Source organism: Ovis canadensis, chromosome 11, assembly GCF_042477335.2.
Source record: "Ovis canadensis isolate MfBH-ARS-UI-01 breed Bighorn chromosome 11, ARS-UI_OviCan_v2, whole genome shotgun sequence".
NCBI classification, from domain to species: domain Eukaryota; kingdom Metazoa; phylum Chordata; class Mammalia; order Artiodactyla; family Bovidae; genus Ovis; species Ovis canadensis.
The window spans coordinates 45623352-45911709 of record NC_091255.1 but is presented as its reverse complement, the minus strand read 5'-3'; the positions used below and the strand labels follow the sequence as shown (position 1 = coordinate 45911709).

General features: G+C 44.4%; 5 protein-coding genes, 3 long non-coding RNA genes, 2 other non-coding genes and 1 pseudogene across 37 annotated transcripts; 4 read left to right on the top strand and 7 right to left on the bottom strand.

The window, feature by feature from the left end:
- Positions 1 to 7103: 7103 nt before the first annotated feature.
- Positions 7104 to 9006, bottom strand: LOC138415087 (ezrin pseudogene; annotated as a pseudogene).
- Positions 9007 to 63216: 54210 nt separating this feature from the next.
- Positions 63217 to 126641, top strand: B4GALNT2 (beta-1,4-N-acetyl-galactosaminyltransferase 2 (SID blood group)). The gene is made up of 11 exons (XM_069543202.1): positions 63217 to 63358; positions 84474 to 84674; positions 86034 to 86171; positions 106221 to 106327; positions 107474 to 107511; positions 111741 to 111921; positions 112906 to 112992; positions 120868 to 121055; positions 121806 to 121946; positions 123752 to 123971; positions 124516 to 126641. Exons 1-11 carry the CDS (start codon positions 63345 to 63347, stop codon positions 124719 to 124721), a joined length of 1521 nt encoding a protein of 506 aa, XP_069399303.1. The 5' UTR covers positions 63217 to 63344; the 3' UTR covers positions 124722 to 126641.
- On the bottom strand, positions 70973 to 71098 carry LOC138415551 (small nucleolar RNA SNORA3/SNORA45 family). Its single transcript, XR_011247305.1, has one exon. It is a non-coding gene; the product is annotated as a small nucleolar RNA SNORA3/SNORA45 family (small nucleolar RNA).
- LOC138415086 (uncharacterized) lies at positions 113621 to 141352 on the bottom strand. The gene is made up of 2 exons (XR_011247099.1): positions 141292 to 141352; positions 113621 to 114169 (listed from the first exon to the last, which is right to left on the bottom strand). It is a non-coding gene; the product is annotated as an uncharacterized lncRNA (long non-coding RNA).
- Positions 139389 to 139460, top strand: TRNAQ-UUG (transfer RNA glutamine (anticodon UUG)). The gene has a single exon. It is a non-coding gene; the product is annotated as a tRNA-Gln (tRNA).
- A 9103-nt stretch (positions 141353 to 150455) lies between the features above and the next one.
- On the bottom strand, positions 150456 to 155268 carry GNGT2 (G protein subunit gamma transducin 2). Of its 2 annotated transcripts, none has more exons than XM_069543200.1 (3): positions 154915 to 155268; positions 152669 to 152774; positions 150456 to 152207 (listed from the first exon to the last, which is right to left on the bottom strand). In XM_069543200.1, the coding sequence occupies exons 2-3, from the start codon at positions 152750 to 152752 to the stop codon at positions 152082 to 152084; spliced, it is 210 nt and encodes a 69-aa protein (XP_069399301.1). In that variant the 5' UTR covers positions 152753 to 152774; positions 154915 to 155268; the 3' UTR covers positions 150456 to 152081. The 2 variants fall into 2 exon arrangements, with proteins under 2 accessions (XP_069399301.1, XP_069399302.1); XM_069543201.1 differs by lacking the exon at positions 154915 to 155268 and adding an exon at positions 153943 to 154013.
- A 114-nt stretch (positions 155269 to 155382) lies between these two features.
- Positions 155383 to 164870, top strand: ABI3 (ABI family member 3). 8 transcript variants are annotated; one of them, XM_069543197.1, is made up of 8 exons: positions 155383 to 155862; positions 159920 to 160087; positions 161166 to 161342; positions 162765 to 162850; positions 163045 to 163140; positions 163299 to 163426; positions 163956 to 164093; positions 164402 to 164870. In XM_069543197.1, exons 1-8 carry the CDS (start codon positions 155746 to 155748, stop codon positions 164563 to 164565), a joined length of 1074 nt encoding a protein of 357 aa, XP_069399298.1. In that variant the 5' UTR covers positions 155383 to 155745; the 3' UTR covers positions 164566 to 164870. The 8 variants fall into 8 exon arrangements, 3 of the variants coding, with proteins under 3 accessions (XP_069399298.1, XP_069399299.1, XP_069399300.1); XR_011247098.1 differs by having other exon boundaries at positions 155425 to 155862; positions 163299 to 163861; XR_011247097.1 differs by having other exon boundaries at positions 155425 to 155862; positions 162971 to 163140; positions 163302 to 163426.
- Positions 164871 to 165209: 339 nt separating this feature from the next.
- On the bottom strand, positions 165210 to 172630 carry PHOSPHO1 (phosphoethanolamine/phosphocholine phosphatase 1). 14 transcript variants are annotated; one of them, XM_069543183.1, is made up of 5 exons: positions 171661 to 172029; positions 170440 to 170527; positions 168581 to 168691; positions 167660 to 167781; positions 165210 to 166965 (listed from the first exon to the last, which is right to left on the bottom strand). In XM_069543183.1, exons 3-5 carry the CDS (start codon positions 168623 to 168625, stop codon positions 166086 to 166088), a joined length of 1047 nt encoding a protein of 348 aa, XP_069399284.1. In that variant the 5' UTR covers positions 168626 to 168691; positions 170440 to 170527; positions 171661 to 172029; the 3' UTR covers positions 165210 to 166085. The 14 variants fall into 14 exon arrangements, with proteins under 14 accessions (XP_069399284.1, XP_069399285.1, XP_069399286.1 ...); XM_069543184.1 differs by having other exon boundaries at positions 171682 to 172017; XM_069543185.1 differs by having other exon boundaries at positions 171794 to 172007.
- A 2132-nt stretch (positions 172631 to 174762) lies between these two features.
- LOC138415080 (uncharacterized) lies at positions 174763 to 180786 on the bottom strand. Its single transcript, XR_011247090.1, has 2 exons — positions 180564 to 180786; positions 174763 to 176463 (listed from the first exon to the last, which is right to left on the bottom strand). It is a non-coding gene; the product is annotated as an uncharacterized lncRNA (long non-coding RNA).
- Positions 180787 to 211968: 31182 nt separating this feature from the next.
- ZNF652 (zinc finger protein 652) lies at positions 211969 to 273530 on the bottom strand. 4 transcript variants are annotated; one of them, XM_069543179.1, is made up of 8 exons: positions 273085 to 273483; positions 269441 to 269509; positions 232467 to 232563; positions 228029 to 229197; positions 224724 to 224871; positions 224272 to 224387; positions 223655 to 223799; positions 211969 to 216370 (listed from the first exon to the last, which is right to left on the bottom strand). In XM_069543179.1, the coding sequence occupies exons 4-8, from the start codon at positions 228929 to 228931 to the stop codon at positions 215859 to 215861; spliced, it is 1824 nt and encodes a 607-aa protein (XP_069399280.1). In that variant the 5' UTR covers positions 228932 to 229197; positions 232467 to 232563; positions 269441 to 269509; positions 273085 to 273483; the 3' UTR covers positions 211969 to 215858. The 4 variants fall into 4 exon arrangements, with proteins under 4 accessions (XP_069399280.1, XP_069399279.1, XP_069399278.1 ...); XM_069543178.1 differs by lacking the exon at positions 269441 to 269509 and having other exon boundaries at positions 273085 to 273501; XM_069543177.1 differs by lacking the exons at positions 232467 to 232563; positions 269441 to 269509 and having other exon boundaries at positions 273085 to 273530.
- LOC138415079 (uncharacterized) lies at positions 272329 to 284999 on the top strand. Of its 4 annotated transcripts, XR_011247087.1 has the most exons (4): positions 273551 to 273708; positions 279179 to 279406; positions 280247 to 280727; positions 284040 to 284999. It is a non-coding gene; the product is annotated as an uncharacterized lncRNA (long non-coding RNA). The 4 variants fall into 4 exon arrangements; XR_011247089.1 differs by lacking the exons at positions 273551 to 273708; positions 284040 to 284999 and adding an exon at positions 272329 to 272584 and having other exon boundaries at positions 280247 to 282730; XR_011247088.1 differs by lacking the exon at positions 280247 to 280727 and having other exon boundaries at positions 284205 to 284999.
- Positions 285000 to 288358: the final 3359 nt, after the last annotated feature.

Genomic DNA, 288358 nt, shown 5'->3' with positions numbered 1-288358 from the left:
CCAAGGGACCGCCCGAGCTTCTGCCTCTAGTCCCCCTTCCCTCCTTCCTCTCACTCAAGGGTGGGGGTCCCCCTCCCCCCTGAAGTGTTGATGCGGAGGTCCTAGAGGCTTTGATGTTCAAAACATGCCAACTTTCGCCTATTTGTTGAAAACCGGTAGGAGAAAAACAGCACAGCCTGCCCCCGTAACTGCAGGAAGATGGAAGAGGGATCCTCGGTGCCAGGGGACATAAAGCCATTTCCCTTCCAAACTCTTGGTGATTTAGAGGCAGGGCTTTTCTCTTGTATGCAGACTTAGGGCAACACCAGCTGAAAACTGCAGTTTCTTTCTTTTGGATACATAAGGCTTCTCTATTGGGGTACAGGACAGGGAGGAGGCCTCATGACTGAAGGTGGATTCAGAGGGTGAGGGCCGGAGCCCCAGCCCTGACCCTCAGCCCTGTGCACCTCCTTGGGGGCACAGTCTGATGGCACCATTACTGGTGCCTTGTCTGGTTGAATCTGGATGGACGAGACAAAAGAATTTTTTTCTTAAATGAAATAGCAGGAAGCTCCTCGGGGCATGTGTTTTGAGTAACCACAGATGATGGATGCTACGAGTATAAATGGATTAACTACCTCAATCCTCACAGTGAGATTAGAACCGAGGGCTGGGACTGGAGAATGAGGGGGTGGATCCCAGCCAGGAGGAGTGAGCTGAGGCTTGTGCCACAGAAGGTTTGTTCTTGAGTAGGCATGCCTGCTAGGTACTCATTGGTTGGGTTGAGAGGACTGGTCATGAGGCCCCCCCTTTCTGCCTTCCTCGGCCTGGGGACCCTTGCTTCACCTCTTCCCTGCAGCCTGCCCTGCCCTCACCTGCCATATCTTGTTGGACCAGAGGGGGAGAGGACGGGCCTCCTGTCTTCTACCAGAGGGGGGCAGCCTCCTGTCTTCTACCAGAGGAGGCTGCCAGGAGGTGAGATGTGGGGCCTGGCCTGGAAACTGCCACTCGGCCCCACAGCCAGGAAGCCTGGGGAAGCCGAAGTTAAGACGTCTTCAACAGGGTTTCTCTGAGATTCTCCACCTCTACCCCTTCCCAGTGTTCACAGGGACGGTGGGCTCTGGAGGTGGAGCAGGATCCCTTATCCTGAGAGGCCGAGGGCCTGTCCTCTGGTCGTCAGGAGCCTTTGTAGTCGGGGAGTTCCACTGGGCGATCCCAGCCCCTCCCCACCCTCTAATGGACCTCCTCATAGAAGCCCCATTTCACTTTTGTTTTATCTACCTCTTAGCAAGACAATAGAGAGAAATTAGGTAGTGGCAACTCCACTTGCTTAGATTAGGGGGGGAAAAAGATTTCTTTTTCCAAAGGAAAAAAAAAATATTACCTTAAAAATACTTTCCAAAAAATTAAAAAAAAAAAAAAGCCAAAAAAAAGTTCTTAAGAGGGAGACATTTTCCAGTGACCACTGGATTGTTTTAATTCCCTAAACTTTTCTCTTTTTTTTCCCCCACAAATAAGTTTCACTCTTTGGCAATTTTCTGCACCTGGTCTAAGATACTGTGCTATTCTAACAGGTACAGCTTTCGCAGTCTGCCCCCCTGGCTTTTCCCACCCCGCACCTCATTCCTGTCAGTGAGTTCCTGTCTGTACTCTCCCTGTTGCTTCTCAGCCAGCTGACTTCACTCAGCCCCACGGAACAAAGGCTAGGCTTTGTGTGTGTTGCTGCGGTGCTGAAGTCTGGACTCACCATTTCAACCTGTGGAGGGCGGGGGCGGGGGGCGGGGGCGGGGGCGCTTGTAACCCTTTTGTGTCAGGTCTCCGTAACCTACTGCAGTGTAAAGGTGTTCAGAATGAATTTCAGCAGATAATGAGTTAGGAGGAATAAGCATTCTCTACCACCACTTGAATCCTCCCCTTCCTCCAACATGTTGATTCTAATCCCAGGAACCAGAATAAGAGAGTCCCTTCTCCTGAGGCAAAGTGAATCATGTTCAGTCCTGAGACATCACTCAGGAAAGTGGAAAATTATTATGAATGCAAAACCTGGTGGGGACTGGAGGGGGGACTTGTGCCTGTGATTGTGTGACCCTGTTCTGTAACTGCGGCCACTTTGAAAATTGTACTTCGCTGGGGATCGGCCAGCCGTCACCACCAAATTTTGATTGTACCCTTTCTCCCACCCTTTAATCTGCCCTGTGTTTGGTCTGGGAAGATGGGGCGGCTGGCTCAGACTTTTTGGAGTTTGTTCTTTTGCTGGATGAGCACTCCAGTTTTCTTTCCCATGAAAGTTGTTTCTGCTACAAATCACTTGATTCCGCTGTTTCAATTTCAAAATAAAAGGAAACTTATATTGAAAGCTGTGAGAGAGTCTGTGTCTCAGGGAGGGTTTGGGGGATCTGGTTGCTGAGATGGTCAGACCTCTGGGGGTGGAGTCTTGCTTTCCAGGGACCAGAGCCACTCAGGTTCGAAGTAGGCATTTTTCTAAAATTTACAGAATAGTAAAACAAGAGTGGCTTTTAAATGGTGCCTTGCTCTTAATTCCCTTGGCATATTGGTATAAGGCCTTCACTATTAAAAATGTTGGGTAATGGCTGCAGAGGAGTTGCAGCTATTCTTCCTGATACCTACCGTAAGAAAAACGATGCCAATGGCCTTGCGCGGGGAGGGTTGGTGGAAGGGAGCTCGGTCACCATCTACTGTGACCTTGCCCTCTCTGTTTTTCCTTTCTGAAGACTAGATGGGTGGAGGGACAGCCTTGTGTGAAACAACCTGGACCCTGACTTGGCTCTCCTGATTCTTGGTCCAGCCTTTTCCTTAAAAGAGAAACAACTCCCCATTTAAAGTGTTAAATGGGTTATCTTGGGCTTCCCTGGTGGCACAGAAGGTAAAGAATCTGCCTGCGGTGCAGGAGACGGGTTCCATCCCAGGGTTGGAAAGATCCCTTGCAGAAGGGAATGGCTACTCATTCCAGTATTCCTGCCTGGAGAATACCATAGATGGAGGAGCTCGGTGCGCAACAGTCCACGGGGTTGCAGAGTTGGACATTACTGAGCGACTAAGCACACACGCAGGTTATGTTTTGAGTGGACAGAAGTGTGGAGTAGAATGAACACACTAAGAACTGTCCCTCCCACTTTTCTAAGCAGCCCCAGATACTGAGCAGATCAGTGAAACCTTGACTTCCACAGGGGACAGTGGGGAATAATTACTAAGTATACTGACGCCACACCTACTCTCGTCCTCTGTGCAGTGACTCTGGATGGGATGGGATGAAGTCATTGGGTTAGTTTTAGTGTTGCTGTTGCGATGCCTTCCCAAATAATTGGGTAGATGTTGGGGCATGATTCTCAAGCCTTAGGGGAAGCTTTATATAGCAGTGAAAGTGACTGAAAGTCACTCAGTTATGTCCAACTCTTTATGACCCCATGGACTGTATAGTCCTTGGAATTCTCTAGGCCAGAATACTGGAGTGGGTAGCCTATCCTTTCTCCAGGGGATCTTCCTGAACCACGATTCGAACCGGGGTCTCCTGCATTGCAGGCGGATTCTTTACCAATTGAGCTATGAGGGAAGCCCAAGGAGAGTAGTACTTATTTGTTCCCTGACTTGTTTCAGGAATAATTAAGGTAGGAAAGGAAAAAAGAAAAGGCTTTAGGGAATTCCTTGGCAGTCGAGTGGCTAGGACTTGGTGCTTTCATTGCCCAGACCCAGGTTCAATCCTTGGTTGTGGAACAAAGATTCTACAAGCCACATGTAGAACAGCCCACCCACCCCCATCCCCTCCCCCCAAAAGGAATAATTAGGGTGGTTTAACATGAGAATGGAACCCTGTGGATATTTCCTAATGGGGGCTAATATTTGTTATGATAAATATTGTGCTTGTTAAGGCATTAAAGTCTATATGAGGTATTATTTATTTAACCCTGACGACAGTCCCAAAGTGAATGTTATTCCTTATCTTATAAATGAAGTAATTGAAGTTTAGAGAGGTTATGTTACTAGAGTCACATAGACATTTAATTCTAGAAACTATCTTTCATAAGGCTGACTGGCACCTCTGCAAGAGAAGTCTTCATTGGTGAATATAAGACAAGATGAAAGTTTTACTGGAAAACCTTTTTCTTCTTTTCACCATCCATGTAAGCAATAAACTATAAATTTCTTTCTATCTTTGCTGGTCAAATCAGTCAGACCTTGGCCTTGGCCCTGCTTTGTCATGGGTACACGAGTGTGACAGATTTGGTGCCCAGCATGGGGCTCATAAAGTGCCCTTGAAAGAAGGCTGGAGTGGGGTTGAAGGGAGGTTCAAGAGGGAGGGGCAATATGTATACTTAGGGCTGACTGACGTTGTATGGCAGAAACCAACATAACATTGTAAAGCAATTATCTTCCAGTTAAAAAAAAGACTGGAGTATGTGTGGACAGGATAGAGAATAATATATGTGTCCCAAGATCTGGTAATTCAGTGGTGGGCAAGAGGGTAGAGGTGCTTCTATTCAGGGGCTGCATGCTTCATGGGACAGGGCTTCCAGGGGTCTGATAGCTATTGCCACTTGATAAATGTTGGAGGTCAAGCAGCTAGAGGTAAGATTGGTGCTTTCGGGTGTTAAAAGTAAGTTTGAGGCTGAATTAATGGCCACTTAAATGGCACTTACTTAAGTAAGTGCAGAGCTGCTTATTGGTGCAAGTTGCTCACTCAGCTTTCAGCTACTGCTTCACTTTTGTTTCCTTGAGAAAAACATCTACTAGAGTTTGGGCAAAAAAGTGAAGAGAGGGGAAAAAAAAAAAGTAACTTTGCAGATGAAGGGTCCAACCCATTCATTGTATAAATGTGTAGCTGGTATGGAAATGTGTCACCTGTTTGAATTGTGACTGCATGAAGTATTAGAAAATTCCTCTGGTGTCCAAAATTTTCACTCAATACTGATGTCTTGTTTGGCAAGTTAAATGTCTCCTCCTGAGTGGCCTTGGATTCCTGCCAGTGGTGGCAACCACAACCTGTGAGCCTCATTGAGAGGTAAGCCTCTTGGTAAGCCTCATGCTTACCAAGTCATGTGTCTTGAAACAATGATTTTCTCTGATAGTCAAGAAAAAACTTTTTTTTTTTAACAAGAAAACTCTATGTTCCTAATTCTAAACGTAACTCTTGTTAAAAGTTGGTCAGAGTTGGCCTGTTCACAGGGGTAGGGGCAGTTGCTCTGGGTCTTCATTGCTGCATGCAGGGTTTTCTCTAGTCACAGTGTATAAGCTTCTTATTATGAAGCTCTAATGGTGTGATCACTCACCTAGAGCCAGACCTCCTGGAGTGTGAAGTCAAGTGGGCCTGAGGAAGCATCACTACGAACAAAGCTAGTAGAGATGATGGAATTCCAGCTGAGGTATTTCAAACCCTTTGCTGTTAAAGTACTGCACTTAATATGTCAGCAAATTTGGAGCACTCAGCAATGGGCAAAGGACTGGAAAAGGTCAGTTTTCATTCAAATCCCAAAGAAAGGCATTGCCAAAGAATGTTCAAACTAGCACACAATTGCACTCATCTCACACGAAAAAGTTGGCTTAAAGCTCAACATTCAGAAAACGAAGATCATGGCATCTGGTCCCATCACTTCATGGGAAATAGATGGGGAAACAGTGGAAACAGTGTCAGACTTTATTTTTTTGGGCTCCAAAATCACTGCAGATGGTGACTGCAGCCATGAAATTAAAAGATGCTTACTCCTTGGAAGGAAAGTTATGACCAACCTAGATAGCATATTCAAAAGCAGAGACATTACTTTGCCGACTAAGGTCCATCTAGTAAAGGCTATGGTTTTTCCAGTAGTCATGTGTGGATGTGAGAGTTGGACTATGAAGAAGGCTGAGCGCCGAAGAATTGATGTGTTTGAACTGTGGTGTTGGAGAAGACTCTTGAGGGTCCCTTGGACTGCAAGGAGATCCAACCAGTCCATTCTGAAGGAGATCAGCCCTGGGATTTCTTTGGAAGGAATGATGCTAAAGCTGAAACTCCAGTACTTTGGCCACCTCATGCGAAGAGTTGACTCATTGGAAGAGACTCTGATGCTGGGAGAGATTGGGGGCAGGAGGAGAAGGGGACGACCCAGGATGAGATGGCTGGATGGCATCACGGACTCGATGGACGTGAGTCTGAGTGAACTCCGGGAGATGGTGATGGACAGGGAGGCCTGGCATGCTGCAATTCATGGGGTCGCAAAGAGTCAGACATGACTGAGCGACTGAACTGAACTGAACACACGTTAGCAAAGTAGTGCTCAAAATTCTTCAAACTAGATTTCAATAGTACATGAACCGAGAAGTTCCAGATTTTCAAGCTGGATTTATTTTTTATTTTTTTGGTTTTTAATATGTAATCTTTTATTATTCTGTAAAAGGTAACAAAATATACAGAATGAAACTTTCCCTTTTTTAAACTAATGTTACAAACCCATGTTATCGCTTACATATAAATACTATGCTCTAGAGCTGATCATTATTTAGGTGTGTGAGTCCAACAATGTAGCCCTCTATCTGTTAAGCAAAAAAAAAAAAAGAATTATCCAGAGTACAGTATCCAGCATTGTTTATCCTGAGGGATCGAATGATCACAGGATTTCGTCAACTGAACTGAAGGCCTGGAGGAAGGAAATGGTGCGCGAGCGTAAGGGAGTGCGTCAAACTTCTCACACTTCAAAAAACAAATATACAGAGGTGGATCCTTCATAGAAATCAAGAGGAAAATCAATTTCGGCTAATTTCAGATAGAAAAAAAGTATGGCACAGAATATAAGCCACGATGTGGTTTTAATTATACTGAATCTCGTATCACACATGCCAGCATGGAGGAGTTAGTTATTTCAAACTTTACAGGCATCTTTCCTTAATTGATTTCGTCCTGCTCCAAGCAAAAAACAAAACAAAAACGGAAGTGATTCAATAAAAATAAAAAGAAATCAGGCCTGTTTGGCACTATGATACAATTGGGAAAAATAAACCAGGGAAACTGCTGCCAGTCCCAGCCCCAGAACATTCCCACTGAAGCAACTGCTCTCTTGGTGAAGCACCTGGAGCAGGGAGAGAGTGGCGGCCGGAGGGCTGGGGGCGGCGCCGGGCGGTGTGGGCCGGCTCTGCCGAGAATCGGCCCCTCACATGGCCTCGAACTCATCGATGCGCTGCTTGGTGTTGCCTTGCCGGATCTGTCGCAGCGTCTTGTTCTTGTCCCGGCCTTGCCTCATGTTCTCGTTGTGGATGATGTCGTTGTGGGTACGCTTGTTCTCGTCTCTGGCCTGGGACAGCTCATTGGTCAGAGTCATCAGCTGCCGCTGCCCCCGCTCGTTCTTCTCGGCCTCGGTGATGCGCTTCTCCTCGTTGCGGTCGTCCAGGATGCCCTCGCTGGACAGCTCGGCGCTCAGCTCCGTGCCCTCCTCCTGCGGGCCCTCATGCACGTGGTAGTTCACCGGCTCGTACACCGGCGGTGGCGGCGGCGCGGTCATCACCAGGTGCAGCTCCTCCCGGGTCTTCACCAGGTCATCCTGGGCTTCCTTGGCCCGGAGCTGCCACTCCTCCACCTCGTTCTCCTTGCGCCGCCGCGCCTCCTCCAGGAGGGCGATCTTGGCAGTATACTCGGCGAGCTCCGTGGCCAACTGCTCCTGGCTCTTGATCTGGTCCGCTGCCTGCCTCTCCAGCTCCTCCTTGGCGCGCAGCGCGGCCAGGCGGTCAGCCTCCAGGCGCCCCGCCCCCTCCTGGGCCCGCTTCCTCTCCTCCTCCAGCTTCAGCGCTCTCTGGATCTGGTCAGAGAGCTCTTTCTCAGCCTTCCTGGTTTTTTCCTCGTAGTCCTGAAGCCTGAGCATCAGCTCCTTCTTCTCACGCATCATCTGCTCTTTTTCTGTCTCCACGGTTTCTCTCCTCTTTTTCTCGGTTTCCAACTGCTGCCTCTCCAGCTGCTTCTGGTGCTTCTCCTCCCGGGCCTGGGCCTTCATCTGCTGCCAGGTGTCACATGGTGTCAGGCTTCCGGCGGCGCATGTACAGCTCATGGTTCCCCATGCAGAGCTGCAGGATCCGCTTGTTGATCCGCAGGCGGGGGGCATAGAACACGAAGTCGGGAGCCTTCTTGTCGATGGGCTTGATGACAAACTTCTTGTCATTGAAAGAGATGTTCCTGATCTCGCTCCAGGGGAAGCCGATCTTTGGGGTCAACTTATCGTCTTTCTCATAGATATTTAGTCCAAGGGCATCAACGCTGAACCAAAGGTCTGTTCCTTTCTTATTTTTTATCTCAAAATAGTTGATCCCGTACATTTCCAGGTCCTGGGCGATCTTCAGGTATTCCAGCATGGCGCTGTCTTTGAGCATCCCGCGGTGCTCGGCGTGCCACACCTGGATGCGGTCCTCCCACTGGTCCCTGGTGAGCTTGTGCTGGTCCATGACTCTCTGGGGGATGAGCCGCTCGGAGCCGAGGTACCCGGCCTTGTGCAGCTCCTTGTTGTAGTCGCCGAACTTGGCCTGCACGGCGTAGGAGCCCAGGAGCACGGCGGTCTCAGGCGGGCAGTAGATCTCGTCGCTGAGGATGCCCTCCTTCACTTGCAGGAAGAAGAGCTTCTGCGTGATGTCCTGGATGAGCTCCTCAGCCACGTCCTCGGGGTAGAACTTGGCCCGGAGCTTGAACTGCAGCGGGCTCTCCTTCCTGACCTCCTGGGCAGACACCTTTTTATCAAGTTTCAACCACGTAGGAAATCCTTTGTTATCCACATACTGGAGGCCAAAGTACCACACTTCCCTAAGGCCGATGGTCTTAACCACCTGATCAAAAAGCTGCTTTCCTGTGGTGTTTGGCTGGATGGCGAACTCCAGCTCCGCATCCATGGTGGTCACTCGGACATTGATCGGTTTCGGCATTTTCAGTTCCGGACGGGTTTCCTCGCCTTCCTTGGAAACACGCTCTCCAGCAGCAGCTGAAACGCCCTTTCCCGACCTGTAGGCGGAGGAAGCCCAGTGAGCGTGCCCAGCAGCCCTCCTACCGATCCCACAGCTCCCGCCGCTGCCGCCGCCCCGAGACTCTCAAGCTGGATTTAGAAAAGGCAGAAGAACCAGAGATCAAATTGCCAACGTCCATTGGATCATAGAAAAAGTAAGACAATTCCAGATAAGCATCTACTTCTGCTTCACTGACTATGTGGGTGGATCACAACGAGCTGTGGAAAATTCTTCAAGAGATGGGAGTACCAGACTACCTTATCTGTCTCGTGAGAAATCTGTATGGAGGTCAAGAAGCAACAGTTAGAAATGGACATGGAACAATGCAACATGGAACAACAATTTGGTTCCAAATTGGGAAGGGAGTTCGTCAAGGCTGTATCCTGTCACATTGCTTATTTAACTTATATGCAGAGTACATCATGTGAAACACTGGACTGGAAGAATCATGAGCTGGAATAAATATCAATCATGAGCTGGGAGAAATATCAATAACCTCAGATATGCAGATGACACCACCGTTACGGCAGAAAGTGAAGAGGAACTAAAGAGCCTCTTGATGAAAGAGAAAGAGGAGAGGGAAAAAGCTGGGTTAAAACTCAACATTCAAAAAACAAAGATCATGGCATCTGGTCCCATTACTTCGTCGCAAATAGGTGGGGAAACAATGGAAACAGTGACAGACTCTTTTCTTGGCCTCCAAAATCACTGCAGATAGTGACTGCAGCCATTAAATTAAAAGACGCTTGCTCCTTGGAAGACAAGCTATGACCAACCTAGAGAGCATATTAAAAAACAGAGACATCATTTTGCCAACAAAAGTCCTCTAGTCAAAACTATAGTTTTTCCAGTAGTCATGTATGGATGTGAGAGGTGGACCATAAAGAAAGCTGAGCATCAAAGAATTGATGCTTTTGAACTGTGGTGTTGGAGAAGGCTCTTGAGAGTCCCTGGGACTGCAAGGAGATCCAACCAGTCCATCCTAAAGGAAATCAGTCCTGAATATTCATTGGAAGGACTGATGCTGAAGCTGAAGCTCCAGTACTTTGGCCACCTGATATGAAGAACGGACTCATTGTAAAAGACCCTGACGCTGGGAAAGATTGAAGGCAGGAGGAGAAGGGGACGACAGAGGATGAGATGGTTGGATGGCATCACCGACTTGATGGACCTGAGTTTGAGCAAGCTCTGGGAGTTGGTGATGGACAGGGAGGCCTGGCGTGCTGTAGTCCATGGGGTCGCAAAGTCAGACATGACTGAGGGAACTGACTGAGGGCGTGCGGGCTTCAGCAGTTGCGGCTCCTGGTTTCTAGAACGTGGTCTCGGTAGTTGTGGCGCACGGGCTTAGTTTCCCTACAGCCTGTGGGATCCTCCTGGACCAGGGATCCAACTTGTGTCCTGTGCTTTTGCAGGTGAATTCTTAACCACTGGTACACCAGAGAGGTCCTGGCCTATTCATCTTGCTGTAAATGAGGCCATATTAGTTTCCTGTAACAAGTTACCCCAGAACTGATGCCTTAGAACAAGAAGTCAGATCAGGCTGTCACCAGGTCTATTTCTTCCAGAGGCCCTTAGGAACATGTATCTCATGTCTCTCTTCTAGCTTCTGGTGGTTAGTAGCAATCATTGGCCCTCCTTGGCTTGAAGACAGATCCCTCCAATCTCTGCCAACATGGTCTTCTCTGCGTCTCTGTCCTTGTGTCTAATAAAGATAATCCTCCCTGGATTTAGGGACCCCCTCATCTAGGATGATCTTGTGATCCTCTTCAAAGATCCTTATTTCAGTTAAGATCACATTCTAAGGTTTGGGGTGGGCATATCTTTTGTGGGGACACGATGCAACTCACTATAGAAGCCATACCACATGGGGCTTGGGCCCATCTTGTCATTGTAGCCAGTGACAGGCTGGCTGCCTGGAATTTTTTAATCCTTCTTCCCCTGGAGGTTGATAAGACCACAGTGCCCTTTTGGAAAAAGGCAGCTGTGGATCAGGATTCTCACATGGTGGCGCCCTGGTTACTGAAGCATTTGATGGCAGGAGAAAGGTGGCACTTGACTGTTGCCCATGGTTAGAGGATCCTGTAACACTAAGAAAAATATAGTATAGTTGCTGTTCACCCATCTGCTCCCTGGGAAGCAAAACTGCTTCCTCCCACCTATAGGGGTACCCTGATATAAAATACTCCCCGGTGGCCAGGTGCAGTCAGTTTTGCAGAACGGTCCTGTGGTCTGCTCTTACAAAGAGTGGAAGAGGAGGAACATGAGGTTTGGACAAAAGCCCAGTGTCTTAGCTGGGGCTACTATAACAGTTCAGTACCATAGAGTGCATGCCTTGTAAACCATAGACATTTTCTGTGGCTGGGAAGTCCAAGATCAAGTTGCCTAGAGATTTTGTGTCTGGTGAGGACCTGCTTTCTGGTTCATAGATGGATGTCTTCCACTGTGTCCTCCCGTCAGATGAAAGGATTTCTTTTATAATGATACTAATCGCATTTATGAGGACTTCACTCCATGACCTAGTCACTGCCTAAAGATTCCTCCTCCAAATACATCACTTGGGAATTAGGTTTCAATATATGGATTTGGGGGACACAAACATTCAATCTCTAGCCCCCAGTGAAACTAGAGGGATTGGTGCTTTAGCTGTAGTGAAGGAAGAAGCTATACCAGTTGTGTTGGAATGAGAAAGAGCAGAAAACGTGTGGTTGCCTGATGACTGATGTGGAAGCCTGCCTGGCTGATGACGTGAACACGGAGGAAGACCTTGGACGAACATGGAATGGTTTAGTGCACTCAGTGGGTCTTTACCTCCACAGTGAAACAGTGGCCTCCCTCGCCCGAGCTTACCTTGTCTAATGAGCATCCGTGGTGACAGAAGGGGAACCTATACATTTCCTTAAGGTAACTGTATTTATATGGAAACCATGAGAACCCAGGTGATGAGATATTCACTCAGGGTCTGACTGGATTGTTCAGTTGGCACCAATTATCAGAGACAATTAAGTCCAGAAAACTCTTTTAACAACTGGGCAACCAACTCCGCAGAATAGAGGCCTGACGCAGGGCAAAGTAAATGCCCTTCAGACTAAAGAGGAGATAAACGGGTTGAAGATTCAGACGGTAGGACAGTGTGGGCATAGCATTCACACCGGGGAGTTCCCAGACAGGAGATTGAGGACTTGCCCGTGAGGGAAATCCCCACTCTCAGGCCAGTAGAAGGCCACAAATGTAAAGATCTGGGCTGTGGCAGGTGAAGATGCCAGGCCAGCTGTGCTGTTTACTGTGGACAAACAGGAGGGCCAGGAGGGCTGAGAGACCCTGCGGAGGCCTGCGCTGTGCACACTGGTGCTGGTCTGACGCCTTCACACCACCTGTCTGACCAGACGTCACCCCTTCAAGAACAAATGAGACTAGGGCAGAAGCCAAGTTCCTCTCTTCCCTAAGGAGGGCTGTTGGTGCTGGTCAAGGTATGCTGGGGACTTGATGGCAACCAAGGTCACCAGATCTTTTCAATCCTTCTGGGCACAGAAGTACAAGTCTATGATGCCAGGAAATACCCAGGGACATGGCTGGAAAACTACTGCCATTGAATTTGGGACAGACTCTCAGCTTGGACAGTGGACTACTGTAACTCGAATGGGCCCTTTGGGATAATACACACTCGAGTGGCTGTCACTGATACTGCTGCTGACCACAAAGGAGGTTCCCAATGGGGAAGTGCCACGGCTGGAAAAGTGGTAGTGGAACACGTCCACAGTCTTGTTTCCAGTAGGCTTCCCAGCTTACTCTTAGGACTGAACCAACACAGGATGCTGGGGGCCGGGGGCTGAGGGGCAGGGAAGGACAGGATGTCACTAGACCAAGAAGCTAATGGAGGCAGAGATGTTTAAAAAGTGTTATCACCTTATAATAACCCTGTGTGGCTAGTGAAAAAGTCATTAGTAACTGATATCTTCCTGTGGATCCCTACAAACTGAATGTGGCCCAGTGCCCTGTTGTGCAGACTGGAGCAGCTTCATACACTGGAGACCTCACTAACCCTGGCTCCAGCATCTCTGCATCCAGGTGATCAGAGACGATTTGCCTTCATGTGACTTAGATTAGAATGTGTCACTGGGCTGCTGCAAGGCAACCTAATCTCTCCCATAACTTGTCTCTGGTGGGCGGACCGAGACCTGAAGAGGCTGACCTCTCTCCAGCAGGGTCCAGTACCATTACCTGGAGATGTTATTCTGACAGTAAGGGCTAAGGCAGCACACTGCCTTAGGTAAGATGGTTCAGTTTTGAGTGCACAGGGAGGAAATATTAACCTCAGCGTGAATTGGGACCAGTAACCTAACCAACGTTCTTGGAAACTGTTATGGTCTGAACTGTGTCCCCTTAAAATTCATCTATCAAAACCCTAACCCCCAGAATTCCCTGGCAGTTCAGTGGTTAGGATTCTGTGCTTTCATTGCTGAAGGCCAGGTTCAATCCCTGGTCAGAGCACTAAGATCCTGCAAACCATCCAGTGCAGCCGAAACAAAACAGAAACCCCTAAGCCCCAGTACCTCAGAATTAGATTGTGTTTGGAGAGAGGGGCTTTAAAGACGTGGTTAAGTTAAAATGAGGCTGTTAGAGTAGGTCCTTATCCAGTCTGCCTAGTATCCTTATAAGAAGAGAAATTTGTAGATAACCAACAAGGACCTGCTGTATAACACGAGGAACTCTGCTCCATAGTCTGTAATAACTTAAATGAGAAAAAGAATATATATATATATACAACAAGTTATATATACATATATATAACTTAATCACTTTGTTGTACATAAGAAACTACCACAGCATTGTAAATCAACTATAGTTCAATATAAAATAAAAACTTCAAAAATAAAAAATTTAAAAAAAAATAGAAGAGGAAATTTGGACACATAGGAATACCAGGAAAGTGCAACACAGGCCATATGAGGACACAATGAGAAGGTGGCCATCTGCACGCCAAGGACAGAGGCCTCAGAAGAAACCAAACTCACTGACACTTGATCTTGGACTTCAGCCTCTAGAACTGTGGGAAAATAAATTTCTGTTGTTTAAGCCACCCAGTGTATATTGTTTTGTTGTCCATCCCTAGAAGATGGTTTCAGACTGCATGGGCAGAGGAACTGTGCTCGGTGGTTAGAGTGCAGGCTGTGGTGCTTGTCCTGAAAACACTCCCCCAAATGGACCTTGAGGTCTGTTTATTAATGCATGGGACTGACGGTGTGGTCTAGTGCCTGGCCGGGGGCGACCGGATCATCAAGTCTCAGGCTCTGTGGGGATTAACACTATGGCAGCAAATTGTACAAGACCCACACCTCCTGTTCACAACCCGTGTAGAAAGAGACCCTCCAAAGATAAACATCAGTGGAATCAACAAGCTGATCTACACTGCCCAAGTGAAGACTACAACTCCATGGATACAGTGTCACACAGGGCGTGGTCATCCATATACAGTTCAGAAAGTGAAAGTGAAGTCACTCAGTCGTGTCTGACTCTTTGTGACCCCGTGGACTGTAGCCCACCAGGCTCCTCCATCCATGGGATTCTCCAGGCAAGAATACTGGAGTGGGTTGCCATCTCCTTCTCCAACAGTTCAGAGTTGAGTTGAGTTCAGTCGCTCAGTCATGTCCGTCTCTTTGCAACCCCATGAATTGCAGCATGCCAGGCCTCCCTGTCCACCAACTCCCGGAGTTCACTCAGACTCACGTGGCCATCCATCCATCTCATCCTCGGTTGTCCCCTTCTCCTCCTGCCCCCAATCCCTCCCAGCATCAGAGTCTTTTCCAATGAGTCAACTCTTCACATGAGGTGGCCAAAGTACTGGAGTTTCAGCTTTAGCATCATTCCTTCCAAAGAAATCCCAGGGCTGATCTTCAGAACTGAGCCCTAAAACTAGGCTTAATGATTCCAGCCTAGGAGGCTAAGGAAGCCTGGAAAATGTGCCCAGACTGCCAGCTTCATAGTGAAGTAGCAAAGGGAACTTTAGAGTGTACAGTTAGGGCTACCAGACCAGCCTGGGCCTAGCAAGTAGACTGTGTTGGCCGCTACTGTCTCTTGAGGGCACTGCAGGGCACTGGCTACAGGAGACAAGTGTTCTTTCTCTATTGCTGCTGTAATAAATTGCCACATATTTAGAGGCTTAAGTCAACAGACAGTTACTATCTTAGATTTGTAGTTTGAAAATTCAAAGTATGTCTTGCTGGGCTGACATCAAGTTATTGGCAGGACTGTGTTCCTTCCTGGAGGCTCTGAAGGAGAACCCTTTTCTCTGCCTTCTCTAGTTTCTAGAGGCTGCTCCCACTCTTGACTCCTAGCCTCTTCCATCTTCAAAGCCAGCAGTGGCCGATCCAGTCTTTCTCACACACATGGTTCTGATGCTGATGCTCCAGGCTCCCTCTTTCACTTATAGGAATCTTTGCAATTACATTAGGGCCACCTGGAAAGTCCAGGATAATCTCATTTCAAACCGTGTCCATGTGTGCTCAATTGTATCTGACTCTTTGCAACCCCATGGACTGTAGCCTGCCAGTCTTCTGTGTCCATAGAATTTCCAGGCAAGAGTACTGGAATGGGTTGCCATTTGTTTCTGTAGGGTATCTTCCCGAACCAAGGATCAAACCCACATCATCTCAAACTAAGCAACCTTAATTCCACCTGCAACTCTTAATTCCTCTTCCCAGGTATCATATGTTCACAGTTTCCACATACAGTTAGAGTGTGGTTACCTTTGGGGTCCATGAATATGTTCTTGGGAGTAGCACAGGAGATGAGTGCTATCATACTATCCAAGAACTCTCAGATGGACTGGGTCATGTCTTTGGATTCCCTGAGCACATGCAATCAGAGAGTGGCATTGCCTTTGCAGCAAAAAGTACCCAGCAGTGGGAAACACTTGGAACATTTGCTGGATCTTTCATGCCCTGTATCATCCCCAGGCAGCAGGTGTCATTGACCCCTAGTATGGACTCAAAGGAAAAACTGGAAAAGACAACTAACCAGACAACTGATGTTCAGCTTCCACCAAAGCACACTGAAGAATGGCAATTAGGTCTCTGAATATGGTAATTTTCTAGAAAGTGAAGTAAAGTGGAAGTGAAGTCGCTCAGTCGTGTCCGACTCTTTGCAACCCCGTGGACTGTAGCCTACCCGGCTCCTCCATCCATGGGCTTCTCCAGGCAAGAATATTGGAGTGGGTTGCCATTTCCTTCTCCAAATTTTCTAGAAGATGCCTCCCATTTAAATAAATTGCTTAATTACAAGGTTAGGGATGAGGTGAAGAGATCTAGAATGGCTATAAGAGACCCAAACCACATGATGAAGCCTTCTCACTTCACCTTTCCCCTTTCCCCATCTATGCCTAGGAGACTGGACCACTGGAATTTGAGAGTGCTAAGGAAGATCCGGGGAGGGAGTTTGGCAACACCAACCCAGTGATTCTTTTGCCCCCTGCCCTCACCCCTACCCATGCTTGCTGGATTTGGGCAGTTATGGACACTGAATGAAGATAATGGTTAAGAATACAAATGACAACTCTGTGATCTATGCAGCTGGTCCTGGCATATATCACAGTGGCATGACACGCACACAGTAGGCAGGAGATGGTCTAGGATGGGACAAAGTGTATAAGAAAGAAACTGCTGAGCCACCTAGGGATGAAGTTGAGTGTGTGATGCAGGCAAGACAGGACAAAGGGTGGAATGATCCCTGCAGAGGCTCGTCATACAATCACATGGATGTGGAAGGAGAGGAAGAACCTGGGTCGGTAAGAGAAACAACCTTAGACCTGAAGAGGCCAGCAGATGAGGTTCAATCAGGCAGTACGACAAGGTAGAGATGTAAGCCCTGGGACAGCAACTTGTGAGGCTGGGTAGGCCTCCCAATTATTTATAATTGGGTCTTGCTGCTCTCTCAGCAAGGAGAGAGAAGGTCCCTAAGTGCAGATTCTACCTCCCATCTTCCCATCTGGTAGCCTAACTGATGCAGATGTGTGATTCCAGGAGCTGCAGTATTTATCCCAAGTTGAACTTTGTCTTTCCTCTCTTGACCAACGTGGACAGCCCTACCTCTGTCCCACTCTGAAGGGAGAAGGCAGGGTGAGGAGAGCCTGGGAATAATGTCCCAAGAGTTCAGCAAGGACAGGGTGGTTGAGGCAGGGAGCTGTGAGCAGGTGTTCCTGCAGGAGACTGGGAAGAACAAGGAAGTGGTAATGTTTGCAGTGGCAATGGTTTCCAGGGCAGAGACGAATCTACCAAGTCACTGAGGGCAAAGTCAACCTCAGTTTAGTCAGTCAGTTCAGTCACTCAGTCATGTGCAACTCTTTGCAACCCCATGGGCAGCAGCATGTCAGGCCTCCCTGTCCATCACCAACTCCCAGAGCTTGCGCAAACTCATGTCCATCAAGTTGGTGATGCCATCCAGGAAGGGAAAATAAGGTGATATTTTCCTTATTTGGAGGCAGTTGAGATGGGGGGAAAAGACCGGCTAGAAAACTGGTCAAGGCTGGAAACCTAATCCAGAGAAGGGAGGAAAGAGAAGGGACCCAGAATGAGTTCAATAGTATTTTCACTCTCCAGGAATAAGGGTTTTGCTCAGAGGGTCCTTGGTTTCTGGACATCATCTGGAGATGAAATCATACATTAAGCTACAAACACCTATCTCACGTCTCTTCCTTGCTGAAATGGCTTTTGTGGCTGGTTTGTGAATTGTTTGAAGTCAAAAATTTCACCATCTCAAGGCATGGCTTGGAAGGAGGGTCCAGAAACTGTCCAGACAGCTGTCTATTAGGCCCCTCTCTCCTGCAAGAGTGTCTGCAAGCTCCCCTGGGCCAAAGCCAACCGTGCTGAGAGGGAAGAGCCCCTGCACCCGGGCACTTTGTTTCTTTCACTTCACAAAGTCTTACAGTTCAGACTGAAGAGTAGAAACTTCCCTGGGAGAGCCAGAGCTGGTGCAACCCCCACACCAACCCCGGGGGAAGAACTAAGATATCCTGGCACTGAGGTCAAGGGCAGAGCCCATAGTGTTTACTCAGAGTTAGCACTGGGCATGGACCTGAGGAGATTACTGGGTGTAGAGTAATTATTTCTGTCACTAGCCCCATTTTTTTTTCATGTCCAAAAGCCAGGAACTGCCTTCTTTCTCTTTCTTTAAAAAAAGATATTTACTTACTTATTTTTGGCTCTGCTGGGTCTTCATTGCTGTGTGAGCTCTTTCTAGTTGCAGCAACCCTGGGCTACTCTCTACTAGCCATGCGTGGTCTTCTCATGGCAGAGGCTTCTTTTGTTGTGGAGCTTGGCCTCTGGAGTGGGCTCAGAAGTTGAGGCACTTGGGCTTAGTTGCCATGCCATATGTGGGAATCTTAGTTCCCAGACTAGGGATCCAACCTGCAGCCTTAGCACGGGCAGGCAGATTCTTAACCAGTGAATCACTGGGGAAGTCCCCAGGAACGTACCTTCTTGATTAGCCTAGAAGAAATCGGCACCTGTGTAATTATCCTCCACCTGGACTCCCAGAGTCAAAATCAGCTCTACTTTCCCTGTAGGCTCAGCCTTGACCTTGGCTCCTTCAGACCACAGTTCTTTCCTGCTGTGCACTAACCCTGGGTTTGCAATCGCTCTTCTCAGGCAGAGTGCCGGAACCATATAGACTTAACCTCAAACTCAGGAAAAGAGCTGTTTACTCATCTGCAAGATAGGGTTATTAATATTTAAGTTTCAGGGTTGCTTTGATAATGAAGAAAGCAAACTGCTTGGCTCAAGAGGGAAGGATCATATATATAATTATGGCTGACTCATGTTGTTGTATGGCAGAAACCAGCACAACATTGTAAAGCAATTATCCTTCAATTAAAAAATAGAAAGCAAACTACCATATTTAATCAGTGCCAAGACAACATCAATTGTATTGATAAGATGTAGGATTAGCCACCCTGAAAGGAAAGGGCCCTCATTGCTTCTGTAGGGAACAAAGTATAAAGAAGGTTGAGAAGTGCTTGCGAACGAGACTCTCAACCAGGGCTGAGCATTCTTGCAAACGAGATGTTCAGCTAAAAATCCTGTTTGTTCCCATGGGAAAAGAACATTGCTTGAACACAAGGATGTTTCTCTGATTCTTCAAAAGGAACAGACCTTGGGACAAAACAGATTCTAAATTGATAAGGAAGTTCCCCAAAACAAAGTCTTAGCTACAGTAAATAAGCCAAGGTAAAGGTTATCTCGCCCTGCGCCTGCGCACTGTATAGTCTCTGAATCGTAGTGCTTGGCAGCTTGCCCTGTAGGTTGTTGTACAAGGGATATAAAATTAAGCAGCTGTAAGAAGCAACTGTTAAAATATAAAGATTTAAACCACTCTGCAGTGTTGGTGTGTCATTTCATCGCCGGCATCTGGCGCCCAACGTGGGGCTCGACGGAACCGAAAGGGTAAGCACCCCGGGGCAAAAGGCTGAAAGGGGGACTTTCGAGAAAAAGAGAAAAGAATAAAAATCCAAAAGGGTAAACACCCCGAAGCAAAAGGCTGAAAGGGGGACTTTCGAGAAAAAGAGAAAAGAATAAAAATCCAAAAGGGTAAACACCCCGGAGCAAAAGGCTGAAAGGGGGACTTTCGAGAAAAAGAGAAAAGAATAAAAATCCGAAAGGGAGAGCACCCCGGAGCGAAACGCTGAAAGGGGGACTTTCGAAAAAAAAAAGAAAAATAAGAGAAAAAGAATAGAGAAAAGAGAGAAAAAAAAGAAAAAACTATGGGGAATTCCCCGTCTTTAAAGTCACAATATATGGAGCTGGTTAAGGGGCTCCTGCATTCTACAGGAATTAAAACGTCTACTCGCCGCTTGAGTGAGTTGTTCTGTCTTATAGAGCAGCATTGTTATTGGTTTCAATATCAAACAGAAGTACAGCTGAATTTGAAGGAATGGAAAGTGGTGCAAAAAGAGTTAAGAAGGCAGCATCAAAAAGGAAATGTGATTCCTTTAAGGCTGTGGACTCTATGTAGCGCTATAACGCAGGCTTTAAAATTAATGGCTGCACAGTCATCAAGACAGTATGGTACTGGCACAAAGACAGACATATAGATCAATGGACCAAAATAGAAAGCCCAGAGATAAATCCACACACATATGGACACCTTATCTTTGACAAAGGAGGCAAGAATATACAATGGAGTAAAGACAATCTCTTTAACAAGTGGTGCTGGGAAAACTGGTCAACCACTTGTAAAAGAATGAAACTAGATCACTTCCTAACACCGCACACAAAAATAAACTCAAAATGGATTAAAGATCTAAATGTAAGATCAGAAACTATAAAACTCCTAGAGGAGAACATAGGCAAAACACTCTCAGACATAAATCACAGCAGGATCCTCTATGATCCACCTCCCAGAATTCTGGAAATAAAAGCAAAAATAAACAAATGGGATCTAATTAAAATTAAAAGCTTCTGCACAACAAAGGAAAATATAAGCAAGGTGAAAAGACAGCCTTCTGAATGGGAGAAAATAATAGCAAATGAAGCAACTGACAAACAACTAATCTCAAAAATATACAAGCAACTTACGCAGCTCAACTCCAGAAAAATAAACGACCCAATCAAAAAATGGGCCAAAGAACTAAATAGACATTTCTCCAAAGAAGACATACGGATGGCTAACAAACACATGAAAAGATGCTCAACATCACTCATTATTAGAGAAATGCAAATCAAAACCACAATGAGGTACCACTTCACACCAGTCAGAATGGCTGCGATCCAAAAATCTGCAAGCAATAAATGCTGGAGAGGGTGTGGAGAAAAGGGAACCCTCCTACACTGTTGGTGGGAATGTAAACTAGTACAGCCACTATGGAGAACAGTGTGGAGATTCCTTAAAAAATTGCAAATAGAACTACCTTATGACCCAGCAATCCCACTTCTGGGCATACACACCGAGGAAACCAGAATTGAAAGAGACACATGTACCCCAATGTTCATCGCAGCACTGTTTATAATAGCCAGGACATGGAAACAACCTAGATGTCTATCAGCAGATGAATGGATAAGAAAGCTGTGGTACATATACACAATGGAGTATTACTCAGCCGTTAAAAAGAATTCATTTGAATCAGTTCTGTTGAGATGGATGAAACTGGAGCCGATTATACAGAGTGAAGTAAGCCAGAAAGAAAAACACCAATACAGTATACTAACACATATATATGGAATTTAGGAAGATGGCAATGACGACCCTGTATGCAAGACAGGGAAAGAGACACAGATGTGTATAACGGACTTTTGGACTCAGAGGGAGAGGGAGAGGGTGGGATGATTTGGGAGAATGCCATTCTAACATGTATACTATCATGTGAATTGAATCGCCAGTCTATGTCTGACGCAGGATGCAGCATGCTTGGGGCTGGTGCATGGGGATGACCCAGAAAGATGTTATGGGGAGGGAGGTGGGAGGGGGGTTCATGTTTGGGAATGCATGTAAGAATTAAAGATTTTAAAATTTAAAAAATAAAATAAAATAAAATGTTAAAAAAATAAAATAAAATAAAATAAAATAAAATTAATGGCTGCTAATAGTGAGGCCGTCTCATGTTATCTTGAGGAGGGGGCTTCACCTCAGCCTCTGCCCAAACCTCCGGATGATAGTACAGATTCATCCACTGAGTCAGATAGAGATGTGAGTTCTGGGGAGGATTCAGATTCTGTAAAAGCAATGACTGCTGCCTTTTGAAAGGTTTTATTAAATAAAAAATGAACTTCCAAGGCTGTTAACCCTTCTGCACCACTTTACGCGTCCCTATTTCTAGTAGCTGCCGACAAGGCTGAGGTAGGGAGACAGAGTCAATAGTTTTGGAAGTACGGGAAAAAGTATATTTTGGAAAATGCTTATTAATGACTCTCGTCCTTTAATGTCACTGATTATTGAAGGTAAACAGTTTAAAAGATTAATAGATACAGAAGCAGATGTTTCAGTTATTTCTCTCCAGCAGTGGCCTAATGACTGGAAAAAAGAAAAAAATTCCTCTTGTTTTAACAGGCTTAGCATCAACAGCAGATGTGTGGAGAAGCACTCAACCTTTGTCATGCCAATTGTCTAATGGAAAGAAAGTATCTATTTCTTTTTACATTGTTAATATACCTATTAATATCTGGGGAAGAGATCTTTTATTTTCTTTAGGAACAACACTCACCATTTCGTCGGAAAACTTGTAGCCACTGCTCAGATTCCTCGAGCTCTCCCATTGAAATGGTTAACTGATGTCCCTAAATGGGTTGAGCAGTGGCCGCTTCCAAAAGTGAAGCTCGAGGCTTTAGAACAATTAGTAAAAGAACAGCTTCAATCTGGCCATATTAAACCTTCTACGTCTCCTTGGAATTCTCCTGTTTTTGTCATTAAGAAAAAATCTGGTAAATGGAGAATGTTGACTGATTTAAGGGCAGTTAACAAATGTATAGAACCTATGGGAGCTTTGCAATTAGGTCTCCCTTCTCCTGCTTTGATTCCACAAGATTGGTCTTCGATGGTTTTAGATTTGAAGGATTGCTTTTTTAATATTCCTTTGCAAATAAAAGATAGAAATAAATTTGCTTTTACTATTCCAGTGTATAATCATGGGCAGCCCGTAAAACGTTATCAATGGACAGTGTTGCCTCAAGGAATGATTAATAGCCCTACACTTTGTCAGGAGTTTGTTGATCATGCTGTTATTACTGTGAGACAACAATTTTCTAATTGTCTTCTCTATCATTATATGGATGATCTTCTATTGGCAGCTCCTAGTAAAGAGGAACGAGATAAATTTTTTATTCATGTGAAGAAAGCTTTAAGTGATTTTAATCTTCAAATTGCTCCTAAAAAAATTCAAACTGAATTTCCTATTTCATATTTAGGTGTTATTTTGGAACGACAAAGAATAAAACCTCAAAAAGTCCAAATTAGACGAGATAATTTGAAAACTCTTAATGATTTTCAGAAGCTTTTGGGTGATATTAACTGGTTACGTCCCATGTTAGGGATTCCTACACATCAATTTCGTCATTTATTTTCTACTTTAGAGGGTGATACTGCTCTTAACAGTCCTCGATCTCTTACTTCTCAAGCAAAAGAGGAATTACACTTTGTAGAGCAACGGTTGAATGAAGGGTTTCTTACTTATCTACAACAGGATCAACCTATATATTTCATAGTGTTCCATACTCCCTATTCTCCTACTGGAGTTATTGCTCAATCTGCAGGGTTGATTGAGTGGGTATTTTTACCCAATAACTATACAAAAAAGCTTACTACTTATATGGATAGAATTGTTTTCCTTATTTTGAAAGGTTGAGGCCATATTACTCAGTTAATTGGAAGTGACCCTCAAACAATTATTACTCAACTTCCACCCAAATTTCTAATTGCTTACAGTTTAATGAAAATTGGCAGATAGCTCTTGCATCTTATTCAGGGACTTTTTCTAATCTATATCCTCAATCTAAAATGATAGATTTTCTTCGACATACATCAATGGTTTGTAAATCTCCTATATCTAATATTCCAGTTGAAGGAAAAACTATTTTTACAGATGCCAATAAAAATACTGCTGGCTATTGGACTGATACTACTTCTAAAGTTGTTCCACATTCCTTTTCTTCTGTGCAGCCTGCTGAACTTTGGGCCATTTGTTTGGCATTACAGGATTTTTTTGATATTCCTATTAATATTGTTTCTGATTCTAAATATGCAGTCTTTTCATGTATTTATCTTCCTGAAGCCACTCTACTGGTAATTTTAAAAACTAATATTGATAAATTATTTTTTCAGGTTCAACAATTATTAATTAGGCGAACTAACCCTATCTTTTTTACTCATATACGAGCTCATTCTTCTCTCCCCGGACCATTATCTCAAGGAAATGCAAATATTGATGCCTTACTTTATCCTTTACAGTCTGCAACACAAGAACATTGCTTACATCATACTAATTCTAAAGGGTTACAAAAAACTTATTCGTTAACACGAAAGCAAGCTCAACGCATTGTTCGTTCTTGTTCCATATGTGCACCGTTTATTTTGCCCTTTGCCCCTCCTGGAGTAAATCCCAGAGGACTACAATCTAACCAAATCTGGCAAATAGATTGTTGTTTTTATTTCTTCATTCGGTAAGCAAAAATATGTTCATCATACTATACATACTTATTCTCATTTTCAATGGGCTACAGCTTTAAGTTCAAAAAAGGCAGATTCTGTTATTACTCATTTATTATTTTGTTTTGCTATTATGGGCATACCTATAGAATTAAAAACTGATAATGCTCCCACATATCAATCCTCTAAATTATCTCAATTTTTAGAACAATATCATATTAAGCACACTTTTGGTATTCCTTATAATAGTCAAGGACAAGCTATAATTGAAAGAGCTAATCGGACTCTTCGAGAATACATTGAAAAAATAAGAAAGGGGGAAAAAGGTGTGATATCACTAAGGGGCCATTTCAAGTTCATTTGCATATTAATAAATCTTACTCTGCTATAGCATGTGTAAAATTTCCTTATTCTTTACTGTATGGGCAATGGATTTGGAATAAAATTTTGGGAGTTATATCATGTTCTGATTGTAACTTGACTCAATGTATAAATCGTTCTTGGTGGGAAAATGTTAAAAATAAGATGGTCCATTCCAGTAATTATTCTTTGGTCATTGTGAAAGCATGGACTGAACTTTGGTTGCCTGTTAATCTTACTCGACCTTGGTCAGACTCTTGCTGTCACTCATCTTGTGAATGCTGTACAAACTCTTCTCCATCGATCTCAAAAAATGCTTGGCATTGTCATCGCATCAATTCTCGCCGTGGCTTCAGTAACAGCAACAGCAACTGTAGCAAGTCTTGCTTTGCATCAAGGCATACAGACTGCTGATTTTGTCAGGAAATGGCATAAAGATGCTCATTTATTGCGGCAACAACAGCATGATTTGGACGCTCAATTGGCTACTGATGTATTAAATTTACAACACACAGTTTCCTGGTTAGGAGATCAAGTGACTGTGTTAGCTACAAAGAGTGTGTTAAAATGTGATTGGAACTCATCTCACCTATGTGTAACCCCTGTTCCCTTTAATATGAGTGAGGGTTAAGAAAAGGTGAAAAGGTCTTTAGTGGGACACCAAAATTTAACTGCTGAAATTATGGAATTGAAACAAACTATATTGTCAACTTTTAGTAAGACGCTGCCTGATATTCTTGGTTCTGATATACTAAAAAGTCTTCAAGAAGGATTAGACAACCTTAATCCTTTAGGGCATGTATCTACATTGTTAACAACATCCTTTGTAAATACTTTGTTAATTGTTGCTTTATGTTTTATTGCTTTTATAGTCTACCGGTGCTGGCGAAAAGGGAAACAATTGAAAAAAGAAGCTTTGCGTATTCAAGCGCTTATTCAGCATCTACAAGAAAAGAAAGGGGGAGATGTAGGGAACAAAGTATAAAGAAGGTTGAGAAGTACTTGCAAATGAGACTCTCAACCAGGGCTGAACATTCTTGCAAACGAGATGTTCTGCCCAGTGTAGGGAACTAGGTTTAAGGAAGATTGAGAAGTGCTTGCAAACGAGACTCTCAACCAGGGCTGAGCATTCTTGCAAACGAGATGTTCAGCTAAAAATCCTGTTTGTTCCCATGGGGAAAGAACATTGCTTGCACACAAGGATGTTTCTCTGATTCCTCAAAAGGAACAGACCTTGGGACAAAACAGATTCTAAGTTGATAAGGAAGTTCCCCAAAACAAAGTCTTAGCTACAGTAAATAAGCCAAGGTAAAGGTTATCTCGCCCTGCGCCTGCGCACTGTATAGTCTCTGAATCGTAGTGCTTGGCAGCTTGCCCTGTAGGTTGTTGTACAAGGGATATAAAATTAAGCAGCTGTAAGAAGCAACTGTTAAAATACAAAGATTTAAACCACTCTGCAGTGTTGGTGTGTCATTCCGTCGCCGGCAGCTTCTCTTTAACAATATAGTCCCATGTGCTGAGTCACTAAGTCATGTCCAACTATTTGCAACCCCATGGACTGTAGCCTGTCACGCTCCTCTGTCTATGGGATTTTCCGGGCAAGAATACTGGAGGGGATCTTCGTGATCCAGGGGTCGAACTCACATCTTCTGCATTGGCAGGTAGATTCTTAACCACTGAGCCACCTGGGAAGCATCAGTTCAGTTCAGTCGCTCAGTCGTGTCTGACTCTTTGCAACCCCATGAATCGCAGCACGCCAGGCCTCCCTGTCCATCACCAACTCACTCAGACTCACATCCATCGAGTCAGGGATGCCATCCAGCCATCTCATCCTCTGTCGTCCCCTTCTCCTCCTGCCCTCAATCCCTCCCAGCATCGGAGTCTTTTCCAATGAGCCAACTCTTCGCATGAGGTGGCCAAGGTAATGGAGTTTCAGCTTTAGCATCATTCCTTCCCAAGAAATCCCAGCGCTGATCTCCTTCAGAATGGACTGGTTGGATCTCCTTGCAGTCCAAGGGACTCTCAAGAGTCTTCTCCAATACCACAGTTCAAAACCATCAATTCTTCGGCACTCAGCCTTCTTCACAGTCCAACTCTCACATACATACATGACTACTGGAAAAACCACAGCCTTGACTAGACGGACCTTAGTTGGCAAAGTAATGTCTCTGCTTTTGAATATGCTGTCTATGTTGGTCATAACTTTTCTTCCAAGGAGTAAGCGTCTTTTAATTTCATGGCTGCAATCACCATCTGCAGTGATTTTGGAGCCCCCCAAAATGAAGTCTGACACTGTTTCCACTGTTTCTCCATCTATTTCCCATGAAGTGATGGGACCGGATGCCATGATCTTCATTTTCTGAATGTTGAGCTTTAAGCCAACTTTTTCACTCTCCTCTTTCACTTTCATCAAGAGGCCTTTTAGTTCCTCTTCACTTTCTGCCATAAGGGTGGTGTCATCTGCATATCTGAGGTTATTGATATTTCTCCCGGGAAGCATATATCCATATAATTCCATATCATAAAATTCACCCATTTAAGTATACAATTCCGTGGTGTTTGTACATTCATACAGTTGAGCATCTATTACCACAATCTAATTTTAGAACATTTTCCTCCCTCCCTCTAAAGAAACCGCGTTAGAAGTCACATCCTCCAGTCCCTAGCCATAGTTTACTTCCTATCTCCATAGATTTGCCTATTTTGGACATTTCATAAAAATGGAATCATATAATATGTGGTCTTTATGACTGGTTTCTTTCACTTAACAAAATATTTTCAAGGTTCCTTCATGTTGCAGGTTATTGCACTGTATGGACATGCCACATTTTGTTTATTCATAAGTTGATGGATGTTTGGGTTGTGTCTACTTCTTGGTTATTATGAATAAGGCTGCTGTAAATCTTTCTGTGCAAGTGTCTGTACAATACTTTCTTTGAGTATATACCTATGAATAGAATTGCTGGGTTATGGTAACTTTTCACGTTTAACTTTTTGAGGAAGTGCCAAACTGTTTTCTGAAGTAGCTGTGTTGTTTTATTCTCCCACTAGTAATGTATGAGGCTTCCAGTTTTTTCCACACCCTCACCAATACCTGTTATCCTTGTCTGTCTTTTTGGTTATAGTCATCCTTGTTGTCGTTCAGTCTCTGTCATGTTTGATTCTGCGATCCCATGAACTGCAGCATGCCAGGCCTCCCTGCCTTTCAGTATCGCTTAGAGTTTGCTCTGATTCATGCCCAATGAGTCGGTGATGCTATCCAACTATCTCATCCTCTGTCACCCCCTTCTGCTCGTGCCTTCAATCTTTCACAGCATCAGTGTCTTTTCCAATGAGTCGGCTCTTTGCATCAGGTGCTAAAGCCTCAGCTTCAGCATCAGTCCTTCCAGTAAATATTCAGGCTTGATTTCCTTTAAGATTGACTGGTTTGATCTACTTGTTGTCCAAAGGACTCTCAAGAGTCCTCTCCCACACCACTATTTAAAAGGATTAATTTTTCGGCACTCAGGCTTCTTTATGTTCAACTCTCACGTCCGTACATGACTACTGGAAAAACCATAGGCATCCTAGTGGATGTGAAGTGGTATCTCAGTGTGGTTTTGGTTTGTATTTCTGTGATGGCTGATGTTGAATGTTTTGCCATTGCTTCTTTTCACTTAGAAATTTTGTTTTGGGACTTCTCTGGTGGTCCAGGGACTAAGACTCCTCTCTCCCAAGGTGAGGGACCAGGTTCCATCCCTGGTTTGGGAACTGGATCCTCCATGCTGAAACTAAGAGTCTGCATGCTGCCACTAAAGTACTCATGTACCACAAAGAAGATCAAAAGATTTGAGTGCTGCACCTAAGGTCAGGCACAGCCAAATAAAAACAAAAGCAAATTCCCCCCAGAACCCTTCAGTGTTCTCTTTTTTAAAAGGGAATTTTATTTTATTAGAAGAATCTTTTGACTTATTTAGACATTAAAAAAAAATCATATTACTCTTATGCACACATAAGAGTGAAAATATGCAGCTTTTCACTTAGCGCTTTTAGCAGCTGCTTACAATCACTGCCTAGTTTCTTTATTTTATTAGCTATTTTCTAATTCTAAAATTCCTTCTTTGTTAACTGGAATATTTATATCATAAAAGCTTTTCCCTCATCAATCATTTGGTTGCTCTTAGGAACACTTCATACAGGAAAGTCAAGATAAATGTGTGAAAGTTCCACCTTTATTTACCTGTTTTCTGAATAACAGCTTGGTTTCTAAGCATTCTCCAAAGCCAAAGTTTTGGTTTTTTTTTCCTAAGAATTACGAATTCATGAATTTTACCATAATTGATGTGTTTCAGCTCATTGCTGCTGTTATTCTTTTTGCTGCTGGTTCAGTGAGGAGACAGGAACCGTATCCATTATTTGAAAAGATATAATTTGATATAATTGCTATTAGGAATTGTTTTCATGCACTCTTACATTCATTGCATCATTATTTATAATAGCCAAGACACGGAAACAACCTGAGTGCCAATCAGTGGATGAAAGGATAGAGAAAATGTGGGGCATGCGCGCGCGCACACACACACACACACACACACAATGTAATATTATTCAGCCATCAAAAAGAAGGAAATCTTGCCATTTGTGACAACAAGGATGGACATTGTGAGCATTATGCTAAGTGAAGTAAGACACAGAAAGGCAAATACAAATGATCTCACTTATATATAGAATCTTCAAAAAGCCAAAAAACCAAGAACCAAAAAACAAATTCATAGATTCAGATTGGTGGTTGCCAGAGGTGGGGGATGGGCGGTGGTCAAAATAGGTGAAAGGAGTCAGAGGGTACAAACTTCCAGTTATAAAATGAATAAGTCATGGGGATGTAATGTACAGCGTAGTGACTACAGTTAATAATATTGTATCACATTCTTGAAAGTTGCTAAGAGAGTAAATTTTTAAAGTTCTCATAAAAAATGTGATTGTGTATGGTAACAGATATTAACTAGACTTATTGTGATCATTTGCAATATATGTAAACACTGAATTGTGTTGCACATCTGAAACTAATATATCAGCTGTTATGTCAACACCTCGTCTTGCTATATGTCAATTATACCTCAAATATGGAAAGAAAAGAATTGTAAACTAGGTTAGCTCGGGGTACAGTGGTTAAGGAGGTAAAGTGTAAGAAGAGAAGTCTAGGGTATCATGGAGTGAGAAATTGTGTGAAGTAGCTACAAATAAAATGAAGACGTTGCTTCAGTTGACTGTTTTAGCTGCAGGTTTTGTTGTTGTTTTTTTTTTTTTTTAATATTGATGCACTTGGCTGCATTGGGTCTTAGTTGCAGCACTTGAGATCTTTAGTTATGGCTTGCAGGATCTTTTAGTTGCAGTGTGCGAATTCTTAGTTGTGGCATGTGGGATCTAGTTCCCTGACTAGGGATCAAACCCAAGCCCCCTGCATTGGGAGTGCAGAGTCTTAGTCACTGGACTACCATGGAGTCCCTAGCTGCAGGTTATTTACTTATTTCCTTCTCATGTCCAGTAATTTTTTATTATGTAGTATAACATATGGTTTTGGCAAGCAGTTAAATTACCAATAGGTAACCTTAATAAGGCTTCTCTGGTAGCTCAACTGGTAAAGAATCTGCCTGCAATGTAGGAGACCGGGTTTGATTCCTGGGTTGGGAAGATCCCCTGGAGAAGAGAACAGCTACCCACTTCAGTATTCTGGCCTGGAGAATCCCATGGACAGAGGAGCCTGGTAGGCTACAGTCCATGGGGTCTCAAAAGGGTCTGACATGACTGAGCAGCTTTCACTTTTACCCCTGTCTGGTTGATGTTTGGTTTTAGGCTTTATTAGAGTCAGTTTGGGCTTGCCGGGTGGCGCTAGTGGTAAAGAACCCACTTGCAAATGCAGGAGATACAAAAGACATGGGTTCGATCCCTGGGTGGGATGATCCCCTGGAGGAGGGCAAGGCAACCCAATCCAGTATTATTGCCTAGAGAATCCCATGGACATGAATAGGACAAAGGGGCCTGGTGGTCTACCATCTATATTGTTTCAAAGAGTCGGACACAACTGAAGCGACTTAGCATACATGCAGAGTGAGTTTATTTTTTTACTTTATCCCTAGAATGTGTGTAGGTTTACTTCTAGGACATGGTTTGTCTCAAATTGTTCTCAGAACAGCTAAGATTGTTTGGCAAGCTTTTTTCATTCTGGATGGGGAAATTTTGGCTGACCACAAGAAACCATATCTAAGAAGCAAAAGGTTAAAATTAGATTTTATGGGAAATTTTACTGCCTTCAACTGGCCCTTCTAGAGAGAAATTTTATTTTCCAATTATATATTTCACTTATCATTTCTCAGGATTGGGTTTTCTTCCTCAAACTTTGGGCAAGAATAGAAACAGCAGACAGAGCAGGCAGAGTTTGGGAGTTTAGTGTGTTAAAATTTCTGGAAGAAAGTGGGCCAGGATGTAGTCTTCAGTAGAAGTTTTGAACTGTTTATATTTGAAAAAGCAGATGTTAGGAGACTGGAGGAAGAAATGAAATAAGTAGAATTTGATAGGACAACAAAAGCTGTTTTCCCCTTTACTTCCTTTTTAATAAAAAAATTGGATTAGTTGGTAAATTCTTCTAGGTATAAAGCATGTGCATCAGGTGTCCTGAGATCTATTCTCACTGCCTGGCTCTCATTAGGGACATTTATTTCAGCCAAGTCTCTTAAGTATTTATGTTATTAGGGAAGGCCTATACATAATAAGAGTTTTAAACCTTCATCCTAAGCAATATCTTTATCTGCTTCCTCTTTCTTTTAAATTTTTTATCAGAAACACTTGCATGTAAGGAATACTGTGATTTGCAAAATCATGATTTGAAAGTCTCATTCATCCTCCTCCTGTTTTGTGATGGAGATGCTGTGAGAAAGCAGTGGACTGGTTAAACCATGAGCAGAGAGCCTCACACTCTTGAATCCCTGAGAACCAGCTGCGTGCCTCACTCTCAGGGAGTTCCATCTAGTCTCTCTGGGGGCTTTAAACAGGCCATCAAAGGGCCTTGGCAGAGCACTTGTCAGTGCTGGGGGTCCTGGAAGCCACTGTTCTCCCCTCTGGGGAGGTGGTCAGCTGAGCAGACACCTTCTGGGGCCCATGGCTGCTTCCTACCTGAGGGCAGTGATGAACAGGAGCACTTGGGCAGCTGAGGATTCTGGGCTGTGAACTCAGTTTGGACACAGATGAGGTGGAAGGGTGTTCTGGCCTTGCCTTGTCTCTAGCTGCTAGAGCCATCCCTGGCCTCTTCCTCCAGTCACCATGGGGGCTCTGCAGCAGCGCTGTGGAAGCAATTACAATGCCTCATCTCACTCTCACTCTCTCCATTTAGAGGCATCTGACCTTTGGGAAGTTCACAGAAGCGGTGGAAGCCAAGTAGGGGGCTCAGAAGGAAGAAGATGCAGCAATTACACACAATCAGATGATTAAAAGGCTCATGAGACTTAGCAAAATATACTTGAAACAACAAAGGGTACAATACTGTAGAAGAAAGAGAACCCAAGCAAACATCAAAGAGGCCAAAGACACAGCTCATTTTGCAGTCACCTAGGACAGGCTTTCGGAGAAGGCAATGGCACCCCACTCCAGCACCCTCGCCTGGAAAATCCCATGGATGGAGGAGCCTGGTGGGCTGCAGTCCATGGGGTTGCTAAAGAGTCGGACACAACTGAGCGACTTCACTTTTACTTTTCACTTTCATGCATTGGAGAAGGAAATGGCAACCCACTCCAGTGTTCTTGCCTAGAGAATCCCAGGGATGGGGGAGCCTGGTGGGCTGCCGTCTATGGGGTCCACAGAGTCGGACACGACTGAAGTGACTTAGCAGCAGCAGCAGGACAAGCTTTAGGGGGGATTCACAAACAAAAAAATAAGATAACAGAAAAACTGCAGTGCTACGAACTGCTTCAATATCCTTGCCTCGAGAACCCCATGATCAGTATGAAAAGGCAAAATGGCATGACGCAGGAAGATGAGCCCCCCAGGTTGGCAGGTATCCAATATGCTACTGGGGAAGAGCGGAAAAATAGCTCCAGAGAGAATGAAGTGGCTGGGCCAAAGAAGAAACAACACTCAGTTGTGCATGTGGCTTGTGGTGAAAGTAAAGTTCTGAATATTCATTGGAAGGACTACTGCTGAAGATGAAGCTCCAGTGTTTTGGGTCACCTGATGTGAAGAGCTGACTCATTGGAAAGGACCCTGATGCTGGGAAAGATTGAAGGCAGGAGGAGAAGCGAGCGACACAGGATGAGATGGTTAGATGGCATCACTGACTCAGTGGACATGACTTGGAGCAAACTCTGGGAGATAGTGAATGACAGGGAAGCCTGAATCAAAGAAACTTAGTGGCTGAACAACAAGAACAATGGAAGAATTGTGTCCTCTCAAAATTCATGCACTGAACCCATAGTGTAATGGTATTAGAGATGAGTCCTTTGGGAGGTAATTAGCTTTAGATGAGTTCATGAGGATGGGGACCCTAAAGAATGAATTAGTGCTCTTACAAGAAGATACACAAGACTCCCCTGGCAGTCTAGGGAAATGGTTAAGAATCGGAGCTTCCACTGCAGAAGGGATGGGTTCTATCCCTGGTTGGGAAACTAAGATCACACATCACATGCCATGGGATGAGTCAAAAAAAAAAAAAAGATACATAAGAGAACTTCTAGTCTCTCTCTCCTCCATATGAGCACATAGCAAGGACGTGGCAGTCTGCAGGCCAGGCAGAGAGCTCTCACCAGAGCCTGACCATGCTGGTACCCTGATCCCAGATTTCCAGCCTCTGAAACTATGAGAAAAGTGGCCCCAGCTGGCTAACATATACAATCAAGTTGTTCCAGAACCAGGAAATGCAGGGCAAACTAGCTCAGCCTTCAGCTGAGTAAGAATGGCTCATCTAATTTCATTCCAAAACCTTCCACTATGTATTTCTCCATGTGGCTGGTCCTGATTTATATCCTTTATAATAAAACTGTATAGTAAGTATAAAGTTTCCTGAGTTCTATGAGTCATCCCAGCAAATTATTGAATGTGAGGGGGATGACACCCCTAAACTTGGCATGTGAAGTAAGGGCAGTTGGGGGAGATTGTGCCCTTAAACCTGTAATGTCTGTGCTAACTCTGAGTAGTTAGTGTCAGAACTGGATTGCAGTATTGCAGCGAGTCTGGATTTAAGAAAATGATAGATATAGAGATTTAATGGTCATTGGCATGGGGTTGGTATCTAATGTCAGGGTCTGAGTGAAATTTCCTAGGGATATTGTATAGTTGGAGAAAGGACTCTCAGAAATGACCTTGGATTACTCCAACGTTTTGAGTTTGAGCAGAGAGAGAGCCAGTACAAGAGACTGGAAAGCAGCTGTCAGGATGTAGGAGGGAAACCTGAAAGATGTAGTAGGGTGGAAACCAAAAACAGAATGGGTACCCAGAAAGAGGGAGTGGCCAACTGTGCTCACAGTTCCCAAGAAGACAAATAGTGTGAGTGCAGAGATGGGACCATCATGGCGCCATGACATTCTCAGCAGGCTGTTTACCACCTTAGCAACCTTCTGGTTAAGATCTACCTCAGTATCCACAAGATCCTTCCTTTCTGATTCTCCTCCTTGGTCACTTTGGAAGCAGGCATTAAAAATATGCCCTCTGTGTTGGTGGAGAAGATTTGTTACCCTTCTCCTTGTCCTCAGTGTCAACTAAAATAATAATCATAATAATGCAGAAGCTGCAAATGAGCAAAGAATTTATTTACTTATTTGGGATCCTAAGAATTGCAACCAGAGAGGCGCAGATTTGAGTAACTCCAAAAGAAAGTTCCAAGCCCCTGGGTTGTTAAAAGTTACCTGGCAAGAATTGTGATGGACTCTAATGCAAATATTTGATGAAAATATTTGTCCTCAAGGAATCAGAAGTCATTTTAGGGTAAGGGTCTGATAATTATCTTGAGCTTCTGGCACATGTTCAGCATGACTTCATCAGGTCGAAAGGCCAGATTCCATCCAGGCTGAGATGTGCACATCACACTTCCCTAGTGGCTTCCTGGCTCAGTTGTGGAGAGTGCTCTCAGCAGTACACAGTCCATTTTGATTTTCCTTTCACAGTAGAAACGTGGGGGCATCAGAATCCTTTTACATCTCCTGTCTCTTTCAGTCCAAGTTGGGGGCACCTTGCCAACAATTCTACCACAAATGAATGTTTCCTATGTATTTTATTTCCAACAACTTTATGGGCTAAAAGCCATGCAAACATTTCTTTTATGCTCTGTCTTAATATCAAATATTTAAGAACAGACATATCAGGCTTCTGTTGGTTTGTAGTTAATCATTCCAGGAACACTTTTGTCTAGCTGAATGAATTTGTAGGCACTGCCTTTATCCCCTCAAAGTTCTTTTAAAAAGGGTGTGGTAGCCACACCCTTGATTTTTCTTTGTCCTAAAGCCCCGTGGTAGATTGCAGTTATGGCCACAAATTGCCATGTTCACACCCCTTTCACTGTGACTGCCAATCTTTCCATGAAAAAACAGATCCTGTGTTTCACCCTTTAATCTAGGTTGGGCCAGGTGGTTTGCTTTGTGCAATGGTACATTAGCAAAAGTGACGAAACCAGAGGCTTGGGAAGGGTCTGCCCTCTCACTGAAAATCCAGATGATAAAGAATAGCTTGGGTGGATGGTCTGGAAGGAGAAAAATTGAAAGACTAGAGAGAGGAGGTCTAGAGATATGTGTGAACGGACATGGGAGTGGGCATCAGTGTGCGTATATTTATGTTTTCCATCAGTAACCTTAAAAGGGCATCCATCTCAGAGGTGCTCAACAGCCAGCTGGATATGCTAACTCATTCAATGGATGTCAGCCAGCCTCTCCTTCCCCACCCTCCAGCCCTGCCCAGTGCATGCCAATATGCCCATGAGCAGTATAGCTATAACGGCAGAGGTGCAGCTAAGCATGGCCCTGTACGTGGGCTCCCAACTTTAAGGCTCATCTACTTTCTGCTGCTGTCTTTGAGTGTCTGACTGGTCAGCAGCAGAAACAATGGCTAAGCTGTCTCCCATTTCTAGGAGACCAACTTGCCACTCAGAGGCAGGTTGATTACAGCAGACCCTTTCTGCTCTGGAAGGTCCTAACTAGGATCAATGTAAATAGCCGGCATGAGGTTGTTTTCCCTGCCTAGCCACCTTAGTGCTTGCTCAGTGGGCCCAGGTACAAAGCAGCCATAATGGAGACATATTCCTCCCTTTCCAAGGGTGAATTGGCTTCTGCTACTGGTGAGTGCCCAATCTGCCAAAGCAGACTATACTAACCTCCCCAAATTCCCTGGGAATCAGATGGCTACCTAGAGGCAAGGTGGATGGACTTCACTCAACCCTTCCCCATAATGGAGGACAGTGCTTTGTCCACATGGGGGTAAGATACATTTGGGTACCAATTTGCCTGCCTGCCTGCCCTCAGCACTCCTGCCAGAACCCCCTGCATAGAATGCATCATACATTACCATGATGCCTCTTATAAAATGTGGAATGGCAATCAGGGGACACTTTTTGTGGTGAAGTAAGTATGACTATATATATATATATATATATATATATATATATATATATTTTTTTTTTTTTGGTGGGACCCACCTTCTCCGGTTGATGGTTGTTCAGCAGTGAGTTGCAACGTTGGAGTTCTTGCAGGAGAAGATGAGCGCACGTCCTTCTCCTCCGTCATCCTGTATGTCAGGAAATTGGGAAAGGAGTACGTCAAGGCTGTATATTAGCACCCTGCTTATTTCACTTATATGCAGAGTAAATCAAGAGAAATGCCAGGCTGGATGAAGCACAACCTGGAATCAAGACTGCTGGGAGAAATAGCAATAAACTCAGATACACAGATAACACCACCCTTATAGCAGAAAGTGAAGAAGAACTAAAGAGCCTCTTGATGAAAGTGAAAGAAGAGAGTGAAAAAGTTGGCTTAAAACTCAACATTCAGAAAACTAAGATCATAGCATCCAGTCCCATCACTTCATGGTGGATAGATGGGGAAACAATGGAAACAGTGACAGACTTTATTATTCTGGGCTCCAAAATCACTGCAGATGGTGATTGCAGCCATGAAATTAAAAGATGCTTGCTCCTTGGAAGAAAAGCTATGACCAAACTAGACAGCATATTAAAAAGCAAAGAGATTATTTTGCCAACAAAGGTCCGTCTAGTCAAAGCTATGGTTTTTCCATAGTCATATATGGATATGAGAGTTGGACTATAAAGAAAGCTGAATGCCGAAGGATTGATGCTTTTGAACTGTGGTGTTGGAGAAGACTCTTGAGAGTCCCTTGGACTGCAAGGAGATCCTACCTGTCCATCCTAAAGGAGATCAGTCCTGGATTTTCATTGATAGGACTGATGTTGAAGCTGCAACTCTAATACTTTGGCCACCTGATGCGAAGAGTTGACTCATTGGAAAAGACCCTGATGCTGGGAAAGACTGAAGGCAGGAGGAGAAAGGGACAACAGAGGATGAGATGGTTGGATGGCATCACTGACTCAATGGACATGAGTTTGAGTAAGCTCTGGGAGTTGGTGATGGATAAGGAGGCCTGGTGTGCTGCAGTCCATGGGGTCACAAAGAGTTGGACATGACTGAGCAACTGAATTGACTGACTAGGTATGACAATGAGCTCATGCTCACAGAATTCCTGGTCTTAACAAGTGGTCCTGTCACAGAAGCAATGGCTTAACAGAACAGTAGGAAGGTTTGCTGAAGACACAGTCACACACTAGCTGTGAGACAACACCTGTGCCTTTGGGGTTCTGTCTTGCACACAGTACATGGGCCCAACTGTGAGGCTGAGGCAAGAATATAAGTAGAGGCAGACGTATTTTAAGTTACAAATGAGGTTAATAGTCAAATATAATATGTTCTGCCTCCCTACCTTAACAAACACACCTTCGTAATGAATTAGAAACTCAATTTTTTAGCGCATTGATTCTCTTTTCTCTATTTAGTACTATTTTTATTGAAATATGGTTAACATATAGCATTGTATTAGCTTAAGGTGTATAACATGGCAACTTAATATAAAGTTATTGCAAAGTATTGACTATATTGCTTGTGCTGTACATTACAACACTAATATACTGCTGGTGGGAATGTAAACTGGTACAGCTACTATGGGACAACAGTATAGAAGTTCTTCAAAAAGGTTAAAAATAAGACAATCATGATACAACAGTTTCACATCTGGGAAGTGGAAGAAGAAAGTGAAAGCATCTCCACTCAAAGCAGAAACATTAATTCAAAAAGATAAATGCATCCATATATTAATTGCAGCCTTATTTACAGCAGCCTAAAGATGAAAGCAACCTAAGTACCTATCAACAGATGAATGGATAAAGATGTGTTATTACATACAGTGGAATTGCTGTTCAGTTGCTAAGTCGTGTCTGACTCTTTGGGTCCCCAAGGACTGTAGCACACAAGGCTCCTCTGTCCTCCACTGTCTCATTCATGGAGTTTGTTCAGATCATGTCCTTTGAATCCATGATGCTATCCAATCATCTCATCCTCTGCTGCTCCCTTCTCCTCCTCCTTTTGCCTTCATCTTTCCCATCTTTCCAAGGAGCGGTGGCTCCTCCTGGCCGCCGCCCCTGATCTCAGGTGTGGGGTGGCTCCTCCCGGCCGCCGCCCCTAAGGTGGAAACAAAGGAGAAAAGGAAAGATATAAGCATCTGAATGCAGAGTTCCAAAGAATAGCAAGAAGCGATAAGAAAGCCTTCCTCAGTGATCAGTGCAAAGAAATAGAGGAAAAGAACAGAATGGGAAAGACTGGAGATCTCTTCAAGAAAATTAGAGACACCAAGGGAACATTTCATGCAAAGATGGGCTCGATAAAGGACAGACATGGTATGGACCTAACAGAAGCAGAAGATATTAAGAAGAGATGGCAAGAATACACAGAAGAACTATACAAAAAAGATCTTCATGACCCGGATAACCACAATGGTGTGATCGCTCACCTAGAGCCAGACATCTTGAGAGTGTAAAGTCAAGTGGGCCTTAGGAAGCATCACTACAAACAAACCTAGTGGAGGTGATGGAATTCCAGTGAAGCTATTCAAATCCTGAAAGATGATGCTGTGAAAGTGCTTCACTCAACATGCCAGCAAATTTGGAAAACTCAGCAGTGGCCACAGGACTGGAAAAGGTCTGTTTTCATTCCAATCCCAAAGAAAGGCAATGCAAAAGAATGCTCAAACTACTGCACAATTGCACTCATCTCACATGCTAGTAAAGTAATGCTCAAAATTCTCCAAGCCAGGCTTCAGCAATACGTGAACCGTGAACTTCCAGATGTTCAAGCTGGTTTTAGAAAAGGCAGAGGAACCAGAGGTCAAATTGACAACATCCACTGGATCATCGAAAAAGCAAGACAGTTCCAGAAAAACACCTACTTCTGCTTTATTGACTATGCCAAAGCCTTTGACTGTGTGGATCACAGTAAACTGTGGAAAATTCTGAAAGAGATGGAAATACCAGAGCACCTGACCTGCCTCTTGAGAAATCTGTATGCAGGTCAGGAAGCAACAGTTAGAACTGGACATGGAACAACAGACTGGTTCCAAATAGGAAAAGGAGTATGTCAAGGCTGTATATTGTCACCCTGCTTATTTAACTTCTATGCAGAGTAGATCATGAGAGACGCTGGACTGGAAGAAACACAAGCTGGAATCAAGATTGCTGGGAGAAATATCAATAACCTCAGATATGCAGATGACACCACCCTTATGGCAGAAAGTGAAGAGGAACTAAAAAGCCTCTTGATGAAAGTGAAAGAAGAGAGTGAAAAAGTTGGCTTAAAGCTCAACATTCAGAAAATGAAGATCATGGCATCCGGTCCCATCACTTCATGGGAAATAGATGGAGAAACAGTGGAAACAGTGTCAGACTTTAATTTTGGGGGGCTCCAAAATCACTGCAGATGGTGATTACAGCCATGAAATTAAAAGACGCTTACTCCTTGGAAGGAAAGTTATGACCAACCTAGATAGCATATTCAAAAGCAGAGACATTACTTTGCTGACTAAGGTCTGTCTAGTCAAGGCTATGGTTTTTCCTGTGGTCATGTATGGATGTGAGAGGTGGACTGTGAAGAAGGCTGAGTGCCGAAGAATTGATGCTTTTGAACTGTGGTGTTGGAGAGGACTCTTGAGAGTCCCTTGGACTGCAAGGAGATCCAACCAATCCATTCTAAAGGAAATCAGCCCTGGGATTTCTTGGGAAGGAATGATGCTAAAGCTGAAACTCCAGTACTTTGGCCACCTCATGTGAAGAGTTGACTCATTGGCAAAGACTCTGATGCGAGGGATTAGGGGCAGGAGGAGAAGGGGACGACAGAGGATGAAATGGCTGGATGGCATCACTGACTTGATGAACGCGAGTCTGAGTGAACTCCAGGAGTTGGTGATGGACAGGGGGGCCTGGCATGCTGTGATTCATGGGGTCACAAAGAGTCAAACCGGACTGAGCGACTGAAATGAACTGAACTGAATAAGAAATCCAGAGAAAGGTAATCCAGAACTGGAATGATGGCTTTACATCACCAGGAACCCAGATTCCTCTGGTGCCCAGTCTGCTATTCCTAGGGTGAGTTTTCATCCTTCTGCTCACATAATGGCTGCTAAGGTTGGAGCCATCAATTCCACATTCCTGGGATTGGGGAAGGAAGGACCAAGTATACAAAGAGGAAACTACCAGTGGAGTTTGCCCCCCTTAATAAGCCAGAGTCTTCCACTGACATCTTATTGGCCAAAATTGTGTCACATGACCACCCCTAACTTTAAGACAGGCTGGAAAATGTGGAGTTTTTTTTTCAGCGGAACTTATTGACATCCTGAATACAACTGAGGTTCTACTATGAAGAAAAAAGGGGTGGAATGGATATTGGAAAGCACCCCGCAGTTCCTATCACACCCAGAGAAGGCTGCCATTTGAACTTGGATATGCATGCAACACCCAAGAAGAGGACCTATCCTAATTCCCCTAATGGAAGATGTCTATTTTCAGTTCAAGGCAGGGCTTGAATTTGAGCCATTTATTGAACCTCCTCCTTTTTCTATAAAGACAACTAAGTAAAATTCATTCTGGATGAATCAGAAGCTGGAATCAAGACTGCCAGGAGAAATATCAACAACCACAGATATGCAGATGATAACACCCTAATGGCAGAAAGTGAAGAGGACCTAAAGAGCCTCTTGATGAGGGTGAAAAAGGAGGGTGAAAAGCTGGCTTAAAACTCAACATTCAGAAAACTAAGATCATGGCATCTGGTCCCATCACTCTATGGCTAATAGAAGGGGAAAAGTGGAAGCAGTGACAGATTTTATTTTCCTGGGCTCCAAAATCACTGCAGATGGTGACTGTGGCCATGAAATTAAAAGATGCTTGTTCCTTGGAAGGAAAGCTGACAAACCTAGACAGTATATTAAAAGCAGAGACATCACTTTGTTGACAAAGGACTGTATAGTCAGAGCTATGGTTTTTCCAGTAGTCATGCATGAATGTGAGAGTTGGACCATAAAGAAGGCTGAGTGCTAAAGAATTGATGCTTTTGAGTTGTGGTGCTGGAGAAGACTCTTGAGAGTCCTTGGACTGCAAGGAGATCCAACCAGTCAATCCAAAAGGAAATCAGTCCTGAATATTCCTTGGAAGGACTGTTGCTGCAGCTGAAGCTTCAATACTTTGACCACCTGATGTGAAGAGCCAACTCACTGGAAAACACTCTGATGCTGGGAAAGATGAAGGTGAAAGGAGGAGGAGAAGGGAGCAGCAGAGGATGAGATGGTTGGATAGCATCATGGACTCAATGGACATGATCTGAGCAAACTCCATGAGACAGTGGAGGACAGAGGAGCCTTGTGTGCTACAGTCCATGGGGACCCAAAGAGTCAGACATGACTTAGCAACTGAACAACAGCATAACCGATTTACTTTGATGTTCAGCAGAAACTAACACAACATTGTAAATCAACTATACTCCAGTAAAAATAGAGAGACAAACACTTGTTCTGAATCAGGTTTACATTAATTTGTCACCTGGGAGTTTCCACGGGTAAGCAGCACAAACAGTCAGTGACAGCTATTAATCAAAGAAATTTACTTAGTTGGCTTTATAGAAAAAGGAGGAGGTTCAATAAATGGCTCAAATTCAAGCCCTGCCTTGAACTAAAAATAGACCTCTTCCATTAGGGGAATTAGGGTAGGTTCCTCTTGGGTGTTGCATGCATATCCAAGTTCAAATGGCAGCCTTCTCTGGGTGTGATAGGAACTGCGGGGTGCTTTCCAATATCCATTCCACCCCTTTTTTCTTCATAGTAGAACCTCAGTTGTATTCAGGATGTCAATAAGTTCCGCTGAAAAAAAAACTCCACATTTTCCAGCCTGTCTTAAAGTTAGGGGTGGTCATGTGACACAATTTTGGCCAATAAGATGTCAGTGGAAGACTCTGGCTTATTAAGGGGGGCAAACTCCACTGGTAGTTTCCTCTTTGTATACTTGGTCCTTCCTTCCCCAATCCCAGGAATGTGGAATTGATGGCTCCAACCTTAGCAGCCATTATGTGAGCAGAAGGATGAAAACTCACCCTAGGAATAGCAGACTGGGCACCAGAGGAATCTGGGTTCCTGGTGATGTAAAGCCATCATTCCAGTTCTGGATTACCTTTCTCTGGATTTCTTATTCAGTTCAGTTCATTTCAGTCGCTCAGTCTGGTTTGACTCTTTGTGACCCCATGAATCACAGCACGCCAGGCCTCCCTGTCCATCACCAACTCCTGGAGTTCACTCAGACTCGCGTTCATCAAGTCAGTGATGCCATCCAGCCATTTCATCCTCTGTCGTCCCCTTCTCCTCCTGCCCCCAATTCCTCACAGCATCAGAGTCTTTGCCAATGAGTCAACTCTTCACATGAGGTGGCCAAAGTACTGGAGTTTCAGCTTTAGCATCATTCCTTCCCAAGAAATCCCAGGGCTGATTTCCTTTAGAATGGATTGGTTGGATCTCCTTGCAGTCCAAGGGACTCTCAAGAGTCCTCTCCAACACCACAGTTCAAAAGCATCAATTCTTCGGCACTCAGCCTTCTTCACAGTCCACCTCTCACATCCATACATGACCACAGGAAAAACCATAGCCTTGACTAGACAGACCTTAGTCAGCAAAGTATTGTCTCTGCTTTTGAATATGCTATCTAGGTTGGTCATAACTTTCCTTCCAAGGAGTAAGCATCTTTTAATTTCATGGCTGTAATCACCATCTGCAGTGATTTTGGAGCCCCCCAAAATTAAAGTCTGACACTGTTTCCACTGTTTCTCCATCTATTTCCCATGAAGTGATGGGACCGGATGCCATGATCTTCATTTTCTGAATGTTGAGCTTTAAGCCAACTTTTTCACTCTCTTCTTTCACTTTCATCAAGAGGCTTTTTAGTTCCTCTTCACTTTCTGCCATAAGGGTGGTGTCATCTGCATACCTGAGGTTATTGATATTTCTCCCAGCAATCTTGATTCCAGCTTGTGTTTCTTCCAGTCCAGCGTCTCTCATGATCTACTCTGCATAGAAGTTAAATAAGCAGGGTGACAATATACAGCCTTGACATACTCCTTTTCCTATTTGGAACCAGTCTGTTGTTCCATGTCCAGTTCTAACTGTTGCTTCCTGACCTGCATACAGATTTCTCAAGAGGCAGGTCAGGTGCTCTGGTATTTCCATCTCTTTCAGAATTTTCCACAGTTTCTTGTGATCCACACAGTCAAAGGCTTTGGCATAGTCAGTAAAGCAGAAGTAGGTGTTTTTCTGGAACTGTCTTGCTTTTTCGATGATCCAGTGGATGTTGTCAATTTGATCTCTGGTTCCTCTGCCTTTTCTAAAACCAGCTTGAACATCTGGAAGTTCACGGTTCATATAATGCTGAAGCCTGGCTTGGAGAGTTTTGAGCATTACTTTACTAGCGTGTGAGATGAGTGCAATTGTGCAGTAGTTTGAGCATTCTTTTGCATTGCCTTTCTTTGGGATTGGAATGAAAACGGACCTTTTCCAGTCCTGTGGTCACTGCTGAGTTGTCCAAATTTGCTGGCATATTGAGTGCAGCACTTTCACAGCATCATCTTTCAGGATTTGAATAGCTTCACTGGAATTCCATCACCTCCACTAGCTTTGTTCGTAGTGATGCTTTCTAAGGTCCACTTGACTTCACATTCCAGGATGTCTGGCTCTAGATGAATGATCACACCATTGTGGTTATCCGGGTCATGAAGATCCTTTTTGTATAGTTCTTCTGTGTATTCTTGCCATCTCTTCTTAATATCTTCTGCTTCTGTTAGGTCCATACCATTTCTGTCCTTTATTGAGCCCATCTTTGCATGAAATGTTCCCTTGATGTCTCTAATTTTCTTGAAGGGATCTCTAGTCTTTCCCATTCTGTTGTTTTCCTCTATTTCTTTGCACTGATCACTGAAGAAGGCTTTCTTATCTCTTCTTGCTATTCTTTGGAACTCTGCATTCAGATGCTTATATATTTCCTTTTCTCCTTTGCTTTTCACTTCTCTTCTTTTCACAGCTATTTGTAAGGCCTCCCCAGACAGCCATTTTGCTTTTTTGCATTTCTTTTCTATGGGGATGGTCTTGATCCCTGTCTCCTGTACAATGTCACAAACCTCATTCCATAGTTCATCAGGCACTCTATCTATCAGATCTAGGCCCTTAAATCTATTTCTCACTTCCACTGTGTAATCATAAGGGATTTGATTTAGGTCATACCTGAATGGTCTAGTGGTTTTCCCTACTTTCTTCAATTTAAGTCTGAATTTGGCAGTAAGGAATTCATGATCTGAATCACAGTCAGCTCCTGGTCTTGTTTTGCTGACTGTATAGAGCTTCTCCATCTTTGGCTGCAGAGAACATAATCAATCTGATTTCAGTGTTGACCATCTGGTGATGTCCATGTGTAGAGCCTTCTCTTGTGTTGTTGGAAGAGGGTATTTGCTATGACCAGTGCATTTTCTTGGCAAAACTCTATTAGTCTTTGCCCTGCTTCATTCTGCATTCCAAGGCCAAATTTGCCTGTTACTCCAGGTGTTTCTTGACTTCATACTTTTGCATTTCAGTCCCAGCCTGTCTAACTCAATGAAACTAAGCCATGCCCGCGGAGCAACCCAAGATGGCTGGGTCATGGTCTGACAGAATATGGTCCACTGGAGAAGGGAATGGCAAACCACTTTAGTATTCTTTTCTTGAGAACCCCATGAACAGTATGAAAAGGCAAAATGATAGGATACTGAAAGAGGAACTCCCCAGGTCAGTAGGTGTCCAACACGCTATTGGAGATCAGTGGAGAAATAACTCCAGAAAGAATGAAGGGATGGAGCCAAAGCAAAAACATTACCCAGCTGTGGATGTGACTGCTGATAGAAGCAAGGTCCAATGCTGTAGAGAGCAATATTGCATAGGAACCTGGAATGTCAGGCCCATGAATCAAGGCAAATAGGAAGTGGTCAAACAAGAGATGGCAAGAGTGAACGTTGACATTCTAGGAATTAGTGAACTAAAATGGACTGGAATGGGTGAATTTAACTCAGATGACCATTATATCTACTACTGCGGGCAGGAATCCCTCAGAAGAAATAGAGTAGCCATCATGGTCAACAAAAGAGTCCAAAATGCAGTACTTGGATGCAATCTCAAAAACGACAGAATGATCTCTGTTCGTTTCCAAGGCAAACCATTCAATATCACAGTAATCCAAGTCTATGCCCCAACCAGTAACACTGAAGAAGCTGAAGTTGAACGGTGCTATGAAGACCTACAAGACCTTTTAGAATTAACCCAAAAAAGATGTCCTTTTCATTATAGGGGACTGGAATGCAAAAGTAGGAAGTCAAGAAACACCTGGAGTAGCAGGCAAATCGGCCTTGGAATGCGGAATGAAGCAGGGCAAAGACTAATAGAGTTTTGCCAAGAAAATGCATTGGTCATAGCAAACACCCTCTTCCAACGACACAACAGAAGACTCTACACATGGACATCACCAGATGGTCAACACTGAAATCAGATTGATTATGTTCTCTGCAGCCAAAGATGGAGAAGCTCTATACAGTCAACAAAAACAAGACCAGGAGCTGACTGTGGCTCAGATCATGAACTCCTTATTGCCAAATTCAGACTTAAATTGAAGAAAGTAAGGAAAACCGCTAGACCATTCAGGTATGACCTAAATCAAATCCCTTATGATTACACAGTGGAAGTGAGAAATCGATTTAAGGGCCTAGATTTGATAGAGTGTCTGATGAACTATGGAATGAGGTTTGTGACATTGTACAGGAGACAGGGATCAAGACCATCCCCATGGAAAAGAAATGTAAAAAAGCAAAATGGCTGTCTGGGGAGGCCTTACAAATAGCTGTGAAAAGAAGAGAGGCGAAAAACAAAGGAGAAAAGGATTTCTTATTATATAAGGTAAATAAAACTTTTATTTTGTTCAAGCCACACTTTTGAGAGTCTCTATTTCTTGCAGAAGATTTCAATTCCCAATGATTCAATGTATTTCCTGCCTGCTGCCTGGTATATGGACAGCTTGACTGGGGCTCCAGCAGTTTTCTTGTAAGTAACTGAATGCCAGAAGGGGCTTAAGATCTGGAGAATATGTGTGTAAGCTAAGAGAAAGTATATAAAACACTGAGTAATTGGATAGCTGAGCCCTGGTTTGGTAATCACTTACAGATAAAGGGGTATGGTCAGAAGTGCCCAGAACTCTTCCTATGCTTAGATTGGAAGACTAAGGCAAATCTCCCCTCTGGCTTACTACCCCTGTTTGGTATTTCCACTGCTCCCTTAAAGAATCTGCCTGCAATGCAGGAGACCTGGGTTCAATCCCTGGGTTAGGAAGATCCCCTGGAGAAGGGCTTGGCAACCCTCTCCAGTGTTCTTGCCTGGAGAATCCCATGAACAGAGGTGCCTGGCAGGCTACAGTCCATGGGGTTGTGAAGAGTTGGACATGACTGAGCAACTAAGCACACACACACACACACACACAGACACACACACACTGCTTCCAGGCCTGGGACTGCCACAAGGTACCCAACTAAACTCTATGGTAACCTGAGGCTTACACGATGCCATCTGGTTGAGTGAGGCACCTTTGTAAAGTGCTCATAAAAAACTGCAAACAATCTCCACCCACTCCTCACCTGGCCATTTGGGTCTCCAAGGGCCTTCTGAGTTGACTGCAGGATGATGCAAATAAGCAGCTCTCCCAAGGATTACAGGCGGAAAATGTCATCAGTTGTTTTTTGGAGTGGGAAATCATCCTGCTCGCACAAGTCTGGACAAGTTGAGAGCCTGTAGGGATACGCAGAGCAATGAGGGCATGGTTCCAACCACGAACAAGAGCCTCCTATGAAGCTTCAGTGGTAACTGTGACTGGTTCACCTCATGCCATGTTCTCTGTATTTGCTCTGGAAAGAGAATGCTGGTTCCAGGTGATACAAAACAGTATGCCTAAAACATCTCTGCCCTTGCTTTCTGTCCGAGCTTGTGCACAGGGCAGAACAGAGAACCTAAGTGAATCTCAGCTCTAAGAAACCAAGATATTTCCTTAACGTGTGTGGGTGATACAAGCAGAACCTGGAGTCATTGATATGTGGAGAGTTAAGGATTTATGAATAATGTGGGTATTTAATGGACTTTCCAAATCTGGGCAATGGTCTGGAATTTGTGGGCATGATGGCATAAAGACTCTGTGGTCCCATAATACACCTGGAGGTGGGAGGGAGCTGTGGGCACTTGCTGAAGCATCAGTTACAGTGGGTAATTGAGCCAAACAGAAGAGTTCACGGGGGTAACCCCATCATAAAACGTGTGCAGCTTCCTACTACAGCTGGGACATTATTATTGAGTTGTGTGTCAGGAAGAAGAGGAAAACGCTGATACTGATGTGCACTCATGATCTCTGACACAAGGATTATAACCCAAGTTGGTTTTTAAATTCATCCAGCCCCCTTCAGAGCTGGACACTTCAAGTTAATGCCTAGAAAGGGTATCTATTAATATTTATGGAGCCAATTCAATTCTCCTTCACAGTTTTTCATGGATGTGCCACAGAGATTAGAGAAAGATCATTAAGAAACTGTACTAGCTTGGCATTACAAATATAGAATAATATAGAAATAACAAATTATAGATGACTTAGCTATGAAATATGACTAAAACTACTGCTGCTGATGTACCTTTAGGGACAGTGTCAAAGAGATACATAACTCAGAAAATAATAGAAATTGTTGGAAGGCATTTTAGAATTTAATAAAGAGCATTTTACTATTTTTGGAGGTGTAGGAAACTCTGTTAATATTTATGGCCATAAACATTGAACATTAGGAATCTAAGATCATAAATAGAAACCAAAAGAATAAATGGATACCCATTCATAGAATGGCACCCCACTCCAGTACTCTTGCCTGGAAAATCCCATGGACAGAGGAGCCTGGAAGGCTGCAGCCCATGGGGTCGCTGAGGGTCGGACACGACTGAGCGACTTCACTTTCACTTTTCCCTTTCATGCATTGGAAAGGGAAATGGCAACCCACTCCAGTGTTCTTGCCTGGAGAATCCCAGGGACGGGGGAGCCTGGTGGGCTGCCGTCTATGGGGTCACACAGAGTCGGACACGACTGAAGTGACTTAGCAGCAGCATTCATACAAAATTGAAACAAAATTTTGTTACTTTAAGTTCCACATAGCAGTTCCTAGACCAAATTCCTTTGATAATATTTGAAGAGCTCCCACAAGGTCCAAACTAACAGATCCCATTCCAAATTCTGACATGGAAATATGAGATCCTCATAAAAATTCCAAGAGCTGACATGTCTTCTTCCTAGAACCTTTCATTCTTCTTTCACTTCAAAGAAAGAAGAGAAATGGAAGAAGAGCCTTAAGACAGACTCTGGTGAACAGCTTTGATTTCTAGATTGACCAATTTAGAGGCCCATGACTTTTTTGTGGGGAAGGCACAGCATTATCAAGCTGCACCTGCTACAGCAGTGCTGTGTAACAAACAGTCCCAAACCCAGTGGGATGCAGTTCAGTTCAGTCACTCAGTTGTGTCCGACTCTTTGCAACTCCATGAATCACAGCACGCCAGGCCTCCCTGTCTATCACCAACTCCTGGAGTTCACACAGATTCACGTCCGTCGAGTCAGTGATGCCATCCAGCCATCTCATCCTCTGTCATCCCCTTCTCCTCCTGCCCCCAATCCCTCCCAGCATCAGAGCCTTTTCCAGTGAGTCAACTCTTCACATGAGGTGGCCAAAGTACTGGAGTTTCAGCTTTAGCATCATTCCCTCCAAAGAAATCCCAGGGCTGATCTTCAGAATGGATCTCCTTGCAGTACAAGGGACTCTCAAGAGTCTTCTCCAACACCACAGTTCAAAAGCATCAATTCCTTGGTGCTCAGCTTTCTTCACAGTCCAACTCTCACATCCATACTTGACCACTGGAAAAACCATAGCCTTGACTAGATGGACCTTTGTTGGCAAAGTAATGTCTCTGCTTTTCAATATGCTATCTAGGTTGGTCATAACTTTTCTTCCAAGGAGTAAGTGTCTTTTAATTTCATGGCTGCAATCACCACCTGCAGCGATTTTGGAGCCCCCCAAAATTAAAGTCTGACACTGTTTCCACTGTTTCCCCATCTATTTCCCATGAAGTGATGGGACTGGATGCCATGATCTTCATTTTCTGAATGTTGAGCTTTAAGCCAACTTTTTAACTCTCCTCTTTCACTTTCATCAAGAGGCTTTTTAGTTCCTCTTCACTTTCTGCCATAAGGGTGGTGTCATCTGCATACCTGAGGTTATTGATATTTCTCCCAGCAATCTTGATTCCAGCTTGTGTTTCTTCCAGTCCAGTGTTTCTCATGATGTATTCTGCATAGAAGTTAAATAAGCAGGGTGACAATACACAGCCTTGACGTACTCCTTTACCTATTTGGAACCAGTCTGTTGTTCCATGTCCAGTTCTAACTGTTGCTTCCTGACCTGCATACAGATTTCTCAAGAGGCAGGTCAGGTGGTCTGGTATTCCCATCTCTTTCAGAATTTTCCACAGTTTCTTGTGATCCACACAGTCAAAGGCTTTGGCATAGTCAGTAAAGCAGAAGTAGGTGTTTTTCTGGAACTGTCTTGCTTTTTCGATGATCCAGTGGATGTTGTCAATTTGATCTCTGGTTCCTCTGCCTTTTCTAAAACCAGCTTGAACATCTGGAAGTTCACAGTTCACATATTGCTGAAGCTTGGCTTGGAGAATTTTGAGCATTACTTTACTAGCATGTGAGATGAGTGCAATTGTGCAGTAGTTTGAGCATTCTTTGGCATTGCCTTTCTTTGGGATTGGAATGAAAACGGACCTTTTCCAGTCCTGTGGTCACTGCTGAGTTGTCCAAATTTGCTGGCATATTGAGTGCAGCACTTTCACAGCATCATTTTTCAGGATTTGAAATAGCTCAACTGGAATTCCATCATCTCCACTAGCTTTGTTCATAGTGATGCTTTCTAAGGTCCACTTGACTTCACATTCCAGGATGTCTGGCTCTAGGTGAGTGATCACACCATCGTGATTATCTGGGTCGTGAAGCTCTTTTTTGTATAGTTCTTCTGTGTATTCTTGCCACCTCTTCTTAATATCTTCTGCTTCTGTTAGGTCCATACCATGTCTGTCCTTTATCAAGCCCATCTTTGCATGAAATGTTCCCTTGATGTCCCTAATTTTCTTGAAGAGATCTCTAGTTTTTCCCATTCTGTTGTTTTCCTCTATTTCTTTGCATTGATTGCTGAGGAAGGCTTTCTTATCTCTTCTTGCTATTCTTTGGAACTCTGCATTCAGATACTTGTATCTTTCCTTTTCTCCTTTGCTTTTTGCTTCTCTTCTTTTCACAGCTATTTGTAAGGCCTCCTCAGACAGCCATTTTGCTTTTTTGCATTTCTTTTCCATGGGGATGGTCTTGATCCCTGTCTCCTGTACAATGTCATGAACCTCTGTCCATAGTTCATCAGGCACTCTATCAAATCTAGTCCCTTAAATCTATTTCTCACTTCCACTGTATAATCATAAGGGATTTGATTTAGGTCATACCTGAATGGTCTAGTGGTTTTCCCTACTTTCTTCAATTTAAGTCTGAATTTGGCAATAAGGAGTTCATGAGCCACAGTCAGCTCCTAGTCTTGTTTTGCTGACTGTATAGAGCTTCTCCATCTTTGGCTGCAAAGAATATAATCAATCTGATTTCAGTGTTGACCATCTGGTGATGTCCATGTGTAGAGCCTTCTCTTGTGTTGTTGGAAGAGGGTGTTTGCTATGATCAGTGCATTTTCTTGGCAAAACTCTATTAGTCTTTGCTCTGCTTCATTCCGTATTCCAAGGCTGAATTTGCCTGCTACTCCAGGTGTTTCTTGACTTCCTACTTTTGCATTCCAGTCCCCTATAATGAAAAGGACATCTTTTTTGGGTGTTAATTCTAAAAGGTCTTGTAGGTCTTCATAGCACCGTTCAACTCCAGCTTCTTCAGCGTTACTGGTTGGGGCATAGACTTGGATTACCGTGATATTGAATGGTTTGCCTTGGAAACGAACAGAGATCATTCTGTCGTTTTTGAGATTGGATCCAGTGGCACGCAGCAGTGCATATTAGCCATCACACTCATGCTTATGGGTCGGTGGATCATCTGGAAATGCTCTTCTCATGTATGTTTCATTTTTCTGGAACCAGGGCATTTTTCCTCCCATAGTGATGGCAGTGGCACAGAGGAAATGCAAAGTCACACTACAAAAGGCATAAGGAAGAGTGAATAATTGGGAACAATAATGCATCTACTATATATGGTATGTTCATCAGCAGTTGAAAAAAGGAGGTGTAAATAACCCAATTCTCTAGGCTAGAATTGTGAGGACACTGCTGGGAGATCAAGAAAGATGAAAGCTGAAAAGCATACATTAGGCTTAGCAACATGAAGGCCACTGGTGATATTAACAAAAGCTAATTTTGCGATATTGTGGAGCGGAATCCACAACGGGGAGATTGAGGCATGTGTGGCAGGTGGAATAATGGTGGTAGTGAGTATACACAACATTTCAGAGATCTAGCTGAGAAGGGAGGAAGGAGACTAGTAGCTGAAGACCAGCCTGAGGAGGATTCTTCTTTTTTAATGAAAGAGGCACAAGTATGTTAAATGTTGCCTATAAGCGTCCAGTAGAGAGGGAGAAGTTGGAGATATAAGAGGTAGAGGAGGTGACCGATAGGGTAAGGCCTGGAAAAGGGGACATGGAGGGACTCAGGAAACAGGGGAGACTTGCATTATAGGGAGGAGGAGGGACACCAGGTGGGACACCAGGTCCCACTCTTGACTCATAATAAACTTAGAGAAGAAACTGACTCCCCTATCTTTTCCACAGCAGGTGTAGTGTGCTCCTCTGAGTTCCTTTTCCTGCCATGGAGCATCAGTATTTTGGATCTGTGTGCCCCTTGGATATTTAGTCCCACACATTTCACCTGAATCAACTCAGTCGTCACTAGATTCCCTCAACATTGTTGCTGTGAAAGCAAGTACCACCAGTTCTAGTCTTGGATCAGAAGGTCCGGAATTGTTTGGAGACTGTACTGGTTGACTTTTTTGCATCAGCATGACTAAGCCATGGGTTGCCCAGATATTTGGTTAAAGTATTATTCTGCCTGTGTCTGTGGAGGTGTTTCTGTACAAGATTAACACTGAATCAGTAGGTAAAAAAAAAACAGATTGCCCTCCCCAATGTGGGTGGGGCCCCATCTGATCTGTTCAAATCCAGAATAGAACAAAAAGGCTGAGTGAGAGAGAATTCTATCTCTGACTGTCTTCACACTTGGGAAATCCTTTTTCTTGGTCTTTCAGACTCAGTCACTGACCTGAACAATTCCATCAGCCCTCTTGAATCTCCAGCTTTCTGATTACAGATCTTGGGACATCTTAGTCTCCATAATCACATGAGCCAATCCCTCATAATAAATCTGTCTATTTAGATAAAGATATGTAGATACCCTAGGGGTCTTTTTGTTTTGTTTCTCTGGAGAACTCTGACTAATACAAAATCCTTGGAACATCCCCTCTTAGGAAAAAGGCTTGGCCTGGGGCTGGGAAGAAGCTTACGGGGAGGATGCTGGGGCCTCTGGTGTGAGAGTAATGTAAGTGGGGGGCACCTGCTCCACTCTCCCCATTAGAGGAGCTGCTGCTTTAGTCTTTCCACCATGAAGACAGTACTCGTAGGAACAGTGGAGGAGCATGCGTTTGGGACTTCTGTGACATTGGTGAATCACTGAAAATTCTGAGAAGCAGGCTCTCCTGGCTTCTGGCAAAGATATGACCAATGACCTTGCTTCTTAAGCCCTTTTAGCCAGGTGTTACCTGAGGCTGAAAAAAAAGTCACAATCTTAATCTTGATAGGACCCTGGAGTTTGCCCAGCCATTAGATTCACACCCATAGGTGACACACTGGATGTGGAATGAAGGACAAAGAGGCACTTATAAGACTCCACAGTGATCACTGGGGCTATCAGCATCAGCAGCGTGGAGGTGACAGAAACCTAATCCAAGATGCAAGAGATCCAGTTCTGACTAAAGCTCCAGCCGTGCCCTCCCCTGTGTGTCCTTGAGAAGGTCAGGTCACCTTTCTGGGTCTTAATTTCTTTTGCCCCATCTTGTCCCTGTGATATATAGAGACTCTTAAATTCGCCACCTTCTTCTACCAATAGCCAGAATCAGGCTAAGGGAAGAATATTATTTTGCAGGTGATTCAAAGAAAAGTGTGTTCAGTCACTCAGTTGTGTCAGACTCTTTGCTACCTCATGGACTGCAGCCCGCCAGGCTCCTCTGTCTAGGGGGATTCTCTAGGGAAGAATACTGGAGTGGGTTGCCACGCCCTCCTCCAGGGGATCTTCCAACCCAGGGGTTGAACGCAGGTCTCCCACACTGCAGGTGGATTCTTTACCATCTGAGCCACCAGGGAAGCCCTCAGAGATGACAGGTGTAGCTCATATGTTGTTGTTGTTGTTGGTGGTGGTGGTGGTGGTGGTGGTGGTGGTGTAGCTGGTCTACCAGATGACAGGCCCAGTTCACCGCTTCGTTTGGTGTGTATGCTGCTCCCATGCCTGGGTTTGCTATCAGGTACCCAATAAACCCTGTGATATTACAGGTAACCAGAGGCTTATGCAGTTTCACCTGGTTGAGTGAAGCACCTTTGTAAAGTGCTCATAAAAAACTGCAAACAAGCTCTACCCACTCTGGCCTGGCCATTTGGGTCTCCATGGGGGCCTCTGAGTTAACTACAGGACAGATACAAATAAGCAGTTTTTCCAGGGGAGTCCGATTACAGGTGGACAATGCCATCAGATATCCTTTGGAGTGGGAGGTACTTCAGATATCCCTCTTCCCACCTCGTGCCCCTCAGCCTAAGATGGTAACAACTTCTCGCTGCTGCTAACTGCCCAAGGGTTTTACCATCTCATTTTGATTTCTTAACCCTACCCACATCTCTGTAAATAATTCTCCAGTCAAACCCTTTGGACTGAGTCAACAGTGAAGCTGACATGGATCGATGCATACGATTGTTTAAGGAAGTTTAAATAATTTTTATTTATTTATTTTTGACTGAGGAGCAGATTCCCCTGGCTTCTGGCAAAGAGATGACCAATGGCCTTACTTCTTCTGGTCTTATTGCTGCATGGGTGGGGGGGTGGGGTGGCTTTCTCTAATTGTGGCAAGCAAGGGCTACTCTCTAGTGGCACTGCATGCGCTTCTCGTTGTGGTGACTTTTCTTGTTGCAGGGTACAGGATCTAGAGCATGCAAGCTTCAGTAGTTGAGGCACCTGGGCTCTAGAGCGTGGGCTCTGTGGTTACTGCCCACGGGCTTAGTTGTCCCTCAGCATAAGGAGTTTAAATATTAATCAGAGTTTCTCTTAAAGCTTAGGATTCAAATATACTGGATTTATTAATAAAAAATATGTCTTAGTTGACTTTTGTTGTAATACTGCTGTGTAAAAGCCATCCCAGCAATGCTTACAAGCATTTATTCTCATGCTTGTGGGTCCAAAGATAAACTAGATTTCAGCAGACCTAGACTGGGCTCAGCAAGCTTTAGACTGCTTGTCAGCCATGGGTTCATTTTGAATCCCCTTCCTGGAGTTTCTTCTGGAGTCAAGGCTGAAAGGCCATCTGCTACCTGGGGCATGTTCTTCTAAGGAGAGTTTGCTGGAACTAGGGAGAAAAAGGCAATCCATGCATATTTCAGCTTCTGTTTATATCCCCCAGGGTAAAGCGAATGTTTTGGCTGAACCCAAGTTTCAGCTTGGCTCACCTTGTGGCCATGGCAAGCACGTGATGTAAAACTCTAGTACAGGGGAGTAAAGTATTGGAACTCATAATTCATTCCACCCCCAAAAAATAAGATTTGTTCCTTGAATATGGAGCTTGTACTTGTGAGTCCACTAAATTCAATATTAACTTGGTCAGAAAGAGAAAGGCAAATACCATATGATATCACTTACATGTGGAAGCTAAAATATGACACAAATGAATTTATCTATGAAACAGAAATAGAATCAGAGAATAGACAGGTAGTTGCCAAGGGGGAAGGGGGTGGAAGAGGGTTGGATTGGGAGTCTGAGATTAGCAGATGCAAACTGGTATATATGGATATGTCAAGTTGCCTTCCCCCATGACTCAAAAACAATTGTGAGCTTTCCTGGGGCTAACTGGGTTTGTAGAATCTGGGTACCCAACTATGGCCTAATCACCCAGCCATTATATGAAAGCTTAAAGAGATGGGATGATTCAATCCCACTGATATGGGGATCTCCTCAAAAGGAGACAGAGACTACACTAAAACAATCCTTAACCCAAGCACTTGCCTTAAGGTTGCCAGACCCAGAAAATGCATTCCAACTATATGTCCATGAAAAGGAAGGAATAGTCTTGGGAGTGTTAACTCAAAGGTTGAGACCCGTGCCCCAGTCAGTAGGTTACTTACCCAAGAAGCTTGATCCAACCGCCCAAGGCTAGCCTCCCTGCCTTCAAAGAGTTGCAGCTATTGCAGTCCTGATAGAAGATACTTTACGACTTTCTCTTGAGGACAGACTATTTTTACCAGTCACCAAGTGAAACAACTCCTGAATGGGAGAGGCCATTTATGGATGTCTGATCAAAGAATCCTCAGATATCAAGTCTGATCAAAGAATCCTCAAAAAACCCAGGCTTGACTGTATCCCCTTGTGAGCTTCTTAACCCAGCTACCCTCCTGCCTACCCCAGAGGGCTCTCTCTTCTTCACTCTTGCTTAGAAACTTTGGACCATTGGACAAAACCCCAAGAGGGATTGTCAGAAGATCCTCTGACCAATCCTGAGGAAATCTGGTACACTGATGGGAGCAGCTTTGTCTTAGATGGAAAAAGGAGAGCAGGATATGCAGTGGTCTCTAATTTCAAGACCATAGAGGCTAAACCTTTACCACCAGGTACTTCAGCCCAATTAGCTGAGCTTATAACCCTGACTTGAGCTTTAGAGCTGGGAAAAGGAAAAAGAGTAGCCATTTACACGGACTCCAAGTATGCCTTTCTGGTGCTACATGGCACATGCTGCTATTTGGAAAGAAAGAGGCCACTTGACCACCTGAGAGTTCCCAATTAAGTATGGTGATCAAATCCTTAGGCTCTTGGAGGCAGTCCATTTGTCTGCTGAGGTTTCAGTCTCGCACTGTAAAGGACAGCAAGAAGGGAGCACAGAAGTGGCATGAGGGAACCAGACAACCGATCAGGCAACTAAGAGGGCAACATTACAGAACAATGACCTAATAGGGGTTGCCACCCTAGTTCTGCAGACTAATTTCCCAGAAACTCCGTCATGTACTGAAGGTGAGACTCTTAAAGCTAAGAGTGAGGGCTTCAAGAAGATCATACGGGGAGGTTCCAAAAGGAGGGACTCCTTTTTCTGCCTGGGAACCTCCAATGGAAGTTGGTTAACTCCTTATACGCCACCACTCATTTGGGTGACAAAGACCTCCAAAGAATACTAGAAAGGTCCTTCAGAGGAACAGGCCTCCCAACGACTATAAGGCAAGCGGTCTCCTCTTCTCTCACTTGCCAATTAAACAACCCCAAGGAGCTTGGAGACCCCAGCTGGCCCAGCCCATCCAATCGAATGGGACCTACCCAGGAGAGGACTGGCAGATGGACTTCACCCAGATGCCAGTTTCTCAAGGGTATGAATACCTACCAGTCATGATAGATACCTTCACAGGATGGACTGAAGGCTTTCCCACCAGGACTGAGAAGGTCAAGGAGGTGGTAAAAACACTGCTCCATGAAATCATTCCAAGATTCGGCCTGCCCAGGTCACTACAAAGTGATAATGGGACATCATTTACTTCTAAAGTCACCCACAGGGTCTCTAAAGCGCTGGGCATTACTTATTAGCTCCATTGTGCCTGGAGGCCTCAGTCTTCAGAAAAAGTAGAAAGAACCAACCAAATCTTAAAATCAGAGATAAAAAAGATAACCAAGGAGATCTCCCTCTGGTGCAAGGAGGCTTCAACAATAGCTCTCCTCCACACCCGTAGTGCCCCTAAGGAACAGGTCAGTCTTAGCCATTATGAGATGCTATATGGGAGACCTTTTGTTTATATCAATGACCTCTACCTAGATCCAGAGGCTCAGAACCTCCAATCTTACACCATGGCCATTGGGCAATTCCAAGAAGAAATATGCTTGTGGGGTGTCAACAAGGATCCAAAAGAGTCTAAAGGGCCACCACTATATGCTCCAGGGACTCAAGTCCTAATTAAGGTCTGGAAAGATGGGTCCCCAAAGGCTCAACTCCAGCCCACATGGAAGCGCCTCTACCCTGTAATACTTTCTACCCCCAAAGCAGTCAAGGTACCAGGGCCTGACTCCTGGATTCACTACTAATGAGTCAAGTTGTGAAAGAAAGCAGATGAGGACACTCAACATACCTGTGAGCCCCTGGGAGATCTCAGATACCTACTCAGGACTACAGATAACTACACACACCATATGATCTCACTAATATCTAGAATCTAAAAAATAAAACAAACAGGCAAGGAAAACAAAAACAGTCCCAGATACAGAGAACAAATGGGTGATTGCCAGAGGGGAGGGTTTCAGGGGTGTGTGTGAAATAGGTGAACAGAGAGAATCTCCAGTTATAAATAAATCAGCCAGGGAATGTAATACACAGTAAAAGGAATGTGGCCAATAACACTGTAATATCCTTGTATGCGGGACAGATAATTTCCACACTTACTGCGGTGAGCATTTCATAATGTATGCAGCTGTCAAATCACGCTGAAGTGGTGCATCTGAAACTAACATAATACTGTACATCAACTATATTTCAACTGGGAAAAAGAAATCATTTGACTTCTCCCCTGAGCACCCCTCCTCTTGGCTGACTCACTGGACCAGGATGCAGAGTTGGTTTAATCAACCTTCCAAGAACACTTTTCCGGAGGCTTAGATACGGCACCAGGATCTTCTGGATGCATCTCAGACCCAAATAGATAAGAGCTCGATTGTCAAAGAGAAAGAGTTTGTGTATATAACTGTGCCAATTTTCTGTACAACAGTGATTATCACAAGATTATAAATCACCCACATTTCACTAAAAAAAGAAAAAAAAAAAAAACGTTTGGCCTTTGGCCCAGTGTCACCAGTGATGGTGGTGCATAGATTGGGCACTGGAAGTGGCTGGAATAACCAAGCACAGAGGAGGGCCAAATGACTTAAGAACTTGCTAATTTATCAAGGTGACTGCCAGAAATGGGCCTACAGATATGGAGAAGTGGAGGTCTTGTCATGGTGGTAAAATAGCAACCCCCGCCACCATGAGAAAGCCTCATGTCATCTTGGGAGAGGCTACCCTCAGCCTAGCCCAGACAGCGTGGAGTAAAATGTGCTCAGACCTGGTCACCTGTCAGGGCTCCAGGTAGACTGGAGGAGCTCTTTCTTCACCTCTCAGGGAAGCAGGAAACACTGCTTGGCTCTGGGTCTAGACACCCAAGGGACCACAGCCAGACTTTGCCATGGGGAACTGGTGTTTAAGCCTCTGGCTAAATTAAGCTGAAAAAAAGCAAACATCCTTACTTAGGTAACTTTCCCTTCCTGCCAACCACAGAGAATGTACGCTGGAACCAAAATCACAGGTCGCAATGTTACTGAACAAAAGTTCTTGTGTTCAATGCACAATGAGGCCAAACTGAGACTTTGGAGTTTGGAGAAAAGAAACATTTATTTCAGGGCCAAGCAAGGAGAAAGAGCAGCTAGTGCTCAAAAACCCTGAACTTCCCATAGGCGTTCAGGGAAAAATTTTTTTAGGCAAAATTTGGAGTGAAGGCTGCAGAGTTTGTGACTTACTTCTGATTGGCTGGTGGTGAAGTAACAGGTTGGTGTTATAGGAATTGAGAGGCTGGGACTTGGGACCTGGGACCCTTTGCTGCAGGGCTTACACCTGGGCAAATGTCTCAAGCAACAAAATACAAAGAAACTAAATTATAAGAGAATAAAACTAACAGCATGCATGCTTGGGGGAGGTTATGGACAACCAGACATAAAAAGACAAAAAGAAAAAAAAGCAAACCAAAACCCCCAACTGCCACTTCTGAAGAACTGGAAGCAAAAGTAGGGTAATGTGCATGCCTTGCACTCAACACTGCCAAAGAAGTGGGCAAACCACCTACGCCATCCCTCAGGCTTGCGCCTAGACACACCCCTACCCTCACCCCAAATAAGGAACCAGGTCGTTCCTTATGTGGAGGGAACAAGGTAATTTGTTATTTGTTTTTGATTCTCCCCTACTGCAGGCAGGGACCCCAATAAAGCCTTGCCTGAATTTCTTGTCTGATCTTTTATCAATTTCTATTGATAGGAGAAGGTCAAGAACCCTGGAGGACATCAGAATCTTGGGTTCACTCTGAAGTTACCACCTTCACTGATCAGTTCAGTTCAGTTCAGTCGCTCAGTCGTGTCTGACTCTTTGCGACCCCATGGACTGCAGCATGCCAGGCTTCCCTGTCCATCACCAACTCCCGGAGTTTACTCAAACTCATGTCCATTGAGTCAGTGATGCCATCCAACCATCTCATCCTCTGTCATCCCCTTCTCCTCCTGCCTTCAATCTTTCCCAGCATCAGGGTCTTTTCCAATGAGTCAGTTCTTTGCATCAGGTGGCCAAAGTACTGGAGTTTCAGCTTCAGCATCAGTCCTTCCAATGAACATTCAGAACTAATCTCCTTTAGGAAGGACTGGTTGGATTTCCTTGCAGTTCAAGGGACTCTCAAGAATCTTCTCCAACACCACAGTTCAGAAGCATCGACTCTTCGGTGCTCAGCTTTCTTTACAGTCCAACTCTCACATCCATACATAACCGCAGGAAAAATCATAGCCTTGACTAGATGGACTTTTGTTGGCAAAGTAATGTCTCTGCTTTTTAATATTCCCTCTAGGTTGGTCAGAACTTCTCTTCCAAGGAGTAAGCGTCTTTTTATTTCACGGCTGCAGTCACCATTTGCACCTTCACTTGGGTGGGGCCTTAGTTCCGGAAGAACTGAAAGGTGATTGTTGAGTATATTCCCTGAGGAGGAACCAGGACCTTGCTCATCAGCACTATAGTTTCCTGATTGTCCCTCCTTTGTCTTTGCATTCGCTATTTCCTTGTTGAATCTGTCCTTTGGTACTGAGGGAAGATCAAGAGGCTGAAGACTTTATCCTGCAAATCAGAAAAAAGGGACCTGATGAACTATACTCCAATAAAATAAAATAATTACAAATTAAAAAGAAAAGACAGAAATGGGGGACCCAAAAAGGCTTTTGTGCCCAGGAGGATTCCACAGGGTCCTGCTCAGTTTCCATAATATTTCTGTGAGGCAAGAGTCATGGCTAAATAAACCTGGTCCCATCTCCAAGTCGGGCTTCCCTGGTGGCTTAGGTGGTAAAGAATCTGCCTGCAACGCAGGAGACCTGGATTCGATCCCTAGGTTGGGAAGATCCCCTGGAGAAGGAAATGGCAACCTACTCCAGTATTCTTGCCTGGATAATATTATGGACAGAGGAGCCCGGCAGACTACAGTCCATGGGCTCGCAAAAAGTCGGACATGACTGAGCAACTAACACTTTCACTTTCATGTCTAAGTCAGAAGAGCTCCCCTCTTAGACACAACCAGGGGGCAGGTGCGGTACGGTGCACTGACCTTAGAGATACAACGCCAGGGTGCAAGTCTTCACTCAGATGCTGGCAACGAAAGTTTGAACAAGTCGTGAAATCTCTCCCAGGCTGGGTCTTCACAACCGCAAAGCGGTACATTATGAGAGTTGAGTAGAATTAAGGAGTACAATGTATATGAAAGCCCTTGGTAAACAATGGGGTGTTTTTACTTCATGTACCTGCAAGTGCTACGATGTCTTGCTGATTACTCTTGTCTCCGGTTTACAGCTATTTCTTCTAACTGAAGCAAACTGACTGAAACCGCCCACCAAGGCTGGGCACCATAGTAACAATATGCATGAGGTATTTTAAGATAGGAGGTTCTAGAAAGGAAGGAGGAACTAATAAGCCACCACCAACCGGACGAGTTCCACAAAGGTAAAGGAGACACTATGTGCCCTACCGCCTCCCAGAAGCCTTCTTTCTGGCACCCATCTTGGCTGAGCAATGCCTGAGCCAATAGGAAGGATTCTGAGTCAGAATGATTGGCCAAAGACAACCCGGAAACTAACCCCCTTACCAAAAGCCAAGACTGCAAGCTGAGCCACTGCGAGTTGAGCTGCCAGGCAGAGCAGTTCTTCTGTGTTCCCTTACCCTACTGCTCTCCGCCTGGGCGCCCCTTCCCAATAAAGTCGCTTGCTTTGTCAGTATGCACTGTCTCCTCTGACAATTCACTTCCAAGTGTTAGACAAGAGCCCATTTTCGGGCCCTGGAAGGAGCCCCCTTCCTGCAACGTTGGTGGGAAAGTTATCTGCAAGAGCCATTCCAGAACTCCCTCCAGAACTCCTTCCAGCAGGGTTTCTCTTTTTTGCTGGCTGCTGAGAAGCTTTGAGCTGACTTTGGGACTCAGCTACACCAAGGCTGTAGACCTCTCTGGTTGTAGATCTCTTCCCAGACTTTTTGGGTTTCACTGATTGTCTGGGTGTGTTTGATTTTATGTCTGTCTTAAATTCCTTTTGGGAACTTACATGGACAGAAAATCGATCATTTTGCAATGGCATTATTAATGCCATTGTTTTGTCTAGTTTAAAACAAGGTTACATTCGTGATTTAAATACTGGATCATACTAAAAGACAATCACACTTGAAGTGAACTACAAGGAGCCGCCCAGCACCGCACCTGTCTGAAAAGCTAATTGGGCAAATGCTAATTGGGCAAATGCTAATTTCACCTGAAATCCACCAGACTCTTCCAGACACAGGCATTACGTGGCTGTACGAGAGTGTTAAAGGGACTTGACCAACTGCAGTTTTCCTCCCGCGACCTTTCGCCAGAACAGTTCAGGTGGAGCGGGGGTGTGGAGTGCGGAGCGCGGTGGAGGTGGGGGAAGGCGGATCTCCGCGAACTCGAACGTGAGCTGCGCGGGAGGTTGTGAGGCTCGCGGACGAGTGGATGGATACCGTTTCAACAAGGCGGAAAGTGGGAGGCCGCGGTCGTAGGGAGGCCGCGGTCGTAGGGAGGCTAGAGGTGGGCGCGGGGATTTTATTCTTTCTGGTGGAGACGGAGCTCCGTTTACCCAACGAGAAGGGTCACAGAGATCGGGAGTGAGAGATTGGGAGGGACGCGGTGCGAGGACGGGCTCCGACAGCCCGGGGCAGGTGACCTTGGCAGAAGGGGAGTGCGGGTGCCACGGGCAAAAACCGTTGAGTCCACGCGGTTCTCCATGGAGAGCCCCCCCTTTTCTTTATCAACTCGGGCCAACAAGGTGAAGTCTGGCCGGCTTGGGGGCTCCGCGTCCAAGGGACAGAAACTGCACCACTCGTCAGGGGCTTCCGAGTCACCCAGACTCCGTTCAAATCCCAGCTCTTCCATTCAACTGATCGCCCTACTTCGCCCCAGCTTCCCCGTCCTAAAAGTGGGGCTAATAACTGCACTGGTCTCTTAGGGCTGTTGTGACGAATAAATGGTACCACGTAAATAAAGCGTTTGTGCCTAATATCTATCATAGGCAGGGACTATGTCATTACTGTCACCTCGGAAATTCCTTGGTGGTCCAGTGGTTAGGCGGAGAAGGCAATGGCATCCACTCCAGTACTCTTTTGCCTGGAAAATCGCATGGACAGAGCAGCCTGGTAGGCTTCAGTCCATGGGGTCGCTAAGAGTTGGACACGACTGAGCGACTTCACTTTCACTTCTCACTTTCGTGCACTGGAGAAGGAAATGGCAGCCCACTCCAGTGTTCTTGCCTGGAGAATCCCCAGGGATGGGGGAGCCTGGTGGGCAGCTGTCTAGGGGGTCGCAGAGTCGGACACGACTGAAGCGACTGGCAGCACAGCAGCCAGTGTTTGGGACTTTGGAGCTTCCGTTGTAAGGGACATTGAGTTCCATCCCTGATCGGGGATCTAAGATCCTAAAAGGTTCAGTTGTCCCCCAAAGACCACAAAGATGCTGGCGCCAAGCTGTGCTCAGGACGAGACCCAGGAGATGGGCGGGGGTTGGTGGTGAAGTGGGCGGGTTCGACCCAAGCTCTCGCGGCTTTCTCTACCCCGGGTTGGTGCCTAGGGCTGGACAATCGGCTGGGAGGCTGCCCGGCTCCACCAGCCCAGGGCGTCCGAGGCGGCGGGATTCGTGATGACTTCGTTCAGGTGAGTGTCTCCGGAGCAGAGGGCAGTCTTGGCCAGCCAGACGCGCCTTCGGAGAGCGGCCAAGTGCCGGATCCGCGGGTGCCAGGGTCAAGGGAGGGGGCAGCCGGTCTCTAAATTAAGTCCATTCCGCCCCCTACCTAGGCGGGGCAGCTAGGAGACAGTGCCTGGGGACGCTGATGAGAACCCTTGCTTGTTCTCGACCGCTGCGCTCTGGGGAACACTGGTTTTAGAGGTGGAAATGGAAAATTTGACGTGGAGGTTGCTTCTGGAGCCTGGAGTGCGTAGCGCGGTGTTGGCCAGCATGCGGGAGCGGCCTGGAACCCGAAGGCTCTGATCAGGGCTTGAAGGTGTGGGTCCCCGGCGCGGAAAGCGCCAGCTCTGTGCTGTCGGAAACTGCGGCTGCGTCCCTTACGCAGCTTCAGAAAACAGCCTGGGGTTTAGGAGTCGGAGATTTTGAAAAGTCGGTTCTCAGATCCAGGCGACAGTCTCGAAGCAGAGTGTTTGTTTTGTGGCTCCGGGTGCTAAATCCTCTAAGGAATAGCCTAATAATTAACAGGGGAAAAAATAGACTTGGAGGGCTCCTTTAGTTTTTATAAACCAGGAAGAAGGATCAGAAATACAGTTTGTGCCTTTTTATCCCCAAAGTTTACTTACTTTGTATATTTCAAAACTAAAACGATCATTTAATGCTAGCAAGGAAGGCGTCTCCCGGCAATGCAAAAACGTGTTGGTGGGATGATGTTCTACTGGCATTAACATGAAGCACAGTTTGTAAGGGTTTCCCTGGTGGCTCAGATGGTAAAGTATCCGCTTTCAATGCTGGAGACCCAGGTTCGATCTCTGGGTGGGGAAAACCCCCTGGAGAAAGGAATAGCTACCCACTCCGATTGCCTGGGGAATTACACGGACAGAGGAGCCTCGTCCATGGGGGTCGCAAGAAATCGGACACAACTGAATGACTAACAATTTTACGTTCACTTTTGTGGCTGATCGAGGGGAGGAGGTAGCCCTTTCATCGCAGAAAGACCTCTCCCCTTTCTTAGCCAGAGGATTCCCTCATCCCACATTCCTTGATGAGTGAGAAGGAGCCCTGGCACCAGGCTCCCAACTGGTGCCAAGGAATTTAAAGCTGGCAAGTCCTCAACAAACTTGACTTTCCCTTCACATATGGACCGCTGGAATTGTGAACAAAAGGTCTGGGTTTTGCCTGATATTTTTGCTATGTTTATATCTCTGTAATCGTAAGGCTGCTGACTCGTGTGGCCTTGGGGAACTAAGTTTCTTCCTCAGAAGAAACTTTCTTTTAACCTTTTCTTTGCCTTTTTTTCTTTTTTACTTAAAAAAGACCTGATTCTGAAATAGATATTTCTGATTTTTGTCCCTCTGTGATAGGATAGTTCACTCCAACACACCCTACCTACCCAAGAAACAATTGCTATAGCAGCATGCGGTAAAACTCAGGAAATGTGGGTCGGTAAATTCCTTTCATCCACTGTGGAGCACTTATTTGTTATCAATAGGCCCTGTTCTAGATTGTACCACTAGCGTTCACCTCAGCTCTCTTTGAAGTGTCATGTCCAAACTACAGTTGTGGAAATGGAGACTAAAGGTTGTCCAAGGGCTACATTGAAAGGAGCAGGTTGGACTCTTAACTCTGAGGATAGTCAGTACTTTTTTGATTTATTCATAGCATTTCATTCCACAAAAGTTTGATAATCTTACCATGTGAGAGGCATTATACCAGGTACGGGGAATACAACTGTCCTGACCTCTTGCAGAAGTTATGACTCTAGCATATTTGACATCATCAGTTGATCATTTTTTAATACCCTTCTCTACAGAATTATCTTCAGTAATAATATATAATACCAATGATAATTACTATTGTCTTGCTTTCTTTTCATTTGCTGACAATTAAAAATAAAAAACAATTTTTTAAGATATTCAAATTGGGTAAAATAATTTATATATGAATTAACTCAGTTCAGTTCAGTCGCTCAGTCCTGTCTGACTCTGTGACCCCATGAATTGCAGAACACCAGGCCTCCCTGTCCATCACCAACTCCCGGAGTTCACCCAAACTCATGTCCATCGAGTCGGTGATGCCATCCAGCCATCTCATCCTCTGTCGTCCCCTTCTCCTCCTGCCCCCAATCCCTCCCAGCATCAGAGTCTTTTCCAATGAGTCAACTCTTCGCATGAGGTGGCCAAAGTACTGGAGTTTCAGCTTTAGCACCCAAAGAACACCTAGGACTGATCTCCTTTAGAATGGACTGGTTGGATCTCCTTGCTGTCCAAGGGACTCTCAAGAGTCTTCTCCAACACCACAGTTCAAAAGCATCAATTCTTTGGCGCTCAGCTTTCTTCACAGTCCAACTCTCACATCCATACATGACCACAGGAAAAACCGTAGCCTTGACTAGATGGACCTTTGTTGGCAAAGTAATGTCTCTGCTTTTCAATATACTATCTAGGTTGGTCATAACTTTCCTTCCAAGGAGTAAGTCTTTTAATTTCATGGCTGCAATCACCATCTGCAGTGATTTTGGAGCCCCAAAAATAAAATCTGACACTGTTTCCACTGTTTCCCCATCTATTTCCTATGAAGTGATGGGACCGGATGCCATGATCTTAGTTTTGGTAAATTCATACCAAACAAGATATACTTGGCAGTTTGCACTGTTTTTGCTATTTCAAATTTTAAACAGAAATGGAAAACTCAAGTGGTCACCACTAAAGATAGAAGTAACCAGACGCTTGGTTGTGTCTTTAAAATCATTGTCTATTAGTGTCTATTTTACGTCTGTTGCTTAAATGAAGAAATGGGCTTGAGCAATTCTGAATACTTATTCTGATTGCACGTTTACTCCTGTGAATCTATGTAGCTGAGCCAGGTATGTGTTGGAAACCAGCTGTGCCTGTGCCTGTGAGTTCTTCAGATTAACTTGCACATAGAACATAACTTTTATTAAGGGATAAGTAATGTGCTAATTTGAAGCTCATCTGTATTATTATTGTCTTACTAAAATTTTTATTGAGCTATAGTTGATGTACAGTAAGTTTCAAGTGTGCAACATTTTGTTGTTCAGTTCCTCAGTGGTGTCTGACTCTTTCGCACCCCAGGGACTGAAGCATGCCAGGCTTTCCTGTCCTTCACTACCTCCCAGAGCTTGCTGGACTCATGTCCATTGAGTTGGTGATGCCACCCAACCATCTTGTCCTTTGTCATCCGCTTCTCCAATCTTTCCCAGCATCAGGGGTCTTTTCTATAGTGACTGACGAATTTTAAAGATTATATTCCATTTATATTTATTATAAAATATTGGCTGTATTCCCTGTATTGTACTATAAGTCCTTGTAAAAGCTCATCTATATTATCAAGAACCATAGTAATTGCTTAGAACTTAGATCAGCAGTTCTTGATCTTTTTGGTCTCAGGACCCTTTCAATGCTTAGAAATTATTGAGGACCCCAGAGAACTTTTGTTTAGGTAGGTTGTATCTATTCCTATCACCATATTAAAAATTAAAGCTGTGAAAAATCTAAAAATACATAAAGCCACTAAAAATAATAATCATAAACCTATCCAATGGAAACATAACAGATTTTGATGAAATAACTGTGATGAGTTGAAGACTCTACTGGGGCTGATGGCTGGATCTACTTCCTAGCTCACTCAAGTGCCTGTTGGCTGGGGACTTTAGTTCCTCTCCACGTGGTTCTGCATGGGCAACTCACAGCGCAGCAGTGGGCTTTTCCAGAGCAGATCCTCTGAGAATGTGTCACCAAGGTGATAGTCAAATTAGCAGTCTCAGAAGTGACCTATGTTGTTTTCATATTGGCCACCCAGACTCGTGTGAGAAGGGGCTTCTTCCACTCTGTGCTCTTTTGGCCAGGGTGGAAAGGGCTACACAAAGGTGTGACTGCTTGGAAGCTGAGACCATCCAAAGGCCACCCAGGAGACTGGCTACCACGGGACTTTGGTGTTTATTTTCATGAATGAGACTGCCTGTGATTTTTTTCTTTAAAAATTTTTTTTTAATATTTGCTTTTATTTATTTGGCTGCTCTGGGCCTTAGTTGTGACATTAGTGCTGTTAGTTGTGGCGTGTGGAATCTCATTCCCCCATCAGGGATCAAACTTGGGTCTCCTGCATTGGGAGCTTAAAGTCTTAGCCACAGGACCACCAGGAAAGTCCCTCTTTCTTTCTTATACTTTTGTAAGGTTTTGGTGAAATGTTTATGCTGTTTCCTAAGTTGTAGTTTTTTCCCTAGTCTTTGGAAGAATAGGAAGTCAACTGAAAATGAAAATTTGGCTTATAGAATTATTCAGAATTTTCTATTTTTCCCTGTGTCAGTTTTTAAAAGCTGTATTCTTCTCTAAGAACTTGCTTATTTTCTCTAAATTTTCAAGGTTAGTGTCATAAAATTACTCATTTATATTCTCTTATTACTTCCTTAGTAGTCTTAAGTTTCAAGCGATGCTCCTGACATTCCTGACTTTGGTGGTTTGCGCCTGCTTGTGTTTTTATCTCAATTCCTTCCAATGAGCTTATTCCTTTTATAAAGGCTTCCCTGGTGGCTAGATGGTAAAGAATCCACCTGCAGTGCAGGAGACCCAGGTTCGATCCAGGGGAGATCCCCTGGAGAAGGGAATGGCAACCCACTCCAGTATTCTTGCCTGGAGAATCCCATGGACAAAGGAGTCTGGTGGGCTACAGTCTATGGGGGTCACAAAGAGTCGAACTAACACTTTAACTTTTAAAGTAAAACAGCTTTTGGCTTCGCGGATACTTTAAAGTATATGTTCCCTATTACATTATTTTCTGCTCTCATATTTATTATTTTCTTCTTCCTACTTTATTTAGAGCCTAATTTACTGATATTTTTCTAATTTTGAGCCTAATTTAACTGATCTTTTTCTAATTTCTGAGGTAGATGCTTGACTTTCTGACTCTCAGATTTTCTTCTTTTCTAATAGAGATATTCAAAGGCGTAAATTTCTTTGTGAGTATTGCTTTTTAGCTGCTTTCCAGTGGTGTTGATTTGTGGTATTTTCACTGTCATGTAGTTCAAATTAAAGTTAATTTCCAGGTGGGAGGGGGGGTCATGTTTGGGAACGCATGTAAGAATTAAAGATTTTAAAATTTAAAATAAATAAATAAATAAATAAATAAATAAAAATAAAGTTAATTTCCATCGTGATGTTTTCTTTGACCCATGGTTATTTAGAAGGGCATTTCTGAATTTTTAAAAGCAAGGATTTTCTAGCTATCTTTTTATTGTTCACTGCCAACTTAATTGCATCAGGGTTAGAAAATATACTCTATATTACTGAAATTCTTTGAAATTTTGGACACTTGTTTTATGACCCAGCATATGTTCAGTTTTTGTAAATGTTCTGTGTATGTTTGGAAGAAATTCATATTCTGCAGTCATTATATGTAGGGTTTTATATAGTCCATTTATATCAAGTTTGCTGATTGTCTGCTTCAAATCATCTAAATGCTTATTAATTTTTTGATTGCTTTGTTGATCAGGTTAAAATCTCTCTCACCATGATTGTGAATACGTCTGTTTCTCCTTGTAATTCTTTCAGTATTTTGCCTTAAATATTTTAAGGGTATGTTATTAGAATAAAGAATTGTTATCTCTTTCTGTGAGCTGAGTATTTTATAACTTGAGGTATTCCTCTATCTGTGGTTTTGCTTTATATCTCTTTATTAATGTCACATGAAGTAGGCTTCACTTGATATTAATTAAGTCAACTTCCTTTAATATTAATATAGAGAGCAACTTTATCTTGGTTACAGTTAGTGTATTTAACTTCCTTTTTACTCTCAACATTTCTATATCGTTTCGATGTATCTCTTGCAAATCACATATATTTGGATTTCTTTTTTCCATCTAGTCTGATTACCTTAGGTTTTAATTGGAGCATTTAATCAATTTATGTAATTATTGGATGAGATGGTTGGATAGCATCACTGACTCAATGAACATGAATTTGAGCAAACTTGGGGAGTAGTGGAGGACAGAGAAACCTGGCGTGCTGCAGTCCATGGGGGTCACAAAGAGTTGGACACGACTTAGTGACTGAATAGCAACAATTATTGATATAGTTGGTTTAAATCTAACATCTCAGTGAGTGCTTTCTATTTGTTCTGCCTGGTCTATATTCTTTTCTCTCTTCTTGCACTTTTGGAATTTTTTTTTATTATCCCATTTTCCTGTCTATTAGCTTTATTATTTGTATTTTATTTCTGCAATAGTTACACTATAGATTATAAGATTCTTGACCTATCAAAGTCTAAAATGTTGTTTTTAAAAATTATTTAATTCTTATTTTATTTATTTTCATTTTTCGGCTGTGGCGTGTGGCATGTGGGATATTAGTTCCCCAACCAGTGATGAAACTTATGCTGCCTACATTTTAAGAGTAGAGTCTTAACCGCTGGACCACCAGGGAAGTCCTCACTTGGTTTTTTTAATCTTCTTCCCAGGGAAATGTAAAGACCTTGGAACACTTTTAGTCTGCTTACTCCTTTCCTGACTTACGTGTCATTACTTTACCCTTTTTTGGTTCTGTTGTGTTTTATTATTTTCTTATTGTTTTGTACTAAACAAAACAGTATTATTTTATATAGTCAGTAGCATCTAGACTTACCCACTTTTCAGTTTTATTTCTCTTCCTTATTTCTTTATGATCTTCCTTCTGGAGAAATCTACCTTTAGTAGTTATTTTAGTACAAGTATGCTGGTGATCAGTTCCCTCAAATGTTGCTTGTCTAGAAACACCTTTATGGGCACCTTCATTTTTGAATAGTCCTGGTGATATCAAAGATATTTCAGTATCTCTGGCTTCCCATATATTCTGTTGGAAAATTAACCAGCAACTTCTTTTAAAGGTAATCTTTTATGGCTGCTTTTAAGATTATCTTCTTGTATTTTATTTGTTTTTTGAAAAGCACTTGTGTAACTGTATGCCTCTCCCACCATATGGCTTCAAGCTACCAGGACAAAAGCCCCACCCACATCTTAAATCTCCTCGGCTCTTCTGCTGAAGAATTTGGCCGTCATGACAGGCTGCTTTGGACTCACCGCATCCATGCTAGGACTCACTCCAGTCTTGTTCTTGGCAGCGTTTACCTGTGTCTGCTCACTGACTGAGATCCACGTTTTATCAAGGTTGACAGTTGGGCAGAAGCTCTGGTTCCTCTTTAAGTAATAATGCCTCACCAATTTTGCGTGACTGGGGAGAGAAGGCAACCATTTTCATTACTTCACTAAGATTAAAAAGCTATGTTTATCATCTTCACAGCCCATCTCCCCCATTACAGTGTAAGTTGCTCACTCATGCAAAAGAGTGACATAGCAATTACTCCACTTTTCAAATAAAACAAATCTCTAAAAAGCCACTGAAGCTATCAAGTGGAAAAGACTAGTTTTTTCATGGAACCAGAGTAAGTCACTGAGAAGATCAGAGGCAGTGCCAAGGCTAGAATTCAGGTCCCTTGATAGCTTCTACAGCTGTTACTCCTGTAACAGAGGTCTCCTAAACCTCCCCCTAATTTGCAGACATGCATGGATCTAATAGTGTGTAGGTCAGTCTGATGCACGTCACTAACCTGGTGACTGTGTCATGAGGGCCACAGCCAGTAGCTAAGGTCAGCAGTTACTTTTGGAGGACTCCACTGCACTCAGGCAGTAACTGACACCCAAGCGTGGCTCTAGCCCTGATTCTCCTTGTGTTTTAATTTTTACTATAATGCTTTTTGATGTGTATTTATGTTTAATTTTCTTCCTTGTGGCTTAAATAGAACTTCACAAAAGCTCCTTCATTAATTCTGAAAATTTTCAGTCATCTTTCTTCAAGTATTCCTCTGTCCCGGTCTCTCTTCTCCAGTACTCGAATACTTACTGTTTCCTCTGTGTCTTTGATTCTTTTAGTAATTTGAGATCTTTTGTTCCTATATTATCCATTTTGGCAGTTATTTTATTTTATTTTTTATTGAAGTATAGTTGATTTACAATGTTTCAGGTATACAGCAAAATGGACATTATTTTGCCGACTAAGGTCCATCTATGGTTTTTCCTGTGGTCATGTATGGATGTGAGAGTTGGACTGTAAAGAAGGCTGAGCACCGAAGAATTGATTCTTTTGAACTGTGGTGTTGGAGAAGACTCTTGAGAGTCCCTTGGACTGCAAGGAGATCCAACCAGTCCATTCTGAAGGAGGTCAGCCCTGGGATTTCTTTGGAGGGAATGATGCTAAAGCTGAAACTCCAGTACTTTGGCCACCTCATGCGAAGAGTTGACTCATTGGAAAAGACTTTGATGCTGGGAGGGATTGGGGGCAGGAGGAGAAGGGGACGACAGAGGATGAGATGGCTGGATGGCATCACGGACTCAATGGACATGAGTCTGAGTGAACTCTGGGAGTTGGCGATGGACAGGGAGGCCTGGCGTGCTGCAATTCATGGGGTCACAAAGAGTCAGACACGACTGTGGGACTGAACTGAACTGAATACATATACATACATAAAAAAGTAGAGCTGGAAAACCAATAAGGTAGATAAGTGGAGTGAAGTGAAAGTCACTCAGTCATGACCGACTCTTTGCAACCCCATGGACTCTACAGTTCATGGAATTCTCCAGGTCAGAATACTGGAGTTGGGTAGCCTTTCCTTTCTCCAGGGGATCTTTCCAACCCAGAGACTGAACCCAGGTCTCCTGTATTGCAGGCAGATTCTTTACAGGCTGAGCCACAAGGGAAGCCCAAGAATACTGGAGTGGGTAGCCTATCCCTTTTCCAGCGGATCTTCCTGACCCAGAAATCAAACTGGGATCTCCTGCACTGCAGGCAGATTCTTTACCAACTGAGCTATCAGAGAAATCCCAAGGTAGATAAACTGGTATCCTAAGAATGTCATAGCAAGCTCTGTGAGAATGTTTGGAGGTAGTAGATGCAGATTAGCTTAGAAAATGGTAGCTTGGGCATTAGGTTAGGAAGGGCCTGTAATGGGCCTCCCAGTTGGTTCTAGTGGGAAAGAACCCAGCTGCTAATGCAGAAGACACAGGAGATGCGGTTCAGTCCCTCGGTTGGGAAGATCCCCTGGAGTAAGAAATGGCAATCACTCCAGTATTCTTGCCTGGAGAATTCCATGGACAGAGGAGCCTGGAGGGCTATAGTCCATGGGGCTGCAAAGAGTCAGACACGACTGAAGCAGCTTAGCATTAGCACTAGCATGCATATGTATCTATTCTTTTGCAGATTCTTTTCCACTATAGGCTATTACAAGATACTGAATATAGTTCCTTGTGCTATACAGTAAATCCTTGCTGTTTACCTATTTTATATATAACAGTGTTTATCTATTAATCCCAGTTCCTAATTTATCTGTCCCCTTCCTTGGTAGTTATAGTCTGACCTATCTTCCAGTCTTGTCAAATTCTCTGTTAAATTCATCTACTTAAGTTTTCAGTACTGTTATTTTTTTTATTTCTAAAATTTCTGTCTCTTTTTATATTCTCCAATTTTTTGTTTGGGAAGCAAAAGGCAAAGGAGAGAGGGAAGGATATACCCAAGTGAATGCAGAGTTCCAGAGAATAGCAAAGAGATAAGAAAACCTTCTTAAGTGAACAGTGCAAAGAAATAGAGAAAAACAATAGAATGGAAAAGACTGGAGATCTCTTTGAGAAAACTGGGAGATAACAAGGGAACATTTCATGCAAAGATGGGCACAATAAAGGACAGAAACAACAAGGACCTAACAGAAGCAGAAGCGATTAAGAGGAGGAGGTAAGGATACACAGAAGAACTATACAAAAAGGTCTTAATGACCTGGATAATCATGATGGTCTGGTCACTCTCTAGAGCCAGACGTCCTGGAGTGTGAAGTCAAGTGGGCCTTAGAGAGCATTACTATAAACAAAGCTAGTGGAGGTGATGGAATTCCAGCTGAGCTATTTCAAATCCTAAAAGATGATGCTGTGAAAGTGCTGTACTCAATATGTCAGAAAATTTGGAAAACTCAGCAGTGGCCACAGGACTAGAAAAGGTCAGTTTTAATTCCAATCCCAAAGAAAGGCAATGCCAAAGAATGTTCAGACTACCACACAGTTGCACTCATTTTACATGCTAGCAAGGTAATGCTCAAAGTCCTTCAAGCTAGGCTTTAGCAGTACGTGAACTGAGAACTTCCAAATGTACAAGCTGGGGTTAGAAAAGGCAAAGGAGGGACTTCCCTGGTGGTCCAGTGGCTAAGACTCTGTGCTCCCAATGCAGGAGGTCAGGGTTCAATCCCATGTCAGGGAACTTGATCCCACATGCTGCAGCTAAGGCTGGGAACAGCCAAATAAATAAAATAAATAAATATTGAAAAAAAAGGAAAGGCAAAGGAACCAGAGACCAAATTGAGAACATCTGTTGGATCATAGGAAAAAAGGGAATTCCACAAAAAAACTACTTCTGCTTTATTGACTACCCTAAATCCTTTGACTGTGTGAATCACAACAAACTGTGAAAAGTTCTTAAAGAGATGGGAATACCAGGCCACATTACCTGCCTCCTGAGAAACCTGTATGCTGGTCAAGAAGTAACAGTTAGAACCGTCCATGGAACAGCAGACTGGTTCAAAATTAGGAAAGCTCTCAGTAACTTTGGGGATCTTAGGGCATGAGCCACTCATCTCCTATGAATCTGTAATAAACCTTTCTCTATTCCAATCTCTAATGTTGGATATTGATGGGCCTCAAGACTGTATATTGTCACTCTGCTTATTTAACTTATATGTAGAGCACATCATGCAAAATGCTGGGCTGGGTGAAGCACAAGCTGGAATCAAGATTGCTGGGGGAAATATCAAAATGTCACATATGCAAATGATACCACTCTAATGGCAGAAAGTGAAGAGGAACTAAAGAGCCCCCTATGAGGGTGAAAGAGAAAAGTGAAAAAGTTGGCTTAAAATTCAACATTCAGAAAACTAATATCATGGCATCTGGTCCCATCACTTCATGCAAATAGATGGGGGGAAAAGTGGGGAAGCAGTGACAGATTTTATTTTCTTGGGCTCCAGAATCACTTCGGACTGTGACTGCAGTCATGAATCTAAAAGACACTTACTCATTGGAAGAAAAGCTGTTTCCAACCTAGATAGCGTTTTTTTTTTGTTTTGTTTTGGTTTGGTTTTTTTTAGATAGCGTTTTAAAAAGAGACATCACTTTACCGACCAAGGTCCATATAGTCAAAGCTATTGTTACTGAAATTGCAAGTCCATATGCCTGATGCGCAGTGAGGCCCATCAATATCCAACATTAGAGTTTGGAATAGAGAAAGGTTTATTACAGATTCGTAGGAGATGAGTGGCTCATGCCCTAAGATCCCCAAAGTTACTGAAAGCTTTCAGCAAGTCCCTTTAAAAGCAAAAGGTGAGGGATGGGTGTGGTTAGTTGTTGCAGACTTCTCCTTGTCAGATCCTTTGTTCTTGAGGCCTGGTCATGGTCAGGTAACTATGTAATAAGGCAGAGTAATAAGGCACAGCAATGGCTACCTGCTAAGGGCTGTGCTCTTCCTGCTCTGTTACAGGAACATCAAGAGCTCCTAAAATCAGGGAGAGAACCCTGACATCCCTGTAGAAGAAAAGGCTAGAGCAGGGCTTCTTCAATTGTGGGCCAGAGACTCTTGAGGGCCCCAATGACCTCCTCAGGGAGTCTGTAAGGTCAGAACTGTTTCATGATAGTATTAAGATGCTAGTTGCCTTTTTCACTATGCTGACTTGGACACTGATGATGCAGGGGCAATGATGGAAAACTGCTGCTGGTACCTTCGCTTGAACTGGTGGGAGTTGCATTCTTCCCACCACACCCAGGGGAAACTTCAGAATATCCTTGATGAAATGGTTAAATCAATTGATTTTTTAAAAAAATACCAATTTGGACTTACCTGGCAGTCCATTGGTTAAGGCTTTGTAGTTCCATTGCAGGGGGTGAGGGTTCAATCTCTGGTGGGGGAATGAAGATCCTGCATGTGGCATGAAGAAAAAACAAACAATTTAAGATATATTTTTTGATGAACAGTAAAACATTCCTACTACAGACTGAAGTGCAGTTGTTGCCTCAAGAAAAAGTGCTTGTGCAATTTGAGCAGGGAGCTGAACTAACTGCCTTTTTTTTAATAACCACTTTTTAAATTTTTATTTTTTAACTGAAGGATAATTGCTTTACAGAATTTTGTTGTTTTCTGCCACATATCAATATGAATCAGCCACAGGTATATGTATGTCCTCTCTCTGTTGAGCCTCCCTCCCCACCCCACCCTCTAAGTTGTTACAGAGCCCCTGTTTGAGTTCTGAGTCATATAGCAAATTCCCATTGCTTATCCATTTTGCATATGGTAATGTAAGTTTCCATGTTACACTCTATATATATCTCACCCACTCCCTCCTCCCCATCCCCGCCATGTCCATAAGTCTGTTATCTCTGTCTGTTCCTCTATTGCTGCCCTTCGAATAAATTCATCAGTACTATTTTTCTAGATTCCACATATATGTGTTAGTATACAATATTTATCTTTCTCTTTCTGATGTACTTCACTCTGTATAAATAGGCTCTAGGTTCATCCACCTCATTAGAACTGACTAACGCATTACTTTTTATGGCTGAGGAATATTCCATTGCATATATGTACCACAGCTTCTTTATCTATTCATTTGTTGATGGACATCTAGGTTGTTTCCATGTTCTAGCTATTGTAAATGACGTTGCAATGAACACTGGGGTACATTGTCTTTTTCAGTTTTGGTGTCCTCAGGGTATATGCCTAGTGGTGGGATTGCTGGGTCAAATGGTGGTTTTAGTCCTAGATTTTTAAAGTAATCTCTATACCGTCTTCCATAATGGCTGTATCAGTTTATATTCCCACCAACAGTGCAAGAGAATTCCCTTTTCTCCACACCCTCTCCCTCATTTATTGTTTGTAGACTTTTTGATTATAACAGTTCTGACTGGTGTGAGGTGCTATCTCATTGTAGTTTTTATTTGCATTTTTCTAATAATGAACAGTGTTGAACGTCTTTTCATGTGTTTGTTAGCCATCTGTATGTCTTTGGAGAAATGTCTGTTTGATCTTTTTCACACTTTTTGATTGGGTTGTTTGTTTTTCTGGTATTGACTTGTATGGGCTGCTTGTATATTTTGGAAATTAATCCTTTGTCAGTTGTTTCATTTGCTGTTATTTTCTCCTATTCTGAGAGTTGTCTTCACCTTGTTTATAGTTTCCTTTGCTGTTCAAAAGCTTTTAAGTTTAATTAGGTCCCACTTGTTTATTTTTGTTTTTACTTCCATTACTCTAGGAGGTGGATCATAGAGGATCTTGCTTTGATTTATGCCATCAAGTTGAACTAGCTGCTTTTTAATTGAAGTATTTTTTGTTTAAAGAATGAATAAAAATGAAGAACAAGCTGGTTATTCAGACTTCTGTTTTTGGTAGATATCTTTTTTAAAAAATGAACCAAGTGATCTTGTCCATTTGAAGAAAACAACTGGTAGTATTTGTTACCAATCATAAAATTCAAGCTTTCCAAAAAATTAGAACTTTGTAAAACTTATTTCTACTGCGATGAGTTTGAAAGTCATATTATTTAGAGACCTTTCTGATGAGACTGGTGTTGATATTAATGAATGAATTCTCTGTATTGCATTAAAAATGCATTTGGGGGCTCAGCATAGCTCAATGAACCGATATTTTCCATATGAATGATGCATGGTGTTATAAAATCAAGTGTAGGTAAAAGACCCATTCAAAGTCCAAATCATACCAATGAAAAAAGTTCATTGATATGGTTTCAGATTCCACATTGCTGTTAATCTTTAAACTGCTACTATTTGGTTTTTTGCATGGTATCAAAGATGAATATCCACAATTATCTTTTTTCCACTTGTATATCTGTGTGGGGTTGTATTTTCCTCACATGTTTCAACCAAACAGCGTAACAGATTGAATGCAGAAACAATATAAGAATTCATTTTATCTATTAAGCTAAATATTACAGAGATAGGCGAAAATGTAAAATGAAGCCATTTTTCTCACTACTTTTTGTTTGGAAAAATGTAATTATTTTTCATAAAAACATGTTATTTGTGTTAGCTTTTAATGGGCTTATTATGTTTCAAAAGTTTTAAAACTTATTATACTTTTAAAAACTTCTCAAATTTAATTTCCAAAATGGTAAACATTGACAGATATAACCCACAAAAACAAAAGCTCTTTGGGAGTCCTCAGTAATTTTTAAGCTTATGAAGAGGTCCAGGGACTTCCCTGACGGTCCAGTGTTTAAGATTTGGCCTTTCAGTGCAGGGCGTGTGATCCCTGGTGGAGGCTTTAAGATCCCACATGCTTCATGGCTTTAAAAACCCAAAACATAAAGCAGAAGAACTATTGTAACAAATTAAATAAAAACTTTAAAAATGGTCTACATCAAAAACAATTTTTTTTAAAGAATACAGATCCTGAGCCCCAGAATACTCAGAACCAGTGATCTGGGCAGTCATCAAATGCCTACTAATATTCTGCAAAAGAAATGCTGTGCCTAGCCTCTCTGATGGAGGGGTGCACACCATCACCTATGAAGGGATTTTCTCAGAAATCAAACCTGGATCTGATCAAGCCTCTTGATATAACTACAGATTTATAGATATTTCAGGGAACAAAGGAACATGGCTCGGGGGAGGGGGGGGAAGGGGGGGAGGGAGCTGAAATCAGCACAGTCCAGATGTGGAAAATCCAAATTATGTAGGATAAACAACGTGGTTCCTTAAACAAGTATGTTGCTAGGAAGAGATACAGAGGAATGTTTGTATTAAAAGGAACTGATGAAACATATCAACCATTGTGTGGCTCTTATTTAGATTCTGCTTTGATTCTATTTTTAATTGGAGTAGAATTGATTTACAATGTAGTGTCAGTTTCTGTGTACAGCCACGTGAATCAGCTCTATGTATACATATATCCCTTCCTTCTTCAGCCTGCCTCCCACCCCACCACACCCACTCCACCCCTCTAGGTTGTCACAGAGCACCAGGCTGAACTCTGTGCTATACAGCAGCTTCCCACTGGCTATTTATTTTATGTATGGTTCTCTATATATGCCAAATGCTACTCTCTCAGTTTGTCCCATCCTCTTCTTCCACTCTGTCCACAAGTCTGTTTTCTATGTCTGAGTCTCTTCCTCTCCAGCAAATAAGTTCATCAGCATCATTTTTCTAGGTTCCATATATATGCCTTAATATACGATATTTGTTTTTCTCCTTCCGACTTATTTCAGTCTGTACAAAAATAAAAAATAAAAAAAGAAGGGAACTCTGTGCACATGTGATGGTAATAAAGACTGATTGTTAGATTTTTAGCTGATAATGGTATTGGGTGTCTCTGTGTGTGTAAGAAACTTTATCTGAATCCCCCAAGCTTTAAGCAAAGAAGCAGAACTTCAATGAGGATTGCACAATAAGAAATTTATTATAGGAATTAACACAATTTGGGGATGAATTCCAAAAAAACAAAAAAAAATTAGAGAAAAGTCACCAGTCAGGTGACTCATCACAGGTGAATGAGCTGGAACTGGGAAGAATTCAGAAACATCTGTTTTCTGGAGTACAGCCACAAAGAGAGTTGCTGGGGACGTCTATGAAAGGTTGTTTGTTCCTCATGGTTACCACTACTGTGAGTTCTCAGAGAAAGTTCTTATAGTGAACCTGAGGTAGTTGGTCAGCAGGGCCAGTTGTTGGGAAGGAGGGCTAGACACAGAATTTAGGAAAAGAGGACCAGGTGGCTAGAACCTGCCAGCGTCTGCACTGCCTCTGAATCTCATGCAAATTTCTCTGTGGCCATCCCTAACGTGGCATTACACAGGGAAGGGAATTCCAGCTTGGTTCATCTGAGTACGAAACTGCCACATTACCCTTCAAAGATAGAATATTTACTGATGAAATGAAAAGATGTCAAGATTTTCTTCAAAATGATTTGAGAAGTGAGGGAATAGGTGAAGAAACAGATAAATCCATTTTGTCCAGGAGTAGAAGGTAGGTAATGGGTATAATAAAATTCATTTTATTGTTCTTTTTATTTTTTGTATGTACTTTGGATTTTTCTCTATAATTAAAAAGTTTTTTTTTTAAGTACCCTGATCACCCCTTGCATTTTTCCCTTGGAGTATCATTAACTTTATGGGTTTTATTTTATTTAATATGTTATAGTTAATTATAGTCATTGTTCTTGTTGATGTATCAACTATCTCAAATATGACTGGTAGAAGACCATTTAAACTGGCTCCTCTTTCATGGATATAACTGTGGACTTCTTAGATCGCCCCCTTCCCTTCTGGCATCACAGGATATTCTAGACTTGCTTTGAATTTTCCTTACCCAAAGCCAGAATCAGCCATTTCTGTAAGGGGCTCTGATTTTCTTTAGAGGGGAATGCTGAATGTAAACCAAGATCCAGATGTTAGATGTGGCTGATAATTATTAGTGTGGTATCATTTCTTCCAGGTTCTTCCCTTTTAAAAAAAATTTGTTGGAGCATGGTTGATTTACTGTGTGTCAGTTTCTGCTGTGCAGCAACGTGATTCAGTTATACATATTTATATACATATACTTTTTCCTATTTTTTTCATTATGGTTTGTCACAAGATATGGAATATAGTTCCCAGTGCTATAGGGTAGGACCTTGTTGTTTTTCCATTCTAATGGTGTATGTCTGCTAATCCCAAACTCCCAGTTCTTCCCTCTCTCACCCTCCCTTCCTTGGAAACCACGTTTATTCTCTGTGCCTTTTTCTGTTTTGTAGATATGTTCATTTGTTGTATTTTAGATTATGCATATAAGTGATATAATATGGTATTTGTCTTTCTCTTTTTGACTTTGCTTAGTATGATAATTTCTGCTGCTGCTGCTGCTGCTAAGTCGCTTCAGTCGTGTCCGACTCTGTGCAACCCCATAGACAGCAGCCCACCAGGCTCCCCTGTCCCTGGGATTCTCCAGGCAGGAACACTGGAATGGGTTGCCATTTCCTTCTGCAATGCATGAAAGTGAAAAGTGAAAGTGAAGTCGCTCAGTCGTGTCTGACTCTTAGTGACCCCATGGACTGCAGCCCACCAGGCTCCTCCATCCATGGGATTTTCCAGGCAAGAGTACTGGAGTGGGTTGCCATTGCCTTCTCCAGTGATAATTTCTAGGTCCATCCAATTTGCTGCAAAAGGCATTATTTTCTTTTCATGGCTGAGTAATATTCCACTGTATAAAGGTGTACCAGACCTTTATCCATTCATGGACAGTTAGGTTGCTTCCGTGTCTTGGGTATTGTAAATAATGCTACTGTGAACATGGTGCATATATATTTTTGAATTATAGTTTTGTGTGAATAAATGCCCAGGAGTGGGACTGCTGGATCGTATGGTAGCTATATTTTTAGTTTCTTTTTCTTTTTTTTCTTTTGACTGTGCTGGGCCTTTGTTGCAGCGTGTGGGCTTTCTCTAGTTGTGTCGTGCAGGCTCAGTAGTTGTGGTGCGTGGGCTTAGTTGCCCAGCACTACGTGGGATCTTAATTCCCCGACCAGGGATCAAACTGAGTCTCCTGCACTGGCTGATTCATGTTGATGTTTGGCAGAAACCAACAAAATTCTGATCACTTATCAATTATCCTTCAATTAAAAAGTAAATACAATTTTAAAAAAGAATGGATAATTTTATTAAATGATTTAAAAATCATCTGTCAATATAATCATATTGGGTGTTCTCCTGACCTGAATTTCCACGTGGTGAAATTTATTAATAAATTGTATAATTATTGGAAGGCAGAGATATGGAATAATATCCTCCTAACTGAGAAGGAACTTTGAGACCCAAAAACAAAACAGGCAACTGCATAAAGAACAATTCTGAAGTTTATTGTGGGTGACTTGCACATGGGCAGGAGCTGGGAGACGATCCAGAGGCATTCAAAGCTGCAGAAAAGGGTACGGAAGATTTAAAAGACCAAAGCTGAAAATAACATCTGACTGCTAGGGAGAATCACGTCCATATCAATGGGAAACGGGTGTTTTTCACTCCCTTTGTGTATGTTAGGGGGAGGTTCTCATGACCATTAACCATTCAGATCAGCGAAAGGCATTCTTCCAGTTTTCATGTCAGATGAAGGCCAGGGGAAAACTATTAAGGAAACTCCCCTGGCTTAGGCACATTTCTTGTGAGTAGGCTAAAGCTCCGTCTTGCAGAAAGGGGAGCAGGTAGCAGTTTAAGGAGAAAAAATTATATGGAATACAAGGAAAGTCATTTACCCAGAGAATTTTTTTCTCCTCATTTTGTTTTGTTTTCACTCAATGACACACAGTTTCATTTCCTGCTGCTGCTGCTAAGTCGCTTCAGTCGTGTCCGACTCTGTGCAACCCCATAGATGGCAGCCCACCAGGTTCCCCTGTCCCTGGGATTCTCCACGAAAGAACACTGGAGTGGGTTGCCATTTCCTTCTCCAGTGCATGCAAGTGAAAAGTGAAAGTGAAGTCGCTCAGTCGTGTCCGACTCCTAGCCACCCCATGGACTGCAGCCTACCAGGCTCCTCCGTCCATGGGATTTTCCAGGCAGTGGGTTGCCATTGCCTTCTCCAGCTAGCAGAAGGAAAAGACACAAACCCTCAAAAAGACCAAGACCACATCCCTCTGTTGTTCTTGATTTGTTTCTGTTAGGTTGAAAATTGTGTAATGAACTTGAGGACACTGTTATTCTTAAAAAAAAAAAAAAGAAAAGAGGTAGGATTGTGGGCCTAGGATAAAGTCAGAGTGGTTCAGCCATACCATAGGACTGAGTCATCCTTGCTCTCCTAGAAGAACTTCATTTGTTAGTGATGAATCTTTCACTTAGCATGCCATTACACTCTATTTGCTAATATTTGTTCAGCATACTTACAGCATTATTTTCAGTACTTATACTTGCATCACTGTAAAACTGGTTTCTGTAAATTGGCGTGGAATTGTTTACTTGTAAAATAGGGATTTCGGATTTTGTGAGGCCTTTGACAACTTCCTTGTTTTTTTTTCACTCTAGTAGATCTGTTTATATCATCTCTTTCATCTAGGTATTCAAGATCTAGGCTTCTCCTTGTGTCTCTTACCTTATTCTATCTTCTCTTCCTTCTCTCCTTTCCTCTATTCTCAGTTCAAGGGGCCAGATTTAGCTGATCTCTGCTTACCAATTCCAGGGAAAGAAATTCTGGCTGATTGACCCACCTCAGAGGTGTTCGCCTTTGGTCCAATCAGCCAATGATCAGGGGAGAATCATGTGATACAACCAGCTCATAGGTGTGACCTCTGTGGGTCAGGGAGGAGAAGAGTCTTAGAGCAGGGAGGTTATTAAGTAGGCAGATATCTCAAAAGTTGTCTCCTCCATGCTTGGGTTTAATAATTATTCCATTTCAGATGTTTTCTAATTTGCCACTTTCCATTTGCATTGTTATTAGGTTCTTGTTTCTACTTTTCTTAGATTCATTTTGCTATCCATTTTCAAACTTATTTGATTGTTTATTAATTTTATGTCTTGTGATCTGAAATTTGTAAATTTCCACTCAGCATAATTTTAGTGTTGCCCATAGTTTTGTATGTAGTATCTTCATTATCTTTATAATTTTGTTCTGATGTTGTCCTTGACTCAAACCGTTGCTTTGGAAAGCTTAAAATCATTTTTTCCAAGTTGTGGAAGAGGGGGCTTACTATTCTTATGGGTTATATTTAAATTATTTATGTATTTATATTTGGCTGTGCTGAGTCTCCTTCGCTTCGCTTTTCTCTAGCTGCAGTGAGCAGGGGCCACCGTTCCTTGCAGAGCGTGGGCTTCTCATTGTGGCGGCTTCTCTTGTTGCAGAGCAAAGGCTCTAGGGCACGCAGGCTTCACTAGTTGTGGCTCTTGGATTCTAGAGCGCAGACTCACTAGTTGTGGTGCACGGGCTTAATTGCTCCACAGCATGTGGAATCTTCCCTGACCAGGGATCGAACCCGTGTCTCCTACATTAGCAGGCAGATTCTTTACCACTGAACCACCAGGGAAGCCCCTGTCAGTTACATTTTGATTGCACTTGTCAGTGTGTGGAGTGTATAATCTGAATGACTTCTACTTTATTATGATTTTCTTTGTGTTCAAATAAGTGGCCAACTTTTGTAAATGTCCTAAAAGCTCTTTAACAGAATATGAGATCTAAAATTTGGCTGCAGACTCCCCTGGTGGTACAGTGGATAGGAATCTGCCTGCCAATGCAGGGAATGTGGTTTCAACCCCTGGTCCAGGAAGATTCCACATGCCACGGAGCGGCTAAGCCCGTGCACCACAACTGTTGAGACTGTGCGGTAGAGTCCAGGACCTGCAACTACTGAGCCGAAGCTCTAGAGCCCACGCCCTGAAACAAGAGAAGCCCCCGCAATGAGAAACACACACTGCGATGAAGAGTAGCCCTCACTCGCCGCAACTAGAGAAAGCCTTCCTGCAGCAATGAAGGCCTAGTGCAACCCAAAATAAATAAAATACATCGATTTAAAAAAAATTAGTTGCTTTCTTGCTTTATATATTTCTGAGACTTGATTTGTTAGGGAATGAGATGTTAGACTCCATGACCACCTTTGGATTTGTAATCTTTCTCCTCCCATATTCTGCCATTTTCTTTGCTTAAATAATGCTGTTTTCTAGTGGATACCGTTCATGACCACTACACGATCTACATCTGTTTTGTAGATCACTCATGACATCACAGTAAGTGATCCTTTTAGCCCCATTTAATTTTTTTGTTTTTTGGCTTCAAATTCAACTATGTCGACATTAACACTGTAAGCCTTACTCTTCCACTCTCCCTCCTTGGGCTTTAGCACATTCTTTTATTTGTGATTTTTCTGAGTGTCTGTTGCAACTTAATTCTTTTCTCTTTTGTTTATCAGAAATCAGTCTTGGCAAGTAGTAGAAGATATAGGTTTAATTGACCTTTTCCCTGCAGTTACTGTTCCCATCTATATTATACAATCAGGTCCTATGTAATCAAGGAAAAAAGATTTACACAGCATTTGCTCTTTTGTGTCCTAACAGCTCTAGATATCTGTGGATCCTCAAGATGTCCGTCTTATTCTTGGCCCTGGGCATTGTATTATTTATGTTCAGAAGTGTGTCCCTGTATTCAGAATTCAGCATCTACAAAGCACCACTCCTTCAGCCTAGTGTGGCTGCCGGAATGCTGAAGCTTCTCCCTGAGAAACACATCAAGAGCCTCTTTACCCACGATGGAATCTGGTGAGACAGCCAGTTATTCCCCCTTGGTCTGACCTCTCCCCCTCCCTCCTCCTGTGGCTGAGTGTCCTATTGTGCCCACCTTACAGCCAGTTCCGTACCTTCCTGCACCTGTGCTGATTGTGAATGTGATTCCAAACTACAGGACCAGAAAAGCTCTCGGTCTGCAGGGCAGAGACTCTGTTCCCTACAACACCCAGCAAAGTCCCTGGTGATTTTGGAGGGCCCATTTAACCCAAACTACAGGAAAGATGTTGCCTTTCTGTCCCTTTGGCCTCCTCTTCAGGGGGGTGGGACTGAGATGCCATTGTGACTCTCAAGTTTAAAGAAGTTTGGAGAGGGCTTCCCTGGTGGCTCAGCGGTAAAGAATCTGCTTGCCAATGCAGGAGACAAGGGTTTGATCCCTCATTCTAGAAAGATCCCACATGCCGCTGAGCAACTAAGCCTGTGCCACAATTACTGAGCCAGTGCTCTAGAGCCTGCGAGCCACAACTACTGAGCGCACGCGCCTAGAGCGTGTGCCCTGCAACAAGAGAAGCCACCGCAATGAGAAGCCCCTGCTCCGCAACTACAGTTACCTCCCACTCGCCGCAACTAGAGAAAGCCTGCACAGCGATGAAGACCCAGCAACAACCAAAAATAAATAAATGAAAATTATTAAACACACACACACACACACACATAAAGAAGTTTAGGGAATTCCCTGGCAGCCCAGTGGTTAGGACTTGGAGCTTTCACTGCTGAGCCTGGGTTCAATCCCTGATCAGAGAACTAAGATCGCACAAGCCACATGGCTTGTGGGATCTCAAGTAGAAGTTTGGTGCAGGAGATGATTTAAGAGAGGGGTGGTTTTTTTTTTTTTTTGGATTGCAAAATTTATTTTTTATTATTTAAAACAATTTATTGGAGTATAATGACCTTCAATGATGGGTTAGTTTCAGGTGTACAGCAAAGCGATTCAGCTATACATGTACATATATTCTTTCTTTTTTAGATTCTTTGCCCATGTGGGTTATTACATAATATTGTGTAGATTTCCCTATGCCATACAGTAGGTCTTTGTTGGTTATCTGTTTTATATACAGTAGTGTGTGTATGTTAATCCCAAGTTCCTATCCCTCCTCCTGCCACATGTCTGCTTTGATCACTATAAGTTGGTTTTGAGAGGGGGCCTTCTTATCCCTTCCCCTCACTGTGTCTTTGGGAATGGCTACTGCTGGGATTCTAGAGTCTCAACCAAACCTGGATGGTGGCTGTGAGAAAGGAGAGTCTGGGGGGAACAGCACGGTGAGTTAGACTTCAAGTGCCTGCCTCACCTACCAGCCCACCCAGTCTGCGATCTTAATCCTCATTTTGTTTCAGGCTCTTCCCGAAAAACCAGTGCAAATGTGAAGCCTGGAAACTTCAGCAAAGCTATTACTTTGAAAATGCTTATGGCCAGACTGAACTCCCTGCGGTGAAAATGAGGAGACAAGCTGAATTTGAACACTTTCAGAGAAGGTAATGCAGATCACGGGGGCTCTTGGGCCCTGAGATGGTGTGGAAGCTCTCCCTGCTCTCTCCTGAGGGTGTAGGGCCAGGGACAGAAGAAAGGCACTCCCACTCTTGCAGGGTTCCTGGAAGGAACTCCTAAGAATAAGCCAAGTAAAGAGAACTGGGGAAATAGTCCTTCAGTGAATATTTATAAAACTTGGAAATTCCCTGGCAGTCTAGTGGGGGACTTTCATTGCTGGGGCCTGGGTTTGATCCCTGGCTGGGGAGCGAAGAGGCTACAAGTTACATTGTGAGGCCAATAAGAAGCACACAAACCAAAGAAGCCCCAAGACACTTGACATGTCTCAAGCATCTCATAATAAAGAAAGAGCAAAGGAAGGAAAAGCCTGAAACATCAGTGCGATGTTGGTGGCACAGCCTCCATGCACCCAGGCCATCATGCCTTTAGTCTCGCCACGTTGCACTATCTGATTCATTTATATGTTGAGAATGTACTGTTCCTCTGCTGTGTGCAAAGCCCAGAGTTAAACTTTGGGGATATGTTGACCAGGATTGTTGGTTGAAAACAGGAGAAATAGATTCTGGCTGGGTTATGTTAAGAGGGAATCTGTAGGGAAGATGTTGGTACCTTCCCATATCCATAGGTGGTAGGATGACCAGGTTGGGAAATCAAGACCCAGGGGAGCACAGAATGGCTGGGCAGGTTTTCTCTTTTTTTCCACTAGGAATCATTTGTGAGTTACAGTGGCAAGTGTACTGTAATAAATAATACCATTTAAGGACTTGAACTCTGGAACAGGCTGGATGGCAAGTTGCTTAATGTCACAGACTTCCGTATCTTCATATGAAAACCTGTAATGGTTTATTGCAGTAATAACAGAGTTTATTACAGTAATAACAGTTTATTACTGTAATAGATTATTCGTCAGAAAAACTGTTCACATGCAGCTAGCAACTCATACAGGGCCTGACGTATAGAAGCTCTGCAAAAATATTACCTGTTTTGCTTGGTTTATTATTGACATTATTATTCTTACAGTTCTTCATGGGCAGTACAGGATACAGTAAGAGGGGCTTCCTTGATGCTCCAGTGATTAAAACTCCACGCTTCCACTTTAGGGGGCACATGTGTGACCCCTGGTTTGGGAACTAAGACCACATCCTACATGTTGTGCAGTATAGCCAAAAAGAAACAAAACACATAAATAACCTAAATAGTAGATTGTTATCAGTGCTATGGGAGGTAAATTAAAATATTATGGTCGATGGCATAAAGTTTAATGGGACAATGAAAGAAGGTTACTTTGAACTCCGATTTGTGTTATCTTTTATTGTCTATCACGATCCCCCATAAAAGAGCATTCCAGAAGGAAGAATTAACAATGTCCAAAGCCAGAGTGAGTTACATGACAGGAAAACAGTCCTTTCCTGATGGCTGCATGCCAGGACCGTTATGGCCTAGCATGTCAAGGGGAGGCTTGAGGTATGAGCCCAGAGAGGCCATTGGTGGCAGCCATGGTAAGCCAGCAGGTGGAGTGTGCATTTTGCTTTCTGGGTAATGCAAAGAATTGAACAGTTTTTCTTTATTTGCTTATAATTTATTTGGGTTGCACTGGGTCTTCCTTGCTGCGTGTAGGCACTCTCTATTTCCGGTGAGCAGGTGCTATTCGTTGCTCTGACTTCTCCTTGTGGTGCCTTCTCGTTGTGGAGCGCGGGCTCCAGAGCGCATGGGCTTCAGTAGCTGCAGCTCACAGGCTCAACAGTTGTGCACAGGGTTAGTTGCACTGCTGCCTGTGGAATCTTCCCGGACCAGACATCCAACCCGTGTCCCCTGCACTGGCAGGTGGATTCCTAACCACTGTACCACCAGGGAAATCCTTGAACAGTTTTTAAAACTGGCAACTTATTCTATGAGACAGGTGCATGCTAAGTTGCTTCAGTTGTGTCTGACTCTTTGCGACCCCATGGACTGTAGCCTGCCAGGCCTCACTGTCCATGGGATTCTCCAGGCAAGAATACTGGAGTGGGTTGCCATGCCCTCCTCCAGGGGATCTTCCAGACTCAGGGACTGAATCTGTGTCTCTTACATCTCCTGTGTTGGTAGGTTCTTTACCACCACCAGCCCATTCTATGAGATACTTTCATATATAAAATACCACTGTGGCTTTTCTGTGGAGGATAAGCTGGAGGGAAGGTAAAGGGAAGGCAGGGACATCAGTTGAGGTGCTGGGAAGAAGCTAAACATTTTCTACTGCTGTGACAATTATATGTGCCACTTTAATGACCAGTCCCCAGGCTTTACTGCTCAGTTGACTGAGCCTAAGTCTTGAATTAAGGAAGGGAAAAGGGGACTCTCGCCCTTGCAGGTTTGATTTCTAGAATGAGCCGCTACCCCAGACTCCATACAAACGGAAAATTCCCCAGAAGATGGAAGAGCAGCAGAAGGGAGTGTTGGAGGTCAGGAAGCCAGTGCAGTGTGCAGGTGATCCTGGCTGGGGTTTGAGCCCTGGGCCCCCACGGCTATGCGAGGAGCGTGGGGCTCAGTGGTTAACAGTGCTGCCAAGGGAGGCAGACCAGCTGCGTCCTCCATGTCTCAGATCGGCGACCATGGGCAAGCAGTTTAACTTCCTCTGTGGGGGGGCCAGAGGCACGGGGTGGAATGGTGATAGCGCCTCAGGTTGACATTTAGTAAGGTGATCCATGAAAGGCCTGAACAACCTCAGTGAAATTATAGGGTAGTAAGGGAGTGTCACTGTCTGTGAGGTCCCTGTGCTCAGGGACTGTTAGCTCCTGGCACAGAGCAAGGCTATCAGGCATCTGTAGAATTAGTGGATGGTGGGAGGGGAAACACGTAAGACGGCTCCATCTCTGTCTGGGACGGCACAGGACTGCAGAGAGAGAAAGAGGGAGAAGTCACAGAGCCCTCAGGAGAGGGCTCCAGGTGCTCACAGTGCATAGTGGGGGAAGGGAGAGCAGGAAGGGAACTTTGAAGAGATCAGAGCCGGTAAGATGGGGACAGGAAGGGATAAGAGGAGGTACTAGTTGGGAGTGTGGGCTCGTCTGGAGGAATCAGTGCCGAAGGAATCACAGAAGGAACAGATTCCAAACAGGAAAGGCCAAGGACTGGCTGTGTTCTCACCTTCCCCTCCTTTGCCTGTTTGAAATGCCCAGCTCTCTTGGGATTATACCTGGCAATCCAGGTATGAACAAAAATGGTCCGATAATGATAACTGACGTGAACTGGGTCTCAGGCCAGGAAGGAAGTAGCTGGGTGGGGAGATTCAGCGCAGGGCAAGGCACTGAGTCATGTACAAAGATTAGTTCAGTTCAGTTCAGGTCAGTCACTCAGTCGAGTCCGACTCTTTGCAACCCCATGAATCGTAGCACGCCAGGCCTCCCTGTCCATTACCAACTCCCGGAGTTCACTCAGACTCGTGTTCATCGAGTCAGTGATGTCATCCAGCCATCTCATCCTCTGTCGTCCCCTTCTCCTCCAGCCCCCAATCCCTCCCAGCATCAGAGTCTTTTCCAATGAGTCAACTCTTCGCATGAGGTGGCCAAAGTACTGGAGTTTCAGCTTCAGCATCATTCCTTCCAAAGAAATCCCAGGGCTGATCTTCAGAATGGACTGGTTGGATCTCCTTGCAGTCCAAGGGACTCTCAAGAGTCTTCTCCAACACCACAGTTCAAAAGCATCAGTTCTTCAGTGCTCAGCCTTCTTCACAGTCCAACTCTCACATCCATACACGACTACTGGGAAAACCATAGTCTTGACTAGACGGACCTTAGTCAGCAAAGTAATGTCTCTGCTTTAACATCTGTCACTGAAGTTATAGGATTATAGAGGATTATAGAGTGTGTCCTCCCCTGGGGTCAAGTGGCTACTCTCTGAGTTTCAGCCTCCCTGCACCACCATTATCTGGGTGCAAAGAACACAGCATTGAGTGCACATGCGCAGTCTGTGGCCTGGGGAGCGTTTTCAGCAAATTGCATGGAACTCAAGAGTTCCATCCCCAGCTCAATGATAATAGCAGTCAAAGGGAGGGATGTGGTAGGGTTTAGGAGGGAGGTCTGAGAATTAAAAAAAGAACATTCAGGAAGAAGGTGACATTCAAGCTGGCCTGCCCTCTTTTACTGAACCGATAACATTGTGTCCTAGTTATTGGACTTTGGCTCTGGGTTCTCACCCTTCCCAGAAAGGGACTTTACTGATATCTTTGTCCTGGGTTTAGCACAAGGCTGGGCAAGTCAAGGAAGAAATGAATAAGAGGCAAGTGGTGATGTGTGACTCTAGACCAAGCTTTGGGTGTGGCTCACTCCTTGAGGGAAGAAAAGCACTTTGGAGGATGAAGCTTCAGGCATTAAATGAGAAAGGGGAAAGAGCTCCCTTCATTTCTTTAGTCAAAAAAGCAAGATGCAGACGGTTTGTACAGTGTGTTACATTTGTGTTTAAAGGAGGAGGGAGTGTTTCTGTGATTGTATGTGTGTGGAGACATGTTTATATATGTTGAAGGGAGAAGGGTGAACAGTGATGGTGTGTAACAGTGGGCTTTTGATAGTAGCTTGTAGCGTTTGCTAATTTCTGTGGTTCAACAGTCACACTGTGGCTGATTTCAAGCTATGGACAAGATATCACTGGATTCCGGTTATAAAATATCTCCACCATTTAGATACGATAGATGAAAATAACCTGCAGAGCAGAGATAATAGGAAGATGTAGTAAAATAATTAGGAAGTGGTGAGTTTTGACTGCTTTTCAGCTGTGTTCCCATAATTTAATTTTTGTTAATGACTGCATTTAAAAGCTGGCTTGCAAAATTCCTGAAAATTCAACAGTTGACTGCACTGTATGGGTACAGGCCGGCTCTCCCACACCACTGTTACACATGAATATCAATGGCTCGGTGTCCCTTTGTGGTAGGCAGGTGATTTTGCCTCACAAGCCCTTTTCACACACAGTTTCCAAGCTTCCTGATGGACAGTGGACTGGGCCAAGTCACTGAGGCACTCGTATTCAGTGGCCGGTATGCTGGCTACCAATTTAGGGGTATCCAAGAGGCCCAACTCTGGGAAGAGTTTCCTGCTATTCAATCCCCTCAGAAAGAAAGATCCTGCCTGAGGCTAACAGTGTCCTTCTCCTCGCCCAAGTCCTTCAAGGGCTCGTTTCCCCCTCCAGTCTGAGGGATTCCCACCCCCCCAGCCTCAGTTGTAATTACACTCTGGATAAACTACTGGCAGAGGCACTTGCTGTCTCACTGTTCCTTTCCACACTGCTGACAGTCCAGTGGCTTCTTGCTGGAATGAGGCACGTCTGGAGCTTGTGGGATGGATAGGACTCAGCCCCAGGTTTTTAGTGTATCAATACGGGCGTAAGCCAAGCTATCAGAACTTGGGTACTGCATTCCAGTAGATATCAGCTGAGTGGGACCAGCCGACTCTCAGGCTAGGAGCCTGGACAAAGACACTCTAAGGGCCTACCCAGATCCTCCTAGCCCTGTTCGTAGCAAAACACATCAGTCAGCAAACATTGCTTTCACATTCTCTGTTTCACACACTCTCTTCCTCTGAGTTTCTTTTGTCATCTTCAGGCTAGAAACCTGTCTCTCTCAATGCAGCAAGTACAAACTTGTCTGCCCAAGGTCAGGTTCCCCAAAGACTTTCTGTCCCAGCACACCGACGGAAATAGGGGACTCTACAGCTCTTTGGTAACAGCACGTAGAGATTTTTCTGGGGGTGCTGTGGGGGAGCTGGGTAATAGAAAAGATGTTATTCCATATAATTTTTATATCGTTACACAGATAAGCACACATAATCACACATTTATGTGTGTGTATACATATATAAATATATACTACTGGGGTTTTGTGACTTCCCTGGTGGCTCAGACCAACTCTGTCTGTCTACAATGCAGGAGACCCGGGTTCGATCCCTGGGTCGGGAAGATCCCCTGGAGAAGGAAATGGCAATCCACTCCAGTACTCTTGCCTGGAAAATCCCATGGACAGAGGAGCCTGGTAGGCTACAGGTTTTGTGTGTGTGTATATATATATATATATATATATATATATATATATATATATTAGTTTTTTATTTTTTAAATTTTAAAATCTTTAATTCTTACATGCGTTCCCAAACATGAACCCCCCTCCCACCTCCCTCCCCATAACATCTCTCTGGGTCATCCCCATGCACCAGCCCCAAGCATGCTGTATCCTGCGTCAGACATAGACTGGCGATTCAATTCTTACATGATAGTATACATGTTAGAATGCCATTCTCCCAAATTATCCCACCCTCTCCCTCTCCCTCTGAGTCCAAAAGTCCGTTATACACATCTGTGTCTTTTTTCCTATCTTGCATACAGGGTCGTCATTGCCATCTTCCTAAATTCCATATATATGTGTTAGTATACTGTATTGGTGTTTTTCTTTCTGGCTTACTTCACTCTGTATAATCGGCTCCAGTTTCATCCATCTCATCAGAACTGATTCAAATGAATTCTTTTTAACGGCTGAGTAATACTCCATTGTGTATATGTACCACAGCTTTCTTATCCATTCATCTGCTGATAGACATCTAGGTTGTTTCCATGTCCTGGCTATTATAAACAGTGCTGCGATAAACATTGGGGTACATGTATCTCTTTCCATTCTGGTTTCCTTGGTGTGTATGCCCAGAAGTGGGATTGCTGGGTCATAAGGTAGTTCTATTTGCAATTTTTTAAGGAATCTCCACACTGTTCTCCATAGTGGCTGTACTAGTTTGCATTCCCACCAACAGTGTAGGAGGGTTCCCTTTTCTCCACACCCTCTCCAGCATTTATTGCTTGCAGATTTTTGGATCGCAGACATTCTGACTGGTGTGAAGTGGTACCTCATTGTGGTTTTGATTTGCATTTCTCTAATAATGAGTGATGTTGAGCATCTTTTCATGTGTTTGTTAGCCATTCTTATGTCTTCTTTGGAGAAATGTCTATTTAGTTCTTTGGCCCATTTTTTGATTGGGTCGTTTATTTTTCTGGAATTGAGCTGCATAAGTTACTTGTATATTTTTGAGATTAGTTGTTTGTCAGTTGCTTCATTTGCTATTATTTTCTCCCATTCAGAAGGCTGTCTTTTCACCTTGCTTATATTTTCCTTTGTTGTGCAGAAGCTTTTAATTTTAATTAGATCCCATTTGTTTATTTTTGCTTTTATTTCCAGAATTCTGGGAGGTGGATCATAGAGGATCCTGCTGTGATTTATGTCGGAGAGTGTTTTGCCTATGTTCTTCTCTAGGAGTTTTATCGTTTCTGGTCTTACATTTAGATCTTTAATCCATTTTGAGTTTATTTTTGTGTGCGGTGTTAGAAAGTGATCTAGTTTCATTCTTTTACAAGTGGTTGACCAGTTTTCCCAGCACCACTTGTTAAAGAGATTGTCTTTACTCCATTGTATATTCTTGCCTCCATATATATATATATTTATTTATTTTTAGTTGCACTGGATCTTTGTTGCTTTGTGCAGGCTTTCTCTAGTTGCAGTTCAGTTCGTTTCAGTTCAGTTGCACAGTCCTGTCTGACTCTGCAACCACATGGACTGCAGCATGCCAGGCTTCCCTGTCCATCACCAGCTCCCAGAGCTTACTCAGACTCAGGTCCATTGAATTGGTGATGCCATCCAACTATCTCATCCTCTGTCATCCCCTTCTCCTCCTGCCTTCAACCTTTCCCAGCATTAAGGTCTTTTCCAATGAGTCAGTTCTTCGCATCAGGTAGCCAAAGTATTGGAGTTTCAGCTTCAGCATCAGTCCTTCCAATGAATATTCAGGACTGATTTCCTTTAGGATGGATTGGTTGGATCTCCTTGCAATTCAAGGGACTCTCAAGAGTCTTCTCCAACACCACAGTTCAAAAGCATCAATTTTTCAGTGCTCAGCTTTCTTTATGGTCCAACTCTTAACGTGCATACATGACTGCTGGAAAAACCATAGCTTTGACTAGAAGGACCTTTGTCGGCAAAGTAATGTCTCTGCTTTTTAATATGCTGTCTAGCTAGGAGTCGGACACGACTGAGTGACTTCACTTTCACTTTTCACTTGCATGCATTGGAGAAGGAAATGGCAACCCACTCCAGTGTTCTTGCCTGGAGAATCCCAGGGACAGGGGAGCCTGGTGGGCTGCCATCTGTGGCGTCGCACAGAGTCGGACTAGACTGAAGTGACTTAGCAGCAGCAGGTTAGTCATAACTTTTCTTCCAAGAAGCAAGCATCTTTTAATTTAATGGCTGCAGTCACTATCTGCAGTGATTTTGGAGCCCAAGAAAAGAAAGTCTGTCACTGTTTCCATTGTTTCCCCATCTATTTGCCATGAAATGATGGGACCACATGCCATGATCTTCGTTTCTTGAATGTAGAGTTGTAAGACAACTTTTTCACTCTCCTCTTTTACTTTCATCAAAAGGCTCTTTAGTTCTTCACTTTCTGCCATAAGGGTGGTATCATCTGTGTATCTGAGGTTATTGATATTTCTCCCAGCAATCTTGATTCCGGCTTGTGCTTCCGGCCCAATGTTTCTCATGATGTACTCTGCATAGAAGTTAAATAAGCAGGGTGACAATATACATCCTTGACGTATTCCTTTTCCAATTTGGAACCAGTTCATTCCATGTCTGGTTCTAGCTATTGCTGCTTGACCTGCATACAGATTTCTCAGGAGGCAGGTAAGGTGGTCTAATATTCCCATCTCTTAAAGAATTTTCCAGTTTGTTGTGATCCACACAGTCAAAGGCTTTGGCATAGTCAATAAAGCAGAAGTAGATGTTTTTATGGAACTCCCTTGCTTTTTCTATGATCCAACAGATGTTGGCAATTTAATCTCTGGTTCCTCTGCCTTTTCTAACTCCAGCTTGAACATCTGGTAGTTCTCCATTCATGTACTATTGAAGCCTGGCTTGGAGAATTGTGAGCATTACTCAGCTCATGTGTGAGATGAGTGCAACTGTGCTGTAGTTTGAACTTTCTTTGGCATTGCCTTTGGGATTGGAATGAAGACTGACCTTTGCCAGCCCTGTGGCCACTGCCGAGTCTTCCAGGTTTGCTAGCAGCAGTGAGTGGGGGCTACTCTTGGCTGCAGTGGGCAGGCTTCTCACTGCAGTGGCTTCTCTGTTGCAGAGCACAGGCTCTAGGTGCCCAGACTTCATCAGTTGCAGCTCTAGGGCTCAGTTGTATATTTTTAATGTAATTAGTACCATAAGAACAAATCACTCTGAAATTTGCTTTTTCCTTTAATGATTTTTTTTTCCATTTTAAACAGGAAGTTTATTTAAATGATAAGATTTCTGGACTTCCCGGATGGTCCAGTGGTTAAAAAGCTGTCTGCCAATGCAGGGGGCATGCATTCGATCCCTGGTCTAGGTAGATTCCACATGCCACGGGGCAACTAAGCCCAGGCGCCATAATGCAGCAAAGACCCAGCACAACCATAAATAAATAAAAACAAACAACAAGATATTTGACTTTGTGGAAGACTATCCAAGATTCATTTCTTTTCTAGTGATTCATCCTTCCTTAAATACAGATTGCTCTACCTGTAACAGCTATGTATAAAAGAATCATAAAATTATCCTTGATTTTACGATGATAAATGAAAACATTAAAATTCTCCAATAGAGGACTTCCCTGGTAGTCCAGCAGTTAAGAATCTACCTTGCAATGCAGGGGACATGAGTTTAATCCCTGGTCAGGGAACTAAGATCCTACATGCTGCAGAGAAGCTAAGCTCGCTTGCCGCAATTACTGAGCCCGTGCACCACAACTAGCGAGTCCGTGTCCACGTGCCACAACAAAGATCCTGCATGACACCACTGAGACCCGACGCAGCCAAATCAATGAAAATTTAAAAATAAAATTCTCCAATAGGTCAAAGTATGCAACGACTTCTATCTTGTTGTGTTAAGCTTCGAAAGCAAAATAACTTACTGAATATAAAGACAAGAGCTGAGTGGGCCTGCTGCTAATGGAGAAAGGGATATTTTCTCATAACCAGTATTCCCCCATCCCATCTCCATTTGATGTTGATCAAAACATGCTATTGGCTATTTAGTTTTTAAAAAGTCAACACGGGGGAATTCCTTGGGTGGTCCAGTAGTTAGGGCTTCTTACTTCCACTAAAGTGGCCTAGGTGCCATCTCTGGTAAGGGAACTAAGATGCCACAATCCCCTCATGTCAACAATAAACAAACAAGCAAACAAATAAGTAAGTGTGCATGTGCACACACACCAGGAATGGGGAAGGGGAAAATGAAAGAATAAAGAAAACAGTACTGTAGTGATCAGGAGGTGGTAGAACCAAATTGCAGTTTCTCTGATTTCTACAATGGCTCCTTGGTCTGGAGGAACAAAGCAGCAGGTTTCCTTTCTAGTGGACAGCCCCTGTCTGCTACTGGGACGCTTCAGTGGTATCTCCAGCCTCTGTATCCAGCTGTGTGCGTCTTTCTCATTGATTGGCTGCCCATCAAATCAGAATCTGATCTGCCTTGTGGACAAACCCTGCCAGTCACAGAAACTTCCACTGGTTTGCTGAGTGGTGTGTGCCTCTTCGTCTCAAACGGCCCGCCTCCTTCAAACCACATGATTGCCAGTTCTCAGCTTTGACTCCTTCCTTGGGATTTTTGTGGGTCAGCTCTGAGTCTCCTGTTGCTGCTTCACAAAAGAGGAAGTAAGAAGCACCAGGAGAGTCTGATATATTTTTAAGCGTTATCTGTACATCTAGTTTGTTCTTTTTAATTGCTATACAGCTATGAGTATGAATGCATTGAATTTTATTAAGCCATTGCCCTATTGAAAGAGACTCCAATTTTTATAAAATTTTCATGAATACAATTTCATAATTTATGACATTACATTGTACTTACATTCTTTCCTTCATTAATTAAGATGTGTATAAGGATGTTCATTTCAGACAGTGCTGAAACAAACCTCCTTTTATGCATGTCCTGCTGTTGACAACTGCAGGTTTCTCCCGCTACCTATAGCATCTGAATTGCTCAACCACAGGATATGCTTATTTCTGCTTTTAGTAAATATGGCCAGATTGCCCTCAAGAGGACCTATATTAATTGACACTTTCATGAAGAGTTGGTAAATGTAGTGCCTTGTTTATATACATGCTTGCTGGCTAAATCGCTTCAGTCGTGTCTGACTCTTTGCGATCCTATGGACTGTAGCCCGCTAGACACCTCTGTCCATGGGATTCTCTAGGCAAGAATACTGGAGTGGGTTGCCATGCCCTCCTTCAGGGGATCTTCCCAGCTCAGGGATGGAACCCACGTCTCTTAAGTCTCATGCATTGTTTGGCGGGTTCTTTACCACTAGCGCCACCTGTGAAGCCCTGTTTATATATATGCTGCTGCTGCTACTGCTGCTAAGTTGCTTCAGTCGTGTCCGACTCTGTGCGACCCCATATACGGCAGCCCACCAGGCTCCCCGTCCCTGGGATTCTCAAGGCAAGAACACTGGAGTGGGTTGCCATTTCCTTCTCCAATGTATGAAAGTGAAGTCACTCGGTCGTGTCCGACCCTCAGCGACCCCATGGACTGCAGCCTTCCAGGCTCCTCCTTCCATGGGATTTTCCAGGCAAGAGTACTGGAGTAGGGTGCCATTGCCTTCTCCGGTTTATATATATACCTTCTACCTAATCAACACTCGTTATTATCAAATTTTAAAACTTCAAGGAAAAGGTACTGGTTTTTATTTATTCATTTGACTCACCATCTCCATAATGTGCCTGCTCAGTAGTTGCTGCTTTCGAGTTTAGTTACCCCATGGCATGGGTTCTTAGTTCCCTGACTAGGGATTGAACCCATATCCTCTGCAGATTCTTAACCACTGGACCATCAGGGAAGTCCTCTTTTTTTAAAAATTATTCATTTATTTAGGGCTGTGCTGGGACTTTGTTGCTTTGTGTGGGGCTTTCTCTAGTTATGGCTAGTGCGGGCTACTCTTTGTTGCACTGCCCGGGTGTTGCTGTGTAGTTGTGACGTACAGGTTCAGACAGGTTCAGCAGTTGCAGCTCACAGGTTCAGTTGCCCTGCAGCATGTGAAATCTTCCCGGACCGGGGATGGACCTTCTGTCCCCTGTGTTGGTCGGCAGATTCTTATCTACTGCGCCACCAGGGGAGCCTGCCTTGTTGTTTTCTTAAAGTTTCATTTCCGTGACTAATATTAAAGCTGAATGTGTTCCATATATTTACTGGCCATTTGTATTTCTTCTTCTGTTAATTACCTATTTCTGTCTCTTTCATCTTTTAAATTCTGGCTTTTGCATGTTCTCGTAAATACTTAAGTAGTCTAATCTTTCTTCCAGATAATCTCGATGATTTCCATGTTTAAGCGGATCCCTGAAGCCTCCATTTCAACTGTATTACCTTAGTCCCTCAAATAGTCAATATCGTTGGGCTGTCCTATATCCTTGACTGAAGGTTGTGTTATGTCCTTGACAACAAAACCATCTGAAAATTGTCACTGTGTTTGCTCTGAACATATTTAGACATCATCAACTCTGAGATAAAGTTTGTGACATATTTTATTTTTTAGTTCAGTGCCAGGAAGTTTGACCCCATTCAGTTGGTCTGCTTTGTCATTTTGATAATAAATCCAGCACGTTGATTGTCAATTACTTTGTACCCTGGCTACCAGGAAATTCGATGTGACTTTGGTATTTCAAAAAAAAACTGGCTTGACTGATATGACCTAATCGTTTTTTTCTTTTTCATTGGTTGTGATTTTTTTTAATTAAAAAATTTTTATTAATTTTGGCTGTGCTGGGTCTTTGTGGCTGCATGTGGGCTTTCTCTGGTTGTGGAAGGTGGGGCATATGCGCTCTAGTTGCAATGCACAGGCTTCTCATTGTGGTGGTTTCTCTTGTGAAGTGCAGGCTCTAGGCACGTGGCCTCAGTAGTTGCGGCACAGGGGCTTAGTTGCTCCAAGGCATGTGGGAAATTCCCAGATCAGGGATGGAAAATGTGTCCCCCTGCATTGGCAGCTGGTTTTTTGGGGGACCCTGTGGACTGTAGCCAACCAGGCTCCTCTGTTCATGAAGTTCTCCAGGCCTGGAGCAGGTTGCCATTTCCTCCTCCAAGGGATCTTCCCCACCTTGGATTGAAAGGATAAATAAACATTCTTACTCTGGGTGTTGTTGTTGGAATTTATGCCTGGAACTGCTGTACTTGCCTCGTGGCCGTGACAGAAGAAAGTCCTCAGGCAAAGCTGACACTATCAAGGGGTAACTAGCAGGTATTCAACCTAGAAATTTGGCTATCTCACCAGAAGACTAACCAAACAGAAAACTAACCAAACTGATCACACGGATCACAGCCTTGTCTGACTCAGTGAAACTATGAGCCACGCCGTGCAGGGTCACCCAAAATGGATGGGTCATGGTGGAGAGTTCTGACAAAATGTGGTCCACTGGAGACGGGAAAGGTAAGCCATTTTAGCATTTGTGCCTTGAGAACCCCATGAACAGTATGAAAAGGCAAAAAGATACGACACTGGAAGATGAACCCCCCAGGTTGGTAGGTGTCCAATGTGCTACTGGAAAAGAGCAGAGAAATAGCTCCAGAAGGAATGAAGAGGCTGAGCCAAAGCAGAAACAGTCCCAGTTGTGGATGTAACTACTGGTGAAAGTAAAGTCCAATGCTATAAAGAACAATATTGCATAGGAACCTGGAATATTATGTCCATGAATCAAGGTAAACTGGATGTGGTCAAACAGGAGATAGCAAGAGTGAACATCGACATTTTAGCAATGCAGTGAACTAAAATGGACAGGAATGGGCGAATTTAATTCAGATGACCATTATATCTACTACCATGGGGAAGAATCCCTTAGAAGAAATGGAGTAGCCCTCATAGTCAACAAAAGAGAAATGTAGTACTTGGTTGCCATCTCAAAAATGACAGAATGATCTCTGTTTGTTTCCAAGGCAAACCATTCAATATCACAGCAATCCAAGTCTATGCCCCAACCATTAATGCTGAAGAAGCTGAAGTTAAACAGTTCTGTGAAAACCTACAAGACCTTCTAGAGTTAACACCCCCAAAAAATGTCCTTTTCATCATAGGGGACTGGAATTTGAAAGTAGGATACCTGGATAACAGGCAAAGTCAACAGATATCTAGAGTAACAGACAGGTTTGGCTTTGGAGTACAAAATGAACCAGGGCAAAGGCTAACAGAGTTGAAGATGTAGCTCAGATCATGAACTCCTTATTGCAAAATTCAGACTTCAATAGAAGAAAGTAGGGAAAACCACTAGGCCGTTCAGATATGACCTAAATCAAATCCCTTACAATTATGCAGTGGAAGTGACAGATTCAAGGGATTAGATCTGACAGGATGCCTGAAGAACTATGGATGGAGTTTCACAACACTGTACAGGAGGCAGTGATCAAAACCATCTCCAAGAAAAAAGAAATGCAAAAAGGCAAAGTGGTTGTCTGAAGAGGCCTTACAAATAGCTAAGAAAAGATGAAAAGTGAAAGGCAAAGGAGAAGAGAAAAGATACACCCATCTGAATGCACAGTTCTAAAGAATAGCAAGGAGAGATAGGAAAGCCTTCTCAAGTGAACAATGCAAAGAAATAGAGGAAAACAATAGAACGGGAAAAGACTAGAGATCTCTTCAAGAAAATTAGAGATACCAAGGGAACATTTCATGCAAAGATGGGCACAATAAAAGACAGAAATGGGTATGGACCTAACAGAAGCAGAAGATATTAAGAAGAGGTGGCAAGAACACACAGAGGGACTATACGAAAAAGATCTTAATGACCCAGATAACCACAATGGTGTGATCGCTCACCTAGAGCCAGACATCTTGGGAGTGTAAAGTCAAGTGGGCCTTAGGAAGCATCACTACAAACAAACCTAGTGGAGGTGATGGAATTCCAGTTGAGCTATTTCAAATCCTGGAAGACGATGCTGTGAAAGTGCTGCACTCAGTATGCCAGCAAATTTGGAAAACTCAGCAGTGGCCACAAGGCTGGAAAATGTCAGTTTTCATTCTAGTCTCAAAGAAGGGCAATGTCAAAGAATGTTTAAATTAACACACAACTGCACTCATTTCACATGCTAGCAAAGTAATGCTCAAAATTCTTCAAGCTAGGCTTCAACAGTATGTGAACAAATTGAATTTAGAAAAAGCAGGAGAACCAGACGTCAAATTGCCAACATCTCTTGGATCATAGAAAAAGCAAGAGAATTCCAGAAAAACATCCACTTCTGCTTCATTGAGAATACTAAAGCCTTTGACTGTGTGGATCACAATAAACTGTGGAAAATTCTGAAAGAGATGGAAATACCAGACCACCTTGCCTGCTTCCCAAGAAACTTGTATGCAAGCCAAGAAGCAACAATTAGAACCGGACATGGAACAACAGACTGGTTCCAAATTGGGAAAGGAGTATGTCAAGGCTGTATATTATCACCCTGCTTATTTAACTTATAGACAGAGTACATCATGCAAAATGAAGCACAAGCCGAAATCAAGATTGCTGAGAGAAATACCAATAACCTCAGATAGGCATATGACACTACCCTAATGGCAGAAAGCCAGGAGGAATTAAAGAGCCTCTTGATGAAGGTGAAAGAAAAGAGAGAAAAAGTTGCTTTAAAACTTAACATTGAAAAAACTAAGATCATGGCATCTGGTCCCATCACTTAATGGCAAATAGATGGGGAAACAATGGAAACAGTGACAGACTTTCTTTTCTTGGACTCCAAAATCACTGCAGATAGTGACTGCAGCCATTAAATTAAAAGATGCTTGTTCCTTGGAAGAAAAGTTTTGACCAACCTAGACAGCATATTAAAAAGCAGAGACATCACTTTGCCAACAAAGGTCTGTTTAGTCAAAGCTATGGTTTTTCCAGCAGTCATGTATGGATGTGAGAGTCGGACTGTAAAGAATGCTGAATGCTGAAGAATTGATGCTTTTGAACTGTGGTATTGGAGAAGACTCTTGAGAGTCCCTTGGACTGCAAGGAGATCCAACCAATCCATCCTAAAGGAAATCAGTCCTGAATATTCATTGGAAGGACTGATGCTGAAGCTGAAGCTCCAATACTTTGGCCACCTGATGAGAAGAGCTGACTAATTGGAAAAGACCTTGATGCTGGGAGAGATTGAAGGCAGGAGGAGAAGGGCATGACAGAGGGTGGGATGGTTGGATGGCATCACCGACTTGGTGGACATGAGTTTGAGCAAGCTCTGGGAAATGATGGAGCACAGGGAAGCCTGGCCTGCTGCAGTCCATGGGGCTGCAAAGAGTCAGACACAACTGAGTGACTGAAAACAAGAGCAACAGAAGACCCCTGTCTGCTGATGGTCCTGTCTTCCCTTCATGAAACACACACCAGGCCACAATGAAGAAAGGAGCTCGAAAGAGCAGCAGAGTGGGAAAAAGCACGCAGTAATCCTGTCTTGTGTGTTCCCTCAGACCATACAAGGGAAGGGTGTTCCCGTCCTGGGCCTTAGACGGAGGGTGTTTAACGTGGATGGTGCCTCTCACTCAGCTTCCTCTGCCCCCTCAATTCTCTCCCCTTTTCCCTCTTGGAGGACACACAGTACAGGGCGTCCCAGCCCCTTCTTGAGAAACCAGCCCTGGACAAAGAAAAGGCAGGTTCTGCTCCTTTCAGTCCTGAGGCAGAGAGTGTCAGCACTCCCCTGTATCCCCTGCACATCCACTCTGCCCTCATGGACCTTCCCTTCCACACCGACATTTCTTTACCTCACACACCTGCACCCTCCCACTGAGACCGGCTCTGCTGTGGAAGCGTGCTGGCCTCCTTGGGGCGGGCCAAAAACGGGCAACAGTTGGGAATGAACAGATCTGGGGGTGGCCCTCAGTTGATGGTGGGTGGGAGTTAGTGGAGAAATACCCCAGCTGTCTCATTCGTGGTTAGGAGAACTCTGAGACGGGTTCTGTTCAGGACTGAATCCAACTGCCCGCAACAGCCCCATCAGCTCATAACTCACCCTTGTTGGCTTCCTCCCCTCACCCTGCCTCTACCCATGCTTCTTAGAATTGTCACCCAATAACACTATGTCCTCAAAAGCTGCTCGGCGTCTGCTTCCTGGAGAACCCAACTTAAGTTCTTGTTCTGCTTTATTTTTATTTTATTCTAAATATATTTATTTATTTGGCTGCGTGGAGTCTTAGTTGCCACATGTGGGATTCTTTTTTTTTTTAGTTGCAGCATTCCCTGACCAGGGATCAAACCCAGACCCCTCGCCTGCATTGGGAATGAGGAGTCTTAGCCACTGGACCATCAGCTAAGACCTTGTTCTGTTTTTTTAAAAAACCAAGACATTTCAGGATGTGGTCAAATAATTGCCAGTAATATTCCCCTCTGTGCAGTCTTTGATGAAATTAGGGTCATAGTATGTGGTTTGACAAAGTGAGAACAAAAGGGGGTTCCCCAATTTTTTTCACACTCTGCTAGCTTTTACTGCTAGTATGGAGTCTCCTTTTCTTTTCCTTTTTTTTTTTTAATTAAAAAGCATTTTTTAAAAGTCAAATAATATGTGTATACTGTTTCAAGGCAAATGATACTAAAAGGCCCAACCCCGCTCCCTACTTCCCAGCCCTACTCCTCAGAGGCCACTATTCTCATCTAACATTTTGAGCTGTTTCCTCTGGAATTACCACCATATTTCTAAGTAAAAAGCTTATACCGTTAACTCCAAATTTCTCAACATTAGACATTATCCATTTTACTTGTTATAGTAGATGAACATAGAGCCCCCTTCAGTTCTTGATTTCTCCTCTTGTACATTCTCACACTCCACATAATTTTTGGTTAATTCAACATTTAATATTTCCATTTTATGACTGAATGACCAGGACTCCCAGTTAAGCCACATGTTGTTGCTGTTTGCTGTTCAGTCCTAAGTCACATCAGACTCTTTGTGACCCCATGGAATGCTCTCCTATCCTTCACTATCTCCTAGAGTTTGCTTAGATTTGTGTCCGTCGAGTCGGTGATGCTGTCTAACCATCTCATCCTCTGCCGTCCCCTTCTCCTCCTGCCTTCAATCTTACCAAGCATCAAGGTCTTTTCCAGTGAGTCAGCTCCTCACATCAGATGACCAAAGTATTGGAGCTTCAGCATCAGTCCTTGCAGTGAATATTCAGGGTTGATTTCCTTTAGGATGGACTGGTCTGATTTCATCCTTGAAGTTTAAGAGATTCTCAACAGTCTTCTCTGGCACCAGTTTGAAAGAATCAATTCTTCAGCGCTCAGCCTTCTTTATGGTCAAACTCTCACATCTGTATGTGACTACAGGAAAAAGTGTGTGTGTGTGTGTGCACGCATGCTTAGTCACTCAGTCATGTCTGACTCTTTGTGACCCCATGGACTGGAGCCCACCCAGCTCCTCTGTCCATGGGGATTCTCTAGGCAAGAATACTGGAGTGAGTTGCCATGCCCTCCTTCAAGGGATTGAATGTTAAGCTTTAAGCCAGCTTTTTCACTCTTCTGATCTTTCACCTTCATCAGGAGACTATGCAGTTTCTCTTACTTTCTGCCATTAGAGTGGTATCATCTGCTTATCTGAGGTTGTTGTACTATAATTGCATTTCCTTTCTTACATTTCCTTTTGTATGTAATGTTTCGGTTTGCCTGGAATTAACAGTCTCATTCTTTCATTTGTTTAGTTTTCTTTCTATCTACTCCTAATTCTCCCCTCCTTTCTTAATCTCATCTGTGGTTGAGAATATTTCTTTTATACCAAAGGTACCATTCTCTATGGGCTGCCCTGGCTTCTCAGGAGTCTTCCCTGGTGGCTCAGACGGTAAAGAATCAGCCTGCAATGTAGGAGATCTGGGTTGGATCGTTGGGTTGGGAAGATCCCCTGGAGAAGGAAATGGCAGCCCACTCCAGTATTCTTGCCTGGAGAATCCCATGGAGAGAGGAGCCTGGTGGGCTACAGTCCACGAAGTCACAAAAGAGTCAGACATGACTTACGGGCTAAACAACAACAATATCCTTCTATACATATACAAGTTTCCCTTGCTATCTAAATGTAGACAGTTTCTATGAAATTTTTCATAAAATGAAATGGTGTAAAGCAAAGAAACAACTACCTCTGGACACATCTTGCTAATGGAATGCACGAAATAAATTGAGATAAACCACAGATGCCAAAGCTGCAGCAGCTTGATGCAGAGATGCTGTGTGTAGTTCCCGGGAAAGGAGCCTGGTGGTGCCACTGATACTGCCTGGGATGCCTGCTGCCTCAGGAATTTTTGTTGTTCAGTCACATAGTCGTGTCCAACTCTTTGCGACCCCATAGACTGCAGCACACCAGGCCTCCCTGTCCCTCACTATCTCCTGAAGTTTGCCCAAGTTCGTGTTCATTGCATCGGTGATGATACCTCAGTAATAGCTGCAAATGCTGAGTGCTCATATTATTATTATGCCATTCTTGGTGGCGTGTGGAATTTATTTCCCCAACTAGGGGTTGAACCTGGACCATTGGCAGTTTGAGAGCGCTAACCAGTGGACCACCAAGGAATTCCCTTTCACCTTTCTTTGTTTTGTTTTGCTTTGGCTGTGTTGGTTCTTCATTTCTACATGGGGTTTTCTCTAGTTGCGGTGTGCGGGGCTACTCTCTACATGCGGTGTGTGGGGTTCTTATTGTGGTGGCATGGGCTCTAGGGAGTGTGAAATCAGTAGTTGGGGCACATGGGCTTCGTTGCCCTGTGGCACGTGGACCAGGTGTTAAATCCGAGTCCCCTGCACTGACAGGCAGATTCTTTACCTCCAGGAAAGTCCTGCTAGTTGTGGTTTTGATTTTGAAGGAGCTTTGTTTTAATCTGCTTCAATTCTTTGTGGAGTTAGAGGTTGGAGAGAGGAGCAGGAATAAAGGAGGCGAGAGAATGGAGGGCAGATTGGGAGCATCTATGAATGATTCCTCCCCATTGGCAGCACAAAGCTCTGGGTACAGACATCACTTTAAGAACTAACCAGGGACAGGTGTCAAGGCAGCTGCTAATGGTTTTGTTTCCCTACAGAGAAGGGCTGCCTCGCCCACCACCCCTGCTGGCTCAGGCCAACCTCCCCTTTGGGTACCCCATCCACGGGGTGGAAGTGATGCCCCTGCACACAATTCCCATCCCAGGTAGGTGCCTCTCCATTCGGCAGACTGAAACAACTTTCTTCTTCTTCCTTCTCAAGCAAAAGGTGGGAGCAGAAGGCAACAGTCATCCATGCCGTGTATCCAGCACAATGCACCAAGCTTGACATGATTTCATTTAATCTTGGTCTCACTCTTTCCATCACCGGGAATCACCCTTAGTAGCTGTGGCCTCCATGGGGATCTGAGATAACATAGAAGAGGACAGAAACCTAGGTGCCTTGAGGAACCTTAGGGCGTAATGGACTGCTTGGTGTCCTCCAGCATCAAAGCATGAGCCCGTCTCCACGGAGTGCGTAGGAAAAGGATGTCTATGCCAGTTAAAACTCCCCTCCACGAGTGGTTTTTACACGCTCTTCTAGTTAGCTCAGCATCACTTCTCTGTGAGGCAAATATTATTTTGCCAACTTCACAGATGAGTTTAGTAAGTTATCTAAGAGCGCATAGGGAGGATATGTTTGAATTAGAACTTGAATTAGTCATAAGAACAGAGGTAGATGCTAAAGTGAAAACCATTTGGGATAAATTGCTAGTGTGTCTGAATAGTCACTTAAAAAGGATTTGCCATTTTGTATAGTTCTTTTTCTTTTATTGTGGGTAAATACGCATAACATAAAATTTACCATTTTACCCATTTTTAAGTGTCCAGTTCTGTGGCATTAAGTATATTTACATTGTTCTCCAACCAGCCTCAATCTCTAGAATGTTTCACCTTCCCAACTGAAACTCTGTATCCATTTAACATTAACTCCCTTTTCCCCCTCAGCCCCTGGCAACCACCGTTCTATTTTCTGTCTCTCTGAATTTGACTCTTTAGGGAAACTCATATATGGATGATTCATTATTCATCTATCGCTTTCTTCCCTTCAGTATCAGAGATATCTGGAAGGGATTGGATTAATTCACAGCACCCATCCAAAACTGATGGTGGGCAGCAGAGGCTTTAGCACCACCAGAGTTTGAGGAGGACCATGGGACACCATCTAATGGAGTCCTGGGAAGGGTGGTGGCCAGCAAACACTCTGGGTAGGTGACACTTGAGATGACTCTGGAGGGACATGTAGGAGTCGGACAGGAGGTGAGGGCATCCTCTCAAATGGTGTTGATTGTCCTTTTCATTGTGTCCTCCAGGTCTCCAGTTTGAAGGACCAGACGCTCCCGTCTATAAGGCAAGAGTCCCCTTCCCAGCTTCCTTTAGCTCTTGGCATCCTGTCCTCAGCTCACTACCTATGCTTTCTTCCCCCAGTGGTGGCTGGTCTCAGATTTTGACAGAACCTCTATCCTGATTAAGTATAAGACATGAGTCCGTGGTGGGGAGTGGGGGAAGGGTGCCTATAGAAGTCATGAGTTTTCCAGCCATGGGGTGGTTGAAGTTCCAGGGAGGACTTCCAAAGAAGGGACCACCAAGGCTCCTGCTGGCTTCAGCCCAAAGGGAAGCTGCTGCCACAGCTGGGCTGTGTTGCCTCTGTTTGGGTCAGCACCAGCAAGGTGGATGCTCTGTGGCCTGTCCTTCTTTCGCTGCTTAACATAGCTCCAAATTAAGGTCTCTGCAAGTATGTCTGAGGGGTGGGACGCAAATTGCTTCCAGAACCCTAACTGAAAAGGAGTCTGGGAAGTGTAGTTTTAGTTTTCCCAGGCAGAGGCCGGAATGGGCGGTGATGGAGCTGCTCTGTTCTCCAGAGGACACCTCTGCCCACCTCGCTCCCAAGTACCCTCACCTCCCTCCTCCCTCCCCCACCTTCTTCCCTTTCTACTGTGTCATTTTCTTCATGGCTCTTATCATACCTGGAGCACTTTATATGTGTCATGATGTGCTCATTGCCACTCTTCCCCACTAGAACGTGAGCTTTTTGAAGGCAAGAAGTCAGTCTGCTCTTTTCCCAGCACCTGTAGTTTGGGTCTCAGAGTATCTGTTGATTGACTAAAGCATTTTCAGCACGAATGACATTATCCAGGTTGCTGTTGAGCAGTGGCTCAGTCATGTCCCACTCTTTGTGACCCCGTGGATGGCAGCACGCCAGGCTTCCCTGTTCTTCACTATCTCCCAGAGTTTGCTCGAATTCATGTCTATTGAGTCGATGATGCAATCCAACCATCTCTTCCTCTGTCGTCCCCTTCTCCTCCTGCCTTCAATCTTTCCCAGCATCAGGGTCTTTTCCAATGACTTGGCTCTTCGCATCAGGTGGCCAAAGTATTGGAGCGTCATCTTCAGCATCAGTCCTTCCAATGAATATTCAGGACTGATTTCCTTTAGGATGGACTGGTTGGATCTCCTTGCAGTCCAAGGGACTCTCAAGAGTCTTCTCCAACACCACGGCTCAAAAGCATCAATTCTTCAGCATTCAGCATTCTTTACAGTCCAACTCTCACATCCGTACATGACTATGGAAAAACAATAACTTTGAAAATACAGACCTTTGTAGGTAAAGTGATGTCTCTGCCTTTTCATATGCTGTCTAGGTCTGTCATAACTTTTCTTCCAAGGAGCAAGCGTCTTTTAATTTAATGGCTGCAGTAACCATCTGCAGTGATTTTGGAGCACAAGAAAATAAAATCTGTCACTGTTTCCATTATTTCCCCTTTTATTTGCCATGAAGGGATGGGATGGGATGCCATGATCTTCATCTTTTGAATGTTGAGTTTTAAGCCAGGTTTTTCACTCTCCTCTTTCACTTTCATCAAGAGGCTCTTTAATTCCTCTTCACTTTCTGCCATTAGGGTGGTGTCATCTGCATATCAGAGGGTGTTGATATTTCTCCTGGCAATCTTGATACCAGCTTGAGCTTCATCCAGCTTGGCATTTCACATAATGTACTCTGCATATAAGTTATCTAGGTTACTTTTCCTAAAGATAACTGGCTGTTGCAGAAAACAAGGAGGCAAAGGAAGAGAATAGCAGTGGGGATGAAGAGAAGCAAATGGATTTTAGCTACATGTTGAAAGTGGACCCGACAGGACTCACTCATAGATTTCAGGTGTCAGGGAAACTGCAGGTGTCAGGGAAACAGCAGGACAGGAGTGACTTCTGTTGGGGACTTGAACAGCTGAGTGGGTAAAGGTGCTATTCACAAGGTAGGGAAAACCATGGATGGGGTGGAAAACAGGTTTATTGAAAACAACCATTAGTTCAAGTTTTGAAGATCATGAAACTTCCTAGCAGAGCAATCAGCCAGGCAGCTGGATCTCAGAGAGATAGGAGCTAAAGGTGTGCATCTTCAAAGCATCAGCATATGAATGGTATTAAAGCCAACGCCTCTAGTGAGAAAGGTTCAGTTCAGTTCAGTTCAGTCGCTCAGTCGTGTCCAACTCTCTGCGACCCCATGGACTGCAGCACCCAGGCCTCCCTGTCCATCACCAACTCCCAGAGTTTACTCAAACTCATGTCCACTGAGTTAGTGATGCCATCCAACCATCTCATCCTCTGTCATCCCCTTTTCCTCTTGCCCTCAATCTTTTCTGGTATCAGGGTCTTTTCGAATGTCAGTTCTTCACATCAGGTGCCCAAAGTATTGGAGTTTCAGCTTCAACATCAGCCCTTCCAATGAATATCCAGGACTGATCTCCTTTAGGATGGACTCGTTGGATCTCCTTGCAGTCCAAGGGACTCTCAAGAGTCTTCTCCAATACCACAGTTCAAAAGCATCAATTCTTTGGCACTCAGCTTTCTTTCTAGTCCAACTCTTACATCCATACATGACTACTGGAAAAACCATAGCCTTGACTAGATGGACCTTTGTTGGCAAAGTGATGTCTCTGCTTTTTAATATGCTGTCTAGGTTGGTCATAACTTTTCTTCCAAGGAGTAAGCGTTTTTTAATTTCATGGCTGTGGTCACCATCTGCAGTGATTTTGGAGCCCCCACCAAAAAAGTAAGCCATTGTTTTCACTGTTTCCCCATCTATTTCCCATGAAGTGATGAGACCAGGTGTCATGATCTTCGTTTTCTGAATGTTGAGCCTTAAGCCAACTTTTTCACTCTTCTCTTTCACTTTCATCAAGAGGCTCTTTAGTTCCTCTTCACTTTCTGCCATAAGGGTGGTGTCAGCTGCATATCTGAGGTTATTGATATTTCTCTCGGCAATCTTGACTGAAGCTTGTGCTTCTTCCAGTCCAGCGTTTCTCATGATGTACTCTGCATATAAGTTAAATAAGCAGGGTGACAATATACAGCCTTGACGTACTCCTTTTCCTATTTGGAACCAGTCTGTTGTTCCATGTCTAATTCTAACTGTTGTTTCCTGAGCTGCAAACAGGTTTCTCAAGAGGCAGGTCAGATGGTCTGATAGTCCCATCTCTTTCAGAATTTTCCACAGTTTATTGTGATCCACACAGTCAAAGGCTTTGGCATTGTCAATAAAGCAGAAATAGATGTTTTTCTGGAACTCTCTTGCTTTTTCAATGGTCCAGTGGATGTTGGCAATTTGATTTCTGGTTCCTCTGCCTTTTCTAAAACCAGCTTGAACATCTGGAAGTTCACAGTTCACATACTATTGAAGCCTGGCTTGGAGAATTTTGAGCATTACTTTACCAGTGTGTGAGATTAGTGCAACTGTGCAGTAGTTTGAGCATTCTTTGGCATTGCCTTTCTTTGGGATTGGAATGAAAACTGGCCTTTTCCAGTCCTGTGGCCACTGCTGAGTTTTCCAAATTTGCTGGCATATTGAGTGCAGCACTTTCACAGCATCATCTTTTAGAATTTGGAATAGCCCAACTGAAATGAGAAAAGTTAAGAAGGGAAAAGATAAAGAAGGGAAAAGGACTCAGAACCAAGCCCTGAAAAACTCTCTTTGGAGGTCTGATGGATGAGGAGGAATTAGCAAGCGGAATTCAAGGAGCTGCCAGCAAGGGTAGGAAGAAATCTTTAAGGATGGTATCCTGAGGCTTCCCTGGTGGCTCAGTAGTTAAGAATCTGCCTTGCAATACAGGGGACACTGGTTTGATCCTGGTCTGGGAAGACCCCACATGCCTCGGGGCAGCTAAGCCCTGTGCACCACTGAGCCCGTGCTCCACAACAAGAGAAGCCACTGCAGTGAGAAGCCCACCCACAGCGTCGAAGAGTAGCCCCCACTTGCTGTACCTGGAGAAAGCCCACGCCCAGCAACAAAGACCCAGCGCAGGCAAAAATACTTAATTACAATAAAAATAAACTAGTTAAAAAAAAAAAACATGGTATCCTGCACGGCAAGAGTTAAGAATGTTTCAGAAGTGTCCCTTGAACACACCAAGTCTTAGGTCTAGATTCTTCCTTACTGAAGCTGAGGCAGTAACTCCTGCAGAGACAGACCCTAAATTTCAGGGGCACTATCTATCCTCTCATCCTTATGTGCTCTGCCCCCTGCTGGCCATCCTGGGTATGTGCTATTCTTTGCATTTAGTCTTGGCGTCTCGTCCACCCTAGGTCATCCTGAAAGCTTCTCTGGGGACACTGAACACCCTCGCTGACACCCCAGACACTGTGGTGCAGGGCAGAGGCCAGAAGGAGCTGACCATTTTGACCAGTAGCCGGACGGTTTTGAATTTCATCCTCCAGCACGTGACATACACCAGCACAGAGTACCAGCACCCCAGGGTGGATGTGGGTGAGAGCCTCTCCTTGGATGACAAAATGCTTAGGGACCCAGAAAAACACCACCAGCTCTCAAAGTCTTCCTCCTCCCAGAAGCCTGCCTCCCTGGCTTCTATTTCTAACTCTAAACACTGAACTTTCCAATTACTGTATCCAGTAATATCCGCCCATTGCCATTGACCCCACAGGACAGGCAAACGCCCGCTCGTCTCTCCATGAAGGCAGATCGTTCTTGCTGTGTGCCCAGCTCTGTTCCTCATTCTCGGCAGCGAGCAGAGCTGAAGATTTCAGCTGCAGTAGAGAGGGTGCAGTCTGTGCCCCAGCGTCTTGTCCTGGGCACTAACCGGAAAGTGGGGCGTGAGGAAATCTGCAGTGGGGAGGGCAGAAGCTTTGTCTTCCTCCTCCCATCCCAGCCCCAGAATTCCTGGGAGAATAATAGCTGATACTAAGTGCAGCCCCAGTTTCTTTCTGGATGAATTAAAGGCACTGTTTCCCATTTTGAGCAGCTCCACAGGATGCATTCTCAGGACACCCACACACACACAGAATGAACTGTGGGACAGATTTCCCAGGAACACAGACTAGGGAGAGAGTTCCCTCCATCTTCAGTTGTTCAAATGTTTCTTATCACAGAATGACCCTGAGAGGTCAAATGAGGCAGGTAGAGTTTTCCTGGTTTTGTAGATGGTGAAGGAGATAAATGATTTACGCAAGGTATTTCAGATAATAAATAACAAAGTCAAACTTAACCCACCCCTCTGATTCCAAGCCCACTTCACCCTACAGAGCTGCACGGGGAAGAAATATGAGTTTCAGAGGCAGTCAGTGGGTTGCCCCAGGGACACACAGTGATTTCAGAAGCTCAAATGCCATAGTCTCTACGCTGTCCTCAATCTCCTCCCACCAATCTCTCATTCCCCCATCTCGCTGGCTTCCTGGGCAGCATAGGGAGTGACCCACACACAGTACACAACTCTGACCTTATTTCTCCCTCCAGTGAGTCTGGAGTCCAACTCCTCAGTGGCCAAGTTTCCAGTGACCATCCGCTTTCCTGTTATGCCTAAGTTATATGACCCTGGACCAGGTAAGGCCTTGTTCCTGGGGCTCCGTAGTGGGTCCTATAGACTACTGATGAAATTCCGAAGGGATCCTCTCTGAGACAGAGTGGGAGAATAATTATAAAAACAGAGTGGTACTGGAGGAGGAATAGATATATCAAAGCATCAAATTAGAAATCTAGAAATAGACAAGTTGAAATTTTACCATATGATAAAGGTAATTTTTCAAATTAAAGTGGGGGAAAGATGGATTATTCAAGAAATCATGTGGGATAACTGTGTAGCTATATGGAGAATGTCAAGTTGAATATATCTCACAGCTCACATCAAGATAAATTCCCAATAGAGAAAATCCTAATTTTTTATAAGTATTCAAAAAAAGGGCTCCCCTGGTGGCTCAGAATCACCTGCCAAGCGGGAGACCCTGGTTTGATCTCTGGGTTGTGCAGATTCCCTGGAGAAGGAAATGGCAACCCACTCCGGTATTCTTGTCTGGGAAATCCCATGGACAGAGGAGCCTTGCAGGCTATAGTTCATGGGGTCCCAAAGAGTTAGCAACTACACAATAGCTAGAAAAAAAAAAAAAGGAATTTAAAAATAACTTTGGATTATAAGATTTTTCTAAATGTTACACAAAACCCAAAGGCCATAAAAGACTGGAAACATACATAACAATTTTTAATTGTTTTTCTTTTTTTGTGGCCTCTGGCACGGCTTGTGGGATTTCAGTTCTCTGATCAGGGATCGAATCTGGTCCCTCAGCAGTGACAGCATGGAGTCCTAACCACTGGACTGCCAGGGTATTCCCAATTTTTAATACCTTTTTTATTTTGGACAGAAATCTACCATATGCAAAGTCAAAGGACAAACTGAGGGAAAAATACCTTCAAGACAAAGTCAAAGATCTAATTTTACTTAAGAGCACTTGTGAGGTCTTTCCTGGCTATCCAGCGGTTAAGCCTCCATGCTCACAGTGCAGGGGGTACTGGTTTGACCGCTGGTCAGGGAACTAAGATCCCACATGCTGCACAGTGTGGCCAAATATGTAAAGAAATTCTCACTGTAGTCCTATCAGGTAGGTTGTTTTTTAGTCGCTGTGTCATGTCTGACTGTTTGTGACCCCATGGACTGCGGCATGCCAGGCTTTTCTGTTCTTCACTGTCTCCCGGAGTTTGCTCACTCGTGTTCACTGAATCGGTGATGCTGTGAATCAATAAGAAAAGAACAAATAAGAGAAGAATAAGCCAGTTCACAAAACGTTAAATTCAAGAATACTTTCAGTCATTAAAATATATGTTCCGTCTCACACTAAGTGCAAATGAAAACTACATCCATATCAAAAAGTATTGGAGGAGGAGTGAGGAAACATTCTTTTAAAGTGCCAGTAGGAATATAAATTGGCACAACCCTTCTGGAGCAACTTAGCAACGTCTGTCAACATTTTAAACGTATACGCACGTTGGGTCAGCGATTCCACTTGTATGAGTTATCCTATAGATGCTTGCATCTGTGTGAAAAGACATTTGTTTGTTTATTGCAGCATTATTTGCAATGACAAAAACCTTAAAAAATGGTTGTGTGTGTTAGTTGCTCAGACATGTCTGACCCTTTGCAACCTCGTGGGATTCTCCAGGCAAGAGTGCTGGAGTGAGTTGCCATTCCCTTCTCCAGGGGATCTTCTCGACCCAGGGATCGAACCTGAGTCTCCCTTATTGCAAGCAGATTCTTTACCATCTGAGTCACCAGGGCTTAAATCAAGTGTGGTCCATGGGTATAATGAAGTGCCACGCAATGACATTCAGAAGGACAGAGGAGGAAAACATGAGCCGCAAGTGTTTTTTATACTGATACAAAATGCTTTCCAAGATGTAAGCAAGATACAGAAAAAAGTGAAAAGTAAGCTACTATTTCTGTGAAAAGAAAGGGGTAAAGAAGACATAACTGCTTGATTACAGAAAAATAAACAAGAAGTTAGTAATACCTGGTAATCTCCTGGGGAGGAACCAAAATGTTGAGGACAGAGATGGGAAGAAGTATTTTCATGGTATAACTTTCAGTATATTTGGAATTTTGAGCTCATTGGCATTTTTGATGATATTTCCTATATATTCAAAATGTAACATATTCAGATAGATTCTATTAAAAATATAACTTATTTAAAAGCAATAGGATTAAATATCTACAGAGAGGAATTTACAGTATGTGCTTCATATCATCATAACTATCTCAAAAATAAATCAGCACAAGAAGTTCACAGAAAAGCTTTTTTGGCTTCAGATTTGTCTTAAAGGTGAAGTATTTCCCATGAAATGGAAATCTCCATAGTCCTAGTTCCCCATCTCCTTCCAACAGTCATGGTCTTTCTTTTCCTGGTTTCTGTACATTTTAATATGTAGATTTCTATTCCTACATACATGTGCACACACAGAGCATACAGTGTGGTACCATGCATTTTTGAACTTTTCATAAAATTTATCACGTTGTATGGCATAAAATTCTAGTTTCTGGCCTTTCCTTAGTCCATGGCTTGTCTCTTGGTTTTGCTTCTGGGGTCTTTTGTGTTATAAAACTTTATCCTTTAATAAAATGGATTCATTGTTTTTTTCTAACTTTTGCTCTTTTGCCTTAATTCAAGAAATTCTTCCCTACACTGAAGCCGTAAAGATATTCTCCTGTATTTTTTTTTCAAAAGTTACCTATGCTTTATTCTCACATTTAGATACTTAATCCACCTAGAAGTTATGTTTATGCATGGCATGTGATAGGGACCTAATATTTTACACATGGAGCGCCTACTGTCCCGCCACCATGGACCAAGTGGTCCAGCCTTGTCCCGCTTGAACAGCCAGCCCCTCACACACGCAGCTTCTTGCATGTAGGAGTTTGAACCAGCCTTTGTTGAGGCACATTGATCTGTATCCTGGGGCTCATTTTACATTTCCATATGCTTTATAACAGGTTTTCTATCTAGTGCAGATAAATTCTGTGTTGCAGGATGACTGTACTTCATTTAGTGAAATTTTCTTAGCTCTTCTTGGTCATTTACTTTTTCATTGGAGTTTTAGCATCAGCTCATCAAGATCCTCCAAAATGCCTTGAGATTTTGATTAGAATTTTCTAAAATTTGTTGATTAATTAGAGATGAACTGACAGTTTTATGAGGTTGAATATTCACAACCATGAATCTGCTGTATCTCTCCATGTCATAGTCTCTTCACAGGTTCTTCAGTAATTTATTTTGTAGTCCTATTTGTAAAGGAATTGTACATTTTATTGGATTTGGTCTTAGGTAGTTTATATTTTATTTTACTTTTATAAATTGGATTTTGTTCTACATTTTAACTGATGTTAGTATATAAGACATTAGTGATTTTTGAATGTTGGATTTAATAGGCATCCTTCTTGCACACATATTAGTGATTTTTTTTTAACACATAGAGTCTGTTAAACAAATAATGATTTTTATCTCTTCCTTTACAATTCTCATCATTTGTTTCTTTTTCTTGTCTTAATGCGTTTTGGTAAAATCTTCAGTACAGTGTTGACTAGTAGCAGTGGTAGCACACGCTTTCGCTTGTTCCTGACTCTAAGACCATTCCAATGTTATGCCACTATTCTCATTTGCTGGGCAGGAGTGTGGTGTCAGGGTAAGAAAGTTTCCTTCTTTCCTTCTGTTCTAAGAATTTTTCTATTTCTACTTTCTATTTCCTTGCTGAGAGTTTTCATATTTATATGAATAAGTATTGAATTTTATCAAAGAAATTGTCTGCACCCACTGAAATAATTTTTCTCCTTTAACTCGGTTCACGGAGTGACTTACATTGATTTTCTTTTTATTTATTTATTTTAAAAAAATTTTTTTATTTTTACTTTATTTTACTTTACAATACTGTATTGGTTTTGCCATACATTGACATGAATCCACCACATTGATTTTCTGCTGTTGAAATTGTTCTTGCATTTTGGGGATTAACCCATCTTGATTGCAGTGGGTTATTTGATTAAATGCTGAATTAAATTTGTTGCTCTTTTTATAGATGATTCTTATATCTGTATTCAAAACTGAGACTGTCTTTTTCTGTAATGTCCTTGCTCGGTTTTGTTATCAATATTATACAAGTCTCATAAGACAAGTTAGATACCTTTCTTTTGTTCACTGTTGGTTGAAATGAATTGAATTGTAATAAAATAGGAGTGTCTCTTTGGAGAAGGCAATGGCACCCCACTCCAGTACTCTTGCCTGGAAAATCCCATGGATGGAGGAGCCTGGTAGGCTGCAGTCCATGAGGTCGCTAAGAGTCGGGCACGACTGAGCGACTTCAGTTTCACTTTTCACTTTCATGAATTGGAGAAGGAAATGGCAACCTACTCCAGTGTTCTTGCCTGGAGAATCCCAGGGACGCGGGAGCCTGGTGGGCTGCCGTCTGTGGGGTCACACAGAGTCAGACACGACTGAAGTGACTTAGCAGCAGCAGCAGCAATGTCTCTTGGGGTTTTATTAAAACTTGTCTGTCCTTTTGTCTTTTTTTTTTTTTTTTGGTCCAAGTTTTGGGGAAGGTGGTTGGGGCAGGAATGTGAATGGGAAAGAGTGAGAGAAAGGGAAGAAATTTAAAACTAACAGTTCTACCACTTCAATGGTTATTGATCTATATGTACATTGAGTCAATTTTTTAAATGTTTCTATAAAGTTGTCTTAAAGTTAATGTAAATTGTCTATTTTTTGTCATAAAGTTGTTCATAGAATTCTCTTATGCTTGTTAAAAATTTTTTAAATATCTTAAGTCATGTCTCTCTTTTGATTTTTTGTATATATCTTAAATAATTTTAAGTTGGTTTCATATCTAAATATTCTAATTTCTTTTATGCCTGTTTTGTTTCATATTTTCTTTTTCATATATGTCATTCTCTAATTTATCACCTTAAAGATTTTAAATTCTCACTTTAAGTCCCTTTCAGATTCATCTGTTGTTTATCTGTCTAGAGTGGATACTTCTAGCACAGGGTGGATTTGCCGGCTGTTCTTTCAAACTAGTTTTCTCTGAATGTCTTGGGATTTTTGCTGGTGGCTCATCTTGAATACGAGGCTTTACAAGCTTGTTTTGTTTTCTCCTCTTTCTCTCTCCTGATTCCTTCCCATCTCACAGCTTTACAGTTGCCACAGATTCTCAGCCCATCATTATATACAACAGTCTTGGAGTCCCTGTCCCCTAGTGATATGGGCATCACCAAAGAGCCAGTTGCTGGGCCTGAGGGTGGCTTGGCACAGGACATGGCTGTGTGAGATGGTGTCATCTCTGAACCCAGAGATGTGTTTGGGGATGATGGCTCTTTGAGGTTCCTTGCCCAGTGGGTTATATGTCATGAGAGCTGGAGGGAGTACAGCCTGGCTCCAGTCCATGGTTTCTAGCAAAAAGCCTGGCTGTGGACCCACATACTTCGTGAGACACTTTTATTCCATTAACAATCAAACTCTGCCTCCCAGCCTCTGATCTTCTGACCCCAGATAGCAGCAGACCCAGCTCCTGCTCTGCTCACTGCTTTTGATTCCTGTTCCTTGGAAGAAATGTCATTTGTTTGTGAACATGGCTCTGTCTTTGCATATTTCTTCATCATTGCTCTGTGTTTGGAACAATAAAGAATATCAAAGTAGAATGCTATACCACCCACCTGGCCAGGAGTCTCCCATCTTGACTACCTCCTATGGTAACTCAGGCTCCTGATTCTGTCCTTACTGTAATGAAAGAACCAAACTTGTCACGTGGCCTGAGAAGAGAAAAGGTAGAGCTTTCATTCGACACGCTCTTGAACCTGATTTACATGACTCTTTCTGTTACTGAGCCCTTTCCAGATTCTCAGACCATACCATACCACCCCACAGAAATGAATATCACTTCCACAACTCTTCAGCATGCAAAGCCTTTTATTCACAGAGATAGTTTGTGCATAAGAGAGAAGGCAGGGAAAATGCCAGCTCCCTGGGTACAATGGGTGAGTTGCTTTTATAGCAAAAGGGATGGTTTGTCTCATGATCACTGATAATTTCCAGAAATCATCAAATTTCTTGGATCAGCAGCAGGTGGCTGCATGATGGCTGTCAGGAATAGAGAGTGTTTCTGTGCAGGGGAAGAAATGCATGAGAATTTTCTGCAAGAAAGCCCAGGAACAGATATGGTTAAAATTTACAGTTGAGCTTCTTGTCTTGTGGCAACTAGGTATACTCAGTAGTGGACCAGAAGTAATGTTAATCTTTTATTTCTGTGATCCTGGTTTCTCCCCCCCGGGACTTGGACCCCAAGGGCCTTTGTTCTTTAGTTTGCAAGGCTTGTTCTGCCCAAGGCCAGTCTTTTTCTGAAGTGACTGTACTATTGTCTTCCTGTCTTGCTTCACTCACTCCCAAAGACTCAGGAGGAGCTGGGTAATGGTGCAACAGAATGACCTCTGACTTCTGTCATTCTGAGAAGGTGGCTCTGCAGTGGGGTTCTGTTGCACTCATGCACAAACAGTTGGTGGGGTGTGACGGTCAGCTTGTGTTTACTCCAGCTGACCCCACCCCACCAGACGACCCACCTGCCTATCAGCTGGCATGGCTCCATTCTGTGGCTAGATCTCCTAAACACACCAGCAGCTACTGTTGTTTGACCCAAGGGTCATTTCCATAGAAAGGCTGTCCTTTCTCTAACTGTTTCTATAAATCATACAACCTGGTCTACCCCTCTTCCGATCTCCAAGTGGACCTATTTCCTCTTACATCTTCCAGAGGATAAAGATCAGGCAAGTTTCTCCGTAGGAGTGCAGCTGATGACAGAGCAGGTCTCAAGTCCTTTAGAGCTTTTCTCCTCTTCCTGGGACCTGTGACTCTACATAGCGAATCCCTTGATGGGCAAGTCTCTATGCATCTCAGCTCCTAGCATGAAAGCAGGATACAAGCCCAGTACAGACAGGCAAGCATAAAATGAAACGTCCAGGTAGATAGTAGGAAACACCAGAATGGAACCAACAGAACCAGGAAAGAGAGTTTAGAATAGAAAACAGACAAAATTTAAACAAATCATTATCGTTGTTTTTCAGTTGCTAAGTTATGTTTGACACTTTGCAACCCCATGAACTGCAACATGCCAGGCTTTCCTGTCCTTTACCATCTCCTGGACCTCGCTCAAACTCACGTCCATCGAGTTGGTGATGCCATCCAACCATCTCATCCTCTGTCATTCCCTTCTCCTCCTGCCCTCAATCTTTCCCAGCATCAGGGTGTTTTCCAATGACTTGGCTCTTAGCATCACGTTGCCAAAGTATTGGAGCTTCAGCATCAGTCCTTCCAATGAATATTCAGAGTTTATTTCTTTTAGGATTGACTGGTTTGATCTCCTTACAGTCCAAGGGAGGACTCTCAAGAGTCTTCTCCAACACCACAATTTGAAAGCATCAGTTCTTTGGTGCTCAACCTTCTTTATGGTCCAGCTCTCACATCTGTACATGACTACTGGAAAAACCACAGCTGTGACTATACAGATCTTTGTTGGCAAAGTGAAGTCTCTGCTTTTTAATACACTGTCTAGGTTTGTCATAGCTTTTCTTCTAAGGAGCAAGTGTCTTTTACTTTCATGCAGTCACTGTCTGCAGTGATTTTGGAGCCCAAGACTGTTCGCTCTTCTCCCCCATCTATTTGCTCCCATCTATTTGAGGTGATGGAACCAGATGCCATGAAAAACAAATAGGGTATGTTTAAATATATTTTTCTAATCCAACTAACGAACTCTTATTAAGCACTAACTATATACAAGAGACCTGAGGTCCACAAACACTTGAGAGGTCATGATATAGAGAAACCCTCAGAATGACGCAAGTCAAGACAGTGAGGCTTCCCAAAGACAGAACTCTGATGTCTACCCTTTCTTGCTCAGAGAGGAAGCTCAGAAACCTGGTGTCCATTGCCACCAAAACTTTCCTCCGTCCCCACAAGCTCAAGACCATGCTCCAGAGCATTCGTGTGTATTACCCAGACTTGACCGTGATCGTGGCTGATGACAGCAAGGAGCCCCTGGAAATTAATGACAGCTATGTGGAGTATTACACCATGCCCTACGGCAAGGTATGTCCCTCCTGGGTGGGGAGACACCTGAATCCTGGGACAAGAGGGCCTCAGTCAGAGTCAGGTCCTTACCCCGGAGGGGCCAGCTTCAGTAGACTTCGCAAGGCAGCAAGATCTTGGCATGGGAAGGTGTGGGAGTCTCCTCTGAATCCTTTTGCTGACTTCAAATTCACAGAGAAATCAGGTCACTTTCCCTTTTCTGCATTAACAGGGTGGTTAATCCACCTTTTCTCATGCGTGGTTTCGAAATTGATTGGGATCCTTCTAAGTGACTTGCAGTGTCTGACAGTCTAGTTTCCTGGCTTGCAGGTCCAAGAGCAGAGAAACCGCTCATCCTTATCATTTCACCCTCTCTGACGCATCTCCTCCATTCACCTTCCTTCAGACAAAGGAGGAGGTGGACGTGACACTCACCAGAGTGCCCCTTCCCCCGCAATAGCTTCCAGGCTCCATGAGGGGAAAGGGCTTGAGAGCCCCAGAGACTCTGTCAGGTGAAGAGAGACTTCCATCAGTCCATATTGGCCACAGGGCCAAGGAGGGACTCTCTCACCTTTCTTGATCTCAGTCTGACCCAGAGAGCCCCTGGCCTTGTCCCAGTGTCTCTGAGGCATGGACTCCCTTTAACCTAGAGGTTCCTAAGCACTGTTTGGGGTGCAGTGCAGCGTGGCTCTTGGCAACTGAGAAAGCTGCCAAGCGACGCTGATAGGTAGCAGGGCGGGCCACCACCATCTAACCTCACTCTACTCACAGGGTTGGTTTGCTGGTAGGAACCTGGCCATATCTCAGGTTACCACCAAATACGTTCTCTGGGTGGACGATGACTTTCTCTTCAATGACAAGACCAAGATTGAGGTGCTGGTGGATGTCCTAGAGAAGACCGAACTGGATGTGGTAAGGGGGAGCTGCTGGTTCTATCTCCTCTGTGTGACAAGCCAGAGGGGAAGGGAAGGAGAAGGGCAGAGAGGCAAGTGTTCAGGGGAGGCAGGGGTGGGGGGCAGTGCAGGAGGAGATGAGGGGCCGCTGGGGCTGAGACCTTCACATGGGAGTCAGATGTGCAAGTTCTGCTTCTGCCGCCATTCTTACTTTTCTTTGAGCAAATTACACCAACCCCCATCCCCAAACGCACCATCGTTCCGTCTTTGAAATGTCGTGTTTATGCATCCCTTCTGACTTCCTCCCTGCAGTGATGGGAGAAGGCAAGCGGGGCTCTGGTTCTGTCGCACACCCTTACAAACATGCAAATGGGACAAAGCTGTGAAAGCACATGTAGCCTTAATGAGAGTTAGAAAAAATAACAAAAACATCAAAAATCCATTCACATACAGGAAAGAGGAAAAATGTGACAGTAAATAATACTGCGTTGTATCTTGAAATTTGCAGAGATAACCATACTGTGTAGAGCTGATGGATCTGTTCATTCGCTTGAGTGTGGTGATCTTTTCGCAATGTATACATCCATCAAAACATCAAGATGTATAACCTCAAAATATACAATTTTAATATGTCAAAGAAAAAGCTGTTAAAAAGAAAGAAAATGGATAAGAAGTAGCACAGTGACCATGGTTATCTCTTACTCCAAGTGGACAGTCCCCAAAGCATCTGGCTTGACTCAGATGTCTCTAGAGACCCAATCACAGTAGCGTAAATGACATAGAGGGTGCAGTTCCTGCCCCTGTAATGAGAGCTGGTGCTGGACTCTCCTTCCAGAGGCATCCTGGACCAGCTCCATTCCCCGTTGTTCGTCCATTTTTGTTGTCCTCGGCTGTATGGTCAGAAGAAATGGGGAAAGAGGGGAATTGAAAGACAAGCAGTTTTCTTTTAAGAGTGTGACATTTATAAAAGTGGCAAGCATCTGTTCTAAATCACATCCTTTCAGCCAGGACTTAGACACATGATCAAAACTTGCAAGGGAAGTGGGAAATTTTCAACTTTGGTGGGATAGTAGCTAGATCTTAATTTAATCCATCAAAACTCAGTCCATTTACTAAGAGGAGGAGAGAAAGAACAGGGGACAGCAGACTGCTGTGTCCTTCTGGGTGATTATGATGTTTCAGGAACAGATATACTTGCTTGTCCTGTTTCGCCTAGGCTCCAACATAGAGATGCACTCATCTCCCATGAGTGCAGGGACAGGCAGCGCAGAGAGGTGAGCCAAGAACAGAGAATGGGAGGAAGGAGCTTGAGACAGACGGCTGGCTGCAGGAAGTCCATATAGGGACGCTTGCATATGCAGGCTGCCTCTCACCTGCACCCAAACACTGCTTCTCATACCGGAAGGGAGTGAGCCACGTGGAAAGAGTGAGCTTGCAGGAGGGTAAGCACAGCAGAGTTGTCTGCCCTTTTGACTTGGGGTAGGCCTAGTATGAAGGGTAGATAGAGAAAGGGTGTTATTCTTGTCATGAAGAAGTGTTGTGTCCGACTCTTTGTGACCCCATGGACTGTAGCCTTCCAGGCTCCTCCGTCCATGGGATTTTCCAGGCAATAGTACTGGAGTGGATTGCCATTTCCTTCTCCAGGGGATCTTCCCAACCCAGGGATTGAACCCAGGTGTCCCGCATTGTAGACAGATGCTTTACCATCTGAGCCACCAGGGAAGTCATTCTTGTCATAACAGGTTCAATTCAGTAAGGCTTCCTGGCAGGGGCTACATGGATATTGTCTGTTCTCTAATGCAGGTTTCTCTGTCCATTGGCTAGGTAGGTGGCAGTGTGCTTGGAAATGTGTTCCAGTTTAAGCTGTTCCTGGAGCACAGTAAGAATGGGGACTGTCTCCATCGGCGGACAGGATCTTTCGGGCCCCTGGACGGCTTCCCCAACTGCGTGGTGACCAGCGGCGTCGTTAACTTCTTCCTGGCCCACACAGAGCGGCTCCAAAGAGTTGGCTTTGACCCCCGCCTGCATCGAGTGGCTCACTCAGGTGGGGAGGCTGGGAGAGTGAAGAGGGAGCTGGGCTGTGGACTGACCTCAGAAGTCTGCTCTCCCCCGAGGGGGTTGGGAGGAAGGGCCGTGTGCCACGGATCAGGCAGCTTGCCCATTCTCCCCAAATTGGGGAGCCCCCAGTTTCCCCTGCCTCCTTCCACTCTCTCTGCCTTCTTGCCTCCGTCAGGCTGTTCCTACTTTTCTGAGATACCCTTCCCCTTCCTCTCCCCACAGCTCTGGCCCCTACCTGCTGCTGCACCTGCATTTCCAGACTTCCTTTCCTCTGTAACTGCAGCTAGTGAACTTCCTGTCTTAAATTGCCCTCAGTCCTGGAGTCCACAGTTCTGTTTAGTTGGAAGCTAATCTGTGTCTGTCTGTCCTTCCAACTCATTAGCCTGGGCAGGTGGCTCCACATGGGTGGAACCACCCCAAGGATGTAAACCGTGTCCCTTCCCCCGACTCTCCTTCCGGACCTGCAGTAGGGCCCTAAGTCTGTGGCTTGAAGGTCACATTTCCTTCTCATGCTTCCCCTCTCTTGGCAGAGTTCTTTATTGATGGGCTCGGGAGTCTGCTCGTGGGGTCCTGCTCAGATGTGATTATAGGTCACCAGCCCCATTCTTCAGTGGCGGACCCAGAGCTGGCAGCCCTGGAGAAGACCTACCGCAGATACCGGGCCAACACCAATGATAAGGTCCAGTTCAAGCTAGCTCTCCACTACTTCAAGAACCATCTCCAATGTACCACATAAAGATGCTTGGACTTTGGCAGAGTGCTAGGTCTGGCTCAGTTACTGTAGGTCATTAGAAATGGACCAATCACTGATCAGGGCAATGGCGATTGTATTAATAATAATTATTATTTGGTGTCTTACCATTTGTGAATCACTGTACACACCTGATGTGAAGAGCTGACCCATTAGAAAAGACCCTAACACTGGGAAAGATGGAAGGCAGGAGGAGAAAGGGATGACAGAGGATGAGATGGTTAGATGGCATCACCGACTCGATGGACATGAGTTTGGGTAAACTCCGGGAGTTTGCTGTGGTTCATGGGGTCACAAAGAGCTGGACACGACAGAGTGACTGAACTGTACAAGTGAACTGTACATATAATGGTGGTGGTGGTGGTTTAGGCAATAATTCGTGTCCAACTTTCGTCTCACATCATCTCATGCAAAAGAGCACATGATGGACTGGTATCCTTGATCAAAAGGATCAAAAGGATCGGTATCCTCTGGGTCCTTGAGAGTTATTTGGTGGGTGTTACATCACAGATCATCTCTACCATCAACTATCATCCACAAATTTTGATTTGGTCCTACTTTGTGGACTCAAATAATGTGAATAACCCAGAGTCCTTTCCTTGAGGAAGTGGCAGTCTGGTTCAGTTCATTCCACTAGTAGCACTGGGCAGCCAGGCTTAGAGGATCAGAGCGTGGGGAGAACTCACAAGGGCCCATGCAGATGAGGAGGGCTCTGTGGAGTCAGCTCACCTGGAGTCCAGCACATGGATGGGATGCAGGAAGGTGGAGGGCAGAGATCACTGGGGTAGTCCACTCAGTGCTGGGATAAAGCTTTCCCTGGCATCAGATACCTACCATAAAGACACATTCCAGAATGCCTGGGATTGAACTTGGGCCTTGTACTTTGTAAGCGCAGTGGCCAAGCCACTAAATTCCAGGGCCTTAAGATCAGTTGCTTACTACTCAAGACTGCCGTCATCTGCAGAATGGAGCCATCATGATGACGGGGGTTTTCTCTGTCACCTTGGGAGCCAGTGGATTCTCCCACTGCTGTGCTGCCTTTTTGTTTCTACTCTTTCCTACTAAAGACAGCCATGGTAGGTCAAAATCTCTGAAAAATGTGTGAGATGTTAATTCATGAAACATGTTTTGGTAGTCAAATAAATTTAAAAAGTACTGCGTGCTCTATCTCCCTCTTTGACAGTCACAATTCATATTAGTATATTCAAGGCTCTGACAAGTCCTGCTGTGAAGAAATTGACTTAACGTCAATTCAGCATTTCTCAGATACAGATACAGACTGGCCATCATTTTTTTGTTCTCCCAAACACGAATATAAAGCACATACCTCATTCCATTGTATATATCATAATGCCTCTGTTGCAAAAGTTTTATAACTTTAATTAACGTGCATAACCACTTAGTACAATAGTATATTTATTTTGTGTTTAACATCATAGCTATAAAGGGAGGCAATGTTGGCTTGGTCTATTCAGTACTGTCCTTAGACCCAGGCAAGATGAGCCCCTGCCTGTGCTTTAGAGAACTCTGCATATCACAGACACATGTATTTATTTTAAAAACCAAACAAACTCACAGAAGAGATCAGATTTGTAGTTACCAGAGGCAGGTGGTGGAAGGGAAAACTGGATGAAGGTGGTCAGCAGGTATAGATTTCCAGTTATAAAATAAATAAGTACGAGGGCTGTAGTGTACAGCATGATAAATATAAGTAACGCTGCTGTTGCTGCTAAGTCACTTCAGTCATGTCCGACTCTGTGCGACCCCATAGACAGCAGCCCACCAGGTTCCCCCGTCCCTGGGATTCTCCAGGCAAGAACCCTGGAGTGGGTTTCCATTTCCTTCTACTGTGTGTTATATATGAAAATAGTTAAGAGAGTAAATCCTAAGAGTTCTCATCACAAGAAAAAATATTATTTTTCTATTTCTTTAATTTTGTATCTATATGAGATGATAGATATTCACTAAACTTATGGTGATAATCATTTCATGATATATGGGAGTCCAGTCATTATGTTCTACGTTTTAAACTTAAACAGTTGTAGCTGATGTTTTTGTTCAGTCACTCAGTTGTGTCTAACTCCTTGCCACCCCATAAACTGCAGCACACCAGGCTTCCCAGCCCTTTACCATCTCCCAGAGTGTGCACAAATTCATGTCCATTGAGTTGGTGATGCCATCCAATCATCTCGCCCTCTGTTGTCCCCTTCTCTTCCTGCCTATAGTCTTTCCCAGAATCAGGGTCTTTTCCAATGACTTGGCTCTTTGCATCAGGCGGCCAAAGTATTGGAGCTTTGGCTTCAGCATCAGTCCTTCAATGAATTTTCAAGGTCGATTTCCTTTAGGATTATTTTGGTCTCCTTGCAGTCCAAGAGACTCTCAAGAGTCTTCTCCAGCACTACAACTCAAAAGCATTAATTCTTCGGCACTCAGCCTTCTTTATGGTCCAACTCTCACATCCATACATGACTAGAAGAAAAACCATAGCTTTGACTATGTGGATCTTTGTCAGCAAAGCAATGTCTCTGCTTTTTAATATGCCTGTCTATGTTTGTCATAGCTTTACTTGCAAGGAGCAAGTGTCTAATTTCATGACTGCAGTCACCGTCTGCAGTGATTTTGGACCCCAAGAAAATAAAGTCTGTCATTGTTTCCATTGTTTCCCCTTCTGTTTGCCATGAAGTGATGGGACCAGATGCCATGATCTTAGTTTTCTGAATGTTGAGTTTTAAGCCAGCTTTTTCACTCTCCTCTCACTTTCATCAGGAGGCTCTTTAGTTCCTCTTTACTTTCTGCCGTAAGGGTGGTGTCATCTGCCTATCTGAGGTTATTGATATTTCTCTTGGCAATCTGGATTTCAGCTTGTGCTTCATCCAGCCCAGCATTTTGCATGATGTACTCTGCATGTAAGTTAAGTATGCAAGGTGACAATATATAGCCTTCACATACTCCTTTCCCAATTTGGAACCAGTACGTTGTTCCATGTCCAGTTCTAACTGTTGCTTCTTGTCCTGCATACAGGTTTCTCAGGAGGCAGGTAAGTTGGTCTGGTATTCCTATCTCTATAAGAATCTTCCACAGTTTGCTATGACCCACACAGTCAAAGGCTTTAGTGTAGTCAATGGAACAGAAGTAGATATTTTGCTGGAGTTCTATTGCTTTTTCTGTGATTCAACAGATTGTGGTAATTTGATCTCTGGTTCCTTTGCTTTTTCTAAAACCAGCTTGTACATCTGGAAATTCTGGGTTCACAGACTACTGAAGCCTAGCTTGAAGGATTTTGAGCAATACCTTATTAACATGTGAAATGAATGCAATTGTGCGGTAGTTTGAACATTCTTTGACATTGTCCTTCTTTGAGATTGGAATGAAAACTGACCTTTTCCAATCCTGTAGCCACTGCTGAGTTTTCCAAATTTGCTGGCATGTTGAGCGCAGCACTTTAACAGCATCATCTTTTAGGATTTGAGATAGCTCAGGTAGAATTCCATCACCTCCACTAGCTTTGATCATAGCGATGCTTCCTAAGGCCCACTTGACTTCACACTCCAAGATGTCTGGTTCTAGGTGCGTGATCATTCTACTGTAGTTATCCAGGTCATTAAGAGATCTTAATGAACTTGTATAGTTCCTCTGTGTATTCTTGCCACCTCTTTTTATTATCTTCTGGTTCTCTTAGGTCCATATCGTTTCTGTCCTTTATTGTGCTCATCTGTGCATGAAATGTTCTCTTGGTATCTCTAATTTTCTTGAAGAGATCTCTATCTAGTCTTTCCCATTCTATTGTTTCCCTCTATTTCTTTACGTTGTTCACGGAGGAAGGCTTTCTTATCTCTCTTTGCTATTCCTTGGAACTCTGCATTCAGATGGATATCTTTTTCTCCTTTGTCTTTTATTTCTCTTCTTTTCTCAGCTATTTGTAAGGCCTCCTCAGACAACCATTTTGCCCTTTTGTGTTTCTTTTTCTTGGGGGTGGTTTTGATCACCACCTCTGCGTGATGTTATGAACCTCCGCCATAGTTCTTCATGCACTCTGTCTATCAGGTCTAATTCCTTGAATCTATTTGTCACTTCCACTGTATAATTGTACAGGATTTGATTTAGGTCGTACCTGAATGGCCTAGTGGTTTTCCCTACTTTCCTCAACTATTACAGTGCTGTTGGTCAGTTATATCTCAATAAAGCTGAAGGAAAAAGAACAAACACATGTGTTTACTCAAGATGAGCATCTCTGTCACTTGGGATCTAGTGCTCAGCACCAGGACAGCATAACCTGTTTCCCTAAACATCTCCTCTAAGACTAGACACTGTCCAGGCCCCAGAGAAATGCTTCTCTATTCCTCTTGCCCTGTGTTCTCAAAACAAAAGACAGTTGCATCCAAATGCGCTGAAAGTCTGTGGACAGTACTTTGAAACGTAGGTACGATTTGAGCAGCAAAGTGCTTAGGTAAAAGAAAAAGACACATTTTAAAATTTGTCAAATTCTTCCTTTCAAAATAAATAACAATAAAGTCTTGCTCACCACCTAGTGTGTATTTTCTTGCCTTTCAATGCATGGTTACAAAAGTACTAGAAAATTAGTGTGCTGTTCACAACTGCATGTGTGGCTTAAGAACATTTAAAGTGAAGTGAAGTGAAGTTGCTCAATCGTGTCCAACTCTTTGCGACCCCATGGACTGTAGCCTACCCGGCTCCTCCCTCCATGGGATTCTCCAGGCAAGAGTACTGGAGTGGGTTGCCATTTCCTTCTCCAGGGGATCTTTCCGACCAAGGGATCGAACCCAGGTCTCCTGCATCCCAGGCAGAACGCTTTAACCTCTGAGCCACCAGGGAAGCCCAGAACATTTGAAAATAGTAAGCAATTTTTATTACTCTTCAATTTTTATACATGTGGTTCTAGCTGTATCATGGTTAAGTTTTCAAAACTTAAATCTAAATATAAAAACCACAGCTTTACAATATTTTGGATTTTGCCTTTTAAAGATAAATTTGTCAAAGTAAGAGGATAGTGAAAGTCACTCAGTCATGTCTGACTCTTTGCAACGCCATGGACTATACAGTCCATGAAATTCTCCAGGCCAGAATACTGGAGTTATGGTTTGCCCTTCTCAAGGAGATCTTCCCAACCCAGGGCTCAGACTCAAGACTCCCACATTGCAGGCAGATTCTCTACCAGCTGAGCCACAAGGGAAGACAATACTGGAGTGGGTAGCCTATCCCTTCTCCAGCAGATCTTCTGGACCCAGGAATCGAGCCAGGGTCTCCTGCCCTGCAGGCAGATTCTTTACCAGCTGAGCTATCTGGAAAACATTTACTTTAACAGTTTGCTAGCTTTAGTTATTATAGCTTTTACATATATAAAAATAATTAAAATATACTTAATATTTAAATACTGGGACATATTTAATTTGTCCCAGGCCTGGTTCCCCACCCCCCTGCAAAAAGTCTGTCTTTCTCATGAATTGCTTGCAGCATGGCATGTGGAGTCTTAGTTCCCTGATCAGGGATCAAAACTTTGTCCCCTGCAGTGGAAGCATGGAGTCTTAACCAGTGGACCACCAGGTAGGTCTCTTGCATTCTTGATACAGGGAGATAGAGGTCATGGCAACTGTAGCATCTTTCAGTATCCTCCAGCAGGGACTGTTGTGATGTGCTGCAGTTACCATCAGTAGGTTCCAGGAAAATCTTCCCTGTTCCCAAGATCTGGAACCATCTACTCCAGCCAAGACTCCAAGAGGAGTTCTTAAAATGGAGGATGTTTGCTTAAACCATGAGCCAGTTCTCCAAGAAAATTTCTCTAGGAATAGATCAACTTCCCAGAGAGTGTGTGACTCCACATCATGGTCTTACTATACTGGACCAAGAGAAGCTGAACCGCTACCCAAGGCAATTGTCTCTCTTGGAATGTGAATCAGACCTGAAACCATCAAGTGGGTGACTGGACAGCAGAGTGCTCCCATATGCTATTTGGACTGGGGAGCAGAAAAGGCTAGTCTGCAGTGAGAAAAGGAATTCAACATAAGCACAAAGAGAAGCTGAAATGAGAGACTTCTGGCAGCCTTCTGGTTCTTTCCTGAGGTCTGGCTATGGTCCTGCCCTGGGGTTTTGTGAAACACTATATCCTTATAATTTTCCTTTTTCCTTAACTTGAGTTGGTTCCTGTGACTTACAAGCAAAGTGTCCTAAATAATACAACTATCCTGTGTATCTGTGTGTTTTCAAAACAGGCATAAATAAAATGTTTTCTTTTTGGGTAGTTTGGAAGCAAAAATCAGGTCATAGAGAATAACCCCTGCATGGGCCTCCCTCCAGTCTTAAATTTCAGACATAATTTGATCCAAGAGCAGCCTGGATCAAACCAATAACAAAGGTATCCTTTCAGGACAGTGAAGAGCCTCTGCTACTTCCTGCTAAATTACAAATTCCTGGACTGATGGACATGCTTGCGTGCTAAGTTGCTTCAGTCGTATCTGATGCTTTGTGACCCTGTGGACTGTAGCTCCTCTGTCCATGGGATTCTCTAGTCAAGGATACTAGAGTGTACATTTGAATCAGTTCTAATGAAGTGGATGAAACTGGAGCCTATTATACAGAGTGAAGTAAGCCAGAAAGAAAAACACCAATACAGTATACTAACGCATATATATGGAATTTAGAAAGATGGTAACAATAACCCTGTATGCAAGACAGCAAAAGAGACACAGATGTATAGAACAGTCTTTTGGACTCTGTGGGAGAGGGCGAGGGTGGGATGATTTGGGAGAATGGCATTGAAACATGTATAATATCATATATGAAACGAATCGCCAGTCCAGGTTCAATGCATGATACTGGATGCTTGGGGCTGGTGAACTGAGACGACCCAGAGGGATGGTACGGGGAGGGAGGAGGGAGGGGGGTTCAGGATGGGGAACATGTGTATACCTGTGGCGGATTCATGCTGATGTACGGCAAAACCAATACAATATTGTAAAGTAATTAACCTCCAATTAAAATAAATAAATTTATATTAAAAGAAAAAAGAATACCAGAGTGGGTTGCCATAACCTCTTCCAGGGGATCTTCCTGACCCAGGGACTGAACCTGTGTCTGTTAGGTCTCATTCATTGGCAGGTGGGTTCTTTACCACTAGCCCACCTGCAAAGCCCGGGGACAAATTGGTGCAAATAATTGTGTGGACCTCCAGGGGGAGCTCAGGTCCAGTCCATTTCCCAGCACTGGAAAGGAAAATTTCCATGAGTTTCAGAAAGAGGAATCCTGTTGGCTACTGGGTTAGTGGCCTTTTTCTTGCATACATGAGGTTTGTCCATTTCATGGGACTGGGGTTTGCCTCCTTTTGGATACTCTCCCTGACTCAAGAAGGTATCTCCCCAACTGTTTTTTGATTATCGATTGACCAACAATATATACAAGCCACTATGCTGCTGCTGCTGCTGCTAAGTTGCTTCAGTCGTGTCCGACTCTGTGCGACGCCATAGACGGCAGCCCACCAGGCTCTACCATCCCTGGGATTCTCCAGGCAAGAACACTGGAGTGGGTTGCCATTTCCTTCTCCAATGCATGAAAGTGAAAAGTGAAACTGAAGTCGCTCAGTCGTGTCCGACTCTTCGCGACCCCATGGATGGCAGCCCACCAGGCTCCTCCATCCATGGGATTTTCCAGGCAAGAGTACTGGAGTGGGGTGCCATTGCCTTCTCCGACTTCCACCTTAATGTCCTCTTAAAAAACCTACAAGTGTTATTCGCCTCTTGTCACAAATGCTAAAGAATAATTCACCGTGAAAACATAACAGAGACAAATAACTAAGAGGAAACACAACTGAATTTAAAATCTTATGCTGCACTAAACTGTACATTTAAAACTGATTAAAAATGGTAAGTTTTATGTTATGTATATCACACCACAATTAAACTCTGCTCTCAATCCTGTTGGTTTTTGTTGGGGAAAAAATAAATCTATCAGATTACATTAAAGGATGAGAAGCCATTAAATTGAATGTTTTTAAATTATGTATGGTTGAAAACTTCTAGTGATTTGTACTAATAGAACAAGCCACTATAAAGGGTATCTATGGGAATGCATTTGTCTGCATGTACCAGAAACTTGACCCAAACTATCTTAAACTGTCTCATATACAGTTTGAAGCCCGGAGGTGGAGCAGACCACAGGTTTCCTGTCACTGATAGGAATAGGCGTTAGGGATTCCCAGCCCTGGCAGTGGAGGGGGCGCCTTGCTTAGCCCATCTAGCACCACCCAGGACAATCCAGATTCTTCTAAGAGGAGCCACCTTGTCCATTACCTTCCTGTTCCCCATCTGATTGAGCATTGGGCAGGGTGACCTTTCTGAGGCCTCCACAACCATAACTGCCTACTTCCTGCTAGTGCTGTTCACAAGCCCAGAATTGGCCACAGGAGTTAAAACACACTAGCTGTTATCCATCAGATTTTAAAGGAAATTTGATTGCCAGTGAGATCTCATTGGCAATTCCTTTCTTTTATTTCAGTCCAGACATCCTGTCTAAACATAGTCTTGGAGACTAGGAAACCCATTCTGGTAACCACAGGTCTCCACACCTGGCCTTTGCCGTGATGCTGTCATCTAAGTTACAGTCATCTAATTGACTATGCCAAAGCCTTTGACTGTGTGGATCACAAGAAACTGTGGAAAATTCTGAAAGAGATGGGAATACCAGAGCACCTGACCTGCCTCTTGGGAAATCTGTATGCAGGTCAGGAAGCAACAGTTAGAACTGGACATGGAACAACAGACTGCTTCCAAATAGGAAAAGGAGTACGGCAAGGCTGTATATTCTCACCCTGCTTATTTAACTTCTATGCAGAGTACATCATGAGAAACACTGGGCTGGAAGAAGCACAAGCTGGAATCAAGATTGCCGGGAGAAATATCAGTAACCTCAGATATGCAGATGACACCACCCTTATGGCAGAAAGTGAAGAGGAGCTAAAAAGCCTCTTGATGAAAGTGAAAGAGGAGTGAAAAAGTTGGAAAGCTCAACATTCAGAAAACGAAGATCATGGCATCTGGTCCCATCACTTCATGGGAAATAGATGGGGAAACAGTGGAAACAGTGTCAGACTTTAATTTTTGGGACTCCAAAATCACTGCAGATGGTGATTGCAGCCATGAAATTAAAAGACGCTTACTCCGTGAAATGAAAGTTATGACCAACCTAGAGAGCATATTCAAAAGCAAAGACATTACTTTGCCAACAAAGGTCCGTCTAGTCAAGGCTATGGTTTTTCCAGTGGTCATGTATGGATGTGAGAGTTGGACTGCGAAGAAAGCTGAGTGCCAAAGAATTGATGCTTTTGAACTGTGTTGTTGGAGAAGACTCTTGAGAGTCCCTTGGAGTGCAAGGAGATCCAACCAGTCCATTCTAAAGGAGATCAGTCCTGGGTGTTCTTTGGAAGGAATGATGCTAAAGCTGAAACTCCAGTACTTTGGCCACCTCATGCGAAGAGTTGACTCATTGGAAAAGACTCTGATTCTGGGAGGGATTGGGGGCAGGAGGAGAAGGGAACGACAGAGGATGAGATGGCTGGATGGCATCACCGACTCGATGGACATGAGTTTGAGTGAACTCCGGGAGTTGTGAACTCCGGGAGGCCTGGCGTGCTGCAATTCATGAGGTCACAAAAAGTCAGGCAGAACTGAGAGACTGAACTGAACTGAACTGAACTGAAAGGTACAAGAGAGACCGTCTATAATCTCTTTGCCCCCAGGTTTTTCCTCTTCATGGGTAGGAAATGTTTAAAGGATTGCAATGTACTAGGCTAGGCTTTTGCTCCAGTTGGTCTGCTGCTAAGTCCTCTGTCTCTGCTGGTGCTTTCTCTTGGGTGGGAGATTTCAGTTTTTCTAGTCCTGAAGGCTCCACATTATAGGACATCCAGTAAACTTGGATTGCAAGCCACTCTTAGCAAAGCCATAGTACACCTGCTTTAAGACAGGCTGCCTCAGCCTAAAACTCCTCTGTCTCATAGGACCGTCATGAAGACAGCATGAAAATCACAAACACATGCCAACATCCTGTTTTTTTCCTACCATTTGCCATTATTGATATCCTACAGTCTCGCTAGGCCCATAGTTTGTGTTCTGGACCCCAGCAACAATTTCAGGATCAGCTTCCAAGGAAGTCACTGCTGTCAACCCCAGTTTTTCTGCTCAAACCTACACCTAATGACCTTCACAGTGTTCTTGTCTATATACAGCTCTTTTTCTTAATCCTTTGCTTGGATGCTTCAGCTACCTTTCTGTCCTTCAGCCTCCCTGTTCCAGCTTCAGACAAGTCTGCTATATAAAACCTATATCCCTCAAACCTCTTTAAATTTTACCAAGATATTATCAAAGTTTTCATTATGTGATTGAGTAGTCTGTATAACTGCACAAGCCCCTCTATCCCATGTGCTTGGAAATATCCCTGATCTCTGCATGCAAGAACACAGGTACTAATAAAAAGAATAATTTTGACTTGATTGAAATTAAAACCTTCTGCTAAACAAAAGACACTATTTTTCCTTGGTTGTGTGGCTTGTGGGATCTTAGTTCCTCGATCAGGGATCAAACCCAGCCATTCAGCAGTGAAAAGGTAGAGTCTTAACCACTGGACCACCAGGGAATCCCCAAAAAGACACTATTAAGAATGTAGAAAGACAAGCCATAGACTGGAAGAAAATATCTTCAGTATAAATATTTGACAAAGGATCCAGATACGTTAGGTTCAAAATGGTAACAACCCAACTGTCCGTCAACTGAAAAACGAATGAACAAACTGTGGTCCACTCATAGAATGGAATACTCAGCACTGAAAAACATACTGCTAGTATATAAAATGACATGCATGAATCTTGAAAAAATCTTTAACAACAGTGAAGTGAAGTGGTAATTGCACAGTCGTCTCTGACTCTTTGTGACCCCATGGACTGTAGCCCGCCAGGCTCCTCTGTCCATAGGATTCTCCAGGCAAGAATACTGGAGTGGGTTGCCATTTCCTCCTCCAGGGTCTTCCCAACCCAGGGATTGAACCCTGGTCTCCTGCATTGCAGGCAGATTCTTTACTATCTGAGCCACCAGGGAAGCCAGACACAAAAGATCCTGCAAAACAGTATATGTATGCTATAATAATAGGCACAGCTAATTTCTGGCAATAGAAACCAGAGTAGTGATTTCAGTAAAGACTGGAAAAAAGGATCAGAGAACTTTCTGGAGTGGTGGAAATGCCTTATATCTTGATCTAGTCGGCGATCATACAAATGTATACGTTTGTAAGCAATAATTGATTTCTTCAGTTAAGGTATGTGCATTTTTCTTAACATAAATAATATCTCAATAAAATTATTTTTAAAAAGTGAGATGGAGGGCTTCCCTGGTGGCTCAGTGGTGAAGAATCCACCTGCCAAAACAGGATACACGTATTCGATCCCTGATCTGGGAAGATCCCACACGCCACGGAGTGACTAAACCCACATACCACAACTATTGTGCTTGTACTCTGGAGCCAGGGAACCACAACTACTGAAGCCCACACGCCCTAAAGCAACAAAAGCCACCACAAAAAGAAGTCCGCACACCACAACTAGAGCAGCCCCCAGTTGCTGCAACTAGAGAAAGCCAACATGCAGCAATGAAGACCCAGGGCAGCCAAAACGAGTGAAATAGCTCAGATTTCCTCATCAGAGCCTGGGGAATGCCAGGCTCCGAGCAGGAGGCTGGACAGGACGGGATGGGATGTGGCTAGTGGAGACTCAGGGCATGTCACCCTGCACAAGTCGACGCTGGTGGCTTCCCTGGCATAATCAGGGTTCGCAAGGCAAGACAGTGACTTGTGGCAGATCTCACCTATCCTGGGTGGCCAGAGAAAAGAGCCAGGCTCATTCTATCCCAGTTAACTGTGAGCATCCTAACATGGTCAGGAAACGGACTGAACATAGCCTTGAGTGAATATGAATACTTTCCACCTCGACTACTCAAAGCATTATTGTCCCTACTCCATGGTCTGTTCATTTACAGGCTCATAAGAAATGGGAGAACATCTTTAAAGTTCCTAATCCTGGACTTCACCCCTGTTTTCTTAAACCCTGGCCTCATTGTACTTTCTGGGGTACAGTCTGCCCTCAGTCACAGGTGCCACAGCTGAAGCTACGCTAACCCCACCTCCGACAGAGCCCTGAACTCCCCTAGCTCAGGAGCCACCTTGTGGAGGCTTGAGAGTCCGTCCTCAAAGATGACATGAATTATACTGGGGCAGGGAGATTACATGTTGTCTCTGTTATCATATATATATATATATTTTAAGTGTATAATAGATATATTAAATATATCTACATATAGTGTGTATCTGTGTGTGATGCTAAAGGGTCTCTGAACATAAAACTCGATTGTCGTTTCTTCCTCCTAAGTTCCCCTGTGCCCTCTAATGGGGTTCAGGGAACATGTCTGTTAAGGCACTAGCCACACTCAAAGATAAGCAAGTCCCAAGGAATTCATAGCCCGAACGAGGAGGAGAGGGAGGGAAGATGGGAGAGACCGAGACACAGAACAAAATTTCTTATGATTCCAATGAGTCGTGACAAAAGTTGTAAGCGAGATGATTCTTTTACATCTCTTGGGGAATGAGGAAGTAAGGTTTTGTTCAAGCTGAGAAAGAAGGCGGGGGGAAGAACTAGGGAGTAGAGCAGGGAGAAGTGGGAATAGGAAGGCAGTCAATCCTCCTTCACACTGGAGAGAGGAACTATGCGTATATTTTCCAAGGATATAATCATCACCCTTTAGAAGTTTCTGCAGTAGCTTTTGAAAAATTACTTGCAATACACTTTAGCCTGTACTGAACCCTTTCAAGAAGAAACTAGAAAGGGAAGGCTGAGGTCCAGAGCTGCCCAAGTCATTTGATGTTAAGTCAAGCTGATATTTTTACGTCACTCCAGCCTCAAGAGAGGGATATCCTTATCTCACCATAGAAGTTCAATGGGAATTTGGTTATTTCTTCAAAAAGGAAAATCGTTAATGTTTCTTCTAACAATATACAAGAGTTATATACCAAAACAAAGAAAAGAAAAGGCCTTCATAAATTTATTCCCGGGAGATAACTGTCATCAACAGACCTTTTTGGATTTGGACTAAGCAGGTTCTTCACTGTATGTAACAGAAAAGGACTCTAGGTACCTTACGTAGAAAAGGGGCTTATTAGGAGGATCTTACATAGTTCATAAAAGCAGAGGGAAAGCAAACTCAGAAAGATGGGCAAGAATGAAGGGAAACTAGGAAACCAGGAACCTCCCAAGGTCAGGATCCTGGACAATCTACTAAGGATGCCGCCTCTGCTGCCAGTGGACATGGCATGGCTGCCGTCACTGCCTCTGGGACTCGGCGTCACAGCCACCACCAGCAGCCAGCTAAGTTCTAAAATGTTCCTGCTTCTGGATTCTAAGTCCAATTGGCTAGGGTAAGGACACATGCTTTCACTCTGGCAGCCAAGAGCCTGGAGAGAGAGTATGTCGCACAGCTCTGCAGTCACCCAGTCCCATCCAGCGTTGAATCCCTCAAGAAATCGTAGGGCCCAGGGAAAATACTCATTGTATCTGTATGCATTCAGCTCTTCTGTTTGTGTGGACGTGAGATTTTATTATACTCACTAATTGGTAAGTAGATTTTTGTTTTGGTTTGTTTAGGACAGTGTATCTTTCCATGCCAATACAATAATTTTTCCCCTAAATTCTTGCACAGTATGTATTGTATAGATATTGTCAATATTTATTTAATCAATTTTCACACGATGGACATTTATTTTTATTCTTTACTATTATAAACCACACAGCTGAGACCATTCTTGACCAACTGGCACTCATCCTAGTAGTCCCTAAGGATAAAGTTCCAAAAGTGAAACTGCTAACCAAATGGCCTATAAAATTCTCTGTCGCCAGATCGACCTTAAGAGACATTATCCATTTACACCTTAACTAAAACTTATGAGAAAGTCCAAAATCGACAGTCTTTCACTGATCTGCTTCTAATTTTGTTAGAAGGAACCATCCACCAAGTAGCAGGAGAGGGAAATGGAAGTGAGACGTTCTGGGCTAATTTCTTGGCGCTCTAGCCACGTGGAACGCCAAGGAATCAGGTGGGGCGCACTTCCTGGCAGCGATTCGCGCTCGGGGCACCAGGGCCTTGAACCGCATTCGCCCCACGTGCCAGTCGGCTTCCCTCCCGGCTCCGCCAAGATAACCTCTCCAGAGCACCCTTTGTGTAAATAAATAAACAATAAGAAGCCCAGGGTGGGAGCGCCGAGCCTCCTGCTCGTGAGCTGGAGGTCAGAGCCGGCCCTCTCTGGTCCAGCATTGCTAAGACCGATCCCGCCAGCCTGCGCACTCCGTGCTTCCCCAAACCCGGTGAGGACCCCTGGGGGACAGCCGAGAGAGAGGCGACAAGAAATGACACCCCGGGACCGGGAATGTATGGGACGCCGGGGATGCAGAAGCCCTCGCCGCTCCGCTTCGGCCCGCTCCTGCGGCTCGGGGCCGAGAGCCCACAGTTCAGCACCGGCGGACACTAGGCATCTACTGCTGCTTTCTAAAGGCAGCCTCACGCGCCCGCTATGTGGCTTGAGAAGACTCCCGGCCGCCTAAAGCAGCCAGCAGGTCCCATGGTGTAATGGTTAGCACTCTGGACTTTGAATCCAGCGATCCGAGTTCAAATCTCGGTGGGACCTCTCTAAGCCTTTTGGTTCTTTAATTCCTATTTTGGAGGCCTCCGGCGGTAGTGCCTATCTCGTGCTGTGGCTTCTCCCCAGTGACCTGTCGGACCGGGGTTTAGGCTCCCTCGGTCTTTCTCAAGATGCTTCCATTTCAGGGTCGGCCTGAAGGTTGCCGCACGCATGCGCAAGAGCCCGGGCGGAAAAGTAAGCGTGTCTGTGGGACTCGGAGCGGGACTTTAGCTCACAGGCACTGCCAAAGGCGCCCGCAGGGTCTCCAGCATCCTGCTTCCGGCGGCGAACCGCAGCAGGCTTCGGGTCTGGGAGACGCCCCCTGCCCGCGCGAGCTGCCTGGAATCCTTCTTCCCATTGGCTAACGTGCCAAACATTCTGCTCGGTAGCTGGGAACTAAGTGGCCCGAGCGAGCCGAGGCTGAGGGAATAACCGGCGTTTGGGGATCGCTCCGCCCGGAAGCCGGTCCGATACTGCAATCTGTCTGTCTGGATTGTCCGCCACACGGGGAGCAGACTTCGAGGTGGTTTGTGTCTTTCAGTCGGAAAAAAAAAAAAAAAATCCCTAAGTCAAGGAATCCGTTCTTCAGTCCGTTTCGGCCGGTCAGGCTATCTGCTAGCGCTTTCTCGTCGTATCGATGGGCTGTTTCTCCCAAGCAGACGCTAGGGATCACCGTGGGATTCACCCACAAGGCTGAGCGAATCTTTTTCGGCGAATTTGCCCAGGGTCGGTATTTGGGTGCCGAGCACGCGCACGTGACTTGCAGGAAAGGTTGTACCTCTGAGATAGCCGCGAAGAGAAGGGAATGGAGTGTTGTCTTCTGGCTTGGTATCTGGGTTTTAAGAGCTGTCTGTCTCTCGGGAATAAGTGACGAGGGAGCCCGCTGACGCATTTGTGACCTCCCTACGGGGTGGCTGGCACTGTGATTATGTGGTCGCGCGCCTTGGGAGAATGCCATGGAAACAGAATACTCGCTCTGCTCTTCCCTTCTCTCATCCTGAGCACCCTTCCTCCCCAACCCACCGCACACACTGCTTAAACATTTGAATGGATTTGTGTGTATGGGCGATCCCAGCTTCAAAAATACATAGGCATGAGATGTGGGAGGACCAGCACTATCAAATATTAAAGTTTATTATCAACTCTTAAGCTGTAGGAATTAAGACAGTGTGGTACTAGGACAGAGAAAGACAAGCATACGAGTAGAACAGAATAGAGAGGCCGGATTCAGGTGCACACATACTTGGACAGTGATTTATGATAAATAGAGTACAACAGAGCAGTGGGAAAGGGGCCTTTTTTTCAATAAATTATTCTGGGATCATTGAGTGTCCATATGGAAAAATATGAAATCAAATTCCTCCCAGTTTACAATAACACAGCAATACATTCTAGATGAATTATAGACTTTAATGTGAAAAAGCGATAAAGTGTTGGAATACAACGCAGGGGAATACCTTCATGACCTCAGGGCAGAGAAAGTCTTCTTAAGACACAAAAGATTCTAAAAGCTTGATATGTATCACCATAGTAATATGATATTCTATGTTATCAAAAGACCCCAATATGGAAGTGAAAAATTAAGCCATAGAAAAGGAAAATATATTTGTAATGCATAACTGACAATTTGTATCTAGAGTATATTAAAAACTCCTAAAACTCAATAAGAAAAAAAAAAAAAACCCTAATGGAAAATTACAAAAGACTTGAACTGGCACTTCATTTAAAAAAAAAAAAAAGGAAATCCAAAATAACCAATAAACATGAGAAGATGCAACACATCAATCATCAAGAAAATGCAAATTAAAAGCCCAGTGAGATACTATTACACACTTACCAGATTGGCAATGCTGAATGTTGGGTTTCCCTGGTGGCTCAGATGGCAAAGAATCCGCTGCCTGCAATGGGGGAGACCAGAGTTTGATCACTGGGTTGGGAAGATGCCCTGGAGGAGGGCTATGGCAACCCACTCCAGTATTCTTGCCTGAAGTTGGACTTGACTGAGCGACTAAGCCTACAGCACATGCTGAATGTTACCGAGATTATAGAATACTGTGAATTCTCAGAGGAGTGTAAGTTGGTGAGAAGTTGAAGGTATCCTACCCTATAATCTTGCAATTTTACTCGTGTGTGTGTGTTAAGTCGCTTCAGTCGTGTCTGATTGTTTGTGACCCTATGGACTGTGGCCACCTCAGGGGGCTCCTCAGTCTGTGGGATTCTTCAGGTAAGGATGCTGGTGTGTGTTACTCCAGGGGATCTTCCCAACCCAGGAATCAAACCTGAGTCTCTTACATCTCCTGCATTGGCAGGCAAATTCTTTATCATTAGTGCCACCTGAGAAGCCCAGTTCTACTCCTGAAAGAAGTGAAGATCTCTCAGTCATGTCCAACTCTTTGTGACCCCATGGACTCTAGCCTTGCAGGGTCTCCTGTTCATGGAATTCTCCAGGCAAGAACACTAGAATGGGGAGCCATTCCCTTCTGCAGGGGATCTTTCCAACCCAGGCATTGAGCCCAGGTCTCCCAAATTGCAGGTGGATTCTTTACCGTCTCTGCCACCAGGGAAGCCCTAAACAGTGTATTTACTCCAAGACAGCATATTAAAATGCAGACATCACTTTGCTTCCAAAGGTCTATATAGTCAAAGCTATGGTTTTTCCTGTAGTTATGTATGGATGTGAGGGTTGGACTGTAAAGAAGGCTGAACATGGAAGAACTGATGCTTTCAAATCGTGGTGCTGGAGAAGACTCTTGAGAGTCCCTTGGATAGCAGAGAAATCAAACCAGTCAATCCTAAAGGAAATCAACCCTTCAGGGGTCCATTGGAAGGACTGATGCTGGAGCTGAAGCTCCAATACTTTGGCCACCTGATGCAAAGAGCCAAATCATTGGAAAAGACCCTGATGCCAGGGAAGATTGAGGACAGGAGGAGAAGGGGTCGGGACAACAGAGGATGAGATGGTGGGATGGTGTCATCAACTCAGTGGACATGAGTTTGAGCAAGCTCCAGGAGATAGTGAAGGACTGGAAGTCTAGCGTGCTGCAGTCCATGGGGTAACGAAGAGTCATACACCACTTAGTGACTGAACAACAGCAACATATAGCCACAGAAATGTTTGCTTCTGTGCACTAAGAGACGTGTAAGAGTGTTTTTGTCAACATAATAGCCAAAATTGGAACTCAAATGTCCACCTACAGTAGAATGGATGAATAATTTGCAGTAAGGCCACACAATGGGATATCACACAGCAACAAAACAAATGGCCAACTCCATGCAACAAAATGGATGAATAATTCTTTCAAAATATGTTGAACAAAAGGAGATAGGTAGGAAAATCAAATTATTCCATTTGTTTACAATTTCTAAACAGGAAAAACTTTTTTATTGTCTAGAGCTGCAAACTTAAATAGTAAAATTATCCAGCAAAGCGAAGAAGTAATTCACATGTAAGTGAGGGTATGGAATATTTTGGGGAAGAGAGAGGGCAGTGGTTGGAAGGGGGCCACCAGCAGTCTTCCAGGGGTACTAATACTATTGTATTTTTTGTCCTTGGGTGGAAGTTACATAAATTGTTCACTTACAGATTTTTGTTAAAATGGACATTATGTTGTATGCACTATTCTGAACCTGTGGTATATTTCTCAATTTAGAAAGCCAAAAAGTGAGATAAGCAGCAAGGTCCTACTGTATAACACAGGGACCTAGATTCATATCCTGTGGTAGGGGCTTCCCTGGTGGCTCAGTGGTAAAGAATCCTCCTGCCAGTGCAGGAGATACGGGTTTGATCCCTGGTCTGGGAAGATCCCACATGCCGTGGAGCAACTAAGCCCGTGTGGCACAGCTGCTGAGCCTTTAACCCTAGAGCTCCAGAACAGCAACTGTTGAGACCACAGGCCACCTCAACAAGAGAAGCCGCCACATTGAGAAGCCCACACAGTGCAACTAGAGAGTAGCCCCCACTTGCAGCAGCTAGAGAAAAGCCTGGGCAGCAATGAAGACCAGGCACAGCCAAAGATCAACAAAAGCATTTAAAAAATGTATCCTGTGATAAACCATAGTGGAAAAGAATATGGAAAAAAATGTATTCGTATATATGTGCGTAACTAAATCACTTTGCTATACAGCAGAAATTAACATTGTAAATCAACTATGCTTCAACGAAATAAATCAAAAAACAAGACAATAAACAAAAAAGTCAAAAAGTCCCTGCCTAGAGATGTGTTTCTGCCCTGGTCATAGATAAGGAATCTGAGATCAAAGTTTGTCCACAGAGAGGGAGTCAGGAGAAAGCTACTGTCTCTGTTCTGAGCCATCTGAACCATATTCAGAGGATCGGTTTCAATTCTACGGATCACACAAAAGCACTGATAAATTTCATCCTGCTGCTACCTGGGTGACTGCATTTGGGTAAGAAGTTGAAATGCTCTGAAGTTGTAACTATGTGAGGTGATAAATGTGTTAACTAAAATTATTGTGATAATCATCTGGCAGTATATAATAGATAAAATCATGACTGTTGTACACCTAGAACTTACACATTGTTATATTTCAATTATATCTCAATAAAGCTGGAAACAATATTCTGTGCCTCATCCGTAAAAGGATAGTAACAGTGGCTTTTACCTAGCAGTGCTGTGAGAGTTAGTAAAACTGTAAGCAAAAAGTCCTTTTCTCTGTGTCCCATCCATGATAGATTTAGTAACGATAACTGCTAGAAAGATAACCAGAATAATAAAAACTCAGACTCTTGAGAAAAGAATAAATGCTCTTATGGGAAGGAAAATAAAATTTAGAGGACACTTGTTGGTTGCCAGTTCATTTGCCTAGTTATTCCTAGTCTTGGTTGTAACAGAGGCAGAGAGAAGGAGCACTCACGGGTAGAAGTTAAAGGGGCAAATGGGAAGAACTTTCTAACAATCTGAGCTGTCCATCAATGGAACAGGCTTGAGAAATTTTGAGCTTTTGGTGCCTGGAAACTCAGGGGTGTAGGAAGACGCTGCACTGAAGTAGAGGTGCCCTGCCTTCCACCCTAAGGTCTGATTCTGCTGTGAATCCTTGCACCCACTCAGGACTTACTCACCAGGACCTATCTTGTCATTTCTCTGGTGACTTTCACCATTTTTTTGTTTCTACCAAGATCCTCAGTAAGGTGTTTTATATTGCCAACCAGTTCACCCATACACGAAGCGGAAATAGAAGTTTGAGAAACAATATTTACCTTTATTTCATGTAAAAGTACACTCTGATATTTTCTATGGTTTTTATTTATTTTTTTAAGCTTATTACAATCTACTAAGTTGATGTCACAGCTACTCACTAATGGTTCTGAACCCACCACCATCCCCTCTTCCTTACCCTACTAGCTCAGCTTTGCTGAGACAACCCCACCCCCTGCCCCACATTTCCTTCCCTTTCCAGTCCCAATATCTGAGAGGAGAACTCTCTCCGCCTCTCCAACAGTCTAAGGAGCCCTTCCCCTTGGTTTTATTCCAGTGAAGGGCCCCTAAGGATAGCACTGTCTGGAACATATTGCCTATAGGATGTCCTTGCCTGGAGTGACCAGCAGAGGGACCAGCAGAGCTTCAGGACCTCCAGGGAAGGCAGGTCTGTGCCTAGGCCGGCCTACTCATTCTGTTAGATGCCCAGGGCTGTCCATTCATTATCTGGTTTATTCATTTGTACATGACATAGTGTGTAGTCAACACACAATGCCTGGCCCATAATAAGCCTATAAAGTAGAGCCACACAGTTATTCCACGCCCATTCGTTGAGCACCTACTATGTTCTAGGTGCTGGAAAACAAAAAAGTGAAAGACTTGATACCTGCCCTCAAGGAGCTTAAAACTTGACTAATAAATGGAAGATTAAAAGCATAAAATGAGGGACTTCACTGTTGGTCCAGTGGCTAAGACTCCCTGCTCCCAATGCATGGGGCCTGGGTTCGATCCCTGGTCAGGGAACTAGATCCCACATGCCACAACTAAAGATCAAAGATCCTGCATGCCACAGCTGAGACCTAGCACAGCCAAATAAATAAAATGTAAAAAATAAATGTGTAAAATACGTGAGAGTAAAATGAAAGATTGTAGGCTCGGGGGTACATGTGGACAAAGGTAAATGACATCCATCCAGGTAAGGTTAAAAACAGAGAAATCCAGACCAAAGCTGAGAACAGTGTATAAGTGCTACCATTTGTGTGAAAAAGGGGAGAATTTTATATATGTTGGCTTGCATATGCATAAAAGATCTCGAAGGGCACACCTGATACGTGCGTAACATTGGTTTCTCCAGGAAGGAGTCTAGGAGAAAAGGAGGGAGGGATTGTTCATAGCATGCCTTTTACACCTCTCAAATCCTGCACTACCTAATTCTCTTGTCTTCTTTGGTTGTGCCGCATGGCACGTGGGATCTTAGTTCCCCTACCAGGGAGGGAACTCATGCCCCTGCAATGGGAGCACAAAGTCCCAGCTGAAACCATTTACCTCAGGTTGGGGCTTAACCCATGTGCCAGCACTTGAGCCCAGCCAAAACGTAGTCTGACACTCAAACGGAGGAGGCCAGGACTCAAATCCAGCCGAAACCCTGCTTGGGACTTGAACCTGTGATTTTTTCCATTAGAATCACTCACTTGGTGTCTGGACTTACTGAGGTCCAGGTTCTTTGTATCTCATCGCAGAAAGAATTCAATGAGAGACCAAGTGATAGGTAAGAAGTGGATTTTATGCAGAGAGAAACACACTCCACAGAGTGTGGGCCATTGCAGAGGGTGAGTGCGGTAGCCCTGAAGTGTGGTGTGGTTAGCTTTTATGAGCTGGGTAATTTCATAGGCTAATGAGTGGAAGAATTGTTCGAGTTACTTGGGGAAGGGGCGGGGATTTCCAGGGGTCCGGCCACTGCCCGCTTTTTGGTCTTTGATGGTCGACAGTGGAACTGTCATGGTGCCTCTGGGTGTGTCTTTTAGCTTGCTGCTGTGTTAAAATGAGTGTACACTGAGGATCAAGATCTAGTCAGGTTGATTTGTCTGCCATCTTGGACCCATTTGGTTCTAATTAATTTATGTTGTGCCCCTAGGCTATGTCATTCTTTCAAAGGTTGAACCCTGACCCCTCCCCTCCTGTTTCATAACTGCTGGAGGGGATTCCATGAACTACCTAATTTTGAATGACTTATTCATTCAGCCATAAAAGAGAGATTATGGGAAAGCAGTGTGACTCTACCTGAATTAGCTGGATACAGACAGGATCTCAAGCACAGCATGAGCTGGTGGAGAAATTAAGAAAAGCTCCACTGATGGAGCCCTGGGGACAGGTGGGGGGAGCAGTGGGGAGAGCTGAGGCCTCAAGGGCAAGCAGGGCCCTCCTCCCCAACCCTAGGGTGTGGGACGACAGGCCTTGGTGCTAAACCCACAAGTCTTGGCTTGGTTTTACAGGAGGTAAGCAAGGCAGCCACAGAGAAACACAGCAGCCAAGGGGTGGGGGTGGAGGGGACAGGGTGAGGGGAGATCTGTGCGAGGCTGTTGGAGCAAAGGGATAAACAGAGGAATCTGTGAGGGAGGTAGAAGGTAGACTCTTAGAGAATTTGCATCTGATTACACAGCACGGGGGAGTGGGCAGAGTCTGCAGCTCTTCTAGACCTTTCTGTCCTTTCTTGGCCTCTCTGGTTTGTTTCCTCAGCTCTGATGCTGCAGGTGATGTCATCCACTTCACCCATTTCCGTGGTCTGATAGAGAAAATTCAGAGGGGCCAAGGGGACGCTGAGACACTACCGCAGAGTCGCCTCCGCTACCGGCCCACCCCCGGCTTCTAACCCTCTGAACTGGTGGAGGAGGGCCAAGAGTACCAGCATTTTGACACTATTTTAAACCCCACTTTAAACCTTGCCCCTGGATAAGCGTCCTGCCTTCTCCACTAGGCAGAGGCCTCTGTCTCCCCACACAGAGCCGGACACGTAATCTGTGGGTCCAAGACCTGCAATGAAAGTGTAGGACCTGCAGTCAAAAATTAAGAATTTCGAGATGGAGGCAACAGAGTGTTAAACCAAGCAAGGGCCTTCCTAAGCAGGAGGCCCTGTATGATGGCTCAGGTGGAATAATACACCCACAAAGCTGGCCTAGTCTCCGGGTCTTAGGTTCAGGTGGGGAACTGGTAGGAGGCAGCAGGGGCTTTGACTAACTTTCCCAGAGGCCCTGAGGTCCAGATTGGGTAATTGCTCTCTGCCTGAGGCCCCAACATGCCAAGCAGATAGACCCCACCCCCACTCCACTCCCTAGGGGTGCAGGAGTGACATCCAGAAGAGAGCATGGGGGGCGGGGGGTGGGGGGAGGGGGGTGCGAGGTGAAGCTGCCTGATCCACTAGGCAGGATTTCAAGCTGCAGGCAGTCCTAGAAGCTGAGTCCGGAATGAACTAGTCATCTGTCCCCACTTCCCCTCTCCTCCTTCTGATGCCTGGGAATCCCATTCTGGGAGCCCCTGGTGAATGTGCAGTGTGGAAGAAGGGTGATAGAGAATTTGAAACTTGGGAATCACTCAGCTTGATGTTAGCTGACCTGGAAATCAGGAGTTCAAGGGCATCCCTCCTGCCCCTTTTCCTGGCATCATTTTACTCCTCAGGGTCATCAGAATTTCAGCGATTCCATCTCTGCTTGGAGTCCTTACACCTCTGACCCACCCTGCTTGGCTTTTTCACTGCCCTGTTCCTCCATTTCAGTGAAGCAAAGGTCCCTAGGGTTTTGCTGGTCTCATCGTGTGTCCATCATCGGGACGCTGGCGGGCCCACAGAGTAAGGGCTGGTCTGGTAAAGGCCCAGTTTGGTGTCATCGTGTTCCAAAGACGGGCTGTGAAGAGGGCTCCTGGGTGTGCTCTGACCTGAACTGGTAACAACATCCATCAGGGGCTTCCTTTCAGCCAAAAGGCTCAGGAATCTGTGGGATGGAACTGGAGAGGGGTGGCTCAGATTACTTCAATGACCCACCCTCAGAACACCAAACTCTCCTCTGCTGAACTTCCTAATATGAAGGAAGGAATGCTGCCACCAGGGCACAAAATACTGATTCCTTCCAAGTGAAAGCTGGGATTGCCCTCAGCCACTGAAGGCTCCTCTGGCTCTAGGAAAATAAAAGGGGGTCAGGGTGTTGGGCCTATCACTGACCTTGAGGTCCTATGATTGTCATCATATCTTAGGGGGTCAGAAGGGTATAGGTGGAATCAAGAGAACCCCTGGGGCACTGAGCCCTGAGTAAGGTATAAGATAGGTAGGGAGTCTCCAGAGAAAGAGAACCAGGGATGGCTGTCTTGACATAAGAGAAGCCGTTTTTGGCCTGAGCTATTTTGTGATCTAAACCTGGTCACAATGCTTGCCTTTGGACAGGTCTCCTGAATTAAATATCTTAAGGGAACAGAAGAATGCAACAACAAATGACTATTATCAGGCTAGAGAAGTTACCATAGTAAAGATAATATATCAGTTGTAAAGATTTCCAGGTCTGTTTCACTGGTAAAGGTTAGCCTTAAGCGCTCAAACCACCAGATCAACTGGAACCTAAGAGGTGATGATGTTGACATTTTCTGACCCTTGTGACTTCAGTTAACTCAGGCTTGGATTTTTGTGGATACTTCATAAATGTGCATGTATCCTTAGTTTAAAAATTCTCCAATTTCTGTTTTGGGAAAGATCCCTGGTGTTCTCTTTTACTGTGCTGTAAGTAATAAATCCTTCTCCTGCTCTTTGGCTTAGTTACATCTTTTAGCTTGACCAAGAGGTGGACTGGGTTTTTTGGGTAACACAGGCTAGCAGAAGAAACCACTGCTCTACCTGGATCCTCAATAAGGGTTCAGAGTCCTGAGGAATGAAGGTTGGAGTCAGCCCCCTGAACCAAGAACTCCAATCAAGAAGGAGGCTATAATCAATGATCTACACCCATGTGACTGTAGCCCCCATCTGTTTTTCCCTTCTTACTGGAATATTAACACTTCTTCATTTTAAAAAATTAGAAGATGTATTTAAATATTTTCTCTTTCTAGCCTCTCTTCTTTTCCTGCTCTTGGGGAGTGTATTGGAGTGGCTACATTTATTATTGAGATTGCAGAATGGTGAAGCAGGGTTACTGTGGAATTGGGAAAGGAGTGGACAGTCCCTGGGAGACCCTGAATTCTGACCAGTGGCCCATGAACTTACCAGTAGGAGCAGGACAGCCCCAGGGCTATGGCCCACTGGGGAGGGGCTGAGGGAGTTTGCAGCTCTGAATCAGATGAATGTATTATGTTAGGTTTGTTTGCAAATACTTGTTTTCAATCCTTCTCTCTCACCCCGGAAGTGGTATCCTTGACCACTTCCTGTCCCTCACCCATCACTTAATGAGATGTCAAGATCTGAAAACTTTATTTCCCAAAGAACCCTTCATCCCACCTTCCCCTCTAGACTTACAGCCTCTGCCCTAGCCCACTTCTCCCAATCATCTCCTTAATTCTCTGATTCTACTCTTTGCCCTTTCAATCTTGTCAAAAGCCTTGTCAAAACCCTTCTAAATGCAAACATTGCCAATTCACTCCCAGCAGATATGGTGGTTTAGTATCACAAACAAGATCCTCTGATCACCTGCAACTCCACCTCTCTAGCAGCAGATCCTAAATATCTAGGCCTTTCCCTTGACATTCCAACATCTCTGACCTGAAGAGTGTTTGCATTCAAACCTTTGTTCTTTTCATCTTTTCTTCTGTTAATACTGTCCCTTCAGCCAGATTTATATCACCCATTTACAACTTAATCCTGTAGGACTCAGCTGCAAATATCACCTCCTTTTTGAGGTCTTTCCTGTCTTCTCGATCTCAGGTGGCCTTGGCCTACAGCGGCCTGAAGCAGGGTTTCAGCTCCCAGCCAGAGACAGGTCAGGCAGTGGCAGTGAGCGCTAAATCCTGGCCACTAGACCACCAGAAACCAGCAGCCAGTGACAAGGCCCTGGCCCATCAGCTGTGTAGAAATGAATTTCCACATAGAGATGGAAAGTAGTGAAACAATTAGTGTTTATTAGGAGGGAAAAAGAGTCCGGTACATGTGGATAGACACATGGTGGGCTCAGAGAGAGAGTCACACCTCCGTGGGAGCTTCAATCACTTATGAGGCATTTCTTTCGGGTTTCCTTTGGTCGTCATATTGCTTTGCCGGGTTCTGAGTCTGTATTTGGGATATCTCAGCGTCTTCCCGTGTGTGTATAGACATCTTTTAGCCAAGGTAGATTTTAGTGAAGAGGCCTATGGGTAGTTGCATCACTTACTATGAGGTGATGTCCCTTCTCTTTCGACCTCCAGGGAGCCTTTCTATGCATGTGCAGGCTGGGAGGTCTCCTTAATTTGAAGAATGAGGAATATGTGGTTTTTTATCTCCTATCTGGGCAGGGCCCAGCCTCCTCTATCATCCTGCATTTATGGATTTTCTGGTATTACGGAATTCCTGTCCACAGGGGAGAAACTGTTCAGCCTGGGGCCCATCTATCTTACTCTCTCCCAGGATGCAATGCAGCCACTCAGCTGGATTCTGTAGTCTTCCTATGTCCCCTTCATACTCCACACAGACTTCTCTGACATTGCACTGAACACATTGTATCATGAATGTCTGTCTGTGGCTTCTTTAGACAGTAATCTTCTTGCTAACAAGGCCTAGGAATTAGTCTTTCAGCTCTAAGCAGGATCCAGCCTCCCTTATGCTAATCAAAGCCTAGCCTTCTGCTGCTTAAATACCTTCATCAGCTCTCTGTTGCAATGAGAATGAAAAAGAAAGTTCTTACCTGAGCTCACAGCAAAGTCCTTTAGACTGGACTTCATCTTCCTCTCCAGCCCCATGTTTTACCCCTGCTGGCTTTGTCCTCACCACCCCCTCCCAACTGTCTGCAACAGTTCACTTTGACCTTGTTCGTTGCCCTGAATGTCCCTCTGCCGTGTGTTCTTACACCAGCCTCGACTCCCTCTTTGCCACTGTAGCACTTACTGATTTAACTGTAACTCTGTTTCGTGTCTTCTCTGCTAGATTCCATGACAATAAGAGCCACTTGAATTTTCCTTGCTCTTCTATTCTAGCCCAACATGGAACAGACATTCAGTAATATTCAATAAATCATGACATCATGACTTCACAAGCTCTTTTTGTCACCAGGCCAATCTCGGGTTATCTAAATGACTGAGAGGAGTTCCATAGGACCAGACATGAGGTGGGGGCAAAAGACACCCCCCACCGGCGCCCGCCAACTCCAATCCTTAACCCAGAAGCTCTTGATGGAAACGCTGGTTCCCAGGCAGACAGTGGAGGGGGAAATAGGAGTTTTAAAGAGGAGTAACTGTTTCCCAAGGACTGTCCAGGCTCTCAGGGAATTGCGTCCTGAGCCAGGGAGGCTCTCCTGGAAGCAGTTCCAGGTGGGGTCAGCAGTGAGCCAGCAGGTGATGGAGGTAATGGGAGAGAAAGAGTTCACAGTGGAAATGGGGAATGGATTCACAATGGGTACAGCCAGGCCTCTTTACTCATCCTGTGACTAAGAGAGAGTGAACATCCAGTGCTTCCCTGCACATCCCAGGGTACTTGGTTCTGGTAGGGAGAGGGCTGAGGAGGGGCAGGCGTTCAAGGTGAGGGGCTCCAGCACCATCAGCTTATCATACAACCGCCTTTTTCCTTGAAGGGATTCTTGTCCTCAGGAATGCCTTTAAGAAGAGGGTCATTTCCTGCTTCAGCCTCCACATAATCCTTGATTTCCTTTCCTGTTTTGGAAATCTGGGAGAAAGCAAAGTGTGGTTCTAGCCCTTTTCTGTTGCTCAGGATTCATGATTTGCTCAGACCCCCAAAACAGGCTTCTGGGCAGGGTGGGAATAGAGGCCGGAGAGGAGAAAGACAAGAGGCACAGGCAGCTGTGAGAGGGGTATGAGTTCCTTGACCAGAACCAGAAAGCCTGACTCTTACCTGTGAGGGATTTTTGGCCAGGATATTCAGTCCAGGGACCGAATTGGACACACCAAGCCCTCCAGGCTCTGAGGTTATCTCTTGTGCACTTTTGTGGGATCAAACCCTGCCTCCTCCCACCTCCCAGCCCATTCCAGGGGCACCTCTTACTCTTTCTACTGCCCTGGAAAGGTCCCACCACCCTGCTGTTCATCACATCTTCCTTTGCATCCCGTCTCCATGAGGACCAGAAAGGGATAGAGAAGAGGCAGCAGGGAGTGAAAGAGGAGGCTCACCGGAGCTCTTGGGTTCTTCACTTCCTTCTTCAGCTGCTCTACCTCCATCTTTAAGAGCTCCTTCTCGCTGAGCTCCTGGGCCATCCTGTCCTGGAGAGACCAGGCCCTGGAAAGCATCCACAGCCAGGACTTTAAATCCCTTGGTCACCCCCAGCTCCTCCTCTGTACTTTCCATACCTCAACTTCTAACTTCGTCCCTGCTCACCATATATTCTCATCACTCACCACGGATTCACTGCAGCTCCTGGCCCTACCCCACTGTGAGCTAGGCTCAGGAGGAGAGGATGGGGCAGGCACACACAGTCTTTGCCCTTAGATAAGATCTGTCTATGGAGAAAATGGGGATCAGAGTGTTAGGTAGGTAGAATAGGGAAAAGGAGCCCAAAGTGGCGGTGGCTAAAAGACAAAGAAGGGAAAAGCCTGCGAAAATAGAACAAAGGAAGGTCCGAGGACCGGAGTGAAGACTCAGGTAAAACAAACAAGACTCCTGGCTGGCCCAATTTACATAGGACAGGCCCAGGGAGAGAAAAACATATAAAAAGAGGAGCCAAAGCTAGCTCTCTCTCTCCCGCACGCTGGGGCGCTCTTCTCTTCGCGTCTGTGGATTGACGTGCCCTCACGCCTTGAAGATAGATTTTCTTGCTATCTTCTAAATAAAATAGAGCTGTAACTCTGAGCTGTAGCACTGATTTGTCTAAGAGCTCTAACACGGTCCTTTCGCGACCTGAGAGCTATAACGTGGTTTATCCAAGACTCCAAATCATTGTTGTGACGAGACACAGAACCAAGGAACATACACTCAACGCGGGAAGAGCATGGAGAAGGGAGAGGAGAGCAGTTTCTTTCAGTGAGACAGATTCGGGAAGCAAAGTTATTGTTGCACAAACACAGGTAGCTCATGAGGCAGTCTTCAGGAAAATTCAGGTCCTGCCAGAAGAAAGACTACCCTAGTGATTAAGAGAAAGGCTCTGGAGCCTGCCAGACTCCAGTTACGACTGTGACTCGGCAGCTTCCAAGCTGGTGCTCATCCTCCTTCAACCTTCGTCTCCCCATCTGCAAAATGGTATAATAATGGTACTACCTTATATGATTATTGTGAGGATTAAGAAAATAATGTCTGTGAAATATTTTAACACACTGCCTGGCATGTAATAAACACAATGTGTTTATCATCATTATCACTGCCACAGGGTTATCAGGAAGGCCTGCCTGGTTCCTAACCTCAATAATTCTAAGACTAGATCCCAGTCCAGTGCAACCTCAGCCCCTCTCACCTGCTAAGCAAGAGCGTGCACTTCAAGACCCAGACGAAGGCGTTTGAGCCTTCTAGCTCCTCATCAGCTGAAAGTCTTTAGACAAAGCAGATGGTCTGGAAGCCCAAATCTCTGATGCCTAAGCTGATCATAGGCTCAAGGTTCTAAGCCCATCCAGCAGCTTGAGCCTTCCAGACTACCACCACTGCAGGCAACCTGCCCTGCCCCCCGCAATCAGCCCCTCTCCTATAGTGACCCCTCTGGCTTAGAGCTCATTTCCCCATTCTTACCCTCCAGCCCTGCCTGCTCCCCTTCCCCAGTCTTCTCCCTCAAGCCCTCTCCTCCCCTACATCTGAGCCTGCTCTGAGGCTATTTCCAATGAGGCAAGTCCTACACCACCTCCTACCTTCCCTCATCCGAGAAGTCTTTGTGTCCCTCACTCAAGCCCCACCATTTCACCTTACAAGGTTCTCCGAGCTCAAATTTCATCACCCTTTCCGTGAAAATGTACTCAGGATGCTATGCCCATCAGCTAGGGGCCACGGCCACTGCCAACACCCGTGTCCATGCTTCTTTGTCTCCATGCCTGCCTGTGAGCCCGGCACACGTGTCTCCCTCAGCAGTCCCTGGGCACAGGGCTCACATCCTGATCTCTCTCTTGGTCTCCTCCCAGGAACACCCAAGGGCTATGTCATTTAACAGTCACTGAGCTTCTGCTCAGCCTGACGCCTGTCCAGGGGCAAGAGACCCTCTCAAGGAGCAGATATTAAGGGACCAATGTGGTCAGTGAGGGATTGTTTTTTTCTTGACTTCAGAATGACAGACTCCCCAGTAAGAGGGGCAGGGAGGAGGCCCAGAGTCCCTCCTAACTTCCCTTACTCCAGGAATCAAGTCCCATTGACAGCTCTGAGCTCTAAGAGTTTGAGATCAGGACAGGACCCCGGACATCATCCAGTCTGAGTCTCTTGTGAATTCAGGAAATGGAGCACATACCTCCTGAAGCAGGCTCGGTGCTCTGCCCACTGCCGCTTCCTATGACTGTTAATCTGGAATTTAAAGCTGGCGCTCCTCAAAGCCAAGTCCTTCCTGTTGTCTAGTCTGAGTCCCTTACGCTCCACTTGGTCAGTTTCATCTTGTCCTGCCTCCACCAGGCCCACAGCACGTACATACAGCAGATCTTCATTGCACCTAACCCTTCGGAGACTTGATAACACTTCTCAGGGAACCTCTGGTTGTATCTTCTCAGTGTCCTGCCTGGTTCCTCTGGCTGCTGCACCGGCTGTTTTCCACTGTTGTGGCACCACCGCCCTATGGGCCCCCAGCATGACCCGTCTCCATATCCTCTCCACCCTCCAGTCCCCTGTCTCTTGGTGACTCATCCCGAGCTTCCCAAGGAAGCCCCCACCCTCTGCCCTTTCCTCCCCTTCCATGAGTGGAAAATCCATCTCCACCTCCCAGAGCAGGCCAGCCCCCTTCCTCCTGTCTCCCACCCCAGCCCCCGCCGCAGCTTCCTCTCCAGGCCCAGGCAGCAATCACAGCCGCCCCAACCTTGGCTTCCTCTGCTAGGAGGGATTGGGGGGCTGGCCCCCCCCCATTTTCTCCCTTCCTCTGGGCAGGCGACAGAGTGGCACAGGCTCAGGGAGTGGGGACTAACTTCCTCTTGTCCCCGTATGAGCATGCCTGCCCCATGCTAGCAGGTTTGGGTCTCTCACGAAGAGGAAACCAAAAGCAGTGAGAGGGAGGGAAGGCAGAGCAACCAATCAAGGGCAGAGTGAGGTGTAAAACCGACAGGCTCCCCGGGGAGCCGGGCAGAGGCCAGGGGCCATGGCGGAGCTACAGCAACTGCAGGAGTTTGAGATCCCCACGGGCCGGGAGGCCCTGAGGGGCAACCACAGCGCCCTGCTTCGAGTCGCAGACTACTGTGAGGACAACTACGTGCAGGTAAGTGGAGCGGGTGCAGGCCTGGCACTGCAGCCCCCCAGGGGCCCAGAGCCCATCCTGACAGGTGCTGGGCCTGGGCATTGGCTGAGCTATCCTCCCACTCCAGGTCGGCTTCATCCCAGGCCCTTAAATTCTCATGCTGACGCGTGTTCCCAGGGCCTCCTGTACTCCTCTTTCCCAGAGCCTCAGAGATGCCCAGGGAAGGCAGTGCTACCCCATCCTGCTATAGGCTTCACCCCAGGCTCCTCTCCTTCCGAACCTCCCGCTCAGATCCAGAGGCCTAAAGACTTGTCCTCACACACCTGTTGGTGCCATCATTCCATGTTCATGCTGGCTCTAGGTGAGACTTCCAAACATTCCAAACATTGTCTTGAACTTGAGGTGGACAAGAGAAAACTGTCCCTGATATCTGAGGGAGAGCTGAGAGATGTCCCACTATGTTGAGTTAAAGAGATGGAGTTTGACTCAGAGGCAGGGGGATGGACAATATGACAGCATGCAGCAGACTACCAGCAAAATGCAAGGAGAGTGGCATTTTGGAACAGTTTTCTAAATTGTGGGGTTGTCCCAGGACGGAGAGTATGTGCTTGGATGAACACAAGAGGACAGCCTTTATAACAGCCTTGTGAGACAGTATCATTATTCCTGTTTCATAGATGAAGAGACAGCAGTTCAGGGAGGCAAGGTGACTTGTCCAAGGCCACATTGCTTGGCAATGGCAGAGCTGGGCATCAGCCTAGCCTTCCTGACTTCTGAAGCTGAACCCTCTCCTCTCTGCCTTTCCCTCTCTGACATGCTGTATGATTTTAAGACAGTTTATTTGCACTGGGACCTCCCAGCTCCGTAGGAGTGAGTGTTGAAAAAAATAAATAAATAAAAGGAGAAAATGCTTATGAGAAAATGGCAGCTTAAAGAGAGATAATGGTAACAGCAGTTAAAGTGCTTTGCACCTGAACTGGCTTCATTGCTCCCTCACCCAAGTCTGTGAGGTGAGGACCACTCCCACTTCACAGCCAGGAGGCTGAGCTTCAGAAAGATTAACTTACTTTCCCAGGGTCTCCAAGCTAATGGTAGAACCCAGATTTGAACAAGCAACTTTGACTCCAGAGCATTCCCCCCCAAACCTCTAGTTGAAAATGCTACTCCCGCTGTAGATATTGAGTGACTGTGGGTACTGAAACTGAGCTGGAATGTGGCTTGTGAACTAGCTGCATTTCCCCAGCACTGGAAGGCAAGCTCCTCCTATGGACTAGGATGGCGGCCCTCCTTCCCATTCCTTCAATAACTTGTGCACATCTCAAAGCACTTCTGGGTGTGTTCTCATTTGCACACATGGTGTGCACACAGAATTTGAGGTCAGAAAGACCTGAGTCCAATTTCCAGCTCCTGGACATGGGGCAAGTTTCCCTTGTGATTCTTATACCTTTTATCACAGTGTTCACATGGGTTAAACGTAATAATGTATTAGCACATTTAGCCCAGTGTTTCTCCCTTAAGAAGGGCAGGATAAATGGCAGCTGTTAGCATCATCAGCATCTTTCATCAGATGGATGAAAGACAAATATAGATATTCAAAGTTAATTCTAGTGCGGTGAAGCAGCCCTTGCAAAAACCCTCAGAGCATCAGAAGCCCTGACCCAGGTCAGAATCCTTGGATTTCAGCTTCCTTCATGCAGAACACTAACTACTAGACTACAGAGCCAGTTACCTTCCCTGACTTCTCTGAGGATTTTCTGAGGAGCAAATACCTATGAAGGATTTAGATGACTTCTCAAAATTGGCCTTAAATAAGACCTGGTTCCCACGATCTCCCCCTCTTCCTCACACCACCCCCTCCATCTCAAGCAGGTGTCAGGAAACCCTTGGGGAATTGGGGGGGACAGGCTGGGGTCAACTGCAAAGTTTTCTGTCAGGGTCCATTGAGTTTGTAGACAGGGTAATTTGCATGATGAATAAATAGTCAGCCATGAAGATGGATCCCAGACCTTTGTTTCTCTAGACCTGACTTTGGGTTAAGACCAAAGCCAGGGGTCGGTAGGTATCCAGGCTCTGTCCCCCCAGAGCTGGGCCCAAGCAGACATGTTTCCTGTTTGGACCGACAGGAAAAATCCAGTGATGAATTCCACATGCCAGTCCAGGGAGGGGTGAGTACAAGAGAGGCCAGCTAATACAGAGTAGTCACTGCTCCATTCTGGGCCTTCATTCCCTCATCTACTAAAGGTCAGTCTTGAACTAGAATTAGACCTGTTATTCTTTCTGGGTTGATTTCTTTGCCTTTTCAAGGCACTCAGTTATGTATGTTGATGAGATGTAAATTGGATGCAAATAAGCAGTGCTTAGCCTATCTGCAACAGAAAGGCATGGAGAAGCACCTGAGGGTCTGGTTCTGGGCCCACCCTTTGGTTCAAGTTTCACTGGGGCTACACTGGATGCTTCCAGGTCTCTTTGAGCACCCTGCTTAGATAGATTCTAGGTCTGTTCTCCACTACGGGCCCTGAGGAGCAACTGAAGGCCCTTAACAAGGAGACCTCAGGGTGCAGCCTTACTGATCAGTCTGTTGGCCTCTCCCCAGACTTGCCCTGGATTGGCCCCTACCCTCGTGTCCCAACCTGAGATGAGGAAGCTGCCTGGGGAACCAAATGACTAGAGAAACAAACTCTCTTCAGTCTTCAGACACTCCCTGTCCACCCCACCACCACTGCCTGGAAGTGTGACCCTAGCCAGTACCGGGCACAGTGCCTGGCAGGCAGTAGGAAGATGGCCAGCAAGTGTTTGGGTTTGCATTCAACCCACTGATTAATTCACAAATGCATATTCATCAAGATCTGTATGTTGGGCACTAACTATTCCAGGATAGGATACAGAATAAAACACATGAGCTCCCTTCGCTCTTAGGGCTTACATTCTAGTGTGTGTGGATGTGTGTGTGTGTGTGTATGCGGGGATAGATAATAATGTACATAGAAAAAAAATTTCAGATGGTGCTAAGTGCTATGAAGAAAACAGTAAATCTAATACAAAGTCAATACAGAGGGGGGATAGGGGAGATCTTAGGGTGATGAGGGCAAGTGTCTCTGAAGACCTGAGTATAACAAGTGTAAAGGCCCTGAGGTACAAACAATCTCAGCTTGATCAGGAACTGAGACCCAATAGCCAATGTGGCTGGAGGACCATGAGTGAGAGGGAGAGAGGAAGGGGATGAGGGTGAGGAGAAAAACAGGAGCCAGCCTTGTGGGACCCTATATAGGCCCCGGTTATACAGGCTACACTTCCCTGGTGGCTCAGACAGTAAAGAATCTGCCTGCAATGCAAGAGGCCTGGGTTTGATCCCTGGGTCAGGAAGATTCCCTGGAGAAGGGAATGGCAATCCACTCCAGTATTCTTGCCTGGAAAATTCCACAGAGAAGCCTGGTGGGCTACAGGCCATGGGGTCACAAAGAGTCGGACACAACTGAGCAACTAACACTTTCACTATATAAGCTACAGTTAGAAGTTGCTTTATCCTACCCCTCTGGGCTTCAGTTTCTTATCTATAAAATGGACCAAATTACTGGTTCCCAACACCACCTTGCAGACCAGAGCTAAGCCAGGAGCTCAGGAGTCACGTAAGGAGCTTTCCAAGGTACAGATTCACTGGCTGCATGCCCAGGGGATTCTGGTTAGAAGGTCTGGGATGAGGGCCTGAGGTTGGTTGTTTGGTTTTCAAGTCCAATAATATCTTTTCCAGCCAGTGTTGACTTCCTCTTTCCTTTCTACTGTTCACCATTTATGATCCTCCTAAACAAAATATCTTCAGGAGGGTGGTAGGGCTAATCCTCAGTGTGACTATCTGAGAAGGGTATCTTTACCTCCCCTTGGACCCAGTTCCCAGGGCTGCAGAGTCACTTTCCTAATACCCCTTGAGTCCTTCTTACTGCGTCGTTCTTATAGAAACCTCCTCAAACATCTGACGGTAATCACCTTCTCCCAACTCAGCCCCCAACTTCTTCACACCTTATCCCATCCCAGCCCACAGCCAAGGACCCAGTGGAACATACGAGGGCTGTGTGTATTTCAGGCCACCGACAAGCGAAAAGCACTGGAGGAGACCATGGCTTTCACCACCCAGGCCCTGGCCAGCGTGGCCTACCAGGTGGGCAACCTGGCTGGACACACCCTGCGTATGCTGGATCTTCAGGCGGCTGCCCTGCGGCAGGTGGAAGCCCGCGTGAGCACACTGGGCCAGGTAAGAGCTGGGGAAAGGCTGCTCGCCTCAGCCCCTAACTCTTCAGCCCCACCTGGACATCTGTAGCAAAAGTTCTTTCCTGCCTTCCTCTACATCCAAACACCCACCTCTATCCCAGAAAGTTGGCACTTGCCAAGCTTTTTGAGCTTCCTTGTGTCTCAGGGGTGGGCCTTGCTGCCCCTTCGGACCAGGAACTCCCTGACGGCAGAACTCTTTCTGAATTCCTTCCTACATGATAGAAAGTAGGCTCTCCCTATCACAGTGGCTACATAGCACAGAAAAGAGGCAAATGGACCCTGTTTTCATCTAAACACAGGCGGTGACTTTATAAATATCCCAAAGTCAGACTGCTTGCTTGGCAAGGTCATTCTCAGCCCTGGAAGCACTGCCATACCGCACAGCGCCCCACCCCATCTCGCATATACACCCTCCTCCTTCCTTCCTGAATCCTTGGCCGAGGAATTACCCCATAAACCACATGCACGAAGCTACACGTCAGCCTGGCCTGTGCATCACTCACATGTTCAGTGTGAATGTGTCTTTTTCTCTCACCCCAGCAGATTGAAGTTCCCACCCTCTCAGAGATGTAGGTTTCTCCAAAGAACATTACAAGAGGAAGTTGATTCGCTTGTATTGTCCCCCAAGGCAACCCATTCCAGCATTCTTGCCTGGAGAATCTCAGGGACAGAAGCCTGGTGGGCTGCCATCTATGGGGTCCCACAGAGTCGGATGCGACTGACGTGACTTAGCAGCAAGAGGGAGAGCTGGTTCAGCCACGATTCTCCACGTTATCTCCCTCTGCTCCCAAACTGGCCCAGTCTCTTCCCAGCACCCCTTAAGGATGCTGTGTTTTCTCTTTTCCTCTAGTTCCTGCTCAGCTAATAATAGCTCTTGTTCTCTTCCACTGGAAGTGGCTCCAAAGTGGCTCCATCCTCTCCTGGCAACTCTTATCCCAAATGCTATGCGACCTTAGGGACAAAACTCACTCTTTCTCCGCACCTCACTGCCTCCCATGGCCTCTCCCCGTCCCCAAAGTCTTAAGGGAAAGAGCGCTGTCACCTCCAACTCTGTCACACAGATGGTGAACATGCATATGGAGAAAGTGGCCCGAAGGGAGATCGGCACCTTAGCCACTGTCCAGCGGCTGCCTCCCGGCCAGAAAATCATCGCCCCTGAGAACCTGCCTCACCTCACGCCCTACTACCGGAGACCCCTCAACTTCAGTTGCCTGGATGACATTGGCCATGGGATCAAGGTAGAGAGAGGGGCCCTCCTCTTTCTCCACAGCACAGCCTCTGTTTTTTTAAGGCCACACCTCATGGGGATTTTGTTCCCCCAGTCCATGCCCCATGCAGTGGAAGCACAGAGCCCTAACCACTGAGCCACCAGGGAAGTCCCCCACCCTCTTCTGCCTCCTGACTCCCTTCTCTCTAGAGCCTCAGTTCTCTTCCAGGACCGAGTTCTCGTCCCACCCTGCAGCCCCTTTCCTTCCTCATTCCCTGAAGCCATCGCCCTAAGAGGCTCTGCTGCTTCCCATGGGGCCCCCTTATAGGAGAGGGGGCCCATCTTCTTCCTTTAAAATTCATCACAACCTTTCTTTTAATAACTGACCTTTCCCCTTATCACATGACCTGCTGACAATGCCACCTGGGCTCACACATACACACTTGTGGGTACAGGATGGGGATGTGTGTGTGAAGGGGAAGAGCGGACAGGGAAATGTCAGGGTGCATGAGAATGGTTCCCCAGCCACAGCAACTTCCTCTGTCTGGAGGTTTGAGGTCACTGTGCTGAACAGTCACCCAGAGTTGCTGTGGGGTGGGGAAGGCAGGGGATGTAGGCACTCAAATGAGGACATGCTCAAGACTGGCATTTTCTTCACAGCCCACCTTCTTCTTCCAGGTGGGAGAGGACGCACCCTTAATCCCATTTTATCCATTCCTTGTCCCCACACTTCAACATTCCAGATTAGACTGGCTGCTCTCCTGTAGCTAAACGGCTCCTTGATTTCCTTAACACATCTCCCTCCAAAACAGAAAGCACACTCCCTCCTTCAGTCGCCAGACCCTCTTACCAGTAAGCTCTTCCTTTTATCCAACCTAAATTCTTTATGCCTGAGTTCAAGTCCCTTTTGTCTTGTCCCTAGGGGAGGATAGCAGAGGACATCATTCCTCATGTACTTATTCTTAGGAAAACTCCATCACCAACTGAAGTGCTCTCTTGCACATGAGTTCACAGCTTGTCACTTGTACACTGTACATTCTGCTCCTCTCTGCCCTGAACTCCCCACAGCCAGTTCCTCAGGCCCACGAAAATGACAGGTGGGAGGTTTCTACCTCAGCCCTCTCAGCCGTGGGCTGGAGTTGGGGTTTCTCAGAGTTAAGGCCCACAAAGCCGAGCGCTCAGCATCTTTGGGTGAGAGTGGGGCTCAGCTGCTGAGGCCCTGCAAGAGGAAGTGGCCTTCAGATCCTGTCTGCCTGAGCCTATGGCAGATTTAAGGCCCGGTCTGCCAAGAGCAAGACTGAGAGGGGTGGGGTGGGAGAGCCGGCTGGGCAGTGGAAGTCGGCACTTGCTCTCCCAGTTCTTGTCTGCCCCTCCCCCATTTCCTCTCTGGGATGCAGGGGCGCCGTTGCAGGCCCCTGTGGGTGTCAGCCCCCGCCCCCTGCTCCCCCCGCAGGATCTGAGCACGCAGCTGTCACGGACCGGGACCTTGTCTCGTAAGAGCATCAAGGCACCTGCTACTCCCGCCTCCGCCACCCTAGGGTGAGGTCTCCCCACAATCGTAACCTGCCCCGCCCCCGCCTCCTCTCGCTCCCCTCAACCAGAAACTACTCCCCACCACCCGCCCCTTCAAGCCAGGCGCCAAACTTCCTCCTCCGACAGCCCGCCTGCCCGAACCCCTGCTCGCCTGATGCCTTCTCCCTCGATGTCACTTCACTCCTATCTACCCACCCCAGGAGAGCGCCCCGGATCCCCGAACCCGTGCAGCCCCCCGTGGTGCCCGACGGCAGACTCTCGGCCGCCTCCTCTGCCTCCTCACTGGCCTCGGCCTGGTGAGCCCCACAGGTTTTAGGTTGGGGCGGTCATGAAGGTGGATTAAGACCGCGGGCCACAAGGGCGGAGCTTGTGATTGAAGGGGCGGGGTCAGCTTGGGTACTGAGTAGGAAGTTGTTCCCCAACCTAGCAAAGCCCCTCTCTCTCTGATCTTCAGCAGCGCCGAAGGTGTCGGTGGGGTCTCCATGGCCAAGGGGCAGGCAGCCCCCCCACCCCCTCCCCCTGTTGCCCCTGACTTCTTCCTGCTACCCCCTTCGTTGGAGAAACTGTCTTTGCCCCCACCGGGTAAGGAGCCCCGCCTCCTCCTATCTCAACGTTTGGGGTTGTTTTCTCACCTCTCGAGACTTCCCACCCCACCTCACCCTAGTTGGATCCAGCTGGGCCTATGTCAGTGAATACTTTGTCCAAGGTAGGACAGAAGAAAGCAGAGGAAGCAAGCTAACATAATTGAGCCCCTGCTTTTTACCAAGTCAAAGCTTCTCATCCATTTTCTTGCGTAAATTTGACCGCTTAGGATCTTCACACTCCCATTCAACAGATGAAGAAACTGAGCCTGTGAAGTTTAATTAAGTGACTTGCTCAAGGCTTGCCCAGCCAAGTGGCAGAGTCTGATCACCCTACACTGTTCAACATTGCTGTTTACTGAGCACCTACCACCCGCTAGAGGCACTGCGGGAGGAGCAGGATGAACAAGGGCTGCAGGCAGAGTGCATTGAATGGGTAGATCCCCGGGCCCTGCTCTCCAACAGTGAAGTTTCTTGGAGTGGATGGGGTTGCCTGTGTCACGCTTGCAGCCTTTCTGCTTCTCTCCTAGCCCCAGAGCTGCCCACGCCCCTCGACCTGCCCCCTCCTCCACCCCTGGATGTAGATGATCTGGAGCTGCCACCTCCACCCCCACCAGGCTTTGGGTCTGAAGAGCCCAGCTGGGTCCCTGATGCATACTTGGAGAAAGGTACTTGAGTCCTGGGACTGAAGGGCAACAGATCGTGGGGTCAGGTTTCCCCCCACTCTTCTAGCCCAGAGCCATTCTCCCTTCCATTTGCAAAGGTGTGACCCTGTTATTCCTCACACACACCCACACAGAAAAGCAGCTGGCCTGATACTGAGTATTAGCTCAGCTGGGGAGGAGCCCAGGGCTTGGTAGAAGGCATCTCCTGCCCCAGTCCCCATGGTGCTCTCTAGAGTTCAGGGTGTAGGCCCCAGCATCCCAGGGTGCAGCAGGAGGCACATCCCACAGCACCCTCTACTCTCTCCCTCCAGTGGTGACACTGTACCCATACACCCGCCAGAAGGACAACGAGCTCTCCTTCTCTGAGGGCACAGTTATCTGCATCACCCGCCGCTACTCTGATGGATGGTGTGAGGGTGTCTGCTCCGAGGGGTCTGGATTCTTCCCTGGGAACTATGTGGAGCCCATCAGCTGACAGCCTGGTCTCTGCGATGCTGATTCAAAGCACTGCCTTGAGTGAGCCTGAGTCCCACACCAAAGCCAGCTTCACTCAAGACTGGACCAGGCTTGCACACCTCTGGGCTGTTAACTGTTGTCTATCCCTTCCCCCCATTGCAGTGGGAGGGGGTCCTGGGAGAGGTACCCAGAAGCCTGCTAGAGACAGGAAATAACTGGAAGCCAAGGTGTTTGGTGATCTTATCCACAGGAGACCCTTGGACCATGCAAGACAGGGTCTCCAGCTGCAAGTGCCAACTTGGAATAAAACTGGTGACCTCTTGATGATTGCCCTGCAGGGTGGGGTGCGAGGTGTGCCGAAAGATTGAAAGGTAACCCGGTTTTTAGGCTCCCGGGGACTGAGTCCCTTTGCCTACCCTAAGCAGGAATATCTCCCGTCTCCTCCCTGCTTGAGCCCTCTCCATGAGACCCCTGTGCCGCTCTGTGAAGACAGGCTGCACCCTACTCTTTTGCCTGTTCCTTGCTTTATGAATTCAGTCTTGGTTCCCCAAACTGGACACTCCTCCAAGAGTGGAGCCCAGCTCCCTCACTTAAGTGGGGCTTTCTGAGAGATCATCTCACCCTCATCCCTCAGACTGCGGCGCGAGAGATCTCAGTCACCTCTGCCCCTTTTCCTCCTTTATAGCTCTGAAACACCAAAAGGGGCGGGGGTTGGGTTTCAGTGGCTCTGCTTTAAAACATCATGGCTTTCTGTTCCATACGGGAGGGGAGGGGTTCAGAGGGTCCAGTTGGCGGGGCGACTTTGGTTAAGTCCCTGGTTTCTTGCTGCATAGAAGAGGCTGGGGTGCGAGGAGGAGACGTCGTCACGTTCTCTGAGGTCCCTGGCTGGCCGGACCCGAGCCCTGGACAGTGTACTACCTCATTCCACCACCAGGAGGCGACTGTTCCCTCTGGCATTTCTTCCTGTGGGAACGCTGACAGCGTGCGTGGGGGGAGGCAGGAGTGTAGTGTAGGGTCACAGAAGGTAAAGCAAGACCTAGGCCTGAGACTGGCGTCCTTGGAGAGCACCATCTCTCCGCGGGGAGTGCGGGGCTGAAGGGACGGGGAGAGGAATTTCAGGACCTGGGTCCCCCTGACAGAAGTCTAGGGGAAGGAAGTCATGCGGCCCAAGGCAACAGTTAATGAAACACAGTGGGAGATGTTCCTTCTCTACTCTGCCAGGCAACCCTTTCCTCCCAGTTGGGAGGGGACAAGGTTTTTGGAAAACACTGCTGCCTGCTTGGGTCTGCGCACCACCCTAGCGGGACCAAACCGGAATTCGCTGGCAGTGGAACTGGGGGAGACAGCCAAGCTGGGTTAACTGCATAGATGGGGATAGCTCCGAACTCTCTCCTCCAGCCCCCAAATGGACGAGCTCCGGATTCCGGAAATTCCCGGAGGGACCCACCAAAACGAAAGGGAAAGGGAATAATAAAACTAGGTTTGTCTTTCCCTGTCCCCAGCCCCCTTCCCGCCGGGCGCCCCCTGCAGGCCGCGTCCTCAGCACGTCTTCAGCACCTGTTGCAGATGGAGGCGCACTTCGGTGGCATTTTCCCAGGGTACCACGCTGGCGCGGAAGGAGCTGGGGTCAGCCTTCTGTGCCTCCTGGATAAGGCGGTGCATGGGGTAGCCGCGGCGAGGGAAGGCCACATCGCCACCGGCCAGCAGCCCCATGGGACAGAAGTCGTTGGCTCCGTCGCCCACGTAAAAAAGGCGCTCGAAGTGCACGCCGTCGTGGGCCCGCTCGCGCAGGTAGTCGCTGAGCACCTTGTGCTTGCACATGTTGGCGGGGCAGCGCGCGCAGCTGTGTGAGTGGAAGGGCCGCAGCGCCAGCAGCCCCCGAGCGTCGGGCCCGGAAGGGTTGCTGAAGATGCGGCGGAACAGGCCTTGGTGGCCGGCGGCGCGCAGCGCGCTCTCCACGCCAAAGGTGTTGGCGTCTGAGATGAGAATAACCTCAAAGCAGGAACCCTGCTTGGCCACAAACTGCAGCAGTTCGCCCATGCCGGGCGATAGCGGGATGGACTCGTAGACAGCGCGCAGGTCTCGCGGCCGCACGCCCTGGTCGCCCAGGTACTGGAAGACGCGCTGCATGTACTCGTTGTAGAAGCCCTCGCGGTAGGTGGCACGCAGGCTCTCCGGGAGCCGCTGGCCCGGCGCCACGCGCACGATCGAGTCGTCGCTGTTTTCGTCCACGATAGTCTCATCAAAGTCGAAGGTCAGGAGGAAGCGCGGCGAGCCCTGCGCAGCCATCCCGCCGTCCTGGGAGCAGGGGAGAGAGGAGCAGGAGGAGGAGGGAGCAAGCGAGAGGGGGCGCGGCAGGAGCCGGCCCGGGAGAGGCAGGTTAGCGGGCCACGGCCAGAGATGCTGGCACATCGAAGACCTGAGGAGGACCCAAGGCTGGTTAGGCTGGTTAAGCAACGCCGGCGTCCCCACCCCTGCCTTCCCTGTCCACCCTCTTGCACTTCTGTGTTAACTGCTCTGGGGTTTATCCTCAGGGGACCATCCTCCTGAACCCTGAAGGGCTTCTTTGGCACCTTTCTTCTACTCTCATCTGGGGCCATGGGGGCTTAACCAAGGTTCAGGAGAGTGGAAGAGCAGCTTCCAAGGAGTCACTCCGTTGGGAAGGTTTCTGGACTAGACCATTCTAGAGACTTCCAGTGACCCCTTGTTGGTGGTGGACACAGGGAAGGTGGGAGGGACTCCACTCCTTTTCCCTATTCATTCATTCATTCAACTGGAACAGATCTGTCATTCCACTTTTCAGCCATGTAGAGCCGATGGCTTGTAGGACTGTGATGGATGGTAGAAACCAGGGAAGACTTGTTGGCACTACCCAAGGCATGTGGGCAATCAGTGCCAGACCTGGAGAGTGAGGTGCCTGGGCTTCCGCATTGGCCAGAGAACTGGATTTTAGCTCTTGGAGGAACCAGTTAGGTGGATTGACCACCCAAAATCCAGGCAGGGTCTGTGAGCTGCTTCCAGCCAGGTGGCCCTGGGCAGGGGTCCAAGGATGGGACACAACTTCTCTGGGGAGTTTCAGGGCCCTGTCTGACAGCTCATCACTAATCACTTGCCAGTTCCCTGGGAGGAACTTGTCAGCGGATGGGGTTTCTGCCAGAGTCCGAAGCAAGCAGGCAGCAGGAGAAGCAGTGGGACTTGGGGAAGTAGGAGCCTCCCGCACCAGGCCACGACACACCTGGGAGATGGGTAAGGAAGAGGAAAGAGAGCGGCAGTGGCTGAGAAGGCAGAAGGAGAGGGAGTGGGGGCATGGCTGGGGTGGAGGGGATGAGGAAGGGCTGGGGAAGAAGAGGGCCAGGAGGACGTCATGCTAGGGGAGCACAGGGCAGAAGGGACAGGAAGAGTAGGGGTGGGGAGCTCCAGAAAGTCAAGACCTGGGATGGTCATGTTCATGGGGGATAAGGGAGAGGATGCGGGGCAACATGGCAAGGGTGAGGGCATGAAGGCAAGCAAGTGGAGAGCAGAAGCCCTCTGCAGCTTGCCCCTGCCCCAGAGGGACAGCAAGCAGACTGCACAGCTTCCGAGTACCACTGTGCTGTCTTCTCCCTTCCACATTCCACCCGTTAGTTGAGACAAAACCACTCCTCTTTCTAGTTTCTTCCTAACTCCCTTTCCAATATTCCTGTGATGTTTACAGCCTGGCACATCCTGTAAAATGGAAGTCCAAGGCTCCTAACTTCTGAGTTGGGATTTGAACCTGGCTATCTGCCTCCCTAACAGAACTGTCCCTTCAACTTCATGCAGTCACTCTCTGGTCTCACCAACATCTATCTGAGTTTCAGTGGCCCAGGATTCCTGGAGTTGAGGATAGAGAGCATCAGGGACCCATGCTTGCGATGGAAGCTTTCAGGGATTAGTGGAGGCTCAATAGAGGTGAGAGCAGGCTTAAAAGAGGCTGGATAGGGCTCCTCCCACCCCATGATGGGAACATGGAGCTGAGGCCTCATCCTAAGAGACCCCTGGAGGGACCCACTTACCCTAGACAGGCATCGGAGGCCAGCAACTGGAAAACACCCGCTCATTGTCAGTACATCACCCTGAGCACCACCTGTAGGGATTGTTGGCCTCCAGCCGTCGGTCCAGAGCTCCTGACAACCATACAAGGTCCGTGTGAGGGTGCCCGGTCAGGTGGTGGTGTTTCTACCACCAACACCCACCTGATCCTATCCCCTCTCCTGAGCCTCAGGAACCACTCGGTAAAAACAGCCCATCAAATAAGCTAAGGACCACAAGGCCCTTGCTAGGCATCCTCTTAACAATCCCTCATGATGCTGGAAAGGTTACAGATATTATTGAAGACCTAGAAAGGGTAACCAACTTGTACAAACATCACCCACTATATATGGCAGAGACAGATCTCAAAACCAGATCTCAGAGTCTGAGACCAGTGTTTTTTTTCTCTATATGTTCACTGCCCCTTTCTTGTGTATGGTTCATCATGGTTTACAAATAAGCTTCACTTATATTCTGTCCTTGCTCATCACAATTCCATGGATTCAGCAGATGAAAAGGACTCAGAGATTAAATAACTTGCCCAAGGCTACGATGTTTCCTTGGGGCAAAGCCTGGTTTGTGAACTCCTGGCCACAGCCTTGCCTGCCCTCTGTCCTCAAAAAGGAAGAGGCAGATGCCCAGGGATGGGCATCCACTGCAGCTGGAGAGCTAGGACCCCTGGGTACCACAGGTGATCTAGGACTGTCTCACTCCCTGGTGCTTCTAGAGACTGGCAGTCCGCCAGGAGTCAGGTTGAAATTTCTGCCAGATTTTGCTATGTGACTTTGGGGACAGGATTTGGCTTCATGGGGGCTTCCCCAATGCTGCTTCAAACCTACAAGTCCCTGTTGCTGCCCTCCACCCTGGGTTTAAATGAGACTAGATGCAGCTGGGACACAGCTGGACCGCGACTGTGAGCCAGGAGACTAGACAGGGGAAGGAGCAAAGGTCTGGCTGGCTGCTGCCCTCTGGTGGTGAAAGTGGGTGACACTGGGTACCCCTCTGACTTTGTCAAGGTGACTCTCCCCAGACCATCCCAGGACAGCAAGGAGAAGCAACAGCTTCTCAAGAAAGAGACGGGGACTTCGCAGGAGCAGGGCACCAGTTAGAGGAAGGGCCCCCTCCATCTTGAGGTAGCCCATCTGTCCCCACTCCCTGGCTACACATGCAATGTGGATTTCAGCCTTTTCCCTAAGAATTTGTAGTCTAGGAATATAGTTGTGGACAAAGCTGAATGGGACAGTGGGCAAAAAGAGGGAAGGGATTGGGAGAGGAGACACAGGTCAAAAATATGGGAGAGAAGGGGAGGGAGGCATGTGAGGTAAAAGAAGGGCATGTTTGGGGGGTTAGAGGTGGAAGGGCTGTCCCAGGTCCCATCTAGATGGACTTTCAGCCTTCCAGAATCCTGGCTGATATCACATGTCCCCCAGGGGACAGGTGAGTCCAAAGAGGAAAGGTCAAAGGATGCCACACCCCTTGTAAAAGCAAACATGGACAGACACATGCCAGAATGATATGAAGATAAAAGGATCTCAAGGAATCACCCAGAGACCAGCTTTCATTTCTTTGCCCTTGATTCTTTTTTTTTTTTAATTTGGTGGAATAGTCTACTTGTTTTTAATCATGTTCAAAACTTCTCAGCAAAAGTTAGGTTCTTTTCATCTAATACTAGTATTCAGGGAAACCAGATTGTTGGTGAGTTGCCCTTGCTTTAGTCCCTAGAGGTCTTCCCGTCGAAATTGAGAAGGCCATGCTGCAACACCCACCCCTAGCCCACAGTAGTCAGAGGCACCCCAAGCCCCGCTGAAATCTGGCTCTCGGGACATTCAGAGAGGTCACTCACCTCTGGAAGCTTTCTCCTGAGTGATTGAATCCTCTTGTGGTCACCGAATAGGAAAAGGGGGACAGGACCTCTGAGCTTTTCCAGCAGGCTAGAGCAAATGACAGAAGGGTTTCATTGGGCTGGCAGGGAGTCCATATTCTAGTTCTACCTAAAACCAGTGTTTCCCCCACCCCCACACTGGCCCCTTGCACCCCTGCACCTTTTTACACAAGTGCTGTCACATTATATCCATGGGAATAGGATGGGAGGACACCTTTGGGATGGGGAAACAGAGTTTGAAAATTCCCATTAATGGATGGTTGGAGGCCACAGGGCAGTGTTCCACAAGAAACTGCAGGATAAGGATGTGGCAAGGGCAAGGATCCCAGAAATACTACAGTAACAAGTCCTCTGCTTAAGACTAGGTCTCCTAGCATCAATCACTAGAAATCACTTTCCACCACTAAGGTGCAATTCTCCCCCTCCCCCAGACAGCACTCCCAACTTCACCATGGTTTCTTCCTTGGTCTCTTCCTTCACCACTAGCAGTGAATAAGAAAAACAAAAGCCCAGAGAGGTCAAGCTAACATCCTGGGTCACACAGCATCAGAATCAGGATTAGAACTAGAACTCAAGGGTCTCTGCTGCCTCTTGGGAAAACTGCAGCCAGAACTTCCTCTATTGCCTTGGAGATTCCCCTGGGTTGTGAGCTTGTTGTCCTGACAGCTGGGTTGACGTCCTGGAGCTCTGGTGCCAGTGAGAAAGATAGGACCAGGAGTTGACGTCCTGGAGCTCTGGTGCCAGTGAGAAAGATAGGACCAGGAGTCACCTCTGTGTTTCCCTGCCTGGGTAGACAAGCTAGGAGGGGATCTTCAGTGGGCAAGGAGGTGGCAGCTGCCGGTGGAGTCTGGGGAGAGATATTTTTAGAGGTGGCTGGAAAGCAGGCACTCTGGCACACCCCCAGCTGGCCGGTGCTTCGCTCCAGTGCGGGGCGGCGGGGGGTGGTGGAGGGGGGACAGTTCGGGAGCCCAGGGGACTCGTGGGTGGCAGGGAGCAAGGAAGCACGGATTCCTTCGCCTTGTCTGTGTCGGGAATGGAGCGATAGCCAGACACCTAGTCCCTTGGGTAGGAGAGGAACTCATTCCTCTGCTCCAGCGACTCCCCTACGGACACGCGCGTGAAGGAGCGCTCTCAGACCCAGCGCAGCCCCCACCCCACGCTGGGACCCCAGCCTTCCCCTACCTCGGCGAGTCCAGGACTCACGTGGGGAGCGGCGGCGGCAGAGGTCTGTCCCGGCTGAGTTTGGAGTGTGAAGAGTAGGGGGACACGGGCTAGCTGAGGTATTTGGGCTCAGGATGGAGCAAGGGGTGCTTACAGGAATTGGAGGGGATGCGGTGTCTTATCCACCCCCGGATTTCTGGGCTTCGGCTCTCACGAGTCCCTCCAGTCCGGAGGGGCCGTGGATGATATGCGTCTGGGCCGTCCCCTCCACTTGCCCCCATCCCCCCGGGCCGCCGCCGCGTCCCCTTTAAATACCGGGGAGCCGGAGCCGGAGCCGGAGCCGCGGCTGGCGCTGCGGCTGCCGCAGCACCGGAGCCCACCGCAGTCTCCGCACGTCACAAGCGGTTGTCCAATCACAGCGGCGTCGGAGCACACCAAAGGGGCGGGCCGCCGGTAGGCCACGCCTCCCTGCTGCTCCACAGGCTCCCGAAGCGCGAGCGAAGGTGGGATTGGGCGCCGCCGGGAAGGGTAGGAGGGTGAAGATGTAGTGCATCCCTTCAGAGGAGCGTGGGTGGGGGGCACCCTCATTAGAGCGGCTGCTGGGCTCTAGGTAAGTCCCGCCCACACACCTGGAGGTGCCAGGGCAATGGACTTTCTCCACCCCCGCCTCTAGAGCTCAGATCCCCCGGACTTGCAAAAATGCACTCCCACCTCCAGCCCTCATTCTGTTCTGCGCTCCTAAGCCCGAGGGCAGGCTTCGGCTGACCCCGCCCAGGGAAAAGCAGTTCCTCTCCCCTGTGCGCAAAGCTGGGCTGGCTGGGTGCCCTCTGCCCTCCAGGCACAGTCGCTTCGCCCCGCTACTTGGGACCCTTGCCCCGGTTACAGGTTACAGAGGCCTGCGGACTTTCCCGCTCTCCTATCCTGTATACACTGAGTTGGGGACCAGACTCTGCCCCTTTGCAAGTAGCGTTGTAAATAAAAACCCCGACTTTCTCCTTCTTGAGTCCTTTCCCGGCCACACCCGCTCCACCCTTATGCCCTCCCACCCTGGTGAGGAGTAGAGATCATGTTTAGAGAGGAAAGAAATTTACTGAGAACACACTATGAACCCGGTGTAGTACTAGGTCACAGCACTTAACGGTTGAATGTTGACAGCAGGAGAAATTGAGTTCAACCCCCCGCACAGCTAACTCAAACGGGGTCACAACGGGACTGTGTTAGCTAGGAAGAAGGTGGGCACCCCGTGCCTGGGTCTAACTTCAGTCCTCCCTAGTCTCCCTGGCTCCACTCTTGGAAGAAGAGAAGGAGCAAATGCAAAGGGCCTGAGTCATCTGGGAGCTGGTAAGGCTGGAAACCAGAGGTAGCAGGGTCAGTCAGGGAGTACCCTAATCTCTGTGCCAGGGGCTAGGGGTTCACCGATGAACAGGACAAATGTGTGCCATGCTTCCATATATACAAAAGGAAACAAACGCTTTAAAGCTCCAAACCTGACCCTTGACACTCTTACCAGTAACTCCCAGTGTCCCAGCTCCTTCAACTGATTGGCTGCTTCACTGCATCTCACATCCCTGTCTTCACACCTCACCTTTTTCTCTTGCTCTCCTGATGGGGCCCTCTCCTCCTCAGGACCACGTCCACCCCATTTGCTGAAGGAGCTCAGCCTGGACATCATCTCTTGCCCTGTTATGCAACCTGCAGCCCCTTTCATTATACTGACCACATGTGTACTAACAGACCACGTAGTAGATGCCGCAAGTGTAAGCACATAGGGTAGGGGGGCCCCAGAGAAGGAGATCAGGCATGGCCTTCTTGACATGAGAGGCCTCTTTGTTTTTTTTGAGAGGCCATTTTTTCCTAAGCCATTTTGTGATCTTAGCCTGGCCACAATCATTATCACTGATAGGTCTCAGTAATTAACGAGCTTAAGGAAAGAACACAGGAAAAGCAGTCAAGAAAAAATAGTTCAGTGATAAAACAGAGTCCAAGTTCCTCCTCAAGGGATACATAGCAATCTGATACATATCTTTGAGTTCTGCAGGAGCTATGGCCCCCAACCCAGGTGGAGGATGGAATGATGGTGTTGACCCTTCTGACTTCAATCAAGTAAAGCTTGAACTCTGTTGACCTTTGCCCCAACTCTATGCTGAATCTCCTCTGCTCAAGCCCCTTCATGAATACTCATATACCAGACAAACCCCTTCAAGAACACATGTACCCTTAGCTTAAAACTTCTCCAGTTTTGCTGATCAGAGAGACACTGTTTTGGGAAAGATCTCCTTGCTTGCTGTAAGTAATAAATCTTTCCTTCTTCCTCTCTTTGGCTTGATTGTGTCTAGTGGTTCCACACCCACCAAGAGTTTTCAGGTAACGTATTTTTCCATGTGTCAATTTATGGAATCCTTACCACTTTATGAAGTGGGCGCATGGCTTACTTTACTGTTGGGAAGTCAAGGCACAGAGTGCATCAAGAGCCAGGACCACCCAGCTGGTGAATGGTGGTGCTGGGCCTCCAACCTAATTGCCTTAATCATCACCCCACACTATCCCTTCTCATTTTGTGTCTGCCACCCTGCTTCTCCTACAGGAGACATGAGGAGACCAAGTTCATCTTATTTCTTAATGTCCCCTAGTCCCTAGAATATCAGAGAAGGCAATGGCACCCCACTCCAGTACTCTTGCTTGGAAAATCCCATGGATGGAGGAGCCTAGTAGGCTGCAGTCCATGGGGTCACTAAGAGTCGGACACGACTGAGCGACTTCACTTTCACTTTTCACTTTCATGCATTGGAGAGGGAAATGGCAACCCACTCCAGTGTTCTTGCCTGGAGAATCCCAGGGACGGGGGAACCTGGTGGGCTGCTATCTATGGGGTTGCACAGAGTTGGACACAACTGAAGCGACTTAGCAGTCCCTAGAATATAGACCCTGGCACCGTAGGCCTTGGATATTTGTTATTGGATGAAACAAATCCCCTGCTGTGTTCTTGTCTCAATGTTAGTGGTCCATTTGTGTTCCCTCCTTAACTCTTCACACCAGGGTCCCTTCAGATTTATTCCCTATTTACAACAGGAAATTGAGATCAGATGACTTGTCCAGGGTCACATGCTCCCAGGAGGCTCTTGATGCAATTAGCCCTTTTAATCTTGTTTCCAGATTCATCCCTGGGGCTGGGGGAGGGATGAACAGAGAACTTACTCTGTCAAGAAAGTAGAGAGAACTAGCTGGGAATACCAAAGCTCATGGTGGCTTCCTGCAAAGTGCCTTTGTGGAATAAATGTGGAAATTCCTAGTTCTCCCTACACTAACAATTTCAGGACACAAATCTATTTCTCTTTAAACTTTCTCCTCTCATCGTGCCAATGAGTCAGCAAGTTGGATGATCAGTCATGTGTCTAAAGATGGGGACAGAAGGAATGGGAAGTCCTACCTGCTGCCCCACCCTATCCCTGCCCCCAGCAGGTTGAGGCCTCTGCCCAGCGTTCGGGCTGCTGAACTTCCTCCCCCACTATGGGGTTCACCTTAGAACTCAGGCTAGTCCATCTGGCAGAGAATTTGTGGGGACAGGAGTCATCTGAGGTGACAGGGACAGGAGTCCCTGATGAACTCTGACTCAGGCAGCCAGGGAGGGAGCTTTCCAGCTGGTGCTCACAAAGAGGGTGTGATTCTTGCCGGAGGCTTCCGTGGTAGAGCTGGGGCGGTCAGAAGGCCAGGAATGTGGCCTCTGATTCTCCAGTCAGCTTGGTGGGCAGGAGGGCCACAGACCAGAGAGAGGAGCGGATCACCGCCGGGAGAGTTGTGTTTCAGACACCAGGCACCAACTGGTGCCGGGCACATAATCCCCACATCAATCCTGGCAGATGGGTTTTAGCATTTCCATCTTACAAACAAGAAACCAGAAGCACGTTAAGAAAGAGCTTGCCCAAGGACACTGTGTAGCAACCCCAATCATGGTCAGCCCCAGTGTTCAGGTCAGCATTTCTCTGTCTGCAGAAGGCACACAGCCCTTGGGGATCTGACAACTGATGCAAGTGGGCTCAGTGGAAGAAACCAGTGGGAGTGACCCCATTCAGGCATTGTAGGTGCTCAGTGTCTAAGGCATTGTGCTGGGGCTTAGGGATCAGGGCTGGACAGATTTCTTTCCAGGTGTCTCATTTCCTTCCTAGGCAACAATTACTGACATTGATGGAGCGCACTGTGTTCCAAAAGCCTCAGCTTTCTTCATTCTCACATCAAGCCTGTGATCTGTTAGTTCTCCCTTTTTACAGAGGAGAAAAGGGAGGCACAGAGTGGTATGTAATTTGTCCTATGTCAATAGAGCTAGGAAGAGGCAGAAACAGGACTTGAACCCAGGCAGTCAGCTGCCAGTCTCTATTCTTAATCAGAACATTACATGACTTGCATTAAAAGTCTCTTGAGTTTTGAATTGCTGTTTTATAGATTCTTCCCCCATCCTTGGAAGAATCTGGTGATAACATAGATCAAGGCTCAGATCTTCAGTAAGGTCACATCAGCAGCTGCCGGCTGACTCCTGCTCTCCAAATCACCACTACAATACAGTATTCCTGTGTTTGTGCTTTCATTCATTCAACAAATATCTGCATCCGGTACGGGGAGATATGACATTGAACAAGACAGAGACCCTGCCATCCAGGAGTTATAAGTTACAGAGAAGACCCAGACGAGCAAATAGTTCTTTCCAAAAGGGTGTCAGAGGGAATTCCTTGGCAGTCCAGTGGTTAGGACTCTGTGCTTCCACTGCAGGGGGCGTGGGTTTCACTCCTGGTCAGGGAACCAAGATTCCGCATGCCATGTGTATTATGTGGCCTGGCCAAAAAAAAAGGAGTGTCAGAGTGTCAGAGAACAACCGGCAGATCTGTTCTATTTGTGACTGTCAAGCCATTCTGTCTTGTCCTTCAGCAGGTAAGGCGACTGGAACCTGAGGTCCCTCCAGGAAAAAGAAGAGACTCATAATCCAGGGCTAGGATCCCCCAGAGATGCCCCATCCCGACCACTCTCCTTCCCTGGCCCACCCCAGTTCCTGCTGGCTGTCCCCTTCCCTCTCTTTTCTGCCTTCCCTGAACAGCCTGGAGATACCCTAGAACACTTCTCTACCCCTGCATCTTTCTGTAAGCAGATAGGTAGGGGGTCCTTGGAGAAAGAGAATCAGACCTGGCTTTCTTGACATCAGAGAGGTCATTTTTGGCCTTAGACCATTTTGTGATCTAAGCCTGGTCACAATGAATGCTCGTAAACAGGTCTCAGTCATTGAGATTAAGGGCAGAAACAAAGGAACAGCGATAACAAGAAATAATAGCTCAGAGATAAAAGAGATCTAATTCCTCCTTAAGGAATATACATAACAATCTGGTCCATGTCTTTGAGTTCTGCAGTAACTAAGGCCCCCACCCAGGTGAAGAATGATAACTACATCCTGAGTTCAAGAGGAGTGATGGTGCTGATCTTTTCTGACTTCAGTCAACTAAAGCTTGAACTCTGTCCACCTCTGCTGAATTCTATGCTGAATCTCTGCTCAAGCCCCTTCCAGAATGTGCATATACTGCCCAAGCCCCTTCAAGAATATGCACTTACCAGTAGCTTAAAAATTCACTGCTTTGGGAAAGGTCCCTAGTGTTCTCCTTACTGGTTGCAAGTAATTAACCCTTCTTTCTCATGCTCTTTGGTTTGGTTACGTCTGGCTTCTCACCAGCCAAGAGGCGAAATCAGCTTTTCAGGTAAAATTTACCCCACTTCCTTCCCCAGCCCCAGCCCCTTCTCCATACAACAGGCTCACCCTGACTGAGCTGTCCTCTTTCACTTAGCAGGAAGGACGGGGAGTAAGGTGGCAGGGGCCATGGGGCAGAGAAGAAAATAAGCAAGCACTCTTTCTCCTCTGTGGCAGACCCGCTGTAGTGGGGACAAAATAATCCCGCAGGGCCTCCTCTGGGCCAGGAAGTCCGAGCTGTCTGATTCAGATCCCACTTGCTGGGTATTTCCTCTCAATTCGCTTCTCAGACCCTCCTGTGTAACAGCTTCAGAAACTTGAAATGTGCCACTCCTGTCTCTTCGTTTTTGCAAGAGGTCACATTAAAGAGAACAAGTGATTTAGTCTCTGTCTGCCTCGTGTCCGTGGTTGGGTCTTGTATCCCTCTCCTCACACTGGGCTTCCCTGGTGATTGAAATGGTAAAGACTCTGCCTGCAATGCAGGAGTCACAGGATCAATCCCCGGGTTGGGAAGATCCCCTGGACAAGGAAATGGCAACTCACTCCAGTATTCATGCCTGGAGAATTCCATGGACAGAGGAGCCTGGTGAACTACACAGTCCATAGGGTCGTAAAGAGTCAGACACAGATGAGCAACTAACACACACACACCTCACACTGAGCCTTAGTTCAGATTTTCAAATGTGCTACAACAGGCCCTTGGCCCATGTTGTAGCCTCTTTCCACCCCAGCCATGGTCTTTCAGTGAGTTCAGAGCTCAGCTCATATGTCACTTCTAAAAGAAAATTTGTTATGCCCACGGTCCCTTGATGTCAGAATCTCCCATTCTACATCTCTACAGCACCCTGAGCTTGTCCTGGGTGATTAACACCTGATTCCCACCAGACTGTCAGCTCCACAAGGATAGGGCCATGGTGTGTTTGCTTCCACAGTATCCACAGAACCTAGTACAGGCCTAGATCTACAGCAGCTGGACAATAAATACTTGTTGCCTGAAGGGCTGCTGGAGTCTCCCTCTAATCTGCTGGTGTGACCTGAGGCCTGGAATAGACCAAAGCAAGCTGCCTCAGTTGTGTTGCAACCTGGCCAGCTGACTGTGAATTTGCTAATAAAGGACAGGGTTGGCAGCTCAGCCTGTTTTTACACCTTCCTCTGAGCAAACTGCCCCACCCTGAAATCTCCCAGTCCCTAAGGCAAGCCTGTGCTGATGGGAGTTGGAGGCCTTGAGGGCAAGTTGATAGGAACTTTTTTTCTGTTCCTTTTGCCTAAATCCAACCAAGAGATCCAACCAGTCCATCCTAAAGGAAATCAGTCCTGAATATTCACTTGAGGACTGATGCTGAAGCTGAAACTCCAGTACTTTGGCCACCTGATGTGAAGAACTGATTCATTTGAAAAGACCCTGATGCTTGAAAGATTGAAGGCAGGAGAAGGGGACAACAGAGGATGAGATGGTTGGATGGCATCACTGACTTAATGGGCATGAGTCTGAGTAAGCTCCGGGAGTTGTTGATGGACAGGGAAGCCTGGCGTGCTGCAAGTCCATAGGGTGGCAAAGAGTCAGAGATGACTGAGCGACTGAACTGAACTGAACTGCCTAAATCCAGGTGCACCCAAAATAAGAATTCCTCATATTTTCAGTGGCCTTTGGAGCTTTGAAACACTCTCTGGGAAATTTCTTGGTGGTCCAGGGTTTATGCCTTGCGTTTCCACTGCAGGGGGCATGGGTTTGATTCCTGGTTGGGAAACTAAGATCCCACGCAGTGTGACCAAAATATAAATAATTTTTTAATTTAAAAGAAAAACGACTCTCTGTAATTCACATTATTTTCCTGATGAGGAAAATGAGGCTGAGAGAGGTTAGGTGACAAGTCCAAGGTCATACAGTCAGTGGGGTGGATAAGGCAAAACTTGAACCCAGATCTTTTGAAGCCAACCAGTTGTCCTGAGGCGATTATACCAAGGGGGATGATGTGCTGCTGCTGCTGCTGCTGCTGCTGCTGCTGCTGCTAAGTCGCTTCAGTCGTGTCCAACTCTGTGCGACCCCACAGACGGCAGCCCACCGGGGTCTGCCGTCTCTGGGATTCTCCAGGCAAGAACACTGGAGTGGGTTGCCATTCCTTCTCCTGCTAACCAGCAAAGATTCCAAGATTCCCACCTTCGGGGCAGTTCACACTTTTTGTTGTTGCTCATTCATGCATTCATTCCTTTGATCAGGAGACACAAGGTTCTCCTTGCCTTCAAGAAGACCACAGTCCAGTGCTACCGTTTTGAATCTGTGGTCCATCGGTGATTGGCCTGAGTTTATTACATACACTTTCTGTGTGTTTATGTACCACGGTGCATTTTTAATGTAAATTTCCCAAAAGTTTCCTGACACCATCTGCTCTGCTCTCCCCTTCCTACAAAAGAGGTTAACACCTCCTGCAAAGAGGTACGTAATGTAAGGGCTTCCCTCATGGCTCAGGTGTTAAAGAATCCCTTGGCAATTCGGGAGACTTGGGTTCAATCCCTGGGTTGGGAAGATCCCTGGGGGAAAGGAACAGCTACTCCCTCCAGTATTCTGGCCTGGAGAATTCCAAGGACTGTATAGTCTGTGGAGTTGCCAAGAGTCAGACACTACTGAGCAACTTTCACTTTGTATAAATGGACAGCAGCCCATGTACTCAGCAGTCTGTCCTGCTTGTTTGGGTGACTAAGGTCCCATCACGTGACCATCTCTGGCCCAAGTGATAAACCTGGTATCTGGACCACATGACATCCTCGGCTCTGAGACCCTGGACAGCTCCGTTCAGCCACTTCTCCTAAAAGAGTAAACATATAGAAACACACATACACACCCAGTTCTTAAACCGCTCCTGACGTTAGGGAGATACTTTGGTTCCCTACCCCCCGACCACCGCTGGTATTAGTAACACACAGTGCTGCCCATGATGGCTACATTTCTTGAGGACTGTGTGAGTCGGACACTGCTATGCTTAAACACTTCTCTCTTTTCATCTCCACAACAGGCCCGTGAGTTTAGGAGCCTGCCCAGGGTCACGTGGCTGGGAAGAGGTGGAATTGAATTGTAAGAGGGCACCATGGGGACAGAGTGGGGGGCTGAGGGAAGCTGAATGTGGTCCAGATCCTTCAGCGATGGGGCGGTGGTCACAGCTCTTAGCTCCTCATGAGAACGGATTTCTGCTGAAATCATTCCTACCTTCATTCTTTCACTCTACAACTGCTTCTTGAGCATCTTCTCTGTGCTGAGGATGTGTTGGAGATTTGTAGCCAGCTTCCAAGATGGCCTCAGTGATGCTGGCTTCCTGGTGGCCACACCCAGGGATGGCTTGAGTGACCTGCGGCATTGGGCAGAACCAAAGGGACGTCTCTTCCGATATAGACTATAAGACTGTGGCTTCCCTCCTGGGAGCTCTCTCACTGTCTTGCTCTTCCTCTTTCTGTATCACTTGCTCTCGTGGCAGCAAGGTGCCAAGTCATGGGCAGTCCTATCACAGTCCGAGTCACAGGGCAAGGAACTGAAGCCTCTGGCCAGCAGCCAGTGCACACCTGAGGCCTGTCAGCAATCACACAAGTCAGTCTGAATGCAAACCCTCTGCCTTGGTCAGGCCTTGTGCTAAGTCGCTTCAGTTGTGTTCAACTCTCTGCGACTCTATGAACTGTGGCCCGCCAGGCTCCTCTGTCCATAGGATTTTCCAGGCAAGAATACTGGAGTGAGTTGCCATTTCCTTCTCCAGGGGATCTTCGCAACCCAGGGATAGAACCTGTGTCTCTTAGGCCTCCGGCATTGGCATGGGCAGGCAGGTTCTTTACCACTAGTGCTGTCTGGGAAGCCTTGAGGTGACTGCAATTTTGTGAGGATTCCTGGTTCCCAGAAACTGTGAGAGATAATAAACACTAGTTTTAAGCTGCTAAAAATTTAGGGTCATCTGTTACACAGCCATAGAGAACTAAACCAGAGCTATATCTGTACATGTGTTTCTTAACATTCTGTAGAAAGGAGACAGACAGTGGAAGGAAGAAAAGGATGGAGGGAGGGAGGGAGAAAAAAGGGAAGGAGGGAGAAAAGGAAGCTGTATGTTAGATAAGCAGCAGTGCTATGGAGTGGAGAAGGAAATGGCAGCCCACTCCAGTATCCTTGCCTGGAAAATCCCATGGACAGAGGATCCTGGCGCGCTACAGTCCATGGGGTTGCAGAGTCGGACACAACTGAGTGACTAAGCACAGCACAGTGCTATGGAGAAAAATAAAGCAAAAAAATGGGGTGGGAGTGAGGGAGGTTCGTTTTTAAAATTTTTTTAATTTTATTTTTTTTGCCCCATTGTGTGGCATGCAAAAATTCCCCAACCAAAGGTACCAGGGCCTGTAGCGGAAGAGTGGAATCCTAACCGTTGTACTGCCAGGAAAGTCCAGGACTTTCCATTTAGTTTATTTATTTATTACTTAATTATTTTTTAAAAATTTATTTTTGGCTGCATGTGGGCTTTCTCTTGTGTGGTGAGTAGGCTCTAGAACTCAAGCTCAGCAGTTGTGGCACATGGGATTAGTTGGAAACTTGGAACTAAATTGCATATGGAATCTTCCTGGACCAGGGATTGAACTGGTGTCCCCTGCCTTGGCAGGTAGATTCTCAACCACTGCACCACCAGGGAAATCCAAGGACGTTCCTTTCAAATAGGGCGACCAGAGAAGGTCTAAGTGCGAGTTCAGTTCAGTTCAGTTCAGTCGCTCAGTCGTGTCTGACTCTTTGCGACCCCATGAATCACAGCACGCCAGGCCTCCCTGTCCGTCACCAACTCCCGGAGTTCACTCAGACTCACGTCCATCGAGTCAGTGATGCCATCCACCCATCTCATCCTCTGTCGTCCTCTTCTCCTCCTGCCCCCAATCCCTCCCAGCATCAGAGTCTTTTCCAATGAGTCAACTCTTTGCATGAGGTGGCCAAAGTACTGGAGTTTCAGCTTTAGCATCATTCCTTCCAAAGAAATCCCAGGGCTGATCTCCTTCAGAATGGACTGGTTGGATCTCCTTGCAGTCCAAGGGACTCTCAAGAGTCTTCTCCAACACCACAGTTCAAAAGCATCAATTCTTCAGCACTCAGCTTTCTTCACAGTCCAACTCTCACATCCATACATGACCACTGGAAAAATCATAGCCTTGACTAGACGGACCTTTGTTGGCAAAGTAATGTCTCTGCTTTTGAACATGCTATCTAGGTTGGTCATAACTTTCCTTCCAAGGAGTAAGCGTCTTTTAATTTCATGGCTGCAGTCACCATCTGCAGTGATTTTGGAGCCCCCCAAAATAAAGTGGGTGGAGGTCTTCCTGGGCTGTGAATGCCAGCCCGGCACACTCTTTTCTAGAGCTCAGACTTCCTGATGTAGTCCCGTCTAAGACTCCCTTAGAGTCAGACGGTGCGCAGAGTGCGGGCGGCTGCAATGGTGCTCAGAGCGCAGCCAAGAGGAGCTACCCCGCGTCCGAGACCAGGGGCGGTGGCGAGGAGGAGCGACCCCACATCCAAGGAGCGGTGGCTGCGCGAGCGCCGGAGGGCCTAGGGAAGCTGTTCCATGTTCAAGGTCGAGAGGGGCGGCGGTGAGGAGATAACCCCTCGTCCAAGGTAAGAGAAACTCAAGTAAGACGGTGGGTGTTGCAAGAGGGCAGACACACTGAAACCATAATCACAGAAAACTGGTCAATCTAAGTGCGAAGGGGCAGTTAAACAAAGACCCACGGGAGTGAGACCTAGGAAAACGTGAGGGGAAGAGCATCAGGCAGAGGCAACGGCAAGGGTAAAGGCCCTGAGGTGGGCTCATGTCCGGATGTGGACCTACCAGAGTTCAGGCTCTGTTTTTCACCCCTAGCTTGATTGTCCTCACCAGGCCTGGCTTTGGCCACTCATCATGCAGCCTCCAGGAGCAGGGAGGCAGTGTGCATAGCTGCTACCGTTGTTTCTCTAAAAGGCCTGGGCCCTAGACCTTGGCTTTGTGGCTGTACACCTGGAAATGGGTCTCAGGCTCTCGGGAGGTAGAAGCAGCTGAAAGGCCCATATTTTCCCAGCCTCCTAGGCTGGTGGTCTGGGACAAGCTCGAGTGAAACTTCAGGGTGAGAGAAATGATGGAAGAGATACAATTTGGATGCAGAAAGATTCAAATTTCAAAGGTCCTCCAATAATTAATGGGGGTTAACATGTAGAATAATCTTACTCCAGCCTCATTGCTTAGTTGTAGGCTGTTCTATGCAGTGTCTGTCTTTGGAGCAAGCAAAGTGCAAAGTGTGCTATTGGAAGAGTGAAAGTGAAAGTTGCTCAGTGTCTGACTCTGCGATCCCATGGAATTCCAGTCCATGGAATTCTCTAGGTCAGAATATTGGAGTGGGTAGCTGTTTGCTTCTCCAGGGGATCTTCCTAACCCAGGGATCCAACCCAGGTCTCCTGCATTGCAGGCAGATTCTTTACCAGCTGAGCCACCAGGGAAGCCCGTGATTGGAGGCATCACAGCACAAAGTGCCAAAATAAGAACCCACACTGCCCATTTGGCCAGCACAGCCTCCCTGCCTCTTAGTGACAGAAATGTTGCTTGTAAGTGACCCATAGCCTGTGGACTCCTTCCTTTTGTCCCTTCCTCCCTCTCACCTGAAGGATGTCTGCCTTATCCCACAGTGCATCCTCATGGTCCCTCCGGGCTCCCCTCTGGCAGGCCCAAGGCCATAGCAACTGCATTTTCCAGATCACAATGGACAGACAGTGCAGCAAGCCTGAAGGTATACTTAGAGGACAAAGGGACAGACCACTGAAGAAGGGACTTTCTGGGAAAATAAAGGGCCCAAAGTAGCAAATACTCCTGCCCCCGAGAGACCCACTCATCTTGGAGGGCAGATGTGCCATCCCTTTACTCATCAGTGAGTCCTTTCAACAAACTTTTCTTGAACCCCTACTATACAGCAGGACTGGCCTGGGTGCTAGAAACAATCTGAGCAAGACAGACTTCCTGCCCTGGGAGCGTTACTGCCAGCAAGGGAGAGAAACAGACCAGGGAGGGACTCTCATCTGAGTCCAAGGGGAGGACCTAGGAGGAGCGCGTACGTGTGGTGATATCAGGGGAAAGTGCCATGGGAAGTGACCTCTAAGCCGAGATCTGCAGTATGAGTAGGAACTAGAGGAAGAGAAGAACTAGGCAGGGAAAGAGCTAGTGCCAAACTCCTGAGGTGGGAGAGATGGTAGAAAGGGCAGAGAGTGTTGAGTTTCATCCCTAAGGCCCAAGGGGCATTTTATTTTTTTGTTTGTTTACATTTGCATTTTAGAAACATCTCTTTTGCTACTGTTACTGACTGCTCCCCACCCACCACCTGCCCCCTCCTGGCCCTGTGGCTGGGCATGAGCTGAGGCAGGAGCCTCCGGGGAGACCTCAGCCCAGGCTGACCCAGTCCCCATGGTGTTGGGGGTGTAATGACAGGCTCTCCTCTTCTCTGCACCCCACCCACCCAGCAGACCAAGGGGTGAGTTCTGAGGGCCGCTATATTGGGCTCTGGTGGGTAAGGGTTCCATCCCTCTTCCGCCCACATAGGCCGGGTTCCCCCCTGGGATTGAGGGGTCATTTATATCTCCAGGGTGGCAGGGCCTCCTCCCCAGAGCCACGGGCGCCCGAGATAACAGGGCAGCCTAGGCGCTGTTTATGAAAAGGCAGTCTAGTGGCAGTGGGCAGGGCCTGAGGGAATGGTGACTGCTGCCACAGATAGCAATTGGGGCGGGGAAGGTTGTCTAAATTACAGCTCCCAGAATAGAGGGACCCGGAGGGAGTGGTGGGGCATCCTACCAAGAAAGCACTGGCTGCCTGCCAGGCACGTCCGGGCTCCGGGCCCTGCTGCAGGCAGAGGCGGGGTGACCACACGCCAGCCAGGCCCTGGGGGATGCCATTCATCCCTGGCCAAGGCAGTGGGCAGCTCTGAGGTGGGCTGGGCAGTGGCAGGGAGGCTTCTGGGGCTTGGGAGAGAATCAGCCCGGTGTGACCTTCTGCAAGGGTTGAGAGCGTGAGAGGAGGGAAGACCCAGGAATGGGGTGGCGGTACTGACATCTTGCTCGCCCCTGGAGGAGACTCCGTCACACATCTCTCTGGATATTTCACATAAGAAGTGTGAGATACTGTAAACATAACAAGAATGACAGGCATAAAAATAACAGCTACGTGTCAGGCATGGCTCTAAGCAATGCCATACATCACTTTAATTCACCCTCATAGTTTAAGTGATGTGGGTATTATCACCCCCATTTTACAGCTGAGGAAGCCGAGGCCCACAGAGGTCGAGTAGGTGCTAAGTGAAGCCAGTGAGTGGGAAACCTTATTTGACTCCGAAGCCTGGGCTCAGTCAGGAATCTGGTTGGAACCTTTACCCACTGGGTTTGGGTTTTTTCTTCTTTTGTGTGGATCACAGCTTCCTGCTTTGTCTCAGCCTCCCAGAACTGTCGTAGGAATCACGTGCGGACAGCATGCCGGGCTGGAAAGATCTTCAAGTCTGAAAACCTGGCCACACTGCATGGCTCACCCAACTCTAGGCCTCTCTGTTCTCATCTGCAAAATGGGGATTTCCTAGGGCCTCTGATAATCAGATGAGAATATATATGTGGAAAAGTATTCAGAGCTTTGAAGGCAGGTTATAAAGAGAATGCCACATTTCAAATGATTATTATTGGGAAGTTGAATTGTCATAAAGGCAACAATTCCAGTTCACCAGGGGAGCTCACCCACGCACACCATCCCCAAGGAGCATCCTTCTTTTTTTCTTTAAAAAATTATTTACTAATGGCTGCACACAGGCTTTCTCTAGTTGCAACTAGCAGGGGCTATTCTCTAGTTGTGGTATGTGGGCTTATCATTACGCTAGCTTCCCTTATTATAGCATGGGCTCCAGAGCACTGGGCTTCAGTAGCTGCTGCTTGAGGGTGGATTCTTAACCACTGGACCACCAGGGAAGTCCAAGAGTCCCTCTTTAAAATATGGACTGCCCCTTGGTTTATCCTCAGTAGCGATTTAGTTTCCCTGTAAGTGGTGGCTTAAAGCAAGGCACACTCACATTCATTTTCCATGAGGATTTGCTGCTCTGAAACTGCATCTCTTCAACTGCTTCTCCTCCAGTGCTGATTTCCAGCTGAGATTGGGGGTCCCTTCCCACCCCCAAGTTCTTAGCGCCAGCTGTGTTTGGGGCTGGGATCTCCATACGGAGACCCAGGCTTAGCCCTGGGTGACCCTTGTACCTGGGCCGCTGTTGGCTTTCTGAGCCTTCTACCCTGCCCTCCCAGGTGTGTTACTTAATGTCGTGCAAGATCCTCCAGTCCAGCCCCAGAGGGAAGTGGGGCAACAAGCCCCAGAGGCTGGAACTTGCTGATTCATCCGGGAGTCAAGGGCAGGTGAAGGAGGAATAAGAGGGGATACCTGGCCACCAGCCTCACCGAGCTCCCTGCACACATGACTGCCTGCTCTCCCTTGGTCTCTGGCTCAGGGTCTTTGGTGACTTAGCTTTCCCCCTGCTTCTCCCAAGCCCAGTGGTGGTCTTTCCCAAGACCAGGTCTTCCTCCTCCCCCCAGGATCCTCGTCATTCACTGTGAGGATCTGGTTCAACTGGGCACCTGCACCTTCTGCTGAGATTTACGACGCACTCTCAATGACTGCTCCTGGTGAAACTGCCCCAGGACCTATTAATGTGAGCAGCCCTCTCCATCCTAGGGAGGATTCTATGGAGAATCCTTAAGAGGAAACCATTCACCATCATTCACCCACTCATCCATTCAACGAATGCTTATTGCCTACCTACTGTGTCTATGGTGCTATTCTGGTCACCAGGGACACAAAATATTTTGCCCTCATGGAGCTCACCTCTAATGGGAGAGGCAACTGATACGTAAATATACAGAATGCTGGCCAGCTAGATATGCCATGGAGAACATAAAGCAGGAAAGGGTATTGAGAGTGGGGGGAAGGGTGATATTTAGTCAAAGACAGCTGGAAGAAACCCAGCTGGTAAGATGTGGGGCAGGATGAGGGATCCAGCTGTGCAGATGTTTGGGGACAAGCCTTCAGGTGGAGGGAACAAGCAGCAGGAGGCCAGGGCTTGTGAGAGAGTCCAGTGAGCCAGTGCGGGGGTGGCGGGGAGGGAACTGGAAGAATAGAGTTATTATTTAAGGAGAAGCAGGTTTGAAAGATGGACATTTTGGCTGTAAAGCCCTAAACTCCAACCCAAGTCCCTCAAGCCAATTAGTTTAAATCAGCTGGGGTTAAGGGTTCACGTCCTGATTTGCCGCTTCCTCCACTCTGACCCTGTCTGCTGGGAAAGTGATCCAGCTCCCCTGTCTGGCAGAGTATCCTGCTGTCTCTCCCACCTCTCCACCCCACGCCTCCTCCAGCTCCCTTGAATCCAGAGGAGATGACTTACCTGCCTGCTCACCTCCCTTAACCCCCGACCCGGCACATACCCGCTTAATGTCATCACTTCTATTTATGTCTTTTCTCTCCAGCTACATTGAAAACAATGGGAGGGCAGGAACTAGTTTTAAACGGCTTGGAATTTATTGCGCTGGACTTAACAGAGACGTCTCTATAAAAACACCTGAATTGATCAAGATGTAGATGCTCAAAGGAGGCTATCTCTCATCTTGGGGACAATGGGGCTCCAAGCAGCCTTCTCTCTAAACTGCCTTCATGGGTCTGAGGGATGTGAGGAAGCCTGGTGGGGTTTACCAGACACCAGGGGTTTCCAGGGTTCTCCCACCTTGGATCTGAACATCTGAACACCAAGTTCTTGTCACCTCTAGGTGTCACCTAAGATGAGACTGTGGTCTCTCAATCCCTGGGTTCCAAGAAGGTGCTGTAGGGGTTGCAATAAGGCAGAGGAAGCTCGCTAAACACCCCCTACCCACCCCACTTCACCAGGAGGAGAAGCTCTGCTTTTCTTTACATATATGCTTCCAGGTATGATTTCCTTTTGAAAAAAGATTTGCTACTAATCACACACACACACTCAGAGTCTGTAAAACACTGGTGTAGCTGAAAGTGTTGGAAACTCTGGTTCTAGATCTTATATGAAGCTGACCAGATTTGGCCACAGTCTCCTTATTTCGAAATGCTAACATATGGAAATACCTTTCCAACCACAGGATGATAAATGTCAAATTCTTCAAATCAATGTTCTCCACCTCTAATGACTGTGACCCAAGGAACAGACACTCTGAGATTCTGACTCAGGTGATCTATAGAGCATGTCTTGACAAATATGGCTTTAAAAAATTCCTAAATGGGTAGGAGAGATAATTAGGATTAACATATACATACTACTATATATAAAATGGGGCTTCCCTGTTGGCTCAGTGGTGAAGAATCTGCCTGCAATGCAGGAGACACGGGTTCGACCCCTGATCCAGGAAGATCTCACATGCCACAGAGCAACTAAGCTTGTGGGCCAAGATTATTGAACCTGTGCTCTAGAGCCCAGGACCCACAAACTGCTGTGGCCCTCGATTCCTAGAGTCTGTGCTCCACAACAAAAGTCACCACAGTGAGAAGCCTGTGCACAACTGGAGAGTAGGTCCCATTCCCCGAAACTAGAAAAAAGCCTTTGTAGCAATGAAGACCCAGCATAACCAAAATAAATACAAAGTTTAAAGATATACCTTTATACTAAAAAAAAAAAAGTATTTAGTTTTGTGTGCAGGGTCTTTATTTCCGTGTGGGCTTTTCTCTAGTTGTGGTGAGGGGGGCTATTCTCTAGTTGCGGTGTGTGGGCTTCTGATTGTGGTGGCTTCTCTTGTTGTGAAGTACAGGCTTTAGGGCGTGTGGGCTTCAATAGTTGCGGCACATGAGCTCAGGAGTTAGATCCCAGGCTCTAGAGCCTGGTGTATGGCCTTAGTTGCTCCAGGGCCCGTGGGACCTCCATCAGGGATCAAACCCCCGTCTCCTGAATTGACAGGTGGATTCTTCTGAGCCCCTAAGGAAGCCTCCCTTTATACTTCTTTATAGGCTTTTATCGAGTGCTACTATGTGTACTGGTTCTAGGGAGATAAGTATAATTATGATGTGGAAAAAAGGAAGAAAAGTTAACTCTTTACATCAGAGAAAGTATGTAAATTAGAATCATGAAATATTAGTGCTGGAAAATTTCTTAGGGGTTTATATAATCCTTCTTATACAGGTGGGAAAACTGAGGTTCATGATGGAGAAGGAGCTTACCCAAAGTACCACCAGTTAGAACGCTTAAGTGGTCTTTAATCAGATTTATTAATGAGAAAATAGGAATGGTCCTTAGCCTCCCACCCTGATAGAGTGAAACCAGGAAAGGTGGAGACAAGAGGGGGAAAGTGGAGTCATCCTGTAAAAGGAAGCCAGGGAACATAAAGCAAGGTCCAGGACCTAGGTCCTCCTTCCCTCTCAGCTTAGATCCTTGAAGTCTGCCATCCCCTCACCAGGGGATGCAGGCAGGAAAAGAGGGAGATTGGCCTGTTTGATTCTGAGCCCTGCTAAGGAGGGTTTTCCAGAACTTCACTCCCGAGACTGACAATGGAGGGATAGGAATTCTCTCTTTTCTGTTAGTTGTATCTCGCAATGCGTTTTTGGCCAAGTGGCTTCGCTCCTCAGTTTTACCATCTGTTAAAGGGAGTTATGGTCCCCGCCAAGTCGCAGACGCAGATGGCAAGAGAATCAAAAGAGACCAGAGGCAAGGTTATTTGTACCCGGCTTTTCCTGAAAACAGATTCCGCCCCCTCCCCCAGGACCTGTCCCAAAGAGGCGTCTGGAAATTCAACAGAGCCAGCCAGTCTGGGAGTTAAACAATCGGCAGCCGACGCGGGGATCTGCAGAGACAGAACAGCTATTCAGACGGCGGGGGCGGTGAGCGGGGGCCGCGCAGTGACACGTGGAGGGAGCAGCGTTGCACACGCGCCCCCTCCCGGCCCCCCCCCCCCCGTTGCCATGGCCGCCCCCACCCCACCTCGCCGGGCGTCCCCGTCTTTTCCCGTTTCGCGGTCGCTGGAGAGCGGAGTGTGTCACGTCCAGGAAGGACGAGTTGGCCCGCGGGGAGCCGGCATCAGGCTTCGGCTGGCAGCGGCCCTTTGGCTCCGGCCACGCCTCCGGCGGCGCCACATTCTGGGTCGGGTGCGGCCGCCAAAAGAGTCGCTTCTCGGGCAGGGGTGCCCGCACGCCTCGCAGGCACACGTGGCGCTCCTAGGGCGCCGGGCGGCAGCTCGCGGTTGCAGGGCGCACGTCCATCACTGGCCCCTTTTGTTAGCGCCGGACACTTGCTCAACTTGAGTTGGCATCTTGGGGGCCGAAACCAACGGGGAAGGGGCTCAAAGGATTTCCGCTGGGCCCCCGCTTCTGCTGCCCCGGGTGGGGTTCCCGAGCAGAAGCAGTTCCTTTGCGCCTGCCCCAGGGATAACACTTTGCCTGCTCAGATGAACCAGTGGTACAACTGACTGCAGGATAGCATTGCCTGGTGGAGCACGGTGGAGAGAGCCTAAGGTCACACCTGTGTGTTTTACTGCTGGGGAAACAGAGGCCCAGAGAAGGGGGATGATTTGTTCAAGGTCAAGGTCCCAAGGTAAGTTACTACCCAGCCAGAATTGGGACCTCTGTTTTCTACGCCCAGCCCAGGGCTCGTTCTCCAACACTCTCCTACCTATATAAAATTAAATCACACCCACCCTGGGGCTAAGGACAGTCAGACTTTTTGCCAAGAGTGGTTTGGCTAAATTAGTGAAATGCCAGAAAAATGGAAGGTTTCTAATAAAAGCTGTTTCCAGGGGCCCAGAGTGTTAGAAGGTCTCACCCACTGACTCCACAAATCACCTGCACAACCTTGCTGGATGTTTGCTGCCTGGCAACAGCAGATGGTCCAGCACCTCCCTCACAAACCCCTCCCCTGCTCCGGACTCACAGACACAATAGCATTTTCTTCTCTGATGCTTGGAAGCAGTGGAGATGTCCAGAGACCTGATGTGACCTCTTACTGCCTGTTTTTCCTCTAACTTTAAAAAATCCTAGAACTGGGAAAGTGGGAGTGGGGGGTGGGTTTGATTTTTCTCCTATCTTGTACCTCTTGATGGGGTTCTTACATTCTACCCACAGGCAGTTCTCAAACTGTGTCCTAGAGTTATATTTAGACGTCCCTTCATTCCCAGTCTTTATGAAGGGCTAATTTAGCTATTATCCAAGCACACCATGGCAGCGTTTCAAACCACATCAAGGAGGACCTTTTGTATGTGAGTCCCACATCAAAAGTATTGAGTAGCTCTTCCTAGGTCCCTGCCCTGCCCCCAAAGAGTTCAGAGAGGAAGTGGCCAGCTGTGTCTGCTGCAGCAGATTGAGACCTTAAACTGGTCGAGATTTTCTTTGGTCAGGAAAACCCAGAGTAGAAACTGAGAGTGTCAGCTGAGAATCTGGATCACCCCTCAACATGTGTGTGGCTCAGCACATCACTCAACTCCTCTAGATTCTTCTCCTTCCATCCCCTTGGGGAAATGCTCCATCTTCTCACCTGTTAAAGAAACACCATCTCATCTCACACTGCGATCACAGACCTCAAAATGCTTTCAGATGACTAATCTATGCCCACAGTGGTGGGGGGGGGGAGGGGAGGGGGGGTGGTGGTGGGGGGAAAGAGGCATGTCTAATCTCCAGATCTCTGTCACGCCTGTGTACCTGATATATACATGTATTTTCCCAGAATGCTGCATCGGTGTCCTAGAGGTGACTTCTGGGGTTACCTCTCAGAGAGGTAACTTGTCAGAGACCAGCTGGGTTGGAACACTTGGATTGAGCATGCTTGGTCTGAGGGTTTAAGGATCCTAGGTCTTTCACCTCTCTGTGCCTCTCAGGCATTGGGGCCCAACCCCTGAAGTGGGGTTAGGGTCATCATAGACTCTTACAATAGGGAAGCTGTCTTCAAGATTACCGTCTCATTTTGGAGCAATTCCATAATTATTTGTATATTGAGTACCTAGAAAGATGAGATGATCAAGACAATTCTCTTCCTTCAAAACCTCACAGTAGGCCCATACACAGAGGAAGTGGTGCTTGAGCTGGGTTTTGAAGGATGGACAGTTGGCCCAGAAAGGCAGGTTGTGACAGAGGCTGGAGTTAGGACCTGTTTTCCAGGCTGGTGCTCTTTACATATATGGTCACTGCTTCTGTCATCATTTAAAAAAAATTATTTAAAAATATTTTAATTTATTTATTTCATTCTTTATTTGGCTGCACTGAGTCTTAGCTGAGGCATGCAGGATTTTCCATCTTCGTTGCAGCATATGGGATCTTTATTCTTAATTTTTAGTTATTTAGTTAGTTATTAGTTTTGGCGGCACTGGGTCTTTGTTGCTGCACACGGGCTTTCTCTAGTTGCAGCGAGGGGGGCTGCTCTTCATTGTGGTGCCTGGGCTTCTCGTTGCCCTGGCTTCTCTTGTTGTGGCTCTAGGCCTACAGGCTTCAGTAGTTGCAGTGTGTGGGCTCACTAGCTGCTCTCGTGGGCTCTAGTTGTGGTGCATGGGCTGTGGAATCTTCCCAGACCAAGGACTAAACCAGTGTGCCCTGCATTGGCAGGTAGAATCTTAACCACTGGACCACCGTGAAGGCTTTTCTTTTTTTTAGTTGCAGCATGTGGAATCTTTAGTTGCACTATGCGAACTCTTAGTTGTGGCACATGGGATCCAGTTCCCAGAAGGCCTCCTGCAATGGGAGTGTGGAATCTTAGCTACTGGGCCATCAGGGAAGTCTTTGCTTCTATTATCGTGAGATGACTTGCTAGGGAAGCTGGAGACCTGAATTCCTAGCAGCCTGAAAAGGGGCACTGACGCAGCAGTCTGGGAAAGGCCATTCTTATATTAGCCTCAATCCAGTATCCTTCAGAAGACCAGAGGTGTCTGGGCAACGGAAGGAGAAAATAAGAGACAGCCTCACAGATTGACTGTGCTAGGCAGCAGCAGTGGAGATTTGAAGCCTTCAAAACCTTGGCATCTCCTGGAGGGAAACCACGGTCAAGCTGTTCCATTTTTCCTAGGCAAAGAAAGGAGAGGTAGTTTCTATTTCTCTTTCCACTCATAGGCACCACAAGGATAACCTGCTGAATCTGAGCATTTGATTCTTGACTATCTGACTGTGGCTTATCCACTAGTAAAGAAGCTATTTCCTAGACCCCTTGGCCCCTGCCTCCTGGCATGGGTGTTCAAAGGATGCAAATATCTTAGCATAAGACAAATCCAACTCAGAATGGCAACATGCCACATTAAACACATGCTTATAGAATGAATATCTAGTAAAAATGAAGTTGGAACCTGTTGCTGTTTTGGATTAGTCTCTATATTCCTTCCTCTCCTTTAAAATATGAATGAATTAGAATTTTCATCTTATTTTGAAAGACAGAAATGAGAGAAATACCAAGGTAACAGAGCACGGTGAGTGCAGGCCATTCACAGCCATTGCTGAGCATCATCGCTGTGGCACCCTGTTACTAGGCAACTGGTCCTGCTCAGTCATTGGTCAGTGCCTCAAATGGGCCCCACCCACTGGCAATCAACAGTCAAGAGATGACAATGAGGAGATTCAGATAACAGTAGAGTGGTGGTTGTGAGGTGGAGAGTAAAGTAAGAGGCGGATCCCAGCCTTCTCCCAAGGCCCTCCTGCTCACCTGGACCAGTGGGTGAGCTGGGGAGCCCAGAGAACAAGCTTGGGACTGTGTCCAGAGCCCTCACCAAGGCCACCCACTAGCCTTGGCCCAGGCCTTGAGGCATCCTTGTCTCTGCAACCTAATAGCAGTGGCAGTCTGCCTGGGTTGCAGTCTGTGGGATCTTGTCTCCCCACCTTTGGGTGGCCTGAGGAGCCTGAGGGCCAGTTGGGTTGGGTGCCTGCCTCCTTCAGCAATGACAGCTGGGCAGGGTCTGGGGACCTGGCCCTGAGGAAACTGCCAGCTGAGAGCTGCCTCCTCTTAACCAGGATGGGGACCTTGGAGGGTAAAAATTGTGCCTTGGGACCTGGCCCTTTCTTGTCAAGACAGAGAATAATATTCATTGGTAGAGATTTACAGGTACTTGATTTGGTAGAGATTTACATCATTACTTGACCGTGACCTGACTTCAGGAACAAAGGATCTGATACCAAGAAATTTGCAACAATTAATCACACCCCTCCCTCACTTTTTGCTTTTAAAAGGGCTATGATGAAAGCTTTCAATAACTGTGGGGTTGTTAAGGCATGAGCCACCCATCTCCGTGCATGGCCCTATAATAAACCTTTCTGTGATCCAAACTCCAACATTTTAGCATGATTTGACCTTACTGTGCGTTGGGCACACGCACCTGCATTGTTTGGTAACATCAACATGCAAGTGGAAGGATAAGAAAGTGCTCCAGGGAGGTTCTGGAACTGACCTTCCAAGGGTCAGCTCTGCCATGAACTTGCAATGTGGCCTTGACTGGTCACTTCTCTCCAGGAGTCAGTTTCCTCACCTATAGAATGAGGGCAGAGACCCCAGGGACTGTGAAACATGGAGTTTAGTCCTAGAAAGCTCAGACTCCTGAAACTGAAACCTACCTGTCTGACTTTATCCCCCATCACGTGGAAATGTCTTCTGGTGACTGTCCTGCACATCAGTCTAGAACACAAGAGCAAAAGTGGAGGATGAGAGACTGAGTCTGGGGCCCAAGCCTGGGTGAGCACACAGAGGGTGAGCTCAGGGCCAGGCAGAGGGGCCGTGAGATTGTAAGAGGGCTGGTCTGAAGGGAGGTAGAGGTGGAGGCAGAGGGGTTGGAGACGGTTCTGCCCGTTGCTTGTTAGGTGGCCTTGATGGATCCTGTTCTCCTGTCATCCTCACAACATGTGATTCAACTGATGGGGCAGCTGTCAGGATTCTCTAGAATGGGTCCCTGAATATGGTGGAGTTTTCAGATGCTCCACCGTTGGTCTCCTGAGCTGACGTCTCCAGCTCTCTCCTTGACCCTTCTGTCGGGTCTGGTAACTTGGATCATAAAAAGATGGAAAAAAACAAATCCTTTGACAAGGGCTCTGTTCTTTCACTGAAGACAGCTGGTATGGTCTTCATAGCCCCAACCCAAACATGTCACATCACCCCCAAGGACATCATTCTATTCATTCTGCTTGTGGTGCAGACCTGGACAGAAAGATGTGGCTCCCTGAGGGCGAAGAAGGTAAATAAAATGGTCTTAATTTGGTAACTAGCTAATGTCTGAAGTTCTAACTTTATAGCTTTCCAGGGTGAGCACTATTTTGTGGTCTGAGATTGTCTGGAATATTATTTGCTAACCCAAGCCACCGTCATTTGCCTAAGCCTGCATGCATTCCTGTTCTTTAAAAGTTCTGCTGCTCCATGCCCGCATTGGGCTGGCGTTTTCCCAGTGAGCTCCCTGATTTTAACCTTCCACTGGGTTGGCCTATGGTAATGAATGTCCTTTCATGGACCCAGCAGGAGACGAAGACAAACCCAGTTGTGAAATCAGAGCATCAGTCAAGGGAGATCGGTGGCTTCCTAAACTGATTTTTACAAAGTCACAACCGGAAAGCAAGAAAAGTAATTTTCAGATGCTGAATGCTGACTGTTCTCATTTTTTGGTTCAATATTCCTGACTCCAGAGGAGCATCTCTCATGACTCTGACTGGTCAACTTCTCACTCCTCTGCTTCTGACCCCTTTCAGGGCTTGATCAGGTCACTTCACACATGAGGGGCGGTGGGGGGGTCATGCTGCATTCATCCTGCAGGGTCACCTGGCTTCACCCCAACTTCAGCACGTGCCCATATTCTCAAGGGGGAGACTTTTCAATGAAAGTCTTCTTTGGATGAATGTGCGTGCACCCCCTCAGATTGGCCACAGTCTCTGGTTACCGTTTCTATCATCCATTGATAACATTGCCAAATGCGATTTGCTGCCATCTGTGATTATCAGCCTGGAGAGTTATGATCCTGAATAGTTTTCTTCTTCATTGGTCTTGTCATTAACATCAAATCTGTATTAATGGATACCACAGCAGGTGCTTGGGACAGGTGAGCTGTGGACTTATGAGTTCCCTGGAAACTGGTGATTTGGGAGCCAGAGGCTTTCTGTCCACTATCATGCTTTTTTTTTTTAATTTTTAAAGTATGCCTTCAGATAGTGATGCTGGCACAGGCCTTAAATCAGCCAGGGCTCTACCAGAGAGACAGAACCAGTAGGAGATATATCTGTGTCTACCTATAGCTTTAGAAACTTATTGCAAGGAACTGGCTTATACAGTTGTGAGTGCTAGCTAGATAGGTCCACACTTTATTTGACAGATCAGCAGTCTAGAACTCTTAGGCAGGGGCTGATGCTGCAGTCCACAGTGGAATATCTTCTTCCTCAGGGAAACCTCACTGTTGCTCTTAAGGCCTTTCAACTGATTAGATGGTAGCGGTTTAGTTGCTAAGTTGTATCTGACTCTTGCGACCCCATGGACTGTAGCCCTCTGTCCACGGGATTCCCAGGCAAGAATACTGGAGTGGGTTGCCATTCCTTTCTCCAGGGGATCTTTCTGAACCAGGGATCGAACCTGGGTCTCCTGCAGTGCAGGCAGATTCTTTACTGACTAACCAAGGAAGCCTTGATTAGTGAGGCCCATTCAAATTATTGAGAAGACGCTCCTTAAAGTCAATAGATGTTAAATCATAACAGCAAAACCTAGATTGAATTGGTGTTTGATTGAATAAGGCTGCTATAGCCTAGTCAAGTTGATGCAGTCCCTGTTAACTTCCCTGTGGCAGGAAAGGCAAACACATAACCAGAATATATGTTGATTCCAGTCAAGATTAATTGCTGCTGCATCCAGAGTAGAAGGGATCCAGTGTGGTCAACCTGTTATCAAACGGCTAGTTGATTTCTTTGAGGAATGGCAATGCTGTATCTGTACCATGGCATTGGCCTGTTAGAAGTAGGTTGGTTGGCAGTAACCAGATGGATCTTGGTGAGTGGGAATCCATACTAGTTGGACCAGTTATGACTTCTATTCCCTGCTCTCGTGGATCTCCACTCATGTACCTACTGGGTGAGCACTGGATTGATCAGTGTTAATGGTTAATGTCAACTGGCCCAACAATTCATTCTACTTGGCATGTAGAGTGTCGACACGGTGGATGTCTGGGATAGTCCTTGATGTGTATTGTGAGGATCTTCACACTTCACGCCCATTCCTTAGGTCCATCTGCGTATCTCTTTACCATGCTTCTTTGTTCCCTGATCATCCAAACTTTATTTCTCAAGCCCCTGGACAACTAGTCAGACCATTTGCGCCTATGCGTGTCTCTGGCATATTCTTACCTCAGGCTGCTCCTTTTTCCACATGCAATGGATGTTGGCATGCGTGGCCAAAGCTCTGCCCATGGAGGATTCTTCCTCATTGCTCTTCCTCCGGATGACCCAGAGAGGGTGGCAATGTAACAGTAATCTATCCCAGAGTGTATCCAGCAAGCCAAACCCTCTGTGAACCAAGCTCTTCCTCCAAACGATCCTAGAGAGCCCCTCACCCGCCACTCCGTGTATCTACCACACATGGATAACTGGAGGAGAAGCGCCCATGCAGTGGGAGACACGGGGGTTTGGGCCACGCTTGGGTAGCTTATTTGTATGTTTTTCTTGTGCCCTCTGTCTTTGCTTGAGTTCAAACTTGAATATATCCCTTAAATCTTAGAGTGCTGCTCAGCCCACTGACCTTATGAGCTGGGGAACCTGACAGACTTGAGCTCATGATGGGACGTTCTGGCTGCATGAACACTGATAGCTGAGGTCAGGTGTTCTGTTTATACCAGGGTTCAGTGGCATTCCAGGCAGCTATTTTGCAAAAAATTGATAATGATCTTATACAAATAGGTCTGCTCCAGATCCCATAAGCAAAGTGTTAGTCATTCAGTTGTGTCCAACTCTTTGCGACCTCATGGACTGTAGTCCACCAGGCTCTTCTGTCCGTGGGATTTTTCCAGGCAAGAAGACCCCATGTCTAGTAATTCAATTTGGGCTTGCTATAAATGCCACATAATTTCACAAATACCTCTAATGCCACAGTTGTATGGCCCTAATGTGTGAAGTGGTAGGCCTGCTTGCACCATGGCCTGGACCTGCTGAAGAACTTTTTAAAACTCTGGACCCCACTAAAGTTGGCATCCTTTTGTGCCACCATTTACATGAGTTGAAGCCAAGTATGGAAAGATGCCTCCAGAACCCACTGAGGCCTACCAGGCATTATACTTCTTTAAGTTGGAAGGTGCAGGATGAAAGGATTTGTCCTGTATTATGGATGCCCTAGGGGGCTTCCCATGTGGTGCTAGTGATAAAGAACCCACCTGCCAATGCAGGAGACTAAGAGACACAGGTTTGATCCTTGGGTCAGGGAAGATCCCCTGGAGGGGGGCATGGCAACCCACTCCAGTATCTGCCTGGAGAATCCCATGGATAGAGGAGCCTGATGGGCTATAGTCCATGGGGTCACAAAGAGTCAGATGCAACTGAAACTACTTAGTACGCATGCATGGATGACCTAGATCACTGGACCCATAAACATTTCACTGATGTGGCAGGCCCTGGAATTTTAAGAATAATTTTCCACTCTCTAGAGCAAACGTGTCTTAGCAAAGCCTACGAAATACTTGCCACTTCTTGGCCCTGTAGTCTGATTAATAATGTCATCAATGTAGTGTATCAGTGTGATGCTTTTCAGGATGTCCAGTCATGTCCCTTTGGACTATATTATATCAGAGGCAGGAGAGAGGACACAGATGGAGGGTAGGGGGAATAAGGCTATAAAATATACTTTTATCCATCTAGAGTGAATGTAAATTTTTTTCTGCTTCTCTTTGACCAGCATCGCCACTCACTAGGTCAATGGCCATAAACCCTGTATTAACACTTGAGGCTGTATTAATTACCTTTAGCAAAGATACCAAGTCTGGCACAGCAGTTTCAATGGAGCTACCATTTGTTGAGTTTGCAGTGAAGCCGGTTTTAATCCCTGAAGCCCAGTCTGTTTTTTGCAAAGGCCAGACTGGTGAATTTAGCGAGGATATAATGGAGATTGTCATTCCTGCCACGTTCTATTAATCATCTCTGTAACTCTTTGCAGATCAGCTACCCTGCCCCCTAAATTTGACACGGCCACTCATTATAATTGAATCCACCTTGCCTCTGATGTTTAAGTGCTACCATCTGCCTCCATTATGTAAGGATCCTAGCCTCCCCATTGCTATTGGGAAGCCTAGTTCTGTACCATCAGCTCTGGTCAGCAGAGGACAGACACATGGAGCTTCTCAGCCATGGTCTCCCTCTCACCAGAGATTTCTAATTCCTCTGGTAAAAGGCATGACCTCCAGGTCCTCCTGTGGAATACAGTTATCTGTTGAATTTTCTAGCTCTTCATTGTATGTTCCACTCAAGCATGCCTACTTCTTTGAGCCTCCCATAGCAATTTCAGCTTATCTCCTTCTCTCGGTGTAGGCCATTTTCTCTCTGCATTTCCAACAGCCATCCTAGCAGCAGTATATTAGCACCATCTCCTGTGGAAGCTTTGCTAGGGTGCATTTTCAGAATGCTCCCATTTCAAGAAACTGTCATCTATTCAACCTTACACCACTCTCTAGCTCTTGATCTTGATCATGATACTGTCCTGGCTTCTGTCAGTACATGCTGGCTAGGTCCTACAACTTCAGAATATAGAGTCTGAACCAGTCAGAGTCCAATCAGGAGTCAGAAACCACACTGTAATTTGGACATGGAAACTTTGACATGTAGAATAGTGAAGTATAATAGGGAACTGGAATGATAAATGATTGGCTAGTAAAAAAAAACAAAGAGACCTGAGAAGAGTATAAAGCAGCAAACATAAGGAACAGCCACTTCCCTTAACGTTGGGATGGAGCAGTCAGGAAGAGGCCAGCCTGGGGCTGAGATCCAGATCTTGTTTAGAGGATATAGTCATGGCTCTCAGGATGGCAGAGAAGTCACTGTGGTGCTGAGCAGGTGGAGCAGGAAATTGGCCCTGCAGACTCACCAAATGTGTCCTCCGGGCTGCCTGGCTCAGCCCACTATGAAACTTTCTGATGGGAGTGCTGGGAAAGGCTGCTGGCCGCTGGGTGCTGCTGACTGTCCTGCACCAGAACTGGACATGGAAGCTGCCCATGCTGCAGAAGCTGGGAGCTGGAGAAGCTGCAGGAACCGGCCAGGAGTGGCACGCGAGAACTAGGAAGGAAAGCCCCTTGCTCCTGCAAAGTCCATGGCCCTCTACTGCTGAAGCTTAGCATCATGCCAGCTGGCAAAGAAGACACATTTAAAGGGCTCAGATCCATTCCTACAGAGCAGGCAGTGAAGGGTATTTCTGGAACTAAGAGGCAAAAATTGGCAACGGGTACAACTCTTTTCTTCCTTTGGCAAGGCCAGCATTTCCCTGGCTAGGTTATGTTGTGACTTGACCCTAGTTATTGGTCTGGTAGCCAGGAGGAGAGATGGGGTAGACCCAGAGAGATGTGCATTACAGCAAGGCAGAGGTCTCTACATCCTTTTGAAGCAAGAGGGGGATATTAGTTTCTTCCAGGAAGGGGTGAACTGTTTCTGCAGTGCTAGAGGTTCAGGGAGACCTGGGATTCCTTGGCCCAGATGTCCCCATTACATCTCTTCCCAACCAGACCCCTGGACTTGTCATAGTAGGCAATGGATGAGAATTCATTGGATGAGAATGCAATGGATGAGAATTCAACTTTATCTGGAATTCTGCTACTCTTACATTTAAAAACTGGACCTCATCTTCAGCTTTTCTGCTTTCTGACTGCAGAAGATGAGGATTTGTCCTTATATGTTGCCAAGGCAGTTAGTTTTCTATTGCTGTGTAACAAAAGACCACAAAGAGTTGCTTTAAAAAACATCCACTTAGTATCAGGCAGTTATGTGGTTTAGGAGTCTGGGCAGACTGGACTAGGTTCTGTTCAGGGTGTCAGGTCAGCTGTGCCATAGTACATAACATAAATATGGGGGTAGAATCTCATCATATTAATAGGTTCCAAGGATTAGGGCATAGAATCTTGAGAGGCCATTTTTAGAATTCCGCCTTCTATAGTCTATCCTGTGGTCCCCAAAGATTCACATTCCTCCTAAATGCCAAATATACTCAACCCCTTCCAAAGTTCCCAAGGGTCTCATCCTATTACAGCATCAATTCAAAGTCCAAAATCTAATCTAAATATCATCATCTCAAAAGTACAAAGTTTTATCATCTAAATCAGGCGCAGATGAATCTACTGAGTGTAACCCACTAAGTATAGCTCCTGGGCACAATTCTCCATCTACTGACCCGTGAAACTAAAGAAATAACAGGCTCTGGTTCAAAAAGCAGGAAATGTCATCAGTCCAAAGCAGTCATTAAATCTAATCAAGCAAGCTCTTAGATTTCAAGGCTTGGGACAACTGGCTCTTGACTCTGCCCTTGGGGCTCTTGGATCCCCTATTCTTCATTTTTCATCTGCGTGAAAGATAGCACATGTTTTCAGCTGAGATGTTTTATCAACCTGCTTCTTGCCAGTGAAATTTGGGGGACCCAAAAACCTTCTTTCATTTTCCACTCTCTTTCCCTGTGGGTATAAAATTCTCAAGAACCTTGTGGGCTTTGCATTGACTGCACAGGGATTAACCAAACATCTAATGAGACAAAAGTCTCTCCTACACATCTTTCTGGAATAATCCCTTCTCTACATTTGGCTTCTGCTGAGATGGCTAAGGAACAATAACCCCTAAGCTTCCTCAGGACCCCTGGTTTGCTTGAGATTGATGACAGTGACAGAGACTGAACTGTGTCCTCCCAAAATTCATCCTTGAAATGCTACCTCCCATCAGAATGTGATTTTATCTGGAAATAGGGTTACTGCTGAGGTAATTCGTTAAGATGAGGTCAACCTGGAATAGGTGGACCCTTAATCCAATATGACTGGTATCCTTATAAAAAGGGGAAATACGCACACACACACACACGAAGATGCAATGAGAAGATGGAAGCAGATATCAGGATGATGCTTCTGCAAGCCATGGAACTCCAGATTGCCAGCAACCTCCAAGAAGCTAGAGAGAGGCATGGAACAGACGGTCAGTCTTCAGAAGGAGCCAACCCTGCTGACACCTCAATCTCAGGAATTGTGAGACAATACATAATTGTTCTTTAAGCTACCAAGTTTGTGGTACTTCACTGTGGCACCCCAGCAAACTAGTACAACCCCTGATCTCTGGTTGACTGGCTCATGGATCTTTCTGAAGTTTCAGCAAAAGGTTTTACAGCCACATACCAGGGCTTTTCTTTAGGCCAGTTTTTGGCAGGCATTTGGCTTCCCTGGTGGCTCAGATGGTAAAGAATCTGCCTGCAATGTGGCAGACCTGGGTTCCATCCCTGGGTTGGGAAGATGCCCTGGAGAAGGGAAAGGTTACCCACTCCAGTATTCTGGCCTGGAGAATTCCATGGACTGTACAGTCCATGGGGTCCCAAAGAGTCGGACATGACTGAGCAGCTTTCACTTTCACTTTCTGAATTTTACTATCTTTCACAATCTAGATAGGCCGAGAATTTCCCAAATCATTGTCTACGTTCCCTTTCAACAATTCTTCCCTTAATTTCTTTCTCTCCTCTTGTATTTTACTATCATTAGCAAAAAGAAACCAGGCTTTGCCTAGAGAATTTCATTCCTTGCTTGTAAGTTCTGTTTTCCACATAACTGCCAGACACAATTCTGCTAAGTTTTTTGCCACTACATAACAAGAATTATCCTTTCTCCAGTTCCAATAACATATTCCTCACTTCTGTCTGTGCCCTGTCAGCATCTTGTTTCTATTAATGATTTGTTCATGCAGATTGAGGCTTTCTCTTAAGGCAGTTTAGGATTTCTAAATTTTCCTCATGTTCTTTTGACCTGCAGCATCTTGAATGTACATATTTCTACTAAGAGTCGGTTCAAGGCAATCTAGGTCTTTTCTGTCATGCCCCTCAAGATTCTCCTGGCCTCTACCCACTGTCCAGTTCCAAAGCCATTTCTACCTTTTTAGGTATTTGTTTTGGTACCCTGCTTCCAGGTACCACGTTTTAACCTTCTATTGCTGAATATCACAAATTGGGGGGGAGGGGTGCTTAAAACAACACAAGGCCCTTGGGTTTCACACTTGTCTTCAGTTGGTCTTTAAGCACCCTCAGCCATTCATTATCTTACTCCAGTGTGTCAATGGCAGTCACCAGTAGCCATCAGATTCCACTGTCTTCAGAGTTAGTACTTATTCCGCCTCTCAAAAGCCTGTGCCGTCAACACCACACCCCTCAACCCTCATGCCCAGTGCTTCCCTTCTGCAGGGTCACTGCTGGTGACAGTTTGAACAGTTGTCCCACCCATCACTAGTGATCGTGTCTTCATTACCAGCTGCCCAGCAAGGGTCCAAAATCCCAGTTTTGACTCTGCTTCTCTGAGCCAATCCTAGTACCAACTGTATTAGGTCAGGTCCCGATAAAACTTGGAAAGTCTTCAAGGAAGAAGGACTGGACAGAGGTCAAGTTGGGCAGAGTTGAACTGCGATGCATTCATTGCAAAGCCCTCAGCTGATCTCACAGGAGGTCAGGAGAGGGCAGCTCTTTAAAACTGGGCCCTGAGGCTTGGGGAAGGGAGGAGGTGTGACTTTGGGGGAGGTGGCTGTCTTCAGCTGAGAGCAGTCCTGGAGAGAGACTCAGAAGCTGAGGCACAAAGGCTTTGGAGTGACTGGGAGAACGAGTGCCTGGACCCGGAAGCGGTGGCAGTGGGGTGGGGGAGGGGCAGGGGGTGCTTGGGGGTAGAATTTGGAAAAGCACACCACAATATCTATTGCAGTTATTGTTTTCTGTATCTGCTTTTATGTAACATTTATACTTTGAATTAATTCTTTATTGTTGCACAAAGTACCCCCAAACTTAAAACAACAAACGTTATCATTTCATCGTTTGTTGGTCATGAATCTGAGCTCAGCCTAGACAGGTGTCTCTGGCTCAGGATCACCAAGCTACTGGCCTGGGCTAAGTCAATTCCAGACTGTACTGTGCTGGACAGCCCGCCTCCAAGCTCACTGATGTGGCTGTTGGCAGGCCCCAGAAGATCACTTCCAAGTTCACTCACGTGCTTGCTGGCAGGCTTCCGTTCCTGGGCAAGTCATCCATAGGCTGCCTTAAATGTTTTCATGACACAGCAGCTGGTGATTAAAGAGGGAGAGACCACGACCAGGAGTCTTTTTTCTTTGCTCCCAAGTCTTCTTGTAACTCATCTTGGAAGTGAAGCTGCATCACTTCTGTCATATTCAATTCCTTAGAAGCAAGTTTCTGAATCCAGCCCGACTGAAGGGGAGAGGATTGCATGGGGTGCAAATATCAGGAGGTGGGGGTCATTGGGGCCACCTGTCACAAATACTACCTGGCAAACACTGAGCTGAGCATTTTACCTGCCTGGTTTTATTTAATCCTCACAGTGAACTCAAGGGAGCTGCTATTAGTATCTTCCTTTGCAGATGTGGAAATAGGCCGAGTGGTTAGATAACTTGCTCGAAGCCATACAAGTGACTGTTAGAGGACAGAAAAAAAGAGTCCAGTTTTGCAGACACACACAAGTCTATGTGTTTCTATTTCTTATACTGTCTGCATTAATAACATCTCGGGAAAGTCAAAATTGTTGCAAAGATCAAAGCTAGATTGGGGGCTACCAGCTTTAGGTGCAGGGGCTGGGAGTGAGAGGTACCAATCAGAGGGGTCTAAACCTAGGCAATTCCTAACTCAGGAAGCTCAGGAAAAAGGCTGGGGACACAGAAGGCAGGCCAGAAGTCTGGGTAGAGGGGAATTTTGAACTGGTTATGTTCTTGATGAAATCAGCTGTGGACATGAGGAAAGCCCTCCTTCCTTTTCAAGTGTGCAGTTGCTGAGTAGGGACTAAAAATAGAAGTAGCAGGGTTACAAGCGAGCTACAACTATCACTTAGTCATGCCCCTCAAAGTTCTTGCATAATGGACTGTGCAAAGTTATAAGCTTTTAATTGTTAGACTTAAGTTTTAACAGTTAGACTTAAATCTTAGGGCTTTTCCAAGTTATCTTATTGCTGTGTAACCAACCACCCCGAATCTTAGTGGTTTCTAACAAAAATAATTTCTAGTGATTCTCTGAGTTGACTGGGCAGTTATTCTGCTGGCATCACCTGGGCTCTTAAGCAGGCGTTTAGTTGGAGTGTTAGCTGATCTGAAGGGTCTGTGGTGCCCTCACCCACAGGCCGGGAATCTTGACAGGGACACCTGGGATGTGTGTTTCCAGCAGTTCTTGTCAGTCAGTGGTTTCATGTGAGTTACCTCAGTCATGTCCCAAGAGAACAAAGGCAGCTGTTGCACTAGGCTCCAGAACCACATCACTTCCTCACGTCCTATTGCTCAAAGAGGTCATGAGACCAGCCCAGGTTCAAGGTAGTTGAGAACGGCCACTAAGTTCCTAGTGGGAGCTTAATGGAGAGAGGGGTAAGGCCAAAACTACAAAAGGAGGCCTGGCTCATGAAGGATCACCATTTACCACGGAGACCTTAACACTGCAATAAAGTAGTTCTAGCTGCCTTGGTACAGGCAGCAGGTTATAGGCCCCACAAGATAGGACTGCAGTGTGCCCAAGATTGACCTGTCTTCACTGCAGGGCACTGGAATAAGCGATGGCTAATCTGTGCCAGGAGCTTCAGAGTCTGCACCCGATCAGAAATAGAAACATGTAAGACTTAAGATGTTGGAAGACCCAGTTAAAATAACCAGATTCTACATGAAATTGAATTCAGGCTGCTGTTGGGATAAAATAATACACATACACATATACCCTGCTTTAGAAAGATTCTTCAAACTGCAGGCAGAACTTAGTGGGACTTAACATTAATTTTGTAGTTCAAGGTCAGCATTTAAAAAATAAAAAATATCAAAATGGATATTTTTCTTGAATTTTTAATTCACTTATACAAACAAATTCATCAATATATATATCGGATAGCCAACTAGTGAGAAAATACACTTCTTACTATGGGCCACAGCCAAAGTTTGAAAGCCACTGATTTAGTATATGCTGTGGTCAGAGGCTATCTACTTTATATTCATGAAAAAAGTGTGTTAACATCAGTATTTAGTCAGAGTTACAAAATGATAGAAAATAAGAATGTCAGTTCTATGATTTGGGGAGTTATGTTCCATTCTAAAAGGTTTTAAACAAAAGGAATCTTGAACAAAGTTTCTCCTTTCTATGTGCTTAACTCCCTCAGTGGAATTCTTAATCTGAATGAAACAGGGTGCATCCTGAGCTGAAAGGCTCCTGGCAGAAAATGGTTGCTCCTCCAGTGGCTACAGTAACAGCTCATGTGTTGGAGAATTATTTACTTGCTTGTTGTCGGGTTTCCTCCACTGGAACACAGGCGCCATGAGAGCAGAGACTATCTTGTTTATGGTGGAACCCCCAGTGGGCAGATCAGTGCCCAGTATGTGTTGAGCACTCCATAAACATTTGCGGAGCAGACAGATGAGTGCATGAATGAATGGGGAAGGGAGCCTCATCCAAGTACCACATTTTATAATCATTGCTTTTCACTGAATGTGCTTTGTAAGCGCTTTCCATCTGGCTTCTTTTTCTTCAGACTGATTCAGAACCCAATCATGATCCTTTCTTCAAACACTGTTTTCTAGGATAGGTTCAGAGTAGTGTTACTGAAACCAATCAGCCCTGAGCCAGGCAGCAGAGAAAAGAGAGAACTAATCACTCTAACTTTGGCCAGCAGCTGTGAAAACATGCTACCTTTCATACAGAGGTCAGCAGGATTTGCGGGCTGGACAGCGTGTTATGAAAACTGTCAACTGAGGATAAGGAAGAAATGAAGTGAAGAAAGACACGCAATGGATATGGCTACTTTTTTTTTTTTTTTTTTACTGTGAACATTAGCATTAAATTGGTTACCGTACACATCCAAAGGCCCAGCATCTTGGAAATATCATGAAATGGCACATCTTGTACCAGAGTCTCACAAGAATAAAATAGACAATGCTACATCAAGTGGTTAAAAATACACAAAAAAGTAGTTTTAACAGTCTATAAATTTTTATACTTAAAATCATGATTGAGTTGAAATAAAAAAAGTGCATTTCAATTGCTAAAAAAATAATATTGGTATAGTTAACACAAGGGGGGGAATCAGTACATTGAGGGATCTGACAGGATGCTGGAATACAGAGGACTCCGGGAAGCTGGGCACATTTGGAGATGCGGGAGGGAAGTGTGGTTCCCCCTCACCATGGTTCCCTGGGACCGAGCAGCTCTCCCTCCCCAGTGTCTTTCCCATCTTACAAGATCCTGTCCCATTACCTGTCACCTCCCCAACTGAAGACTCTTCTAAACTTCTTTGCATCATGAGAGGTACCTGCCCTACATGAGTCCAACTTGACCTTCAACTGCACCCTCACAGAGGTAGGAGAGGGACACTGCCCTCTTCTGGACTTGACACAAGTACCCCAGCCACATGGCCTTAATCCTTATGACCTAGCAGGCAGAACAGGGACCAAGCAGCTTCTGTTTCGTCAAACTCCTTTGGACAAATGTTCAACATTCAACAACAAGCTCTGTAAACCTAACGCTGAACAATTCCTGGCAAGCAAACTGGATTTTTTCTTTAAGAAATGAGGGAAAGTGCAAGTGATTTCAGTACTGTCAGGGAAAACAAAAATAAAGACAAACAAGTTACACCTGGCCCCGTTATCTGAAGCGATCACAGCTTCAGTTGTTTTTTTTTTTTCATCAAATGGAGTTACAAGCAGACGCCTCTGTCTACCTATATCGCTCAGGGTCAGATTTGGCTGGGGAAGAAGGGCCAGGCAGACACCTGTTTGGAAGGCCATTTCAGGTGCAAATGCCTCCCAGTTCTACAGGCTAAATAGGGTCTGGGGTTTCCTCTTGGTTGATAACTGACCTGCATCTTGTGAGGAAGACGCCACTATAAGCACAAACCAACCTTGTGATCAGAGAGCTGATGAGGATTAGGAGCCCGAAGACGACTAACTGACACACAGGGAACGTGAGCTGAACTCTGTCTGGGCGGAGTGGATGCCATAGCAGACCTCCCACGGGTCAGGATGAAGAGCTGACCCCAATGACTTGCTCTCTGCTGTAATGGACATGTGCTTGGAGCAGAGAAGGTAAGAAGCATTTCCTCATTCATACTCCAGTTATCCCTGCCGCTCTTCTTCTTCTCAGAGACATGATGGCCCTGCACCGGTGGTGGGATTTGGGAGGAAGAAGTAAGGCGGGTGGCCTTCCTGCTTTGCATTTAGCACATTGACAGATCCCTCAAGGGAAGGTTCTGGCTTTCAGTTCAGATGCCTGACCCACAAGGACACCTGACCCACACATCAACCTTTGTTTCCATAAGGCTGAGCACTTAGTAATATGGGGAAATGTCTTAAAAACCAAGATCTGAAAACAAATATTGAGCCAAGAAAGAATATTCTGTAAGAGACTTGAAAGTGGGATGTTTCTTTAGAAGGTGAGAATAAAGAAGCTGAAGTATTTTGTTGCTCCCTTGTGGACAAAGCCAGTACTGCTGGTGGAGCAGAATCACACTGCCCGTGTCAAGAAAAGAGGAAAAGGCGTACTCAAAACTTGCAGAAGATTGAGAATTCCTCTGAGGCTGCATATGTATGGTTGGGGATACAACTCTAGCAGGAAACACCAAAATTATGCCACATTCTTTCCTTTTCACTTTTGGAAAAAGTCTCAGGAGTTGAATGATCAAGCATAGAAAAGGTATTTCCAGGTCAGGTTAGAGATTCTAAAAGAAAAAAGTATTTCCCCATGAGCTTTCAAATGCAGTTAAACATAGCCTCAAGTCTTATGCAGAATGTGAGTTGGAGTCTCTGGCCTTGCAATCACACAGTCCCTTTCCACCCGTGACAGGCAGGTAAGAAGGAAGCTGTGTTTGTCAAGGGAGCTGGATATTTAGAAACACCTGGACTCTCTGGCACATCCACTAGAGAGACAGGCTCTTTGGTTGACCAAACCCAACAACACAAGTACCAGACTTCCTTCCAACTTTGGAAGGAAAACTCGGCTCCTACTCCTCCTTGCCCTGTCCCCCAAATCATTTTCAAGTAATGTGTAACATCCCTGGTCTCACCAGGGAAGCTCAGATAGTGTGAAATTAGAAAGTGGAAGCGACACTTTTCCGGGGCAAAGACCCTCTGATACCTGTGCCAAGTGTCTCATACAGACGTGGACATGAAACAAGCCAACAGCCTGTCTCAGGGATGTGGCTCCTCAGTGCGAGCCCCCCATCACTCCCACTGCTGTACTGCCCGAGAGTCCCAGGAGAAAAGCCAGATATACAAAGCGGTTGCTTTCGGTAGAAAGTTACTACATAAAAGATGCAAACTTCTAGGTCAATAATGGGGACTACCAAGGCATATTAAAGTAAAAAGATTTAAAACAACAAGAAACTTCTGTTACTTATTTCTGTAGAAATCAACTTTTTGCATTTTGTAAACTAGTATTCCCATTCCAAATAGCCATTGAAATCTTCAAATGTCTAGAACATATTCATTATCAAACATAAGCATTCTCACAATTTTGCACTATCCCATCAATAACATACTGTCACCAGATAAAAAGCAGTAAGAATTTATTAACAGCTGCCTTCTTAGACTCCCACTTCATGTGGTTATTAGTTAGTCTTGAAAACCTGAGTATTAGAATTATTAACTTTAAGGAAAGAGACATGACATTTCAAGTCAGAAAGGAAAGATTTTGACTAAGGCCAACATACTCAACTCAACAGCCTTCTTTTACTTAAAAAAAAAAAAAGCGCAATCTGATTTCCTCATTTGAAAGAATTGAATTTGTTTTCGGTTTTGGAGGAGAACTCGAAAGGGAGCAAGGGGCCTGTACACAGCACAAACTACAGTGTTGACCGTGAACGGTGAGCCAATGACTAAAATGTTTTTATCAGTAAGGTGCTCATCTCACATGGAGAATACAAGGAAACCTCTTTTTTATTACATCCTTCATATATTATGTATCAACAATATTTTAAAAATTAATTAGATGAGAACAAGCAGAAGAGAAAGTAACGGGAAGTTTTTGAGGGACAGGATAAAAGAGGCAGATCAAAACTCAGTAAGGGACTTCTGATAAACCCAGAGAGCAATCTGAAATTAGACTAAAATAAAATTATGAGTACAACCTTGCAAAATGTTTCTAGGAGAGAGAGAGAGCACACAGAAAGAGGGCATAGCAAAAGCAGCATTCACGACCCCTTACTCAGAAAGGGGAGGCATTCAGGAAGACTAAGATGAGAAAAAGATGTTCGGAAGAGATACTTAGTGACCTTTACTTTGAAAGGACCATCTAGTTTCTGGTGAAAGAAAAAACACATGAGGAGTAAGATAAGGATAAAATATTTCATCATTAGAGATGTAATACATGAAGAAACAAGATATAAATAAAAATTTAAAGTGTAATCTAAATGGAACAAAACAGAAATGCATAAAAAATTCACACCCAAGGTTTCAGCGAGCTGGTGGAGACAAATCAACTGGAGTATAGGTGAGTTCCAATGATCATGGAGGATGAAATAATCAGAGGTAGGATTCAGATCAGGAAAAGAATGTTCCAGGATGCTGGCTTTTTGAAGGCACTCAAGAACAGAGTGAGAGAGACTGAAGCTGCAGCGAGAGAGATTAGAGAGATGTACACTCACTAACCTGTCATATGAAAATTAAAAACTCCAGGAACATTGTGACAATACATATATTATCAAGTTATACACAGGGTCTAACAAGGTAGAAATCCACTTTGTAAGTAGTTTCTGACAACAGTATAGCTTCCACTTAGGGGATAAGGGAGAGAAGTTTGTTTTCTGGATATGCAATTCTGCAAATGATAAATGGTATACTATCTAATTTTTTAAACAAAAGTACTGAGTTACAGCTTCAAAGCTGGGACAATCAAGGAGTGTGATTTTCCTTTGAATATTGCAAAACCTATCCTCTAAGACAAAAAGATCTGATCACAAAGTCTACAAAAAGTCCAGAGAGTATAAAAGTACAGAACTATGAAAGTAGATATCTTGATGGCAACTTTTATGGCTTCCATAGAAAGTCTAGAGAGGATCTCTGGTTCACTTTATCGAGGTAGTGTCCAGGGTTAGAAGGTCATTGTTATTTGTCACAAATTACAGATGACAGAAGCAGGTTAGCTAGGGTGTTGCTAGTACATGGCTAATGACCTTTCATTCCTGAAAAGGAAAAAAAAAAATATTTTGGGAAATTTCCTATCTTGGTTCAGGCGGAGGAAAATTAAAACCCAATATTTACTTGCTCAATTTTAATAGTCTGAAGAAATCCAAGTGAGTTGATTTTTATAATGGAACACAGTTCATAAAACTCCTAAATGTAATTTATCCCTTTTTCATCAAATACTTCTCATACAGTCTGGAACAGCATCAAAATGTTCATCATGTTGGTCAGCAACATAATAATAAAAGTTGTCTCTTCTATACAGTAGCTCAAACAGAAGGATTTCTCTAACTTTAGTTTTTCTTTCTCTCTTTTTCCAAACATTAAAATCCCACCCACCATTCTGTATTTCACTAACTGAAATCTTTAAGATGTGGTAAATACACACACACACACACACACACACACATATACACACGTATCTGCAATGAATTTCTATTTCTGCTTGATTTTCTTAAAATTTAAAATTTCCAGTGAAATAAAAATTAAGCTAAACAAGCATATCCATTCAACAAACATAAAAGCTGAAAAAAAAAGTCAAGAAATAGAAAATCAAAAGCTTACAAGCATCTCTTCAGAGTATTTTGCCTTTAGAATACAAGGGACAATCAACCATATATAGAGAGTGTATACAGGGGACATTTTAACCACCATGAAAATTTTCTTCCAATCAATGTTGGTTTAAGAAAGATGGTATGATTATGGCAATGTCCATGCTCAGTCATTCATTTAGAACAGAAAATGTAAATGGTAGACTGTAAAAGTATATGTAACTGATTTGTAAAGGCTACTGTGAGCTATGTAGTCAAGTTTTATGTGGAGACTTCCCTGCCTGCTAAAAATAGGAATCAAATCACAAATATACATGGAAAGGAAGCCACATGCTTTAAACTGTTCATCTTATTTTCTTCATTCAAATGTGAAAAGTCTAACTCTGTATAAACCTGCCCCTCTCAATCTGAGAAAGCAACAAGCAGCCTTTCCTTTAGGCTAAGGAAGAGTTTATATTTGAACGACAAATCTACACGAAAGAATAGAAAAATGTAAAAAGAAAATTAAAAAGCAGTATCAACTCAAGCTGGGAATTGCTAAGTCAGTCTTAATTCTAGCAATGGTACAAGCCTTTGAAGACAGTAAAATTTAAGTCATGAAAAACAGCCTCAATTTGATATCTATATAATGCTGAAATGCGGCCTTTGGTGTCTTTGAAATTTAAGTATAGATAAGGGCTGAGAACTCAAACTCCTCCAGAGTTCTTTTTTTCATAAACAGATAACAAATAGGTAATAATTTCTGAAGAAGTCACAGGGTGCTGTACCATAGGTGGGAGGGAACACGCCACACAACTTTTATCTTAGTAAAGGATCCCATCAAATTTTTAACCCTGAGTTTGAGTCTTAAGCATGTTAAACCTGATGCACATATGTGTTTAAGGCTTCATCTTGCAGTCCTTCTATTCAGAAACATTGTTATGAATATTCTTAATGCATTTCATTAGGCATATGTAATCTGACACTGGTGAGCAGCCAATATATTCTGAGCAGTTTTCCTGAAGACCACAAACCCCAAATCAGGGAAGGTATATTTAACTAGGGGAAAAATTTGAGTTTCCAGATTGTTCCATAATATATTTCACTAAGAACTGTATTGTGTGACAATGCTGATTTTTAAAAAAAGATAATCCTTTTTTATTTTTTGCTTCTATTAAGGGTGGTAGTGATTTTCTGCTTACTATTGGTTTTCCTACATAGCAGATATTTTATGGCTATATTCACTTGAATGAAAAAAGAAATAAGACTACCTGGATTTTCCAGTGTGTAATTTATAGTACACCTCATAAAATGGTTGATTCTGTAAGTCTCCAGTTAGAATTCAGAACTGCAGCCAAATACTGTAAATTTATTTAGAATAAAATAAGGTATAACCAATTAATTAAGCTCAATTTACATCTTAAAAATCATTTTAATATTATAAGCTTGGACATGAAAAAATGGTATGTCCACACAAAGGTGTATACCCACAAACTTGTTATGGAATGCCAAGGAAATTGTGGAAGTAAGGGGAGGCAGCCACTAAAGACAGAACAGTCATAAATAAATTAACTTTTCGTATTGGCTTGGGTGCTTGAGTGTTCAAAGAATGTATACAGACATTTAAAACAGCATTCTTTAGAAGTTACATCCAAAAATAGGGAGAAAAGTATGATACTGAAGATACTTTTCTGCCTCACTCCCAAATTTTCCTATGCTCACTATAGAAGACAAAGGCAATAATCAGAAAGAAAAAAATCTGGAAGTATTAAACCAAAAAGCTAGCAGAGAATGCAGCATTTTAAAAATAGGGACTTAACCTCAATGGAGAGTTCCAGTTTTTCCTACCACAGAGCTAATAAGCCAGAAAAGTGCTGCAAATATTTCTGCACACTTAACATTAAAAATAAAAATAAATAAAAGTCAGGGTTCTGAGTCACGCAAAGATTTAAAAGCCCGAGGAAAGAAAAATGAAGAAATTTCAAGATTAAAAAAACCGAGGAAGGGAGAGAGAGAGAGAGAGAAAGTAGACTTTGCGCTGGAACTCAGTTCACTGACATGAAAAATTACAAAACTTTTAGCTATACTGAGTCTGGATGAATGTGATCAGTTAAAAATAATCTGTTAGCCCTTCTGCTCAGCCTTTCCTATAATGAACCCCCAACTGACCATGCTCTTTAAAAGTTGCCCAAACTCTTCCAAATCTGCCCCAAATTAGAGACTGGCTCTTCTTATCACCAAGAAGACTGCTACCAGGTAATTACTTGCAGAGGACAGGGCAGTAAAATGTCACTTTCTTCCCCTCACTGCAATTTTCACTGTGTTGAACAGTTTGATGTTGTGACTATATCCACTAATACAAGAGACATTTTAAAAGTCATAGCCCATTTGTGTTCTTATCCAAATTTCTCAGCCACTATCAGCAACATCATGTTTTGATTTTAATGTACTATTTTATCTTTCCACAACAATTCTAGAGAAACAAAGCAACCTCAAAATAAGCAGTGTAGCAGGAGACTTCAATCTGTCATCCCACAAAGGTTGAACCTGAACACAGTTCTTAGGGAAGTGAGATGTGACTGAGATGAAACAGCCTCCCCAGCTTCCTCCTCTTGATGGTGAACAGCTTGACTCAGATTTTCAAAACAGGCCAGCTTCAGGTGACTTCCCTGGAAAAGGCTCAACCCCCTGCAAATCATTCCATTTAACACACTAACTGAACCAAACGGAACATGGAGGACAGAGCCTGTCCATAAGCCTAACAGACCCCCCAAGTGTTAAGCAGGGATTAAAAAACTACCGAGGACTTAGGTCAAGTTCTGAAAGCAAAACCTCATTTTTTGCAGTAACTTGGTCTGGAGACCCTCTGAGATACATCTACTTTCTGAAGCACCTTTGAGTTGTACGGATGTAAGAATAACTTTGAACTATAGAAGTTATATGCATCTTTAAGAATCACATTTTGATGATTATAAAAATTTTTTCTATTTTACAACATAGGTCCAGCTACACTGAAAAAATTACACCGCTTATTGAAATACATTTCATTTTAGAAACAGACTACTAAAGAAGTCTATACAAAAACTCTAAAATAATTTCTGTAGTAAAATAAAGAGTGCATTAGGAGAGCTACACAAAGAAGAAAATTTCTGTCTTTCTCTATAATGCTTGATATACTGTGAAACACAGCTAGCTCAACTCTGAAGCCAGCACCAAAAGCTGAAAATAATTTGTTACGATACACAGTGATACAATTAATGCTCTGGATTAATCTCACAGCCTTCCCGATTAGTACAAAGGAAACCAGGCCTGTCCCCTCTTTGAGGAGAAGTCCAGGATATAAAAGCAAGCATACCTCATCAGCTGATATGAAATTATAAAATTCCACAAGTCTGAGTATTTGAAATTTATAAAAGTCACCAGAAAATGCAAGCAAATTGGGCTTTACTTCGGTGGTTCCCTGGTTTAGATGACCGTTCCCTCCGTGAGCTCAAGGTCTTCTTGTTCACTCCCTCGGATGTGCTGATTCACCAAGACAATGACAAAGCTCTTGGTGGAGGCTGAGTCTGACAGCTACAGAAAGGCTCACCAACCCCCTCTCTGCAAGCTCACACAGGGGCACGTGACTCGTGGAGAACACCCTTAAGGAGATGGATGTTAGTGATGCTGTGCTGCACTGCTCTTCTCTGCCAGGTGCCGCAGAAACGTGTCCTCACCCTGGCCTCTGTTATTTAAAGGCTCACTCTTAAAGAGAGCTGGAGGTGGGGGGAGGTGAGGGACGGGGGGGATGGGAAGGTGGTGTGGGTGGTGAGGGTGAGCGTGGATGTGAAGGTGTGAGAAGGGGTGGGGGATGGGCCGAGGGGGCAGAGTGCCGACAGGGTTCATACTGACGGGCGGGGCGGGGGTCGTGGGGGTGTTCACCGCAGAAGGAACTGGGGTGGCTGGGGAGGTTGTGAGTGGGATCTGGACAGCAGGCGGCACGTTCACGGGGCTGGTCACCCGGAAGCACTTCTCCTTGTGGGCCTTAAGCATGTTGGAGAAGCGGAACCGCTGGCCGCACACGTCACACGGGTAGGGCTTCTCGCCTGTGTGAGTCCTACGGTGCCTCTTCATGTTGGGGCGGCTGGTGAAGCTTTTGCCACAGATTTCACAGATAAAGGGTTTCTCTCCTGAGATGAACACAGACACAAAGACATGATTAACACACTAGGCGGTAAGTATGCGCTCCAGCTACCCTTCATATTAGATAAGGAGGTTACCACTTCTCTCCCTTACTGCATATTATATTCTGATAGTCATAAAAAAGTCCCCCAAAGTTGGGACTTCACAAAAAACAGCAGACACAACTAAAACTTATATACAACCTACCATCGGGGCTTGGGTAAAAGAAGATTAAAAAAAAAAAAGGCATCTACAAAAGTGATCTTCCACATCCTACCGGAAGAAGTGGTCAGATGGCTTTCCTGTGCTCAAGGGGACCAAGCCCACAGATGAATCTCTGCCTTTAAGCTAGGCCAGCTGATCCGTAAGCAATTTCTGACATTCCAACACAACGTAGGACTTTGCTGAAAATGTCCCATGGAGTAAATAAGTCTCCGTATGTCTACTCGTTCCTAATCCTTAGCATGTGGCTTACTTTTTGGTATTTGGGGAAATACTGGACTGACTCACCCTACAACATGGATTTCACAATGCAGTGTTTCTCTGCAGGCAGTTTTCCATCACATGGGACTGTCTGCACATCTGAAGAGCACTCAGTGGTCCTGGATCCAGTTTACTGAATGTCCCCAAGAAATTCTGACCATCAAAAATGTCCCCATACCATTTCCAAATGCCCATGGGTGTGGGGAGGATTGAAAGGCAGGCTACCGTTCTTGGTGGAGAACCTTTGGGACAGGGAGCCAAAAAGGAAACAAAACCCCATAATTCTAAGTGCACCTAGGGAGGAACTTAGGTTTGGGTTCTAAGGGATTAATTTTTAAGCTTTCCTTTGGACTTACTGCTTATTCTATGCTATTTGCCTGCTCCTCTCCCGGGGTCATAGGGGAGAAACAAAATGATGTCTGAACATGTGTCTGTGATCACTTCATCCAGAATGCTGTGGTATGGTGTGCAGTACCTCTACACATGCGCTTCAGTGACCATGTGCTTGCACTTATCAATTCCTTCACCAATGCTCAGTGTATGTAGCTTCTATCTTTACTGTAGCTCCTGCTACAAGAGTTTGCTCTCACTTCAATCATTGCTCCCTTTCTTTCTAATAGATGTCCTTATTCTGTTCAGTATAAATAAAAGATACTGCATATTGTTCTAATATGCAATATTACTTACTATGTTTTAATCACTTAACATTTCATTAACCTTTGGTGATCCTGACAGCCTTATGAGGGAGGTATGTTGTTATCCCTATTTTACTGATGAGGAAATTAAGAAACTTGCTAAAGGTTCTATGGCTAGCGGAGAGGCAGGATTTGAAATTCTGCAGAATGGCTCCAGACACAAAAACCACAGCACTTTATACCTCAATGCTTTGTGCATTCCTGCACACACAAAGGCATGTTATTTTCTTACTGTTTTCCTTCACTTTGAGACTTCTAACCTTTTGACAAACACCTCTTTATCCATATTGCAGTCTTTACTTCTCTCTGCCTTTGAAAATGGAAATTTCCTGGTGCCCTCCCCTTCAATGGAAGCCAGAATTGCCCTCACTTCCTGAAGACTGAACTGAACCATCAGGACAGACCAGTTTTCTCCACTGTTACCAGTACTATCTGCTGACTAGAATATTTCTTTTATCTTCCTACCTTTTATTATTCAATCATTGCCACTCTTCACTGTGATTCACATTCATCTTTCTAGATAAATTCTGTACCCATTTGCTTTCCTTCTTTTTAATCCATTTCCTCCGATTAAAAACTTAAAATTCTATGTTAAATGGAATTGATCAATTGTGATATACTTATCTAATGGAGAGTGTCATTAAAAACAATATTTTAAAAAGTATAGAAATGTAATTGTTAACATGAAAATCTATAATCTATTATCTGTAGTCTATTAAGTAAAACAAGCAAGTTATGAAAATGTATGCATGTGTTATCCACTTTTAATGAAAAATGCATATAGGAAAACATGGAAAAAAATACAACAAATGTTACAAGTGATTATCTTTAGATAATGGGTTTATGAGTGATGTTTTATTCTCTTTTTTATGCCTATATGTACTTCCTGTTTTCTAAGATAAACATGATTCATTTGTATAATAAAATGTTTTAAAAGCACACCTATTTGATAACATATTAATCCCCTTGACCCTTTCCTCCTTGACTCTCCAGAGTTAATATTCTTCATTCCTAACAGCCATATGGAACCAGAGCCAAAGGACCTAATCTTTGATTATTAATCTAATACAGGCAAACACTCTCCATTTCACTAATCACTTCGTTGGTTCACTATATGTTTTATTGACTGAAAGTTTATTAAATATATGGACATGTAACTTTCTGTTATGTGTTCAAACCTGGGTCCAATACTGGATTGTTCCAATCATCTCATTTGTAGTCTTCCAGGCTATAATGATTTGCCACAGATAGATCAAAAACTATTAGAACTGGTCTACCACAAATCCATGTATTCAAATTTAAATGAGTCGTTTTTACTACTTACTAATCTTTTATCCATTTCTTGAGGTCCTACCAAATTTTCCACATTTGCTGTTCAAGACATAAACCCACACTCTCACCTAACTCTCTCATTATTTATTAGGCCCAATCTTTTAACCGTGCTAATGACTGATAATAAAGTTTCCCTGAAACCTCAAGGCAAGATTACAATGAGGGTGAAACAAGGAAAAATAAAAATATAATACTTAAAATCAACCACCTGTACAATGTCCCATTTTAAGGAAATGCTAGTAAATGGGTAGCTGGAGAAGGTACTAACATCTAAGTCCATCAAGGTAACCAGAAACATATATATCAATACATCTTATGATGTGACCTGTTACATACAGATAAAGCTAACCTAATTGTAAGAAATAGTATTATAGTCAATCTGAAGATCACACAATATAAATGAAGAGAGAATCTGCACGGAAGATAAAAAAGAGCAAGAATTTGGCTAGTTAGCTGTCTTCTGCACTGTTCAAAGGAAAAAGTGATCTGGCCAATAAACATAACCACTCTAGTCTGCTTATGAATATCCGTGAGCAGCATCAGAAATCTGGATATCTATATATCTGGCCTACCATAAGATTACAATCCTTCACCTGGATTACTGCAACAGCCATCTGACTGGTTTCAGTTTATGTATTCTTGCTCCCCACCCTCCAATCAATCCACTCTTCACACTGTGTAGCCGGAGTGAACTTTCAGACAATTGTGTCACACTATGCTTAAAACCATTTAAGGACTTCCAACTGTCCTTAGAATAAAGCTCAAACTTTTCTACATGGCTTATCCTGTGATCCAATACTTGCTTATTGCTCTCAGGTATCATGTCTTATCATATTCCCTGCCTCCTCGCCCCCACTAATTCATCAAATTCTAGCCAATTTCATTTAGTTGTACTTACTATGCTCTCACTACCAACCACTGTTAGGCCTTGACTGTCTATCACCCTAAGCTGACAATAAGGTCTGTGAACCTAGGGACTATTTTAGCCTTGTTCACTACAGTAACCACACTGAGTAGATTCTTAACATCAATAAATAAATATTAGTTAATTCTAAGACATGTATCCCACCCCAATATTGACATCTGTGAAACTGATATATACCGTAACAATCGATGGCATTTCATTCTTTAATTTGCAGCATTTTCTTAGTGATATATAAACTTAGCTTTGTCATGGAACTGATGACTTCTTGAATTCAATGAAGGTTGGGACTCACCATTAAGATCATTCGATTACCTTCCTCGCCTATAATTTCCTGTCCCTGACAATCTTGTGATTATAATTTAGCAATTAATATAAATTTTATTTTAGGCAAAGAATATTCTGACCAAAGAACATAAGAGTTCTGAACCACCCATCATTCAGCCTTTTCACTGTAAATTAGCAATTTTATTAAGATATCATTAAGACTATTTAGCACACACACACACACACACACACACACACACAGAGACTACTTAGCACAGATCAATCCCTCTGATCCTGACTGGGTATGCTGACAAATTCTGGAATTTGAGAATCAGCCTCTGGGATGGTGCTTTTTGCCCTCATCATGTCCTGTGTATCCTTCCATTTTATTACTTGCTTCATTAAATTTGTATCAGAATGACTTAAGTATGTGTTTCTGGAGTCAGATTGCCTTGGACAAGTTCTTTACTCTCTAAGCCTCATCTGAAAAATGAAGATAATAATAGGTTACTGTGATAAATAAAAATTCGAGGAGTATTTGATCAAATTCGACAGTATTTGATACACAGTAAACATTCAGTGCATTTTATTGCCACTACTACTATTGTTATTACCATTACTATCACTGGACTATAAGCTTTTTAAGGGCAAAAACCAGGCCTTAATCCATTCTATATCTCTAGGTACTTAGCACTATGCCTGGTACAAGGAGAATCAGCAATTATTCTATGTTGAACTCACCCCGTGTCCACACCATCCCAGGAAACCCTGCCTGAGGGCTGGTCGCTTCCCTAGATAAGATCTGCCTCACTTCTGTTTAACTGCAAAGAAACAGCCCAATCAATGTCAGTTCCTACAACGGCCTTAATCCCCACCAGAACACACTCTACAAGTGGTTCCAACCAGCCGTAAAAGAGCTGTCTTTTTTCTTCTGTAAAAGCTAACCCTTCTTGGGTCCTCTCCAAGGTACTACTGTCATCCTTATTTAATACTGATACCAATGGAACCAGAGGCCTACAGGAGTTGCATAATTCAGGTAAGGTCACACTGCTAGTGAGTGGCAGTGCTTTCCCAGTGTGAGCATCATAAACAATATTAAAAGGCAGAGGACAAACCAGGGGGAAGTATTTTAATATTGCTGTTAAACAAGGTCCAGGGGACATAAATATACACAAAGAGCTATTATATAAAGAGCTACCACAAACAATAAGAAAAAGCCAAACACTGCAATGACAGGATGGATACAAATAAGGCATAAGCAATTCAGAAAAGAAAACACACTGATACCCAACAAATGTACTGAAAGAAATGTTCCATCTTACTTAGCAACTAAGTACAAATTAACACAAAAAGAAACCATTTTTCACCTATTAATTCAACAATTATTTTATTTACATTGGACAGGGTTGGGAAAATGAGTGTTTTCACGTACCACTGCTAAGAGTGTATATGGACAGCTATTTGGCAATACATACCACCAATTCTTAAAAATACACACATCCCTTTGCCCTAATAATCCCATTTCCAGGAATTTATCTAAGAAAATAATCATGGATGTGTTAGCCAGAAAGTTGTTTGTCACAGTACTATTAATACTTATAACAGTAGAAAAATTGGAAAAATCTAAATGTCCAATGGGGAACTGGTAAAGTAAAATGGAGATAATATCCTTAACAGGACTGTGGTAAAGGTTATATTGATTAAATGAGATAATGTATGCAAAGTGCTTAAGATAATACTTGGCATATATGTGCATAATAAATGATGGCTATTATTACAACAAATTTATAAGGACTATTACACAACCATTAAAATGATATTACTGTTAATGACATAATACAGTAAAATAAAAGTAGGTTATAATAGAGCATAAAGACCCAACTTTTGTTTTATTTACTATACATATATGAATATATAAACAGTTTTTCACAATATCTGTATATATATTAAATCACAGAATTTAAAAAATATATATGCTAAAATGTTAACAGTAGTGATCTCTCACTGATAAGATTATAGAGCATTGCAATTTTCATATTTTCTAATATACTTTCATAAGTACGTACTACTACTTTTAATGAGAAGAATAAACATTTAAGTGAATATAGGTGGCTATATTCCTTTAGAAGAAATAGGAAATGTTCAGGTTGCCTATTTGGTCAAAGGAGAATATGTTAAATTTATAAAACTTTGTTTTTATTCAACAAATACATTAATCATGAAACGTACACTTCAGTTTCATACTCTGGACATTTAAGGGCCTGAAAAAAGAAAGGAGAAAGAAGAAAGAGGAAGAAACACAGACGGAGAAGGGGAGGAGAAAGTCCAGGGAGGAAGAAGCACAGGGAGACAGGCAGGGAAGAGGTGAGCACAGAGGCACAGGCTCACACGGTGGACCTTCCTTCCAGGCTTGCAACAAGCATTAACTGGGCGTCTACTATGTGCCAAGCACTGTTTGTGAGTGTGAAGCAGCTTCTGCCATCAAAAAGACTTATTTTCTGCTGAATAGTTTCCTGCTGAATTAACAAAAAACTGTGCCCTAAAACTGACGCAGAACTGAGAATCTATCCAAGAACCACCAGACTTTAAGGGGAGAATCTATTAAATACTCTGATATATACTGCTCTCTGCTTAGGCTTCAAAGTTAGCATTACCTTTTGAAATGCAGTTTACTTAAACTTCTCTCATGACTCTTCCTCTAGCTTATTCCTTAAAATCTGAGGTGCTCTGCTCTGAAGGGGAAAGAAGGCCATCAGGCAGGCATTCTTCCTTGGACTTTAAATACAGAAATGGGAACTACAGAGACCCAGACATGGGCAGAATTTTCTCACCATTTGTAAGCAGGCTAAGCAAGATAATCTCTTGTGGTTCTTCCTAGCTCTGCTACTTTGCAGACTAATAAGACCTAGAATTCTGTGATTAGATTTTATTTAAAAGCTTGAAAAATGTTTCATACTGTTCAGTTTGTGCACAGACATCTAATTCCAGAGCATCAAGATGAGATAGAGATACAATGCCCCAGTGTTTACACTGGGCTATTATTCTAACCAGCTCTCTGAAGGCTGGGTGATCAAATGCTTACAAGACAATTCTATGCTATGAAGCATATACCCCTGAAAACATAAAGCAGTTAAAACATTATTTAACCTCAGTTGATGGTTATGTTCATGAAAAGTAGTGAATTTTGGTAAGTCAGTCCAATCAATTCCAATACTGAGAGGGTATTCTGCTAAAAGCAGTCAATATCCTCCATTTTTTAAAGACCTAGAATCCTTTCCTCAGAAAAATAACATATACACATACACAAAATGTTTCATACAATTTCAGGAGATCCTGTGCCCCAAATAAAGAGTCCATCACCTTGAAGAAACTCACAGTTAAAAGGCACTAACAATACTTTTTGAAATAAATAAATTGATAAAAGCTTAATTTTTCTATATTATAAAATTGTATTGTTCAGTATCAGATTTATATAAAGGGGCATTTGCATTTAGGATGCAGGCTTATGGTTTAGAATTTTAAGTAAACGGACTCACAGGTGATCATCAATAAGCGCCCGAGACACATCTGTACCTTTCTCAAGAATTCCTTACCAGTGTGTGTTTTCATGTGCTCGTCGAAGTACTGCTTCATGTTGAAGTCCTTGCCGCACCACTGGCACATGAACTGTTTGTGCCCGATGTGGATGCTCATGTGGGAACGGAGCTGGTACTTGTACTGAAACCTTTCGTCACAGTTCTGCATTGGACACAGTGGAGACTTTTGAATGCCAGGCATAGCAGCTTTACCTGCGCCCACCCTATATAGTCTGAGATTAGGGTTATTTTTCACACTCAAAACAGAACCTGCTTGTGTCAACTGTTTGGCTCTGCTGTATTTCCCAGCTGAGTTATTAATAAAAGGGAACATTTCTTAAATAATTATCATTGAAGTATATCCAACTTCTCTGAATGAGTGAGAAAAGTAAAATAATTTACCACATGTTAATCCCAACTTTAACCTAATCTAAGAAAGTCAACACTGTGTTAAAAATGACTGCTCTTTACCCAGCAGTGAGCTAACAACACACAGCGCTCAGCACATGGGTCTGATGGTTCTGTGGAAATGCAGCCTGTGCCTTGCACAAGGCACGCCTCTCTTCCACTGCTCACCACGCATACACACACAAGCCAGCCCCCACAGCTGGGCCTGGGGGCCAGCCCAGGCTCACCTCACATCTGAAGGGCTTCTCTCCAGAGTGCTGCAAGGAGTGCACCTTGAGTGACATACTGCGTTTGAATGACTTCCCACAGGTTTCACAGGTAAACGGCATATCTTTTGTGTGTGCTGCAACAGAGAATGGACTTATACTCAAAATCAGGTCACCAAAAGGCTCGAACTGGAAAAGAGACATGTTCTACTGTAAGGACACCTTAATTTACTGCCCTCTAATCTGTGAGGCTGTAACAGCAAAGTTGAAAGAATAACAGTGGTGAAAAGAAACCTGGGTGTGGAAGACTCTACCATCCAATCTGGTGATGCTTACTGAAGACACGTTGCATCTGGTTTCAACAAGTCAAAACTGATTCAAATAAGGCAGTGTCTCATATGCTGCCCAATCTGAAGCATAAAACACACCAAAGAACAAGGGAAAATTATAGGTGTTAGAGAAAAGCAACTTACCAACCATATGTTTCCGTACATGAGCCATGGTATAGAATTTCTTCTCACAAATTTCACAGGAAAATTTCTTTTCTGCATATCCATGGACAATCTTGATATGTTCATGAAGGGACCAGAGTTTCTTGAACGATTTATTACAGGAAACACACTGAGCAGGATAAACAGAAATAATCTTTACTTATAGGGGTTTCCAGAAAGCCTCACCTGTGGACCAGCAGCTGAAATTGGCCAAGTTGAATGGGTTGCAGTATCTTAGTTCCCTCAACCAAGGACTGAACCCAGGACACAGCGTAAAAGTGCAGAGTCCTAAGCATCGGACTGCCAGGGAAGTCTCAAGAAGTGGGTGTGTTTTAGATTTGTGGCACAGACCAGAACCCAAACAAATGCTATTCTTTCATGAAGTCCAGATTTCAAAACCAACATCTTTATGTTCCATTTCCTAAGATGAATTTTTTTAGAGACACTTTGGGAGTATGAAAACAATGGCAAAAAGTAAGACAAAAAGAAATACAAAGTTCCACTAATATCAAAGAATTGACTGCTTTTATCAAATTAGTATTGTACCTTTGAAAAGAACCTTCAAGTTTTGTTTTTTTTTTAAAAAATATGGATTACTGTAAGCAGCTGTTTCCTACACATGGGTTACTATGTAGTTAATATGTGTTTACCAGAGGATACAAACTCATTTTAAATTAACATAAAAGCAAGATAAAACAAAGCATACGTGAATGGTTATAGATCTACGGAAGAATAACAGTATTTTTGTAGCTTAGCGAACATATTCAGAGTCTTCATTAATACAAACTACTGAGATTTTACTATATTTTCCTAATTTTCTCTATTAAACATTTCCCTCTGGCAGAATTTAACATAACCCCTCAGCTGCTGGTATCCTCCCTTTTCCTGAGGAGCTCAGATCCAGATCTCGCACAGGCATTTGTAGGAGACACAGGCAATCCACCTACTGCCCTGTATTATGCATCATTACTAGTCTAGGATATCATAATGTATCAAAATAAAATACTTCTGTTTAAAAACAGTATTAGGAAGTTCTAGGTAACCATCAGCCTCTGTAATACATAAGGGAAAAAGTTGTTACTCGCTGCAAAATTTAATAAAGATCTCTGAACACACTGTCACTTCAGGAAATGAGGACCAAGAAAAGTCACAGAGATAAGCCTCTGGCTGGATACTGCTGGAGGAAAGGACAGACAAACCCTATAAGCCATTCATTCTATAGAGCACAGCTTTAATTTTTACTTATTAGGTCATCAGGATTAGAAATGCAAAAAGAGTTCATTCAGCAGAATCTACAAAACTTAAATGATAAGTTTAAATGAAATTACAGTAAGGAACAGTGAATACAGTCACACAAAAAAAGGATTTATTAAATGTTTTCTTTTCTGCATTTCTTCTTGTTGTTTAGTCGCTAAGCTGTATCTGACTCTTTGGGACCCCATGGACTGCAGCCTGCCAGGCTCCTCTGTCCACGGGATTTCCCAGTCAAGACTGGCGTGGGCTGCCATTTCCTCCTCTAAAGGATCTTCCTGACCCAGGGACTGAACCCGCATCTCCTGCACCGGCATGCCAATTTTTAACCAGGAGAGCTACCAAGAAAGCCCCTTCTGTACGTAGTGAAGCAAAGTTAAAAGAAAAAAAAAAAAACAAAAAAACAACTACACAAAGACACAAAGATCAAGAGACACCTTTTCAGCAATGGATCATTACAGAACTAAGTCTGACCCCTAGGGTGCAGCACAGCATCGCACTTCCTCTGGCCTGAACTGCTGCAACCAATTGAGAACCAAGTCCTGGCACCAGTAGTTACTGAGTGACAGGCGCCACGATTCAGTCTTCTTTTATTTACCAAGTATGCCAGAGGTCAAGTCACAGCTGATGAATCAAAATGCAGTGAATTTTTAGCAAATATAATTTATATATGTATTTATTTATAACTCTATTTATTTATTTTTGGCAGTGCTGGGTCTTTGTTGCTGCAGGGGCTTTTCTCTAGCTGTGGAGAGCGGGGGCTACTTTCTAGTTGCGGTCAGTGTTCAGGCTTCTCACTGTGGTGGGTTCTCTTGGTGCAAAGCATGGGCACAAGGGTCTCAGTAGTTGCAGCACATGGGCTTAATAACTGTGACTCTGGGGCTCCAGAGCACAGGCTCACTAGCTGTGGCACACGGGATTAGCTCTGGCATGTGGGATCTTCCTGGGTCAGGGAGCAAACCCATATCTCCTGCACTGGCAGGCAGATTCTCTACTACCGAGCCAGTGGGGAAGCCCCTAATTCATATTTTTAAAAAACCTCTTTAAAGTAATGATTTCAGTTGTTGATTAAAAACAAGGAAGAAAAATGACAAATAAGGAACATTCCAAATTAGGAGTACTCCAAGAAACACACTGAAACCAAACAATTTCATCTTCTACAAGAAGTTCAGCTTAAGCATGGTACAAGAAATGTCTATTTTACATATCTTTTGGAGACGTCAATAGACTTACCTTTTATGAATGAATATTCATATTCATAAATATGCACTTACATGTGCAAACCAACATAGCTCAACATAACATAGTTCACACAACATAATTAGCACACCTCTTAACCTATCACAACATAGTCCTTTCAAGACACCAACCTGGTTCGAATACCGTGTTTTGTTACTTTAATACTACACCGTAGCATTCTATAAGCCTACCGCCAGGTAGGCAATATTTTCAACCAGCTCAGCCTCCTTTAAAGTTTGCATATTCCCATGAGCTTAGCCTCTTGACAAATTTAGTGCTGTCATCTCTCCACTGGTTTAGAAGCAAACTCACTCCTGGAGATCTTCCATTTCCACCAGTCTGAGTCATTATGGTTTTTGTCCCCAACAGCTGTACTAGAACCTGGCATCCTTTCAAACCTTAGAAAAGGACCTCTCTCTACTCCTGACTTTTACTTGATATCTCCCACCTTGACAGCGAAGACACCAGAATGAACTATATTACATGTCTTACAAGAGTAAATCTCAGTGCCAAGTCAGTGTTGACTTCATCTCCTTGTCAATCACCTATTAACAGATTCCCCTTTCCAATGGACCTGGGTTCCCACTAGTCCAGCGTCAGTTAAAATTTATGCTTTTGAAAGAAAATGTTAAGCCTGGTTTTGAAAATACCAAAGCAGGGGCTTAAAAAAACAGATAAATTGGTGAAAACTGTCCCTTCAGCCTCTACTGTATTTATTCTCTTGGGCAGATACCAGGTGAGTCTGAAACAGCCAGGTTCTATCCTGGAAAGTTTGCCCTCTTGGTGATAAGACCTACCTGAATATTTTTTTCACAGTCTGTTTGCTGGTGAAGGGACAGCTCACTTTCCAGGACAAACTTCTTGCCACACTTATCACAAATCTGCATGCGCCTATGAGTAACGTTCATGTGCTTCTCCAGGTACCAGCGAGTATTAAACACCCTGGGGCACTTCTCACAGGTCAGAGTCTCTTTCTCTTCACACTTAGCTTTCTGGACTGGTGCTTTGGGCTCCTTTGCGGCCCGCTTCTTACGCTTAGGTGGCTCTACACTCTTCCTACGACCTCTTGTAGCTCTGGGAGTAGGGGAAGTGGCAGCTGCGGCGACAGAGGCAGCTCTCCTCGTTCTCCTCTGTGCAACGCTGACCTTCTCCACCGTCTTCTCCTTTTTCTTCTGCCTTTCATTCTCTCCGTAGTCATTGCTGTCATCCGTGGCCTCTTCCTCACTCTCTTCCTCTTCCTCCTCACTGCTTGTCTTAAGAACAGGAGTCTCTTTGGACTGAGAAGAGACACCCTTCTCCCCTTTAGACACATTTAACGTTTGATTATTAAGGTTTACCTCCACTATGATCTGCTCCCTTTTGTAGGAGACCTCCTCCTCCTCCTCCTCCTCTGTGTCATCAGAACTCTCCCGGTCTGCTTTAACACCGTGCACGTCAGACACTGCTCTTGTCTCCCTGAAATACGGCTGCTCCTCTGTTTCATGGAGATGTGGCTTGCTCACCTTGGTGTCCACTAACACAGAATAAGGACTTCCTGATTCCCTTTTGTACACTTTGGTGGACAGGTCGAGTTCTTGGTTGGCACCATGATAAAAGGAAGATGGCACTTGACCACGGCGGCTATCTTCTTGTGCCATTCCTGCTCCGTGCACAGCACGGTTTTCAACCAGCTCCTGACAAGAGCTGGCTGTGTGGCTCATTAGTAAGTGGCCTAATGTATTAAGCAGTTCAGACTACAGAGAACAGGTTTAAAACAGGATAATCATTAAGACTCAAATCTTTTTCCATCCATGAAGAATCACTCAAATGGGGTGGGGCGGGGGAAGGTATTCCTGGAACCTCTGTGCAATTCTTCCAGTGTGTTGCAGCACCAATGCATAAGTCAAAAGGTTTGGTATTATGGCAAGAGCAGAGCACTAGTGATTTTCCTTTTGCAGAGAGCTGCAAGTGACTTGGAGCATCTTATCTGCAAAGAAAAGCAAAGAGAAAAAAGATCAGCTATCTCTTACTTCCTTCTCACAGCATGCATCATACAACAAACATACCTTAAATGATTAAACTCTTTATATATACAATTCTTTATCCTGCTCAAATGGCTCAGTGTGGGCCATCATTTTACTGCATTACATGAATTCAATAAACTTTTTGTTAGAATGTAAATTCTAAGACAGCAGGAGTCATTATCTGTCCCATTTACTGAGATATCCTTAGAGCTTAGTACAGTGACTACCAGCACTTACCTGGTATTCATCACATACTTAATGATGCTTAGTGAACATGTTTTTGCATAGTAGTCATTATCCTGGACATACTGACATGGTAGAATACATGGTCCATGTCCACAAGTTTACAATCTAGATACATAGTATGTGAGGTCCATGAAATACACAAGAGCCTCATGCTGGCTGGCTTTCTTTTCAACATCAGACACCACCATCCACCACAGTGAGAGCTTAAAGAACAAAGGTAGTAGTGGTCTAGGCACTGTGGACCCGAAAAATAAAGCAGCTAACTGACGTAACAATAGAAGAGAGAGAGATATCCCTGGCCTTAAATAATTTATAATCTAGTTATAGATATTACTGTTTTCAAGTTTATTAGAATAATTTCAAAGTTGCTAGGTATTTTAAAATTTGGTCTATGCATAGCTCTCTAGATTCACTCAATAACCAGATGATTTTCATGTGTCAGCTGCACAGAAGTCTAAATTCTAAGAAACAGTAGCCATAAAGCTGATATGGTTCCAGGAAAAATAAAATCATCCATTAAAAAAAAAAAGATGAGAAGGGTGCATGATTTGCTTTGTGACGTACCTCACATTGCTGCTTAGCCAACCACTTAACTTCTGAGTCACATAAATATTACTACAGGCATATACCCTGTCTAATTAACAAAATGAAGGAAACCAGTACTTACTGAATAGCTGCTGTGTGCACAAACGCTGTAAAGGTGCTCATTATTTGTTATTTCTATTTAATATCCACTACGAAACTTTGGGGTTGAGTTTTAAACTTATTTTAAAGCTTTCATCAAAGTAATCACTAATAAAAAAAGCATCCGCAGTTTCACAAATCAAATATACTGCAAGGTTTATAACAAAAGCAGCCATCCTCTGCCTACTCCATCCCATCTGAGTCCTTTACCTGAGACAAAGTGTTTCTTTCAGCTGTTCCTCTTCCCTTTCCCCTTGTATTTACTTTTATATTTCTAAACAATGTGGTTATATTTCTTTTTCTTTTTCTACATGGCCTGTAGAGTCTCAGATCTCCCATCAGAGGTTGAGACGGGGCCCTTGACAGTAGCAGCGTAAAGTCTTAACTATCAGACCGCCAGGGAAATCCCTGTGATGATATTTCTATTTCTTGACTTTTTTGTAAAGTATTTATTGCTTACATTATTATGACTGTAATAAGTAATTCACAACTATTTCTATCATTCCTCTGCTACTGTCTCTTTTCCATTTTCTAAAAAATTATTTTAGGGAATTCCCTGGTGGCCCAGTGGTTATGATGCTGTGCTTTCACTGTCAAGGGCCCGGGTTCAATCCCTGGTTGGGGAACTAAGATTCCATAAGCTGTGTGGCATGGCCAAATAAATTAATTTACTTAAAAAATGTATTTTACTTTCATTTTAGTAAATTTTCAGAAAGCAGCAGTGATAAATGCCACCGTGCTTTACTTGACATCTTTATATATATATATATATATTTCTTTTTATTTATAAAAGAGGAAATTATGCCTATGAGAGGTTAAATAATTTGTCTAAGATCACGTATCTGTTAAATGACAGAAGCAATATTTGACCCCAGGCCTAACTCCAAAGCTTTATTTCTACTATGACAAATGGCATTCCAAAATAATTTAAACTCAACTCTTCCTGTAACCATATAGCTTTTTAATCAGTTTTATACCTTGCATTTTAAGTAGGAAAATCACAGTAGCTTTATTTTGTATTGCCCAAACTTCTGAAATAATGTAAACTACTATAAGCACCAGTAAATAAAACTGACCCACATTAATTATCCAAATTAAGCAAGGGAAGAAGGACAGTAAAATTCAATTAACCAGCAAAAATAGGAATAGAACAAAATCATGAAGGAAAATAAATGAAAGGATATCCTCTATGGTAGTCATCCATGTGTTCTTCCCAAATATCCTGGCCCTCAGCCTTCTGGACACATGACAGGCCTGCACTTTCTGACTCTGCCCGTCCCCAGTAGTCGGGTGGGGCCACAGGACTACTTGCGGCCAGTACAGTTGAGTAGAAGCGACATGAAGAGCAACATGAGACCCTCCAGGCCTCTCCTCCTACCGTGACAGCAACCAGCAAGCCTCAAAGTGATGACTGCTATGGCTGCTATCAAGCTAGGACCCTGAGTAACACAACGGCCCACAGGATATGCACCGTGCAGCAATCATTAAAATTCTTTTGTATTTTATTTAACTTGAGGGAGAACATGATTTCAAAGCCACTGAAATCTTGTGTTGTGTATTACTGCAGCATAATTTGGGTCTCTCCTAGCTGATACAGGTGGAATCCAGAAGTGTGGTACTGTCTCATCAAAAAACCTAAAGTATATGGTGAAGGCTAAGGAGCTAGGGAGAAGGAGGTTAAGGAAAAACTTATCAGAGGCTAAAAGGATAGCAGCTCATAGTGTGCAGTGGTGAAGAGAGCTAATATGCCTTGAGAATTTATAGCTCTAGTGGGAAAATGGACCATTAAGAGATTGTGTTGGTTACTGCTGGCTGTATTTAACAAATTATTGGATGAATTCAGAAAAGAATTCATCAGTTTCCAGCGATTTGTGGGGTCAGAAGAATCAAGTGCTTAACCCAAAACTGAGAAGGTCTCTGAGCTACAAATGTTGATCAGAGTTCCGTCTTGAGGCAAGAATCAAATCAAAGATTCGGCCTTTACAACCACTGATAAAACCTCCCAATTGATTAAGGTACTGCTGAATAAAACAGCTTTTCTAAAAAAAGACTAAAGAGGGGTTCTCTCATCAAAACAGCCTCTTAGTCTGTTTTGCTACTAAGCATGTTGCTTTGACGTGAATTAGTTCAAATGCTATTAGTAAATAAGGAAATGATGTCAATATAACACAGAAGTTAAGTTGGTTTATATGCATTTTTCTCTTGTTGGAAGTAACCAGGAAAAAGCTTTCCCAAATTTAAAAGAAAGCCTTAGCAATATATGAAAACACTAAGAAAAAAGCTAAACATCCCACTTATGTACCTTCCTTTAATGCAAGTCGTGGCTGATTCAGTTGCTTCATGAACCACTGCATTTTCCACTTTATATCTGGTGAAGCTGAGGATATATGTTTCTCCTCCTGTGTTTAAAGAAGACAGTTTTTGACTGCTGAATCATACACCACACCACAGATCAAATTTTTACTGTAATAAAATTAGTTTCTATTGTAAGTGAATGTCTTGAAGACCCCAAAGTCTCAGAGGAAGAAACAAGCATTCTGGAGACTGAGTCTGTAAAGCTTCAGCCAACTGATGCTGACTGCATATGCCAGTGGAGATTTAATATGCTATTGTTTTTATTTTAATTACTTTATTAGTGCACTGGTTACAGTGGTCCACAGATTTTGAGTCTGCAAAATCCTATTTTTTCCTATAAGCCCTGTTTATTTTAGTGTGCAATTTTGCAGAATTCAGGAAAGCATATATGGCATTATAGCAGAAATACCTGTACTCAAAATTAAGTCAAGAAAGAAGTATGAGACCAATAAGGCAGAGCCACACAACAAATCTATGAAGTATGGTTAGAAAGAATTATGGATGTGGCTGCTGTCTATGGGGTCGCACAGAGTCGGACACGACTGAAGCGACTTAGCAGCAGCAGCAGCACCAGGGCACGTGGAGCTGACTGGAAATAAATAAGTAAAAAGCCAACTAAGTTTTTGAGGGTTATACTGCTAAAAGAACCACCAGCCTACACTTGAGAAGCTTTGACTATTCAAGACTTTTTCTTTTTGGCCATACCATGTGGCATGTAGAATTTCCCTGACCAGGGGATCAACCCATGTCCCTCCTCAGTGGAAGCGGAATCTTAACCAGTGGACCACCAGGGAAGTACTCAAGACTTCTAAAAATGATCTTTGGGTTCCCAAGCATCCATGGCAGGAAGTGGATTTAAAAATCTGTTCACCCCTTAAGGGGGAATATTCCTCATTGTCCGTTTGGAATACAGCCAAGGAACATAACAGGAAAACAGGAGGAGGATCAGGAAGATTAAGCCAGGGAGCAGACAACTGAGCTAAGGAGCAAACTCGGGATCTTGTCAAGAACATTCATCATCCCTGGAGGGGTCCCTTCAATGACTGCTCAGAGGGACTGCAGTATTTGCTGTATGTCTCTTGTGCTTCCCTTTTCCAAACGGGAGTTTGTTTTTTTTTTTAATCATCCTGCCACTAGTCACCACGGTACACTGTTTGTGAGGGCAGCCAACCATTTGTCAATTTTTTTCTTAAGTCTATGGATCAAAAAGAGCAACATTTGGGCCCTATGTAGAGATGACCGTGCATCATCTCCTCACGAACAGACCACCAGGATCACATCCTTGCATATCTGCTCAGAGATCCTGGACTTCAAGCTTAATGTCATGATTGGACAGGAACTTAGGGTTTCCTACCTGAGGAGGAAGTGAGTATATTTTTCCTGTGTGAGAGAGCAGATCAACTAACTGGTGGCCAAAAGAATGGTGCTATTAATCAAATATTTTCAGCTGTCTGCCTGGCATAGGCATGATATGTTTCCTGGCCCTGCCTAGTTACATGGGACCATCACGCTGTGAAATAAGCAATGTGAGTCACTTCTGAGCTGATGAGAGACCCTCTGGACTTCATTTTCCTCTTCGCATGAGGACCAGCAGAGTACAAAAAGGTGGCTGGTGGTTCCATCAGCCTGGGTCACTGAGTGGCACAAGCAGAGCTCCCCTGCTGATCCATCACGGCCGCGAAGTGAGAAAGAAAATTCCTTAATTGTTTTAGTGAACACAACAGCTAATGCAGTTCTTTACGAATATATATACATACATCAATGGTTTCAGTCTTCAGCTAGACAGAATTGCTAGGTGAAAGTTAAAAAATCAGAAAGACAATGAGATCAATTCTCTACTTAATAAGTTAGAAAATAAGACTTTTCCTTTTTTTAAAAAAAAAATTAGACTTAAAGGGCTTTATTCTATTTTTTTGTGGGGGTGGTACTGCATGGCTTGTGGAATTGTAGCTTTCTGAGCAGGGACTGAACCTGGGCCCTGGAAGTGAAAGCATCGAATCTTAACCACTGGACACCAGGGAATACCCCTCCCCTCTTTTTTTGGCTTTATTCTATTTTTAACGACGTACACATATACGGGAGCTTCCCTGGTGGCTGCAGTACAAGAGATACAGGTTCGATCCCTGGGTCAGGAAGATGCCCTGGAGAAGGAAATGGCAACCCCCTCCGATATTCTTGTCTGGGAAATCCTATGGACAGAGGAGCCTGGCAGGCTACAGTCCATGGGGTTGCAAAAGAGTCAGACACAACTTACCTACTAAAATTAGCAACACATATATGGATTCCCATATGGAACTGACAGTGACATCTCACTACTAATAAAATCAGGAAAGTTCATAGAAACATCAATAAATGACATTGTTACAATATAAGAGGCAGTCTAATGGTTCACTCCAAAATACATATGGGCTTTCTGCTCACATTTTACTTTCTTCATTTGATTTTGGCACCTTTTCCCTTGTCTGAGTTTTGATGATAATCTTCTTGTATTTTCTTTCCAGAAAACTTAAAAATATCTCATAAGGGCACAACTGAGTAATTTTTAAAAAACCAAAACCACACTAGGGAAATTAAAACCTTCCATGTTCCATTATCCAACTCCTCATGTGTAACTGAGGATAGAGGTCTATCCTTACTTACAGAGTAAGAGTTCTAACTTACCTATTACAAATCATCTTAGCTTAGTTTTTAAGAAGACTAAGTGAATATATTGAGCTCTAAGAAACTAAAGATAGAAGAGGCAAATGAGAAATAACTTGCACTGAAATTTAAAGCTGTTCTATAGTATTAAGACAACATAAGGCCATCAGTTCTTAAAGATAATTTTCTAAAGTGTCATAAAATAAATTCCAAAATAAAGTGGGTCATTCTTTAGTGTTTTGTTATAATTAATGTATATAACTTGGGGGGAAATGTAGTTTGTATGTCAGGGGTACACAAGCTGAGAAGCAGTCAGTCCTGGTACTCTATAAGTTGGACCAGCTATCGGGAAGAAAATACAATTTTTTAAAAAAGTTGGAAAATACGTCAGCATATATATAGATAGTAAAGTACAGCTTTCAGAATGTGCTTTTTTTCAATGCCATTTCCCCCCAAGTGGACTACAGACTAAGTTTATGCAGTCCTCAAGGAATTTAGTTTTAAAAGGAAAACAATTAATTTTGTTTCCTGAAAATTTTAAGTTAATTTCAACAAATTTAACTTTTTTTTTTTCTACTAAAATATGTACCTGTGCATTCTCCTTGTATGTTAAAAAGATTCTATTTGGGATGAGTCTTTTCAAGTTGAAAAGGCAGTCTTGTAAGGTATATCAATCTGGTACCTCTGCTTACTCCACTTCTTCAGAGCCGTGGCCCCTGACCTGTTTCCAAAGCTCAAACCACCCATGTGCTGCCAGACCCTGGTCCTGCCAAACAGAGAGGTTTCTAAAGCATACAACTACCTACAAGGCTGGGGCCAAAAGTAAAACCATCAAGAAATGGAAAGGAAAAAGGAGAGAGAGATAAATATGTATCAGCAAAGTTCTTTTGAAAAATAATCCATTAGGAAGAATGGATAAGATGGGTTTATGATAGCAAGGGTCTGATGTTTTAGTCAAAGCTTTCTTGGTTTTGCTTAAGGCTATTCATTTCTTTCTTACTGGGAAAGTATGTTAGGGACACATTTATCAAATAACAATCTCAAAGTCTTTGGATGGTCAAATAATTATTTAACAACTACTAACTATATGTTTAATATAAATTAAAAAAGTAGAAATCTGAAAGTTTGGAAGATAAATTGCATTTAGGGGGTAAAATCAGGAAAGTTCTGTGAAGGATAGTACATTTCAGGAAAACCTGAAAGGCAGGCAGGTTTCAGACTGGCAGAAATGAAGGCAGAAGAAGTCCTTTCTGGCATAGGGAAATAAGAATGGGCTAACAGTGAAGAACACTCCTGAACAAGAGACAGTATAAGTTGTTTAGTTTTACTAGAATATAGGGCTTGAGCAACAGAGAGATGGCAAGATAGGTGAGTTATTGTCATATAGTGACAAGCCTTAAACCCTGGGCTAAAGAGTTTGTAGTTAATATGGATGACAAAATAGAGCAAAGGTTTTCCAACAAGGAACTAATATAATTAGAGTCATGTTTTAGGGGTCAAATTATATCATAACAAACAACTGTAGACCTATATTTAAGTATGTCTTTGAAATACATATATATGTGCTGTGCTTAGTTGCTCGGTTGTGTCTGACTCTGAGACCCCATGGACTGTAGCCTGCCAGGCTCCTCTGTCCATGGGCATTCTCCAGGCAAAAATACTGAAGTAGGTTGCCATGGCCTCCTCCAGAGGATCTTTCCAATCCAGAGATCGAACCCAGGTCTCCCACATTACAGGTGGATTCTTTATCATCTGAGCCACCAGGGAAGCCCAAGAATACTGGAGTGGGTAGCCCTATCCCTTCTCCAGGGAAACTTCCCAACTCAGGAATCAAACCAGAGCCTCCTACATTGTAGGAGGATTCTTTACCAGCTGAGCTAACTGGGAAGCCCAATATATACATGGTAAAGCAAATATACAATTAAGAAAAACAGAATAAATTTAAAATATGTAAATAAATTGAAGTAGAAAAAAACTGAAGTAGGAAAATAAGATAATACCAGGAATTAGGATAAAAACAAAATGAAAACACAATTTTATTCTAAATCCTGTATTAGTACAGACTAAAATTTAAAATATCCAAATGACAACTTTAAAGAGTTCTTTAAAGAATGCATTCTTTATGAAATAATTCCCTACTTAGTGATTAAACTGAGTTTAAGACTCATGTTCACACTAAAATCTTTATATATATATATTATATAAATATAAATATATAATATAAATATATAAATATAATACTGCAGGTTCTACTTTCAGCAGGCCTAAAGTAAGTGATATCTTACCATGTCCTGTTTTTTCCTTAAAAATAATCTGTGAAAGCAGCCACTATGAAAACCAGTATGGTGATTCTAGCAATTCTACTCCTGGGTAATTATCTGAAGAAAATGCTTATGTTCATTGTAGTATTATTTACAATAGCCAAGAAAAGGAAGCAACCCAAGAGCCCATCGATACATGAATGGATAAAGAAGATACAGTGTGTGTGCACATATGTGCATGTGCGTGCCCACACACAGAGGAATATTACTCAGCCATGAAAAAGAATGGGCTTCCCTGGTGGCTCAGTGGTAAAGAATCTACCTGCTAATGCAGGAGAAATGAGTTCAATTCCGGGGTGGGGAAGGTGCTCTGGAGGAGGAAATGGCAACCCACTCCAGTATTCTTGCCTGGGGAATCCCATGGACAGAGAGGAGCCTGGCAGGTTACAGTTTATGGGGTCACAAAAGAGTTGGACATGACTTAGCAATTAAACAACAAGAACAATGAAAAAGAATGAGATCTTGCCATTTGCAACAGTATGGATGGATCTAGAGGGTACTGTGTTAAGTAAAGTAAGTCAGACAGATACTGTATGACTTCATTTATATGTGGACTCTAAAACACAAAACAAGCGAACAAACGTAACAAAACACAGACAGAGTCTCAGATACAGAAAACAAACAGGTGGTTGCCAGAGGGGTGGAGGATGGGGGGAGAAGAAACAGGGGAGGAAGGTTAAGACGCACAGACTATCACTTACAAAATAAATGAATCAGGAGTGTAAAATGCACAGTGTAGGGAATATAGTCAATAATTATGTAATATCTTTGTTTGGTGACATATTTGTAACTAGGCTTATCGTGGTGAAATTCATAGAAATACTGAATCACTATGTTGCGTACCAGGAACTAACATAATGTTTTAGATCAGTTATAGGTCAAAACCAAACAAACACACTCACAGAAAATAGGATCAGATTTGTGGTTACCAGAGGCAGGGCATGGGAGGAGGGGGAACTGGATAAGGTGGTCAAAAGGCATAAACTTCTAGTTATAAAATAGTTAAGTAACATACAATATGATTAATATAATTAACACTCCCATACATTATACATGAAATTTGCTGAGAGTAAATCCTAAGAGTTCTCATCACAAGGAAAATTTTTTCTATTTCTTTCATTTTGTGCTTATGTGAGATGATGGATATTCACTAAACTTATGGTAATCATTTCATGATGTATAGACGTCAAACCATTATGCTGCACACCTTTAACTTATACAGTGCTGTATGTCAATTACATGTCTATAAAACTGGGGGGAAAATCTGAAGAAACCTTTCAGTATACAGTTGGTGCCCCCTATCCAGGGGTTCCACATCCACAGATTCAACCAACCTCACATTAAAAATATATATATTTGAAGGCGAGGGTGGTATGCTTTGAGAAATAGTGCTGAAACATGTATATTACCATATGTGAAATAGATCACCAGTCCAGGTTCCATGAATGAGACAGGGCACTCAGGGCCTGTGCACTGGGATGACCCTGAGGGATGGGATGGAGAGGGAGGTGGGAAGGGGGTTCAGGATGGGGGACACATGTACACCCATGGCTGATCCATGTCAGTGTGTGGCAAAAACCACTACAATATTGTAATCAGCCTCCAATTAAAATAAATAAATTAATTTTAAAAGTAAAAAAAATTTTTAATTGCAGATAGTTCCAAAAAGCAAAACTTGAACTTGCAGCACCCAAGCAACTATCACACAGCATTTATACTGTGTATACCTAGTACAAGTAATATAAGTACTTAGAGATACCTACAGGAGGATGTGCACAGGTTATATAAATACTATTTACCATTATATACAAGGAAGCATCCTTGGATTTTGGTATCATGGGAGTTCTGGGATCAGTCCCTCATGGATACTGAAGGATGACTTTACCTTGTGGTATACACCAGAGGTCTGAACTACTTAAGATGATAAACTGCTACATAATTTTAATTAGTAAGAATCATTTAGACCCCTCTGTCCTTGTTCTTTTATATAAAACAAAGCCATATTATTACGACAAAGAATGCATGATCAAACAGCCTTAATGATGGGACTGATAACCAGGGTTCATTTTTAACCTAAATTTTGGTATTGTCAACCCTAAATTTTAGTAATCAATGTTTCAATCTGCTAATCTGGAAGATGGGAGTTAAGAAACCAAACTGCAAAAGTTGGTAAATTCTACTCTCTGATCTATGAAACATATACGGTAGTGGAGATAATTATACACATTTACATACTTTACATGTTATATAAAGCACATTTAGCATACATTTGTTAAACATTAACCAAGTGCCTACTTTCTAAAAGTGCTCACAAAATTGATCTGGGTTACACAAGAAAAGCTACAAACACCAACATATAAAAGGCAACTTTACAACAAACAAAACCTCAAATGATATATATCACTGAACCATACTTTAGATGAACGTCATAAAGTGTTCTCAGATGCCTTTATTTTACATAGTTGAAAAATGTAACTAATTTTAATGCTGTCTTATATAGCAAAAGTTATTATGTCAAGTAATTATTTTTTAAGCAGTCCATTTAATCCATTAACTGTTAAAGATGAAATTGAGAAACACCTGTCACCTCCAACTTTAAACAAACCTTCTGTAAAAATAAAACTTCACTGTGGTTTCTTACATATGCATTTAAATGAGACTGTCACTGTGTTTCTTGGTAACATGCAAGTGAAGCCAGCGGAAGAGGACGGGGAGAGGCATTCTTCCTAGGTATTACCTGATTACCTTCAAGCATCAACAGTCTCCACATTTCCATATAAGACAATAAAAACTAAAGTGCATTACTCATCACACTGTCGGCTTAAGCAACCTTCAGTTCAGTTCAGTTCAGTCACTCAGTCGTGTCCGACTCTTTGCGACCCCATGAATCGCAGCACGCCAGGCCTCCCTCTCCATCACAAACTCCCAGAGTTCACTCAGACTCACATCCATCGAGTCGATGATGCCATCCAGCCGTCTCATCCTCTATCATCCCTTTTTCCTCCTGCCCCCAATCCCCCACAGCATCAGAGTCTTTTCGAATGAGTCAACTCTTCGCATGAGGTGGCCAAAGTACTGGAGTTTCAGCTTTAGCATCATTCCTTCCAAACAACACCCAAAGCTGATCTCCTTTAGAATGGACTGGTTGTCAAGAGTCTCCTCCAACACTACAGTTCAAAAGCATCAATTCTTCGGTGCTTAGCTTTCTTCACAGTCCAACTTTCACATCCATACATGACCTTAACTTTCACCAATAACTCTCTGCTGCTACTACTAAGTCGCTTCAGTCGTGTCCAACTCTGTGCAACCCCACAGATGGCAGCCCATCAGGCTCCCTGGTCCCTGGGATTCTCCAGGCAAGAACACTGGAGTGGGTTGCCATTTCCTTCTCCAATGCATGAAAAGTAAAAAGTGAAAGTGAAGTCGCTCAGTCGTGTCTGACTCTTAGCAACCCCATGGACTGCAGCCTACCAGGCTCCTCCATCCATGGATTCTCCAGGCAAGAACACTGGAGTGGGTTGTCGTTTCCTTCTCCAATGCATGAAAGTGAAAAGTGAAAGTTAAGTTGCTCAGTTGTGTCCAACTCTTAGTGACCCCATGGAATGAAGCCTACCAGGCTCCTCCATCCATGGGATTTTCCAGGCAAGAGTACTGGAGTGGGGTGCCATTGCCTTGTCTGAATTCTCAGTCTAGCTTTGACCAAAGATTGTTTTATGGAACAGTTATTGCATTTAATGTACTAGCCCATTTTCAAAATTGCCATCAATGTGAGTATCTTGGTCATTATTAGTTGATATCCTGCCTATGAGAATGAGAAAAATTAGACGTGAAAGGCCTTGTGCATCTTACATTTCTTAAACTCCTAAAGATAATACATTAAGTTAGAACTAAGACCTATTTAGCAGGTACAGATGTTCATACATGGCTACCTATATGGAAGCCATCATGAGAGGCCTATGTGTATGCTGACTAGATCACTGTGAACTTGAATTAAAAGCTCATTTAGAAAATGAAAATCAAGAAATTCTCTCATTACATTCATCCATGATACTTTACAAAAATAAAAATTGCAGTATTCAGATGCATGACCAACACTAGGAAATTACAGAATTTATATATTTGACCTGCATACATGCCTGTTCAGTCATTCAGTCACACCCTACTTTTTGTGACCCCACAGACTACAGCCCACCAAGCTTCTCTGTCCATGGGATTTTCTCAGCAAGAATACTAGAGTGGTTACCATTTCCTCCTCCAGGGCATCTTCCTGACCTAGGGATCAAACCTGAGTCTTCTCCACTGGTAGGTGGATTCTTTACCACTGAGCCACCTTGGGGTGGGATATTTGACCTACCAAAAGACAAAGGATTGTTTGTGTTTTCTCATTGTTGTTGCTGTTGTTGTTGTTCAGCTGCTTAGCATGTTGGATTCTTTGCGACCCCATGGACTGCAGCACACCAGGCTTCCCTATCCTTCACTATCTCCTGCTCAAATTTGTGTTCATTGAGTCACTGATGCCAATCAACCATCTCACTCTCTTCGCCCCCTTCTCCTGCCCTCAATCTTTCCCAGCATCAGAGTCTTTTCCAATGAGTCAGCTCTTCGCATCAGATGGCCAAAGTTTTGGTGCTTCAGCATCAGTCCTTTCAATAAATATTCAGGGTTGATTTCCTTTAGGATTGACTGGTTTGATCTTCTTGCAGTCCAAGGGACTTTCAAGAGTCTTCTCCAGCACCACAGTTTGAAGGCATCAATTCTTCAGCGCTCAGCCATCTTTATGGTCCAACTTTCACATCCATACATGACTACTGAGAAAAACCACAGCTTAGACTATACGGACCTTTGTCAGTAAAGTGATATCTCTGCTTTTTAATATGCTACTAGGTTGGTCATAGCTTTTCTTCCAAGGAGCAAGTGGTTTTTAATTTCATGGCTGCAGTCACCATTCCCCAGTGACTTTGGAGCCCAAGAAAATACTGTCTGTCACTGTTTCCATTGTTTCCCCATCTATTAGCCATGAAATGATGGGACTGGATGCCATGATCTTCATTTTTTGAATGCTGAGTTTTAAGCCAGCTTTTTCACTCTTCTCTTTCAAGAGGCCCTTTAGTTCTTCTTCACTTTCTGCCATAAGGGTGGTGTCATCTGCATATCTGCGGTTACTGATATTTCTCCTGGCAATATTGATTCTAGCTTGTCATTCATCCAGCCTGGCATTTTGCATGATGTACTCTTCGTATAAGTTAAATAAGCAGGGTGACAATATACAGCCTTGATGTACTCCCTTCCCAATTTTGAACCAGTCTGTTGTTCCATGTCCAGTTCTAACTGCTGCTTCTTGATCTGCATATAGGTTTCCTAGGAGGTAGGTAAGGTGGTCTGGTATTCCCATCTCTTTAGGAATTTTGCACAGTTTACTGTGATCCACACAATCATAGGCTTTAGTGTAGTCAATAAAGCAGAAGTAGATGTTTTTCTGGAATTCTCTTGCTTTCTCTATGATCTAACAGATGTTGGCAATTTGGTACCTGGTTCCTCTTGCCTTTTCTAAATCCAGCTTGTACCTCTGGAAGTTCTCAGTTCACATACTGCTGAAGCCTAGCTTGAAAGATTTTGAGCATTACCTTGCTAGCATGTGAAATGAGTGCAATTGTATGGAAGTTTGAACATTTTTTGGCATTGCCCTTTGGGACTGGACTGAAAACAAATAAATGAAATGAAATGGGCTGTCTGGACACTAATACTTCAAAGAGGGTCCAAAAGAAAAGATGAAATTAGGTATTCTATATAAAAATGACATTATTGATTTACTGGATAGGTCATAAGTGATGAACTGGACTCTTAACAGGAGTGATGCAATGAGACTGAGTGGAAAATTTAAAACCACCCACAGTACTAAGGTCACAGGATTTAAACTGGCACTGTTTTGGGCTCTTCCATACCACTGGGCACGTTACTTTACCTTTCAAACCCTCAGATTTCTCATCTACATACTTAAGGGCATCCCTTCCACCAGTGACACTTACTGTTTGCACTAGTGTTTCTTTCCATTCTCTTGCCTATTTCATCTGGTCACCTAATGCTGCACAGTAACCTCATCTTTTCAACATGAAGGGCTATCATTTACACTCCCCTTGCCACTCTCATGATGCCCCTTCCATGTCTGCATGCAGCATTGTTTTTAAAAGCTGTGTTTAGGAATTTGCATTTAGGTCATACTTTAAAAATTTTTTGTACTAACCAAATATAAACACATAGCCTACCTTAATTTTTCAGTTAGGCTCTCCAGCTTTTACCATAATTTCCATTTGACTTTCTGAACACTAAAATTAGTTTATTAATCTCAGGATGGGGATGCCTGGGTTAAGGGTATAGATTACCTACAGTCTTGAAGGAAGCATGACACTAAATGGGACTGGCTCATAGCCTGAACCACAGTATAGGTAACTTATTCCAAAACCAACACTGGGTCCACCACACTTTCTCAGAGTAGAGAGAGATATGACCATGTTTAACACCATCCCTTGGATGATTCAATTCTCAGCCTTGATCAGAAGGCATTTACGACAACATGCCAAATAGGATGTAGAAGAAATCTATGAAGCCTCAGATACCTGCCATATCCATTGCTACCTTACTTTTAATGGTCCTTAAGAAAAATAAGTTGTCGGCTGAGTGAAACAAAACCAGGCAGCAATGCCACAACTGTGTCAGAAAGGTAGAGACACATGGTAACAAACCGACCCCATGGCTCTTCCCTCCCTTTTGGGAAGTACAGCTGAATGCAGAGAATAGGTTGATACTGGGATGTGGGTTGTAACCCAAACCACACTGAGCTATGGTTACAGAACTGTCACGAGACATCCAGTGAGTCACAGTCTTGGAAGTGACAGGACTCTACCAAAACTGCTGCTACTCAAACATAGGGTTTATCTGTGAATCCCCAGATATCCTTTCTTCCTCTAAGGAGAGAAATGTTTAACTTTTTTTTCTGATTATTAAAGGCAAAGTTTACAGGTCAAATGGGTTTATACACTAAGTGTTTTCTGTCCAGTTATAGAACTCTATTCTTCATTCACATTTGTGATCTACACACAAAGTACCAAGAGTCTAATAAAAAGAGAAGATATGTATTTATTCCTTCAAATAATTATTGTATTGACCCCAGCCTTCATATGCTTAAATTTGTTTGGAGAGCAAGAACAAAAAACAAGTCACAATTGCCCAATAAAACAAATGGTATTTTTCAAAGGCACCACATAACTATTTAAAAGGGCAAGAAAGATGGAGAATGTGCAGCTATGGGAGACCCCATGAAGAGCATGAGATCTGAGCGAGGTCCTGGAGGACGGAGGGATCTCAAGAAGCAGAGAGGAAATGAAAACACAGGCTGAGGAGAGTAAGGCTGTCATCATGAAGAAGCACAGTATACTCAGGCCCAGCCAAAGAGATCTTACCAGGGGTTATAACCTTATAAATGTGATTAGCGCAGGGACAAAAAATGGAAGGGTTTGACTACAGGGCTGAGAGATATGGGCATTACTAAAAGTGGCAGAGAGCAAAAAAAAGGCAAAGTCAACAGGATTTTCTCATCATATGTGAAGGATAAACACAGAAAAGTGATGGACTTCCCTAGTGGTACAGTGGATAAGAGTTCGCTGCCAGTGCAGGGGACGCAGGTTCAGTCCTGATCTGGGAAGATTCCACATGCTGCAGAGCAGCTAAGCCCGTGTGCCACGAGTACTGAGCATGCACCCTAGAGCCCACACCACAACTACTGAAACCCGTGCACCTAGAGCCTGTGGTCCACAGCAAGAGAAGCCACCGCCATTAGCAGCTCGTGCCCCAAAGGGAAGAGTAGCTGCCGCTCACGGCAACTAAAGAAAGCCTGCGTGCGGCAACGTAGACCCAGTGCCGCCAAAAAGGAAAGAAAGAAAAGTATCAAAGATGACTTAAGACAATTTGAATTTCCATATCTAAGGCATCCTAATTTATACGATCATGTCTGAGATGCAAATTAGCCATGCAAGCAAAGATATCAAGTAATCAATTGGATAGAAGATCAGGGGTGAAGTCAGGACTGGAGTTACATATTTTGGAGACAGCAGCATACAGAAAGAATTTAAATTGGAGGACTGGGAAGACAGGATAGATAGAGCAAAGAAAGCTTTAGGGCACTCTGAGAGCAGAGGAGAAAGAGCCAACAAGGAAGAGTGAAAAAATTAATACTGAGGTAAAATGAAAATGCTAAACTGCAACACACAGAAGCCAAGTGATTAAAACGAATTTTTTTTTCCCAACAAGGAAGAACTGGTCAGCTGTATCAAATACTGCTAAAAACACTGAGTAAGACGGAGACCTCATGTGAAGAACAGGCCCATTGGAAAAGACTGATGCTGGGAAAGAGTGAAGGCAGAAGGAGAAGGGGACGACAGAGGATGAGATGGTTGGATGCCATCACCAACTCAATGGATATAAGTTTGAGTAAGCTCTGGGGGTCGGCGATGGACAGGGAAGCCTGGCATGCTGCAGTCCATGGGGTCGCAGAGAGTCGGACACGACTGCGTGACTGCACTGAACTGAAGACAGAGAAAAGTGACCACTGAATTTAGTGGCTGAATAATTCCTTAACGTGAAGGCCCCCTTGTCCTTCCACAGCCTCCTTCTCCCTGGAAAAACAGGCATCTTGAGTTAATTAGTACAACACGTCCCCTACATATGAATGAGTTCCATTTTGAGAACACATTTGGAAATCCAATATGCTTTTAAGTCCAACAAAGTTAGCCTAGGTACCCAACTAACACAATCAGCTATGTAGTACTATACTGTTATAGGTTTATAATACTTTTCACACAAATAATACATAAAAAACAAACATAAAAAAATAAAGAAAAAGTTTACATCTTGCAGTACAGTACAGTAGTACCAGCTACGTCGCTGCTGCTTTTGCGTTTGCTTCAGGACATCCTGGGCTTGGGATGTAGTACGGTACATACTACAAGCCTGCATACAGTACTGTAAGTAAAGCACACAAAGCACAACCACCTGGAGAGGATGCACGCATATGACAACGTATGGCCACACGTATACCAGACATGCGAACTAACTTACATGACCAGACGTGCGAAACGTCTCCACCTCGGAAAGCCTGCAAGCTGAAGGTTCGTATGCACAGGACTTACTGTGTAATGCTTGAGGGCTCAGCCTTGGGCTGAGTTCTAGAGCTTCCACTCCTAGCTGTGGGGCCTACTCAACTAAAGAGCCCGTCCTGAGAGGAGGAGGGAACGGCAGCTAAGGAGTGGAAACTGAAACAGGACTCCAAAAAGACACAAAGTTGGATTCGGTTTTCAAGGATGGGAGAGATTTGGGTGTGTTTAAATGCTGATGGGAAGGGACACCTTTTACCACAAAGAACCCACTAAAAGAAAAGATTTTAGAATTTCATTATAGTAGGTTAGTTTATTAAGCTTTAAAAAATTATATACAGAAGAAAAACTATGATAAAGTCACAAACTTAATCTCCACCTCACTTCAGAATATACCAACCAAAAGAAAAAAAAAAAAACACACAAAATCTATCTACCACAATAAGTAGTAACAGTATATAAATGAAAAGTAGAAAAGTACCTAATCTCTCTTGGTTATACTAAAACAGTAATTCCAATATTAAAACACTAGGTATTAAATCATAAAAGTTCAGATATTTTAAAAGCTAAGGAAATCTATAACACAGCTACCTAAAACCATTTGGAATACGCTCCTAAAACACTTTCAGTCTTTAATAAACATTCTCAAATCTTAAGCATTTTTTCCCTTTGGTCTTATTGAAGAAATATGCTGTCTAGAGATAAGCTTTCTATAAACTTGTGTACAACAACCACATAAAAAATACTAAAACATTTTAACGTTCACTTCAGAAACGTCTAAAATTTAAAACCACTCCAAATTAAAATATGACCACTTCAAAGAAAAAGGGATAATTTCAGAGTTAAGACCAAAACAGCTTTTGATGCAAACCACTGCGTGTTGCAGCAGCAGTAACCTAGTTTCACTTTGAGTGTGGAGTTTGTTGCCCTCAAGGGATCTGCAACTTTCACGAAAAAAATTTTTTTCACTAAATGCCATATAACAGGTAAAGCAGTAGAGAAAAAAAAAGGTCAAACACATCTCAATAGTTCAGTTTAAGGAAGAAAAGCACACTCCTTACGAACACATACATGTACAAACATGCATACGTATACATGTATCATACGACAAACTTATGCTAGGTACTGGTGACTAAACACTAAAATTTTAACTCAAGGCCAACCCATAAAACATGTGGCAATTTAACAATGTGTGTGTGAGGAGCAAAAATCCCTCAGCATCACACAACATTATTCTTCACTATTTGCTCTGTGGTTCAATAATTGGTCAGGGGTAGCCTGAGCAGAGAAAGCTGGTGAAAGCTGGTGGAAGATGTTCAAATATACAAAGGTTTTTCCACACAGAAGTTTTCATTACTTTTCCCCAAACACGGTTCTCTATATTGAGCTGTGAATGACTGTGCATATTTCAGTAAGACAAAAAATCCAAATATCCATATTTCTGAGCGAACAACCTGTTCCAAGGCACTATCTCCCTAAAGGCCCCAGAGAGGTTACTTTCAGGGTACAAAATAAATTAACTAGTAACTTTAAACATTTTATATTTTATACAAACACTTTAAACATGTATGTTTTAAACGCACTGGAACGTCTAGAAAATGAGCTTATGAACAGCAGAGGCACTGAGCCCAAGCGGAAATGAACAGACTCCTGGCTTGCAGACAAATGAGTGGGCAGAGGAAGCATTTATGTGGAGATGATTTTTACATGATGCTTTTCTTAATCTAAAGAAAACCACAGCTCTTCACAATATATGTGTTATAAATAGATGTAGTCAGTCAAAAACCTGAGTATCTATTTGCCTGCTTTTTTCCTGTTAAGTAACTTTTGTCATAACCCAAATCCAATGAGTGCTCAAGACAGGCAAGCCAATATGACCAAGCGGGATGCCCCGTCGAAGCCTTATGGACACAGGGCCAAGACAAATCCTCCTGCACCTAAACGCTGAAGGAAATATTTTACACAGTAATGTGGATTTTTACTGTAATATCTTTAAATATACTCCCCTCACCAAAATCCAAGTGGTTTCACGCTGGTTCACATCAATGCAAAATTTCTATCAACTATTTTTGGCAATACTTGAGAGTTTTAATCACATAACTATTGTTCAAGTAACTGCTTTCTCCTTCCCCAGCTCCCCGCTCCCCCGACCAAAACCCCACATCAGTCTAAGAACTACAAAGTTCCTGTCAAATGGGTATAAGTCTCCTTTATAAACAGAGGAAATTAAGGTCCGCTGGCTAAATGGTGAGTGAGAGGGACTCTGAGAGTTAAGAACTAGTTGAGTATATAACTGCTATGCTCTTCTCTCCCTTCAACTAAAATCTAATCAAAGGATGTTGTTATTCTTTAGTTGCTAAATCATGTCTGACTCTTTTGTGACCTGCCAGGCTCCTCTGTCCATGGGATTTCCCAAAAAAGAATACTAGAGTGGGTTGCCATTTCCTTCTCCAGGGAATCTTCCCTACCCAGGGATTGAACCGGCGGCATCTCTTGCTGAGTCTCCTGAACTGTAGGCAGATTCTCCACTGTTGAGCCACTGGAGAAGCCCATAATCAAAGGATAGATGACTTTTTTTGGGGGGGGGAGTGGAGGTGAGAGTTGCTGGTAAAGAGGTAATGTACATATTCTAATATTTTTACAATGAACATGTATTATTTCTATAATAAACAGAACAACAGATCCTAAATTTAAAAATTAAATGAACTCATCAAATCTTTTCAGGTTCAACGTATAAGATCCCTTAGACGGAAGTGTTGATAAAACCTGGAAGAAGTGCAAACATAATTTAACAAAGCGTAAAAAGCACTTAAATCTACACCAAGCCTCAAAATACCAGCAGATTTTCAGTAACACTCAACAAGTATTTACGGAGCACCTACCACATGAGTTACCACAGATATAACTACTAACATGCTAATATGATCCCTGGTCTCTGAAAGCTTACAATATTGCCAATTGGTTTATAAACAGGGTGGCTGTATAGTCCTGATTTATACCTGTTTCTCCCAGAGTAATTATTAATAATGCCCCTCTCACATTTCTCCCAGTCTAGACAATAAATTATATGGTTACACATTTATGCGTAAAACAAACATACTATTGTTCCTGCGTGGCAATAGGTTTGTAAAATGTGTATCATTACCAGGTTTTATCTTTTTAAAGTCATTCTATTAATTTTTATTACACGTTAAATTTTAAAAAATTATTTTAGACCTTCTTCTCATTCTGATATATACCTATCATACAATAAAATCAGAGATTTGCTTCAGTCAAGTAAGAGAAAATCGAAATCTGATCTTACCACATCAAAATGTATGCAAAGTAAATAAACCAAATGAATAAAAAAATAAAAACTTTAAAGACTATAAGCCCCTTGAGATCGGGTAGTTCTTTTTGAATTACCACTTCAGCATTCTAGCCTGTGTCTAGCTCAGCACTGAGAACATACTGAGGTTCAGATACTTCCCACTAAAAGGAGACAGGACAGGAAACATCTAAGTCTGAAACATCTTGTCATAATGGAAAGCAAAGAAGCTATCAAAGACTACCAAGGTTGTGTCAAAAGACTCAGAAGCCAGCCTGATAAGCTCCTAATGGATAAAAACAGGACAACTGAGTACCAACAACGATGAGGAACAGAGTGCATCGAAACACATCAAATATGCTTAAACCCACTGGCCACCTTTAGGGGATGACAAAAGAACAAGCTCATTCTTCTGAAAACTGGTTAGTGAAGGACAAGAATCAAGCATTCAACCTGCCATTCCCATCAGATCTGTACTTCAAGGAAATTAAATATTTGTTCAGGGGAAATTTCTTTCTATAGAAGTATTCTAATTGAAGAAGAAATTATTTTTGTATCATTTTGCAACCCATAATGAATTAATAAATATAGACAAAGATCATCAGTGGCTGGTAACAGCACCAAAGAAGAAACAACCGACACCGCACATCTCCTGGTAGCATTCTACACCACCACCTAGTAGTCCTGCCCCACACCCACACGAGAACTGAACCTTAATCTGATCAAGTCTGTAGATCTAAAACCCAATTTACAGGAAATAAAAAGGGACCAAGGAACATGTTAAATGGTGTCACATGGATGCAATCACCACAATCCAGACTATGGAAGATTATCCAATAAATGACATGCATTCCTCAACAAAAATTCCAAGGAAAAGGAAAAAGAAAGGAAGGAGAACCTATACATTTAAAGAGATTTAATAGACATATTAACAAAGCTAGTAGAGGTGATGGAATTCCAGTTGAGCTATTTCAAATCCTGAAAGATGATGCTGTGAAAGTGCTGCACTCAACATGCCAGCAAATTTGGAAAACTCAGCAGTGGCCACAGGACCAGAAAAGGTCAGTTTTCATTCCAATCCCAAAGAAAGGCAATGCCAAAGAATGCTCAAACCACCACACAATTGCACTCATCTCACACACTAGTAAAGTAATGCTCAAAATTCTCCAAGCCAGGCTTCAGCAATACGTGAACCATGAACTTCTAGATGTTCAAGCTGGTTTTAGAAAAGGCAGAGGAACCAGAGATCAAATTAAAAACATCCGCAGGATCACGGAAAAAGGAAGAGAGTTCCAGAAAAACATCTATTTATGCTTTATTGACTATGCCAAAGCCTTTGACTGTGTGGATCACAATAAACTGTGGACAATTCTGAAAGAGATGGGAATACCAGACCACCTGACCTGCCTCTTGAGAAACCTATATGCAGGTCAGGAAGCAACAATTAGAACTGGACATGGAACAACAGACTGGTTCCAAATAGGAAAAGGAGTACATCAAGGCTGTATATTGTCACCCTGCTTATTTAACTTACATGCAGAGTACATCATGAGAAACACTGGGCTGGAAGAAACACAAGCTGGGAGAAATATCAATAACCTCAGATATGCAGATGACACCACCCTTATGGCAGAAATTGAAGAGGAACTAAAAGCCTCTTGACGAAAGTGAAAGAGGAAAGTGAAAAAGTTGGCTTAAAGCTCAACATTCAGAAAACGAAGATCATGGCAGCTGGTCTCATCACTTCATGGGAAACAGATGGGGAAACAGTGGAAACAGTGTCAGACTTTATTTTTGGGGGCTCCAAAATCACTGCAGATGGTGATTGCAGCCATGAAATTAAAAGGCGCTTACTCCTTGGAATGAAAGTTATGACCAACCTAGATAGCATATTCAAAAGCAGAGACATTACTTTGCCAACAAAGGTCCGTCTAGTCAAGGCTATGGTTTTTCCAGTGGTCATGTATGGATGTGAGAGTTGGACTGTGAAGAAAGCTGAGTGCTTAAGAATTGATGGTTTTGAACTGTGGTGTTGGAGAAGATTCTTGAGAGTCCCTTGGACTACAAGGAGATCCAACCAGTCCATTCTAAAGGAGATTAGTCCTGGGTGTTCTTTGGAAGGAATGATGCTAAAGCTTCTGAAACTCCAATACTTTGGCCACCTCATGCAAAGAGTTGACTCATTGGAAAAGACTCTGATGCTGGGAGGGATTGGGGGCAGGAGAAGGGGACGACAGAGGATTAGATGGCTGGATGGCATCACCGACTCAATGGACATGAGTTTGAGTGAACTCCGGGAGTTGGTGATGGACAGGGAGGCCTGGCGTGCTGTGATTCATGGGGTTGCAAAGAGTCGGACATGACTGAGCAACTGAACTGAACAGACATATTAGCCAATCACTCATTCTTTGGACCTTAATTCAACATTCTAGCCTGTATCTAAATGTTGAAAAAACAAACTGAAAAAACAATTATGAGTCAACTGGGAAGTACAGATACTGATTACTTAATGATGATCTGGAAGTTTTTTTAGTATAATGGTATTTGTCTTTTTTAAAAAAGAATTTTCACATATGAAAATAATATGATATGACATCTAAACCGCTTCAAAGTAACTGGAGAGAGGGAATTACAGTGAGGGTGGATATATATGAAACAAAATTGTGTGTGTGCTTGGCTGCATCCAACTCTTTGTGACCCCATGGACTGCAGCCCACCGAGCTCATCCGTCCATGGAGTTTTCCAGGCAAGAATACTGGAGTGGGCTGCCATTTTCTACTCTGGGGAAACCTTTCTGAACCAGGGATAAAACCTGCATCTCTTGCATCTCCTGCACTGGCAGATGGATTCTTTACCACTGTATCACCTGGGAAGCCCTAGGAAACAAGATCAGCCACATACTAATAATTGTTGGGCTTTCCTGGTGGCTCAGTGGAGAAAAAAATATTTTATAACTACAATTAACTCTAAATCAACTTTTTGATATGACTAAACTAAGGAATTACAGAGGTAAAATATAGTTTGAAAATCCCCCCATATTATGACATTTTCTTTTCCATAACTTAAATTTCATCTCTAAAAACTATAATATAAAATATACCAAATATGGTATATGTTTGATATAATAAAACTTTAATCCCAAATATGCTAACAGAGAATAATAAAAAAAGTTAAATATGTTTGAATAAAACAATTTGCCTAGTAAGATCATCATTCAGTCAAGACTGGTTAGACAGTAGACAGTACTGTATCCTATACATTAAGTCAACTTTTGTCCATGAAAAGACAATAAAACTGAACTACAAACTTCCGTCTTCATGTGGAAAACTTCCTGTGTAGCTCTGGCTACAGGTAAGGTTTTAGGTCGGTATTGTTTACATGCATAGCCAATGTTTTAGTAAGAACTGGCATTAAAGCTGCTTTATCTGTGTTCTCTAGCTGATGGACTACACAGTACATTCTGTCACCTTCGTATACACAGGTCCAACTAAGAAACCATCAACCAAACAAAGTATGCGTACGTTTATAGAGAGAGGCCCACAGGTGAGCAGCAGACCGTTTTAGATGACTTCCTAAATCTGCTGTACTATGAGGTCACAGGATTCTCATCTTCAGTCAGGGCTGTGCTGTTGCTATCACCATAAGCACAGTATGTGCTCAGTCACGTCCAACTCTTGTGAGTCCATGAACTGTAGCCTACTAGCCGCCTCTGTCCATGGAATTTTCCAGTTAAGAATACTGGAGTGGGTTCCCATTTCCTTCTCCAGGGGATCTTCCTGACCCAGGGATCAAACTTACATCTCTTGAGTCTCCTTTGGATTCTTTACCACGGTGCCACCTAGGAAGCCCAAGCAAGAATACTGAAGTGGGTTGCTATTCCCTTCTGCAAGAGGTCTTTCTGACCCAGGTTCTGAAACCAGGTTTCCTGCATTGCAGGTGGATTCTTTACTGTTTGAGCCACCAGGAAAGCCTTTAAGTAAAATGGCCTACACCATTTCACCGTATAAAAATCAGATGCAAGTACAAGCCATAGCAATGGTTCTCCAGTGTTAAATGAAAAACTGCCTTCTTCCTTCCCTGGTTCGCTTCCTCTATCCTGACTCAGTTCTAAGCTGCATTTTATGGTTTCCAGAACAAGGAGACTACATAATTTTCCTCAGTTCTAGGATGTTATTGATTTTAAGTTCTTATTTTATGGTCAATTTTGTGGAAGACCCAAATGAAGCAGCTGTAGTTTCTGACTGAGGATCCAAACCTCGGGTTCATTCTGGGGTTCCCTCTACCTTACCCCAATACCTAATGAACCAACAAGTCCTGTTTTTAAAAGCTGACATGTCCTCCCTATTCCAATTGCTAACACAACCTCTGAGTTCAGGCCCAAATCATCTCACATTACAATAGTCTTTCTGCCTCCCTCTTTTAAACCACCTTACACAGAGATTTTCTAAACTATATTTTCCTAAAGAATTTGGATCATGTCATTCCCTAGCTACAAAACTAGGTATTATTGGCTTCTACAGCCTTGGAATAAAGTTCAATACCTTAGCAAATCGTTCCAAAGCCCTCCTCCATCTGACCCAACTGACTTATTCTGACTTGGATCCCCAAAATCCTTCTCTCCCACCTAATGTCATCATGCTATTTCTAAAGTGCACCCTGACTTTTTCCACTTCTAAATCTTTGGTTATATCATTCTTTGCTTCTACCTAGAACACCACCACTCCACCCTCACGGCCTATATGACTATAAAATTCCAGGCACCATTGCAGACCTAGCTCAAAAGTATCTATCTCCTTCATGAAGCTTCTGTTGACTACCACTTTTGTTTCCAAGAATGCTTAGGAAGATTTTTATTTACTTTTAAAAGGACATGTAAGCTAATGGAACACCTAACAGTTTTAAGTTGGGAGGAAAGTGATTTTTAAAAATCCATACCCATGTGATGTTGCCAATTTCTTCTGCCTCTTCCATAATGTAAACTGTTTCAATAAATCATTTAAATATAGTGAGTTTGGATGCCACAGTTTGCCTCAGGAGAGATTCTCTGCATTAGCAAGTGAAGAGTGAAAGATAGCCAAGTAAGTACCCCCTCTATAATGGTTCAATTCAGTGCAGTCACTCAGTCATGTCTGACTCTTTGCGACCCCATGGACTGCAGCATGCCAGGCTTCCCTGTCCTTCACCAACTCCCAGAGCTCGCTCAAACTCATGTGCATACAGTCAGTGATGCCATCCAACCATCTCATCCTCTGTCATCCCCTTCTCCTCCTGCCTTCAATCTTTCCCAGCATCAGGGTCCTTTCCAATGAGTTAGTTCTTTGCATCAGGTGGCCAAAGTATTGGAGCTTCAGCATCAGTCCTTCCCATGAATATTCAGGGCTGATTTCCTTTAGGATTGACTGGTTTGATTTCCTTGCAGTCCAAGGGACTCTCAAGAGTCTTCTCCAACCACAGCTCAAAAGCATCAATTCTTCAGTGCTTAGCTTTCTTTATGGTCCAACTCTCACATCTATATATGACTAACTACTGGAAAAACCACAGCTTTGACTATATGGACCTTTGTCAGCAAAGTAATGTCTCTGCTTTTTAATATGCTGTCTAGGTTGGTCATAGCTTTTCTTCCAAGAAGCAACCGGCTTTTAATTTGATGACTGCAGTCACCGTTCCCTAGTGACTTTGGAGCCCAAGAAAATAATGTCTGTCACTGTTTCCATTGTTTCCCCATCTATTTGCCATGAAGTGATGGGACGAGATGCCATGATCTTCGTTTTTTGAATGTTGAGTTTTAAGCCAGCTTTTTCACTCTCCTCTCATTTTCAAGAGGCTCTTTAGTTGTTCTTCTCTTTCTGCCATAAGGGTGGTATCATCTGCTTATCTGAGCTTATCGATATTTCTCCCGGCAATCCTGATTGCACCTTGTGCTTCATTCAGCCCAGCGTTTCACATGATGTACTCTCCATATAAGTTAAATAAGCAGGGTGACACTATACAGACAATGTATTCATTTCCCAATTTTGAACTAGTCCAATGTTCTATGTCCGGTTCTAACTGTTGTTTCTTGACCTGCATAGATTTCTCAGGAGGCAGGTAAGGTGTTCTGGTAGTCCCATCTCTTTAAGAATTTTCCAGTTTGTTGTGATTTACATAGTTAAAGGCTTTAGAGTAGTCAATGAAGCAGATGTTTTTCTGGAATTCTCTTGCTTTTTCTATGATCCAACAGATGTTGGCAATTTGATCTCTGATTCCTCTGCCTTTTCTAAATCCAGCTTGAACATCTGAAGTTCACGTACTGTTGAAGCCTAGCTTGGAGAATTTTGAGCATTACTTTTCTAGCATGTGAAATGACTGCAATTGTGTGGTAGTCTGAACATTCTTTGGCATTGCCTTTTTTTGGGATTGGAATGAAAACTGACCTATAATGGTATTCTGCTGCAAAACCAGCACCAGTTTCTCTTTCAAGAACTGCTCAATATTTATATTCTCTCAGAGCCAGACAGTGCAACCATCCAGCACAAGTTAATTTCTTAGTAAAACAAAAGGTAGCTATGTGATCCTGGAGATAGAGACTTATAACTGGACTGAAAAGGCTATCACTGTGCAAGAACTATTCTTACTCATATTATAAATTATGCTTCTGCATGGACACAAGAAGGGTGGGGGAAAAAGACCTCCAAACCTACCCTAATATGGCCTTGGGCAGACATCTGTGAACATCAAAAGATAACTTTCAAAGATAATAACATCAAAGATACTTTAAACTTATCTAGACAAATACAGAGATCTGGATACATTATACACGGTACAAATGTACAATGTATGGCTAAACTTAATCTATCGACAGATATTCAAGCTTATTTAAGCAGAGTTTAAAAGCTTGATTTAGGATGTTTCCAAACAGAAAAAGAATATTAGTTGAAAAACTAGTGAAATCTGAACTAAATCTGGAGTTAAGCTGATAGTAATGTACCAGCGCTGGTTTCTTAGTGTATGTAAGACTTTAACAATAACAGAACTAGATGAAGAGAACCATATTCAATATTTTGTAATACTGTGTAAGGGAAAATAATCTGGAAAAAAGATAAAGATGAATATCTGAATCACTCTGCTGTATATTTGAAACTAACACAACACTGTAAATCAATTCTACTTCAATAAAAGTAAAGTTAAATTTAAATTTAAAAAAAAAAGAATATATGAGAAAAGTATCTCAAAATCCTACTTGTTGCTGTTGTTCAGTTACTAAGTTTTCTGACTCTTTGCAACCCCATGGACTGCAGCACACCAGGTTCCCCTGCTGTCCTTCACTATCTCCTGGAGAAAGCTCAAATTCATGTCCAAAACCCTATACAAATGTTATAATTATCACTATGCTTTGTGTCTATATGATTTTCAACTTTATTCATGAGATATAATCATCTGGAATATTTTCATATTCTACATTTATTATAACTTAACGTGAACAAAATGTCAACACAATGAAGTAATTTTCAAATGCTAATTTTCATAGTTTGCCAAATATACAATAAAAATATACCAACTTTAATGTTACCATTTTATTTTACCTGTTCTAACAACTATAAGAGAACAATGAATTCAGCTAAAAATAATTACAGATTCATTTCTCTAATATAAAGTACTCAACTTCTAAAATCTATGCAGACCAAGTAACAAGCTCAGAAATACCGATATGTAATTGCTTTTTAAGTAATAATTTGTTTTCAATTTGGTTCAGAGTAATGTGAAAGACTAAATTATATTATTTTAATGGCTGTTAGGTAAAACTCTCAGTATCAGAATTAGGTTAGGAAACGGAAACACAGTCATAGAAAAAACAAAAATAAACCTTTAAAAGTACTGGACCTTAAACTCTACCATTATTCCATAAACCACAAGAAGACTATAAAGTTACTGAAGATTATCAATACCATTTATAATATTTATACAGACAGTTGTACTGTGTTACTGTAACATTTTTAAGTATATATTTTAATCTAAGGCTTTCTTTTTATAACCAAGAAATAAGTGCATATACATCCATCTTAAGAAAAAAGAGAACTAGATGAGGTGATATACAAGTACCTGTTTTAGTCTACAAACAATAAATGCTGGAGAGAGTGCAGAGAAAAAGGAACCCTCTTATACTGTTGGTGGGAATGCAAACTAGTACAGCCACTATGGAGAACAGTGTGGAGATTCCTTAAAAAATTGGAAATAGAGCTGCCATACGACCCAGCAATCCCACTGCTGGGCATACACACCAAGGAAACCAGAACTGAAAGAGACACGTGTAACCCAATGTTCACTGCAGCACTGTTTACAATAGCCAGGACATGGAAGCAACCTAGATGTCCATCAGCAGATGAATGAATAAGAAAGCTGTGGTACATATACATATGGAGTATTACTCAGCTATTAAAAAGAATACATTTGAATCAGTTCTAATGAGGTGGATGAAACTGGAGCCTATTATACAGAGTGAAATAAGTCAGAAAGAAAAACACCAGTATATTAACGCATATATATGGAATTTAGAAAGACGGTAATGATGACTCTATATGTGAGACAGCAAAAGAGACACAGATGTAAAGATCAGACTTTTGGACTCTGGGAGAAGGCAAGGGTGGGATGATTTGCGAGAAAAGCATTGAAATATGTATATTATCATATGTGAAATAGATGCATGAGACAGGGTCCTCAGGGCTGATGCACTGGGATGACCCTGAGGGATGGGATGGGGAGGGAGGTTGGAGGGAGGGTCAGGATGGGGAACACATGTACATCCATGGCTGATTCATGTGAATGCATGGCAAAAACCACCACAATATTGTAAAGTAATTAGCCTCCAATTAAAATAAATTAGAAAAAAAAGTACCCATTTTGCATCTTTTCTGTGAATCTAAAATTATTCCAAAATTTAATTTTTTTTAATTTTAAAAAAGAGAACTTACAGGGGTAGTACAAATTGAGGTATAACCACATTAATGAAAAGATTTTCTTTGAATTAAAAAAACAAACAGCTTTACTAGTTTTTCCCAAAAGTGAGCGCTTTTAAAACTTTTTTTTCCCATGCCACGTGGCTTGCAGGACTTCAGCGCCCCCACCAGGGACTGAATTGCTGCCTTCAGCAGTAGAAGTAGAGTCCTAACTACTGGATCACTAGGGAATTCCTTAAAAAACTGCTTTTTTTAACTTTGATGTTTTTCAACATTTTCAGGTTTACTTGGGTAAAGACTATCAGTTACCAAATGGAACGAGTTTTTTCAGCAGGATCCACCTACAAACATGTATAGATATGATTTATGGCTTAAAACCCAAACTGGCTAATGCCAAGGTAACCTGACTTCTGACATCAGCTGGTTTGGCCAATATAGACCCGAATGCTATGTGACTATGGAATAACTAACCTTCATTAGAGCAGCTCAGCACTATTTTCCTAAGTGTGAAGTGTGTGTATTTTTGGACCCAGCTATCAAGAATTCCTCATTAGTAGATAATAACACAAGTATAAAAAGATATGTATACAAGGGTATTCATTTTATAGCACTACTTAATATAACAAAAACTTGAAACATAAATAATGATACACACAGATCCTGGCATACTACACAGTCATTCAAATGATGATGTAGGTTTATATTAATTGACACAGAAATATATCCACATGAGAAAAAATAAGCGTAAAGTACATGTGGGAGTGAAATCACATAATCCCACTACGTAAGACTATGCACATAAGCTATGTATATGTATGCTCACACTGAGAGATACCTAGGATAGGGGCAAAGATGAAGGCGGAGATACTTTGTTCCTTCATATCTTTCTGTCATCCTTAAATAATTCTGGATAAGCTTGTATAATTCTTTAGAAAAATAATAAACTATTCTTCTTAACACTATAGAAGCAATTTGCTTCACACTCAAGTAAGACACTAAGTACCCAAATATGTAATTAAAAAAAATGATCCCCTGTTCATGACTGAAAATGGTAAAATATTTGTTACTGAACTTACTGTAAACAATTGCCCTAGAAAGCTGAGAAATAGTTCTATTATGAAAACATCCAACATTAGCCAAAGACTCTAGATTGTCAATGTTAACTGCAACATTAGCTATATAATTTTAGCTTATAGACATGACAGACACATCTCAGTATTATTATGCTTAGCTAGAGCTAAATTACAGTTATAAATATCAAGTTATTTCACACAGATTCTACTTACAAATAGACATGTATTATTTATAGTGTTTATACCTTAGCTTAGATCCGTCAATAGATTTTTTTTTACACAAGCAACAAAATCTGTCCTGTTGCCAAGGATTTACGCTTCCATACCAATGAACTGGAGAGCTGCAAGAGAACTTACAACATATTCAATATTCTCTATTATATGAGAAATGAAGAAAAATGAGGCTTTAAAATGTTAAATGGTTCCTGTAAGGTCAACAGCTAGTTGATGGCATAGCTTGGTCTATTACCCAGATTCTGGTCCTAAGGGTCAAAATGAATTATTTCTACATACTCATTAGGACTCAGGCTTCCCTGGTAGCTCAGATAGTAAAAAATCTGCCTGAAATGCAGAACCGGGTTCAATCACTGGGTTGGAAAGATCCCCCGGAGAAGGGAATGGATGGACCCACTACAGTATTCTTGCCTGGAAAATTCCCTGGACAGAGGAGCCTGGTGGGTTGTAGTCCATGGTTTGCAAAGAGTTGGACATGACTGAGCGACTAACATTTTCACACACACACCCATTAGGACAGTGAAGATAAAAAATACAACTTAAAGTGTGAGCAAAGACATAGACCAAACAAGACTTTCGTATGTTACTGGTGGAGGTACAAAAGGGCACACTCTCTCTGGAAGACAGTTTGGCAGTTTGTTAGAAAGTTAAACACACACACCTATCATCAAGCAATCCCACTCCTAGGTATTTACTCTAGAGAAATGAGAATTTATATTCACCCAAAACTAGAAAACAATCCAAATGCCCTTTAAGAATGAATGAACAATCTGTGGTGTACCCACACAATGGGATATTGAAGGTGACGGTGAAGTCGCTCAGTCGTGTCCGACTCTTTGCGACCCCGTGGACCGTAACCTACTAGGCTTCTCCGTCCATGGGATTCTCCAGGCAAGAATACTGGAGTGGATTGCCATTTCCTTCTCCAGGGGATCTTCCCAACCCAGGGATCGAACCCAGGTCTCCCTCATTGGAGGCAGACGCTTTAACCTCTGAGCCGCCTATTACTTGGTGATAAAAGGAACAAACTGTTGATAACCAGAAAACCTGGATGAATCTCATAGGCGTCATGCTAAGTGGAGGAAGACAGTCTCAAAAGGCTACATACTGACTGATCCTACTTACACAGCACTTTCCAAAAGAGAACACTATAGAGATGGTCAACAGACCAACGGTTGCCAGAGTGGCGGGTGGAGGAGAGTACCAATGCAAAGGGATTACAGGGAAGAGTCTGGAGTGACGGACTTGTTCTGTACCCTGACGTGGTAGTGGCAACAGGAATACAAAGAACTGACACAAAGGTACTAATACGAAGAACTGTACACATGCCAAAATATCAATTTACTGTACATTATTTTAAAAAACAAAACAGGGACGCCCCTGGCAGTCCGGTGGTTAGAACTTCAGGCTTCCACTGTAGGGGGCACAGATTTGATCCCTGGTCGGGGAACTAGGATCCTGCACACTACACGGCATGGCCAAAATATCTTTTTTAAAATAACAATTTAACAAAATTACTTACATAGTCTCTGGCTTCTAAAAGCCAGAAATATTTATGGATTTTTAATTTTAAAACTAATTTTTCAATTACCAAAATAAAATCATTTGATGGGTCTTTTCCTACAAAATCTCAACACCAAGAAAAGAATACATTCACTTTGGCAAGTTACATAACCCCTCTTTGTCTTAATTTCCCTGTTGAAAAATGGGGATAATAATACCTACCTCAAAGGGTTACAAGAGGATTAAATGGTACATAAAGAAAGAAAAATACAGACATATTCACAGTATACATAACTTTGGGTATGGAAATGAAAGACAACTCCAATCAAGTAACTTTAAAGTTTTGTCCTTCCATTGAACCAGGTTCTGATGATTGCTTTTCTGACAGAGCTATCTCTGAAATATAGTCCAAGCCCATAGTCTGATTTTCACACAGAGGTAAAAATTCACTATTGAGTCCTTGATGTATTTTTATTCTATAACCATTTTACACAAGTATATTGATATTTAAACCACACTTTGTGTTAAAGGTTATGCTGTATATATTTATTACATTTGTATAAGTTTATATGTATTTGTATATATTTCTTAGTCCACTCAATTCTGGCTAACAATGAATAAACAGGTAGCCAGTGCTTGACTGTATGTGTGTGTGTATTAAGCAAGAGTAGGTGTCCCATCTTTTAGAAGAACATAGTTTAAATGCTAGGCAAAATGAGAATCCAATTTTAACCTTTCCAGAGTTTCACTTTAAGAATTAACTCTCTCTATGCAATAACTGGGCTTCCCTGGTGAGGTTGAACGGTAAAGAATCCTCCTGCCAATGCAGGAGATGCAGGTTCAATTATTGAGTCAGGAAGATACCCTGGAGAAGGAACTGGCAACCCACTCCAGTATTCTTGCTGGGGAAATCTCATAGAGGAACCTGTCTGTGGTTATAGTCCATGAGGTTTCAAAAGAGTCAGACACAACTTAGCGACTAAACGACAATAATGCAATAACTAAGGTCATAAATATGATGATTTCCTTCATGCCACGTTTCTTAACACTTCACACTCACACCATTAAGCACAGCTTTTCAATTTATCACTCCCCCCATCCCCATTTACTCCAGTAAGCATTTGTTTAGCATCAACTTCAAGAAAATACTTTTTGTTAAGTTCTATTTAGGGCAGTGATTTTCAAACTGTCTGTCCCAACCCAATTTTTACAAATGAAACTGTAAAATAACAGACTGTCTCACAGATGGTAAGGCTAAGTACTGTTTCTGGAGCTTTGTTTCAGTTGTAGGTGGTGGAACACATATGCGGGAATACACGTGGGCATGCATATACTGCTTCTCTCTGTGGATCATGACCCAAAAGTTTGAGAAACAGTGTTACAGAGAATTAAATAAACACCAGTTCTAGATTTAGAAGAGTCCAACCCTGCAACAGCTGGCTCCTGTGGAATGTCTTTAGGACTCTCTGTACCACCTGACCTTAGAGACACAAGACATCTTTACAGAAAAAAAAAATCTAACTTTCCATTTGAGGTGATGAAAAGTTTGAGGAGTTTCTGAAAGGCAGAAAAAACTACCTTTTGGATGCAGTTTTAATTCCTGACAAGTTGGAATGGATGCATAAGTGTATATGCTGCTTACCACAATCTGACAGGAGGCAACTAGCCATTTGAAATTATATAATTTTTTAATTAGAAAAATTATTTAGTATACACATGCAAGGATCAAAAAATTTAAGTACAGAAGAGAATATAGTGAATACAGCAGCATTACTCATGACAGCTACACCAGAAACAATTCAAATGTCCATTAATGGTAGAAAGTGAAAGTGAAGTCACTCAGTTGTGTCTGACTCTTTGCAACTCCATGGACTGTAGCCTACCAGGCTCCTCCATCCATGGGATTTTCCAGGCAAGAATACTGGAGTGGGTTGCCATTCCTTCTCCAATTAATAGAAGAATGGAGAAATAAATTACAACGTATGTATACAATGAAATATTATATGAGAATAAATGAAGCATTGTTACACACAATATGAGTGACTCTTATAAGCCATACTCAAATGAGTACATACTGTATTACACTTAAATATGGCTTAGAGATTTTTCACAATAATATATAGCTTCTTCATTCTTTTTTGTAGCCATACAAGATTTACTCAATTACATGAATATACATTAACTTATTCATCCAATTCTTACTGTAAGGATTTAGGATTTTCCTAAACACTTACTGAGTTAATTTAAATGCCTTTGTATTCCTAGTGCGTATACGTGGTATGCTGAAGAAAACTGAAGAGCTCAGGATGCTTCAGGCAAGGTTAAGTTCAAACTCTTGTTCAAACTCATTCATGTCTGACTCTTTGCGACCCAATGGACTGCAGCACACCAGGCTTCCCTGTCATTCACCATCTCCTGGAGTTTCCCCAAACTCATGTCCATTGAGTTGGTGATGCCAATCAATCATCTCATCTTCTGTTGTCCCCTTCTCTGCCTGCCTTCAATCTTTCCCATCATTAGGGTCTTTTCCAATGAGTTGGCTTTTTGAATCAGATAGCCAAAGTATTGGAGCATCAGCTTCAGCAACAGTCCTTCCAATGAATATTCAGGGTTGATTTCCTTTAGGATTGACTAGTTTGGTCTCCTTGCTGTCCAAGGGACTCTCAAAAGTCTTCTCTAGCACCACAGTTCGAAGGCATCAATTCTTTGGCACTCAGCCTTCCTTATGGTCCAGCTCTCACATTCATACATGACTACTGGAAAAACCACAGCTTTGACTATACAGATATTTAGGCACAGTAATATCTCTGCTTTTTTTAAAGATGCTGTCTACGTTTGTCATTGTTTATCTTCCAAGGAACAAGTGGCTTTTAATTTTATGGCTACAGTCACTATCTGCAGTGATTTTGGGGCCCAAAAAATAAAGTCTGTCACTGTTTCCATTGCTTCCCCATCTATTTGCCATGAAGTTGTGGGACCAGATGCCATGATCTTCATTTTTTGAATGTTGTTTTAAGCTAGCTTTTTCACTCTCTTCTTTCACCTTCATCAAGAGGCTCTTTAATCTCTTTAATTCCTCTTTGCTTTCTGCCATAAGGGTGCTGTCATCTGCATATCTGAGGTTATTGATATTTCTCCCCTCAATCTTGATTCCAGCTTATGATTCATTCAGCCAGGCATTTCGCATGGTACATGAGCCGTGAACTTCCAGATGTTCAAGCTGGTTTTAGAAAAGGCAGAGGAACCAGAGATCAAATTGCCAACATTCGCTGGATCATGGAAAAAGCAAGAGTTTTCCAGAAAAACATCTATTTCTGCTTTATTGACTATGCCAAAGCCTTTGACTGTGTGGATCACAATAAACTGTGGAAAATTCTGAAAGAGATGGGAATACCAGGCCACCTGACCTGCCTCTTGAGAAACCTACATGCAGGTCAGGAAGCAACAGTTAGAACTAGACATGGAACAACAGACTGGTTCCAAATAGGAAAAGGAGTACATCAAGACTGTATATTGTCACCCTGCTTATTTAACTTATATGCAGAGTACATCATGAGAAATGCTGGGCTGGAAGAAGCACAAGCTGGAATCAAGATTGCCGGGAGAAATATCAATAATCTCAGATATGCAGATGACACCACCCTTATGGCAGAGTGAAGCGGAACTAAAAGCCTCTTGATGAAAGTGAAAGAGGAGAGTGAAAAAGTTGGCTTAAAGCTCAACATTCAGAAAATGAAGATCATGGCATCTGGTCCCATCACTTCATGGGAAATAGATGGGGAAACAGTGGAAACAGTGTCAGACTTTATTTTTGGGGGCTCCAAAGTCACTGCAGATGGTGACTGCAGCCATGACATTAAAAGATGCTTACTCCTTAGAAGGAAAGTTATGACCAACCTAGACAGCATATTCAAAAGCAGAGACATTACTTTGCCAACAAAGGTCCATCTAGTCAAGGCTATAGTTTTTCCAGTGGTCCTGTATGGATGTGAGAGTTGGACTGTGAAGAAAGCTGAGCGCTGAAGAACTGGGTGATGCTTTTGAACTGTGGTGTTGGAGAGACTCTTGAGAGTCCCTTGGACTGCAAGGAGATCCAACCAGTCCATCCTCAAGGAGACCAGTTCTGGGTGTTCTTTGGCAGGACTGATGCTAAAGCTGAAACTCCAGTACTTTGGCCACCTCATGCGAAGAGTTGACTCATTGGAAAAGACCCTGATCCTGGGAGGGATTGAGGGTAGGAGGAGAAGGGGACGACAGAGGATGATACGGCTGGATAGCATCACCGACTCGATGGACATGAGTTCGGGTGAACTCCGGGAGTTGGTGATGGACAGGCAGGCCTGGTGTGCTGCGATTCATGGGGTCGCAAAGAGTCAGACATGACTGAGCCACTGAACTGACTGACTGAACTGACTCTGTATGTAAGTTAGATAAGCAAGTTGGTAATATACAGCCTTGACGTACTCCTTTCCCAGTTTTGAATCAACCTGTTTTTCCATGTCTGGTTCTAACTGTTGCTTCTTGACCTGCATATAGGTTTCTCAAGAGGTAAGGTGGTCTTGTATTCCCATTTCTTTAAGAATTTTCCAGTTTGTTGTGATCTACACAGTCAAATGCTTTAGTGTAGTCAATGAAGCAGAAGTAAGATGTTTTTCTGGAATTCTCTTGCTTTTTCTATGATCCAATGGATGTTGGCAATTTGATCTCTGATTCTTCTGCCTTTTCTAAATCCAGCTTGCACATCTGGAATTTCTTGGTTCACAAACTGCTGAAGCCTAGCTTAAAGGATTTTGAGCATTATTTTTCTTGTATGTGAAATGAGTGCAATTCTGTGGCAGTTTGAACATTCTGTGGCCTTGCCCTTCTTTGAGACTAGAATGAAAAATGACCTTTTCCAGTCCTGTGGCCACGGCTGAGTTTTCCAAATTTGCTGGCATATTGAGTGCAGCACTTTAAGAGCATCATCTTTGAGGATTTGAAATAATTCAGCTGGAGTTCCATCACCTCCACTATCTTTGTAGTGATGCTTCCAAAGGCCCACATGACTTCAGACTCCAGGATGTCTGGCTCTAGGTGAGTGATCACACCATTGTGGTTATCCATGTCATTAAGATCTTTTTTGTTCAAACTCCACCTCTTAGCATATTAATATAGGAAAAGTCCATGGGCAGCTGGGACATAGTTTTAAGAGGAACTGGGGGAAAAAAACAGATTTATCTACAAAACTGAAGTCACAAATGCTCTCCTTGCCACCCCCTCAAGAAACAAAACAGTATTTTACTGTATTATTTTTTGCATTTCAATATTTATAGGCCACTGATATTATTCTAGATATATTAAAATGATATATTCAAAAGGGTAAAAACAATTTATAAGGGCCTAGTTATAAATCTCATTTTATAGCTCACATAGTATAATTAAGAAGTTATATGCTGGGACTTTCCTGGTGGTCCAGTGGTTAAGAATTCGCCTGTCAATGCAGGGGACACAAGTTTAATCCCTGGTCCAGGAAGATCCCACATGCTGTGGAGCAACTAAGCCTGTGACCCACAACTACTGAAGCCCCTGCGCCTACAGCCTTTGCTCCCCGAGAGAAATCACCACAGTGTGAATCCCATGCACCGCGACTCTAGAGCAGTCCCTGCTCAACGCAACTAGAGAAAGCCCATGAGCAGCAACTAAGACCCAGCAGAGCGAAAAATAAACAAAAAATGTTTAAAAGATTATTTAAAAAAGAAGTTATGTTCCATTGAATCCCCCAAACTGAATCTAAATCACAAAGGTGAAAAGTATAAATGTGTTGAAGATTACATTCTACATTAGCATTGAAGTCAAAAGGAATCACCCACACTGCCTATCTTGGTGAAATCCAAGTAGAGTCACAATTCTCTGATACCATGGTCTTTACATCCACGGTAAAGACCAAAAATCATGCTCAGGAGCCATTCTTTGCATGATTTCCATTCTTATCCTCTTCCAGCAATCCCTTCTCACCACACACTGACTGGCCTATCAAGAAACTGACAAACGCAACAAGCCATCTACTGAGCCATTTGACTCCAGTAAACTAGACAGAAAAAAAAAAAACAACAACATAGCACCACTTCCAAAAAAAAGTTTCTTGGCAAAATGTACCACAGTTGAGAAAAAATTATGTTAACTCAATCATCTAAACCTTATTTAGTCAGTGGGTTCACATAGCATAAATGCTGCAGTTATACATTCTGGCCAAGACTAAGTTTTTTTCAAGTGTTCTGCAAAGTCTAACTTTGCCAACTCCTCTTTATCAGCAATCCAATACTAGTGACTGATTCCACTGATGGGCAAGCCCCTAGGTGGCTCAATAATAAAAGAAAATAAGGCTTAGCAGATTCCCTTGAGCTATTTCCTAATGCATTACTGATGTGCCTACCTTATCTGAAAAGTCTCTAGGTTATGGACTTATCACAGTGATATTCTGCAAAAATGACAGAATAATTTAATTCTACAGAACTCAAGAAACTCTATTTTAAAAGTTCTGCATATTGAATAAAACTGTATACGTGTCCTGAATCTACTTTTCAAAGTAACCAGACTCTTATGTTTATGTATGTGAAATCGCTCAGTCATGTCTGACTCTTTGAGACCCCATGGACTGTAGCCTACCAGGCTCCTCCATCCGTCCATGGGATTTTCCAGGCAAGAGTCTGGAGCGGGTTGCCATTTAAAAAAAATAATGTACCATAAACTTGCCTTTTTGACTAAAAACAATGCTGGGAACTATATACACAACCTAAAGGTATAGGTATAAAGTGGAGAGCTGATCAAATTTGACAGGTAAGGGATCTTACTTTTCTTTCCTTCACCCATCAAAGCAAAAATGCCTTAGGCACTCAAACTTATAGCCCCAATAATAGTTTATGATCAAAACCTCAGAAGAGCAATGAGAATTTTTTAAGAAAAACATGTTCATAAGTGTTTTCAAATATCAAAGATAACTGCTAAATAAACAAACAGATTAACTAAAATAAGCATTGGATGTCTTCACTGATTCCACCAAGCACTTTATGACTTGCATTAACCATGAAAATTTACACAAGGCTTTGCACGTGATTCAACTCTGGACACAGAACTCATTGAGCTACATTAGTGTCCTAAAACACCCCTTTCACCACGTAAGCTCTGAAAAGGCTTAAAACAAGCACAGCCTGTGGGTAACACTGTTGAATTTGGAGCTAAGTTTTATTGTCTCCACCAAGTTCAGCCAGCCATAGAGCAACAAATCAAAGTTCCAACAAGCACAGTGCACCTGCAAGACTTAGGTACGCACCAAGTTAAATATTTGCAATTTTTTCATCTCAAATCAGCACAAATTAAAGTATGCAGATCGCAGCACCAGACTTCTAAATCCTGTAAGCCAAAATGATCTGCAGTTTCACTCCCACATCACTCCTGTCCTACCATTGAGTCCTCAATGTGTATATGTGCCTGTCTTCTAGAAGTTCATATATATTATCTCTAATATCATAACAAACCCCACTCTTCTGGCAAGGAAACTGAGGCTATAGAGAGGTCAAGGTGACTAGTCCAATGCTGTAAAGACAGTGGAGCTTTATTCAAATCTAGTTCTGCCTGGCTCCAAAGAACCATCTCCCTGATCCTCCCTCAGCTAAAGTCACTAACTCCAACACCAACTCACTTTTATTAAAATAAATTCTGCTTATCAAAATCATTTTATCAAAATGCTGTCTGAAATGATGACAATAGATGAGAAAAACATCATACCTAAAACGGTAGCATAAGACTCAGGAATTCCTGGCGAGGAAATGCAGTCACCTCCTTTAGTTCCAAAGGCTATGATTCAAAATACGAGAGAATCCAGTTCAGTTCTTTTTTGCTTTTGGTTGTCTCTCAACTGACGTTTTAGAACAAGGGAAATGAAACTCAAGAGTATATTCACATTTTGGTGAAATCTTCTGAAACTCTTGAGAAAAGGGTGATTTGTTTTTAAACAGTTCACTTTTACAAGTTTGCTTCTTCAAAAGGCTTCAGACATTCAAAAACAAAATCACATCAGCAGCATTACTAATCAACTTTTTTCTACAGACTTGAATAAGTATTTTCTTACCACACTACAAGATTACTTCCCATACTGAGAGCAGAAATGGAAACAGCTCTGGGTGTCACGCATCAGATCTTGAGGCCACAGTTGCAGAAAGTAGGTGCTGTTTCCCTTGAGTAGAAGCTGCTGATCTGAAACCTCCTAAGGGAAGGGTGTCTGAAGAAGAGCGTTGAAAAAACTACAGCAAGCTGTTTGTGTTAATGAGAGTGAGCAGCCGGCACCACGACTCCATGTTTCACTGCTATGCAATTGTTTTCCAGCTTCCAAGCTCTGAATTTGGCAGAGAGAATGCTGTCCTCACAGCCATATGAGTTATATGATCAGCTGCTTTGTGGTGTGTGGGTGTTTACCTAGGTAAGTGACTGGTTAGAAGAGGTTCTGTGATGTTAAATCAAGGAAGCACACTGTCCCCTGAGATTTTAATGATTTGTCACATACTACACTGAAAAAGAAAAGTAACATATTTGCAATTTTGAAATTCCCTGGGCTTAGGATATGCAAATAATTTCTGACAGTAAAACTTTAGGCACGACATGAAAAAAAAAAACAACATAACCTGCAATATAAGCCACCTCAATCCTGTTTATTAGATAATAAAAATGCAATATTTGCAATCTCAGCATACTTTCAAATTTCATAGGATATACTGCCTGATTATTAGAATAAATGCTATTCTTCAGGTGAATGAAACAGGTTTTATGCAAGATTCCAAGGCTCCCTTGCCATCCAAAATGCTGCTAATACCATAAATTCCTTAGCCTCTCAGAAACTCCAAAATATCAAAAATATGAAAGTCCTAAAGGATTTTGTAAGCAAAAAATATTATCAGAATTACAAGCTCCTGGAGAGCTGGGGACCTGTTTCTTTTATCTCACTGCCCATCATAACACTATCACACACTGTCTCCTGACTGAGATATGGTCAAAAGGCAAGGGCTGAGGGTAGGGTGATTTAAACAAGAATAGTTGATATTTATCCCCTGCTTATTGTAGAATGGTGCAACATTCATATCTAGTTCTAGATTTAAACATGGAGACTGAATTTCCTTATTATAATTAAAATCCTTCCATTAAAACAAAATTTAAAAATGGATGATTCTGATGGTAACATCACTCTGAAAAAAAGACATGAAATCACATTTAATAAAGTTGAAAAATCTTCACAGAGCAGGTACTCTACCATGGGAAAGATAAGGCCTTCTTTTAAGAGATCAGATCAACCTCAAACAACACAAAATGATTCCAGATAGGCATTAGAAAACAGACCACTGATTCTCCTGTTGAAATCTGCTACACTTAGAAGATAATGCCAGGCACATTTAGACACATTTAAACAAGTTATTCTGACTCCAGTTTTAACTTTTTCTGAAATTCTCACATACATTTCTTTACTGTAAGACAGGGGAAATGATACCTTAACTCACTGTAATCAAAGAACAAAACACGAGGATACATATTTCATCTAGTTTGTTGGTTACTGCTCAGGACCAAAGTAATGACAATCCTCAAAAAGAAAGCAAAACACAAAACTCAAAGTCCTTTCAATACAGATTTTAACCTCAGGGCCCAGGACCAGGCTCAAGATGACTGTAATTGCATACAAAATTATGAGTGTCTATTTCCCCTGGAAGAGGGTCCTAAAGGCTTCCATGAATCCAAAGAGAGGTTAGGAACCACTAAAACAGACATTTTCAGAATTCCAAAAACACATCAGTGTACATTTTCAACAAAAACCCACTCCAGGGTTCTTGCCTGGAGAATCCCAGGGACAGGGGAGCCCGGTGGGCTGCCGTCTATGGGGTCGCAAAGAGTCGGACAGGACTGAAGCGACTTAGCAGCAGCAGCATACTAAAGGCAATATCTATCTGAATATATGTGCACAGTCCTGATACAAACATCCCAGATGCCTGCCAGCCCTATCACAGTACAGCTCACCACTCTCAAATCAGCCCTATACGGGAACACAACCAGCATTCAGTGCACACACTCTCACACGCCAACCACAGCAGCTCTTCATTCCCTAAGCACACACATGTTGTCAACAAAGCATGTGCTATTTGCCATTCCCAGAACAATACGGACCATGCCATCTCTGGAAAAGAAAAGAAAAAAATCGTCCCCAAATATTATCCTATATATTTACTATGCCTTGACTACAGATGTTAAACATTACAACCAAATAAACGAAATTTTTTTTAAAAATGAAATTCCCACACACCATACGTAATTAACTGGTGGGGGGCAACCCATCACTCAGGTACTACTGGGGATCCACGGGAGATGTAATGTATATAGGGGAAACACTGGAAAGATGATACTTGAACACAGAGGCAACCTGAGGACAATCAAAGACAGACTCACACAGCAATATCCTGAGAACGTGGTTGTGGAAAGCACCCTTCTCCAAAGGCAAAAGCACATTCCTTTGATTGGCACAAGCCATTCCTGACAATGGATCCGCGATGACAGGGACTGTTCAGCAATCAGGAAGTGTGTGTGTGTGTGTGTGTGTGTGTGTGCGCGCGCGCGCGCGCGCGCGCGTTGTGGGGGAGGGATGTGCTAGATGTGATCAAAGACTGGCCCTCTTCAAGAAGACCAGACGGGATCTTAAATCGTAGACAGTGTTCCAGGGTGAAGCAGGGGTATTTTTCATTTCTGGCGGAGACATTCCTCGACAATGAACATGTTCTGTGCAGATGTAACGGGGGTGTCACTACCTTTAGTGGCTCCCATCTAAGAATCTTAAGCAGAGCCTGATTGGAGGGGAGGCTGTGGTGGGGGTGGAGAAAGGTCTGCAATACCCTCTGGGTGAGTATTGGGCGGGTGTACACTTAGATGCATTTTTATCTCAGGCGGCACAATACTCTCGGGGGTTGGTGGTTTAGGCGCAGCCGCAGGACAGGGGAGGCAGTGGGTGCAAGCCACCAGCTGCTGGGCAGGAGAATGCTCGAAGGAGGACCGGTGCAAACCTCCCCTCGGCCCGCTACCCCGTGCAACCCCAGCTTCCCCTCGGGCCTCCGGGCGAGCGCACTCTGCAAAACTGGAGCCCAGCCCGGGTCCGAGAAAGAGGGGGCGAAGGGACAGAAGCCGGCGCCTCCAGCCAGGGTCCGGGCCAGAAAAGCTCAACGCTCGGGGCCTCCCCTCCGGATGGGGGCTGCTCCGGCCTAGTGCACGCAGCTGCCTCGGCGAAGGGTTAACCCGGCGCCCAGAGCCCCTGTTGGCTCGGAGGGCGGCTGAGAGGAAGGGCTGCTGCCAGGGGCGCAGCCGCAACTGTGGCGTGTACGTGGGGGGCAGGGGCCCCTACTCACCCGGGCCGGCCGCCTCCGCCTCCGCCGCCCCGACCGCCGCCTCGGCGGTCCATCCCTGCGGCGGGGGGCCTGTAGCCGCGGCGCTCGAGTAACAACCGCCGGCTGGGCCGGCCCCTCCCCCCTGCCCAACGTCTGTCCTCAGGGCCGCTCCGCAGACCCGGCCTCGGCCGCCGCCGCCGCCGCCGCCGCCGCAGCGCTACGTGGCCGCCGCTCCGACGTCTCGCGACTCCCTTCCGAGCGCGCGAGGGCGAGCGGGGCTGGCGGGGCGGGCGGTGCGCGGGGAGGGAGGCAGGGGAGGGGGGGGTGTGCGTGTGTGGTTGTGTGTGCAGAGAGGGGGGCAGGGAGAGAGGGAGGGCGAGCGGCGGCGAGAGCGCGCGCGCGCCCGCGGCCCCTTCCCTCGCCGGCCCCCCCCCGCCCGCCCAACAGGGAGCCCGACACCTCCCTCCGCCCGCCCCCCTGGCATCCCGGCCGCTGGGCGCGGCGGCGCGCATGCGCAGCCCTCGGGGCCGGCCCTGGCGCACCTTTTCTCCCTCTTGCCACATTGTGAGCGCTTCGCCTCCCACACAACCGCCGACTCCCGCTCCACCCCCGCCTCCCCTACTCCGCCCACTGCCGAGCGCCCAGGTAAAGGCGTGGGGTGCGCGTGCGCGCCGCTCTCCTTGGGTCTGGGGGCGTGGTTGCTGAAAGGAAGCCAAAATGTAGAGTAGGAGGGAGCTTTGGGCTGGAGAGTGGGGGCGTTCCACAAGTAGAGAGCGGGTTAAGATTAGGGAAAGTGAAGTTCAGAAAGGGGGCCAAAGTAGAAAAGTAGGTCCAAGCGAGGTGTAGTAGAAATCAGGAGGTTTTTTGGTTTATAAGGTAAACAAACAAAAAACAACTTGACTCTGGCCCCCTTGTTACTGAAGGGCGGTGTGGGTAACAGAAGACAGAAATTAAAAAGACAATGTAAGCAGTAGTGGGTTATTTGTTTGATGAATGAGACAGCTAATAAAAACGAGAAATTTAGAGATCGCCCAGACTTGTCAGAAAAACAAATTTAGAACCCTGCGTGTTCTGCGGCCAGAAATAGGGAAGGGGATTGTGTGTGTGTGTGTGTGTGTGTGTGTGTGTGTGCAGGCGCGTGTACTCGATTGTGCTTGAGATATGGAGCTGCCGAAAGAAAGGAAGCCTCCATTTAAGCATTACAGCATCATGACTAATTAGCTATTAATCATTAATATAATTAATGGTACTATTAGCTAACAAGGTAGCATTTATCCAAGTTCATCGCCAAGAGAAGCTGTCCGTAATTGAAAGCGCTTGGAGTACAGGGAGGGGAAATGAACCAGGCGAAGTAAAGGCCTCCAGTGGAGTAGAACCAAGTCACGACCTTTCCCACCATAAACCAAAGTTCCCTGATGTTTTCCAAATTTTATCTTAATTGGAATTCCTTATTATTCTTACACTATGCTTAATAAATGTTCTTGCACTATGAGCTCTCAACATTTTTAATACATATGCAGCTACTTCTCCAAAAATTGCACCCCCCAGAATTCCTGTGGGGAATAAAATGACCTGAGTTTGGGAAAAGGGAAGAGATTGAACCTTTATAAATAAAAGGGTTCCAGGGCTAACTCTATCCTTGGCTACTTCTCAAAACAGATGCTTCGTTTTTATTACACTTGGACTCCAGGGATCATAATTTAGCAACTTTGGGTCACGTTCTTCAATAGTGAGTGTCTTCAGTGGATAAACACTAAAAATAATGTCATATTGAAGCAGGTGAGAGAAAATCTTCAAGAAAAACAGGAGGAAACAATCATAAGTAGTAAAAGGAAAAACTTCGATTCAATGTGAGAAAAACCTTGGCATCCATGGAGGCTAGTGAGCCTAGAACATCTCACTGAGATGTCTAACTTTGCCTTCTTGGACATTTGTCCCGTCCCTTCTCCCACTCGGCCTCTTGGAAGAGGGGTATGCAGAGTGAGGGCTGAAGAACCAAGTCTCTAGGAGTTTCTACCCATGGGCCACACCTCTGAAGGGCTCCTAGTCATTGGAATAGTAATATTATCACCTTCTGCTTGAAGAGTGCTTTAAAGTTTTTGCAGACAGGTTATATCCATTATCAGATTTTCCAACAACCCCATGATGCAGATAGAACGGGTATTATTCCAAATGAAGGCAATTCAAGCCAAGGTGTGTCTCCTGGCTCAGCCTAAGTCACCCAGCCCAGTCAACAATGGAGGCAGGGCAGGATTCAATCTTCTGATTCCCAATATGCTGTCCTCTCAAAGGGCTTCCTGGAAAAATGGCTGCATTTTCCTGTCCAGTGAAAACAAGTAGCCGCACCACGTGAGGGATAATAGTTCTAATATTCAGTTTTACATATCTCCTTTATTTCATGTTTTTTTCCTCTTCGCTCTCTCCAGGCACTTGGGACTTGACCAGTGTATTTGAAGTGCTGGTGACAGGTACTTTGGAAGGCCTTGGGCCTGGCATGGTGACCCTAGTTCCTCTGCTCCCCCTTAACCCTTCCCCCTTGAGAACCTACCAGAAGAAGTGCTGTCATCATTTTGCTAGTTTCAGTGCCTCCCTTCTTCTGCTTGGCAGTCATTACAGGCAATATTTAGCAACCACATCTGGTCTTATTGGAAAATGAGACTTCTGTCATCCTGGTTTCCTGGCCCTGGATAATTCTTCACCATCTCCAAAACTAGCCATCAGCCAAAACTAGCAAAACCCCCTTATCCCCACCCTTTTATTGGCCATGCCATGTAGCTCGTGGAATCTTGGTTCCCCAGGGATTGAACCTGGGCCATGGCAGTGAGAGCCCAGAACCCTAACAATTTGGCCACCAGGGAACTCCCACCATTTCTTTTTTTTTTTTTTTAATTTAAAAATTTTAGTAAAAAGTTCTGTATATTTTGACAGCTCTGAAAGTCTTACACATTTAATTTAAACAGCAGCAGAGCTATCTGGTTCCTATAAGGTGAGCTGGACAGCCTGGTACAAGCCCCCAATTCACTGCATTTCTTTGCTCCCCAAGTTTCCAGGGATGTAGCCCTAGTCAATACTAGTTCTTTCCACGTGGAGGGGCAGTGGCTATGGCTCCCTGCCTACCCATTGACTAATGTTACCCCATGTATTGCACCAGAGTTGGGGCCAGAGTTCTGTTCGGGGTTTCCTAGGCCCTCATACTTGTAGGGCTGTGACCTTTGTTCAATCACTCCACCTTTGAGGTTTTGTAAGAAGAGGGGATTATATGGCTCTTAGAGCCTTTCAGATGTAATACCTAGGATTCTCCTTTAGAAAGTTGACTGTGTTCCTTAATACCTTGTAATTCCATTCCTTTCCTAAGAGTTACTATCCAATTTCTCATCTCGAAGCCCTTACTATAGGAAACTGCCCCTTGTACAGAATGGGTAAAGTTGTCCTGGACTTCCCTCTGGTAGCCACTTTTTTCTCAAGTGATAATGTTTAGAGACACCCAGAAAGCTGGACTCTTGGCTTGTCTGCCAGGGGGTTTGTGTGTGTGCACTTGTGTATATGTGTATGTAAGGTCCATGGGCGCTTTCATTCTGCGCCGTCTCAGTTGGCACCACCCCCACTAAAATTCCAAGGAAAAGTTAAAACAAATGCCAGAATGCACTAAAAGGTCAGGTATGTGAGTGGAGCTCTTTTGCTTTGGGGACAAAGATGAGGGAGGCTCTTGAGGCTATTGGCCACTTTGATCTCAGCTGATTTAGCTGCAGCATGGCCTGGGACCATCATCTGGTTCAGAGCTCCATACAGCTGTGGTCTCTACACATCAGCTTCTCCAACTGAAACATCTCAGAGTTTGGGTCATAGTTGCTGTGGTGTCCTTATCATCAAAATGCATTTTATAATTTTTTTTTTTAGTTCTACCAGTTTATTGCTATCAACCCATCTCCCTCCAGCCTCATGCACGCATGCTCAGTCATGTAACTCCATGGATTGCAGCCTGTCAGACTTTTCCAGGCAAGAATACTGGAGTGGGTGGCCATTCTTTCTCCATATAATTTTTTTTTTTAATGCACTTATGTGACAACTTCTACAAATCTTTCTTTTACAATATTTCACTTAATTCTTCCCTCAACACTGGAGGGTAGGAAGGGCAGAAAATATTTGTTTCTGCTAATTTTTTAAAAACAATATATTAAAAACAAGGTCCAGATTTTAAGGGTAACATGGGCAGAATGAAATCCTGGGTCTCCAGGGTCCAAGTCCAGGACTTGTCTGTGATACTGTACTGCACCTCTTTGCTGGACACCATACAAAGCAAATGGAACACATGTGGTCTCTGCTCTCTGGAAGTTTGGACTCAAATGGCCAGCCACGATTCTGGCAAACATAACAGACTCACAGGCAACTCACATATGCCAATAAAGAAATGAGTTAAATAGATAAGGAAAGCCTCGTTTACCTGGCCTACTAATGTGTGTGTTTGTTTTTTTAATTCCAGTTGGGTAGAAAGGACAATGTTAATGAGGCTAAGGTGTTAGACCAGTCCTGTATGCCTACTTGCTTTGCACATGGAAAGGTGTTTGTTGATGTACTGCGTGCTTTTACCCCTTTCTGTCTGCAGCATTCTATGAACCTTCCTTAAATATCTACCAAGTGTCTGTCAAGCCAGGTAGGACTCAAGGACCATTAAGAAATTATCTCTACCCTCAAGCAACATCTGTGACCGTTTTCCTAATTCAAACCACTGTGAAAGCATTAGTTAAGCCTGTGTCCACCATCTGTATGGATGGAAGGACAGATTAACTTAGTCCCCATCCTGTTGTGTGAGGGCCTCAGATTCATCTTTATCCATGCAAGGTGGCCAATTAGGACAGTAGAGAGGCGGGCTTTGGAATTTGAGAGACGTTGTTACTACCCTAGAGAAACCACCTGAGCTTCCTGACTATTTAAGCAAAGGCCAAGAGGAACCCTGGAGTTAGGGAGCGTGGGTGGCCCAGGGCAGGCACCCACAACAAGAGAACATCTTCCATTCCTAAGTGAACTGCTGCAGCTCAATTCCTCCCCTGGGGGTTGGGCCTCAAGGTCCATGTACAGCTGAGTGATCTAAGGCAGTTAGGCTCGAACTGTGTTTGAGTTGTTTAAGAGGCTCACAGCTTCTTTAAGCAGCAGACTTAATTGTTGTGTGTAATTGATGTGACATGTGCCCCAGAGGCATGCACTGAGGTCCAAATGAAGAGATGATTTTTCAAAAATTGGAAGTAATTAATTAAAGAAGGCAGCTGCACGGGGCTGTGAGTTAGTGCCAAACTCTGTAACCCTAAACCAAACCCACCCAACCGGCCTCGCCACCTGAGGAACAATCCTGAAGGTCTCAAGAAGATGGGATGCGATACCTGGGATGCAGTGGAGGACGAGGGGAACGCAAGGGTGAAGGACAGGGATCAGGGAACCCCCTCTTAGCTTTCGTGATCCTCAAAAGCCTTGGCTCTGAAGAGCAGTTTGGGAGTCAAAAGAAATGTGTTGGGAGCGCTAGAAAACTGCAGAAAAGTGGAGACAAGGTCAAGAGAAGTGTGTGAGATTACATGGGGGAGAGGTGGCAAAGGGGATGCGGGTGTCTGGAGCTGGGAGCAGCGCGAGCTGGGGTGTTTGCGGGACTGAAGAATGATGGAGTCCCTCAGATAGGGCCTGGGAAGAACTGCCAGGTTGCAAGGACCCTGAAGGTGGAGTTCCTAGGAGGTGGAGCCTGGATGTGGGGGCGGGAACATAGTGCCTGGGGCCTCTGGCATTCAGAAGAGGTATTCATTAAACCCCTGACCTGAGGTCACTAACAGAGCTGTGGCAGCTTTTCACAGGAGTTGGGTTAAGAACAACAATAACAAAAATAATAACAACAATTAACGATAATGAGACCTTATCTGCAGCAAGTTGTTCCTAGAGCTTTGTAGGCATTAAGTCATTAATTCCCCTGGCCCCTCAGGGTCACTTTTTCAAGAAGTAATGGAGGTGCTAGAGAACACAGTTAATCCTGTGTGGTTAGGCCTCCTGCCTTCAGCTGGGTGGGTCAGTTCACATCCAGAGGGGGTAAAATTCCTTCCTGATTCATAAACTGTTATAATCTTTTGCATTTACTTAGAGTTTCTGAAATGATGCTGAAATGAGGGTGAGTACAGAAACGCAGGAACCAGCCATCACAACATGTCTAAACAACTTGGATGTGAAAACTCAAGTCCCACCAACAGCACCAGGCTGAACAATATGCTGCAGTGGAGAGTGGCTGCAGATGACCAGGAAGTGACCTGGAAGTGATCATCTGCTCGAAGCCCTAACTGGCGGCAGGGCTGAGCCTCGGCCTGCAAACAAGGTAAATTGGAAGATTTCAAGTGTTTACCCCCCACTCCCCGCCACAGACCAAAGTTTAGAGGGCTCACGGTGAATAAAAAAAAGAGGGTCATTCTAGATTGGAGGAGTTACATGGGATGGAGCCTGAGAGCCAAACCTTGAGCAAAACTAGTGCCAACCATGACTAGCCTTGCAGATTTCAGCTGTTCTTTCATTTATGTGTTTCATATAACAGTGACTGCGAATTATACACACCCAATCCAGAGACAGACTTTCACTTGCATCCCATAGATGGTGAGAATTATCATCATTATCCTAGCCCAGATCAAAGACAACAATATAGACAAAATGATCTCAATATACTTAAGCAGAGTGGGTATCCTGGTCATCCTTGGGTCCTGGAGCAGCAGCGATGATCCTCCCCATTAATGCAGAGGGCAGATGCGATACGGAGCCGGAACTGAATTTCTCTGAATCTCAGAGTTGGGCAGAAGAAGAAACTGTATCACAGCTCTCAGCATTCATATCAGAGAAATAGAGGGACCAGTCCTCACTATTTGGACCCTTGCCATCCCTCTGGAAACAGTCTCCCCTCCTTTCCCTGTGTTAGTACAGAGAATGTCTACCCACAGAAGGTATGAGAACTTTCAGGGCTTGAATACCAATCTGGCTTGTAGATTACATCAAAGAACATAAAGTATTATATGATGAATTTAGGGAACAGAGTACTCTGGTTAATCAAATAATCTGGTTTTTAAAGTATTACTAAACATATAGTAACATTTGAGACATACTAAAATCATTCGTTGTTTATCTGAAAATTCAGGTTTAACTGGGTGTCCTATATTTTATCCATTTGCAGGTAAACTTCTAAGCAATCCAAAACTGCTCCTTTAGAGTTCTGTAGAGAAAAAAACCGGAGAAGGCAATGGCACCCAACTCCAGTACTCTTGCCTGGAAAATCCCATGGACGGAGGAGCCTGGTGGGCTGCAGTCCACGAGGTCACTAAGAGTCAGACAAGACTGAGCGACTTTACTTTCACTTTTCACTTTCATGCATTGGAGAAGGAAATGGCAACACACTCCAATGTTCTTGCCTGGAGAATCCCAGGGACGGCGGAGCCCGGTGGGAGGCCGTCTATGGGGTCGCACAGAGTCCGACACGACTGAAGCGACTTAGAAGCAGCAGCAGCAGCAGAGTAAAAAAAAACAACAGAAAGGAGAGATTTTCTTTGATAGCTTCAGGTTCATTGGTACCAGAAAATGGAGACAGAGAAGATAGGGAAGAAGAGGCCCCAAACCAGTTGTCCATCAACTCAGAAGCACACTCACGGTCACACTGGGTATGTGGCTGAGATGTTGCCAGGTCTTTCACTGGCCCTGTGTCAAATCCAACACTTGTTCCAGGGATCTCAGGGAAGAGCTTAAGACAAAGAAAGCATCACCTACACTCTAATATTATCCAACACAGACGGAACCCCACCTAAGGATAGGAACAGATTGGTGCAAATTCTTTCCCTCATTTCATTTTGCCAGCAGAGAGGAAGCAGGTGAGAGCTCCGCTGAGCAACGTGGTGCCGTTCGGAGGGCCTGCATGATTCCTCTGTGCCATAGAATCCCCTGCCGCTTGGAGACCTCCTTCCTACTGTATTGATGGTCCTGTGGAAATGGGTCCCCTAGATGCTACATTCTGCTCTGCACGGCGTTGACCGCAGTCTTTTTCCTGGCCAGATTGCTGTTCTTAGCATGTACTGAGCACCAGGATGTCCCCAGCTTATTGAGTGCTTTCCGCTCTCCTAAGTGTTGCACCTCTGTTAGTCTGCAGAATCCTTCCGACTGTCTTTTGAGGTAGGTATTCTCATTTCACAGATGAGGAAACAGAGAGAAATGAAGTAGGAGGTGATATAAGGTCACATAAGTCTTACATGATGGAGTCAGAATTGAATCCAGGAAGTCAGACTCCTACAGCTGCTCTTTGAACCATGATGCTGTACTACCCAACACTCTAATTACCCCCACACTCCTGCTCAGAATTCTGGCATGGCTCCTGTGATAAGCAGAATAATAGCCTTCTAAATATGTCCACATCCTAAACCTGGAAGCTGTGAATATATTACCTTATGTTGTTGAAAGGGATTTTGCAGATGGGATTAAGTTAGGGATCTTGAAATGCAGACCTTAACCTGGATTATCCAGTGAAAGAAAAAAAGAAAGTGAAGTCACCCAGTTGTGTCTGACTTTTTGCGACCCCATGGACCCCATGGGATTTCCCAGGCAAGAATACTCAAGTGGGTTGCCATTTCCTTCTCCAGGGGATCTTCTCAACCCAGGGATTGAACCTGGGCTCCCACATTGCAGGTAGACTCATTACCATCTGCCAGGGAAGCCCCATCATCCAGTGGATCCAATCTAATCACAAAGATCCTTAGAAGAGAACATTAGGGTCAGAGGAGAAGTGACCAGGAAGCGGAGGTCAGAATGATTGCTGGCTTTGAAGATGGGAGAGAGACAAGCGCCAAGGAATGTCAGCAGCTTCTAGAAACTGGAATAAGCAAAGAGCTGACTCTCTCCTGGAGCCCCCAGAAGAGACACTGTCTGCTGACACCTTGACTTTGGCCTAGTGAAGCTCTTGACCTCCAGAAGTGTTAGATAATAAGTCTGTGTGGTTTTATGCAACCAAGTTTGTGGCAATTTGTTACAGCAGCAGTAAGAAACTAATTCAGCTTCCATTGCTTAAAGGGAAATCTGAACTGCTTTGCAGGACATTCAGGGGACTCATGTTATCTTCCCCTCGTCTAACTGCCTGGCTAGCTTATGCCCACCCCACCCCTGTGCCACCCTCGCCGTTCATTACAGATTGGATTGCTTCACGACCCTCAACAGCCGTACCCTTTCTTATGTCAGTGCCTTTGCCTGGAACACCCTCTCCTCACTTGTTTGTCTGGTAAACTTCTCATCCTTTCTGTCTCAGCTATTATAAAACAATACCTCCTCTGTGAGGCTTATCCTACTTCCCCGAAAGGAACGTGGGACTCCTTTCCTGTATCTCATGCCTCTGCTGTTTTTCACATTCACTCCCATTAAAGCAGATTGTAAGAACCCGTCTGTCCCCTTCCTGGGTTATGAGCTGTTTGAGGGCAAGGACCTCTCTTTTCAGCTTTGATCTCCTTTAGCACCTAGCATGGACCCCAGCACATCAAAGAAAGGTCCCCAGAGAACAGAACTCTTGTCCTGACCTGTGATGCAGCCCCTCCAACCCCATTTCACCATCAGTAACAAGCGTTTCAGGACATCATCCCTTCCCTTCCCTTCCCTGGTGAGAAATAATGACAAAGAAAATCAGACATGGAAGTGTTTCAAGTTTTTGTTTAAAAAAAAAATAGCACGAATCAAAGTTTTGTGATATTCTAGCTGTACCTACGGTAGAAAATGCTTCCTGTCCAAGTCTCAATTTTTTCAGCTGAGAAATGGATCAGAGACGAGCTGTACAGAGACAGGAGCTGTGGCCTCTTTGCATCCTATTGTACCCCTGCATCTACCCTGCTCTTGACTTGGGTGAATCCTCTGATGTTGGTTGGTAAAGGTCTCGAGGGAGGTTTTTTCCACATTCTTTGGATTCATCACTTCTCTCTAATGTGCACGCCAGTGTTGGGTCTCTTGAGCGCAGGTTTCCCCACGTCACGTTCTATGTAACTGAGTTCCAGAACACTGAGTCAGATGAGCCTTCCAAGCCTCCAGACTCACCCGAGGGCTCTCCCACAGACACATCAGATACGGGGCTTCTCTCCAGTAGGAATTCTCTGATGTATAAAATGGTTGATGACTCCACCCACATGAAGGCTTATTCACTTTCATTATTTTTATTTTCCTGTGTGAATTCTCTGATGTTTAATGAGAAGTAAAGGGCAAGTGGAGGTCTCAATAAAGGCCTGTTAGATACCCAGCTCTGGGCTGAGGGACTCTATTGGCCCCTGCCCTCTAAACGTTTTCAACCTGGTTGGGGAGCACCAGACACTGTGTAGCCATACCAAGCGATTCAGAGAGAGGAGTGGACAGCTGGAGGTTGATTAGATGGGAAAGGTGTGTGAAAGAGGTTAGCCTTTAGCTTGACCTGGAAAGATGGTAGAATTGAGGCTGGAAGAGGAAGAAGGTGTTTCCATTGAAAGAAAAACAAAAGGAAGGATGGAAATAAAGAAGCAGGGGGAGGCAGGAAAGACGGAGGGAAAGAAACTTGCTAATGTAGGGATTTGCCTGTTGGTTGAGGAAACCCCCACAGACTTAGGGCAGCAGCCTTTGAAAGTTTTCTTCTGATGCTTTTCTTGTTTTAGCGCTCACGCCACTTTCACTTCTGCCAGGCGCATCTAAAAAGGAACACTCTACTGCTGCCTTGCACAGGCCAGCCCCACCCCACCCACCACCTCCACAACATTCTTAGGGCCCACTCCAGTTCCACAACCAGATGATAGAGGCACCAAATGGGGAGAGACCCCCACCCACCAGAAGGCGCCGGGGAAGCACCCAGTAGGCTTATATTCAAGAATATGGGAGCTCTCTGCCCCCACCCTCTTACCCCACCATCACATCCTCTAAAAAAGTTTCTGCACCCTTACAGAGAATGAGGGTCATCAGCTCTGAAACCCTGTTACTTTTGTCAGTTTTATAGATGTTTTCTGAAAAGAATGAACTCCGGGAGATGGTGATGAACAGGGAGGCCTGGCGTGCTGCGATTCATGGGGTCGCAAAGAGTCGGACACGACTGAGCGACTGCACTGAACCGAACTGATACTTCATACCTTTTCCTTATTTTCCCCATTCCACAGAGAGCAGTGGACAAGCAAGCCGAGTGGAATATGTAGTGTCTCGTCTTGGTTAAATTGTTGGAGGACTTTTCTGCAAATTATAGTGGTTAAGCACTGACTCAACATCCAACAACTGCATAAGAGCTTAGAGCCTTCATTCATGGACAAGTTTCAAAATGAAACAGCGTCACCGCCTCTCATGGGCGATGTAGTCAGAGAGCAGAAGAGAGTGAATTTCACCCTTAACCAAGTGGCTGCTTTCTGGAGAAGTGGCAGGATCTGGTGTTTCCCAGCACGGTGAAATTGGGAAGTGCCTTTTGCAGTCCTTCTCACTTTCATGGTTTGTTTGGACATGGAATTCTTAAGCTCTTAATTCCGTCCCTGCTTCCTGTGTCACTTCCCTAGGAGACTGAATTCAAGGAGGGCGGGACCTCCTCCCCAGGGGAGGGGGAAGAACAGAATGGGGACTGATGCCTTTGGGCTCTTCCCGTGTAGACATCCTGTTGGCACATTCTCCACTCCTCCCCAGCAAAGCACCCTCTGCTCTGTGAAGAATCCAGGCAGGAAGTAAAAGAGATCTGTGCAGCCACAGTGGAAATGCCCAGACTCTCAGGAACCCCAGATGGCCATCCAGTCTGGTCATACGTCCCATTCTGTTTTCATTATTAGTGTCTGTCCTGTCTGTTCATGGGCTCCCCCAGGACAGAAGGCATGTCTACCCTAGTCACCATCAGAGCCATCTTAGTACGTCACAGTGCCTGGTACAGACTGGCTGTTAGTAAATATTTGTTGAATAAATCAACTATAAACGTGGAAGTGGTTCTCTTAAAGAGCTCTTTGCTCTTTCTCAGCTACTGAGTTACAAAACGAGTGTGCTGGTGGTGAGAAGAGACACTGTTGGGTTATAATAAAAGGAGCTGGAAATGTGTGGGAGGGCTCCTAAAGGTTTCAGTTGTATCTACTAAGCAACAGGGAACCTCTGCGAGTTCTTTAGGTCACCAACAGGAGATGGCGAGCGGTGGGGGCTGTGTTATTGTTGTTCAGTCGCCCAGTCATGCCTGACTCTTTGCAACCCCATGGACTGTAGCATGCCAAGACTCCCTGTCCCTTACCATCTCCTGAAGTTTACCCAAGTTCATGTCCATTGCATCAGTGATGCCATCCAGCCATCTCATCCTCTGACACCCTCTTCTTCTTCTGCCCTCAGTCTTTCCCACCTGTGGGTGACCCCTGGGAGTGGGGACTTTGCAGGCTGTATTTGAAGTACATCTTCAAGTACATCTTCTTGAAGAAGTCTAATCACAGTTGCAAACTTCAGAGATGACTTTTGTGCCTGAAGGGTGACTATTTTAGCTAGGTAAGTGTCAAGAAAGTGGTAGGAATTCTAGTGAGCCTTGCTCCTGAGTGAACTCAGAGCTGGCGGTGGGAACAGAAGAAGCAAGCAAGTGCAGTCATGGTCAAAAATGGCCAAAGAGGAAGATGCCTTGGGACTCAGCCCAGGATCCTGGTATTGCACTACGTGGAGTGAGGGGTGAAACCAAGTAGGAAGATTTGTCTTTATTCTGAAGGCAGAGGCCATGTCTTAAGGATCAAACCCACGGCTCAGAGCAGAGCACGTGACATACCATAGCTGCTTAATACGTGCTTGATAGTGAATGAATTGGGCTTCCTAGGTGGCTCAGTGGTAAAGAATCCGCCTGCCAACCCACAGGAGACGCGGGTTCAATCCCCAGGTCGGGAAGGTCCCCTGGAGAAGGGCATGGCAACCCACACCAGTATCCTTGCTTGGAGAATCCCTTGGACAGAGAAGCCTGGAAGGCTGTAGTTCATGGGACCGCAGAGTCAGACGGGCCTGAGCACACAACGAGTGCTTGGGTAGTTGGCTGGCTCTGGGACTCACTGAGAAAGCGAGAGCTTGTGGCGGCCTCCGCAGCTGTGTTTACTATCTCTCTCTTCATCCTTCTCAGTCTGCCCTCTGTGGTCCCACCTCTGCATTAAGGCAGAAGACGTTCCCAAAGCTCACTGCTCTCTCGGTGGACAGCACCAGCTGGGTCTCAGCCTCAACTGATCAGGCCATCCCGTCCCTTCTGGGGGTTCCCACTGCCAATATGATCCCTCTCAGCCCCCCACCCAGTCATCAGATTGGTGTTCACATCTTTTGCTCTTCGATTTCCTCTGGGCAGGCAAGGACATGCCGCTGCTAGAAGCCTGGCCTTAGCGAACGCGTGTGTGGATGTGCACACGCCCCTCTCCCTGTCTCAGAGCCTCGTCTGGCCCTCCGCCCCCTGGCCTGGCCCATCTTTATGAGACTCGGGCTCTTCCTCTCCAGGTGCTGGATGTAGTGTCTGATTCGAGAGAACCAGGCATTTTGCAGGTCTGCATCTGTGGCCTTGGCCTCCCTCAGGGACTTGGATTGATCCACCCATAAGGAGGGACCTTCCAGAGAGACGCCAAACCCGGAGTCTGACCTCATGACGCCCGCAGCACCTGGCAAGGAGGGTACCAGCTCTGCTGTCCTGGCCCAGACCCAGCTCTCTCTTCTAGCATCCACACCTTCACCTTCTCTGGCTCCCCTCCAGGCCGACAGGACCTGCCCCGTCTGGGGAAGGATGAGCCTGGTCTGGTGAGTAGGGCCAGGATAGTGAGGGCCCCCAGGATCTTGGTCAAATCATTCCCTGGCTCCATGCCTTAGTTTCCCCCCTGAGAAAGTCTGCCCCTGGTTCCAGGGTTAGGAAGTTAGTTCCCTGGTCTCATTGGGCAGAAACCCGAACTAGTGTTGTGTTTCTTGCAGCCAAGACCTGCCCGCCCCGCCCTGCCCCAGGAGGCCTTGCTAGTTGGTGACGCCTTGCTAGTTGGTGACTCCTGGCCAGCAAGGCAGGGTCCTGCAGGATGAAAGCTCGGAGAAGCCAGAGCAGGAATAATAATGATAATCATCAGCTGTGGCGTCTCAACCATCCGGGAATGCGAGGCCCACGCCCTGTGCTCCCCACACCCCGAGACACACTGAGGGCTCCTCTCCCTTCATTTTATTGCAGTGATCCCACACTCAGCCATTCCCAGCCCAACCTATTTGGGTTCCCAAGGACTGCAGTCCAGCTACCTGCTCACTCAAGCCCCATGGGAAGAGTGAGCTCGACAAGACCCACTTGTCGAAGGTAGGACGCCTGGCTCCTTGGAGACTCAGGCTCCTGGGTTTCCCAGAGAAGCATCTGGCCGTCCCTGGCCTGAAGCACTTTCCCACAGACCCATTTCTGTCGGGTTAGCGTCAGGTCTAGGAGCTTTGCCTGTGTCAATATAAATCTGCATTCAAGTCCTGGCTGGGCCACAGATTAACTCACCATAGGACCCTGGGTGGGTTTTGTTTTGATTTCAACATTTTGTGTCCACTACCTCACCTGCCCCTTGCTCACTGCAGATAAACTCTGAATCTTGTAGTCCAGCATGTGGCTATTGAAAATCTGGTTTTAAATCACTTTTCCAACCCCACTGTTCATTCTCTAGATGCCAGCCAAAACTGACTCCTCACTGCTCATCATGCATATCCCATGCCTTCCCATTCCAGAACTTCTGTCCTTTGCGAATGTCATTTGCTCTGTTTCTACCATGTCAGACCTTCCTAGCCTTTGAGGTCCAAGCCAGGTCATCACCTCCATGACTGTGCCTGACTCCACACCTACCTCAGAACGCTTGCTCCTCTTTGTCTGAGCCTCAAGCCCCTGGGCCTGCCCTATACATGCTATGTGCAGATCTCAGTTTGCTCACTGAATCATCAATGTGCTGGAGTCTCCATCTCTGGGTCCTCCTGGGGCCTTGTGTAGCACCCTGCATACACAACACATGCTCAATAAGTGTGTTGGGCATAAATTGTGGGAAATAATCATCCCCACCCTATTAATTTCCCCATGCAAACGTGCTTTGAAAAAGTGAAATAGTTATTTTAACATAAAATTGTGTGCGTGTGTGTTCTGCCCAGTTTCCTCGGGGGCAGTGGGTTGCAGGTACTCAAGCGGCAGGGGAAGGCATTCGCTCCCTGGCGTTGGGCCACTAGGTGGAAGGCTTTCCTCAACCAGTCTGGTCCAGTCCAGTCTCGGATTCTGGCTCAAAGGAGATGAGCACTTCCCTCCTCAGAGAATAGCAATCCCATCCCTTTGGGGCTTCTAAACCCTAGCAGCCTC

Bases quoted from the DNA above. Each gene is read 5' to 3' on its own strand.
- B4GALNT2 (XM_069543202.1), top strand. The intron at 86,172-106,220 runs GTAATGCAGATC...GTTTCCCTACAG, and splicing joins TTTGAACACTTTCAGAGAAG to AGAAGGGCTGCCTCGCCCAC. The intron at 123,972-124,515 runs GTGGGGAGGCTG...CTCTCTTGGCAG, and splicing joins GCATCGAGTGGCTCACTCAG to AGTTCTTTATTGATGGGCTC.
- GNGT2 (XM_069543200.1), bottom strand. From the start codon at position 152,752: ATGGCCCAGGAGCTCAGCGAGAAGGAGCTCTTAAAGATGGAGGTAGAG. The intron at 152,208-152,668 runs GTGAGCCTCCTC...GCTTTCTCCCAG, and splicing joins TGAAGAACCCAAGAGCTCCG to ATTTCCAAAACAGGAAAGGA.
- ABI3 (XM_069543197.1), top strand. From the start codon at position 155,746: ATGGCGGAGCTACAGCAACTGCAGGAGTTTGAGATCCCCACGGGCCGG. The intron at 155,863-159,919 runs GTAAGTGGAGCG...TGTGTATTTCAG, and splicing joins GTGAGGACAACTACGTGCAG to GCCACCGACAAGCGAAAAGC. The intron at 163,141-163,298 runs GTGAGCCCCACA...TCTGATCTTCAG, and splicing joins TCCTCACTGGCCTCGGCCTG to CAGCGCCGAAGGTGTCGGTG.
- PHOSPHO1 (XM_069543182.1), bottom strand. From the start codon at position 171,920: ATGGGGGCAAGTGGAGGGGACGGCCCAGACGCATATCATCCACGGCCC. The intron at 170,528-171,793 runs GTAAGCACCCCT...CATTTGCTCTAG, and splicing joins CCGCATCCCCTCCAATTCCT to CCTGCTGGAAAAGCTCAGAG. The intron at 166,966-170,439 runs GTGAGTGACCTC...GGTCCTCCTCAG, and splicing joins TCAGGAGAAAGCTTCCAGAG to GTCTTCGATGTGCCAGCATC.
- ZNF652 (XM_069543177.1), bottom strand. From the start codon at position 228,931: ATGAGCCACACAGCCAGCTCTTGTCAGGAGCTGGTTGAAAACCGTGCT. The intron at 224,388-224,723 runs GTAAGTTGCTTT...TCTCTGTTGCAG, and splicing joins TGTACGGAAACATATGGTTG to CACACACAAAAGATATGCCG. The intron at 216,371-223,654 runs GTAAGGAATTCT...TGTTCATCTCAG, and splicing joins GCACATGAAAACACACACTG to GAGAGAAACCCTTTATCTGT.